Here is a 255,537-nt window from a genome sequence, read left to right as displayed (position 1 = left end):
TTTAGATTGGATATTTGGAAGTTATATGCTCAACTTCAATACGTCATCCTGACAGCCAGTGCGCACTTAAAATTCACAAGCGGGGCTCGTAAGAAAACGCAAAGACACTTGACTCAACGGTTTTAGCTCGTCATTTCAAAGTCAAGTTGCTCGAATGTTCGGACACAACGGCTTAGTGATGAAAATGATGATAAAGGCAAGCCTCGATAATAAGAAAGGTCCGGTCCGGGAGAATTGACGTACACAGCAACTACATCAAAGTGTCCGAATAATGAGGATTCTTCAAAGTTCCTCAAAGTTTTTGTCGTCCAAATGTGTGACATTGCAATGATTTTTTATTTTATTTTATCTCAGGCACCGTAATGTTAGAATATAAGCAGATGCAGTCATGGTAACTCACAGTACAGTACATTCCAGCTCTTTACGGTTGTTTTAATGGACTAAAGATAGAAATTGCTTACCTGAAGCACATGTCCAAAATATGGCAATCTGGAGAAAAACACGGTTTAGTTCTTTCCACATGTTGGAGGAAAATCCCCTCTCTCACTGAGGGTCGCAACGACTGCAGTCGGGAGAAAAGAAATGATCACTGCGAGTAGGCAAGTGGATTCTAAAATGAACGTTTCGTGCACCCGGAGCCAGAGGCAGGCCGCGCCCACACGCCGCGTACGTCACATTCGAAGCTAGTCATCTCAAAGCACTCTCAAGCGACGTGGGGAGTTGCGCGCGCGTGTGTGCATAACCAAAAGGGGAAAAAAAAAAAAAAAAACAGCCTTTGATTCCTTTAGTTTTTGTTACTTTGTAAATGTTCTGGACGTGAACAACAGCGAAAAGCATTCAACTCGTTTAACAGTAAATGCAAATAATTAAATCCAAGTATATGAAAGCAAAACTGTTTGCCTGAAAATATTCAAAAGCATGTCGTACGTCTTCCCACTCTTCTTTTTCAGACAAGTAAATAGCCCATTTTGTGCAGTAGATTGTATAGGGTGTTTCATAAAGTACGCAGTTTTTTAATTGCGTGGGATTTTTTCTTTTTTTTTTTGAAGATTGTCAGCACTGTTCCTATCATTTTCGTATCACTCCGATTAGAAGACCATTTGTCGTTTTTCCATTTTGTAGCCATGGAGCGGTTCAGTATCGAGCAACGCATTCTTATTGTGAAAACTCATGACAAAAACGGGGAGTGCTACGCAGAGACTGTCCGTAAACGTTGCGCGATCTTTGGCCGTGACAATGCCCCGACCGCAACAACAGTTCCGAGGTTGGTACAGAAATTCGAAGAATCTGGGTCAGTTGCAACCAGAAAATCGCCCGGTCGAAACCGTAATTCCCTGAGCGTCTGATCTCACTTCGCGGCGGCGACCAAGAATGGCCTCCGAGGTCATGTGACCTCACACCTTGTGACTTCTTTTTATGGGGATATGCGAAGTCACAAGTTTACGTGAACAAACCCCAAACGATTACCAAACTGAAGATGGAAATTCAACGGGTAATCGGTGACAACGACAGGGACGTCTGCAAAAGAGTTATCGTTAATTTCAACGATCGGATGACTGCCTGCAGAGAAAGTGGAGGTGGACATATGCTCGACATCATTTTTCATTATTAAATTGAAGTATATGTTGAATGAAATTAAACAAAAATTTTGAATTTTGCCTCGATTTTGGCTGATTTATTGCATTTTTAAAAACTGTGTACTTTATGAAACACCCTATATTATGTTTGTACCTAGTATTTATACAAAGTCATAATTTAGATGACGTTCACCTTGTTTTTGCTTTTTATTTTCATGTGTCTTCATTTGATTGATGAGGTTTAAACGTTTGAAACAAATAAATTCATTCAAAAATGCATTCATTCGAGTCATGAAGTTCTTGGCCGATGCCTCATCACGCACGCTCCTTTGGCTTTGTTGCGGATGAGTCGTCACAACGATACATTTGTTTAACAAGGGCACAAAGACAAATAGTTGTTCACGGGCCAAACTGATAATAACAACTAAAAAGTATCCATTTAGGGACAGAATTCCCCGCATGAGATGTCTTGGGAGGTCTCGAACGGCGTGGCTGCGCGCTAAATAAACGTCCAGAAAAATGGCAAAGGAAAGTCAGTTTAATAAATAATGTAAGTTTTGAAAACAAACATCTTCTTTCCCGTTCACTGCAGGTCACAATGGGGACACCGATTGGCATTTTTGTGGACGAACGATATTCAGCAACAAAAGGAGAAAACCAAAATCCACTGGTCGACCGATAAGGTTGACTATTTCCTTGATGACCTTGAGGTCGACATACCGGTCCAGAAAGGGGGCTTTGTTTTCAACAAGAGGGAGCAGACACACAAACGGCAACACTGCTTGTTACTTATGATTCACCTGCGTGAACTGGCCCCGCACCCCACGCAAAATTCAAGAAAAACACTTTGTTTCGTTTTTGCTTCATTTGTGCTGCTTTATGCTGTAAAAAAACTGTTTTTGCTGCAACGTTTTTTTAGCTATGAGAAATTATTTCATAGGTCATCCAGATTTCAACCAACCCCCCCACCCCCCAATCTGCTCCAAATGAACCCAAAATGGCTACCGCTCGACTGTGCTCCAAAAAACTTTGTAGGTTTTCGTAGCTATTACTTGAATTGAATTTCGATCGTGACGTTGACTGGCAAAAGGACCCAAAATGGTACCGTTCGTTTGTGCTGCTTTGTGTCGTAAAAACGTTTGTTTGAGCTGCTACGGTTTTTGTTATATCGTGGCCGTAATGACGCGCACACTCTCCAAGTTTAGAGGACTCTTTAATGCAGTGCTTCTCAAATAGTGGGGCGCGCCCCCCTTGGGGGGCGCGGTGCTATTCCTGGGGGGGCGCGTGTGACCCTGGGGAACAGGCTTTTTTTTTGGCAGTACTAGAATAAAGTGTAATTGCGCGTTTACTACAGCAGGGGGCAGTGGCGCTCTCATTGTTACTTCTGTCACGTTTGCGACAGTGCAACATTTTACGACTTACAAGACAAGTTAGGATAGTCACGGTGGGGAGGGGGGGCGCGAATAGTTTTCTTCTTGCTAGGGGGGGGCGTAACAGAAAATAATTGAGAAGCACTGCTTTAATGGAACAGCACACACAGTACAAGCACATGTTTCTCTCTTGTACAACTTCTTCTGTCTAACATCAATCCTCAGTAGGCAACTCTAGGCGAGTGCGCCCTCTACTGGGTAAAAGTAGAAGTATCACATTGGCAGCAAATAAGCACTGAAATAATACTTATACCAACCAACATTACCAAATCAATACACCACATCTCCCCCACATTTAAGCAAAAACAACATGTGTTATACACTCAATAAAACATAAACAGAAAAATTACTCAATGTAACTCAGTATGACTTTTTTTTTTTTTTAATATTCTACTTTAAGGAACAAAGTCTTTGAGGTGAACAGGGGTATGTCTCTCTCTACTAGAACGTCTCAACTCTGTCTGTGGTGGTACAACCTTTTCATCCTGGGTATTGGTAGCAGGTAGTAACTCTGACACCTTCTCTGAATTAGAACTCAGTTCTAACATCTGTGGTTTATTTATTTCCGGTAGTGGAATCTTTGCAATAGTCTCTGGAAAAAATACTAAGCTTTTCTCTTTCTCAACCTTTGTCTCGAGATTGGTTAATCTTGCTCTTACCTGATCTACATGCCTTTTCACAACTTGACCAGTACCAACACTAACGGTATAGGAAAGGGGTCCTGAAGTGTTTTGGATAACACCAGGAATCCATTTCGGTCCATAGGAATAGTTCCTGATGAGTACGTCCTCTCCTGACGTAAACCCTCTCTGCTTACTCCGTGTGTCATGATTTTCTTTCTGTTTAAGTTGCTTTTGTTGCACTTTGGTTTTCATATCCGGAACAACCAAATCCAAGGCGGACCTTAGTCTGCGTGACATCATGAGTTCGGCAGGTGATAAGCCTGTTGTTGCGTGAGGTGTGATCCGGTAGCTAAACAAGAATCTTGATAACCTTGTTTGTATTGTCCCTTCTTTCATCTTCTTCATCCCCTCTTTAAAAGTTTGAACTGCTCTCTCTGCGAGTCCATTTGAGGATGGGTGAAAAGGAGCGGATCTCACATGACTGATACCATTTTGCTTCATGAACGCTTCAAACTCAGCACTTGTGAAGCAAGTTCCATTGTCGGACACCAGCATTTTTGGTATTCCAAAATTACTAAAGCTCTGTCTGAGTTTCTCGATTGTGACTAAGGATGTGCATGTTTTTGTAGGGTAAACATCCAACCACTTTGAATGTGCATCCACAATTACGAGAAACATTTCTCCTAGAAAAGGTCTTGCATAGTCCACATGAATCCTTGACCATGGTGATTCAGGCCATTCCCACGGGTGTAGAGGAGCAGAAGCAGGTGCTTTTTGATGTGCCTGACATTCGTGACATGCTTGAACCGTTCTCTCTACATCCTGATCCATTCCAGGCCACCACATGTATGATCTTGCCAAACCTTTCATTTTAGTCATTCCTTTGTGAGTTTGATGTAACATTTTTCACATCCCATCTCTTCCTTTGGCAGGGATGACCACTCGAGCTCCCCAGAGAACGCAGCCATCTCTAACACCGAGCTCCAATTTTCTCTGGTGGAAAGCTTTCAGATTTGGATCGGTTTCTGTGGGCCACCCTTTCAGGATGTATTCATGAACTTGTGATAAAACAGTGTCTTTTGCCGTCCAGCTCTTTATCTGCTTTGCATCTATCAATGTCTCATCCAACATGTCCATCATAAGTACTTGCTCAGTACTCTCCTCTTTCCTTAACTTGACAGGAACTGGCATCCTGCTCAAGGCATCTGCATTTGCATGATGTTTGCCTGGTTTGTAGACAATGTTGTATTTGTATGCACTCAACTTCACAGCCCACCGCTGCACCCTAGGTGATCCCATTTGAGGAATTGGCTTCTTCTCATTGAACAGATAAATCAATGGCTTGTGATCCGTGTAAATGGTAAAGTTTCGACCATATATATATTTATGAAACTTTTCAATCCCAAACATGACCGCAAGTCCTTCTTTATCCAACTGTGAGTATCTTGTCTCAGCAGGTTGTAAGGTACGGGACACAAATCCGATTGGTCTCTCACTTCCATTTTCCATGATATGTGATAATACTGCCCCCACTCCGTAAGGGGAAGCATCACACGCCAAAACCAACTCACGGTCAGCTGAGTAGTGTACAAGAACATCTGAAGTGTTAAGCAAGTCCTTTGCCTTTTGGAATGCCTCTTCTTGTTCTTTGTCCCATTTCCAACGAACATCATGTCTCAACAACTCATGTAATGGTGCCAACAGGGTTGCCAGGTTTGGAAGAAACTTGTTGTAGTAGTTTAACAAACCCAAGAATGATTTCAGCTCTGAAACATTTGCTGGGGCAGGAGCATCTTGGATTGCTTTGACCTTTTGGGCAATGGGGTGTAATCCTTGTGCATCGACTTTGTAGCCCAAGTACTCCACTTCATCTTGAAGGAACGTACACTTGTTTCTCCTAAGGCGTAGTCCCGCTTCTTTCAATCTGTTTAGCACAGAGTCTAGGTTTTTTAGGTGATCAGATTGGTCCATGCCACTTACCAATATATCATCTAGATACACAGCTACTAGAGGAATCCCACATAAAAGACTCTCCATCGTTCTCTGAAATATGGCCGGGGCAGAGGCCACACCGAATGGAAGCCTGTTGTAGGTGAACAATCCCCTGTGATGACATAATATGAATGTTATATTAACTCATTTTTGAGTTGTCAATGATGCTGAATATGTGACGCTACATATAGGGTGATGATGGTTTGCAACGAAACACACAATGAATAAAGACGGCAGCTGCAACCTGTGGTGAGAAAGAAGCTAAAATAAGAACCGGGGCACTGATCATCATCATCATCATCATTTACTGTATGCAAATAATATAGTCTATCACGTACGTGGATGGGGAATTTCGTACCGTCTTGGTAGATGAGGACGTTGTTCTCCTCCTTGAAGACCACAGTGGCTCCCCTGGCAGTAGCTGCTTTCACGGATAGGATGTCTTGTGGGTAGGATGGGATGTACAGCGCCTGCCTCAGCGTTGCGTTCAGGTGTCTACCTGTGCTGTCGATCAGGTAGACTTCTGCATCACCTCGGCGCTCCGCGACGCCCTTGCACCGCGTGCCGTCCGCCAGCTCCACGCAGTGTGTCTCGGCCTGGAACCCGTCATCAAACCGCTTGAATTTCGCCAGGTCTGTGATGATGTGCGAGGTAGTCCCGCCCGCAGTCAACCATCAGGCCTCTCACGTCGACTCTTGCTGCCCCCTCGCTCACTCGGAAGAAGTGCTCGTCTCGGTCCTGGTCTTCCGTCTCCCCGTGGACCCTCGGTGCGTCGTCCCGGTTGCCGCGCTGCTGCCGCCTGCAGGTCGCGTCCCGGTGCGTGCTGCTCTTGCAATGACTGCACCACAGTTTACGTCGGCAGGCTCTGGCCATGTGGCCCTTCAGGCCGCACTTGAAGCACACCACCTCCGCGGCGCTCCTCTCGGCTCCCCGGTCAGCTGGTCTGTCAGGTCTCGCTCTCCTCTGCCGTACGTTCATCACGAACGTTGTCATCTGCTTCAGCCCGCATCTTCTCTGTGTCCTCGTAACTGCGCATTTTCGTCTTGAATTCAGAGAACTGCATCGTCTCATCGCGTTGTGTGATATGGATTGCAAATGGTTTAAAGGACTCCGGCTATGGAAGTTTATCTGTGCCATCGGATTTTGAATTTGAATTTGTAGCACTGAATTTTTTTACATCCAATTTTTAACACTGAATTTTTTTTTGCATCTAAATCAGACTTTGAATTTTAAAAGCCATCGAATTTCTAGCACTGAATTTTTTTTTCCTAAGACATTTTTTTCAATGTCTCAAAAAAATCAGTGTAAAAAAATTCAATGTCTTAAAAAAATCAGTGTAAAAAAATTCGACATCTCAAAAAATTCAATGTAAAAAAATTCAATGTCTAAAAAAATTCAGTGTAAAAAAATTCGATGTCTCCAAAAATTCAGTGTAAAAATATTCAGCGTGGACATCCGCGGTAACCAAGGGAGAAGTAATCGATCCCTGTATCAAATCATCCAACGTTCAGCGATTTTTTTTTTTTCAACGTTCAGCGAATCAAGTTACGCTCCATTTGTCATGTGACGTCGAAACAGGAACGTCGTGAAGTTCAAAGGTGAGCTCCGGTCAGAGCTCAGGATGGCCCAAAACACAAATAATAACGCTTCGATGAGTGTACTCTTTATTTACCTTTTGTGTTCGTAAAAGTCAGTATTTTATTTACCGGACACCTTAACAGAATTTGTTGAACAATGTCTACACAGGGAACTTTTAATGAAGTGGTGTTCCTTGAAAGTTTGCTAGCTATGAGCTAGCGTTATGTTAGCATGGTTACCATGGTAACATGGCGCTCGGTACTGCGCTCTTTAGTACTCTGTTCCGATGTTATGATGTGGCTGGCAAGAAATATCTGACTCAACGTTTGTTTAACAGCAAACTACTACTAGGTGATTCACTTTACCCACAACATTAAAAGAAGGCACAAATAATTGCATTACAGTATTAACTGTTACTGTTAACAGCTTGGGTTGTGATTGCTCATAAGTTAGCAGCCCCATTCTGCCGTTTGCAAAGTTACATTTTCCGTGCCAATTTACATAATTGCCAGTACTGGACGCTGTCTGACTCTCTCACTTGTTGGGACAGAGGTTGTTTTCCAAGGTTAAGGACAAAGTCCTGATGCCCACTAAAAAATACATTTACAAATGAGCATTTTTCATATGAAAATAAATCATCTCAGCTCTGAACTCACTCCGATACTCATGAGATGTTAACTTACTTGAGACAATAAAAAGAGAACATAAAAGTGTTAACAAATCCATGCTTAGTTTGAATTTTCCATAAAATGTGCTCACACAGTGATTTTGTTTTTCTCTCCTAGGAACTCCTGCTTAATCATCTTTTAGAAAGACTTCGCTCTCGATTGGAGCATATTCTGGGACGCATGCCTCTTGATCTGGACTTCTTAGAGTTCACTTGCACACAAGAACTTGTGTTATTAAATGCTGTATCCAGTCAAGTAACTGGGCAGGAACTAGATTTGCTGCGGGAAAGCGCCTCTTCCCTCTGCCCTTGGTAAAAAGACCTGGAAAAGACCTATAGAAAATAAAAATAAAAAAGTGTAAAAAATTAACTATCACATGATCTGTTAACTTTTTTTTAACTAAAATGACAGTGTTATTGAAAAAATTTGAACATCGTCTTACATGACAGATGAAAATAGAAAACCTTGGCACACTGTATTGCATACCCTCATCAGTTTCCAATAAAGTTCAAAAGGCAATCACTTAGACCAGTGCTTCTCAATTATTTTCTGTTACGCCCCCCCCCCCAGCAAGAAGAAAACTATTCGCGCCCCCCCTTCCCCACCGTGACTATCCTAACTTGTCTTTTAAGTCGTAAAATGTTGCACTGTCGCAAACGTCACAGAAGTAACAATGAGAGCGCCACTGCCCCCTGCTGTGAAGATTCGCAATTACACTTTATTCTAGTACTGCCAAAAAAAAAGCCTGTTCCCCAGGGTCACACGCGCCCCCCCAGATATAGCACCGCGCCCCACTATTTGAGAAGCACTGACTTAGACCTTCAAATAGGAGTGTGCAAAGCCGTCGGTATTTGTATTTGTTGAAGGGGGAAAGTATTTTGTGTTAAAATTCCAAATAGGCGCAAAAATCCATTGTTTTGCGTTGCACTTTTAATTTATGTAGTATTCTTTAATTATCCATTAGAATTACTATGAATATGCAATATTTGTTGATGTTTTGCCACAAATCCAGCATTGAACATGTAACAAGGAACTCTTCTTAGTGTAGCCTGCTTTGAAAGTGATTTTTAAAACACATTGGTATTGCCGATTCAACAAAAATCGTGATGCAGTTCAGTCTTTTTTCGCTAAGCCGAGCCTCTCTTTTGCTCTTTGGGGAGCAGCTGTCAATCCCCCCCCCTTCCCCCCCAAAAACAAACATCTCTCCCAATAGTCTTTACCTGGTCATTTCCATTTGAAGTGATGGGCTCTCCGTCTGCAGGATTGTATAAAGGAATATATATTAATCATCAATACATCTGCAATATATAGATTAAATAAGCCATGTGTACATGAACTAAAGTTTAGTAATACTAAACCTCGGAACTTGATTTACTACCCCACCACTGGCTGCGCCCCGTTGTCTTTCAGACGAACTGATTAAATCCAATAAGCGCCTGGCTGACAGCACAATCTCAGCCTGACTATCCTGTCAGAATCAGAATCAGAATTCGATTTATTTGCCAAGCATATGATCACATACAAGGAATTTTTCACCGGCAGATGTTGTTACTCTAGAAGTATTTGAAGTAATAGTAGTAATAATGAGAAATAAAACACATAAAAGGAGTGGAAAAGTAATGACTATTAATATATATATATATATATATATATATATATATATATATATATATATATATATATATATATATATATATATATATATATATATATATTAGGGGTGTAAATCGCGGGTTTTGTCACGATACGGTATAATATCGATATAAAGAACTACGATACGATATTTGCCGATATCTTAAAGCCTGCTGCGATTCATTCACGATATATCGCGATATAGTGCTCTACGATCGATTTTTTTTTTTTTTAATAAAAAATATAGAACAATATCCTGATTTACAACAATTCATACGCAAAATCAACAAGGTACTGCAAACTCTTTATTTAGGAAATTACAAGAGTATTGTAGTATACAAATTGCTTACTTTAACACTGAACTTTGATGTCGCGTTTTTTCTTTAAATGTGCGGCGAGATTTGTGCTCCCTGAATATTTGATCACCGCATGGCAGGATTTACAAACTGCACGTGTCTTGTCCGTGGAGCCATCTTTTCTTTGGAATCCAAAGTGCTTCCAAACGAATGACTTGAAGCCTAAAGGGGAGCAAATTTCCTCGTCTTTTTGGACACTAGCCATAGCACCAGCCCAGGAGCCGCGTACTAGTTGTCGACTCCCCTTTCACTTGCAGCAACGCCGCTCCCTGCTCCCGGAAAGAGGAAGCAAGCAACAATGAACTGGATTTCAAAATAAAGTCGCGTCTAATGTCCGAGGTCAAACACGGCAATATAAATCGATGTTTACCTTTACCTGTTTGACATCGTCAGACCACTTCTTTACAGACCGAACTACAGGCTTAACAGATTTCAGTTTTTGCTTGTAAACTGGAATGAGATGAACAAGGCAGTGGTCTGTCCCAGAGCTGCACGGGGGACAGAGCGATAGGCATGCTTCAGAACGGTGTAACAGTGGTCAAATATACTGTTAGCTCTGGTAGGGCAACTCACATGTTGTTTGTAATTAGGCAGTTCATGGTTGAGTGCAGCTCTGTTAAAGTCGCCTAAAACAATAACCAGAGAGTCCGTGTGATCCCGTTCTAAACATGTGATCTGTGTAGCCAGCTGTTGGATAGCGTCGCTCACAGACGCCTGAGGTGGGCTCCGATGAAGATGAAGGAGGAAAACTCCCGCGGTGAATAAAAGGGTTTACAGTTTAGAACAAGGAACTCCAGGTTCGGGTAGCAATGTTTATGCAGTACTGTTGACATCAGTACACCAACCAGTATGTATAGCATACTCCTGCTAAAGAGCGCAGTACCGTGGCCGCGGCGCCATCACCATGATAATGGTTACCATGGTGATGGCGCCGCGAAAGGCAACGGAGATAGGAACGGTGATAGCTAAATGTTACTAGACTTTAATAAGCATTAGAGTAGTTTGGTGACAGCCACATTATCGGATGTCCATTTGTCCTTTTTTTTCAACTGTTTTGAGTATAAATAAGCCATGCTAACATAACGCCAGCTATTAGCTAACATAACGCCAGCTATTAGCTAACATAACGCTAGCTCATAGCTAGCAAACTTTTAAGGAACGCCACTTCATTAAAAGTTCCCTGTGTAGATATTGTTCAACAAATTCTGTTAAGGTGTCCGGTAAATAAAATACTGACTTTTACGAACACAAAAGATAAATAAAGAGTACACTCACCAAAGCGTTATTATTTGTGTTCTGGGCCATCCTGAGCTCTGACCGGAGCTCACCTTTGAACTTCACGACGTAAAAAAAAAAAAAAACAACAACTTCACGACGTTCCTGTTTCGACGTCAGATAGATAGATAGATAGATAGATAGATAGATAGATAGATAGTGTTCTATTGTTTAATAGGTACATAGAAACCCTTAAGGCAGAGACGGGACAGACGCTCGTTCATGTCAAGACGGAACATACTTTATTGTCCTCTCCCCCCAGCAACATACAACCCTCACAACGGTTCCTACCCTGCCTATTACTACATCCCCCTTTCTCAATGGGAAATAAACTTTGTGTCGAAAATTAATACAACAGATTATTTCCTCAACAACTAGCAGAAAAAGGTGAAATGTTTTACAACTCAATACCATCCCAATATACGAACCCAGTGGCAACAACTTAACTACTAAACAATTGGTATTACCAAATCTGACAGCCCAGACCCTGAAGTTAAACATGTGAACTCAAGTAACATAATCTTTAAGGAACTCTGGGGTCTTCCTGACGCGAGAAGGATAGCGTCTCTCAGATTCTGGTGAACCAGAGAGTACAACAGGAGAGACCGGTCCTTTCAGAGTCTCTGTAGGGTTGCTTACCCCCATATCAGGGACAGCGATGTGTGGTTCTGGAGCCACAGGTGTGCGCGAGAGATGATACCTGTTTCTCCGGAGATTTCCCCCAGATGTTTCGACGATGTAGGATCTTGGTGTGTTCGCTGTGGACACTACAGTACCTCTCTGTTGCATGTCCTTGACCCACACATGGTCTCCAGGTTGTAAGGCAGGCAATGTGTGAGCTCTATGTCGTTTGTCAAAATTCAGTTTTTGTTTTTGTCTGTAGCTCTGCTCCTTCCTCTTCACATCTTCCAAATCCGCTCCTTTCGGATCTAGCTGAGAGGGAATGACCGGAACAGTAGTACGTATTTTACGCCCCATTAGCAGTTCAGTTGGACTACAACCATTTGCTAAAGGTGCGGCACGGTAAGCCATTAAAGCTAAGTAGGGATCACTGGACTTTTTTAGTAGACTTTTGACAGTCCTTATTGCCCGCTCCACCTCCCCATTACTCTGTGGGAAATGTGGACTGGATGTGACATGTGAAAACCCCCACATCCGTGCAAACCTTCTGAACTCTTCAGATGCAAATTGCGGACCATTATCTGAGCGCACAACCTCAGGTATACCATGTCGAGCAAAAATAGATTTACAGTGGGTAATCACAGCGTCCGAAGTTGTACACGAAAGCTTGGCTACCTCACAAAACCTTGAAAAGTAATCTACAACCGCAAGATACTGGTTTTTACCGAACTGAAACAAATCTACCCCGACTGTACACCATGGTCTTGAAGGAAACTCAGTTCCTAACATTGTCTCTCTGTTGTTAACACGCTCACGGGCACATGTGTCACACTTCTCAATGAGTTGCTTTAAATCTTTGCTAAGACCTGGCCACCACACAGATTGTTTAGCACGTTCTCGGCACTTAGTAATTCCTAAGTGGCCTTCGTGAAGTTTGTTTAGCATGTCATCTCTGAGTGTTTTTGGAATGACCAGCCTACAGCCTAATAACAACAACCCATTCTGAACAGTCAGTTCACCTGCAAAAGGGAAATATGGCATAAAAGTCTTTTCAATCGAAAACTTGTCTGGCCAACCACTTACACAGAACTGCTTAAGCTGTCGCAAAATGTCATCTTTGTCCTGATGAGACTGAATCTCTTTAAGTCTCTTCTCAGTTGCAGGGAGGCTGGCCACTACGGTGTCGGCGTAGAGGTTGATCTCTTCCTCACGTAGTCTTTCCTCCGAAGACGTCACCGGTGCTCTTGATAGAACATCAGCCGTTGCGATTTCTTTGCCCGCCACATGGGATATGGTGAATGAAAATCTCATGAGACGCATTTTCAGGCGTTGTATACGTGGAGGTAGTTCGTCCAGATTTCTCGCGCCCAGCAGAGGGACTAGAGGTTTGTGGTCAGTTTGAATGTGAAAGTCCTTTCCAATCAAAAACTCTGCAAACCTCTCACATGCCCACGTTGTGGCTAGCGCTTCCTTCTCAATTTGCGCGTAGCGCTGCTCGGTGGTGCTCAATGCGCGTGATGCATACGCCACTGGTTTCCAGTCCATACTGCTTGTTTTCTGCAACAATACAGCACCCAGTCCATAAGAAGATGAATCTGCTGAGACTAGCGTATCACCTGAAGGATCATACAATGCCAGCCCAGGAGGTGTTGTCAAGTCTATCTTTATGCTTTCAAAAGCCTGAATCTGCTGAGGTCCCCATGACCACATGTTTGTTTTTCTTAACAGATCTCTGAGTGGACGTGTCTTTTCTGCTAAGTGTGGCAAAAACTTTCCCAAGTGATTTGCCATTCCCAGAAATCTTCTCACCTCGGAAATGTTGGTTGGTTCCTTCATGGCTTTCACTGCATTTAATTTCTCTGGGTCGGGGCTAACTCCAGTTGCCTGAATGATCTGACCCAGGAACTTGATTTTAGTCTTTGAAAATTCACACTTATCATTAAGTGTCACGCCCGCGTCCCGTAGACGTGTGAGAGCTTCCCTCAGTCTTTTGTCGTGCTCTATCTGATCCACTCCCCAGATGAGGACGTCATCCATCTGACACACCACTCCCTCCAGGCCTTCTAGGATTTGCTGCATGCGTTTCTGAAAGTGTTCTGGTGCTGAAGATAGTCCAAAGCACAGTCGATTGTAGCAATAGCGACCGAAAGGAGTGATAAAGGTTGTGAGCAGTGATGAGTCTTTGGAAAGAGGAATCTGCCAGAAACCTGCATTGGCATCTAGTTTTGAAAAGACCTTGGCACCTGAAAGCTGTCCAAGCGTGTTTTCAACTGAAGGTAGCTGGTGCCTTTCTCTCAAAACAGACTTATTTAGTTGAGTGAGGTCTGAACATATTCTCACTCGTTCACGTGCGGGCTTGGGAACCACCACCATAGGTGCACACCATTCTGTAGGCTGCTCCACCTTGGAGATGACTCCTTGTTGCTCCATACGAGAAAGTTCCTCTTTAACCTTTGGTAGTAAAGGGATAGAAATGCGTCGTGGAGTTGAGACGGAGAATGGTTGTGCTTCCGGTTTAAGTACAATATGGTATTCTCCTTTCATGATTCCAAGCCCTGTGAATAGCTCCGGAAATTCCTGCTTGATTGTCTCTTTATCGTCCAAAGTAGCTGTATCAAGCCTAGCCACTAGCTGTAATGCAGTGGCTGCTTGTCTGCTCAGTAAAGCTGTACTTAGCCCTTCAACCACATAAATGTCCTCCATTATGCTTTTGTCTCTTCTTTTGAGAGTCGCCGAAAACTTGCCTTTAACCTTTAACTGCGACCTGCCTGGCCCCATCAGCACTTTTCTGGTTTGCTTTAGTTCTTTGAATTGTCCTTTTACATACATGCCAGCTGGAACTGCTGTCACACCCGCGCCTGTGTCAATTTTAAACACAGCGTTAGACTTGTCCATTTCTATTTCTGTCATCCACGGATCTGAAGATTCACAAGCCAATGAACCCAAAAATGAAATATCCTCTGAGGAAAAATCCTCTAATCTTTCTAGATTGACCTCATACATTTTCTTGGACCTGCACATTCTAGCAAAATGTCCCTTCTTTTTGCAATTATTGCATGAGGCATCTTTAGCCGGGCATTGCTGATAAGCGTGACCTTTTGTGTCTCCACATCTTGTGCATGGTTTGGCTTTGGTGGAAAATCCTGGTTTCAGCTGCATTTTGTTTTGTTTGGGTCTGGCGCCCCCTTGTGGTTTGATGCGTACACTATCAAGTTGAGTATTAACGACGTCTCCCTTGAAGTTCGTTTTCAGCATTTCTTGTTGTTTCTTGACCATTTCACTCTGTTTGGCTTTTGTAACTGCTTTTTCTAATGTAAGTTCTGGATCCAGTTGCAACAGTTCTGACAAACGCTTGTCTCGAAGTCCAACTACAAGTCTATCTCTGACCATCTCATTGTGTAGTTGTCCATATCCACAGTGTTCAGCTAAACAATGAAGCGCGGTGATAAAGCTGTCTGCCGACTCGCCTATCTCTTGCTGCCGCTGATTAAACTTAGCTCTTTCAAAAATTATATTTCTCCGAGCTACAAAGTGAGCATCCAGTCTCTGCGTGACTCTGCCGTACTCACTCATTTGTTCTGGGGTGAGGTGGAGGGAAACCAAAATGTCCTCCGCTTCTTCTCCCATACTGTAGATTAGTGCATTCACTTGGTTCTCCTCCGCTTGAGTTTCCAAACCTGATGCGATGCGAAACCTCTCAAAGCGTTTTATCCATTTGGGCCAGTCTTCTGCCTTGAACGTGAATTTTTCCGGTGGCATTACTTGATATTGCGCCATCTTTTCGAGCCTCGTTGTTTTCTTCCTCGTCTCCCTTAGCGTTAGCTCCTGCCTAGCCGTGCTAGCGGACTGAAGTTACTTTTTCCACTTGCAACGTCCTGTCTTGCTTGGGACTTACACTAGTCCAGTAGTCTCTTCGCTTCGACACTTTTGGATCCCACTTCTGACACCATGTTCTATTGTTTAATAGGTACATAGAAACCCTTAAGGCAGAGACGGGACAGACGCTCGTTCATGTCAAGACGGAACATACTTTATTGTCCTCTCCCCCCAGCAACATACAACCCTCACAACGGTTCCTACCCTGCCTATTACTACAGATAGATAGATAGATAGATAGATAGATAGATAGATAGATAGATAGATAGATAGATAGATAGATAGATAGATAGATAGATAGATAGATAGATAGATAGATAGATAGATAGATAGATAGATAGATAGATAGTTTCTTTATTAATCCCAATCTGGGAAATTCCTTTGTTGCAGCAGCAGTAACAGGCATTTCAACAACATAAATACATATAACAAAAGTAAAAACAATAAATATATCAACAAGAATATAACGACCAATGGAGCGTAACTTGATTGGCTGAACGTTGGATGATTTGATACAGGGATCGATTACTTCTCCCTTGGTTACCCCGGATGTCCACGCTGAATATTTTTACACTGAATTTTTGGAGACATCGAATTTTTTTACACTGAATTTTTTTAGACATTGAATTTTTTTACATTGAATTTTTTGAGATGTCGAATTTTTTTACACTGAATTTTTTAAGACATTGAATTTTTTTACACTGAATTTTTTGAGACATTGAAAAAAATGTCTTAGGAAAAAAAAATTCAGTGCTAGAAATTCGATGGCTTTTAAAATTCAAAGTCTGATTTAGATGCAAAAAAAAAATTCTGTTAAAAATTGGATGTAAAAAAATTCAGTGCTACAAATTCGAATTCAAAATCTGATGGCACAGATAAACTTCCATAACCGCCACCCCACCCGGTGTCCACGTAGCTGCCTGCCTCCTGTCTGTCAAATAAAGATGTCACTGTCATATCAGAAGTGCGTGTCCGCGTAAAATGTTATGTATAAAAAAAAATTCAAATGTCACAGAGCAAGGACGTGGGGTCACGTAAAGCATCAAAAAATTGATGCAACAAACTCATGCAGCTACTAAATGTTTATTTTTTTAAGGCTTTCTCTTTGTGAGTAATATATAACATTACAATTTATTTTAATCCATCCTCAATGCTGCACTTTGCGTAAACATAATACAGATTTATGATGCTTTCTTGTATCTTAAAACGTATAAGATAGTTTGCCATTTTCATTGTTTAACACCAATAATGTCAATTTAGATCGTTGGGAAGGTTTTGCTATAAGAGAGTATGACGTAATTCCCTTCTCTTCCTCATGGAGACAAGTCCCGCCTTCGCTCGACTCTAATTGGCTAACGGTTCATGATTGTCAATATGTGTTTCTTTGAAATACAAGACAAATGCATTAATTTATGTGTGTATTATGGTATTTTTTAACAGTAAATTGAAAATAAAAGTTGAAAAGAAGTATTAGCTTGTTGACTTCATCTTCTAGGTGATGGAGATGCGAGAAGGAACGTGACAGGAAGTGGTCAGGTGCACGGGACGTCGGGCTGACTGGCGGAAAATGTTGAGCTCAGGCTTCAAAATAAGAGTTAACCCTTTTAGTTGTAGACTAATTTAGGATAGAGAATCATTCTAATTCTTAAAGCCCTTTTCATTGATATGTAAAATATGTTTAAAATGAAGTTACGCCATTAAAAAGTAATTTATTCATCATTTAAGAATTTATAAAGTTGCAAATAGCTGCATGATAAGTCAAAAGTAGTAAAGAATTGAATTTCAAAGTGCTGCACTTTATAATAATCCTTAGAACTTAAAATACAATTGCTAGTGATTGTTCACATGTAAAACACGGATGTGTAGCCATAAAACAAAATTATTGGACAACCGAAGTTTGTCTATTTATTCCAAGTATTGTAAACTCTTATTGTGACAATCCCCGGATGTTGCTTTTTCGCAGAGCGTCCACCTTGACACCTACCGGGGTACTGTCGCTCCCAGATCGGAGGGAGGAGATGTAGATGTGGTGCGGGCTGCTAAGTAACCCCACCGGCCTGGAACCGAGGGCCGCCGGCTGCTACTCTGCCACCTGCCGAGACTGAGGCGGGAGGGCCTCCTTTTCTCCCCGTCCTCGTTGGACCATGACACGGGTAAGAACGAAAAGTCTCCAGCGGGCCCCGGAAATCATCCATCATTTCACCACCATCATCAGCATCATCGGCGGCGTCCGTTCCACTACCAGCTGGTTTTTACCGGAGGGAGGGGCGTGCGAGGGGCGAAACAGACGTCGGCATATTTAGCCCAAACAACCATTTCCCACCATCTTGTAATGTCACCCATGTCTTAATTAGGCCTCGTCTTGGCGACAGGATGATTGACACCTCCCAGCGTTTTTACGCCACGTCTGGGACCGTTCAACGAGCCGCCCCCCTTCACTCCCCCCTTGCTCCCTGACAACAAGAACACTCTCACAGCTGCATTTTCTTACAAAATATCGTCTCTTGGGGGCTTACGAAGGCCGCCGTACGAGACATCTTTTCGCGCGCACGCACGAGCCCCATCATGACAGCGCAAGGCCCCCCCCCCCCCCCCCCCCCATCACATCCTCCCTTCCCTCCATTTCGCGCTCTCGGCAGACTGATCGCGAGATTTCACGTTCAGTGGGGACTTTTGCTTGAGTTAAAAAAAAAAAAACACGTTAAACACGTGAGCTCTAATTAAAATTCTACTCGGTGGACTTCCTGTATGTGTTCAGTGAACCCCTGCATAGAACCTGTTAGGAATACACTCATTTGCAACATTTTTTGGAAGCCTCTCCTCTGCTTTTGACAAACTCACCTATTTGTTGTTGTGTTCAAGTCTAAGCAAGAGAAGAACTACTTTGGCGCCCTCTTGTGCACAATTCTTTTCTCCATAATTTTCAATGCAATTCTTTACAACTTAAAACAGCATAGGGAACATTGTGTATGTGTGTGTTCCTGTCCTTGCAGGTTTCTCTGTGGTCCTGCTGAAGAACCTGGACTGGGGGTACGAGGTCCTCCTCCCACCCAACCTTACCCCTTACCCTCCCGGACCGCCTCTCCCCTTCCGCCCCCCCTCCTCAAGAAAACCCTAGACCGGCCTCAAGATGATGTGCGAGGTGATGCCCACCATCTCGGAGGACGGGCGCGGCGGGGGCGGTGGTGGCTCGTCCTCGCCGGTGGGATCCGGCAGCGGCCTCGGTGGAGGTATTGGAGGTGGCATGGGCGGCTATGGCAGCCGGGACCCCCGTGGCGGTGGGGATGAAGGGGGCAGTACGGGCAACCTGGAGTCGTTGATGGTCAACATGCTGACGGAGCGAGAGAGGCTGTTGGAGAGTCTGAGGGAGACCCAGGACAGCCTAGGAACGGCCCACCTGCGACTACGAGAGCTCGGCCATGAGAAGGAGTCGCTACAAAGGCAGCTGTCCATCGCGTTGCCGCAGGTGGGAACAAACGTCAGGTCGTTTCAAGTGATGCGTGTGTGCGTGGCATATCGCGCTTGTTCTTCTTTGTTGACGCATCGCCATGGTTACCAGCCAGTCACACCAAATGCAATTACATATAATTGCACAATTAGACAACAATTCAAGTAGGCTGCTGTCAGTCAGTCAGTCAAGGGTGCTGGCCCCTTTCCTGTCACCTCCAGGCACTTCATTTTCATGCTGAACACACACACAGGTACTGGATTATTGTGCAATGAAAAGAATTTCATGCTCAACAGGTTGCTTCCTGTTGACAAATAGTTTCATATTTCATATTGTGATTTTTATCATTTTTAATCACATCACATTTTTATTTGACATTTGTTTTTAACAGAACAAAATGTCAAAATGTGAAGTCATCTCAGTTTGTGTTATTATTTAATATAAATATACAAATAAAAATAAATAAAAGGAAGGTACCTGTTTTTGCTAATTCTACTGAATCGCTAAATCTAGTGCATTAAAAAAAAAAACTAAAATAATATACTTGTAAATACTGCCCTCTTGTGGCCCATTGTAGGAATTTGCGGTGCTGACCAAAGAGCTGAACCTGTGTCGCGAGCAGCTTCTGGAACGGGAAGAGGAGATCGCAGAGCTCAAAGCCGAGCGCAACAACACACGAGTTTGTACAACTCTTATTGTATATGGTGTGCACATTAAATACGTCATTCGATAGGGTGACTTGGCTCATTTTCACATAGTTTAATTTGACTTCATTTGGTGTAACGGAGGAATTGTGTGCTTGTGCTAGTTGCTTCTGGAGCATCTGGAGTGTTTGGTATCGCGTCACGAGCGCAGCTTGAGGATGACGGTCGTGAAGCGTCAGGCGCAGTCGCCTGCGGGGGTCTCCAGCGAGGTGGAGGTGCTCAAGGCCCTCAAGTCCCTGTTCGAGCACCACAAGGCCCTGGACGAGAAGGTCCGCGAGAGGCTGCGCGTGGCCCTGGAGCGGGTGGCCACGCTGGAGGACGAGCTGCAGTCGTCCTCGCAGGAAGTCGGTCCCACCTCGTGCCTGCTGTACTCCAACCGGACTCTTGCAGGCGCTCATGACGTGTTGTTGTTGTAGGTGGTCTCTCTACGCGAGCAAATCAAACGACGACAGCAGGGACTCGATAAAGAGGTTCGTTCAGTAACACAGGAAAAAAAGCTTGAAACCCAAACTTTGAGTTGAAACCTCTCTTTGTGACGAACATGTGAACTATTTCCTGTGATGCCAGCGGCTTCCCAACGGGCCGTCGTCCATCTTGGATGACGGCGAGGTGGACCGGCAGCGCGAAAGTGAGATCGAAAGACAGCGATCCGAGTTGGGGCAGCTCAAGGAGAGGCTGGCGCTCATGTGCAGACAGGTGCCGTACTCCAACTAATACCGAATGTACAATCATACTGTAGTGATGTAATCTTTGTGTCTTTGTGGCAGGTTGGCGAGATCGAGGAGCAGCTGACGTCTGCCAGGAGAGAACTGACGCGATCGGAGGAAGCCAACCACAAACTGCAACGAGACGTTAAGGAGGTCGCATCACACTTTGGCAAATCCTTCCAGATGCACTTTGGTCGCACAACAAATACCGGACCGCTTTTTAAAATGCTGACCTTTCTGTAATGTGGCATGACATTGTTTGTCTTTTGAACCTCTCAGGCCCTGTGTCAGCGAGAAGACATGGAGGAGCGAATCACCACACTGGAGCGCAGGTACATTATCTGTATTTAAAGCGCCTCGTCGTCTATCCTCGCCGACATCCTCCTGCCGCCTGCAGGTACCTAAGTGCCCAGCGGGAGGCGACGTCTCTCCACGATATCAAAGACAAGCTGGAGAACGAGCTGGCCAGCAAAGAGTCTCTCCACCGTCAGGTAGGCAAAGACAAAGCGAGGCTGCACGCCAGTTCTACATGCTCATGCTACACGCTAATGCTGTGTAGAGCGAGGAGAAGAACCGTCAGCTTCAGGAGCGGCTGGACGACGCCAAGCAGAAGCTGCAGCAAACCTTGCAGAGGGCCGAGACACTGCCCGAGATCGAAGCGCAGCTGGCACAGAGGGTGGCCGCCCTCAACAAGGTACCAAAGCAACAACATCACAAATACAGCCATCAAATTAAATGTCAGGGATGATGTCAGAGAAACACAAGAAAGCCATATTTCTTTTTTAAAGAGCCGTTAATACGGAGCCCGGCCTGAACAGTTTATTTACGAGTGATGCCATTGGACACATCATCAAAGAAGCTCCAGCGGTTCCCGTAAACCTTTCTTGTCTCTTAGAGGGTTGCAGGAAAGAAACGAGCCACGCTGCCAAACAGCTTCAGCGCAAACAATTAACCTGATGCGTGTCCAGGCAAAATGGACGCCGCATGGCAGCGTGCTCATGTCTTCCCTTTTCTACCTCTTCCCTCCTTCTCTTGTTCCTTCTCGTCCTCCTCATCTTCCTTCACCTCCTCTCCAGGCCGAGGAGCGCCACGGCAACTTTGAGGAGCGACTACGGCAGATGGAGGCGCAACTGGAGGAGAAGAACCAAGAGCTGCAGAGGGTGAGTCACGCTTGGCTCACGGCCACCATCTTGACCGTTTTGCCACACAAAGGTGCTTTAATTTTCTAAAGCCAAAGATGGCAATCTCATGTGGAACGCAAGGCTTGTTGTGAATGATTTTGCTCCCAATGCGTGTATTACACACCTTTTTCTTTGTTTCCATTCCCGCGCCCTGAAGGCCAGGCAGCGTGAGAGGATGAACGACGAGCACAACAAACGTCTCTCGGACACAGTTGATAAGCTGCTGTCCGAGTCCAACGAGAGGCTACAGCTGCACCTCAAAGAGAGGATGGCCGCGCTGGAGGAGAAGGTCAAACTTGACGATATCGATTCCATTCTAGATACTGCTCATCGATTCGATTCCCTTACCAACTTTAATTGGGCGGGGCAACAATACCGCCTCGTCAAAATAATGACATAAACAGCCTCCGTCGAACCCCAGACAAAGTAAAACTGTGCTAGCCTTTCGCCTTTTTGCTTTCTGCATTTTCTCAGTTGTTTTTACTTCCCCTCTCCAATATTTCAATTTTTTTATGTATTTGTGTTTTTTTGACGATAACTTGCAGCGTGTTGTCCATGTTTGGCAATCAAATCTGTGCTCTCCTCTTCTTCTCGTAGAACGCTCTTTCTGAGGAGCTGTCCAACATGAAGAAGATTCAGGATGATGTTCTGGCAAACAAGGTGAGGGTTTGTCTGTCCTCAGAATTCGCCTTCAGACTTTTACGCTGACTCTATTTACTACCCGACTGTGTGTCTTCTGTCTATCAGGACAAGCTCATTGCAGAGCTGGAACGCCTTCAGCTTGAACTCGATCAACTGAGAGCCAGGCCCGGAGGCTCTTATTCCAGGTAGGAAAAAAATATCCAAATGTTTCCTACCAGTTTGTCATACTATACTACTTACCGTAATTTTCCGTAAGTCCCTCCGGAGTACAAGTCGCATCAGCCATAAAATGCCTAAAAAAGTGAAAAAGAACATATATAAGTCGCTCGGAGTATAAGTCGCATTTTGGGGGGCAATTTATTCGACAAAATCCAACACCAAGAACAGACATGAACGAGCAACAACAGGCTAAACGATAGGTATGCTAACGTGACATAAACACAAACGAAGAGCTGAGAACGGGCCTGACGTAACATTCAGAGTTAGAAAAAAAACGATTACATAAATAACACGTTTATAAAACCATCTGTGTCACTCCAGTTCATTAAATCCATCGATCGTCCTTTGTCAACAATGGGTGCGCGCCGCTGACAGCGCTTGCACTTCAAAATATTCCATAGGCCCATATAACAATATATAAATTAGACATCAAATAACTATTATATAAGCAATAATATTCTCAAACCATCTGTGCACTCTAAATCGTTAAATCCATCGATGAAATTCCTCGTCCTTTGTCAACAACGCCGCGCGTGCGCCCTAACGTCAGCCTCGTCGTTATTTCACAGATCTAGTATATAACTAGATTGTAGCGTTAACAAAGTACAAGGAAAGACGTGGGTTTGGTAAACGGCTCTTTATTTAACAAAACAAACTTCCAGGCGTGTGGCGGCGTGGACTTCCAGCCACGAGGTGAAAGAGAGCTCCGTAGAGTAGGACCGGGTGTGCGTAAAAGCCATAATAGATTTTCAAACCTTCTGTGTCACTCCAAATCCTTAAATCCTTCAAACTCTTCGTCCTCCGTGTCACTTAGAAACAAAGCCGCTAATGATGAGTACGTGGGGCCCTTCGTCATCTTCCTCATCCCATTATCAAGCTTTGTCCTTTTTGTAAATAACCGCCGCGCCACGCCGCGTCGCGCTGCTGACGTCACTTGAAATTCAAATTACAATAATCCCTTGCTACATCGCAGTTCGTTTATCGTGGCTTCACCTTTTTATTTTGAACATTTTTGAAAAAAAACATATAAATTGCTCCTTATTATAAGTCGCCCCCCCCACCCAAACTACGAAAAAACCCGCGATTTATAGTCCGAAAATTACGGTACATTCTTTTGTTGACATATGTTGTCTTTACATCGCATGACTTCATTCCTGGCTGTGGGCCAATATAACGAAACCTTTCATCCGCTCTCTTATCTTGGATCTCATCTTTCCGTCGCTCTCAGTCGATCTTTGCCTGGCAGCGCTCTGGAGCTGAGGTACTCCCACGGGGGTGGCTCCCTCCCCATGGGCTCCACCACTCACCTGGACACCTTCGGAAACACATCCTTGGTCGGCAGGCGAAGCCTCCGAGCTCGATGGAGCTCCGCCAGGGAGGACTCCACCAAGGTGGGGTGGGAAAATGGAATCTGGTTTTGATTTACACATACATTTATAAAACAACAATATGAGTGAATGCCGGTGTAATGGTACCGTATTTGTATACGCGTGCATTCTTAGTACACAGACTGGGAGACGGAGGCACTGCTGGGGTCCGGCTACGACCACGGCGTGGACGTGGTGTGCTCAGACGATGAGGACGACGGAGACCATCGCTTCGGGTCCGAGCTGCTGTCACCCAGCGGGCAGACGGATGTACAGACACTGGCCAGCATGTTGCAGGAACAGCTAGCGGCCATCAATAAGGAGATCAAGTAAGATGGAAGCCCTGTTGGATTTCAGATTCCAGGCTGCATGCTAAGCAATGCTAATGAAACCTGTTCCGCAGACTGATCCTGGAGGAGAAGGAGAACACGGAGCTGCGGGCCGAGGAAATTGAGAGCCGCGTCAGCAGCGTGGCCCTGGACAGTCCGCCTATCCCACCCTCCTCACTGGGGAGGGACAGCGCCGGGCGAGGCTTCATCCCATCCTCCATCACCTCTTCTACCCTGGCCTCGCCATCGCCGCCCAGTTCGGGGCACTCTACTCCACGCCTTCCCCACTCGCCGGCCCGCGAGAACGACAGACAGGTGAGCTGCTAGTCTAAGCGTTAAATTGCATTGATTATGCTGAGTGGGCTGCTATTGTGGTACTGTTTATCCTTTCAGAACAACAAAGACGACGAGCGCACCCTGGCCCTCCTCGACTCCACGCCGCCACCCACGCCGCGCGCCCTACGCCTGGACAGGATGACCCTCACCCACCCGGGGGCCCTGCTGGATGACCCTCGTGAGTTCCGCAGGTGAGACACGGCGATGGCCGTTTCCGCTTTTCCATTTGGGTTTAAATGTCTACTGACCTGGTCACACTGCCTTCAGCCTGTCAGCAGATGGCAGCAGCTCCAACAGCAGCCAGGACTCCCTGCACAAGGCCAGCAAGAAGAAGAGCATCAAGTCTTCCATTGGACGACTTTTTGGCAAGAAAGAAAAGGGCAGGATGGGACAGCCTGGAAGAGACGCCTCAGCCTCACTCGGTAACTTGATGTAGTTGAACGTACAGCAGTGACTCATGAGAAAATCTTACATCAACAAGCCGCTTTGAACGTCCTTTGCCTCCGCTAGCCTCAACGCCTTCTGAAGACCTGGCTGCCGGAGACCCCATGGGCATGAACAAGACCGGGACTTTGGGACCGGCGGACAAAGACCGGCGCAGCAAGAAAAAGTGAGTGAGCAAAGTGAGCAAGAGAAAGAGTGTTCTATTTCTTATACTTTACATTTCATATACATATGCCTAGGCACGAGCTTTTAGAAGAAGCGTGTCGCCAAGGTTTGCCCTTCGCATCCTGGGACGGTCCCACCGTGGTGTCATGGCTGGAGGTAACGCATTTTTATTTGAGTCCATCTTCCTAAGTCCTCTTTGTCCTCAACCTGCTGCCAACATTGATTCTTTCCAGCTGTGGGTGGGCATGCCTGCCTGGTACGTAGCAGCCTGCCGGGCCAACGTTAAGAGTGGCGCCATCATGGCCAACCTGTCGGACACGGAGATCCAGCGTGAGATCGGCATCAGCAACCCGCTGCACCGCCTCAAGCTGAGGCTCGCCATCCAGGAGATGGTGTCTCTCACCAGCCCCTCGGCCCCCGCCAGCACACGCTCGGTGAGCCTCCGTAACTGCTATGCACACATTCTTACATTCTGTGGGTAATTGGATACCTTTTCCACATTTAGGAGGTTAGTTCGAATCTGTGTGCACGTACCTTTGTGGCTTGCCAACTTCTTTTGTCCCGAAGAATTGGAGTGATCCATTTAAATGTACCCCACCTAACTACTTTCAATCTTGAGGCCACGTAATACTTGCGAAGCTCCCTCGAGTCAGGGAAGAAGCAAAGTCTTCCACTCTAGTCTAGAAGGCAACATGTGATGGCATGCAGATGGCTCGACCGTTTTGTGTTGTCATCTGACCGCGTCGCTTTTGTCTCCCCTCGGACCGCAGTCGACCAGTAACGTCTGGATGACCCATGCTGAGATGGAGTCCTTGAACGCAGCAATCAAGCCGCCGGTTAGTTCATGTCAACCTTTATTTGTTCATAGTAAATATCTACCAAGTATTGTTTACATCGATTTTTTAAATATTACTACTACAATACTATTATATTGAATTGTTTGTGTTTATTAGTTTGTATCGTTGTTTATGTAGTGTTTATACTTCTAGCATATTAGTTTAGAATATTTTTTGTTGATTGATTTTTTTTTATTATTTGTTTTGGATCCATGTTGATGAGTCTCCTTCCTCCTCCTCCTTTTCTTCTTCTTCTTCTGTGGTTGTGTCACGTAGTGTCGAGCTTCTTCTTCTCGTCCCTCTGGTTGCTGTTTCACTGTGAAGCGCTTCCAGCTAATTGCCCGATCACTAACACACTCTTCCTCCCTTTGTCCTCCTCTTCCCTCGCCTGCTCCTCTGCTTTGCTTTCACCCGTTCCTCCTCCTCGCCACCTCCTCCTCCTTCACCGCCACCTCCTCGCTCTCTCTCTATTCGCCCCCTCTCTTCTCCTTCTGGCCTTTTAGGAGCTGAAGGAGTTCAGCTGGGATCAGGTGAGGAAAAACTCACTTTCGTTCATAAATATCATACTTACCGTTCATCCATACTGGAACAGATGCAGGTTTCTTCCATTGTAAATGCTCATTGGGCAAACTTTGCCCAGGTGTGATCCTGCGAGACAATGGTTCATGGTCTTTTTGTCCCCGTTTAGATCCTTGCTTATGGCGACATGAATCACGAGTGGGTGGGCAATGACTGGCTGCCCAGTCTGGGCCTGCCGCAGTACCGCAGCTACTTTATGGAGTCGCTGGTGGACGCCCGTATGCTGGACCACCTCACCAAGAAGGAGCTGAGAGGGCAGCTCAAGATGGTGGACAGTTTCCACAGGTGAGACACAGGGGCTTCCGTTGAATCGCTCTCCCATAAAAATCGGGCGGTAGAAGTTAATTGCAGCTCCAAATGGTATCAAGATTCCGCCCTTCGACCCCCCCCCCCACACACACACACACACCTCTCAATTTTTCCCTCTTTGCCGGCAGGGTGAGTTTGCATTACGGCATCATGTGCCTCAAGCGCCTCAACTACGACCGCAAGGAGCTAGAGAGGCGGCGGGAAGACAGCGCGCACCACAACAAAGGTAAGACCATCTCCCCCAACTCCAAGCCTTACACCCATCAGTCAGCCTTTATGCAGACCTCGTTTTTTTCTTCATCCTGCGTCATTGTCTCGTTGGAGCAAATTAGCGACCCCCTTTCGCACGCGGTGTGATGGAAAGTCAGCGGAGCAAGCTGCTACATGTCTGTGGTGAAGCAGCGTGTGGCTCATTAGCCAAGCTTATTTTCGACATCCTGTTCCGAGTAAACATTTGTGATTACCAGATGGCTCCAGTTAGTAAAAGCGCTAGTCGGAAGCTCTTGTTCAGGTGTCTCTTGAGGTATGAGTAACTCCACATAAAGCCATTCATATGGAAGTTTATCTGTGCCATCGGATTTTGAATTCGAATTTGTAGCACTGAATTTTTTTACATCCAATTTTTAACACTGAATTTTTTTTTGCATCTAAATCAGACTTTGAATTTTAAAAGCCATCGAATTTCTAGCACTGAATTTTTTTTTCCTAAGACTTTTTTTTCAATGTCTCAAAAAATTCAGTGTCAAAAAATTCAATGTCTTAAAAAATTCAGTGTAAAAAAATTCGACATCTCAAAAAATTCAATGTAAAAAAATTCAATGTCTAAAAAAATTCAGTGTAAAAAAATTCGATGTCTCCAAAAATTCAGTGTAAAAATATTCAGCGCGGACATCCGGGGTAACCAAGGGAGAAGTAATCGATCCCTGTATCAAATCATCCAACGTTCAGCCAATCAAGTTAAGCTCCATTGGTCATGTGACGTCGAAACAGGAACGTCGTGAAGTTCAAAGGTAACAGTAACAGTTAATACTGTAATACTGTAATGAACTTGAACTTCACGACGTTCCTGTTTCGACGTCACATGACCAATGGAGCGTAACTTGATTGGCTGAACGTTGGATGATTTGATACAGGGATTGATTACTTCTCCCTTGGTTACCCCGGATGTCCGCGCTGAATATTTTTACACTGAATTTTTGGAGACATCGAATTTTTTTACACTGAATTTTTTTAGACATTGAATTTTTTTACATTGAATTTTTTGAGATGTCGAATTTTTTTACACTGAATTTTTTAAGACATTGAATTTTTTGACACTGAATTTTTTGAGACATTGAAAAAAATGTCTTAGGAAAAAAAAATTCAGTGCTAGAAATTCGATGGCTTTTAAAATTCAAAGTCTGATTTAGATGCAAAAAAAAATTCAGTGTTAAAAATTGGATGTAAAAAAATTCAGTGCTACAAATTCGAATTCAAAATCCGATGGCACAGATAAACTTCCATACATTCAGTTGATTTTTTTTTTCTTCTTCAGTTCAAGGTACGGGCGCTTTATGGGGGCAGCGAACTTGACTAACAAGCAGCATCGTGAACAAATCCTCCAAAAACTTTCAGTCAAACTCAACATAACAAAGACATGTTGTGTATTTAAAACAACAAACTGCTTTGTATGCTAGTTTAATGCCAACACATAACTGGAAACGCCCCAGACGGGCATAACAAGTAGCATCTTTGTTTCCCAAACATACTGAGAGGATCTTCAGAGATGACTCCCCAGTCACCTTCACAAGTTCTCTTGTGGAATCTGATAATTTCCGCGCACGTCGAGGCAGGACCTCAATTATGTCAGAGGATGTCAATGTATGCATGCGTTGCCCGCGGAGGATTGTGCATATCGTCGTCGTCGAATTCCAACCAATTTATTAACGTCGCTGGTTCAAAAATGGCTTCCAGGCATTCGGGAATAATCGCAAGTATTTCGTTTGTCGCTGCTTTTACTGCCTTTAATTACTGTCATCATTTTACAATCAAACTGATTGGCAAGTAAGACCAGGGCATTGGGGAAAAAAAGCACACACACACACGCGCAGACTACACACACACACACGCACACAAAAGATACATGTCTGGTTATTTGCTGAGTTCATTTCACTCTTACCGCTTTCATACAAAATCCAGAAACAGCATTTCATACAGAGTCCCGGCTTAGCCTTACCTTTCCTTTTTGGCAATTTCCCCCTTTTTTGCAGATGTGATGGTTTGGTCAAACGAGCGCGTAATGTGCTGGGTGCAGACGTTGGGCCTGAAGGAATACGCCGACAACCTTCGCGAGAGCGGTGTCCACGGCGCCCTGCTGGCTCTCGACGACACCTTCGACTACACCGACCTGGCGCTGCTGCTGCAGATACCCAATCAGAACACACAGGTAGATGCAGGCCTTGGTTAATAGGATTGATTTATTATAATTTGCTTACTGTATATTTGGACTATGTGTTGATTTTGTTTTTCATTTAGAATTGATATGTAGGCTATTTGTTATGGAGTCTTTGTAACATACAACACTATTGACTCATCTTGCTGCTGCCATTGCTAATGTTCTGCAGGCCCGCCAACTCTTGGAGCAAGAGTACAACTCGCTCATCTCCATGGGAACCGAGAGACGCCCCGATGAAGTCAGTCAAACACACACACAAGACCACACACACAGAACCAAAGACATGCACACCGTAGGCTCAAAGAAACAAATAAACAGACATGCATAACTCTCAAACACACAATAACCACACAGGGACACACGCACACACACACTGAGCGTGTATTTTGTTTGAAGGACGGCACCAAGACGTTCACGCGCTCGCCATCGTGGCGCAAAATGTTCCGCGAGAAGGACCTGCGGGGCGTCACCTCGGACTCGGCCGAGACCCTGCCTGCTAATTTCCGTGCCTCCGCCATCGCCACGCCCTCCGTCACCCTCAGGAAGGTCCAGAGCGACGGTGAGCGGCCGTCACCCGCCCGTCTTGCGGACCCCGCCCCCAATTTGCAGAGCTTTGAACCGCCGCCGTGTGGGATGTCACTCACCAGCACGGAATGACAGGAATCAAGCCTCGGGGGCCCTCCGGGAGCTCCCTGCAAACTGTGATTAGGAATTATTTGGATTAGCATAATTTCAACGACGACAAAGTCCACGAGCTAAAAATCTGTTTAGGCATCCAATGTGAAGTTGCTGGTTTTGCACACTGATGAAAATAATGTCATTTAATGTGCAATTCCCCTGAAAGAGCAGATTTCATGTCACTTTTTTGGGCACAATTGTCTTTTTTTAAGGACACCCTTAGACATCAGTGCTTTCTATACTAGTGTGCCATTATCTCAGCTCTGGAATTCCCGTTTCCTTTCTTAGAGGAAGCGATGATGACAAGATGGCAGTCTATAAAATACATAGGGGGACTTTTTATCCGTCATTCCATGTCTTAATGGGAATGCCTGTGGATGGATCAGTGGTGTTTAAATGTAATGTGTGTGTTGTCCACAGCCAGCTCCAGTGCCCGGGGTGAATCTGCCTCCGTGAGGACGTACTCGTGTTGAGGGGACGACTTAGGTGAGGCCCGTACACTCGTTAAAGCACAGAGAACCCGTTCGTTAGCGTGGCGAGACGAGACGAGAGATGGTTTGCACATGTGTTTGTGTTGTTGTTGTGGGTTCAAGTTTTGCCCACTACTAGTTGCAGACCTATAAAACATTCTGAAGAACCTATGCCTGAAAACACAGAAAAGCAGACATTTTACTTTCATCATTTTGGGACCACTTCTAAGGGTTCTTCAAACATAAAGTTCCCCTACTGGAACCTTTTTAAAATTCCGCCTTCAAAGCCAGTTTGACTGAGCAATGTGGAATTTGGTGGGCATGTCTATTATGAGTAGAACCATAAAAAACATCAAGAAGACATGCCTGGAAAGACACAGGAAGTCTGCGATTGCGCTTAAAAGTGAACATTTTAGGTTTTTTTTCCAGATAGCCTTCAAAGGTCTTGTTTTAGAGATTTAATTGGATGACGACCAAATTTGTATACCAAAAAAGAGGGGGCAATGAAGTGCGAATAATCCAAAAAACATCAACCCAGTACAGCCAAATCTTGACCAAACAACTCATGCTATTTGTGTCCTCAGGAGGCGTCGATCACACTGGGAACCTCTGACTCACTGAAGAATGACTCTAAGGAAGACAAAGAAGAAGGACTCCCACACAAACCACTCAACTTCAGGCCAGTTGTGCTCCGAGCATTCTGCAATAACTTGAACGGGACGGAGGTGACCCGATGATTTCCACAATCTTTTTCTCAGCACAGGAAGTCCAAATTTTCTCTCTGTGGCCGCTCTTTGTTTGAATATTTGTTACACAAAGCAACTTGCGATGCCTTTGTTGCCGGGGGTGGGGGGGGGGGGATCTCTGAGCATCCCCAATTGATGTGGGTAGTAAAACATGTCCAGCATTGAGCGGCAGACCACATCACAGCCACGCCGCTCTTCTGCGTCCTTTTGTCTCGAGCACCTTGAAAGCCGATCCGACTTCCTTTGAAGGCATCCCATAATAATAGAGTTGAAAGGCTCCGAGTGAGTGAGGGGGGCCAGTCACACAGGCATCGGGTTCGACTGTTTCCTGACAATTTCATGCAGAGAGCCCAATGGTAGAGCCGGAATTGATCAACCTGTGCCTTTAACACAAAACCTAGCGTAGTGCAATACAGTCGGCAGTTTTTGCAGGGCGTGGCCTTGTCAGACTGGGTTTTTCAGAATTTGGGTCAAAGAGGTACTCTTTAGCTGTGGGACAAATTTGAACAGACACTATGTGGACAATCGGTCAATTAATCCATAAACTGGTCTTATTGTTCTTGTAATTGAGACATTTTGGACAATTACAAATGTGCAAATTTATGGGCTATTCAATGAAAAGTGTTTGGGATTTTGGGCAAGTTGTTGAAAGCGCACTCCTTCGTTGGGATCTTTTGGTGAAAGATGAATGACAAGAGGGGCCACAGAGACAAAACAGATTAAAAGAAAATGGACGGACAAAAAGAAAGGGACAGACTCAAGCCGCTCATTTTACACACACTCAGACAAGCCATAAGAGAACTCTCTGGAAGGGGGTGAGTAAAGGGGTGAGTAGGAAGCCCAGGATACAAAACCTTTAGCCTCCGTGTTTACGATGCATGTCTTAAAACAGAAAAAACGACAAGGGGAAAAATAAACAAGACGAGGAGATATTTTGTTTTTTGCCCTCAACAGCGAAGACAGCAAGTTGTGGTTCAAAATAACAAACAAAATATTTAAAAAATAACAACAAAGTATGATACATCTACAATGGGGGGGGGGGGGGGTCAATTTGTAAAATGTGTGTAATTTTTTTCAGTTGTATTTTTTATTTTTTACGACGACTATTTATTTTTCTTGAGGTATGTATTGGATAAATGTGAGTACATGTATGTCCTTGTTCCCACTCTCTCTCATGAACACTCATTTTGGAGCTAGGCCGAACGGTCACACTTCCCATCGGAAGGCGGCCGTTCCGCTCGCTAGCGCTGCCGTTAACGTGTCTATTCTGACGACAGGTCGTGCAGTGATTGCAGATTTCCATGATTAAAAAGTGATCGTAATACAAAACTCAAGTTATCCTATATGGAAAATGAAAAAATATGATGAAAATGGTGATGTAAAAAACAACAACAAATAAAGCAATCCCTGGGGATCTGCTCATCATACAAAAGTGGCTCTCGGTTCTTGCGTTATTAAGTATGAAAAAAAATATATAGCAGCCCCCTACATTGATGACGTTGAAGTGCGACCGTTTATTGAAAATATACCCCCCCCCCCCATCTTGGACAACATTCATACAAAGCCTCGGTAGGGGGCGCTGCTTCATCCGTGGAAAAGCCAGCATACTGCCGCCCTTCTATAAACTCCATCCTTACATACAAACACACGGCAGACATATGTACAGTGCTTAACAAATGGATGCAAACAAATGGAGGTTCAAGCCGAGCTGCCTGAAATCAAGTGCATTTTATTTCTTGATCATGTGAAATCATTTATCTCTTCAACTCCTGGACAAAAAGCGATGTAACATGACTTGATTGTCATAGAAGTTTGACTTATTTTTTTCCAATATAGCTTTTAGAATTGCAACCTTGCTCCTGGCCATCTTACATCATCTCATCCTAGTAGAAAAACAATTATAGTATATGATGTGTAAAAAAAAAAAAAGTTTTCAGTTTTAAAAAAAGTTCCGTTTTACACTAATTTAGGTTTAGTCTGTTAAATTCCAACAATGACTTCAAAGAGATTGAATTCAACAGAAACATTTTTTGCTCTTGCTTATTCTGCGCAAAATGATGACAATATTTTGACCCTTTTTCTGCTAAATTTTCCAAAAGATTGCAATATCCTTCTATTCTGGAACGTGAAAAATATGCTTACATTTCTGACTGACAAATGACGGCTATTCTAATCGCGCGTTTGTTAAGCACTGTACGTACGCTTAGACTGGTGAAGGAATATATTAATATCAAAGTTATACACATGCTTACGTACTAATAACTTAGGATATGAAAGATGAATCGTAGAAAATCGTCTTTCTATACTATGTTTCGGTTGTGAGGTCTTTGAGTTGTGTGGTACGGTTATCCCCGACCCCGTCGGGCCAGCGCTTCTCGAGCCAGGACCTGATTGGCTCTGGAGAGCAGCACGCAAACGCAGGACGAATCGATGCGGATCCACCTCCACCCCATCCGGTTGTTGGCGTCCTTGGTGAGGGCGCGCACGTACGACTTTTTGGCCTTACACTCACTCACCCACTGCTTCTTATCTACGCCCAGGCAGCCGGCGCCCGCCACCCCGGTGGGCTGCGACTGCGGCGCCCCCCTGCCGGCCGGCCCTTGGCTCTTCTGTAGCTCGGCCTGGCGGCAGCGAGTCTCGTAAAAGTACTGCTTGAGCGGTCCCGTCTGGGTCTGAATGTCCTGCAAGACGGTAACCTCCTGGCCCCGCGAGTCCACGGCCGTCTTCTTGTCTGTCACCCAGACACTCTCGGCCTCACATACTGACTTCTCGCCCCGCCGGCGGTCCATCAAATGCGAGCGCTTGTCCCTCTTGAGGGGGCGGCCCACATCGGACGCGAATCCTGACGCGTTGCCCCAACCGAGGCCCCGATTGCCGTGACCTTCCGTGTAGGCGTCGTCGAGTTCCACCGCGTCGTCCCCCATGAGCCCCCCCTCCAGCATGAGCAGGAGGGGCGGGTGCTCAGGGGGCGACGGCGACGAAGAGAACAGGACCCGCGGGTGGGCGTCGAGAAACATCTCATCTCCTTCTAGGAGGCCCTCCAGGATGCCCAACCCTACCTCCCGGGTGGCGTTGACTGCGCCGCTCGCAGGCGTGGGTGCCGCACCCCTTGGTGTGGCCCCCCTCCTCGACACGTTCCTGAGCTGCTCCGCGGAAACGGTCGTCGCGGATCCTCTTGGAGTCCTTGGCCCAGCGGATGCAGGACTTTGGATGATCTGAGTTTCCACCTCAGAGACTTGCGTGGGTCCATTTGCGGAGTCCAGGAAACCGCCTTCCAGCCTGGTGTGGTCTGGTCGACTGCGGTTCTCTCCCCTATGAACGGCACTCCTTTCCGCCGATGTCTGGGTGCGGTTCCCCAGGGCGTCGGCGTTGTAGTCCGTTTGCGAAGCATTTCCCTGGGAGTTGTAGTCCACGGTGAGGCGACGCCGCTCGTCGTCCACGCTAGCGGCGGAGGTGATCCTGGACATGGGCTTGTGAGGGAAGGGCAGGGCCGAGGCGATCACCATGGCAACCAGGGGAAGCCAGTGCATCACTCCCAGGACGTATCAGCTGGGTGGGCGGGCAAGAGAGAGAGCGAGAGAGAGAGAGTTACTTGAGGAATGTGCTTGATGCCATTACGCTAAGTGGCTCAATTAAGACGTAAACCAGGCAGATTTTACGGGGGGCACGCAACTTTATGAGCTCAAGCAAGCAGAAGTCTTCCAATCTTGGCACAACCTGTGGAAAAAAGAATCCACATAATAGTCCCGCCTGGTCGTCCTCCGCTTCCTTCACATAGTCATCCTACACACGCTTGTGCACACAAACGCACACACTCACTATGACACGTACGTTCTCATATAGACACACACACACACACACTCAGAGGGGTTGACCTTGAAAGGCGAGCCAGTTTGGAATGTGCGCAGGTTCAAAACTTTCCACATGAAAGCCACCAAGGAAGCACACACGCACCTCCATTCTAAAGCTTTGAACGTCACTCATTCATAAAACCTTTTAAAAGTCAATTTGACACTCAAGATCACTTTTTAAACACAGAACATTATTGTTCCTATTTTATTTACTTGTACTAAAAAGTACGATGTATAAATTTGAGCTGAGAATCCTTGTTCAAACACTAAATAAATGTAATTATTGTAATCAAATTTAGTGTCACCATAAATTCGTAGCTCAAAACGCACCAACTGAAAAGCAGAGGTGGCATCTACAAAGCGGATGTGGTTTGAGTGCCGCTGCTATCTGGCCAAGTGTTGATCTCACCAACTCCAGCTCACTTTTACAACATTCCAAACGGGTTGCTGATACAACCTGGACACGATCATTAGTCCAGTGATGAGCAGGACAAGTCAAATAAGACACTCCCTCCCTTCTAGTACCTTTGACACGTGACATCACAAAGATAAGTCATGAGTCAAGATGACAGCGTGAGCACGCGTGTGACTCAGCGAGAAAGCACGACTAGGATGCCACCGCTGCTTGCGAGCGAGGGGAGGCCAGCTTATGGAAAAGTTTAAAAAAAAAAAAAAACGGCGGAATGACGGGAATGCCAGTGATGCAGCGTTGTTGACGAGGCTCCATTTAGGTCACATTAAGGTCAAGACGTGTATCTTGAGGAGAAGCACACAAATGTTTTGTCAGTCGGCAAACGCGTGTGACAGAACAAAAGTCGGTGTGTTGACAGGCCTTCTAAAGTCATGCGTCAACCCCGCCCTGCTGATGAAAAGCTGCATCAACTTCCCGTGTTGAGGCCAGGCGTGGGCACGCCAGGAAAGCTCCGTCTTTGCTGATGACTATCAGCGTTTTGTTTCTTCTTCATCTGACATCATTGTTAGTATGCGGTTTACGGAAATCTAGTTAGGGTAGGCTGGATGCCTCCCTGCTGGAGCGGAACGGGCAGGGACTATGTCTTTCGGCTGGGCTCTTGATTCACCGGGATGAAGTGGTTGGGGGGAGAGGGAAGTCTGGGCCTCCCTGCTGAAGCTGCTTCCCCCCGACTCCGGTAGGTAAAGTTTGCAATGATAATAAACACTTGTTGTCATAGATGTTCAAAGTAACCTGACAGTGCTCTTCTCCAAAGGATCTTTTGGAAAAATCATCCCTCTCTGGTTCGACCGGCTGCATACAAACGGCTTCAACCGCAGACGTGAGCGTTTGCCATCAGGTAAGCGGATCACCTCCCTTTTGTTTGGAATTAATTGTACAGTCCAAAAAATACGACACCAAATCGATAACATTTCGTTTTGGGCAATTTTCCATCACTAACTGTGTGCGTGTTGTCATCAGGTGCGTTCAGTGCAATGACGCCATCGTCAAAGGCAAATCCCGGCAGTTAACACGCCCCTCACACACACAGGGCAATTATACCTCTGACACAGTGTGTATTAGTGTGCGTGTGTGTCACACTAAGTGTTTTTGTGTCTCTTGCTCAACACTTGATGATCAGTACGCTCCATTTGCTCCCGTCACACGCTTGGCTGGTGCACGCCTCAACAAAGACCCTCCACCGTGTGTGTGTGTGCTAATGCTAACAAATGGAGGGGAAACAAACACGGGGCGAAGCAGCAAACACCCCCAGCCCACAAGTCAAGTAAAAAACATCATCGTTGAGTGAAGGACTCGGTTGAAACAAAAGCATCCCCACAGAAGCCCGGTCACTTTTTACTGCGGAACCACTGGCACCCAGTAAAAAGTAGCCGGCGGAAACGTCAATGCGGCCTTCAAAGGCTTGCCATTTTGCACTCTGAACGTGACAGGAAAATGTCCCCACCTCCCGACGCAGGAAGGCCCGAAGCAGGTCCACACCTGGCAACTCATCGTGTGCTATTAGCCTGTTAGCCCGCTAATCCAAAATGACGGCTGTCAATGAGCTCCATTGTCCAACAGTAATCCGCACACTTTCATCTTAAAATAAAAATAAAAATAGCAGGCACAGGGAAAACATGCAAGTAATGGAAATATCCACTGGCGTTTTCTGCCATGCGTAATAATTGAGGCCACACACAGCAGCATTTTGAATCGTGAAACAGTTTTCACTCAGTATCATGAATTACGTCGATCGGCGTTCATTTGAGGAGTTTGCGCTCTCTTGTGAAGTCGTAGAAGAGATCCGGCAGGAAGATTTAAAGTGTGGCCGGTGGCCAGGTTTTAATGCAGGTTGATGTCAAATTAGCTAAATGAAACACATTTGTACTTTATGTTGCCTGTTCGAGCGTGCGTGACATTTATGAAATATAGTGGCAAAAACCCGCTAGGAAACCTATGACACATTTTAAATTACGCCATAATACAAAGTTGTACTTCATGAACTGAAATACAAGTTGTGAAAAAAAGTAGACGAAGTAAAAAAACAAAAAACAGTCAAAGTTGAACTTTGCCAACAAGCGACGGCGCGGCTGGCAATGCACGCTAAACCACAAAAAGCCAACGAAAGAGCAAAACAGCATTCTCTCATTCACTGTCGGATGTCAGGCAGAGTTCCGCTTTCAGCTCTTCACAGCAGCTCCTTTTGCAGTAATTGGCACCAAAAAGTTTCAAGTGACTTTAGAGGCGGATTACTCCTGACAATCTGGCTCAAACTCGCACATTTCCGACTTCACTTGACCAAACCTGTGTCACCAAAGAAGAGAATCATTTGACGTCATACAAACGTTTTGTACGATTTTAGAGTCGGACTTTCCAGTGGCTATCATGACAAGACACATGGAAATCTCTCAAAAACTGAAACTTGAACTTTTTCGGCCGTACTTAGGGCAGTTCAAGCAAATTCTAAAAATGTACTCCTGACAGTTATCAACGTGAAATTGAGTGCATTGACATGTTCAATAAAATAAGACACAAGAAAAGGTTTCAAATAACCAATGCTTGAAAATGAACAGGAAGTCAGCCATTTTTATCCGAATTTGCCATTTTTAAGCCGATTTGGCCATTCACGCGAAAAGAAATCCCACCTTTGCAACGCCAGATGACAGGCGATGACGTCACAGCATCATCAGCACACTCATCAACCGTAATTAAGCAATACAATAATAAAGCCTAATAAAAAGTTCCAAACACGTGACACCTCACCAGAAAAAAAGTCATCTGCCATGTAATGTAAAAGTACTTGAATACACCTTTGCGTGGGGCAACACTCAAAAACATGCCAGGAATTTGAGTGTTGAACCCAAAATGTCACCACCTTCTCCTACAAATAAAAACAACCCAAAATTCACCCAAGCACACACCCGGAAACAGAGCGAACTAGAAATAACACAATAAAAGTGTAATGACATGTAATTTCTCGCACTTTGCCACATACAGTATTGGGGCTTTTACAGAACGTTTTGGCTTTTTTTTTTCTTTTTATTACCACAAATGCTTTTGATCTGTGCTCAAAGTTGCACAATAAACTTGCTCTTAGCATTGAAACCTTAGCAATAATTAAATAAAAGTTCCCTAAAGCAGTTACATATTAACATATTTTACCCTCTAATATACATTTTCTATGCTTGCCAAGGTAGTCGGTCGAATAAGCCTTTGATTACATGATGTCGAACGTTTATTTTCTTTGCAGAGCACGCGCATTAACTTTTAATCTCTAATAAAATAATAATAAAAAAAAGGTTAGAAGTTGAACCATCCATACCGTTGAGGTGAGATCCGGACCCCGCGTCCTTCCAGCTGACACCGCATTGATTCCCAAGTCCTGTCCTCGGTCAGGCGCTCAACTAATTTCAGGGGGAAAAAAAGTCAAAAGACATTCGCTAAACACGCGCGCACATGTCTGTGTTTAGAAAGCCCAACACATATGATGAGAATCCCCACAACAAAAATGAGTCATGAAGAAAAAAAACAATCCAATGTGGTGTAGGGAAAAAAAAGAAAAAAAAAAGTCCGCCTGTCGTCCTGGGGAGCGCACCCTGACAAAGTGTCAGAGACAAAGTGCTCAATTAGACCTGAAAATCAGGCGAAGCCAACGCGGTGTGACAGATTTCCGGCGCCTCGATGCCTCTCCAAAGAAGGCCAAAGATGAAAACATTCCTCGCTTCAAAGTATGCGCGGTGGCGAGCTCAACAAGTTCGCCAAAATGTTGGAAGAAGCTCCGCAACTCCGCCTGGCTGCAAGCGACGCGCAAAAATTCAAGTCGTGTTTCAGCAAGCTAGCGCTTGCCGAACACCCGACATCCGGCTACCGCTTTCAACTTAAAGGTACATTCACGACTAGGGCCTAAGGTTACTCCGTTAAATTGTATTTTACGTCAATCCTGATGTTTGAGTCGAACAACGTAAAAGAACACAATGTAATCCACTATAATCTGACGTCTTTTATTTTACTCTTTTCTATCGTGCACTGAGCAGCTTCGCTAACTTGACGTCACCTATCTACCGACTGCTTGGTTTGGTGCTGTTTATTAAGTAGTCGTTCTTTTCAAGACGTTACCTGTTGAAAAACACACGGGACAAAGCTCAACAGGTGAAATATAGCGTGTATACTTTTATTTTCGGCCGTATTTCCCTGAAAACGGCCTTCAAAATAAAGCACCCTACCTCAAATCAAAGCACGACTGAATAACATAACATGGAGAATTCTTAACACATACTGTATATATGTTTTTAGAACAGCTTTTATTATTATAGCATTTTTTTTTTATAACAAGATACAAGTGTACATACTGTAAATATGTTTTTAGAACTCTTTTATTATTATAAGAATTTTTCTATAACAAGGTACAACACTGTAAATGTTTTTTTAGAACTCTTATTATTCTAACATTTTTTTTTATAAAAAGGTACAAGTGTACACACAGCAATTGTGTGGGCAATCCCTGCCTTCTGGTGGCGTGTGGGCAACTTTCATGCCATAATTCGCCAAATTAGAAGTTTTATTGAGAATTTTAATTTTTTTAATTTGGAGAAAAATTATGCGATTTAGTGAAACCGTAATAAACAAACCGCGATGTAGCGAGGGATTACTTTGTTTATTTATCAATGGCAGCGGAGGTACTTTGCTCAAACGTAAGTTAAAGTTAAAGTCCCAATGATCGTCACACAGACATCTGGGTGTGGTGAAATTTGTCCTCTGCATTTAACCCAGCCCCGGGTGATTTTGATCCATCTCCTTGACATTGAGGCAGTGGAGAACTACAAATTCCTTAACAACAAACTGGACTGAACTGATCACACCCACGCTCTGTACAAAAAGGGTCAGAGTCGCCTCCGAGGAGACTGAGGTCCTTTGGTGTGTGCAGGGCTCTCCTCCTGACCTTCTATGACTCTGTGGTGGCCTCAGCCATCCTCTACACCAGCGGTCACCAACCTTTCTTAAACCGAGAGCTACCGTATTTTACGCCCTATTAGGCGCACCGGGTTATAAGGCGCACCTTCAATGAACGGCACATTTTAAAACTTTGTCCATATATAAGGCGCACCGGACTATAAGGCGCATAAAATAGAAGCTTTACTGCAACAAACTGAGGTTGACTAGGGTTGCGGTATGCACCCACTAGCCAATAACCAATCGTAAACAATCGCGTTTCTCAAACGATCTCCTATAAAATGATTGGAACTGACTAAAGTTCGATCTAACGCATTGGTACTACTTACCTATGTTTCCCTTCCATATCGATCCGTAGATTCACTCGAAACATGAACAGAGCAGCCTATTTTGACATGAAATAGCCTCGCGCGTATAGCAGCTATCGTTATAGCATTAGCCATCCGCAATTTCCTATGAGCCTCAGCTCGCAATCTCCCATGAGCCTCAGCAAAGTGTAAACAATCGCGTTTCTCAAACGATCTCCTATAAAATGATCAGAACTGACTAAAGTTCCATCTAACGCATTGGTACTACTTACCTATGTTTCCCTTCCATATCGATCCGTAGATTTACTCGAAACATGAACAGAGCAGCCTATTTTGACATGAAATAGCCTCGCGCGTATAGCAGCTATCGTTATAGCATTAGCCATCCGCAATTTCCTATGAGCCTCAGCTCGCAATCTCCCATGAGTCTCAGCAAAGTGTAAACAATCGCGTTTCTCAAACGATCTCCTATAAAATGATCAGAACTGACTAAAGTTCGATCTAACGCATTGGTACTACTTACCTATGTTTCCCTTCCATATCGATCCTTTGATTTACTCGAAACATTAACGAAGCAGCCTATTTTGAAATGAAATAGTCTCGCGGGTACAACAGGTGACGCCCCCTGACTACAGTTACCGTGATGTTGGGAAGCGATGCGACCTTGTAATTTACTAGTTGTACTAAAACGTACTAAAACATTTTGGCAGAGCACTGTGTACAACCAGTATGGATCAACAAATTCATCACTTGATCCATATATAAGGCGCACCGGACTATAAGGCGCACTGTCGACTTTTGATAAAAATTTAGGTTTTTAGGTGCGCCTTATAGGGCGGAAAATACGGTAATAGGAAGCAAGTCGCCCGCCATTTTGTTTGCAGTGAAGTTTTGACAAGCACACAATTGCGTGACTCAAAATAGTTTACCCTTTTTTTCAACTCCCCCTCAGGCCGCGGAGTAGATTTCCTCTCCGCCCACATTTTTATTAGAAAACAATTAACTTAAATAGCAGCAGCAACGTTGGCCTGTGTCCAGGTGAGTTTCTTTTTAACTTTTTTTTCTACAACTGGGTAGTAAGGCAAATTATTCCAAACAAGGTGTTAATTTTTGGATTTGCAATGCTAAGTCATAAAGTTTTCAAATAAATTGGACGTCTGAGTGACTAATCTCCTCCGACTGCAGGCCAGACAGCCGGCCGGCCGTCACAAAGCAACTTGTTGGTTTTTGAGGAATGTAGCGTCGTCGGGAAGACAAATGCGCTTCCAAGAAGGAAGATTTACATTTTGCGTGCGCGTGTGACCATGGCGTTAGATTTTGGTCGTTGTCGTAGCAATGATGCTGGCTTGACTCCATTCCGCCACAGGCGAAGCGCAAAACAAGGCATTGATCTCCTTCCAGGGCTGCTTCTTGTCATGTTGCATCATTGCATCGGAATATTTAACTTGATACCATGGAAATGATTTTGTGCCGTCTTAGTTGTGCACACAAACATTCATAAACGACTTGTCGTGTTCAAGATCTTGCAGTGATCCAAGAAGCCGAGGCATGTGTTGTCTTCCCAACGTAAGGTCAACCTTGTCTTGACTTGCCCTACTTGCGCACAGATGCGACTTGCAGGTGCCATGAAATCTTTACCTTCATAAAGCATTTGACTTTTCTGCCACAAAAATCTGTGTATATATGTGTGTGGGTGTGGGTGGGTGCGCGTGAGTTTGTGTGTGTGTGTGTGCGCGTGCGCGTGAGGGTATCATTTATCTGAGGTGAGGACCCCAAGAACCGTCTGGGCGTTGAACATTGTGTCCCCAGGAGTTACACACACACGCACACACATGAGAGAGGGACAGGGGGGGTGAGCGTGAGGTTCAGCACTTTTGACCACTGGGCCTCCCCAACCTTGAATGGCCTTGTTGAAAGGCACGGTCATAAATTGCGGGATGAGGATCAAACCTTCCCCGCCATCACAGACTCCAACGCCCCTCACGCCCATTCCCTTCTCTCGTCCGCCGATACCCCCCCTCCCGTACAGCGAGCGGTGGTTTCCATCTCGGCCAGTCTCTCGCTATTGAAAGAGATGAAAGGATAAGCAGAAGAATGAGCACAAAAGGCGGCCGGGCTCGCGTTACCGGCACGGCCCTCGGAGAGCGCCCATGAAAGGCTTTCGGGGATGGGAGAAGACACGGATACCGACAGCGAGATGTTCCGTCCTCAAAAGACGTTTGTCACGACCGGCCCGCTGATGCTAAAACAGATCGCTTGCCTCTGCCCTCAAAATCAAAACGTGCTCTTAAAGCCGCCGCACGAAATGTCACAATAATCATGAGCCTCCGATTGCCACCCCTGTTCAAAATGGCTACATGTCAGCGAGGCAGAAATTGCGTGTCTAATTGTGTTGTCACGAATTTGAATTGGTTGGGAATAATCTGACTAAAGCACATTCCAGACATGTCATTAAAATAGCTCGGAAGAGATTTGAAATTGCAGAGGAAAATGTCTCCGATTTCTCCGATTTGCAGGTTGCAACCTTGTTCTGACAGCTTCAATCTTTCATCTGTCAACACCAACCGGCAAGCGAAACGATTATTAACAACCGTCTTGAGGTTCTTCGGCTTCTTTAATTGTTTGGAAGGAATTTGGGACTTTTCGTTGACTTTGTAATACAGTGTAGCTTTTCTTGCGTTGCTCGTTCTCTAAGATGGCGGCCCAATATCAGCAGGAAGATGCCCTGGCGGTAAACATGCCATAATACTAATAATAAGATTATTATTTGTACTGTTTTGGCATTTACGTGGGGCGGGCGCTGGTTTCCTTGCAAAGAGCGCCAGTTCACAGCACTTAAGGCCCGCTTGAAGGATGCACAGTAGCGCCACTAAAATTAGAGTTTGCAGATTCCTGAGTGGGATCTTTGCCATCAACACGCGCACTCCCACTCTGGTCGGTGTCTCCCTCGCGGCATTCCTCTTGCTCCTTGCCGTTTACTGTCACTCACTCCAAATCCTCCAAAAGTCTTCCGCCGTTCTCGGCGGCCACCGCTTTGCCCGGACTCGCCCTGCGTGCTGGCAGATATTTGCTGCCCGGGGGGCTCACGTCAGCGAGAGTTTGCAGAGCGAAAGTTGTGAGCGCAGACGAACAAAGGTGCTGAGCCAAACCAAAATCCCCCCCCCCCACTCAACCCGGTGTCGTCACCTCGGGAAGTTTACCCACTTTACTGTCAACGCCCACGCCACTATTTTTAAAAACATTTTTGTTCTCGGTGCCGGGGTCAATTACTGCATTCAGGGAACAAAGTCAAAGATGTTTGCAAATTATTCATTTGCAGGAGGAACAAAATTAAAAGCAATTGAAAAAAAATAAAGCAATGTAAATAGGAAAATATAAAATTCTTTTCATTTTCATTCTTTCACCCTCAAACCTGATCCGATTCACGCCGCCACGCTCCTCCCCGCTTCTAGTACGTGAATGTTACGTAAGCTTTGACACCGGCTGGCAGGCCCGCCCAGCAATGCGCCATTCGGGACCGCGGTCCCCCGGCCTGAGCCCCTCTCGTGTCCAGATGTCACTCAAACACGCCTGTATCATGACATAATTACACTTGTCCGTTGTTACTTGTGCGATGTCCTACTTGGGTGGAAACAAGCTATTATGGCAATTATGGCAAATGACTGAGCTGTCAGGACGCCCAAAGCGTGTCAGACGCGTTCCTCCATCGTGCTGCGTCCAGCCCCCCCATAATGGAGCCTGGATATTGCGGGGTCGGAAAGAATACCCCCCTCCCCCATCATACCATCCTCGTCCAGTCTGATTTGTTGGCCGTTTTTCCACTTCTGACATCTTTTCTTCAATCAATGGACCTTGCCAATGAACCCTAACCTCACACACACGCACGCATGCACACACCGACACACACGCACACACACACGGGTAGTGATGTCAAGCCCCACATGGTTCCAATTTCAGGGGTAAATGCGGCGCTCCTTGCAATCTGACCCAATTTTCCCGAGTCGGCTGGAAATGTCCCAGCTCGACGCAGTGGCAGAGAGGTAAAGGTTCAAAGGTGAGGCCCAAGTACGCGCTCAGGTGGGTGTTGGGGGGTTCGCCAGACGTCTGGCAGCAATACGCAAACCTGCTTGCGACGCTTTGGCCGCTGGTGCAATAGCGACACGGAAGTGTCCGCTATCGAGATTAGTCTCGTGTGTTTATCATAATCAGTATGTAATACCCTTGATTCCCATATTGAACGGTTTTATAACAAGATTTCACTTACAATGCTGTATGGATATACATAGCTCAATTATTTCCATCATACCTTTGCCATATCTTGGTAAACGATAGTGTTTTGTATCAAACTTGGTTGCCTGCCAAAACATCAACGCATTTAGCCGTATCGTTGGCAGCGGTGTGCTGCTAATGTCTGTGATCTTGACAGCTTTGTAAAAGGTCAACGAGAAGAACAACACGTGCTGTATGCACACGCACGCACACAGACACACACAGAGTCTGACAAACAAACGCCACATGCGGCTACAAGTCTGTCCTGTGCGAAACTGAAATTAGCGCCTGGAATGTTCTTGCGGCCCGGCCACAGTCGGCCCAGCGGAGGCCTCTTTAGGCGCGACTTAGGCTTTGCTAATTGCCTTAATGAGAAGCAGGCGTTGCTCGGGAGCAAACTGGCGAGGGCCACCGGCCGCCATCGAAGGCCGCCACGGGCCACACGCCGGTGGGGCTTTGAGGCCATCTCGCCTTACAGGCCACCTCGCCAGCGCCGCCAGTCCGGGTGTCTCATTGCAGGACACCGTCCATCCATGACGCCTTTCACTGCGACATGTCCGTACTTAATCATCTCGTTGCAAGTTTCACACCTCCGTGCGGTGTGACACAACGCCCCCTCCCCTTGCCCGTCGCCTCGGCCTCTCGTCTCGCCAGAGGCAAAATGTTACAGGTTGTCCGCTTTACTCTCCATACAACCCACGGACGGATCGCATTTCGATCGCAGACTTTGTGTGAGGAGGGCTCGGGCAGTTAGCCGCAGATTGATTTTCAGAGCGACAATGGACTCGCTGCGGCCCACTTATTCGTGTTCCCGCCGTCTCCATCTGTCACTCCGGTGGGACTCCGGCCGGCCCCCTTTTGGGCATTCGGCATTATGTCGCTTTTTAAATGGACCTAAATGGCGCAGACACTCAGATAAATGCCTGTCCTGTGATGAAATGCACAAGAGATGTGGGCGGAGCTCAGCAACGGATAACTTTGAATGTCTTATTAATTCCGAAGAATAGAGCCAAGATGGGGAACCGTCCTTGACCATTAACTGTGCTTAACTTCTATGTCCACAAATGTCTCTGGCAGAACCCGGGCTGAAGGCCATGATCAAGGCCATCATGAAAGAAGCTGACAAAACGAAGCCGTCGCTACTTTGCAGAGTCACAATGCCCCCCAGTGGACGGGAGGCTGAGTTTGCTTGTTATGTCCTAAAATGTCTTTTGTTTTCTGCACGCACGAATCTTAAATGATTCTTTTTCTTTATCAACATCCAGGACAGGAAGTGACCTGTGGTGGCGAGGAGGTGAGTGACACTTGGGGGCGTTGCAGTGGCGCGCCATGAGGCGGGGGGGAGGGGATTGGTGCTCGCTGATGGGCTTTACAAGCTGTCGTCGCGTATAATCTGCAAATTTCCTCAGATGACGCAAAGACTTTGACTTTGCCTCACCCGTCATTGTCGCATCCGACCTCTTCATCTCCCGATGCCTCGTACTTGTCGGTTGGGAGACAGCGACGCTCAGCAGGTAAGCTAACAGGCTCCGCCTCCGCCTCACCTGCTCGCCACACCTCCTCCTGCTTTCAACTGTTTTTTTTTTTTCTTTTAATTTCATTCATGAATGAGTCAGTCTTTGAATGTAAATTGCTGGTTTTTTTTCCTGATGAAACGATTTGAAGTGGTTAGAAAGTTTACTAGTTGTGAACCTGGAAGAATGGTTGCATTTACTAACATCTTACCTGGTGGAAAAGATGGTTCCAAGTGTTTGAAGGTGGAGTTTGATTGCCTTACAAAGTACAAGGTGAAGTTTACTTGTTTACCCAGCAGATGGGAACTTGCCCGAAGAGCCGCCTTATAAATAGCCAATGTTTGCCAGGGTGACGAGCAGATGTGATTGTCGGACTGTGTTTAAGGAGTTCAAACAACAGATTAATACACCCAGATTATCATCTCCGAGAGTCAAACCCACATACACACACACATGTCAAGAAGGCGTGTCATGATACTCAGAATGCCAACATTTGCTGTGTGTTGTATTTTCATGATTTTGTGTAGCTTTCTAGTCAGGTAATGGGTTGACTGGTCGCCATAATCGCCTCACCCAGGCAACGTTTGTCATTGTCTTTGTTTGTTAGCAGGAATGTGCAGAAACTTCAAGTTAAAATTCCATAAATAAGAAAAGTAGAAAAAGTTTTCTTTTTCTATAAAAAAAATATATTTATCGATATTTTGATTTGCATGATGTTGTGATGTTTTTGGATGTTTAAAGGAACCAGGTGGCATTGACCCATGAATTTGAGTGCTTTGCTCGCTATGCTTAATGTTGTGGCCCGTCATTGTGAAAACGTGTGACACACAGTTCTGCTTTTTGTGGAGTGATGCGTTTAATGTCGACATGGACGTCCAAGCGGTGTTTAGTGTTACATCTTCCTCTGGCTAGTCTGAGGGGGGTGTTGGCGGTGGGGGATTGGATTATATATCCATCCCTTTGCAAAGCTCACACCAAACAATCAACTGTTGCAAGTAATCCCCTGGGACACACACACACAAACACACACACGTACATGCGCACACACACACATACACACACACACTACTACAACTGTAGTCCAATATGTATTTACACAATCCTCATTTGTTGTTCCATTCAGGTGTGGCGCAGTCCCCTGACATGAACTTCTAACTTCTGACATAAACTTCTGACATGAACTTCTGACATGAACTTCTGACTTTCACATCGCAGCGTTCTATTGATGATTATCGTGTGACATCATCAGCCTGTCACCTAAATGCAAATGAGAATATATTTGGAAAAAAAGATACGATAATATACAATGAAGTCAATTGTTTGTAGTTTGCATTAAGAGTTACATACAACCCATTCTGAGAAACGTTCATTTACCAGCGGGTTGACCCCCAGAAGTCGAAATCCACCACAATAGTATTTGACCTAGCAATAGGTAAACCTTTGAAGCTGAAGTTTGCTGATGGTCAACCCATTACAAGGTTAAATTGACCATTTGCGTCGCCAGTGGCGTCACTCTGACGTCATCGGCGGCTCGAGCTCGATTACAGTAATCAAAGGGCGCTGCGGAGCGGGATTATCCTGCGCTGTCATGGCCCGTTGTCGTGGAAACGTTGGCGATTAATAAGTTGTGTCCTAAGTACAACGCCCGCCACTACAGATTGGGATTGTGACCGTTGTCACGCGTGCTCGTCCCACTTGTCGCCTCTCTCGCCGTGGTCACGCACATTAAAAAAATGTTTACATAGAAGGTTGCGATTTTAGGGGATGTTTCCTACAACTCTTTGGGTCTATCTCGTTATCCAGGTGCGTTAGCTCGACCCCGACCACTCGGATTTGCTCCGATCCGCCTGACACTGTTTACATCTTAAAGGTTCTCTTCCAGTCGAAGCCGTTTAATAATGCCACATACAAGTTGGGGTTCTTACGTCTTCACTCTGTTATGATCTCGTTTCACGTTTCACTGTCCTGGAGCTCTCACCGCCAACGTCTCTTAAGGGATTTCCCGGCGGGCTACCTGGCAGCTGAGGACAACCACCTGCGCCATCTCGGCAGCGTTGTTATCCATCTGAGCATTGCAGCGCCTGTTTTTTACTAGCCGTGCTAGGCGGTGGCGTGACGCACCGAGCCCAGAGCTCTGGCGGGTCAGGCCTGGTTCTTCGGTTACGCTCATCCTCTGATCAGCATCTGTTTCCCGTGCTCCCATAAAGTGTAATGAAGTACTTTTCAGGCAAAAAAGAAAAATAGGGGGAGGCTGGAGGCTTTCAGGGTTCCTTGGAGGCCGGTGAAGCGTCACCTTAAAACTGCTCTGACATTTCCTGGAGCAGCAAATAATCTGCCATAAAATTTAGCATTTTATGTTGGGACGCACCCAAAATGTGTTTTATGTTGACGATGATGAAAATGACATTATGTCGCTATCGGGCGGAACCCACACATCCCGTCCACGTCAAATCCTGCTCATTTAAATACTCAACAATATTCAATACTTTCTTGAGTTCCTACACAGAGTTTTGTCTGGAAAGCCGACAGCCGGTGCGATCAAATCTGATTTTCCTCCCGCGCCACCTCTTTGTAACCCCGCCGCTGTCCGCCAAACAATATCGCAGCAAAGAATGACATAAGGACTGAAAAGAGGATTTGTGAGGACGACCACAGCCAGAGGACCCCCCCCCCCCCCCCGTACACACACACACACGCACTCACACTCTTGGAGGATTACAAGCTCGCCGTCCGAGCTGGCCAGGACGTTGTCCATCTCTGGACATCTCGTCGAGGGGTGTCGGAGGATGAGCGTTTGAGGCTGACAGGTAACGCTGTTTTCGTGTCTGAGGGATTATAATCCGTTTGCAAGGAGGGACAATCGGCAGTCTGACGTGTACTTGGCCGGCGGCGGCGCTCTCCAGATGTGTTTACATGAACTGGTGGGAGTCTAAAATACAGACAGAGGATGCGTTCACAATCAAAGCTTTTGTTGCGTTGGAGGCCGTGAGAATGTCGGCAGGGAAACGTCTTGTGTAACAATCCTGTGTTGAACCACGGGAATTCAAATAGAAATGCTTGCAGATGACAAATTCAATTGTTTACCATGCCGTATTGGGAGGCGTGGCATTTGGAGAGGAACACGCAATACGAGATTCCCATATTTGCTATCAATGCCAAAACATATTGGCATAAAACCAAAATAAAATGTGTTTATTTTTTTTTTTTTTTAATTATTTACATACAAGCATTGAGGCAGATACTTGCACAAGTTACTTTCTTTTTATTATTGATACTGCCTTGGGATATTTACCCAGTTTGTTGGGTTTTTGTCGTTGTTGTTTTTTTTTTTTTTTATTGTGCTTCTTTTGCCTAAAAACATAACTGAACAGGTGGCTTGCTGGGTAGGTTCTCGTTGAGTTTGACTTTTTCACTCAGTCTGTGTGTTTGCTTTTCCAAGGAGGAGACAGCCAAATGTTTTTTGTGCTGTTTTGGTGAACCCATGGAGCTCCTTTTCCGAGCATTACATTTTCAGGATTCTTTTTCAAAGTGCTATATCTGCTGTGCCATCTTATTACAGGTAAGATCATATCATAGACCTTGAAGCCAAGAAAGATAGAATCCCCGCCTGTGTTGAGTAAGCTGTTTTTGCATGTCTGCTTTTCCTTTTTTTTTTTTTTTTGGTGGTGGTGGTGGTGGGTTTTGAGGATCAAGGGGTTGCGTCACAATGGAGTGGCTTGGATGCTATGTGCTTGTGTGTACAAGAGGGTACTTGGCACGGATACCTGCGGGGTGCGGTAGGCGCACGCTGAGGTCGCCTGGTGGCAGGTGGAGGGCGAGGGCCTGAGCGAACTTGAAATCCAGAATTGCAATTTATTGATTGATTGCTCTCTCTAAATATTTAGCAGGATGGTCTTCATTTACAAGAACAATATTGACATCTTCTGTTGACCTACAATGCTGTGTCGCAGAATATGCACAAGGGCTCGGGAGTAAATTGAGATGTCGTAATGTAAAATATCCCATAATATCACAGAACACTGGAAGTGTCTGTCTACAAGGCGGCAAGCATTTTGATGCATGCCCCACCCACTGATAACAAGGTACGCTATAAACGGTCGCACTCTTCAGCTGAATTGCCTGCGTGTTGACAGGTAGGATGACCAACCAGGCCGCAGTCAACCAGTCCAACGCCAACAAGGCCAAGGCAGGAGATGAAAATCAGCAGAATGACGGCGCGGAGGTGGGCTACAAAGATGCCGGCCACTGCAGCCGCAACACTCACAGCCTCCTACTGGGCCTCACCGTCATGGGTACGCGGCAACTGCAGGGCGTCAAGCAACAAAGCTGCAATCTGCCACAGTGGCGTTGACGTGTGACGTGCATGAGATCATGGTAAAAATGATAATGAAAAATGTTGTTGCGATGCTGTGTCAGGTGTGGTGATGGGAGCCGTTCTGGGCATGTTGCTGCGCTACATGAAGGTGACGGACAGCTCGGCCCTCACCATGGTCTCCTTCCCCGGCGAGATCCTCATGAGGATGCTCAAGATGCTCATCCTGCCCCTCATCATCTCCAGCCTCATCACAGGTCAGCTCACCTTCTACTCAAAATTAGCATTTCAAAAGACAAATACGTAGTAGTCTCGAAATGTCCGCCGGTGCCTTTCAGGTCTGGCTGGACTGGATGCTCGCTCCAGTGGCAGGATGGGCAGCAGAGCCATGGTGTACTACATGAGTACCACCATCATCGCTGCCATCCTAGGAGTCATTCTGGTGATCAGCATCCACCCTGGCAACCCCAAGCTCAGGGGGGGCTCCGCCGCCTCCGCCCCTCCGAAGAACCAGGAAGTCAGCAGTCTGGATGCCTTCCTGGACCTCATCCGCAACCTCTTCCCAGAGAACTTGGTGCAGGCGTGCTTCCAGCAGGTGATTTGGCGGACTCCGTCTGTTTGCTTACATTATGCCGATGACGCTCGTAACCGATGTCAAACTTTGCGACCGAAGGTCCAGACGGTGTTGAAACAGGCGGTGGTGACGGCCACAAATCAAACGGAACCAATTGTCGTCAGCAGAAAAAAACTGGAGTACAAATGGGGCATGAACGTCCTCGGTGAGACTGCTGCTAACGCTAACGCGATGAACCTCTATAACGACGACTACTGATCTATTGCTTCAGGCTTGATCGGCTTCTTCATCACCTTCGGCGTCTGCATGGGCCGGATGGGCGAGCGTGGCAAAGTCATGTCCGACTTCTTCAACGTCCTCAATGAGATCATCATGACCATGGTGTCCATGATCATGTGGTCAGTGGCGTGTCTTGCGTTCACTCTCTCTCAGGTCGAACCATGGCTTGCATTTGGGATATTTTTGGTCTGAGAGGTCACCTCGGAAGCCAACTTTGAAATCCAATGTTAGACGCTACCGCTAGAGGCTAATGCTAAAGCTAAGTTTAAATTAATGTCGGATGATAACTGGTCTTTCTGAGCTATAAAGCAGCAAATTGCACTTAAGCAGCTTCACTAATCTCACTGCCTCATCAAAACCCCAGTAAAATATTCTTTTGGGGGGGACTCACGTAGCCAAGATTAGGTTTGTGTTTCAGCAAATAGTTTGTATTCCATTCTACAGTAAAAATGTCAAGTTTTGGGAAGATCAAAATCTCAATGAGAATCTTTTCCCACATTCTTCGTCTTGACGCCACTTTAGCAAAACATTTCTGCTTTTGCTCACTTGGGTTGGCGTCTGCGTTATTTTGACATGCCGGAGATAGCGTGCATGATGGCTGCTGACAGTGACGGAGAAGGCAAGGGAAGAACTCTCACCCTGGATGCCCTGTGGGAACCCGGCATCGGTGTGTGTGTGTGTGTGTGGGGGGGGGGGGGGGGGGTCGAGCAAAAGCGTGTCGGTGTGAAGGACGTGGACAGATGGGATCCTGGACTCTGTGGTATGCACACATGCTCGGGGAGAAGGAAAAATGTTGACTTCTCCCACGGGGGACGACGTGGAACATCTCTGCAATGTAATGACCCAACAAAGGTGGCAAAAGTACTCACACCCTGTACTTAAGTAGGATTACTGATAGACCAAGCAAAAAAAAAAAAGTACAGGCATTTCTATAAAAAAGTCCACTTCTTTGTATTCAAATACCAGGTAAAAAAAAAAAAAACATGGCGACATCCAAACAACAAAAAGAAGACGACTAATGCTGAAAGAGAGCGGCTCAACTGCAAAAAAAAAAATGTGCAGCTGCTCGGCAGAGGAAGCGTGCGCGTTCGCATCACTCGCGCTGTGTAAACACATTAGCCGGCAGCTAAACACAGAGGCCAGTGTATACAAGAAGGCGCATCGAACGAGGAAGACATCCATCAGCGTGCACGCGGCACGCTTAGCAAAAGCAAACTGATCTGGCAACTGGACGGCAATGGGAGCTCCACATGGCAAATCTGCTGGGACATTGGCCCACTTGGTCACAAAGCAAGTGAAAAGTCAAAGCTGCAAATCTTTTTGCAGGTATTCCCCGGTGGGCATCGCCTCGCTGATTGCGGGTAAGATTGCAGCCATCGGCGACCTGGAGGTGGTGGCGCGGCAGTTAGGCATGTACATGGTGACCGTCGTGGTGGGCCTGGCCATACACGGTGGCCTTATCCTGCCCGCCATCTTCTTCGCCATCACCCGCAAGAGTCCCTTCACCTTCTACTCGGGCATATTCCAGGCCTGGATCACCGCACTGGGCACGGCCAGCAGGTAACATTCTCATGAGCTAAAAAAAAAAAACTTTTTTAGTTCCAGCTATTTTTATTATCATAAATGAACTGCCTATTTAACAAAAGACAGCACCCCACATACAAATTGGTGGTAAAGACCCAGTAAGTACAATTGCTTGTTTTTCATTCACAAAATGAAATAAATAAATGCAAATTAAAGTACAGAGTACTATTAAAATGCGTTTATTTTAATGATAAAAGAATAATTAATTCCCATTTTATTGTACAATCATCAAGCTATATACAAGTAAAAAATACAATTCCTGGAGAAATTTCGTGTGAAGCTGAAAAAATCTTGGGGAATGATTTTTGCGTTAAGCAGGAAAAATTAAAAACGCGAAAGATGGTAAGTGTGAAATACGGTAAGCGTGAAAACGATAAGCGCGAAAAATGTTAAGCGAGAAAACAAGCGTAAAACGGTTAGCGCAAAAAACGGTAAGCGCGAAAAACGGTAAGTGAGAAAACGGTATGCGCGAAAAACGGTAAGTGGTAGAGCAATAAGCGCAAAAAAGATTAAGCGCGAAAAACGATAAGCGCGAAAAACTAAGCGAGAAAACGGTTGGCGCGAGAAACGGTAAGCGGGAAAATCGGTATGCAAGAAAACAGTAAGTGCGAGAAACAGTAAGCATGGAAAACGGTATGCGCGAAAAAACGGTAAGCGCGAAAAAAGCGGTAAGCGAGAAAACGATAAGCGCGGAAAACGGTAAGCACGGAAAACTAAGTGAGAAAAACGATTCGCATGAAAACGGTAAGCGCGAAAAACGGTAACTGCGAAAACGGTAAGCGCACAAAACGGTGAGCGCAAAGAACGGTAAGCAAGTAAACAGTAACCGCGAAGAACGTTAAGCGTAAAACGGTTAGTGTGAAAAACGGTAAGTGCGAAAAACGGTAAGCGAGAAAAGGGTAAGCGCAGCAAACGGTAAGTGGGAAAGCAATAAGCGCAAAAAACGCTAAGCGGGAAAACAATGAGCTCGAAAACGGATAAACGTGAGAAAACGATATGCGCGAAAAACGGTAAGCATGAAAAATTGTAAGCGCAAAAAACGGTTAGCATAAAACGGTTTGCGCGAAAAATGATAAGCGCGAAAAACGGTAAGCGAGAAAACGATAAGCGCAAAAAATGGTAAGCGCAAAAAAAAACTATAAGCGTGAACAACGGTAAGCGAGAAAAACGATAAGGGAGAAAACAAAAAGCGCAAAAAACGGTAAATGTTTAACGTGCCATTAAGAATGAATGTGGACATTTTCGCCGCAAATGTACGAATTTTGCGCAAACGGTAAATTTTTTGAACGAAAAAATATACGCAAACGTCGCGTGAATATTTGTAACGCGTGAAACTTGGAACTATATGGAAGTAGTTATCGTCTTCACGCAATAAATACATTATTTGATCAAATAACTACAATCTTGATCATTTGTAAAATTTTATATTTTACTGTTTATTTTATCAATTTATTACTCTGGCACGTCAGACATCTAATTTATGTCATGTTATATATGATATTCAGCGCCGGGACCTTGCCGGTAACGTTTCGCTGCCTGGAGGAGAACCTGAAGATCGATAAGCGTGTGACCCGATTCGTGCTGCCCATCGGCGCCACCATCAACATGGATGGCACGGCGCTCTACGAGGCCGTGGCGGCCATCTTTATCGCGCAGATGAACGACATCACGCTGGACGGCGGCCAGATCATCACAGTCAGGTTAGCCTCAAAAACACTCACTCAGCGTTATTTTAATGATCTGTCAATGATTTATTTTAATTAATCAATGATTTAAAAATAAACATAATTTCTTTATTATATAAAAGGACCTTATTTCAAATTGACAGTGTGGAAAATGTATAAAGTTTTGCTTAATGGCTTTTTAAATGATATGTAATACGTTAATAAACTGTAACGCAATTAAAATAAATAAAACGTTTAATTTAAGTAACATGAATTCAGTTGATCACTTTTATAATTCTCTTCTGGTTAAAAACATAAGAGCACATTTTTAATGAGAGGGTTTGACTATGATAATGTTATATTACAATATATAATAACAAAAAGCCACAAGAGTATACAAGGTTTTGATCATTTATGTTGTGTGGCACATCAATCAATGCTGTCACGTAAAATCTAATTTTTATTCAAAATGTTTTCTAAAACAAGGTTATGGCAGTCACGATATATCGTCACCTCCTTGGCACATTTCAAGCACTGTCGAAATGTGGCAAATTCAATTAGCCAAAGTTGCTCTAGTTGTTTTCCTTGGGATCCGGGGAGCACAGTTTGAATGCCGTGCGCTTGTGTGTGTGTGTGTGTTTCTCATTTGCATATAATCGATTCCCGGCGGAGGGTTTTGGTCGTTCCAGCAGACTTGCACTCACAGACGAGCGCTTTGTTGTCTGTGGTTCGTCGACCTCGCGTGGTGTAATAAGACCAACATTTTGCCGCATCTGTCTGCAGTTAAGTGGGTTTCTCAAAGCGGCCCGCTTTCATGTCGCTCGAGTTCAAATCCCCATCGTGGCGGTAGGTCACAAACATTCTGAGTTCTTGGGAAAGCACAATGAGCTTTGCCTTGTTCATTCCTCGTTGGGGCAGCAAACATTCGGCGAAGGACGGCGCGCTCGCGGTCGCCCCGACAAACCATTCCCAGTGTGTGTTCAAGTATTTAATCAATGTCAGCTTGACCGCCAACCTCTAAGTACTGTATTGTCTGTCATGACACATTGCTGACTATCATCTTCACACATGTGGCATGCCGTTGTCTGCAAATATGTCAGCAGACAGACAAGAAAGAAAAACAGAGCCTTCAAAATGGTGAAAATCAAGCCGCTCGCTCTGCTTTTGAATGACCAGGTAGCTTCAACTTGAAGATGCTTCCTAAACTTGGCACAAAGACAACAAAATGACCCAAAGACTAGTCACTGGTGGTGGTCTGTGTACCGGCGATGTCGTTGACATGCTTGTCCTTCCTCACGCCAGCATGACGGCCACCCTGGCCAGCGTGGGAGCGGCCAGCATTCCGAGTGCCGGATTGGTCACCATGCTGCTGATCCTGACGGCCGTGGGCCTCCCCACGCAGGACATCAGTCTGCTCATCGCCGTCGACTGGCTGCTGTGAGTCAAAAGGGATTTGGCGGCTTGCCGGCATTCGTGCGGGGGAAACTGTTTGTCCGCTCAGCAGCGGCAGGGGCACTCAAGTGGACTTGACAAGTTCTAACCCAGCCATAACTTGAGTGTAAAAATGTTGGTTTTCGTCGCAGTAAATTGGGACTAGCCTATCCCAGTTAAGACTCAAATATGACTCACTCCCTCTGCCGCTCAGCGACCGGATGCGCACCTCCATCAACGTTGTGGGCGACTCGTTTGGGGCCGGCATCGTGGACTACTTGTCCAAAGCTGAGCTTCAGGAAATAGACGCGGCCGAAATGCAAATTCTCGCGGTGGAGGAGGAACTGGATTTCATCCCGCCGCCGCCCATTCTGACCGAGATGAACCCGCTCAAGCCCCCCGAGCTGCCCCCCCGCTCGCCCCGCCCTCCCAAGCAGAACCACCACAGCCACGTCCTGTCCCAGTCCCACTCGCTCACCTACTCGCCGTCCCGTTCTATCCGCTCCCCGTCGCCGCGCTCTATCCGTTCGCCCTCCCCGCGTTCTGTGTGCTCCCACTCCCACTCCCCTCGGCCTTTCCGTGCCCACTCGCCTCGCCTTCTCTGCAGGACGGAGCCGGGCTACTGTGCCCTGCCCAGCCACGACACCCAGGTACGAGCATGTTCTGGTGCAGTGGTTTAGTTGATCTGCCTTGGAACTTGTAAATTAGGCCTAATAAGGTATTAGGTCGGTACTGGGATTGTTGGCTAGAAAAGTCGATAGATGGTCAACTAGACAGGTGGATGGGGATGTTGGTAGGTATTTTAGTTGATGAAAAGGTCGAGAGGTGGCAGTTATGGAGGCAGATTAAGTACGGCGCTAGCTAGCAAGAAAACATGATCTAAAAGTGTGATGTTAGCATCGGACAGTGAGCATTGTCCTTGGCCTGGCGTGTTTGTGGTCCTTTAGCTACCCACCTTGCCCCAGTGCTACCGCGACCGACTGTACAGAGAGAGCGAGACGGAGGAGGAGGAAGAGCGAGAACGGGAACGCGTCCTGGGCGAGCCCAGCGACGGCGAAGAGAGCGACGACACCGCCTACGACCGGCGACACGCCATCCTACCGTGTGACCTACCGTGACAACAACAGCCAACGTCCGCGTGTTTCAATTTGTGTTACAGTCAAAAGCAATTGTCATTTGATGTTCAAATTATTAAATTCATTCATCTCTCACTGTCTCAGATTCATTATTTTCTAACCCAAACGCTACCTCGTGAAAGCCATGTTTCCACCAGGCGGCGGTTTTTGGTCCCGTTTGGGGCAAGGTTGTGTCGCGTTACGCAATCTGTGGCAAAAGGTTGTCCATCTATGCTCTACCAGTTTGTGTTGCCTTAAGTTGACATAGTGACATGGCGGAGCCAGACCGTGTCCCCCGTTTTGCGTCACCTTCAACTGGTCTTGAATGCTGGGCGCGTCCTCCTTCCATTTTGTCAGCTCTTTGCCGTTTCTCTTTATGGTTTTCTTACGTTTCATGACTCATTGTTGCTGAAAAGCGTACAGGCGTTGCTGTGCTTTGTTGTTGTTTTGTGTTTTGACCTTTTCGTCTGATTTTATCTTGTGGATTCTTTTCTCAACGTGGCAGGTCTTTTGCGTGCGCATGCGTGCGCAATAAAAGCCCCTCCAAGAGTTCCTTTAAGAGCACTGTTTTCTTTTTACCTTCTGTGGGAGGATTTTGCGTCATGCAAAAGGGGGTCACATGTCACAGTTTAAGATGCACAAAAAAAATCACAAAGACATTAGTGGACACACACTGGCACACACACACACCATTGATGAGACAAAGATGTAAGTATCGACACACTTAATCCTCTCAAAGAAGATGGAGGGATGGCAGATAGGGAGCGGCAGATGGCCAGAAAGAAGTCAATCCTTCCCATTCTTCCCAATCGGCGTACGAGCGCTGGATGATTGCATTGCAGGCCTGATGTTTGCTTGTGTTTGTTTGCGTGTGTCCTCAAGTGAGGCCTAAGGGGAGGTTTGATGATGTTCTGACGCACTAATCTGGCAGGTAGCACGTCACCGTTGATGAGATGCAACAGAAAATGACACAAAGTGGGGGTTGTGTGTGTTTACAGGATGTAAAAAAGACGGTAGAGGGAGAAGCAAGGTGGAAATATTTGTACGGGTACAGATGGAAACAGATGGGAGTGTCATTAGATGGTAGACAGATGCTATGGGAATGGTACTTTTTAGGTCGGTTAGATACATGTGTGGTTGGGCATGTAGATGGATAGGTCGGATGGTTAGGGTTAAATATGACGTATATTAAACATATACGTCATGTATAACTTCATTCTCTTTTTACTCTTTTTTGTCAGAACTGTACATTGTTGATGCTGCGCAACAGTGACCTCTGCTGCCGCTCATGCTAATTACGCCGCTTCACACCATGAAAACGATTTCATTTATCTATAGAGCTGTTTTCTGTCAGTGCCTTGCAGTTGGTCTAGTTCAACGTAGGCAAACATATTTGATTTATATGACAACTAAAACATTATAAATAGTACTTGAATCTGTTCGACACAATTGTATACACCCCAGTTTTGGGGTTTTGAGAGCATCAAAGCCAATTTGAGTCCCCGCAAATGTTGGCAGCGTTTCACACTCTGTGACATTCCAGAACTAAACGCTCTCTTCTGGTTGCGATCGACTTAAAACAACACACATGTACGGAGAGATGAATTATTCGACAATTATAAACGTGTGTGGGGATATGAAATACAGGCTTAATCTAAGGAAATCCAATATTCATATTTGTGACTCTCCAGCTGCTAATTACGGTTACCAGAAGATGACACACAACTGGTATTTTACAACCACAAGAAGGAAGCGATTTTTTAAATGAGCGTCAATCAAAAGTGCGCAATTCATCGTGTGTACCTAATGAGTTTTCCTTAATGGAAGTTTTGGCCCAGAAACGCCAATCGTGACTTTCGGCGTCAAAACAAAGCAAATCAAAGAAGCATGTGGCGCCCATTAGCATGATGATCATTTCAAGAAGGATTTTTGATGTTTGTTGATGTCACTGCCTTGTAAATGAAAAGCAGCCTGCTCCATTGCATGTCGAGGTGGAATGGCAGCACATGAGCTTCAAGTAGTGATATCTCTTTTTATTTGAACCTCTGTAAAACGTAACCTTCAAAATTCTGCTATAAAAGTATTCATATGTACGCAAATACGTGGTGTGGCACATTCTGTTCAACTCACAAAGTCATCTGGCATATTTGAGCCAAAGATATTTATTGACACTGAAGATTATGCAATCGTTTGCACTTGTTTGTTTGTTCATTTAAATGGCGGCAATTAGTTTTGTGGTGCTAGCTAGACAGGGTGGCCGGCCAACAGATTTTACCTTTGAGCAGATGAGAATTTTAACAGATTCTAATGTTCATATAGCTTTAGCCAGGGCCTACATTTATTTGGGTTGAATTTTGCTGAATAGCACGTGCCACACATGCAGCTAGCCCAAGAATGTCACTTGACTGCAATGACTATTTCAAACAGCATAAATTTGTTGCAAACTTAAAAATTGTAAAATATGTCAGTCTTTATGTGGTTGTTTGCAGGTGCCCACTATCCGTGTCGCCCTTTGATTTTCCATCCTGCTGCTATTGCTGCTTCTGTGGTTCCTTCACACCTGCGTGACCAGAGGTTCTCTGAAAAGAATGTTCGCCCCGCCAACATCTCCATCAGATTTACTGTTCCTTCCGTAAAGTGGTACACTCTCCCGTGTGTCCTCAGGCGCCTCGTCCATCTCGTCGTCGTCGTCGCCCTCCCAGAGAGAGGTGGACACGTGTTGGTACTCAGTGGTGTCGTCCCGCTCCATTTCGCGGTGATAGAAATAGCTGAAGTTGGACACGATGACGGGCACAGGCAGGGAAATGGTGAGTACGCCAGCGATGGCGCACATGGAGCCCACCAGCTTACCGCCCACTGTCTCTGGGTACATGTCGCCGTAGCCCACCGTCGTCATGGACACCACGGCCCACCAGAAAGCCTCGGGGATACTGGTGAATGCCGTGTCCGGGCGGTCCACCTCGGCAAAATAGACGGCGCTAGAGAAGATGATGACGCCGATGAAGAGGAAGAAGATGAGCAGGGCCAGTTCTCGCAGGCTGGCCTTCAGCGTCTGCCCCAGGATCTGAAGACCTTTGGAGTGTCGAGACAACTTGAAGATCCTGAAGACCCTCACAAGCCGGATAACCCGGATGAGGGCTAGTGACACCGAGGGCTGTGCCCCCTTGTCCCTGGCCAGCTCCGTGCCCAGCGTGACAAAGTAGGGAATGATAGCGAAGAAGTCGATGGTGTTCATGACGTCCTTGAAGAAGTGCATCTTGCTGGGTGAGCAGCTGAAGCGCATAACCAGCTCGAAAGAGAACCAGCAGATGCAGATGGTCTCCACGATGAAGAAGGGGTCCTGGAAGGGGGTGAAGACCGCCGAGGTGGAGAGCGTCTCGTTGCCGACGGCCGTGTGAAGAACGCTGCTGAACCTCTGGAAGACAACGACCGGTTTCAGAAGTAGGGCCGAGTCCTAAGCGAGTCTCAATCTGTAAGCGTCCGAGTTTCAAGCAATTTGCAAATTATCGAAACGATCGCATAAGACAAACCAAAAGTGGATGAGTTTCCTTTGCACTGTAGGCCAATTCGACGTTGACGTGTAGCGCTCCTCCGCTTTCACTTGTTGCGGGTTCATTTTTAATTTCTGGGTCTATATTTAAAAAGTTGGACTTGAGTTTCGCACCAACACTAGCTCATTTTCTGGGAAGTGGGCGACTTGACTGGGCTTGGCTCTAACAAGATGACTCAAGTTACGCTTGCAGTTTTGTGGTTAGCGTCACAGTGCTCAACTTGTGTCCTGACTGTCTGGCCTTCGTTTTCTTTTATCCACATCCATCTTCACGTTTGACAATGGGATAATGTCAACAATATCCGGCTTGGCCTGGCCTGGCCTGGCCTGGCCTGGCCTGGCCTGGCCTGGCCTGGCCTGGCCTGGCCTTTGACACGTGCGATTTAATCAGACTTGGCTGTACCACGACATGCCGTGCGGTTGCTCGTCGTCATTTCACCGAAACCGTAGACAGAGTCCAATCCTGCCCCCTTGTGACTGTGAGCTATTTCATATGGTTTAAGTGCAAGCTGGTTGAACACTAATGGCACAGAGTTCATCTCTGTCTTGCAAACTCCAGACCTGATTCAAACCCTAACCAAAGCCCAAATCCTAGTCAAATCCTGAATTCTTAAATTTATGATCCAAAAGCCTAAACCGAACCAAATTAGGACCCTAAAACCAAGTCCTAACCATGAATGCCAATCTTATTTATCCAACTCAAATTCTTCACCCATAGCCCAAACATAATTGAAGGCTTGACCCTAATCCAAATCAAAATCCCCTTTGCCCTAGCCTGGTTTGCTTTGGTGACCATCATGTCATCGTCATGCTGTTTTCTAGTTTATTAATAAACAGAATCATATCTGGATGGCTTATCCTTCATCTATATTTGGAGCTCTATATCTCTGAGCGGTAACCCGAGAGCACCTCATCTGCTTTCCTCGACTCGATGCACTTGGCTCTACCTCGACTTCTGGAATATCGTCTCCATCTAAATGTGCTCTCCCATCCTGACTGCTATCAGGTCTTGTTTAGTCTGCTTCTTGGATACTCAAGGGAAGATCTTTCCCTCATTTTCCTTTCCTTCTCTCTCTTCTCGGAATCGAGTTCAACAATGTTACCAACAATGCCGAGTCTTTCACATGAATCGAACTTAGACAATTTTGGACAATGGGTCAAAGTCTACCACAACAAGAAGCAATGTTGGGAGATCCAAAGATGAATAAATATGTATTCAGGGATCATTTTACTTGATAAAATCGGGACATCTAACTTTTGCATTTTAGTTAACAAAGCGTGAGCTGAGCAAGTTCATCCGAGAACAGTTTGGGAGAATTGAGGAACTTGAATTGTGAATGCCACGTACCTCCCTCTGCTCTTTCTCGTTCTTGAACTCAGGCAGCGTTTCCAGGCAGAAGATGAGGATGGAGATGATGATGACCAGGACGCTAACAATGGCGATGATGCGGGCCGCGCTGGATGACTCGGGGTACTCGAAGAGCATCCAAAGGCGGCGGCGCAGATCCCCGCTGGGCAGAGCTCGCTCCTCCTCCTTGGGGAAGCCCTCATCCTCCTTAAAACGGTCCAGGATGTCTTCGCCCAGCTGGTAGAAGCGCAGCTCCTCGAGGAACACGTCCAGTGGCACGTTGGCCGGCCGCCGCAGTCTGCCGCCCGACTGGTAAAAGTACAGTATGGCCTCAAAGCACACCCGACTGCGGTCGAGGAAGAGCTCGTTTCGCACAGGGTCAAAGTAGCGCAGCCGCTTACGGGGGTCACCCAGTAGGGACTTGGGGAACTGGGCCACAGTGCGCAGCTGGGTCTCGTAACGCATGCCCGACACGTTGATGGCCAAACGCTCAGTTAGGCCCCAGCCGCTCCTGCACGCTGGACGCCGCTTGTCCCGCTTGGTTTCACCACCAGGGGACACCACCACTGCCTTTCCGCTCGCCTTCTCCTGCTGGTTGTGCTCATCTTTGACCCGCTTGTCCTCGCCCTCAGAGGAAGGGCTGTCTTTGCTTTTGTCGTCTTTTTCTGGGCTCGCCATGTCTCAACCTTGAACCATGACAAGAGTACTTTGAAAGACTCAAAATCCAACTATTTGATCCTCCAAGACAGGGGTGTCGCATGTCAGACTCATTTTTGTCACCAGGCCACTGTAAAATGACACGACATCATTTATGGCTAATTATTTTGTGGATCCAAACTGTGACTCACCCTGGAAACCCTCGTTTGAGAATTGTTTCTCTAAATTTCAGGAAATGAGTCTTACCTTGGTGATTCCTGTGGATTCAATCAGCGAGCGTCGCCCCCATGAGCGTCGCCGTCTGCTCAGGCTCCCCCGTCCGTCTTCGGGGGGTCCAGCATCCCCTCAAATATGCTGATGGTGTCCACTCTGCTCCTCTTTGTAGTCCTTTGGTGAATATGATGGCGCGAGGTTGGAGGTGCCTGGTGTTAAGCCACGATCGTTCGGCGTATGTGTGGGCCACTTGACGGGGACGCCCTAACTCGCCCGCTCACTTTCTCTCCCCCCGCGCTTGTCAGGAAATGCTGTAAGGCGGAAATTTAATCTGCCACCTTCTCCAAAGGCCAACACCGCTGCTGGCCCTTCGCCTCCTTTGCCCCTGGAGACCCCCTCACCCCCAAAATTAACCCCTAAAACATGACCTTAAACACACTGCAAATGATAACACACAAAGTGATTCAAATATGACTAATGATTCAGAATGCAAAATAATTATTTTAAATTCCTTTCATTATTGTTAAATTCTGTTAAATGAGACCCCCAAAATTACCAGCTTGTTCAACCATTAACATTGCATCATGAATGACACCCGGACGTTTTCAATTACCACACTTAACACCCACACACTGATGTGAGAGTGAGCGTGAAAAGTAACATTTATATTAAAGTTTTGTCAGCTCTTCCTGTTTGCAAATTTTGAAAACATGATGTGTATCAGTTTGTCAGCTGAAACCTGTTTCACTTCTTTCAACAAATTTGTGTTTGAGGGCAAGTGTCCCGCCCAATGTTGTTTGAGCTTGCCAATGCTAATGTTGTCGCTTTTGCATGCAAGCAGAACTGTTGCCGGTGTCCGCGCCATTATTATTTATGATGGAACAATACACGATTTCACTTGACAAACTACCTTACACATTTCAAGCTTAAACTTCACACTCGATGGGATTGATCACATTTTAAAATAAAAAATAAAATAAAAACACGGCTTCAAACTTTTTGGAGCAGTTAACAATACATAAACTTTCAACTTTACAAATTATCAATAAAATGCTTTCAGTCAGTAATATTTTTAAATAAAATGTTAAATTTTGGAGGGGGAAACGAATGGAGGTCTTTTTATGTGACACCAAGCACCCCGCCCCTCCATTAGCCAATCAGCTACCAGTTCTCAGGCAGGCTACAGCCAATCAAAAGTGACGCTCGAGTCACTCCTTCGTCACGCTTCAGCAATGGAACTTGTGTCGTTGGCCCAAAACATACACCGCGAATCTAATTTCACGCTACAAGTGTTTCGTTTCAAAGCCAAGCTTGAGAGGATAATAATCGAATTATATTATAAAGTGTTTGTTTCATGAAATGTACCCGAAAGTGTGACACTGAAGAACGGAACTTATAGGCGTTTGTTTCCACACGAGTAAATAGTCAGTGAGCACACAGCAGAGCAGCGATGGCAGTTTTCCGATCGGTGAGTCCAAAGGCGAGCAATGTCGTGATCTGTTGACCTTCTTGGGTTAATGCTTCACTCCAAGCGCACGGATAGCGAGCAAATAAAGATAACCAAGATGAAAGGCGATATTATGGCGTTCCAATTGCCTCACTGGAGCTACTGTGTCCCGCAAGAGCACCGCCGACCTATAAAACAAAAAGGGACATCGGACGGAATCCCACTTGTAAACGTGGGGATTTTTGCGTTTCTGTCCAAAAGCTCAAAAAAGAAGACTCGATTACATTAACAAAAGATCGTGCACAAATAGTCACGGTTCATTGTTTGATTCGGCGTGCCATGACGTCATTGCCCACAGTAATAGGCAACGCTAATAAAAAGTTGCATCATACACCGACAGACTGTGGTTGGGAACAAGTCTGACACGTTCATAGATTACATAAAATGCTTTATTGCGCGTATTAATATTAGATATGAATTTTATGCATGAACCGTAGATGTGATTAATTCAAATTTTTGATAAACGCAATTGTTATATTTTGATTTTGAAGCGTGAATAAAATTGACGGCCAACTTTCAAAATAGAAACAAAAAAACACTTTGGTCACTGAAAAAACTTGCACATTTGTATTTTTTCAATCGATGTGACTTGTACAATTGTGCTACAATTATTTAACTCTTTAGATTTCTTTTTATCTTGGAAAACTACAACTTTTTCTTGTAAAATTACATGTCATAGCCACAAAATTCCTCTTTGTTGTAAAAATAAAAATTCCTTTAATAATTGCTCTATTCTTATAACAGTACAAGTTTTTTTCTCCAAAGTAATGTGAATTTGTAGAGGAAATGTATTTGAGTAAAGTGTAGTCTGTGCTTGATTAAAAAATTGTTTTACAATATTTCACGAAAACAAACATGTTTTCATCAAAATTGTAATGCAGAAATTTATGATCGAGTATCAAGACTCAAAATACTCAAATGCAAGTAATTGGGCTCATACACTTATTATTTTATTTAAGTAAACAAGTCAAGTCAAGTGATCACACACTCCGATCCACTGGGAAGTGTGCCAGGTTTCTATTTATAGCAGTGTGCCACCGCGATCGGATTGGTCAAGAGCACCGCACACCCACCAATTAGATGCGCACGCAACAAGCTGCCTCACCTCTGCTGACCTGTCGCTCAGGTGGTCCACGGGAGATTGTGTCTGACTCTTCCTTTGGCCTTGACGCCGCGCCGCCTCGCCAGCTCCTTTAAGGTAAGGGGCCGCAAAGCATCATGGGAACCTTTCACGTGTCTCCCCTTTTAATCCGATGTTCTGCTTTTCCTCATGCTCTCTCCTCTCTCGTTTAATTCGTGCTAATTGATGCTCATCTTTTAAATGGCTAAAATGGTAGAAGGGCCACATTAGGGGAAAAAAAAAACAAGTGTAAAGGTGGAATCAGTGATCATAAAGTTGGATGTTTTGAGGGAAAAAACTCTTTTCAGATTTGTTTTAATTCTTGGACAAAAGTATGTAAAAGAAAGTATTGCATTTTTTTGCTACTTGGATGTGGTTGCGTTTGGAGCGTGTCCCTTCTACTTGTCTCGCTCATGCAACGTAATCGTGGCAAATCAAATGAAGCGAGCATGGCCGTGTCGCAATCAATCACTGTGCTTGTGGTCTGGGCCACGGCGGCGCCGCCGCAGGCCGCTGACCTGATCGTGGAGCGCAACCCCAAAGGCGCGGTCAAGCCCGACCCGTCCACGTTGGTGTTCGGGAAGCAGTTCTCGGACCACATGCTGACCGTCTCATGGTCGGCTGACGGCGGCTGGGATGCGCCTCGCATCAAGCCTTTCCAGAACCTTTCGCTGCATCCAGCCACCTCCGCTCTGCATTACTCCATCGAGGTCAGTTGTGTTATACTACACGTAGCTAAAGCAATTTTTTTTATACAATTAAAAAGAAGACCTCAAGAGTACGCTTGAAAAAAAGGTTACATTATTCAAACAATGTAAAAATAGATGAGATTCACCCTAAATGTAATAGAATGTGTTGCATTTATTTACGTTCTTGTGTCGTTGTGGTGGTGCTGCTTGTCAGCTGTTTGAAGGCATGAAGGCGTTTCGTGGCGTGGACAACCGCGTGCGCCTCTTCCGGCCGATGCTCAACATGGAGCGCATGCACCGCAGCGCCCAGCGCAGCTGCCTGCCCGTGAGTTCCGAGCCGGCACCAAAGCGCTCCTTTGGTCGTCGTCATCGATATTTTTTGATGGCGCTTGTTTTGTTTTGCAGACATTTGACAAAGGTGAACTGCTGGAGTGCATCAAGAAGCTGGTGGAGTTGGACCAGGAGTGGGTTCCCTACTCTCAGGACGCCAGCCTCTACATCCGGCCCACCTTCATTGGCACAGAGGTGAGGCACATCTCATCTCGCGTCAATTTTTGCATGTGTCGGGATCTGAGATCTTCACCGTCGGTCCATCTGTCAGCCGTCGCTGGGCGTGACTCGACCCAGCCAGGCGCTGCTGTTTGTGATCGTGGGCCCGGTGGGGCCGTACTTCGCCACGGGTTCCTTCAACCCCGTCTCGTTGCTGGCTGACCCGTCCTTCGTGCGCGCCTGGCAGGGAGGAGTCGGCGCCTACAAGATGGGAGGGTGAGTCGCCTCGACGGAAAAGCTCTAAACGACAGTACCAGACTCTTAAATACCCAAAGTTGACACAATTTTTGATAAGTCGACATTGAGCCATGATGGGGGTTTTTTCGTGCCACCGACGCGTCTCTCGCAGAAACTACGGCCCAACCATCGCGGTCCAGAATGAGGCAGTTGAGCGCGGCTGCCAGCAAGTTTTGTGGCTGTACGGCGACAACGAGGAGATCACCGAGGTCGGGACCATGAACCTTTTCATCTACTGGAATGATCACAATGGAGGTACAATGAGCCGACAGCAATATTGCAAAGCGTTGACACAAGCCATGTTACATAAACTCGATTCAGTTCCTTCTGGACCGATCCGTCTGGGTTTCTGTATTGTAGAGAAAGAGTTAGTGACTCCGCCCTTGGACGGCATCATCCTTCCCGGAGTCACCAGGCAGTCTCTGCTGGACCTGGCCAGAAACTGGGTCAGTTTTTCCTCATATTGCTTCCTTCAAATGTTTTGGTTGGAAAAATTGTTTGTGCATAGGGCGAGTTCAAAGTGACGGAGCGCACAATGGGCATGAAGGAGCTGCTGGACGCGGTGGACGCCGGCCGTGTTCTGGAGGTGTTTGGCGCCGGCACCGCCTGCGTGGTGTGTCCAGTCGGCAGCCTCCTCTACAAGGGCCAGGTGTGCTTGTTTGATTTTTGGTGGTGGTGGTGGTGAGCGCCCCCTTGTGTCCAAACAAATCCATGACTCTCCTTCCTACCTTCTCAGACATACCAGATCCCAACCATGCAGAACGGACCCGACCTGGCTCAGAGGTTTTACAAAGAGCTCACCGATATTCAGGTGAGTGCCACGGCACAAGCGTGACCTCACTGGTGTGCTTCCACAAACAATATGGCTGCCAAGTCTAAGTTGTTTTAATGACAATTATGAGATGAAATCCTTTGCGTCTTTTCACAGTACGGACGCAAGTGCAGCGACTGGGCGCCTTTGGTGTCTTAAATGGTTTGCACAAGGTTGTAGCATCAGCAGTTTGGACCACCCCCCCTTCTCTCTCTTTCCTCCCATCTCTCAAACCACTAATGCACTCCTGCCACTCCGTAGAGATGAGACTTAGGAGCAATATGAACAAGATGCAACACCACGGTTCCACTTTCTAAATAGACTAATACAACCATAGCACAAAGTTGCAGCTCTTCTGGACGCGAGTGCTGGGCTGCATTGCAGTGCTTTGAAACGGTTGCTGTGGACGAAAGTGGCCACTTTGCACTCCCAGTCGGCTGGGACGAGCCGCCGTGCACTAAAAGGCCCAAAATGGAGATTGGTGCGAACAGATGTTGGCCGTCTGCACTGTTTTGTGTTGTTTGTTTTTTTGGATGTTTTTAAATGATAAATTTTTGGTCCGCACAATTCAGTGTCATTAGTTTAGTCTGTCTTCCACGTACTCTCGTCAAGTGCCTGCTGACTGCCGTTTGGCAGGTCAGCGCGTCTTCCGCTCAGTAATCAGCCCTTTCACTGTTCTTTTGATGTGCTCTTTGTTTAGTCTGCGTTATTTTTACATTAAAGCGCATTCAAGTCCAGTCAGTCTGCTCTTACTTTGAAAATGGACCAACGAGCCATTATTTGCAAAACAACTTACTATAAAACAAAATGTTAAATATGTAAAATGATTGACCTTTTAATATACTTTGGAGAATTTTTAAAAACTATTCAGTACAATTACCAGTATAAAATATTTGTACTTTTTAATTTTTTTAACAATTGTGGCTCCAATATCAAACAAAATCAAATTGTGATATAATTGAAATGGCTTAAAACTAAAAGTACAAACACAAAAAATACTTCTACAACTCTTGGTCAATCACAAAAGGCTAACAAACTATTTTTTTTAACAGTTTTATTAGTGAATTGACAGAATTTTAGAACCTGAGCTTCTGGAAAAACCACTTGTTCTTGCCTGTCTTGTACCTGCAAAAAAGCAGTGGACCCAATCAAGATGACACCAAGGTGAACTTAACAGGTTAGAACTTTCCGGAAAAGGAAGCTCACCTCTCTTCAAACTTCATTTTTGCTTCTCGTCTGGCTTTGCGCTTTAGCCCAGGATCCCTGAAGACGTCCTTATTGACGACAGTTTTGTCCAGGGGGATGTCCACGGAGTATCTATACAACAAAAACATTTTAAACCTCCAAATGCAAAGTGTTTTCCCAAGCAGGCTGACCAAAGGTGCAGCCAGAGCACTAACCTGGTGGGCATGAGGTGGTTATAATTGAAGACCTTAACGAAAGCCTTGATCTTGGACCTCTTAGCCAGCTTCTTCTTGCCCATAGTGGCAGTCACCTTGCGGGGGTAGCGGTCAATGCCGGCCACCAGGGCATGGCTGTAAGGCCGGTCGGCCGTGCCGTCGTCGATATTCTGATTCACACAAGATGGAGAAACGCTTCATGTAAGAAACTTTTAAAATGGAATTACATTTTGAGCCTTGCAATAAAAGTTGTATTTGTTATGGTGTGCACCTCAGCCATATGGTGGCAGTATGAGACAAATGCTCACAAAGAAGAGCTCCACAATCTTGTAAGATGCAGTGCTGCAAGTCTTTTTACACAAGTAAAAAGAATATGCATATTTGACCTTTAAAACCAATGTACGTCAGCACGATGCTGAAACATTTCTGCAATGTTGTGGCTCAGAAAGCATCTTTCTGCTACTAATTCAAATGGTAAGTAGTCTTTATTTCAGTGGTTTTACGGGAGCTACGTTGAGCAATTTACAACGAGCTTCTTCCTTGACATGAAGTTGGTGGTCGTTTTAGAACTTGTGTGTGTCTTTACCTTAACAATGACAGCTTTGCGGCCGGCGTAGCGTCCAGCCAGGACCATGACCACCTTGCCAGGTTTCATGAACTTGCCCATTTCTGCACGGTGGACAATAAGACATCAGCGAGGCATCGCCGCATCATTATAACACGTAATCGAGTAGAAGGAAGGAACAAGGAACTGCGCGTAAAATATACGTCGCTTATGGTTAAATTGGTGCTAGCTATCGTGTGGCTAACAAGTACAAACATGAGACCCCGTGCGACGTTAACTTCGTAAAAATGAAAATAACACGTTTTCTATCTGGTCCAAGTAAAAAGGTATATATTTATTGGCAAGCAAGCAGTGTCAAGCAGCATAAACATGGTAACAGGAAGGCTGCCATGATGGAATCAACGCCGCTGAATCTAAGCGCAGTCGTAAACGCTCATTTGAACGAAAAAGCAGACGTGGATTTGCGAACATATCAATCGTGTTAGGTGCAGTAGAGAGTCTACGTAATGTCCAGCACAATAAAGTATTTTAATGCACCAAACGGGATGCGATGTTTAAAGATTGTCCCAATAAAACAGACTCACTGAAAGCGTTTCGACGGCCTCCGCTGGTAGGAAAGGAAGTGGTGGAGGTTTTTACGAACCTTGACCCGCACGTGGAAACGTCACTTCCGGAAATAAATTAGGTGCTTTTTCCGTGGCCAATTGTAAGACGCTTTGGCTGTATTTTATGCTTAAATTGTTCCGTTTATATGTTACACAATTATCTATTGTTCTATTTATATATGTTACTCTAGTATGTGACCTTAAGTCACGGTACAAGGGGTGACGTTACTGCCGTAAAGCAGTTGGTTTGTCGGAAAACAGTGTGCTGACAGTTAACAGTTGTGTTTTCCAAGTTCAAACTTTTATTCAAGCACAAACACATAAGTTTTAATAACATCAACAACCACAAGTAGACAAAAACAAAATAAGACATCCACAATACCAGAAAACAACAACAACAAACAAAAAAACACATTACAGGGCGACTCCATCTACCAGAGCAAACATCTTACAGAAACAGCATTTCAATAAATGAGGTCAGTTTTACAGCATTGTTGGTGATGATGAGTTTTAACGAATTGTCGTAGGATTTCAAATCACTCTTCCAATGAAGAATGTTTGTTTTTGTTTTAAAGAAGTGACATTTATGTATACAGTGGAGCCTCGGTTTTCGACCACAATCCAGAAGGGGGTTTGAGAAGCAAATTGGTCGAATTCCGAATCTATTTTTCCCATTACAAATAATGGAAACGTTTTTAATCCGTTCCAGGACAAAAAACCCGCCTTTTTTAAGCATTTTTTTATTTGCGCATTTTTGTCCGATCGCGCAACTGCAGCGCGCCGCCGAACGCGCAACCGAGGCGCGTTGCCGACCACGCGACTGCACTGCGCTGGTTGCATTATTGTGACAGAGCCGTCGCTGAAATTTAGAAAGTATTTTTAAAGTCCTGATGTGCTTTCCAAAATTTAAGTGGACCTCAGTGGGCAGGGACCTCAATTTGGTCCGATTGTGCAACCGCGGCGCGCCGGGTGCTCACTGTCGCATTGCTTCAAGAGCGTCTTTATGTTTTAGGATGGCTTTAGTCAGAGGTGTAGCGAAGCCGGGACGACGCCCGGGTTAGGACTCCCTGCGCCCCCGTTGAAAAAAATCGAGCTTTTTCGATTCTTCATTTTCATGCCGTTTTTTTTCTTTCGGTCTTGCGCGAATGTGCTTGCGCTATTCTATGTGCGTGATGTTATCCATTCACCGTTTGCCTCCCGGACTCGGATGTTGTTTTAGCGATCAGCGAACGGCGTGGGTGATGTTCGATTTTTTTTCCTGTGGGCGCGCGCCCCTACTAGAAAAATTCCTGGCTACGCCTCTAGCTTTAGTGCTCTCACTTACTTTCTTTGGAGGCATGATTAGGGCTTAATACAATCCTCAAAGTAACGAAAATACAATAATAACGGAGCCAGTCGGCATCCGGGTTGCGCGGTCGGGTTTTTTCAGGTCCTCCCGGCTCATTTCGCGAGGTTCAACCTCCGAATTTTGTTCGACAACCGAAGCAAAAAAATCTCGAATTTTTTATTCGAATTCCGATTTATTCGAGAACCGGAACGTTCAAAAACCGAGGTTTGACTGTATATCGTTTGGCCAACAAAATAATATCATTAATAAAATAATCAAATTTACCATTATGAAAAAAGCCATATTTAAGAGTAACAAAGAGAACCCTTTTGAACAAGCCCATTGTTGAAAGTCAAGCCAAAACCTTTGAACATACTCGCACCAATAGAATAGAATAGAATAGAAGCGATCTTTATTGTCATCGTCACGTACAACGAAATTTAAAAGTGCCAACCGATCAGTGCATCTGCTAAAATCAAAAATACAAGCTAGAAGTCTTTACAAACTAAAAACCGCACAAAAGAACGTACAAAAACAAGTGACAACTGTTGCGTGTTGTGCGGGAATGTCCGAAGTTGAGCCAGGAACACAGAAGATGTGGAGTATAGAGTTGTTTCTTTATTGGCAAGATCGTGGGTTGTTTAATGGCGGCCAATGCACGAGGCACGGCAGCAGATAAAACAACAGCTTCCTTCTCCAGGTCAGCATGTTTTATACTGCCCGGAAAGGCGGGAACTTGTCACATGACCATTTGGTCATTTCCTATCTGTGAAATCAGAATACCGTAATTTAAAAAAAAAAGGTTCGTGTGTGCTCATGTGTATAATATGGCTCAGTCTTAGTCTCTGACTGGTTGGCCACCCCTGGTCTACATATTTCAGTTTTTTATTTGTTAAAGTTTAAATTAGCCAATGAATTTTGTTTCACTTCATTTTTTGTTGATTATTGACAAAAAAATAACATTTTATATCTTTATGTTTGAAGTCTGAAATGTGGCAATATGTTGAAAGGTTCAAGGGGGCCGAATACTTTCGCAAGGCACTGTACATTTATTTGGGTTGACAGTCATAATGGCCCTCCAAAAGAAGCTATGACTACAATGCGGCGTGCAAAATAAAAATGAGTTTGACACCCCTGGTCTAAACTAACAGAAGATGTACACATTGCTGTTTCTCCCACTCCACAGCTGCTTTTACAAGTATGCTGATATGGTCCAATAAATGAATACATCTCGATGCATAAGTAACAATATAGAATATAGAATAACAATAATATAAAACATTTTCTACTTTTCTGGTCTGACTTGTTGCTGGTGTCCTTGTTAGCACTTTAAAACATACGACACGTGTGTAGGTAGCACTCTAACAGCCGCGACGGTGTTTACATTCAAGGAGAAGATAGACTTGACACAACCAATATGGTATACCTACAGTCATGTCACATTAATTCTTTTTCAATGAAATAAGAAAAGCAGCAAAGTCAGTCACTGTGCAAGTGCCTCCTCATTTGTGGATTGTCAGCCATGAGGGTCGAGATACTTTTGTACTCTGTCAGTAGCAGAATTTTGAGGCTAATCAGAAAGCTGTCACGGGGTGGGTGCTCGAGGGCCGCATTTGATTTTCAGACAGGAAAGATTGACTGGCTTAATTAGAGATAAGTTTCAAAACGAGTTAATGTATGTACAGAACCTAAGATCCCTCGTTTTAATCCCTCATTTTAATCACATAATACTTTATAATTGTTTGATTTGTGATTTGGCCTTCTCCATTGATAGCGTCGGTCGGGTATGCTCAGAAAGCATCCTTGATGTTCTTGAGCTGCCGCACGGCCAGGTCGACGGGCAGGTCAAACTTGAGGTGGCTGATGCGGCCCAGGATGCGCAGGGCGCCCTCGAAGCCAGTTTGCGCCATGTAGCTCCAGGCCAGGTAGTGCGGGTGCACCAGCGTGCCCGCCTTGCACAGCAGGTTGAGCCACGACACCAGCCGCTGCTCGTTGAGCGCCATGCACACCAGTGCCTTGAACTCCGTGTCGGGGCCTCGCTTGTAGCGCCCGTGCTCCTTCAGAACCGTGTGGATGGCCCACAGCAGGGACTGTTTGGGGGTAACGGTCACCGGACCGTCCCCTACCGGCAGGCTGAAGGACTGCGAGAGCTGGCGGGCAGGCGACTCTGCGAAGGCCTTGCCGTTTTTGGCGTGGTAGTATTTGACAAAGAGCTCCCAGGGGTGTATGGTTTGGGGGCCGGCAGTCCGGTGGGGCAGAAAGCAGGAGATGGGCGCCAGGACCAGGCTGACGGTCTGCGACGGCGACACCAGACCGTGAGCCAGCAAGTCTTTGAGAACCAAGGCCAAGTCCTTGCGTACGCACGTGGTCAGCTCGTCGCGTGGTCCCAGAGCGGAGTTCCCGGTGTAGTTGACCACGTGGTCCGTGCCGGGCTGGTGGCGCGAGCCCAGCACACGGACCTTGTCCACAGCTGCCTCCAGACGGCGGAGCAGAGGACCGTAGTCACGCTGCGCAGAGTCCTGCGGCCACACGCCCGACGGAGCCTGGCCGGCGGAGCAGCCGAACTGGCTAACGGCGAAGATCTGCAGCACTGCCAGAGCCTTCTGGATCAGCTGCAGGCCCGTCTCACGCATCTTCCGTGCCTGCTCCGGGTCCGCTGGTGAAGACAAGCGGCCAATATCAATCCGTTAATGGAAAATAACAGAACCAGAAAAGCCTGCAGTACCAGTCAGACTCACCAGTCCTCTTCCCCCTGGGGGTTCTGGCCTTGGCAGCTAGAGGCTGCTGACCGCATGTGTCGTCGTCGCCGCCCAGTAGAGGGTTGCCCACCTCATCTGGGAGGAGAGCAACGTGTTTAGTCCCTCAAACCTCCACAATGTCGCACGGAATGCGAGGCTGCTGCTAACCCTGAATGAAGTTGATGAACATCTCCAGGTCTCTAATCTGCGTCTTGAGCTGCTCCACCAGCTGCTCCTTCACCCGCGCTGGGTTGACGATCTGCGCGATGGCGGTGTCCACTCTCCGCCGCAGTTCCTCGGGCGACAGGTTGCCGATGTCCTCATTCAGGTTGACGTCCAATTTCTTGATCAGCTCGTCGATGATGACCTAACCATCGTGGCGGCGGGTTACAAACAATTAGGAGAGTAATAGTGTACATTTTGATTGGTGAACGCAGGTTCCATGATCGCAAAATTGCCTCGTCTGAGGTTACCATTTCGATACTAAAATACTTCAGCTCCAATTCACTGGTTATTTTATCTCAAACAAAATATTTTAGGTTGCATTACCTGACATGTTTCGGCTTGTACTTCGGCCTCCATCAGAGTGTCGGAAGCGCAAGTGGCCATCGGGTTCTTACCTTCTGCCGCTCCATGACAACCGACTGAGGCAGCGAGTCGTAGCTGCCCTCCTGGTAGGCAAAGCGCTCCAGGTCATCCAGCTGCGTCTTGAGCTGGACGATGAGATCTTTTTGCTTCTCTCGCTGAGCTTCCAGACGCTCTCGCTTCTCCCGTTCGCTCTGGAACGCAAACCACAGGCATTTAAACACAAATAGTGCCGCAGCGCATGTAGACAGACAATGACAGTCACAGGCAGATCAGTCAAGTGTGAAACTCTTCTTTATGTGGGTCCATTTATTGGTAGTATACTCCCCCCTGGTAGTCAGTCAAGTTAAGGTTCCTATGGGAACAGCTCGATGCAGTGCAGTTACTTCTGGCACCATGCTTAATAAATTAATACCTCAGAGTCAAAAGTGAGCATTACTATCTTTGTAAAGGGAGATTTAAAAAAAAAAAGCAACAACCTCAAAAATATTTTGAGTGTATTTGAACATAAAAAAAATATACAAAAATGAATGACGGGAAATTTCAAATGAAAATGGAGACAAACGTGTAGTACAACTCACCAGGTCCTCCTGCTGGTGAAGCATGTGTGAAGGTAGCAAAGACATGAAGAACAGGAAGTAAACACTGGCTGAGTACACAACAGCCTTCATCAAATAAGAAAGCCATCTGCATATTTTCTTTTACTGACATTCAGACTGCCTGATGGTGCTCTCAGGCAAGGAAAGACTGAAAACCACAAGATGAGATATAGTGATAGAAGAAGAGAAAAAGAAGGCATGCGACGCAGAAAGCCGCTTAGGTCTGAGGTTATTTATTGCCATGTGACGTCATGCTGACACGGACATGGACGCCCTTCGCTCAAAAGTCTCATTTATTCATTTATCCGTGTTTTGATTGCATTGCCAGCATTGGTTTATCTTAGGAGACAAAATAGAACATGCTTTGTATGTATAAATTAATTAATTAATTAGTACACGACTTAAAGGCGTGTCTAAAGCCGAAGAAAGTAAACACAAGAAGCTAAAGTCTCGCATGACAACAAATGAAATGTTGCGTTTTTCCCCGCTCACCGTGTTGTGGAGGTGCTGGGGGTCCCGGGGCCCGCAGCCGAGCACATGTGGGCATCCCCGGAAGGCGAACTCCTCCAACTCGGTGAGCATCTTTTCCTTCTCGTCGCTCTGCGCGTGGACTATCTGCTTGAGTCGGAACTGCACCTGGGCAAAGTGCGACGTGAGCGCGAGCAGCGACGAATTGAGTAACTCCTGCTCCTCCTCCAGCTTCCTCAGCCGCCCTGCCATTTCGTCGTCGACGTCGCCTCCGCCGACCGAGGTTGTCCGCCGAGGCTGACCGCCACTCGCGCGCTCCTCTTCGGGGTTGGCCACCGCGCCCACCGGCGCCCAGCGCTCGCCGGAGCCGGCCAGCGCGGCCTCGCTATCCGAGGCTGAAAGCTCCTCCGTAGACATAGTGAACGGAGGCGCCCTCTAATAATAATTCTCTCTCGGTTCAGAACGTGATAATGAACTAAATCGCGCAAAAATAGAGCCGTTCACCGTTATAGAGACAGGTGTATCGCCATTTTGATGCAGACTGACTCATACGTCAGTGTGAGACGCGTCGGCCAATCACAGGTTCTCCGAAAGTAACAAATAACCTACGTCACAGCAGAAGCCTTTTACCCAACCCGGAAATCTAGTGTATGTTGCGTAGTGATGTGCATTCCAGTTCTTTTAGGTGAACTGAATCTTTAAAATCAGTTCACTCAAAAGATTCGTTCAAACGAATCGTTCGATGAATCCCCTCTAACGCCTGGCTTGTCGTTGACCACTCGGATTATTGCATTTCCGACCTCAAAAGAGGACAGTGTCATCAACAAAGATGCTTGATTCCGATTAATTGTTTGTTCGTAACACATTTAAAGCCAATTCAAACAGTAGGCCAGTTTGAGCTTCAAATCACGTTAAATCTTTAATGTATTGTTGAGACTACAATTAGAACATCTACCACAATATATCAGTGAACAGGATTTTCACATTGGTATGTTTTATGTAGTACAAAAGGAAACAAAAGGGCAGCGTTTCACACCTCATCAAACTGTTTCTTTTTGTTGGTGTTAGAGGGCAACATGAGCCAGGGAAGGTCGCCGTTCAAGATGCACTGGCCTCCTGCCGTGCACCTGTAGCCGGCCCGACAGCAGTGCTTCATGTCACTGCAACACACCGCCTGCATGTGAGGAAAAAGAGAAATAATTTCCAAATTTGCTCTCATGAAAGCTTCAACCAGGGCTGGTTATCATATTTTAATATTATTTGTACTTATAATCAACCATTGGTTGATTTACAGGTAGAAATATTCATTTTACTCCTTTTTTTATATTATTATATTCACATTAATTATTATATATTATTTATATTCACCAATTATTTAATGTACTAATATTTAAGCTGTAGTTTTTTAATGCAATGTATTTTAAAATAAAATACATTGAATCATATGTAGACTAAAATGTATTATATTTTAACCCCACCCACGGTTCTGGAAAGCTAAGGACCGTACATTAGCAAAAGGGCAGCATCCCCATTCCGTGGGCGAAATCTTGCAGCAGGTCTGCCCGTCGTCGCACAGGCTCCCATCGTCGCACTGTACAAATCCCAGCTTTACGGCGGTGACGAGGGTCCGGAGCGGGACCATCGAAGGGATGCTTGCCGGAAGTTGAGGGTACCACGGGAGCGCCACGTTCCCTTTGACGCATTTGCTGCGCATCTCGTCGCACGTGTAGTCAGTGGGACAGCAGTGGTGGCCGTCGGGACAACACACGGCCTGTCATAGAGGTAGTGAAACTGAAGTTGAACGTAACTCTCGCTTCTGTTTTCACAAGCAGCAATGCTTAGTTACTCATTGCTTTGTTATTGCTGATAGCTAGTGGGTCACTTAGTTGGTTTATATATTTGTTGTTTGAGGGGGTACCTAAATAGTGGTGGAAGAGAGAAACAATGTTGTGATTGGTTGCCAGAATAAACTTTTAAACAAACTGAACATTTGGTTAAAACGTGACTCGAGTCAAGCGCAAGTAAGAGATGTGTACTGTCAATTATTCACCTGAGGGAGAGGGCAGCATCCCCATGCTCCAGTTTGGGTCTTGCAGCAGGTGGAGCTCTCAGCGCAAGTGTGTGTGGCGTCGCATTTCACTTCCATTTCCTGCTGCCTGGGCGTGGCGGGCTCTTTCTCCAACCAGGGCACCGAGCGCCATTCCAGATCGCACGTCTGAGCGGCTATGTTGCACCTGTGACCTTTAGGGCAGCAGTGGAGGTAATCACTGCAGCAAACCGCCTGGGAAGAGAATCCACAAAGCAGAGAAAATAAAGTCAACATGCAACAGTTGAAAAAAATTCAATTTGCAGACACGATGTTACCTCTGGTAGAGGACAGCAGGACCATAGACCTTGTGTGTTTTTACAACAAGTGGTGCCATCTCTGCAGTGGACTTTGTCGTCACAAGGGACGATATTGGCTGCAAAAAGAGCACAAAGGACTGAATTGAAAAACACGTTCACCAAAAAAAAACTATGACCCGTAAGACCAGAATGACAACAAGCAATGTGTGGTAACTTGCCTCAACACACCCGCCTCAATGGGACGCATCTTTTTGTTTTGACATTAAGTCTGGATGTGGTTCACTGCGTTAGAACACGCACCGAATCAACATAAACATTTCATATTCACCACAGAGGATCTTCAGAGGTTTCAGAGCTTTTTGCGGGTCAAAGCACAAAAAATGCCTCGACTTTCAATTAAACTCCCTAATCTGCACGCGACGACAAAACTTGGCAGACCGTGCGCGATGCTATCACTTCAACGTCTCATCACCACACTTCCCCTCTCAGCTTTTAATCACGCGCGAGCATTGTCAACGGTTGCTCCACGCTGACACAATTGCTCTTCTGAATGCGGAAGTCCCCTCGGGGTGTGTGTGAAGGGCTTACTGACCTTGCCGGTTCTCCCAGTTGGCTCTCCTCCTGGCAGGAAACTTGTCCCACATCGGCGTGTCCTCGCCGTTCTCAGGGGAGACGCAGACGGAGCGTTGCACGTCACACAAGCTCCCCGCCGGGCAACAGTGCACTTTGTCTTCACAGCACACGGCCTGTTTGGACAGCATGAACGCACACTCAGGACACGGACAACCCCCCCCCTTCACCTTTTTGTACCTTTGACAGGGGGCAGCATCCCCAAGTGCCTTGCGGGGTCTCGCAACAAGTGCTGCCGTTGGGGCACTCGGAAACCTTGTCGCTGCACAGCACCACCGACTCTGTGCAAGAAACAACATCAAGATGAAGTAAACTTTCAGCAAAAGTGTGTTAAAAGTCAAGAGGAGGAATAAAAACGAACCCGGTTTGAAGCACCACAGGCTGTCGGCACTGCAGCGGTGACCCTCCCGACAACAACGCTTCCCATCAGCGCAGGCCAGTTCCTGTAGGAAGAATTCGGTTCACTCAGATCCTTGATCAAAATGGGACTATACTGCATTTAGATTTGAGTAATTCCACGCTTTTACAATTTAACTGTATTGAATGTATCATAATTCATCATCCTACTGTATACGATCAGGACTGAGCGGTTTCATGCTAAATTGAACTTTTCTTTGACACATGTGAGAAATGTGTCAAACGTAACATTTCAACAACTGAAACTTTCAACCACTACCATAAGTGTATTTCACTTTATCTTTGCAGCAGAAGCCTTGCTAACATTTCCAACCTTCAACTTTTTGTCTCCATTTCTCTTAATGTCCTCACTCCAACATGAAGAAACTTTGCATGTTATTTAACATAAGTGACACTCAACCTTTGAGCACATTTGGTTCCTTTTGACTGCGGTGCTCTTCGGGCGGGCTTTGCTTTGCGTGGTAACTGGTAACGTGTGCTATCACCTGGACAGAGGGGCTGCACTGAAAGCTGCCGGTGGGTCGGTGACCCTCTTGACACGTCCCACCAAGCGGACCCTCAAGCAGAAGCAGCATGACCCAGCACAACACAGCCAGGCTCGGCATCTGAAATCGTGTTGCATAATCAAAGTAATAACTTATTTCAATAAAATCATATTCACTCCAGGCAAGTGCTCAGGCCTGGGGTTTAAAAAAAAGTGAATGAATGCAGCTCTCACCTTGACGTTGAACTATAAATGGCTTGCGAGTGAAGCGGCGTAGTGTAGAGTGGTTCTGACTGTACAAAGTGCTAGTTAAACACGCCCATTAACTGTAATAGCGCATGCCCATGTGGTTTCCTTTTTTCTTTAGTTGCGAAATAGATACTTCAACTGTATCAGGCTGCTTTGTTCTTTAAAATACAGATTTTTGAGTGGGAGGCATGCTTGCGTGTGGTTACAAGTATTGTGCATTTAAAAAACTATTTATGGAAACATAATTCATAAAAAATACAAATATAATTGTGTTTAAACTGTTTAAAATTTTGTAAAACAAAATGTACACATGCACTACATGTCTTTGTTATTCAGTATTTTTAAACAATTTGGTAGCGTGACATTGTTATATTTGACTAACTCTTCCAATAGGTCAGTCAGTGAAATTCCAGTAGCTTCAAATGTTCTGGTTTCGACGGTCCAACATGTGTTTTCCTGGTCTCGACTATGAGCTTCACCTTGATTTGTTTACATGCTGCAACTTGCAGTGCGTCCTTGCTCCTTTCGGAGGCGACAGAGCGACGTGGAGAATGCGGCCATTTTAGCGCTGACGTGTATATTACATGGACCGACCCGCTTCCTCCTCACGCAAAACGACTACTCGCGCACAACACTTTGTATATCTGCGAAGCTGACATTCACTGCATCGATGAACGCCCCTCGCCAAATACACGTTTGAATGTCTTAACACTATGGACGAAGACAGTTAACGATAGTCGTGCAGGACTGCTGAAAACATCTTCAGGAGCATGGGGGAAGGTGTTTGGCGAAGTGTCATAAACCTACATTTACAGTAAAGGTGAGTAGAAACAACGTGGATGCTAACTGGCTAGCTGGCTAGCTTACGACGCATGAGAGTTGCTGAGTGACATGCTAGCTCGAAATGCTGTTCATTCAGAATATTCTGTTGCCTGTGTTTATCGTAAGACTATGTAATACCACCTACCTACTTGTAATAACATTTTTAAAAGAAACGTGATAATGAGCAAGCCACGATGACAGCCCAGTGGATAGTACACAATGTTCGCTTTGCAATCTCATCAAAACGCCTATGTTGCTCTCTTTGGACTTCCATCTAAGTAATCTCCCATGCCACACTTTTCCCTTTAAAATTAAATGTGATCTAAATGAAGTCAGTATTGTCATGGAGTTTAATATGAGACGCGGTGCATTGTGTCATGGGTGAAAGTGACCCTGCATTCGACTTCTACCAATGGGAGCCTTTTGCGTTTTTCAATAACATTAACGTTTTGCAACAAAAGGTATTTATTTACTTCGTACTTTGTTCCCCCTAAAGTAGATGCCTGCTCAACCAGTAATTCATGTGTGAAGAAATGCTAGACAATATGGTATTGAAATAAATACTACTTTTTTGGTCTGCTATCCCATTTGCTTGTCTGGTTAACAAAGAATAATGGAATCGTTGAAAACGGTGTTTACTTTTTGCATTAAGTTGCATCAGCATTTAAAGACATGATATGGTTAAGTGACAAAAAAATAATAATCTTGACATATCTTTTTGGGAACATGGCCTCCTGTTTTTCGCTACCTCTAATACTATTTTTTCACGTTAGTTTTATCTGTGAGTCAACGCAACCAAAGAAAAATCAATCTTGGCTTGGCAGGACATACTTTGGGTCGTAAATTTGTTACAAAAATAGATGTTTGCTATTGCAAAGAAAAAAAATAGATTAGCAGCTAAATGAATGAATTTAGGATAATTGAGCACATTTGATTAATAACCCCCGACTCGCCTGCTCTAATGTGACGCCAGTTGAAGTGGTGTGTACTTTGCAAGCCTGCCTGTGGCTGCATAACGATATTTGACTTATGCAACGCATTGATAAGCTATCGCCAGAGGCCCAATTAGCAACTCCGCCTAGCAAAACGCTTTTGTGTGTGCCTGACTCACATTTTCTTGCATTAACGTGAAACATAACTACCATGTCTTTAGCCTAATAAGCCAGTATTTGATGGGACGTTATTAACGTAACGATAAAATAAAAAATAAAAAAACACAACAACCAACACAAGCCACTGCACGGCTTCACTCACACAACTAGCAGGTGTGGAGGCACGCGGTCACGCCGGCGCCTGGCGGAGAGGGTCAGTAAACGCCTTTGTGGCGTTCACTGTTCTGTGTTTAGGGCAACAGGTGGGCACGATGGCGGAACGGGCCACCGGTGGCACGTCGGCCGCCATTTCTCCAGTGCAGCAGATGCTGGCCTCTGGCACTGGAGCCCTCCTCACGTCCGTTTTGGGTGAGAGATTTGAGAGAGAGAGAGAGAGAGAGAGAGAAACTTGGAGATTTGTACCTTGACTTACGAGTGCCCCCAAACTTCGGTTTATATCTTTTTGTAGTTACTTTTAGGCTTTGACCACAACAACAGTGATATAAGAGTTTTTCACCAAGTAATAGAGCATGGGTGCCCCCCCAAAATCTAATGAATCGATCAAGCCGAATCTCACATTGTAAATTGCGTCACGAGCTTGGTATTGGAATGACCAAAACTCGTAAGTCAAGGTAACATTGGCCGAATTTGGGTGACGGATGACCATTGGAGGGTCCTTGCTCATTCTTTCAAAACCGTTTGCAGTCACGCCTCTGGATGTGGTGAAGATCAGGCTGCAGGCCCAGCAGAGCCCCCTCCATCAAGGTAGCCACTTCCCGACTTCTTCTGTGGTGTTGACGTGGTCACGCTCACATAACATACGCTGTCGGCCAGGTGGATGACGTTTGAGCAATTTTTAACATCCAGACGCTCCTTTTGCTTCTGCTTTCTTTCCTAAGCTTTAACTCGCGATGCTGCTTCCTGGGCTGCTGTCACCCACCCCTCCAAGTGTGAGTACTGGACCCTAACCCGCTGCACGCACACACCTCTCTACATTTGTGCTCTTCTCAGTGCGGCCTTGCTCCCATCATAACACGTGCGTGCGTGTGTGTGCGTTTAAACAACCCTAACCCTCATCCCCTAACGCTGAGCTTCAGGCTATTTTGTTTCTAGACGTCCTTCCAAGGTCAAAGGTCATGACGCTCTGTTTTTCTCTCTCTTTTGGCCCAGGGAGATGCTTCCTCTATTGCAACGGCTTGATGGACCACATCTACGTGTGTCAGAACAGAAGCAACTGCACCAACTGGTACAAGCCGCAAACGCATTTCAGCGGAACCCTGGTGAGTTCATGGCAGATAGGAAAACGGTGACAAATGGCCGGTGAGCCCCGGCGGCGCAAAAAAGCTGCGGCCTTTCCCAAAAGCGGTGTATAAGAACCGAGAGCAAAACGTTTGTGAGTAACTCATCCTGTTCTTTGCGGGGCAGGATGCTTTTGTGAAAATCTCCCGACATGAAGGACTCAAATCGTTGTGGAGCGGCCTCCCACCCACACTGTCAGTAATTTGCCTCGCAGTCTTGCAAAAACAACACAAACGTGTCTAAAAGGCGTATGATTGCAGCGTCATGGCCGTGCCCGCCACCGTCATCTACTTCACCTGCTACGATCAGCTGCGGGACTTCCTGCGTGTTCGCATGGGTTTCCACGGCGAACACATTCCACTCCTGGCTGGGGGTCTTGCCCGATGTGAGCCTGCAAAACACACATGGAAAAAAATTAGATGCAGCGTGACTAAGTGTGTTGTGTTTGAAGCATAAGCAGCCATTTTGTCTTTAGTTTAGTTAGTGGGGGTTATGTATTGGACGTAGCCGCGACCGGAAAAAGTCTGTGATATAAATTAAATTTTTTTAGTTACAAGTTAATAGTTGAGTCTCTTGTTTCTCAAAGTCTCCTGCTCGGCTAGCGCCCTCTTGTGGCCTGGCAAAGAATCACTGCTTCAGTACAGTTGTGCAGTGGTACCTTGAGATGAAGCGACCTGACTTTTCTTAAAACGTCCACGTAGCTTTGCTCCTGATTATCTCTAGCTAACAAACAGTCCAAAAAGCCATAGACGGGCTAATGAATAGCATCTATGCTGGATCAACACAAGTAGGGCGTGGGGGCACCTCTCCATCAAAGGCCTAAATCTCTCCGTGTGTGTTACAGTGGGTGCCGTGACAGTCATCAGTCCTCTGGAGTTGATCCGCACCAAGATGCAGTCCCGCCGCCTGACGTACAGCGAGCTCTGCGTTTGCATGCGCAGCTCTGTAGCGCAGGGCGGCCTCATGTCGCTGTGGCGCGGCTGGGGGCCCACTGTTCTCAGGGACGTCCCCTTCTCTGGTGTGAACCACTACTATGTTTGTTCCGACTCAGCGGTGGTTTGATATCATCGTAATGTCGTTTTGACATGTTTGTGTGTCTGCTGTGTCCAATTTCTCCTCTTTGTGGATGCGCAGCAATTTACTGGTTCAACTACGAGCTAATGAAAGCGCGTCTGTGTCAACGATCGCAAATCGCTCAGGCCAACTTCACCATCAGCTTCACCGCCGGCGCCGCCTCGGGAACGGTTTGTATCAAACTCACACAAAGTCACCTTCTGTTAGGAAGAGAAAGTTGTGTTCAACTTGGGCCCAGTTAGACAAGAAAGGCTGCTGCTACAACACTGCTGTCAATGACATCCAACTGCTGTGTCTCTTGTCCCAAACGTCAGATCGCCGCCATCTTGACGCTGCCCTTTGATGTAGTGAAGACTCGCAGACAGATCCAACTAGGAGAGATGGACACACTCGCAGGTGCGTAGACCGCCGCTGGGAATTTACAAGAAACGACAAAGTCGTCATTGGTGTCGTCTCATTACTCTCGCTGGTCCTCGTAGCCCTGTCCAATAAAACGGTGTCGACGTGGCGCATCATGAGGGACATCTGGAGCGAGGTGGGCTATCGGGGGCTCTTTGCAGGTACACATCGTCGTCTCGCTCACACATAATATAATGTGTAAAAGAAATAAAAATATGGACGCTTTGTTTTCAGGTTTCTTGCCCAGAGTGATCAAAGTGGCGCCAGCCTGCGCTGTCATGATCAGCAGCTACGAGTTTGGGAAGGCCTTTTTTCAGAATGTCAACCGGGATCAACAGCCCCTGCCGTCATAAAGGGACGGAGCGACTCTGAGATTGTTTTTTACCTTTGTAATTTCCTCACCAGGTTTAGGATCCAACTTTAGCCGGCACCAATTCAAGTTTTTAGCATGTCCTAATCGAGTTCAATGTCGGGGTGAGTTCCAAACCACATTCCGCTAATTAGGATCCATTTTTGCATTTCCGGACGAGGGTTAGGCTGATGTACCGAATCGACAATATCCACAATTCATTTTAATAACGGTCAAGAAGCTGCTGTCACAATGCCTCATGGGAAATCCATGACGAGAGGACTGCATGAGCACAGACGCATGATCAAGCTGCTGAAGATGCATGGACGCTCATTCATTCAGTCAGTCAGTGATTAATCATTCATTCTTTCAGTCAGTCAGTGAGGGCTTCACAGAAACACTTTGGACTTGGATTTTGAATTTCGGCATTGACCCAGAACAGCACTTATATATGAATGCCCTCATACGTAAACGGCTCCACTTCAACTCAGTAAGCTGTCAACTACTTTTCCTTCCTCACAAAGCCATAGGACAAGATGGGATCCAACCAAATAAGAAAATGGGAATTTGCTGTACATTCTGACGCAAGCATGACACATCCTCACAGCTTGAACGACAACTTTCAAATAATGAAGTCCCAATGATTGCTGTTAAATCAATTGGAATTTACATAGAAGATATGAAGAATTTCCTACAGCACTGTCATAAAATATAATTGTTGCCTTAAGTTGAAATGTTCCTGTTTTTTCAGTTAAATAAATGGTATTTTGAGTTTCATTTCATTTCTGAGAAATTACGCACATTGTTGTTAGGCTTTTTTCACGGGATAGGCTATAGCGACTAGACGTGTCCGCTGTATACACTGCCGAAGGCGGGACTTCTGACGCCAACGACGCGTCACACTGCCGAAGGCGGGACTGGTGACGCCGACGGCGCGTCGTCTTCTCGCGATAGTTGCGCCACCTTATAAGCGACCGTAAGCGCTTGGCTGGGCCTCTTTCAATCGGATTGGACTCAGAATGGTGAGTAAACCTCTCTGACTGTCTTCACCAAGGCTGGGCAATCCGTTCGCTATCTTTGCCATCCGAGCCTTTAGTTTCTTTCCAGAGCTTAGAACAAATCGTATTCCATTTGAACTGTTATGCTACGAGGAATTTCCTGGCCCTTCGAGAATTATAATTTAGAAAAGATAAAACTCGTGCGAAACGCAAATCATCGTGGCCTAAAATGGCCGCCTTCACTTCATGCTGTATGTTTATAACAAGCACGTTTGTTGATGAATATAGCTGCAAAATACTTAAATATTTTGCTGTTGTCATTTTGTCAATTGAATGTAATTACATCCTCAAATGCTTACATCGTGGTCCGCCGGTAGCCGCTCTTGCTTACTGTATAAATAACGTGACTGCATCCTCTCTACTATCTCGTAGTCCCATCGCAAGTTTTCGGCTCCGCGCCATGGGTCCTTGGGCTTCTTACCTCGTAAGAGGAGTCGCCGTCACCGGGGTAAGGCCAAGAGCTTCCCCAAGGACGACCCGAGTAAACCCGTACACTTGACTGCCTTCCTGGGCTATAAGGCTGGCATGACTCACATCGTCCGCGAGGTGGACAGACCAGGATCAAGTGAGTTCTCTATCATTTTACATAGAATTTTCTTTTGTCTATGATGAAACCAACGACGGGCGGACAGAATGGGCTCAAAGTCCCTTGCTGATTGTCGAGTACTGAGCACATTGTTCAGATGAACTGATTAAATAGTTATATTTTGTGGTGTTTAACTTGTGTCAATTTCTTTGCAGAGGTGAACAAGAAAGAAGTGGTTGAAGCGGTCACCATTGTGGAGACTCCTCCCATGATTGTAGTGGGCGTGGTGGGCTATGTGAGCACCCCCCGCGGCCTGCGCTCCTTCAAGACCGTCTTTGCCGAGCACATGAGTGACGAGTGCAAGAGGCGCTTTTACAAAAACTGGTGAGATGTGGCAGTGTGACGTCAGAGCAGTGCTTCTCTAATCTTTCTATTGGTTGCTAAGCAGTACAAAACACTTAAGTCCTTTTTTTGCCAGAATTTTGTTTGGAATGGCATATTTTAGTGTGAAATTAAGATGATGTTCATGCAAGTAGTTGTCGTCCAGCCGACAAAACGGCCTTTTCCCCAAATTGTAACTTATAATTATCATTTCAACTCGTTTGGTCCTGCTTTAATACTTGAGAAGAACTGCCTGTGAAATATCAAAGCAGACGTTAGTAGCCCAGTGGAGACCATTTTGTTTTCTGTTTTCACTGAGTGATTCTAACAGTTACGGTGCCCCCTTGTGGCAGCTCCGCTCAGGTGCCCTGCGCCCTGATGAGCTCCGGGCTCCTCTGGCCGGTGGAAACTTCTGCTTAGAAGCCGCGCCATGAGCCGAAATCTCCTAATTGGCTGGTTCCGCCTAACGCCTTGATCAGGGCGACCAGTCCGGCGCTGTGTTCTTCCTCTGACCCGCTGCGGTTATGAAGGGCCAGTCGCCAACCTTGTTGTGCCCGCTGGCAGGTACAAGTCCAAGAAGAAGGCCTTCACAAAGTACAGCAAGAAGTGGCAAGATGAGGAAGGCAAGAAGCAGCTGGAGAAGGACTTTGCCTCCATGAAGAAGTACTGCCAGATCATTCGCATTATCGCTCACACGCAGGTTAGTTTGGAAATGGGCTGAATGACGGCTCGCCTGTTTTTATTTGTTTTTAGAGACGCTGCCTTGCTTGCCAACAAGCTTGTGATTATATCAAAAAAGGCCACTTGAGTGAGAAACATGGTTACCTGCCACGTTTAAACAAGTGTTGGCAAGTAAGCCAGCGTCTGCAGTCTGTGACGAGACCATAGAACTCCTGCGTCAGGCATGGCGCCTGATGATTCCAGTGAGGATATTTTCTACTGCCTTCCTTCTGAGACTCTGCCTCTCACAGGCAGCTGCTGCTTGCGCTCTCAAGTGGCCGCCCTCGCTGATCAGCCTCCTTTTTTATTTGTGGCCAGATGCGTCTGCTGCCCCTGAAGCAGAAGAAGTCTCACCTGATGGAGGTGCAGCTTAACGGCGGCTCCATTGCAGACAAGGTGGACTGGGCCCGCGAGAAGCTGGAGCAGGCTGTCCCCATCGCCAATGTCTTTACCCAGGACGAGATGATCGATGTCATCGGTGTCACCAAGGGACACGGATACAAAGGTGTGTAATCTATCCCTCCAGGTGCTGCAGAGATACTTTTATGATCTATTTGCAGGCTGTCTTTTACAACTTTCAATGTTCTCCATTTTATATTGCGTATTTTTTTAATCAATTAAATCACATCTGTTGGTGCGGGACAAGCCAAGCAAGCAAGGGTTACAAACATTTTCGCAAACCCGCCATCTTTATTATTCGGAGAGGCTTTTGTAGTCCAAACAACTCAAGGATGCCAAAGTAGAGAGATCATAATGTTCCGTCCACACAACTCATTGCATCATCCGCAAACAGAAGCGTCTAGCAAAATTTCATTTTTCAAGCAGTGTTCCCACTTTTGTGGGCAAAGTCCTGCTTGTTCAAAGATGAGTGTTTCATAAATCTTTTTTTAATTATTATTATTCTAGAGAAAGATTGTCCGAAAGATTTCATAGAATATAAAAGAAAAAAGTGGATTTTCCAAGATATGTCTCCTGTAAGGCTGCGAAATGGCCCCCTGGCTTGTTGCAAGATGTTCATTCAACTACCGTTACCTCTGTCTGCATCCAGGTGTGACCAGCCGCTGGCACACCAAGAAGCTGCCCCGCAAGACCCATCGTGGTTTGCGCAAGGTGGCCTGCATTGGTGCCTGGCATCCTGCTCGCGTGGCCTTCTCTGTGGCTCGTGCCGGTCAGAAGGGCTACCACCATCGTACCGAGATCAACAAGAAGGTACGTCAGCCTCAAGCTGCACCATTACGATGTCGATCTGCGCTGACTGTTTTGTTGTTGTCAAGATCTACAAGATCGGTCAGGGCTACCACCAGAAGGACGGCAAGCTGGTGAAGAACAACGCCGCCACTGACTATGACCTGTCCAACAAGAGCATCAACCCTCTGGTAAGCACTGACACACCTTGCAATTCACGTACATGTCCACAGAAATGTCTTGTGATCATAATCTTGCTCTCCTTCCAACAGGGTGGTTTTGTCCACTACGGAGAAGTCACCAATGACTTTATTATGATCAAAGGATGCGTGGTTGGAACCAAGAAGAGAGTCCTCACCCTCCGCAAGGTCAGAAGGCCATCACTTGCTCTTAACACATGAAGTTGATGCGCATGTAGAAGTTTATTCTGGAATTTCACTCCGATGAATTTAACCTTTGGGGGATTAGTGAAGATGGAAACATCTACAAACATTAAGGTGGTTTTATTTGGTTTTGTAGTCTCTGCTGGTCCAGACAAGCCGTCGCGCTTTGGAGAAGATCGACCTGAAGTTCATTGACACCACCTCCAAGTTCGGTCACGGCCGCTTCCAGACGGTGGAGGAGAAGAAGGCCTTCATGGTCAGTTGTAGTTTCATATTTTTCTTCACTCGTGTGTTTGTTGCCCTTGCACTGTTCGTTACCTGGTTCAGCTGTCAGTTTGAGCTCGGGCTCCATTACAGTGCTACATTAACCTCCACTTAGGCAGGGGAGTTGTGGCCCTCTATGCTCACTCCCTGTTCACTTTCTGGAAACATACCCACTGAAATTGTAGACATAATCTTCACTCCAAACTTGACCTCCTTGATGTCAACCAAGCATGTTTGTCTCATCTGCAGGGACCCCTCAAGAAGGATCGCCTCATCAAGGAGGAGACAGCCTAAAGTCTGCCAGCTCTCTCTTTCAAGTCTGCAGAATTTAATAATAAAACCAGATGAAAAACTAACTTGTGGACTTGATTGAAAGGGTGATTAGGAAAGTGTCCCGCTTGAAAGAGTCAACTTCGAGTGATTAAATGGTCATTTAAAACTAGACAATTAATTTAGGTTCCATGAACAAATATAAATAGGTGAAAGATTTAAATTGAAAATGAAATGTCGAAAAAATGCATTCTCAAAACATTTGGTCACTAAGACCATTTAAAACAGAGCATAGTGTCTAAAGATGCAAATGTCATTGTGGTGCACTGCATTGTGGTGCTGCTCGTTGCCACTGCAGATATTTGCAGGCCTGAACTGTGGCATCTGTATTCCAAGCCTGTGCGTGGACACTGCAACCTCCTGTGAGATACTACAAGCCCCGCCCTCGCGTACACCATAACCATCCCAACTAACACACTTTTTTACACTTCCCACCAGCAGCTTCATAGCACAATTAGATCTATTGCTGAATTGGATGTAATGTTGGGAAAATGTCAACGTTTTTATTCACTTATTGATGAAGGGGCTTAGTCAAGTCTCACCTGATTAGAAGAGTCTCGCCCCAATTTTTGAATGCTAGAAAAAGGGCTTTGTGTGTGCTGCACGTGTAAAGTGTGCTCCACTGACCTTTTTGTCGTTCAACTCCAGCTGACCCAATGATGACAGGAACCTGGGGTGAGAGAACAGACAGCAACTGCTCGATGGTCAGCTTAAACATTCCGCGTGCACACGCACATTTAAATGTTCGAGCATGCACAATGATGACATGCAAAAACACAAATGCGGCATAACCCCGACCCGCCTGCATTTTATGTGAACATGGTCCATGTGGGGGTGACGTCGCCCTCCACTTTTTATTTCATTGATTTTCATGTATCATTTGTGCCCTCTCTGCATCCATTTCAACCTGGTGATCCTGAACGGGGGATCCTTCCATCTGTGGTCCCTTAAGGTTTCTCATTTTCCACCGGTAGGGGTTTTTAAGTTTTTCCTTGCCCCTTTGGGAGCTTAAGATCAGGGGATGCTTTGAGAATAATTGTCAATTTCTGTCTATGTGAAGCCCTTTGAGACTGCTTGTGATTTAGGGCTATACAAATAAACTTGACTTGACTAGTTCTCACGGGTCCTCAACCACATGTCCAACAAAGTCACAGAAAGGTCGTTGGGCAGTTTCACACTAAGCACAAATGTTTTGATGTCTTTGTGTGCTTCGTTGTACACATCCCTACCCTACACAAGGAAAAGATTGTCCTTGCGAGTCGCCCAACTCAAAAAGGTACCAACCCACCTGTCAGCATCCTGCTGTTTGTGTTATACTCACTGCGCCGCTTGCTCTGAAGCTTTTAGCACAACCGGGTGGAAACTAAAAGGCGTTTCTTGTTCTTTCTCCTTTTGCCAGCGGCATGCAGGCCTACTCCACAGCGTTGTTGTAAAGATGAGTGGTAGTACTACATGTTGTTGTCTTGTACACAGAGCACCGTCAAAAACTGCTCATTCATGAATCCTGTATGACTGTTTTATGATGTTATGCAAGCCAACCCATTGGCAGGGCCCCACGTGGCACCTCACACTGTCACAGAATGACTTGTTTCATTTGCTTGAAAATTCTGCCATCGCGCCCCCGAGACAAGGCCTGCAATGTGTTAGCATGTAGCATGTTAACATGAAGGAAACAAAGCCAATAAGCATTCATCATGAGGCACACACACTGTTGATTGATTACCCCCCCCCCCCCCGGGATTGGTGTTTATTCCAAGTTGAAGGATCGTTCGCTTTTGGCACCATTTTAAAGAGTTTCCAGTTGAAGCTTACAAATCAAAACGATAAAACATGGCAAAGCCTGTGAGTTTTTTTTTTGAAGAAAGGACATTACGTGTGTATGTGTGCATATATTTATATAGTCATCAAACTAATGTTTAAAAAAAAAGAAGCTTTTTTTTGTTTGGTTTGGCTCACAAAAGCATAAAAGAAAAAAAATACAAAAAAGACACAAAATCAGAAATAGCTTTTTCCCTTTTGGGATGATTAAAACTCAACTTTGCTGCAATTTTAATAGCATGCACTTTGTTTCGGACTCTCTGGTACGCGTTCACATTTTCAAGTTTTTTTTCTATTAAAAAAATCACAATAGTTTATTATTCTAAGCTTCTAAAAGAGTCACCAACAGCACTTAACTCATAGTTGTCTTTTTTGCTTCAGTAAAGTAGTCGGTATCTCTTGATTATTCTTATGAATCTTTATAAAAGTAATGTATATATATATATATTTATATTAATAGTAGCTTTACTAGAAGTTACAGGCCAGGCTGTAACAATTCACAGTTTGAATGCAAAACAATGAGTCCAAAAATAAAGGAGGCGTTTGTCTGGGTGGCTCTGACCTCTTCCGAGCTTCTGGAAGCTTCCGGAGTAGTCATGCAGAAAACATTACGTGTCCTATAAGAGGGGCGGGGCGGCGCCCCCTCATACGGGGGTGGTGCGCCGGTTGGCAGCCGTGTTCCCGTGCGCTGAGTCTTTGGCGTCCTTCTGGATGCAGTTGTGCACCTGCAGGAAGTTGTGGTCCCGCTCCGAGTTGTAAGCGGCGTTAGCGGACGGTGCCCCTCCAGACTTGAGGGTGTCGCGCGGCAGCGTGTACATGGAGATCTCGGTGGAGGGCAGTGCTCCGAAGGCCTTGAGGCCCAACGGGGAGGCATCGCGCGAATGCGCCGGGTCCGTGGAGCGCGATGAGGAACGTGAGCGGCGCCGGTAGCGGTAGCGGTAGCTCGGGACCCGGGACACTGCCGAGCCCTGGAGGTAGTCGGTGCCGCGTGTCCCGATCCGGAGGTGCCGGTGGCGGTCGATGAACATGTGCACGGCCAAGACGCCCACCATCTCCGCCATGATGAAGGACAACGCCCCAAAGTAGAAGGACCAGCCGTATGAGTACGAATTCTTTTTGGAGTCGCTCTTGGAGGGGTCGCCCGCGTTGGCTGATATGTACACGATGATTCCGATGATGTTGCTCAGGCCTGCGCAAAGCAGAGAACAGAATTCACCAGACAGACTCGGCATGTGGCTTGGAGGTTTTTCTCACAAACTGATCTTTTCTAGCTGTGAAGTTCAAATTGTTTGTAAAATGTTTGGTCACAATTTAAGATCAAATCTGCCGAGCGATGGCTTTAAAAATGTCTGTACCACCGTGCATAGGGCTGAGGCAAGATATTTCAAGATGTATCGTTATTGCTCCTGTAAGCAGTAGTAGCTAGCAAGATGACCAGTTTATGTATTTCATGTTCCTGCAGCCTCCGGCCAGTTGGTGGCGCCAATGCACCAATAAACCCAAAAGAAGAAGTAGCTATTAACTCAAGCAAATAGCTTGCGGTGCTTCAACTGCTTTTCCCAGCTGGCAACAGAAGCTGGAATATGATGAGGTTGAGCTTTAGAGTGCGATTGAGTGTATTTTGGGCTTAAAGTTTGAGAACGGACCTGCAGACACAAAGAGGATCCCCGCGCTGAGGATGATGTTGTGTCTGGACTTGTAGAACTCACTGGCAGCTATGCACAGACCTCCCATAAAGAGCAGGATGACGCTGAGGATGGGGAAGATGCTAGACGCTCTCACTGCGCCTGCAAACAAACACAAGACACAAACAACTTGACTTCCTGAGACTAGGAACCACTCGTGTCTAAATTCAGTTCCAGCTAGTATCGCAGACCCTTTTGAAGATTATTCTGAGACTTTGCGCTCATGTTGATACTTATAATGGATTGGGTTGTTCAATAAAACGGATTTCTTAGAGTTCCTAGACACAGAAGGTCCAGGAAGAACTTCCTGGAACTTTTGGTGTATATATACTCAAGGAGGAGGGAGAAGTAAAAAAAACAAAAGCAGATTAGTATCCATTTCGGCGTGTGTGTACACCCCAATCAACTCCCCGTCAGGGCTGTGAAATACTCCATCAACACACGGACGTATACTTTGTGTGTGAGGACATTATGTAATGGCACTCCTGGGTACGCAGCAGCGTCGATGGTGGGCGGGCGGGCTGGCGGCCGGAGGCCGCGGGGCTCTGGCATGTATTGTATGCCCGGCGGCCCGCGGTGCAGGAGCCACCGCGTCCTTCAAACGTCATCCGACATCATCATTAGCGCAGCGGCTAATCGCTAACGCGAGTAAAATGGTGACGTTGGGGTCAAAAGAGTCGCTGAGCTAACTTGGCAGCCAGAAACCAGAATTAAATATCAAGGGGCCTGTTTTGGGAGCCAGGCGCACGTGTGCTCGGTGTCACTTTGCCTTCATTTGATTCATGATTGCATCCCAGAGCCAAAAAGAGTTGGACACAGTACAGTGCTGCAAATTTATGTTTGACCCTTGCTTCTTTTTTAACACACATGGTGGAATAAGCCAAACGTAAAATGACAGATAATTCCAAGTGATCTTAAAACAGCACAAAGTGGAATGAAGTCATTCAAAAAATTCTAAACCTTACCCAGAAAAAAAGACCTACAGCTAAAGATTGCTGAGAGTGCTATCAGTTGTCTCACTTTTGCACTGTGTAAAGAAAACATTTCTGAGAAAATATTGTAAATATTTGAAGATATTTCAAAATATCAGTCAGCAGCTGAAATTCAAGGAAAGAGTCGAGCTACTGAAGAAAAATGCCCTTGCTTGATTGGCAGGTGGCTATTTAATTTCTTTCTCCGGCTGAGACAACGAAGCCCACCAGACGGGAGGATTTCCCGTGCCCGCCGCAAAACAAACAGGGCATCCCGTTCCCATTTGCCTCTTCAGATGAGGTGCGTCGTTTACTCGGTGACCCACATTTGGTAAGACGATGATAGGGGAGATTCAGAGTTAGTTACTGACTAACACATGCGTGCACATAGTAAGCCCCCCCCCCCCCCCCGCTTACCGCCAGCCGCATATTGATCCATGCAACTAATGACAAACATAGCAACCCGCGGGCTCATATTGTGTGACACTGGCATGGTGCGACACCTGTGTTGCTTATTGTTGACAGAAAAGGATACATTACGGTTTCAAACTAGGGTTTCAAACAAGGGTTAGCGTTTCAAATTAGTTAGCGCTTCAAACCCGGGTCAAACACTAGGGTTAGTGTTTCAAATTAGGGTTAGCGCTTCAAAGTGGGGTAAAAAACTAGGGTTAGTCGTTCAAATTAGGATTAGCGTTTCAAAATGGGGTAAAAAACAAAGATTAGTGTTTCAAATAGGGTTAACGTCTGAAATTAGGGTCAAAAACTAAGGTAAGTGTATCAAATTAGGGTTAGCGCTTCAAACTGGGGTCAAAAACTAGGGTTCGCGTTCCAAATCGGGGTCAAGGGGTTTAAAAACTAGGGTTAGCGTTCCAAATTGGGGTCAACAGGTTCAAAAACTCGGGTTAGCGTTCCAAATCGGGGTCAAGGGGTTCAAAAACTAGGGTTAGAGTTCCAAATCGGGGTCAAAGAGTTAAAAAACTAGGGTTAGAGTTCCAAATCGGGGTCAAAGGGTTCAAAAATTAGAGTTAGTGTTTCAAATTAGGGTTAGCGCTTCAAAGTGGGGTCAAAAACTAGGGTTAGCGTCTCAAATTAGGGTTAGCGCTTCAAACCGGGGTAAAAATCTAGGGTTTTGGCGGTTAGAGTTTAGAACTCGGTTTAAGGTTTCAAAGTAGGGTTGGTGCTGGCAGTTGATCAGAGACTATCCGCCAGTATTGATGAGTTGTTGCATTGCCATCACCCTGCGGCCCGAAAGCAGACTGGATGCTGGCCTCAGCTGGCCTGATAATATTGACAGGTCTGGGCCTGACACGCAGGAACTGCTCGAGTTGCCTGCGTGAAATCTATGATATGCTGATGCCACCTTGTCTCCTAGGCAACAGATGGCCCACAGTCACTGGGTAATAAATTAAAACACATTTTCTCTTCCTGTTTGACCTTAAAGTTGACATGCCTAAAACGTATATGCCTTATAAAACGCATCTGAAGTTAAGTGGGAAATCACACGCTCTCTTGTTTTTAACAATGCTCTATGTTCTAATGGGTATTACTTTTACCAACCTAGTTAACATTACAATTTTTCACACAATTTCTGCAGAAAGTTGACATTTTCTAGTTTTTCAAATAAAAGACGAACACTTTTGCGAACTTTATTTTCTTAGCATGAGCAAGTATTGCGCAAGACAGCAGCATTTCTCTTCCTATGATGGGCGTCTTCGCGTTTGTGAGGGGACTTCTTACATAACGGGGCGTTTCTTTTTGCCTCCTCTTTGTCTTTCTCGTCTTCCTCTTCATCGTCGTCGTCGTTCTCGCCCGGCGGAGTAGTGCATGATGGGATCTCACACACGCCATCATCTAAAAAGCCACTGGCGCTTCGGTGCGCCTCAGCTGCCTTACATAAGCCCGGCTGGAGCGGCAAAGGGCCACGCGACAAGCACGCACGCAAAGACACACACACGCGCACATGCGCCGACACACAACCGGGCTCTTTGTAAACGTGTGCATGAGTGTCAGACTCCTTTTATGAAATGTCGTATCCTGAGACATGTGACATGACAGATACTAATGTGTTTTTAAATGACATGATGTATGATGTGACACTATGTTTAGTGTGTGACATTGGTAGCAGGATGTATGTATAGTATGATTTGTTTTTCATGACATGATGGGCATCATGTGAGTGGAATTTTCTCCATTTTGATTCCATTTTCAAAAGCGAGACAGAGGAAAGCTGAAAACGTGTCTCTTTGTGTGTGGGAGGGGGGGGGGAAGATCAGCGTTTGGTTGGTGCCTATTTTGACTCCTCGCCACGAAATGTGGCGACATCGGCGGTGCGACCCCCTCCATTTTTGGCCATGTGTGATGTCACTTCCGGGCGGGCCTTCACCTGGAGTGACATGCCGAGCGTTGCGTAATGGCAGAGGAGGAAAAAGCGGAGGAGGATAATGAAGAGGAGGCTACCTTGCTGGTCATTGTGTAAATGATTATCATATGATTTTCTTCACATCATTGATGCGTAGAACTAAAAAGTCATTTTTTTGACACGATGTCATGACCTCCTTTTTAATTTGACACGATTACATGAGTTTTAATGTGGCATGATGTTTAAGCTCGGCTGCACTGATGTTTAGCATAGCATGACTTGAATGACAAGATGTATATGACTGCATTTTTAATGACGTTATGGATGGATGGACTCTGTGTGTGTTGTGCGATGACACTCGCCGGCGTCCTGACATGAAAGTGATGGCGGCCTGACCCACATAAAGAAGGAGGCTGAAATATTTATGGACGCCAGTGTCCTAATTGGCCAGCCACTGGGAGCTCTCTCGTCCAATCAGGGTGCGGTCGGAGGGGTTAAGGTCCGCTGTCATCGGCGCCGCTGCCGCCGTTGTTCGTAGCATCATTAGCGGCGTTGTTAGCCTACTCTGGCGTATCCAGATGGGCAGCCAGCGCTCAGAGCGCAAAGTCAAAGCGTCTAATTGGCGGCTCTTCAGCTAGCGGACTTGCACGCACGGCTCCCAACCACAATTTGCAAGGACTGTCATTTTTTTAATGTTTTCAGACAACAAACAAACAAAATTGAGACCCCTTCAAAGTGTGTTGCTAAACTGTCAGGTCCCTATTTTCACGCCAAGCGCAAGTCTAGCACAGTGGTGCAAGCAAAGCACATTGATGCAACTGCCACTTGAAGATGACGGCCTTTGACCTCTGATCATGCGTGAAACAAACCCCAGTGACGCGGCTTTGGAAAGATGGGGAACGAGAAAAAAGCGGGGGACCAAGCACGGCAAAAGGCAGGCTACCAATCCTACACCTTTCAAAACAGACCCCATCGCCATGGTAACAAACACCCGAGCTGCACGGGGACGGTAACCACGGTGACAAGCTCCTGAGTTGCGCAAAGCCGCCCGCCGCGAAGCCGTTAAGAAGTCTGCGCGAAAGGGGCCGCTGTCTTGTTTGCACACGGCGCAGTAATCAATGGACACAGTGTTGACTGACTGGAGTGTAACACACACGCCAGCGAGCGAGCAAGCGGCGGCCAAGCGCCATCCTGGCATCCAACGCCGGTCGCAAATACAGCCAACAAGCCCCGGACTTTCCGGTAAAAGTCAAGCTAAGTGTGATGCGCGCGTCCGCATGCATACTCACGCAGGAAGTACTCGGACGGGTCGGCCTCGTAATCCGTGTCCTCGGGGAAGTGATCGATCTGTTTGCACATGCCCTTGAAGTTTCCTGGGAAGGCAAAAATGGGAAAGACGTCAACAACAGCAAGTGCTGATGAGCTTTTTCTTGATACCACTCTTTCTTATTGTTTTTTTTCCTCAGACAATGACTTTCTTCTGGCTTCTGATTGGCTGAAACGGCTTTATTGTGAACGGCACTTTTCGCACAACACACTTGTAGGCAGGAGGTGGCGACGTGTAAACAGTGGCGAGCTGGAGTGCCGCCAAACGGACGCTGATCTCGTTTGGCCGACACCTCCGCTAGTGGCATCCGATCCCGACTTTGTTCTGTACAAATCCCGATGAGGTCAATGAAGGCAACACGCTACACGGTTTGTTCTCAGTTTCTGCCGACGAAATCTTGGAATTCACTTCACAGGCTTGTTACGAAAATAATTCAAATAAAAGCAAAGAAATATTGATTTTCGCAGTTTGTGCATGTACATCTTGGCCAAAGGGTGAACTCGTCCTCTGATTAAAAGGGCAGATTTTGATTGCCATGGCAACAGGATTGTGTGGGGAGGGGGACCCCCATGGTGATGAGCACATGGACATTAGAGGGGGAAATCCATGGCTGTGATCGCCACCTGGCAACCATCTCCTCCATGGTTGGAGACAGGATTTTTTGAAGCCAACTTCACACACTATAAAAACCATTGTAGTGCAGCCCACAATTTAAAAAGGTTTCCATCCACAGGTAGTGTTGTGACCGAGAGAAGAGCGAGAGGAGAGGCCTGGATTCTTTTTGAAGGGCAGAGCTGGACAAGCCTGCAGCTTTGAAGCACATCCTCCAAAACACTGCACTCTCACTTGCATGTTCAAGTGGACGCAATCTGAGCCATTTGCGACGCTTTGAGCACCAAAAAACACAATTTGGACTTTGTTTTGGGCTCCATTCGCTTTCATGGGGGGGAATCCGTGGCTGTGATTGCGATTTCTTTGTTTACTAAAACAAATGGAAGAAATCCTCCATCCATCCAAAGTCACAAGCATGTTCTATGAGACGACTGAGTGGTCACACCACCTCACCTTATCCTCAGACATTCACTTCCACTCAAGTGTGGGATAAATTCAAAGCCACCCCCCCTAAAACGTTGCGTGAATGAACTATGTGCTAACCCTATGCCCTCATGTCTACTCTTGTCCATGTAGCCATAAAACTCTCCACCTGCAGCACAGAAGGGGAGGGGGAGCAGTGGTGGTGAAGCATGTGGAGTTTGGCCAAAAGTATTGAAACACAGCACTGACACAAGCTGTGTCCCAATATTTTTGCCCATAGAACAAAAGTTCTCTTTCTTTCTGCCACCAACCAGTTACCTCCAAACACGACGGGTAACCTCTGGGACCTGGCTAAGCGTTATGCAAGCGAACCACGGGAGACGTGACCAATCTGTATTCGACCATCGCATCGTCAGAAGGAGCACATCGAAAAAGTCAAGTGAGAGTTGCAGGAGGCGGCGAAAAGCCGCCTTCCTGTTTATCTCACAGCTTCCGAGCAGGTGGGATGAAAAACAAGTCCTGCGAGTCCTGCCGCTGTCATCAAACATCAGCCAGACAAAAAGCCAGATGAGACACCAACAGATGCATGATGGGAAAGGTAAATGGAGGGGGAGGGGGGTCACTGAGTGGGAGGAGAGGAAATGTCGGAGAGATTCAGGGCCACTTCACTTTAGTGATTCCGGTGGGTGGAATTCTCACAAACTTTCCAGGCGGACGCTGAATGCGTCACTGGCCAGATAAACCTCCCCCACCCACCCACCCACCACCACAACTACCCTGTGCTCCCTACGGCAGCTGTTGCCATGTGGACATCACTTCGGTTGCCATGGTAACAGCTTGCGAGTAGGTGGGGATCACATGGTGCATCTGTACCCAGGGGTCTGATAACTAGTCACAACACACACACACACACATATTCACATGAACACACGCACGTTCTAATGGCGTTCACGTGTGTCCCATGTCGCCCCTCTCCCGCCCCTTTTTATCGGGCAATGAAGCTCCCCTAATGGGCGTATTCATCTTGATAATCACAGCGTATTCATTGGTCTAATCACCACATTTATCTTGATAACGTCCCGTCCAGGAAGCGAGGAAAGAACCCCCCCCCCCCCCCCGGCGTACCGCTATCAGTCTCTGCGCGTAACGAGGCCACACTTCAGCAGGCGGCCAGTGAAAACACGCCATTGCCATGGGTTTGCAATCGAAGAAGCAAACAACTGTTAGCATGTTTGTTAGCCACCGAAAGAGTTCACGGGCAGAAGTACGGGGATGCAATTCTGCCCAAAAGAATTGGAAAGTGATGAAAATTGGACTCTCGCTTTATGTTCCGTCCTCTTGGTGGATCATAGGTCAATCGTTTAATAATTGACATGATGGGGTGACTTGTTCTTCATACACTAATTTTTCCGCAGAGACGGGGACTCGAGTCACTGTGACTTGGACTCGAGTCGACTCGAGTCACTGTGACTTGGACTCGAGTCGACTCGAGTCGCTGTTTTGATGACTTGTGACTTGACTTGACAAAAAATGAAAAAACTTGAGACTCGACTTGGAAGTTAAAGACTCGGGACTTCACTTGACTTGAGACAAGATGACTTGAATGACTTCAGTGTTATTTAGTTTATGTTTTCAGTTTGAATATAAAATTGATAATACATTTGAAAAATGGCAAAAGACGGACAGCGAGATGTGCAACAAAACTATTCTTTCAGATTTTTTTCCGATTATATTTTCATATTTGCAACTCAAATGTGTCAGACACTGTCGGCAGACGTTCATTTGTTTAGATTGAGCCGTCAATAAATCATTGTATGAGGTAATCTCTTTTTTGTTTGATTCCATGGTGTATTTGACTGAATATCAGTAATTACAGTGGAAGTCCAAATTATTGTCATATTTTCTAAACAGGTTAGACACATTGGACAATGATGGTTACTTAAAGTTACTGATATCTTGTCTTTTCACTACTAAAATCAGATTCTGCGGGTAAAATTGCAATAATAAGGTGACTTGACTTGGACTTGACCAATTTAAGGACTTGACTTGGACTTGACTTGACCTATGAAGGACTTGACTTGACTTGCCCAAGAAAAAAAGGACTTGGGACTTACTTGAGACTTGAAGGTTAAGACTTGACTTACACATGTGTGACTTGGTCCCATCTCTGATTCTTGGTGACTCTTTATTGGTGAGTGGACACGTCAATGAGATCAGTACTTCCGAAGCTGAATTGTTGCCAGGGCACCTTGGCTCCCGCATTCTGTCAAAAGTGTCCGAAAAAAAAGGGGGGCTGATGCTTTGCCGTCAGCGTAAAAGGCGGCTTAGCGTGGCTTTCAAGCTGACGCAGCGTGACTGCAACACACTGAAGGTGTCTTTGCCTCGCGCCGCTTGTGAATTAAACATTAGGGAGCTAACGACAAAGCGAGGCCCGGCAGCCGCTGGGTTAACCGTCCTTTCAAAGGGACAACCGGCAGACCACCTGTGCCCCCCCCAATCAGCAGCAGAAGTCACTTTGAGCCAGAAATCAAGAAGTAATGTCAATGTAAATGAAGATGAGTTAAAGAGGCAGAAAGGACAAAATGGTGGCCTTTCACACATGGCAGACACGCTCTGATCACATGACAAACAGTTTCAGCCTGCCGTTATGCTTTCAAAAAAGTGTAGTAATTCCACTAACGAAGATTTTCATTGAGTGAGATGTGAGCGCCATTTTTGCCTGCGCTCACACTTTTCCTTATCTTTGAAAAAGGCCTCAAAGTAAAGTTTGAAAAGATTCTGCCGCCGTGCCCTACGCGCTTGTTCCTGAAAAGTGCCGAGCTCAGCACAGGCACAGGCGTGGCTGATAAGCTCATTGGCCGAGATAACAAAAGTCTTTGCACAAAGACAAATGCGGCCCCCGCAAAAGGCAAACCGCCGATGGTTTAGCGTTAAAACTCCCAGCATGCACTCCTCATCCTCCCATTGGCTGATGCCCAACCCCACGTTGTCCGGAGAACGAACACAGGAGCCACTTTGCAGCCTTGCTCAGAGGGTATCTAGTCTTTTTTTTCCTGCCTCCCATTTAAAAAAGAGCAGATAAGAGCCGTGCTGTCAAAGTCACCTTCCTCCATCTTTGCCAATTACCGCACCTTCGCTGAAGTGCAAAAAAACTGCAGCCAAAGCCCAAAGACGGCAGTGCAAAAAGTTGACGCTGCGGCTTCACCGCTGTGGATTACGAGTTGTGACATTGACTTGTACGCCGCGAGGCTCTTTTTACGCTTTCATGTGATGATCAGTCAAACCCTGGCAAAGAAGTTAGCATTAGCGATTAGCACTCAACGCTGCACTGTGTTTGGATCCACGCTTCAATTGCTTTCGTGAACAAAAAGTCACATAAGAAACGTGTCACCGGCACATTCAGACACTCGCTACACAGCTGCAAGTGAGTGTGCACACAAGCTAACCTTTAGCCAATTAACGGCCTGTCGCTAACGACCGACAGCTAACGCTACACTCGCCAGCCTCTTAAAGCCACACACGCATTCAAAGTGCTGGCCCGCCACACACAAACACACATTTTAACAAACTCTACAAGCTCCTCATCCTTCCACGGAAGAACTAATTTGTGGTTATTGATCTCCGGTGAGCAGGAGAAGGAGGAGAACTGGCGTGAGCGAGGGTCAAAAAGGTGTGCGAGTGTGTGTGTGTTAGGGAGACACATCCAGTATTCAGTGTGGCGCTTCGCTGCGGTTCTTTTTTTTTTTTTTTTTCTTCTTGCTAATCTTTAATGTAGGAAGAAAACGCCGATGGTTGCAGTGTGGCTGCGTCAAAGCGCAGTCCCCCTACCACCACCACTTCTACCCCCCCACTGTGGCAATTGTCAATTCAGTGAGTGTCCACATGTCATCTCCTCTTTGCTTATAAACAAAGACAAGAACGACTAGGCATGGCACAATACTCGGGTTTGGTACAATACGCCGTTATGGAGCACAGCTTTTCAAGTGCATTGAGTGTGTGATGGTGTGCATGCCTGTTGTGTGTTCCACCGCTCACCAAAAATGTCAACTCACTAAAAGTAGGCCATCAAGGCCACAATAAGAATAAAAGACAAGAACACACACGTTCTAATAGACTAGCCAAAATGTCCACACAAAAAGAAAAGAACATAAACACACACACAAACGTCTATAAAGTTAATGAGCAGAGTGGTGTGTGTGTGTGCGTGTAAGTGTGTGAGCGACCTTGCGGCATGTGACAGTTGAGTGAAGGCATGAGCTGCGGCTCCTTCAAAACGTGTCGTCCCGCTCAACTAATGACCGATGATCAATTATGGTGAGCCATAATGCCAGAAAAGGAGACTTGCTGATGATGTCATCGCCACGAAATTATGAAGCAAACGCTCAAATGTGGAGAAGAGCGACACATTACAGTTACATTCTAGAAAGCATTGGGACACCCACAGAAAGCTATAAGTGAAGAGGAAGGCAAATGTATTGGGGCAGAGTTTGGAATAAAAGCCAGTGCAATTAAAATAATAAAGGTATTAAGATACCTACAGACAGTGAAAAAGTATCAGGAAATTTTCAGGCAGCGAAAGTGAGAAAAACAAGTTTTATAATTAAAAGAATTGGGACATCTTCAACAAGTATTGGAACACCAAAGAAGATGGAAAGGGCTGTCCTGATACTTTTGTCCGGGTACGTTGCTGCTTGTGTCATCCTCGTGGTGATGATGACGGTGATGATGTAACCCTATGACACATGAGAGGCGCACACGCTGACTCCACACCAGCGCCGGGCGGGAGAAAATGTCACAGCAACAATACAGTCACATCTAGTTACATGTACACACCCGGTCATTTCCAGGTGAAAAATGCTCCCTGTTGCTGCCTCACACTGCTGTTTCTGCTGCGATCATGAGCGCCTCGTCGTCCTGGAAAGCGATCTGAGCCAGCCACGCTGCTATTCATTAAAAATTCATCCTCTACCCTAGCACCACTACGCTGGCATGGCGTGCCCACACACTCACGCACACTCACACACACATTCACACAGAAAGGGCGTGAACAGTCAACCTGGACTGGAAATGACATCATCCACCAAATTCCCGGACTGGCCCACATTCCATCTCACGGTGAGCGCCAGTCTTTCCCAGAACTGCACAACTTCCCGTACACATCCCGCTTATGAAACGCTCGCACTGTGACAGCGGAAAGAATGACGCAAATCAGCGAGCTTAGTGCTAACCCACAATGCAAAACGGCATCGAGGCGCTAAGGAGAGTAGCATCCATGTTGAACCTTAAAACAGCAGAGGGAACAGCCAAACATTTGCTAATGTACCGTTTTTTTCCGTGTATAATGCGCGAAACGTAACTAATTTATTGTCCTAAAATCTGGGGTGCGCATTATACATGGGTACAATTTTTTTTTTTTTTTTTTTTAAGAAAATCATGGTACAACAAAACCAACAACAGGACTGACCGACAAAGACGTGGAACAAAAAGACAGGGTGACATTACCAAAGACAGGAACAGAAACCAAACAGACATCATGATCGCGGTGGTGCCTTTAAGGGCAGTCGGAGAAATCAACGCCAACAAAAGAAATTACATCCAGCCTAGTTAAGACCATACCAAAGACTATAAAAATGGGACCTATTGCCTCCCTGCGTGTGTGACGATCATTGGGACTTAAAAAAAAAAAAAAAAAGAAAATCATAAAAATTGGGTGCGTATTATACATGGGTACAGGCTTTTTTCCAGCATCAACATGCCATTTTTAGGGTGCGTATTATACATGGGGGCGCATTATACACGGAAAAAAACGGTATTCTTTATCTTCAGCAGAGAACGACTAACGTTATGGCAGCTCACTGAGCAGAAGTGACCGTACATGTGAATGTACAAACTGTCTAAGCGATTGTCACTGATTCAGTTACTGGTGTGCCTATTTTTCCATTTTGTGTGTGTTTTTTTTTTTAATGCTCTCATGTAATTATCGTGCCATGAAGACTTCTCTTGCTAGCAAATGTTGACGTGCTCAGAAAAGACGGCGAGTTCAAGTGCACTGGAGGGCCTCTACTCCGCGGTGATGCCACTCTGTGATTACATACAACCAAGTGGTCGCCACAATGGACACATAATTACCGGCAGGCTCGTCTCCGATAGTGGCGCGGCGGCGTTGCACTTCAGCCGAGGAAACCCGGCAATCACATGCAAACGCCAGAGATGCTTTGCACTGAGGGAAAGGAAAGTCATAATCGGGGGGCTGTTAACAAATGGAGGCCAGAGTGAGGTCGACTTATTCACTAACTCTGAGGACGAAGGTGATAAAGTTAAAGTCCCAATGATCGTCACACACACATCTGGGTGTGGTGAAATTTGTCCTCTGCATTTAACCCATCCCCTTGTGATTTTGATCCATCCCCTTGGGGAGAGGGGAGCAGTGAGCAGCAGCGGCGTCACGCTCGGGAATCATTTGGTAATCTAACCCCCCAATTCCAACCCTTAATGCTGAGTGCCAAGCAGGGAGGCAATGGGTCCCATTTTTATAGTCTTTGGTATGACCCGGTCAGGGTTTGAACCCACAACCTTCCAGTCTCAGGGCGGACGCTCTACCACGCAGGAGGTTTTTTTTTGCACTGTGCTGTTATTTGACCGTCAAGTAGTTTAAGCATACACATGATTTAGCTCACGATACCGTCTCAACCATACTAATATCACCATACGCCTATGTTAGTTGCTACACTGGAGACTATACACTATGCTAATCACTAGTTGCTAAGCTACTTGCCAGTTACTTTACTAATTGGAACACTAAGTCGTTAGTGTAGTTGCTCCACTGGTGGAAGCGTTTATGCTAGTCACTATGTTAGTCACTAGTTGTTACTGTAGTTGCCACACAAGTTCTTCACTATGCAAATGGAATCCCGAGTGGCTATGCTGGACACTATGCTAGTCACTGCAGTAGTTGGCACAGTGGCTAGTCCCTGTTGGTTTGTGGCCAGTGGCGTTTGGCTGCGCGCTCACACAAGGCAGCAGCATTGTGTCCCCATTGATTTGTTCTGTCCACACAACAACACAACTGGTGGGAATCAAACACGCAGCCTCGGGTCACAGGATTACCACTCACACTTCTCACAAAAAGTCTGTCAAGAACAGAATTGATTTTGACTTGAGTCCAACACAAGCAGGTTTGTTTGACCCCAGAACTTTTAACAATCGGCCCTTTGGCCCAAAAGACAAAGGTCCTCTGCATCCAAATTCCTGTCGTTTAGATCGTTTTTCCCACCCCCAAAGTTTTCTACAAATGTTAGCGGTCCTTAGCAAGGCTGTTGTGAACGAGAGTGGGCCGATTCCACTTGGATCGTTTTCAAGTGGATCCGGTTTAGGAAACTGGAGATGATAAAAGTACCATTACTGCAGCCGTATCGAACTTTTAGCCACTCTCCTGCAAAACGAATAGACTTGGGGCTTTGATAAATGACCCCAAAAGTCAATTTCCCACCTAAAGTTCAGGAGGTTCTTTCAGGGACTTACCTTCCAGGCAGCAGGTCCTCCAGAGCCCCGAGTGCGTCATGACCTCCTCGTTCTTCTTGCTGGTTTCGTTGTCGTTGCCGCTTTTGCTCCTGCAGACCCCTCGCGAGTAGAGCCAGTAGTCGGTGCCCACCGCAATGGTCATGAGGCTGAAGGCCGCGAAGGCGCCCACCGTGGTCAGCAGCATCTGCACTCCGCGGTCGAACAGGCCCATGTTTCCGCATTCCATGAAAGGGGGACCCCCTTTCCGCTTGATGTACAAGAAGTAAATATTTGACGGCGTGCGGGACTTCAGCCAGGCGGAAAACGAGGAGGACAGGGACGAGGGACGAGGACGAAGAGGAGGAGGAAGAGGACGACGATGAGGCGCCAGGAGCCTTATGGTTGCGTTTGGATGAGGACCAGCCAGCAGAGAAAAAAAACGACGAACAGGATGGGGAAAAGATGGAAATCCTCTCTCTCTCTCTCTCGCTCTCTCTCTCTCTCTCTCTCGTCTTTATCGGCCTTTTCCAAAATAAGAATAAAAAAAGAAGCAGCGCAGACTGAGCTTGTGCAGCCAACCTGTTTGTCCGCTTACACGCACGTCAAAGCCGGCCAATAAATCACCGTTGAAATGCTGCACCTATCAAGCCCTCGCGACGTATAAAGCAGGCCAATCGAAGCAAAAATGCATTCATTGCATAAGGAAAAAAACGCTTGATTCGTTTCCTCTTTTCCTCTCAGGCCCGAATTCAACGTAAAAAATGCTTTCATTGCATAGGGCAAAAATAATCAGGAAGAAAAGAACAAATCTAATTTCAATCAAACGATTGGCCTTTTTTCTAAAATTCTGGTCCTCCGTTTCCATATGGAGCCCTAGAGCCGGGTCGAGGCTTCTTTCCGCCGGGAGTGGGGGTCTGCGCTCACCACGAGGGGATCCGGGGGCAGCGGGGGGGCGTCCGTCCAGCCAAGCCGACCATCACTCGACATGCGGCGGGCGGAGGTGGGCGACGAGTCGGCGATATGAGCGCGGCTTCTCCTTGACCTGCTCCGGCCGAATGATGATCCGGTCGGCCACCCAGGACGAGCCGCTAGGCGTCAAAAGCCTCCTGCTGCGTGCTGGGGAAGTGCATGCATGCCTCCTTTCCTCTCTTCCTTCTTCTCTTCCTCCTCCTCCTCTTCTTCTTCTTCTTCTTCTCCTTGCTTGGAAGATGTCACGATGTTGAACACATGGAGCTCGTCGATGTGCAGCCTGAGCTCCTCCGCTGCTTTAAAGAGGCCCACGGTCGTGCGTGCGTGCGTGCGCGCGCGCTGCAGCAGCAATGGTGGCTCCGCGAAGATGTTACGCCAACATTTTTAATTGGCTTTGCATGAGTGGGGGGGGGGGGGGGGGTTCGCTCGGTCTCGTGCGCTCTCTCTCCACTTCGCTCCTCCCACAGTCGAGATTGTGCATAATAATCTAAGTGTGCTACTTTCGATTTAGCTTCAGGTTCGAAGAGTTTTCAACTATCCAATGGGAAGCGAGCTGGAAAAAAAAAGAGCAAACAAATTTGGTCATGTTGGATGTGATTATGTCACAGAAAAAAATGTTAACTACTGGAGAAGGGAAGAAAATGATTCAGTTTGGTGCTGAAGGGACAGCGACGTCTACAGTTACGCTCTGGCGTCATCTGGTGGACAAAACACTCATAACAAGAGTGCTACTTTTCAGTTTGTGGAGGCGTCAGCGGGGATTTGTTTGTGCATTTGCTGCTGATGACGAGAGACGTGATCGTCATGGACGCGGTGCTGGCGCGCCCGCGGGCCACGAGTGTGCTGCTGACTATTAGTTTGTTCAGACGCAGCAGCAACGGCGGAAGCCAGTGCGTTTGCCTGTTACGTGAACACGCTTGCATGAAAAAAGCGAGTGGTGTTGTGCTGTCGTGTTTTGAAAAGTGCTTCCACTGTTCAAAAACTGCTTGTAACGACAAAGAGACGCGTGAAGTAAAGACACACTTTTGATTGGTAGCGGAGGTTTTCGTTGTTTCCATGGAAACGAGCCATCCAGTTGATCTCTATTCTGTGTCTTCAGGTAAAAAGAGGACAACTGAGTAACAATGAATATGAGTCAGCATCTTTTACATTCATGGGGAGGAGGGGCGCTGCATGAGAAGATACCAGAACTTGGATTTGGATAGAAAACCGTTGCAAGCGGTTGTAAGTGGGCGCGGCCTCACCTGCCAGTCAGGCTCATCAAACAAAAGATACAGGTTTGCTCAACTTGTGTGAGCAGAAGATCCAGAGTGACTCCTCTAAAACATTCACACACTCTGGATCCACTTCATGGCGGAAACATGCACGAGTGCAGGTATGGTTATTTATGAACTCGTTAGAATGCTTTTTTTTCCCTCAAGACATTCTCAACGTCACTATGTACCCGACACAAATCTGAAACATTTCTTTGCTATTGAGTTTGCTAGCGCATGCGCAGTGATACTGACCGGCAGAAGAACATCCGGTTGTTCCCAAAGATGATATTTTTTTGGGAATAATTTTACGTTTACGGACTTAAGTAGGAGTCAAAATTTGGGTGCGTATTATACATGGATACAGGCTTTTTCCCAGCATCAACATACCATTTTTAGGGTGCGTATTATACATGGGGGCGCATTATACATGGGAAAAAACGGTATTCAAATTTTCCACTTTAAAGATTGTGATATTTGTCCAGGGATGCCCTGAAGCGGATCTTGATCTGCTACGCCTCTGCCACCCAGCTTGACATGTCTACCGTGAGCCGCTTCCGCAAAGGTATGTGCGAGTGGAGGACGCAACGCGAGAAGGAGATCCACACCATAAGAGACATCGGCAACAGAGCGGAGCTGAAGTTGGGCAAGAATCTCCTGGTGTACGTGAAGAGCAAGATGGCTGCGGAGAACAGGCGAACCGCGCTGGAAGCGGCGCTCGCCGGTGTGCTGAAGGACGTCTTGTTTGGCTTGGAGGAACTGGATGTCTTTGTGGAGGCGCTGGAGAGGCTGGCCACTACCTCACTGCTTGTTTTCCGTGGCGGGGTGGTGAAACTTGCACAAGGGGTTGGCTGCTGTGATGTGGCATTTGCCGTGGCCGCGGCACGCCGGGCCTGCCCCCTTGCTGCCGAGTTGAAGAGAGATGCTAAAGTATTCTTCTTGCCCAGACTGGACAACACAGCAGTGCTGGCCTATCTTCTCGACAAATATGTGGAGACCGCGCAACAAATATGCCTTCTCCTGGACAAAAGGTAAACCACTGGAACGGATAACAAAACTGCCTTAGCCATTACCGTTTTTTCCCATGTATAATGCGGCCCCATGTATAATACGCACCCTAAAAATGGCATGTTGATGCTGGAAAAAAGCCTGTACCCATGTATAATACGCACCCAAATTTTGACTCCTACTTAAGTCCGTAAACGTAAAATTATTCCCAAAAAAATATCATCTTTGGGAACAACCGGATGTTCTTCTGCCGGTCAGTATCACTGCGCATGCGCTAGCAAACTCAATAGCGAAGAAATGTTTCGGATTTGTGTAGGGTACATTGTGACAGCAGACGAGCAGGTGATCGAGCAAGCGTCTGATACGAGAGCATTGTGTTCTCATGGAGCGTGTTTGAAGTGAATAGCAGAGAAGAAAGCGCATCTGTAATGCCGGCCTCCGTATGATATCCGGTTAAAAAAAAAATATATATATATATATATTTTTTTTTGGGGTACCCATGTATAATGCGCACCCCAGATTTTAGGACAATAAATTAGTTACATTTTGCGCATTATACATGGAAAAAAACGGTAATCATTCTGGTTCCATGCTCTTCCTCTAGCAAGTTCTCCCTTAACTTGGTCTCCAAAGCTGGCACAGAGCTCCGTGTAGATCTCCCTGAGGAATTATCTTCAGACGACACGTACAGGATGTTTCGTCACATTCAAAAGTGTAGCCACATCAGGTGAGGTCAGATTCAAACCCAGAATTCTTTGACTGTGAGGCAGATCTAGACCACCCTGAACTTTTTCCACATCGCTGTCTTCTCCAGGAATGACGCAGACTTCCGGTTGGTGTTCCGGCTACAGGAGCACGCGTGTCACCGCTTCCTTGCCGAGTTCAGCCAGCGTCGGGCCAGAATGCTGGAGCTTTTGGACCAGTTGGACCAGAACATAGAAGGGCTGGTCAGGGAGAACAAAGGGGTGAAGCTCTCCAATGTGGCGAGCAGCACATTGGGCCTGGTGAGTGGTGCGCTGTCAATTGCCGGCCTGGCACTCGTTCCCATCACAGCTGGCACCTCGCTGGTTCTTAGTATGACCGGACTGGGTCTCGGTCTTGCCAGTTGGGCTAACTGCGCAGTCACCTCCGTCGTGGACTACAAACTGAAACAGAAGTGCATGAAGAAAGTCAGCGAAGTGATAGAGAACTTCGTTGAGGACGCTGAGTGTCTGGACGACATCACCAGCGAGACTCGGCTACTCGACGCAGCAGTCAGTGAAGTACTTTGCGAGGAGACTACGAGGAGAAGCGTGGGCTTGGTCGCAGATGTCAGCTCTACTGTGAAGACACCTCCACGCAACCAGGAGGTGGCCACAAGGGTGGGGAAGGTGGTCATCATTGGTGGGAAAGCGCTACGGAATGTCCACCGGGCCGTGGCCGACGCTCGCAACGTGGGCAGCGCAGCCCTCAGAGGATCCGTGGCGGTGTCCTACGCGGCCAGAGCTGGACTCATTCCGCTTAACGGAATCTTTATTGGGATCGATATTGTTATAATTTGCGTGAGCGGCGTCGCTTTGGCCAAAGGATGCGAGACCCGAATGTCGCACTTTCTCCGAGCCAGGAGTGCTCTCTGGCGGGCGGAGATGGAATCCTGGCAAAGGATGTGTGACTCACTGGTGCGGGGACTGGAAACATTTGAGGAGAACCAGGCTGTTCTAGAGGCAGCGTTTTACCTTGACAACAAACGGGGCCACAAGCAACGTTGCAGCATTCAGTAGCACCCAGAAAGTCCTGGCGAGCCACCACAGATGAAAGTCTTGATGACATTAGTTCAACTGAAATTGTTCAAAACTTGTCAATGCCAAGCATACACACCTGGACGATGTGCTGTAAATATAAATAAAAAAAACAATTATCCTGAGACATTTCACTCTGTAAAGTGACACTATCATGTTTTCATTCGTTGAACTGCAAGAATAAATTTTCAAAATGATAAATTCATTTGTTCAATTGCTGCAGTATGTAATATTTCTAAAAGTTGTAACTTGCTACTGGGTGCTTTGTGATGCATGTCGACCCGCAAGGAGAATCTCCTGTTTCTTTGTTTGAATGTTTAAACATGAAGAAATAATGTTGACTCTTTTACACTTAGGCGATATTGAAATCGCACAGTTGATTTTCTCGTTATGGTGGTACACCTGCAAACTCCCGGATGACATTTATTGAGGAGGGGGGAAAAAACAACAACAATTTGAGCCAATTGGATTTTATTGATTGTGAAGTTAAATGCATGTGTGTGTGTGTGTGTGTGTGTGTGTGTGTGTGTGTGTGTGTGTGTGCAAATGAGTGTGTGTGTTTGGCGGGTTGTTTTGGTCACCGGGCACCGGGTTTCAGTTCTCTTCGTCTGGAATTATAAGAATTTTTTTTACCGTTAGTCTCCACAGAAGTGGGTCAGCTGGTTAACTTGAGCGTCTTCACCGTCTCACCTTCTTCCTCCTCATCTTCTTCCTCCTCCTCTTCATCCTCCTCTTCGTCGGAGCTGAATGTTCCGTCAGGCAGGCTGTAGACGCGGATGACTTGCTGCGGGGGCAACCGGCGAGCCAATCAGAAGGCAGTGACCTCGTCTGAGGGAGGGTCGGGGAGCTGCTTACCTTGTTGGGGTCCTTGAGAATCAGGTACTTGCCCTCGTCCAGCTTGCGACAGATGTCGATGACGCAGCGTAGGATGCCCCAGGCGTTCTCCATGCTCAGGTTGATCTGGCTGGCAAACTCGTTGGGCTTGAACTGCTGGGTGCCCAGAACCACGTGACGGGCAGAATCCTTCACGTGGTAGCGGGACACGTAGCTGCACCCGGACATTATGACAAATTGTATTCAGAATAGTTGCAACATGTTAGAAACGGGGGAAAAAATTGTCAATGATTTTGAGCTTTTTGAAACACGTTGCCATTTTTGTGAAGCAAACTGACCCCAGCTTGAGGTACTCGGAGCCGGCCAGCATAGCGCAGCAGGTCCAGCGAGCCAACTTGTAGCTGTTGTTCTTGAGCTCGGTGGCCAAGACAGCACCTCGCTGAGAGTCCAGTTTCTGGCGCCAGTCAACGCCGTTGCAATGCTGCCAGGGAAAGACGCAACCGTCACGATCAGATCGTCCAAAAGTTAACTATGTGATCTTACCCTCGAGTCCCACTCGTTGAGGGTCTTGATGTTTATGAAGGACACTTCCCCATTGGCGCCTGTCATCACTCCATCGTGCTCGCAGCGGACAATCAGGTCAATGTCTTCGCCCAGCTTCCAGTGGCGGTACCTGTAAGCAACAGATGCCACCTCGCTCTTGTCCATGTCCTCCTCCACAAAGGGGTTGTTGGCAGGAAACTTGTAGCGCTCTCCGCCCTGAAGTTCATACAAACCCTCGTTCAAAATCTCGTCTTGGCAGACATCACTCACTCGCTTGCTCTCTCTCTCTCTCTCTCTCACCATGCGCAAGCACTGCTGGCTGAAGTTGTGGTTGATGTAGGTGGCCTCCATGGCCAGGTTCCGTGGGGAGTTGAAGGAGTTGCCCTCGTCCTGCGGCGGCTCGTTGGCCGTCTCGCTCACAGTCAGCAGATCTTGACGGGCGCCGCACACGTGTCAAGTTGCCGCACACGCAAAAGAAAGGAGAGGCGGCGATGCGACCGCTCACCAAAGTCGGAGTTGTCGCGCTTGTCGAAGAACAGCTTGTTACCCACTCGTTGCACGATGATGTCCCAGGAGTTGACTGAACGCGTGCAGCACATCAGGGTGGCCAAGATGGCGTCCGTGGCAAACACATTGCCTTGGGTCTTGGCCAGCTTAATAGAGATAGAGCAATAACAAGGCTTTTATTGTGCTCATATTATTATTATTATTTTTTTAAATTCATTCGGGAATATCAAACCTCAAGACCGTACCTTGCGGATGACGGGGTCGTCGGTGGTGGTGACGGTGTGGAAGATCCTCTTGATGCTCTTCAGCGACTTCTCGTTGCGAGTGGTGACGCGGTCGAAGGCTTTGTCGTAGTACTCCAAGGCGCCGCAGCACTCGCTGTGCAGGATGCCGGCGGCGTTAAGCGGGGAGATGCAAGACACGGCTTCCAAGGTGGCCTTACATGTCCACGGGGTCGGCCACCTCCATGTAGCGCATCTTCATGAGTCTCGGGAAGTCCATCTCCTCCTTCACCTCCCAGTCGCTGCGCACCTCCACCGAAGAATCTCTGGGCTTCAGCTGAGCCTTGGCACAAAAAATAAATTAACAATGGCTGCTCTTTTGTGGAGCAAGTAAATGGAGCCTATCCAAAAGCTTCAGAGACTAACAGAAGGGACAATGTTTTTAACCAAGCATGTGACATCCTCAAGCATTAAAATAAGTCTGAAGTCTAACTCAAATGTGGCTGTACCTGAGACCTCTGGTCCCACTTTTGACGAACGCCAAATTGCTTCTGGAACTTCTTCTGCAGCCGCATTCGATCCCTGCAAAGACAAAAAGTGGAGGGAATGAATACACACGGCTGACTGGCTAGATTTTTTTCCTATGACTAATCATCATCGGACCTCTCCTTTTGCTTGGCGCTCTTGGGCAGTAACTGCATGTTGAACGGTGTCAGGTTCCTTCGGTCCTTGTCCCTGCGCAAGTTCCTCTGTCGGAGCAAAATGCAAAAAGTCAACCGGATGACACGGTCGAGGTTTTCTCACTGCGAGTGCTGAGTGGTTACCTGAGCAAACCTCATGCGGTTCCTCTGATAGGCCGTCTTTGGCATCTTGGCCGTGTCCACCAGCTGAAAGCTGGTCTCGTCCTCCTCGTGGAAGTAGGCGTACTGACTGCCTCCTCCAAACTGAGACGAGTACTTGTCTGTGCGTAGAAACACATGGAGATCCAAATGTCGGTTATTCCATCGATCACTCGAGTAACGTTCTCACATTTTGGAGGCTTCAAAGTCCAACTCACTGGTGTATCTTTTATCCTGATAAGTTGCCCCGGTCCAGTCGGCGACCTGACAACCGCAAGACAACGACAACATAGTGAGTTGAGGTAGCCCAAATGAGTGACAAACCATCCCGAAAGATTGGCCCAGACCTTCCCTAGGCGGTCTCCTTTACTGAAGGGCTGGTAAGGCATGTCCTTGAACTTCTCTGGCACGGCACAGGGACCCCATCCCGACGGGTTGTCCTGGATCACGGGTGCGTTGAACTTGGCCATGACCTGCCCATGGGATTTTATGGGAGTTCAAGTATGACACTTTGGTAAGTTGGCAGCATTTAGGCCAGTTTAGCCATGTTCCACAGGGTCTCAGGCTTTAATCAGCACAATTGTCTTCAGCAGGGCACTCCAAAAAGGGAGGCACTGCTCAGATTGCGCAGTGGGCTAGTCATCACGGACCCTTCGACACATTTCACTATTTACAGCAAGTAGGGACTCCTAGGTAAATTGTTAACAGAACTATAGGCATTTTTACACCAGAATTCCCTATTGATTGGATTGATTGTCAGTTATCGACCCAATGAAGACAATGAAAGGTTATCTGAAAAAAAACAAGTAGAAGTGTCTGACGTCTGCACAAACTTGTCTTATTGCTAACCAAGGGATGATAATATAACACCTCCATGGGAAAACTACGAAGAACAAAAATATAAACTTTGTAATTGACGTATATTAGTCAAAGGTTATATTACAAGACAAATGTTCAAATTTGATCAGAGAAAAGCTCAATCCGCCACCGTGGGCTACTGCTGCTAACGCTACAAGGCCAGTCATCACGCTAGCTGCTTCGGCTAAGCTAACCAGCTAGCAAAGTAGTTACTCGCACCAACCTTACTTTGGTTCTTATACAACACAGCGCGCAAGAAAGTCATTTGCGCTTATCTTTGCGCTGGTCGTCATGTTCTTACCGTATCCGACGTGACAGTTTATAAATGGCTTATATGGGACCGGTGTTCTTCGGAGTAAAAGTCTCCGGAAAGGGAGCCGGCGTGAGAGGAAGTGGCTAACTGCCGTGAAGCTGAATAGTGCAGATGTCGTAAAGCGTCGCAAACCACACAATTATTTTGATTACATAAACGCCAACTGTCGCACTGTATTTTCTTCAAGATGATTTGGCCGTACAAGACTGATGTTGAAAAAGTTCAAAATACTAGTTGCAAAGTTTATAAAGATATGTAATTATATTCATACTTTTCTTCCGTCGTACAAGACTGTTGAAATATTGAAAAAATTCAAAATAGTAGTTGCAAGATAAAAATCTTTAATTATATACTTCTTCTTTCAGCTGCTCCCTTAAGGGGTCGCCACAGCAGATCAATTGTTTCCATCTCACTGTCCTCTGTATCTTCCACTGTGAAAACAGTATCTATTTTGTTTACAGTTGCATGAAGATATTCAAACAAGAAATACTGAGTCTACATTTCAACTTGAACATTCAATTGTTTATTTGTGAAAAAGTCTCTTCAAACCCTCACAGCGTTGAAACTGTACAATCAATAATTTAAAAAAGGAAAATGTTTCAGTTTGTCACAAACACACGCACGCACACGCACGCACACACACACACACATTTGTATCTCAGATTCAGCAGCTTTCAGCCCCAAAATAGTGTTTAAATCCATTTTACAACACTGTGTCTTGACACAAAGCCAATCAGAGGGCATCCCCTGAAGCGGTTCCATCGTGCATCCTTCTCTCAAGTCATTTAGAATCTCAGGAAAAGAGGTCGTGCATACACACAAAGACTTAAAAAAACAAAAATCCTTTTGTCAGCAACAACAATGCTTCTTTCTTTTCCTGCATATAAACAGAGAGAAACACTCTTCGAGAATTCTTGGCAACGTCGCTGAGCCCAATTTGAAAAACTCAAGTGGCACAAAAACATTTGTTCCATTTGCTGCTAGTCTATCTTACACTTCATCCAGAGGCGGGAACTCAGGGCATATAAAACAACAGAAACGACGCAAAAAAAAAAAGTGGTTGTTTTATGTCACAGGTAGAGGATAAAGTCGTACATGAATTATCTGAAGATATGTTTTTTTTCCTCTCATTTTGTGCATGTTGTGCCACCGGTAGAAAAGCAGTAGCAAGGGCTGGCAGGAAGGAAGGAAACACATTCCCAACATCAGGAGTGCCACTCCAAACACAAAAATCCACCACACACTTGTGCCTGGAACATTTTCAGTGCGGGATTACAACCTCAGGCTGCTTCACCAAAGCCGACTGATGTTACATTCCTCCATCCAAATATTCATTTTGTTGTACTAAAATTTGCATTTTCCATCAATGTTTCCTACCAAAAGGAGAACAAATGAATTTAGCAAATGACATGCAATAGACACACTTGGTCTGCTTTAGTGGGGCCCAAACAACCCCAGATCTGGGCCTGGGATCTTGAATTTGATACGAAGCCTAAATGGACAAGAGCCACGCTGAGAAAAACAAAACAAAATACAAGTGATAAAACACTGACATGATCTGCTAATGCTGGAAGAGGAGGTGGCGTTGCTGTTGGATAAAATGGTGGCAAGACAATGAGTGAATCAAGGAAGGAGGAAGATGAAAGCGTAGCGAGAAGCTGCAGCAAGAGCACCAACGACAACGGCGACGAAGACGCCCTCCTGAGATGCAAGCAAGGAGGATCTATTATTCAGCAGCAATGAATCACGGGATGGCGCCAGACCGACATCAAAAGACTCGGGCTGCGTTTGGAATCATGGGCTCGTTTGACTTCTCGCTAATCACTACGCAGCAAAAGGGTCACGCTTGCCAGTTTCCTCACCTGAATTATTCCCAGTGCTCCCGTCTTAAAATAGAACGCCACAAGCAACCAAAATGGTTGATCGGGCCTCACAAACTCTTGCTGAAAATAGTCCCGGTTCTGAACTTGTGCTTAGTGGGACTACAACCGTTCCATATGAGCAGAGAGAGTCAATTGAATTATGGGTGACACTGTCATATAATAATTTAAAATACACGTTATGACACACGGCGACAGGCTTCTGAGTGAATCGCCTCCACGGTGAGATTTAAAAAGAAAAAAACTGCCATGATAAAAAATTAATGGGGGCTGAACGGCGCCTTTGCGCAACGTACCTCAAATCCATCACGCTAGGACGACTCCCTGTCTCTAAAATAAACCTTTCCCACCCCCAACATGAGATAATTTTAGCCAGATTTGGAGGGAGGGAGGCAAGTGTAGTGGTCTAAAAAGGGGCGAAGTGCAAGTCGCAGCAGTCGCAGTAGGCAAGTCAAGTTAACAAAATAAAGGGGAAATCAACAAGAATCCATCACTTGTGTTACGTTCGAAACAACCGTGAGGGACCCGAAAAAGTCACAAGCTGCACAAGAGTAAGAAAATGGAAGCTTCGTGCAGCCAGTTGTTCCCATTTCAGACGCGCTAACAAGTCTGCTCGTTACAGGTCGGGACAGGGAACAAGTCAGGAGTCGTTTGCTCCAATCGCATTACATGCGAAGGCCGCTACGACGAGGCGCTCCAAGTGTCTGAGGCGACGACGCAAGTGTGTACAGGTTTGCGACAGAGGAGGGTGTGTGTGTGAAGGTGACTACATGCGAGTAAATGACTGTGTGTAAAGACAGTCTAAATGTGAGAGGAGAATGTGACGCGTGAGTGCGAGCGAGGAGTGTGTGTGTGTGACATGTACAGTATATGAAGATTGTTTTCAGGAGGAGTGTACGCAAAAGAGTGTGTCACCAGTCCCACGCGTGCGTGAAAGTGCTTCTGTGGAAGCGGGCGTGTGACACGCATGAGGCCAAAGAGCTTTTCTGCATGTGCTTGTGTGTGAGGCCATTTCCCAAAGTGGAACGACTTATAGCTTATTTCCAAAGCAGATAAGAAGACGTATGAAGAAAGGAGAAAAACCAAAACATAACAGAGACACTCGATGAGCGTGCGTCTGTCTGTACAAGCGGAAAACTCCTTTTGTCTCTCACGTGACTGGCGGCGGGCCGGAGCAGCGGGACTCTCGGACACGTCGGACTCGTTCTCCCGTCAAAGCTTGGTGCCAAAGGCTCGGCGGCCCGGCCCAGCCCGGCACTCGGCCACCGTCGCTGCCGTCAGGTTGGGGAAGGGAAAGCGGCAGTTAGGAGATCTTGCAGTTGCTGCGCGTGCAGTTCTGCGGGGGACTTTGCGGGGGCCGGATGGACTTGGAGCGCTTGAGGCTGTTGCCCTTGGAGCCGCCGGCCGGGTTGGCCAGTGAGTAGGAGCGTCCGTGCATCATGACGGCGTTCATGCCGTTGGCCATGGAGAAGGACTTGAGGTGCGACTTGATGGCCACGGGCAGCGGCAGCTTGTCAATGAGGTGGACCGGTGTGCACGACACGATGGCCCGGCAGCACAGGTCCTGCAGGCTGAAGACTGCGGGAGACATGGAATGGATTAAACTCATGCCTCGAGCCACCACTTGGCTTAGCATGGCAAGTATATTATTATTGTTGCAAGTATGGCACGATGCAAGTCCAGCGGCAAAGAAATTGGGGACCCACCTCGGTTGGGTTTCCAGAACTTCTCCATGCCGTGGCGCATGAGCACAATGCGCGACAGCTCAGTGAAGGACTCGATGACATTGAAGTTGCACAGCGGGCTGACCTCAAAGAATGTCATGCCGTTCTTCTCGGCATAGGCTCGCGCCTGCTCAGTGGGCACCTGCCGCTTGAAGGCCAGGTGCAGCCGGTTGCCCACCAGGATGCGCGGAACGCCCGGTGCATGCTGAAGAAACACAAAGAAAACCATGCAGGGACATTACGGAAAATAGTATCAAGCAATTGGGATACATAAATTGCCCCACTATATTTAATGGAATTCGGTTGACTAAACGAAAGATGAACAGAGTCCGTGTGGTGCGTAGTTAAAGCAGATGGCAGCGAAATCAATAACTCAGGAACCTCGTCAATCTCTCGGATCCACCTGTCGATGCCGTCGAAGGACCAGCGGTTGGTGATGTCATACACCAGTAGGATGCCCTGCACAAGAAGGAGAAATCAAACGCCATCCAGGAGAACGCCGCCAGAGGCGCGACGTCTCACCTGAGCGCCGCGCGAGTACGAGCGGAAAATGGTGCAGAATCGTCCTTGTCCTGACGTGTCCCTGAAGACCAGAAGGGGCACAAGAATTCAGGACAAGTGGAAGGCACCAAAGTACGATACTCCAAAGGTTGGAACTGCTCCATCGGCATCCAACATACCTTTGAAATACGTTTTATCTTAGTGAGGTTGCTTGGTCGTACTCACCAAAGCTCCAGCTTCACCCTCCTGCCATCCAGAAGAATAGTGGTGGTCTTGTAGTCGATGCCTGCAAGAAGAAACAGACGAAGAATGCAATTGTCACTTCTCCCACAATGCAGCACTGCAGCGAAGGTGAACATGGACTTACCGCAGTCATCAGTCAGTGCAGAATTGTAACTTTTCAAGTTTGTTTAACGACCGAAAAAGAAAACCAGTCCGACTACACCTGCTGCTTCGTGTCCGGACATGCTCCCCTGTCGGATCTTCTCAACCGGTCCCTGCGGTTTTTCTTGCGGGAAAAGACCTGAGGCCAAACACCTGAATCACAGGCTGACGACCGTATTCCCGCTTTCTATTTTACTATCAGCGGAAGCCGACCGCTAATGTCAACAAAATGTGAGCTCGGTCCAACAATTTGATTGATGCCACTTAAGAGTAGGAACGTTAGACACACTAGTAATTTGGACTCCACGAAATGGAGGACAAGCGGCGTCAATTAGCGGCCGCTTGCTAACATCATCACCATCAACATCCTGAGATCTTGCGAGCTTGAGTGCTGAGCTAATTCCATTGCGCAGTTGCGGAGAGCGCATCCCGGGATGATCAACGGTTCTTGTGATGTGTACGCTCGATGCTTCTATTCTGGGAGAAGAGAGACGACTCCTTCAAAGAGACGGCGACCATGTGGAAGAAGACACCCGCGGCGTGTATGAAACAAGCCTCGTGGGTAGATGACGCATTGGTTACGAGAAAAAGGTCTCAACCTCACGGCTCCTAACAAATGCTGCCTGTAGTTGAGCAAACAAATGCTTCCGGCCGCCATGCGAGGAGGGAAATACTAGCAACTCTTTCATCACACGGATGAAGTAACTGTGACACTGGTCCATCTGACCACACTAAGAACACCAACACGCACGCACAACACAACCCCACTTGTGGGCTTCTTGCCTGAAAACCAACAACAACAAAAAAGCCGAAGGACATTTTGGCCCAATCACAAGCTTCTGCTTCTTCTGTCCTGATTTCCTGCCGATTAAATATTTACCGCGGTTGCACAATGCTCTTTCTTGCTTTTAGACAGATGGCGTCAGACTAACTGTTGCTTTTTCCTCACATTTGGACTTCAGCTCTGAAATTGTATGGATCAAAAGCACAAGTGGTACCTATCAGTGAACCATTTCAGCTCTACATCCAGAAAAAACGACTCACCGCTGCTGTAGGCGTAGGGCGACTCGGCCGAGCCGTCTTGCAGGCTGTCCAGGATCTCGCCCTTGCCCACGTCGCTGTCGCCCACCAGCAGGAACTTGAGCAGGTAGTCGTAGCTTTTCACCGGGCTGCCCTGGCTGCCCATGACCTCCTCTCACATGAGCCCTGGTGAGCAAATCCATGATGAGACCATCGTAACAAACATGTTCACGGTGGCCGGAACGTGCTGACTTCACACCTATGTGTCATCTGTAAATAAATGCGCCACTGGGCTGACAACAATTCACCAATGGGATGTGGGCTTGAGGCAAACAATAAATATAATTGTCTAACACTATCGAATGGCAAAAGACACTATCTGCGATCCAGTGCGGACAGATGAAGGTGAATTTAGGAGGCTAATATCACATTCACTGTCTGAACTATATATACACACCATAAAGTGCTTTTGTTGTTTGTTTTTAGAAAGCTATTTTGTCTTATCCCTTGGAGAAATTTAATTTTCTGTTTTTTTCAGCCTGATTGGTAACCTTTTGTAATAGTTTAATGAATGTGGGTTTTGTGACATTCATTTTACATCTTCATTGAAGAGATAATGTCATAAATTGTTGTGTGGTTCTTGAGAATGTATCTTACACGGCACAAGTACATTTGATTTATTTTATTCGAATTAACAAGTTCACTTTTATGAACCTTGAATTGAACTCGTATTATGCTGATTGGAGTGTTTCACCCTTAAAAACGGTGAGTAGGAAGCTATTTACGAATTATTAACAAGAACAACAAGCTACACCTCCGCCGCAAAAGCTAACACGCTAACATCCTTCCCACATCTGACTGCCGCTAACGTCATCGAGTATGCGCCACAAAATATATTTTTTGAAATTCTATTCCAGGACACCCACACCGGTTACATTCACGCCGACTTACGCGAGTGAGTCAACTGTTTCAAATAAACATACACACCGGTGTTAGCAGAGAGCTCGGTGATGCTAACCTGATGGGCTCCACTTCCAGCGACGTCTGCTTGATTTCAGGCCGCCTCGTCGTCTTCTGGTCCGGCTACGAAGATTACTGGAATGCCCCGCCGTCACATCCAGGGAACGGCGTTATGCGCGAGGGCAAGAGAGAACAGCGCCGCGGCGGGGATTTTTATTCTTCCACTCCGAATGTGTGTTCGTCCTTCGCGTCAATCCGTGGCGTCCATGTTTCTCCATTCTTCCGAGCCATGGGTAAAGACAAGCCAAAGGACGGTGAGGGATCTGCGGATAGCTGACAGATTGCAGTTGGGCAACTCGCTCCAGCTTCGAGCGCCCACCTCCCCATTAGCATGATTGGTTGCTTTCCTCATAGAGGTGGACACCATTGGTTGGAGGATGCTGCCATTCAAACACCTTTGTCAACAACACGCAAAATAGTGTAAAAACAGCCAAATTTATCAAAATTTCACACACTAAATACAAACTCAGGGTCATGTCGCTTATTTTAAAAATTACATATATATATGTATTGTTTACATTCCGATAGCTGCAAGACTTCACTCGCCTTCCAGTAAGTCCCGCCTTTATATTCGCATGATTGGTTGTTACGTTCCTACAACCTGAAGGAGAGACCAACATTGGTCAAAGAAAGTTGTCAATCAAATTTAACAATAACACGCAGAGGTAAGAGGAAACCAGCAAATTGTTTCACTAATGTTTAAACAGAGACAGACTCAGTAACTATGACAAGAATTATAAAATATATTTTGTATTTGTGATAATGTAGAAATATATAACTGTTTTCAATTCCTCAGTACTATCAGGTTATATGTAAAGCTCTTTGTTACAGCGGCACATTTTGTGAAATGCATAATATGAATAAAGTTCAAGCTCTAAATTTTCCTTAAAAAGCATCAATTGTTTTGTGAGAAATACAGGCATAGAAATACACTAATGATTGATGAAATGGGAATATCACTCTTGTCAGTTTATGGCCAGACTGAAGACATTTGAAGGGAATAACGTTTGGAAACTGTCAGATTCTTGGGAAGAGTGTTTAATGGCAAAGGCTCAACATGAGAGCATTATGGAAAAGTCAATAAAAATGAGTACAAATCAGTCACAAATAAGACAACTTATTCCATTCCAGTACACTAAAAATAACATTAGAGGCACAATATGAATAACACTTAGAAATTATAATTATAGTAGAATTACAAAGAAATTGCATAAAATCACAGCTTGTCTACTTCACATCATTTGGTCTAAATTAAGACTTCAATTGACACACAAAAATTAGAGCTTGACCTGGTGTGAGCATTTTTTGTGGTGGCTAAAATGACTATCTAATTCATATTTTTTACACAAAAGTACATCCGCAAAATGTGTTATTTTTTTAGTATAATTGCTATTTTTTATTATATTTTATACACAATAGCACTTCTGCAGCTCAATACACAGTAAGTACCGTATTTTCCGGACTATAAGGCGCACCTAAAAACCTCAAGTTTTCTCAAAAGCTTATAGTCCGGTGCGCCTTATATATGGACTAAATAGAGAATGATGGATGGATGGAACTTTACCTTCTCAAGTTTACTGATCTATCTGACTGTTTTGTACTTATTAAAGTAAGCTTTACATGTTTATTTTGTGTGTTGTGTGCTATTAACATTATTGATATATTGTTTTCACTATTTCAAGTTATTATATTGTGATTGCATTAATGGTGCGCCTTATAGTCCGGTGCGCCTTATATATGGACAAAGTTTTAAAATGGGCCATTTGTTGAAGGTGCGCCTTATAGTCCAGTGCGCCTTATAGTCCGGAAAATACGGTAAGTAGTAAGTACCTGGATGACAATTTCAGCATTAAAAATATCAATAGTTAAATAAATAACATAAGAAAAGGGTTTGAGAAATGGTACACCTGTAACTTCATCACAGGATGGTAGACATTTTTAACATAAAATATTTGAGTGTTGGGAAGTCAGTGTGGGGTGTATATGCCCTCATATCTCATTTGAAGTGAAATATCACAAAACTGGCGCCTTTCCAAGTCAGAACTAGTCGCTGTAGTGATCAGAGCAGCTACCACTTTAGTTTCCATTTCCTCTCTCTTGCCTGCGTCCATCTGTTTCCATTTCATGACTTATTCATTTTGTGCTGCTCAGTCAGTCAGTCAGTTAGTCAGTCTTGGCAGCGTGGCTCTTGGTGCTGGTGTGCCTCCATGGGTAGATGAGCTCCCCGACAAAGAGCTTCTTGGCCAGGGCGCCCCATGAGTCCTTGGGGTAACAGCTGTAAGTGGGCGTGCGGTACGTGTCAACCACAGCGCTGCTCTTCAGCGGGTTAATCTGTCAACAAAAAGCAACAAAATCAAAATTCACCGGAAATAATCGTGTGGAGGTTAAAAAAGATGCTATATTTTATGCTCTAAAAAAAAGAAAATAATAAAAACTGACCTCCATGAGCAGGTGAAGAGCAGTTCCGGGCTCCTCACTTAGCACCCTGAACCTCACACCCTCTGAACGGTAGGTGGGACCCATCACACACGAGAAATAACAACAACAGAATTATTACGTTGTTCTTGTGTTCATTACGTGAACAATGTGGGGCGACGGTATACCTGCGAGTCTGTACGGACGACACACGCGAAGGCCGATGGCAAAGAGCGGGAAGGAGTTGATGAAATCCACACTCAGGTGGATGACGCCCTGGAACAGGATGATCACCAGACGCAACTGGACAACACATGCACACTCATAATGCACAAGCCTGCCAAATATCATTTACCGTTTTTTTCCATGTATAATGCGCAGAATTTAGCTAATTTATTGTCCTAAAATCTGGGGTGTGCATTATACATGGGTACAAAAAAAGAATAAAAAATTCTCACTTTTTTTTTTTTTTTTTTAAATCCGGATATCATACGGAGGCCGCCATTACAGATGTGCTTTCTTCTCTGCTGTTCACTTCAAACACACTCCATACGGACACAATGCTCTCGTATCAGGCGCTTGCTAGATCACCTGCTCGTTTGCTGTCACAATGTACCCTACACAAATCCGAAACATTTCTTCGCTATTCAGTATGCTAGCGCATGCGCAGTGATACTGACCGGCAGAACATCCGGGTGTTCCCAAAGATGATCTTTTTTCTGAAATAATTTTACGCTCACGGACTTAAGTAGGAGTCAAAATCTGGGTGCGTATTATACATGGGTACAGGCTTTTTTCCAGCATCAACATGCCATTTTTAGGGTGCGTATTATACATGGGGGCGCATTATACACGGAAAAAAACGGTATTTATTTTCTTACCAGTGCAAAGACCAAGTAGTAGAGGGCTGTGGTGGGCAGCAGGAAGAGTAGGATGGTAAACAGCAGCGTACCAAGGAATAGCTACAACGACACAAATAACGTTCATACTGTATTGTCCCTGTGAATTATTAGTAGGTAGTGTGTCCGAAGTAATATGCGTGCGCCGCTACCTGATCCAGGTCGTAGGAGCAGGAGTCGACCCTTTGCCTCAGAACGTTCCACTTCTTGCCCCTGAAGAGCCGCCATAGCGAAGATAGGCCGTAGATCTTCAGGCAATACAGCCTGTCACATTCAGACAACATGTTACAACATTGAGACTTGAAGCTAATAAATATGCAATTATATTTCATCATGCAGCACTGCCCCGGGCTATCTTTAGCGCAGATGCATTATTCACTGCAGCCTCTTTTCGGCCTCACAATCCATTATTAGCAGCCGGACTCAAACTTAAAGGAGAAGGCAAGCACTTGAATGAGAACCAGAACTATGACTGGAACTTTGAAGAGCAACAGAAGGTAGAAGTGAGAAAAGCCCGCCCCCTGCAGGTGAATTATTGACCTGGCTCCGTAGACGTAGAAGCAGTAGATGTGGAAGGTGAGCAGCGCCACCATGTCGGACAGCAGAGAGAAGGCAAAGGTCAAACCCAGGCACGCCGACAGGCCGCCGTACCACAGGATGGACTCCATGAACGGAGACAACAGTTGCACGTAATCTGAAAGACATCAGACAACAGTTTTGTTACAACAAAGACAAAAAGCATGTATATGGTGTGTGTGTGTGCGTGTGTTGTCCGCTCACTGATCCACAGATGAATGTGATAGAGGAAGAAGCGGCCCAGCACCTGGTCCAGGGCCCGGTTCATCTTAAGCCCAGCCGGGGCGCCCATTAGCCACTGCAGCAGATCCTGTAGCTCCTTAGCAACATGCTAACCAGAGAGAAAAATATGCTTTTAGGTACCTGTGATAAAAAAGCAAAACTGGAAGTACAACTAAAATTAGCATCCAAACTCCAAGTAAAAGTCCAAGTGGAAAAAGTATTAGTGCAGTCACTCGTGCAAGATCTGGAACCATGACTGCCTATTGGCGTTGAGTGCATGTTCAAAAAACAAGCTTGGAGTGTGTCTTACGTCTGCAGCGGGAACGAGCATGTTGGATATCATGCTAATATGGTCATCTCTGTAGAGCCAGGAGGCCAGCAACAGACCCAGACCCACATCCATCAGGATGGACACAAACATGTTGGCCTTTCTGCACGCACGCAGAGAAGTAGGACAAATTCAAAGTAAAACTGGCTGGAATTAATTGGACAGGAAAACAAAGGGGAGCAGTGGTGAAACCTGATGAACTGCGTGTGATTCTCGGCCGATTTTGGTGAGCTGAGAGTCTTGAGGTGTTGGGTCCTGTAGCTGAGCTGTACACAGGACGAAAACTTGGACCACAGAAAGGGTAGCGGGAAAACATCAAAGACCCTGCAGAGGACCACAACGACACACAACACATGTCACGCTAAGGCAAGTTAGTATAGCAAAGCTTAGCATGTCTCTTCTTCTGACCGCATGCTGCAGATCCAAGTCCACACGGCCAGTATTCGGCTGAGGAGCATGCAGAGCGGCACAGAGGCCTGTTTCAGGAGCTCCACAATGATGCTTCCCTCTCGACCGTCAGACTGCCAATGGGTGGACTTCAGCGGACCATCGTCATACTTGTCCAAGAAAAATAGGGGGCCGCTGCTAGATACCGTGTGGAATACCTCAACATAGAACACAACAAACATTACTTATGGAAGTACTAGAAGTAAAGTACAAGAAATAAAATTGGAACTGGGAGAGCAACAAGAACAGCAACTACAACTGGGACTGCAACTAGGATTAGAACAATAGCTCAAAGTGGAACTAGAACATGAATTGGAATGAATTTAGCGTAACCTGGGGTCAAATTGTGTCTGTACCTGTCTCAACTCGGACGGCAAAGCAGCTTTGGATTCGGGGACACCATTCTGGACGGGGTGAAGCTGTGACAACATCACCTTCCTCTGCTCGTAGTGGACAAAGATCACCTTCTCCTCCTCTTCTTCGCTCTCCTCTTCCACTTCCTCCTCAGTCTTCTTCACCTCTTTTGGTGGTGGAGTGGGTCCGAGGAGGTGGCAGGTGAAGCCTTTCTGGCCCATGCGGCGGCTGATTTGGAGCCAGCGTTGCTGGGGGAACATGGTGCTCAGGTCCTTCAGGAAGCTATCCATCCCCTCCTCGCCTTCCTGAGGTAAGCTCCACGAGCCCAACACAGACAGTTCCACGTGGCTCTCGGCTGCCATCTGACACACAGAAAAACACGACAGGGACTAATACCAAAACTGTGATTAAAACTAGAACTACTACACGTGGTAGACCTAGACTTAAAGTAAAATCAGAACTAAGTATTAGAATTGGAACCAACAATTCCACTAGGATTGGGACTAAAATCATATTAGTTGTTGATGGTGCATTGTGTGTTTTTCCGGTAGGCTACTTTTAGCCTACCTGCTGTATGTAGCGTTTGACATGGCTGGGAATGAACGGGTAGTGGATGACGGCCAGCACCACGGCAGAGTCGTGCTCCGGAATCCAGCGGCCCACCAGCAGACCGCTGGCTGCGCGGTTGCAGCATTGAGGGAAGAACACCTTCAGAACCATCACTGATTCACCTTCTTTCGTCTACACCTCCTGTTTTACCTGCAAAAGCAGCCAAGAAATTAAATGATATCATCATTGCCCACTTGGTGGTACCACAATCACCATCATAAACGATACAGAACCTATTTAACAGACCAAATGAAAATGGCAGTGTTTTTGGAATAATACTGGGGCGTGTGTATGTAATAACATCATCGACTGTCCTCGTTATTGTCCTTCGTGAAGGGCACAGGACCCGAGGCACACGTTTCATTGATTTCCTGCCCACTAAACAGTACTAAAGCTCAAAAACACTAATATGTGACAAAAAAAAAAAAAAGAACGGGGCGTACCGTACAGATTTACTTTCCATAACTGTAGCAGTTCAACGGTACGGGATTTAAAGTCAAGTTCATTATCATTGTGAGATTTGGCACCCTAGATCAAAATGTGACAGTTAAACGGGAATTCGGTGTCACTATAAAATGGTTTAAATGTGTAGTGCAGTTACAATCACGTCAGTAAATATATTTGTCTTCCTTTTTTTTTTTTTTACCTTATTGTCAAGCGTAAAAGTTTCGCCTTCCGTCCGAGGAACACAATTTGTTAGGCGGCCATTTTGTTTGTTGACAGTCCGACACGTTAAAAGTTCCGACAAGGGAAAAAAACTCCGGAGTTGGTGTTCTTTTTTTTTTTCTATCGGATTTTTTTCCCATACAGCACTCAAAAGAGAATGTAAATAGTCCCCGCATTAAAATTAAACCATTCAAATGTTTTTTTTGTTTTAATATTTACCTTTTAAAAAAAAAAAATAATAATAATATTAATCCGTTGCTATGTAGTCTTTCTGGAACAATTAAATATCACAACGCTTCCGTGGCTTTAGTAGAAACTGATAGTAATATATTCATACTCACAGTGAACGAGTGCAAGTGAGTGCTGCCGCTTCTGCTGTCAGCAAATAAGGAGTCACCCAACCGTTAAGTGACTTATCTCCCTTCGCAGTGACACAGCGACAAAAAGGCGGGATAACATTATCGCAACAGTTTTGTTTTAAAATTATGCGCTTTAATTTATTTGTAATGTATCAAACTATATGGCAAATAGTTTGTGTGTTGTGTTTGATTCAATCATGACAGGCCCGTTTCCCCAATCCCCCGATGGTTCTGACTTGTGGCTATAAAACACTAAAAACGCCAGAGTAAAGTTGTAAATCAAGAACGCATAAACTCTCGCGTGGAACTCTCGCGATACATTTTCCGATTGAAACGGAAGTAAACAAGGGACACGTGAATGATGGAGCGGGCTGAGTTGAATAAAGACGTTCCCTCAAGAAAACAAAACAGAGCTGACATTGTCAAACAATTCCAGTCGCGTTTTTTCGCCACCAGTCGGCTCGTATTATTCCCCTGGACGGTGAGTGAAAACTTTTATAATGTACATGATCGTGTTGTTTGCCAGCGTAGTCATGAGAAAGCCACGTGTCACTGTTTAATCAAATAATATCTAAATGATAGTTCATTCATTTTACAGTTTTTAGAAAATGAATTGGAACGCAGCAAATCATCTGACCTCATCTTAGAGATTCTCGAACAGGTAAACGGTGTACACACCTATTTGACAAATACTTAGGTATGAAAAGTCACAAAATTGAGTTTGTGTCAGACATGTCTTCACGCACTGTGCCGGAAGTTCCCGCCGTCCCCACGATACAGGAAATGCTTTCTCTCCGAGCTCATAAGACAGGTGATTATTTCCTTCCCCTCGTCCCGCCTGTTACGGTAACGTGGATGCTATCGTCATGGTGATTCTCATCTTCAGGTGGAGACAGCAGGATGCGAACCTCTAGATGAGCTCTACGATGCTCTGGCAGAGATAGTGGCGGCCCAAGAGGTGGCCGAGGGATACCGGACCTACATATTGGTACCAAAGTGACCCCATCAAGGATACAGAAGCTTTTTAATGGTACGTAACTTACATCACACATTCAGTTGGGTCCATGTTTTCTTTAGCCGTGCGGGGATCCTGTCAGCTTGTTGGAGAATGTGGCTTTAATCTCAGAGGGGACGACGGGTCTGGTTACATGGGAGGCGGCCCTTTACATGGCCGAGTGGGCCTTGGATCACCCGCAGATCTTTGCTGGAAGGTACCACAATCTACAAGAAGATCACCTCTAAACTTGATGAACAAGAAATTCTCCGCTGCAGGAATGTTCTGGAGCTGGGCAGCGGTGTGGGTCTGACCGGCGTGGCCGTGTGTCGCTCGTGTCGTCCTTCCTCGTACGTCTTCACCGACTGTCACCAAAGTGTCCTCCAGAGACTCAGAGAAAACTTGAGCATCAACGGACTCAAGACAACTAGCACCAGCACGACCCGAGTCGGCGTACAAGAGCTGGACTGGACGAAGGTGACGGAGGAATGCTTGAATGACATCGGCGCAGACGTGGTCATAGCGGCAGGTCTGACCTTCAGCAATACTGCAAAATGTTCCATGATGCTACAGAAAATGTCCTTTGCCGAGTGTGTCGTTTCCTTTATGCGTGTTGCAGATGTGGTGTACGATCCTGACGTGGTTGTGGTTCTGGTCCAGCTTCTGTCCAAGATTTTAAAGCACGGTGGTGGTCAGGTTCCCACTGAGGTTCTCATCTGCTCCACTGTGAGGAACCCACAGACTTACGCCGGCTTCAAGCGCAATCTAAGTAAGATGACGCAGTCTCTCACACTGATTGGCCAAATATGTCCTGGAGGCGGAGTCTTAATGACATTTGATTGACAGGTGTTGCTGGGATCGGCCACCGGGTGATGAGCGGCGCTGTGAATCACATCTTTGAGTACAACAGAGAGTCTGAAATAGAGCTTGTTCAATTGTTTGCGTGTCAATAAAGTTTTTTATTATTTACAAAAGTGGAATGTTCAGTTACAATTTAACATAGCCGCAGTTCGGTTCGAGTCCCTGTACAGTCACCTTGAAGAAGATGACAATGATGACAAGAGCGGAAGGACGTTTTGGTCCCAGTTGTCGTCCCAGCGCTGCCCCCTGCTGGCACGGAGGTTCCTCCTGAAAGTGCCCAGTTTGCTGTCAGAGCTGGGGAAGTCTGACAGGAGACTCTGGAAATGCAAAGATAAGGATACTTGTAGATGATTTTATTTATTGTCTTTAATTGTGCAAGTCATCACTTGATTAAGATGTCACCTTGAGCTGCTGGGCCAACTGCGGGCTGTTGATGAAGATCAAACCATTCAACTCGTGCTTTACCAGCTCCTCTAGGCTGTGTGGGAACCAAGAGATGTTTGTTAAAGAAAATAATTTATTATGAATAAACCAAATGAAACTAGAAGCCTCCCTTTTTTTTTTCCTAATCACATTACTTTTTGGTTGCACTGTACTTTATGGTGGCAAACTCACCACTGGAAGTGGATGGCACACACGGGCAGGCAGCATCCAAACATGTCTACCACCTTCATGGGCAGGTCCAGACCGCTGGAAGATTTGTGCAGACATACGCCAAGGTCAGCACAACCTAAAACCAAACAAACCATTAAAAAAAAAAAAAAACACAGCTTAGAGGTGAGCTTTTATTCAGTAGAGTGGTAGAAAGCACACCAGCGGCTGCAGGCCATATCGATGCCACCAAACCCCCTACGTTAAAAAGTGCTACGTGTATTTCAATCTCACCTAACAAGACAGGATAGTCTTCCGCCTCCAGCCAGGGCGTGCAGATCTTCACATGCTCTAAATGTAGTCCGTCAATCATCTTCACATAGCGCTCCTTCTGAGGACCTTTTCCTTCACGCGCAAATAAAAACGGACAAGTCGATCACGGCTCACCATCAAACGTCAAGGCCGATCGTACCCGTGATGACGCAGATGAGCGGCGGCAGAGTCTCCCCCGCTAATATGAACTCTTCGTATTCTGTCAGGAACAAGGAGGAGAAACTTAAACAATTGACTTGATCGTAGTGAAGAAGAGTTGTTGCAGTACCTTGAAGAGCCTGCAGGAGGACGGAGAAGTCTTCATCCTCTGCGGAGGAATAACAAAGTCAAAGTCAAAGTCAGCTTTATTGTCAATCTCTCCACATGTCACAACACACAAAGAGACCGAAATTACGTTTTTCTCTATCCCACGGTGACGAGACACATAACACGATAGACATACATGTACGCGACACAATATAAAAACAAGAAGGCAAAAATTCAAACAATCAATAGTAATCTAATGAATGGACGAGTGTCCCAAATCACCCATAAAAGCATTATTTTTATTTCTCTACTTGTGTAAAATGCAGTAGCCCGATTTGCTTTAAGATCAGTGAATATGTGTTCGGCACCTGTCCAGCTGGTACTGCTGATGAGCAACACGGGGCGATCTGGCCTCAAAGTTATCGTGTCATTGTCAAGGTCTCGCACAGAGAAGACGGTCTTCTCTTTCTTCTCCCGAACATCATCATCATCACTGACGGAAAGAAAACACAAAACAAATATTAGTTTGCGGTGAAGTAGCATGCGGCTAATAGACAATAGATGTTCCAAAATAACGTGACAATGTTTGTTTGAACGGTAGCGCGTGCCTACTGTGCCGAAAAGCGGGATATGCGCGCGAAAGCCTCACAAAAAGTTGGTGCCGCTTCTCCAGTGGCGTTTCTCTGAAGATGTCTGCGGGTCTGTCGTAGAGAGTGGTTGCCCTGCAAAGACACATCATAGTATATATTTAACGGTTAGCATGCGGCTAAGATTCATGAGTGCCAATTCCTACTTGATGCCCCAGTTCCTGTGCAGGTCTTTCTTCATGGCTTTGGTCACACACAAGTGCTGGGACGCCAGAGGACCAAACACGTGCTCGTACCTGCAGGAAAACAACATCAAGTTTGAGCTACGTTTTTGATTTATCTGACTATTTTACAGAAAACTGACACACACCACTTTGCGAGGCGCACAAGGGGGTGTGCGTGGCCGTGGCTGAGCGCCATGATGGTGTAGCCGTAGTTGTGCCAGTCGACCAGCAAACGGCCTCCTCGGAGGACGCACGCTAGCCACGCCGAGGCCATGCCCGGCAAACCGGGAGGGTTCTGGGAAAAGAAAATGTAAATCAGCACTTGAGATCACCTCAAGTCGGGATCGGCTGTCGGGGAGTCAGGTGACTCACCTGCATGAGTATGTGAGCTTGCGGTTTCAGCATCAGTAGAACCACTAGAACTTGTGCAAACTGAATGGCCACTTTGGTCACATAGGTCAAAACCTTTGGGCCACCTGAAATATTTTGAATATTAAAAAAACACGGCCCCTTTAAACACCATTTACCAATTGCCTCTGGAACTCAAATTAGGAGGAGGGCGGGGAGGGGATAAAGTTTCTCTCATTCTTCTGATTAACGTGAAATAAAGTTCGAGTGTTCTAGGAGGCTTTTGTGATATTTTTGTCAGCCCATCTTACACCACAGTTCATGGTTCGAGAACATGACCTGTTTGGCTGTTTTTTGTCTGTATATGCCTTGATAAGAATTATGCCTTACCTTTGATGCCTTTGACTTCTGCAATGGGGACGATTTGAATCCTGTCGTCCCTCAACACGTCTCGGTGAGGTAGGCTGTCTAAACGTAAAGCAATCATGAACATAAATTAGATGCACATAAAAGGTGTATAAATGCCCGTATTTTACCTAAATATCCCACAAGAGCGACTTGAAATCCATGTTTACTGAGCGACAGCGAGTGATACTGCATGCGGGGACTACGACCGATGTCCCCAAGCACCAGCACGCACACCCGCTGCTCGCTGTCACCGTCCCGCCGCCTCAACAGGCAGCAAAGCATAATCGTGAGGCCCACGACCGTCACCGACACTAGCGGCCAAAAGATGCCCGAACCGATGAAGCAGAACACCGCCATCAGAAGTGAAAAAAGCGTAAAACTAATTAGAATGGGGCGAGGAATGCTGGAAGACGGCGGCGCCATATTTGTTTGGGATTTGAGATGACGTGGAGCGTGTAGGAGGCGGGGCTACTGATTTAAAGGCACCGCAGAGGTTTGAGCGACATCGCGTCGGAATAAAATGTAATTTTTTTGCAATGTATTTGCTCGGTTTGTCTCAATTATATAAAGTTTATTATCAACCTAATTTTAGCATAAAGTAGCATGTATGTAGATATAGCTCTACATAACTTATTTGGGTTCGCAAACCAATGTGAATCAAAACAAGAGCACGCACGTCAGGCATCATGACGTCACTGATCCGCCACGCTCTCTGCAGGCTTATAAAGGCGTTCAAATGTCCAGGGATCGAGCTCTCAGCATGCGGACGCCCAGGCTGCGGCTGGCCGCTTTGGCGGCGCTTTTGGCGGCCGTGTGCTGCTGTTGCTGCCGCTCGCGGGCTGAGGTGATCGACGACGTGCTCGGGAGCCTCTCCAACGGCGCCGCCTTCCTAGAGCGCCAGCACCAGCACATCAATCTGGACGGCGTGGTGGGCTTCCTCATGCTGCAGGGTGGGCGGCCCGTCTTCCTGCTTTGTGGCGCAGTGTCCGTCCGCCTGCAGACAGGCAGACTGATAAAAAGAGAAATTGAATTACATTCATTTGGAATTCATGAACTGAGTAGCAGTTTTCTGCCAGTGTGTCCCAAATTTGATTCCCGTAAAATTACAACTTTTGTTTTCTTGTCGTAAAATTGCTTTTTCCTCCACTACCACTGCCATCTCTCGCATAAATACAACATAAAAATGTTGAAAGGTTTTTCCAGCATACTATCACAACTTCTTGAATTGTAAATTGCAACTTTTTCTTGGTGTATGTTTTTCTTGCGTTTTCGTTAGCGGAGCTGAAGGAGGCTGTCCGGACGTGGCCTCACTCGGATCCGGTCAGCTGGGCTCAGAGGACGGCGGCCGTGGGTCTGGTCCAGCGTCTGGACCGCAGCTTTGACAACGCCGTCGCCGCTCTGCGCCAAAACGACCCCAAGTACTACCAAGGTAGCCGCGCTAAAATTTGAATTCAATGTGAATGACACGTGTATTGTAAAATGAGTTTCAAACCTATGGAGGTAGGTTGGGGTCAAACGTTTTGTACTTGAAAAAATAAAATAAATGTGTTGAGCTTGGAAAAAAACATTCAAAATAAAAATACATGCATGGAAAGTTTTTTCGAGTTGAAAATAGTTTTGCTTCGCTTTGGTACGTTTTTTGAATAAACTATTTATTTTGTTGTTCCATGTCGTGTTTTTCCCCTTTTCACGGCTCTAGTGGTATGCCAAAGAATCATTGAATTAAACATTGAAGGTATGAGATGTTTTTAGGAACGAAGGGTAGCGCAGGTTCCCTCCACTGCTGTCCTGTCATAATACATAAATTGCACCTGCACGCTTTGCCGTCCGCAGAGTTCGAGCCTCTTCTGTCGTGGAAGTTCTGGCAGGTTCCTCAGGAACGCAGTAACACCGACGCCAGCCTGGTGTACGCCGCCACCACCGCTAGCGAGTGCTACGACGAGCAGCTCAGCGACAAGTGCCTCACGCTACTCCTTGGAACCTGGTGGGTGCTGGTTCTCTAGTCAACTCGAGTATTTCTGGGGGGGAGAAAGTACAAATTCAATTAGTTCAGTTAGAGGGCAGACAAGATGAAAGTATCTGCTCTAACATTACAAAATTGACAAATTTATTCTTGGAAAATTACTTTTTTCTTCCTGGTAGGAAACAGAAGGGGACGCCGTGCATCGTGACCAAGCCGTGTCGCGACACCATGACCCAGTTTGGTTGTCCGCACTACTCGCTGTCCCACCAGCTGCTCTACTTCATGATCGGGAAGATGGTGAGGAGCGCGGCGACAAGCTCGCCGTCACCAAGGGGCTAACATGCTCTGTGTGTTAGAAAGGGTGCTCCAACCTGCTGAAGGGCGATACGCGGGCGTCCCGCGCCAACATGACGGAACGCAGCTACCAGAAGATCTTCTGCTCCAACATGATGAAAACCAACCAGGACATTGTCGCCGAGGGCTTCAGCCAGCAGACGGCGGACATCTTCATCGAGAACAGTCAGTGAACAATTGTGTCATGTAAGCTGTTTTGGGTCAACATCTGCGACTTCTGACCCCTAACCTCTTACGTTTGTGCCTCACAGTCCTCATTTGCGGCTTGGCCGGCTTCTCCGACTTCTACAAACCCGATTGGCTGCAGCACATCCTCCAGCTGCAGGATGTCGAGCTCGGCTGCTTCGGACGTGACCGTAAGTCTGTGACCGATGGCGTCGCTCATCAAGCAGCAACTGCAGAAGGGGCAGTGAGTGTATACGTACGGACGTGCACCTGAGCTGTCCTCTGCTGTTGCACTCAGCCAGCGTGATCTCCCAGATGATCGGAGACGAGCTGCTGGAGCAACTGCAGCCTCATCACCGTGTCAAGAGGAGGGAGAAGATCCTTCCCGGTGGGTTCGCACCTCATGATCGATGATCCTTCGTCACTGGCAAACACACTGACGGGGGATGTTAGTCTCAGGTCCCAATGGGAGGTGTGGTGTGTGTGTGTGTGGTGGTGGTGGGGGGGGGGGAGGGGTCCTGGCCAAATCAAACAAAACTGTTTTTGACTGTCAACAGTTTTATTATAAAAAACAAACACCACCACAATGGATGTGACAGTTTGACAACTGATCCAGAGTGACAGTTTGCCATTTCCAAGTGTTACTGTAAAAGAAAAAAAAAGAAAACACACACATAGCAAGAGACAATGTCCTGTTGACATGAAACTTCTATCTTTGCTGTTTCAAGATGGCTGCTCCAGTCACATGACGGCGGTGGCGGTGGGTGCCCTGGGAGGATATTTAAACTTCTATCTAACAGAGCAGGACATAACCAAGAGGCCCCTTTGCTGATTGTCCAACTTCCCGCCTGGCTGCTTTTTGGTGTTTTGAAAATGTTGGACATCAAATCCAAAAGGAGAACAGCAGATTTCCTTGGGTACGTCACATGGGTCAAAGCAATAACAAATGACATTAGGAGTGTTTTTATAGCATACTTGTCTATCTACTTTCCAAAAAAGTAAAGATTGGAGCTGTTTCAGTTTGAATGTCATGAAATATAGCATGAAATCTGTCTGTATTATTTCCTTGTGAATTATTATGAAGTCTTCTCCAATATATTGAAGTATTTAAGACTTTTTTTTGTCTGCATGAAGTATTAAATGTACGTAGAAGAAATCAACTCTATCCCAAATAAAAGCAAGTGGGGCACTTCAAGAGTGTGTTGTTGTCTTTTCTTGCATCACGGTCACTCATTCCAGCTTGTGACTTTGTAAAAGAGGGCCTTGAGGAGTCTGGCCTCATACGTCACAGTGTTCTTGCCCATTTGGACCCCAGATTCCTCCAGTGGCTGTTCGATGATGGCGGGCACCTCCCTTCCATACTCTGAAACAAACATTGTGTAAAGTAATTATGAAAATGATGCTTTGGCGTCAGTTTGGAGCATCTTGGTGGGAATATCACTTGGTTCTTGATTTAAAAAAAAAAACAAATTCTTGACTAGAACTAAAAGTGGACTATGCTGTGATTGTGCGTCACCTTCACAGTTCTCCAAGAACTGAATGCACTCCTGGACCACCACCCCCTTCAGCGTGATGATGTGCTTAGACATGTTCTCCAGCAGGGACAGGAAACAGCGTTTGGCGTAGAACCACGTGTCCGTCCCCAACTACGCGACACGCACACACGTGGTACAAAGTTGCAAGTACAAAATGTGCGTCTCATGAGCAATCACCTTCTTGTTGTAAGGTTCCAAGCTCTTGATGACACGAGAGATGCCAAAATCGTAGTTGCCTTTAGCGCAGTACAATGTGCTAAAGAAACACAAACATGTCTATAAACAACAAATTGTAATCTTGTAATCTTCCTTGCGAAGCGTCCAAGTCACCCGATGACTAGGTTGACGATGCATAGGTGGAAGACTTTCTTGTCGGGGTCGTCGTAGGAGATCTGCTCTTCCTCCTTTTCAATTTTCCTCATCAGCTCCTCAGCCTGGAAATCATTTGGAGTCTGCATGAGGCGTCACGCCGTTGACACAATTCCACTATGCCGACTTGCGTTACCTCTTCATTCTGGCTGGTCATAATGTAGGACACGCACAAGTTGGCCAGGACCACAGCGCTCACGTTCAAGATCTGCAGCAACGCAGGTTTGATCTTCATTTCAAAGCTTTTTGAACATGTTCAATCATAACAAATTTCAGCAATTTGTTTTTGTCATTTTGGGCGTTGCCCACTAAGTAACACTGCAAACAAAAACACACCAAAAACGAAAAGTTTCACGCATGGGGAAAAAAAACAAAGTCACCGCAAAGTTCTATTTTTACCGGTGCTTTGACAGTGCACGGGCAATCCCGCACACTACACTGTTCCACCTGCGCACAAAGGTCAACGGTCAGCCGACCCGGTCGGGCTTTCCCAAGGGCAAGCAAGCTTGGCGTCACTCACGTTGTTGTAGTGCTTCTTGACGATGGGCTCGTAGAAGCTGATGGCCTCCTTGTACTTGTTCTGCATGAAGAGCATGTGCGCCACGTTCAGCTTCCACGTGTCGTCCTCGTTGCACACCTCCATAGACTTGTGGAAGATCTTCTCCACCATGGCAAAGTTCTCACGGTTCCAGTAGATTTTGGCCTGGGCCATCAGGACCACGATGTACCTGCGCACAGGAAGAACACGAGGAAGGGCACCTTTAGCGCAAGAGCGCCTCGATGTTATGGATGAGAATTTCTGAGTGTATTCTCACTTCTCCTGCATGGTGTCGTACTCCTGGAGGGCTTTCTTCTGCCCATCGTCGTCTCGGACCGTCTTGGCCTCCTGCAGCTGCAAACACGATCGAGCAGAGTTTGTAATTGTTATGAATAAATTGCAGATGTTTTTACCCTGACAACAGTGATGAAGACAAAACGGAGGCAGGGAAGGTGTTTGAATTGGATGGGATGGCATGAGAAAAAAAGAATTGGTGGAAAACCTGCTTGGCCAGTTTGCGCAGCTTCTCCGTCATTTTGCCGATCATGTCGTCAAACTTTCTGAAGGCCTAAAAGCGCACCGACACAGATACACCACCTTTTGATGATGTCACAATGTTAAGAAAGACAAAATGTGTCTGACTGTCGTCATACCTCCTCCGGCGCCGTCTGGCAGGTCAGCAAGGCATCGAGAAACTCGTACTCGTACTGAGAAGGAGCAAAAAAAGCACTGAGGGACAATCAAAGCAAAAAAGACAAAACAAGTCAAGTGCAACTCACCGGCGTGAGCAACTTGTAGGTGAGGTGTGCGTTTTCTGCCAGGACGTCGGCAGCCAGATCGAAATACTGCAGAGGAAGCGGGACAAAATCGTTGGCGGCAGGAATGGTGTGGCGCGCCGCGTGACGGACGGTACCTCGTGCTTGCAGTAGAGCAGTAGCAGGTTGCCGAATGTGACGGGTGGGAAGGAAGGCTGCTGCAGCAGGAAGGCCAACTTCTCGAAGCCTTGTGAGGGCTTGCTGTCCATGTTGAGCAGAGCCTGGTTGTGCAGAGTCACCGTGTCCAGCTCCTGCAGCGCGCCCACATTTGCGTTTGTGGTTTCCACCATCGTTACACACACCGGCTTACCTCCTCGGTTCTCGGTGGCATGTCCGTCAAAGCCTCCTGAGCTCCTTTCACTGCAAACAAATATTTCAAATATCACTTCTTCCATTGCAAGATGGAAGTGAATGGCTGTTGTGGATGCAAGATGGCATCCGTCCGCGCTTCGTTGCATCTTACGGTTCTTCAGCTGGAACTCAATGGCAGCCTTGAGGTTGAAGGCCTCCACCAGGGCGGTCTGATGCAGCACCAGCGTGTTGCCCACACTGCGCACCTCGATGCCTTCCGTGGTCAGGCCCACGCTCAGCTCTGCCGCAGGGGGGGAGACAGTGAAGGAATGGGGTCGAAATACAAAAAGTCCTGCCTAGGTACAAAAACAAATATGCTCAAACCTCATTGAATAAAGCACATAAGCAGACAAATATATTCACATATTAAATCAATAAAAGAAACATTCTAAGCATATAATTATACCTACACAACAAATCAATAAAGAAGACATAACTAGACATTTTTGCTATATGGTAAGGAGAAAGGTTTTTATAACTTCATGATCTGATATGTATTTCTGTGCACTTTGAAATAACAAATGTTTCTTGATATATTGCCTGAATACCATAATGACCTGTAAGGAACTATTTAATGCATGCCTGATGTTATTCTAAATCACGGACACTACCCAAGGTGTCTAAGAATCTTCTGTATTTGATTATATCTTATGTTTTGATTAATGCTCGATGTGACGTTGTATTTTGCCTAATGCTAGACGCCACCCTTGGATTACTATTGAATGTTCTGGACAGAAGGAACATTTTTTGACTAACAATGAAAAGATATGGTTGGAAGCATGATTAAACTAAGAATGTGACTAGGTAAGCAAGTACATAGAGTGTCAAAAGAGCAAAAAAAACAAATGCATGGTAAATGGTGAGTAAGAAGTTTGCATAGTCAGGGAACATTAACGAATTGATGATGTCAGACCCCAAAATTTCACATAATTCCGTACAAAATGACAAAAGTGGAAGGATGATGAATGGACGAGGTGCGACAGTGTATGTGCAAGAATGGAGGAAAATGTTTACACTTGGAGATAAAACCAGCAGAGGTGCCAGAGGGAGAACGCCAGGCGGAAAACAGCCAAGAAACCCGGCTAAAGGTGATCGCCAACGCCGAAAGACGGGATGGAAAAATACAGCCCCCACACACATCGCCCATAATCAGCACCCAACCCCATGGAACCAGCTCTCACCGAACCAGCACCCACTCTCATGGAATCAAACGCTCCTGCGAACTTGCCCCACCCCCATAGACTCACCACCCATCAAACTCGGCCCACACCGGCATGTGCAATTGAATATAAACTGACCAAAGAACCTTGAACGTTGCCATATTCTGCTCTTGAGCATGGTCGCTCGAAAGGCCCACCGGTGTATTGCATTTTTCCTGAAAACAGTGCTTTCTTAACAAGAATTGTGATTGAACTCAACCAACCTGTGTAAGTCTAATTTTGTTTCGGTGTCTTAGACTTTTCCTAAAACTAATGAAAGAAAACGAGCACGCAGTGAGTGAATTGGATAACAGGTGATTGGCTATGGCTTTTGCCGTGAGCCGCGCATAGCGCGCTTCCCAAATTGTGGACCAAATCCAACAACAGTTAGAATAGCGTTTTGGTTGATAAAAAAAAGGAAAGATTTGACGGTGCCGTTGGAATCAGATCTCCATACCCGGATGTTCCCGGATGCCTCGCTCGATGATGTCGCCGATATATTTGAGGGCCTGCACATAGTTGCTGAGCTTGTAGTAGCACAGAGCGATGTTGTACGACAGCGCTGGCACACACAGCGACAAAGGTCAATTAGAATCTGTGTCTTTTTGTTAGATTTGCTTGGCGATGTGTTTGTGCGCTTACCAGGAACATATCCCAGCACCTGCATGGCCGACGTGAACTTCTTGCAGGCGTCCTCGTATTTGGCATCCTGGTAGAGCAGGCAGCCCATGTTGTACACGTAATCGGCGTCCTCCGGGGGAAGTTGTTCCACCAGAGACTGCACACACCGCAGTTGGCAATGACATCTATCAGTCAGAAATACGATCAGACAGCAGGAATAACAATCACAGAGCTTCAGCTTACCTTAGCAGCTGAGTAATTCTCCTCAAAATATTTGATGGAGGCTTGCAGTTTGATCATCTGTTGAGGAGGAAGACCATTTGAAATGTCAGCTGTGTTGTTTTGTTTTTTTCCGATTTGATGTGTTTATTCGACACCACGTTTCGAGGATTGTCGTGGAAGTGAGCGAACCTTGGTGTGGCTGCTGGGCGTGTCCAGGGCGAAGGAGGCCTTGGTGGCCTCGGCGTAGGCGCCCGCCTTGTACAGGCTCTGGGCGTAGTACACCCGGTACTCCTCCACCTCGGGGTGCAGCTGCGTGAGCTGCTCGTAGCACTCGGCCGCACTGCTAAAGTCCTGGACGTGGTAGTAGCAGAAGCCCAGCAGGGACAGTGCTGCCCGAGACTGAGGATAAAAAATAAACACAGAAACGATTCATCGATACACATCGATTAATCGATATAATGCTCTACGATTTGTTGGCATCGATGCTAAACGTAAACATCAATCTATATAGCCCGTTTTTGACCTCGGACATTAGACGCGACTTTATCTTGAAATCCAGTTCATTGTTGCTTGCTTCCTCTTTCCGGGAGCAGTGCGCGGCGTGTTGTTTTTGTGAGCAGAGCAGGCACGTGAAAGGGGAGCCGACAACTACGCGGCTCCTGGGCTGGTGCTATGGCTAGTGTCCAAGAAGACGAGGAAATTCGCTCCCCTTTGGGCTTCAACTCATTCGTTTGGAAGCACTTTGTAGTTCCCTAAATAAAGAGTTTTCAGTACCTTGTTGATTTTGCGTATGAATTGTTATAAATCAGAATATTGTTCTATATCGATCGTAGAGCACTATATCGTGATGTATCGTGAACGAATCACAGCAGGCTTTAAGATATCGGCAAATATCGTATCGTGATTTACACCCCTAAACCTGACATGCATGTTTGTTTGTTTTTTTTAATCAGTATTTGAAGCTGTGGGAAACAGGATGATGAGATATCCACTTACTCTCGTGTGCTTCTGAAGTTGGCTGTTAAGGATGTGAATGGCCTCAACATACTGGCTGTCTTTAATCTGCAAGACAAATCAACATTGTCACTCTTGTCAAATTAAACTGGCCTTTTCTTCATGTATTCATGAGCAAGGTTAGTAGTGTATTGTTGATACAAATAAAGAAAAAGTCACATAATTAATTACAATTCTCAGTAGTTTTAACTAATCCCTTATGTCAAGCTAAAGCTAAACACAGACTCGACTAGTCCGTCACAAAAGCTTCGCATTCTTACCAGTTTATAGATTGTAGCAGTGTACTCCCCGTCTTTTATTGTCATCATAATGCCAAACGTGTAATTTCCACAGCTCTAAATTGGAAAATAATCGGCTAAATTCAGGAAAAACAAGCAACGCTAACTACCAAGTTAGCTAGCAGCCGTGCTCACGCAGAGCAAGCGGAGTTGTGTTGCCTGGCAACCACCCATACCGGAAGTCAGCGTTTTGACGGACTTGTACGACTGCCAATCAATTTGCTGAATGCCGAAACTGCTGTTTTAATCATCTGTTCTTCAATATTTCCAGAGATCTCTTCAAATAGGTTGTCCATCCATCCATCCATCCATCCATCCATCCATCCATCCATCCATCCATCCATCCATCCATCCATCCATCCATCCATCCATTTTCTGAACCGCTTAGTCCCCACGGGGGTCGTGGGAGTGCTGGAGCCTATCCCAGCCGTCATCGGGCAGTAGGCGGGGGTCACCCTGAACCGGTTGCCAGCCAATCGCAGGGCACACAGAGACAAACAACCATACGCACACGCACTCACACTTAGGGACAATTTGGAGTGCTCAATCGGCCTACCAAGCATGTTTTAAGGATGTGGGAGGAAACCGGAGTGCCCGGAGAAAACCCACGCGGGCCCGGGGAGAACATGCAAACTCCACACGGGGAAGGCCGGAGGTGGAATCGAACCCGCATCCTCCTAACTGTGAGGCGGACGTGCTACCCAGTGCGCGACCGATTATTATTATTATTATTATTATTATTATTATTATTATTATTATTATTATTATTATTATTATTATTATTTTAGAGTCTAAAATAATAATGGGTGTCCAAACTACGGTTGGCCCGCGGTCCAGCTTTTATTGGCCCGCAGCAAATTCTGAAAACATAATTGAATATAACCCGCACAAGACAAGAAGCTTGACCTCAACTCTGTTGCACTTCTCAGTTTCAACACTAGATAGAGCCCGCCACACAAATGAAATCAATCGAAGCGTTCGACGTCCCATTAGCACCAAGGAAGAGAAGCGGAAAAAAATATTGGCACACGTTCACGTTACTAAATCTGGCCCTCCTTGCAAAAAGTTTGGACACCCCTGTTTTAGACCAACAAGTTTAGCACCCTTCAAAGTCTGCTTAACACCCGTTAACACAACTACATCCAAGATGAACAAACATAAAAAAGCAAGCCAGGGGTGCTGGAGCCTCCAGACTAAGCCAACCCACAGTGTGGGCCTCAAAAATAGTGGCCAGAACGTGACCGCAGTATGCGTGTGTGCTTGTGTGTGTTTTTGACATTAAGTCTGCAGAAGGGTGTGTTCTTGCTTTCTTTTGCTGAGCACTGCCTGGTGTCATTGTCAGACGTGTCAAGAAGACGACGACAAACCGACGGTCCTCAGGTTAGGTGAGACGCTTGTGCAGCAGGTAAGTGCGCGCGCACACATAAATGAGTTAGTAGTGATTTGATTAATGAGGCTTTATTTAGCAGCAGACATTTAACTCGATCTTTGTATGGAAACATTGTGTGCTTGCATGCTGGCACTTGCGCAACTAAAAAATAGCTTTTGCTTTTAATATATTGTCAACTCAAACAGTTAGCATCTTTTAATGCTCGTTCTAAAACTCAAGATTACTGAAATGTCTAAAAAAAATGGTGTCATTAGTACTAATGTCTTAAACAGAAGTGTGGCTCTTACGCAGATTCCAGGCCAACTGGACCTGACCGACAGCAGTTGGGATTTGGATGTTAAAAGGTGACAATCAATCAATCAATCAATCAATCAATCAATCAATCAATCAATCAATCAATCAATCAATCAATCAATCAATCAATCACTAGATCAATTAATCGTCTCTTCTCAAGCGTGTGACGTCGCTGCATCCAGCAGAGGGCGTCCTTACAGAGTGTTTGTGCAGGTTGCGGTGTAGACGATGGCCCAAAAAGCGAGCTTGGCGGTTCTGGTGTTGCTGGTCGTCGCCGCGGCAACCGTAACGGCGCAGAGGCGACGCACGCAGACGGCCAACGCGCAAACGCAGACGACCAACGCGGATGAGTGGAACTACAGGGATGGCTGTGAGCACACAGATTTGCCTCTCTTCTGTTTACTTCACATCAGAGGGATGATGGGGGCAAAGGTAGAGGTGACGACAAACATTGACGAGAACACCAAATGTGTGCAAATGCAGAAGGGAATCTGAGCAGCGACATTTCAGAACCAAATAAACAGTCTCGGTTGGACGTCTCTGTACTGATGCTAATGTGTAGTTTCCAGTTGTGACCATTTCTCATTGGTCCGGTCCCAGCCGACAGGGTCAGCATGAGGGGCGTGGCCAACCTGACTGAGATCCTGGACAACTGGCGTTTCGACATTGTCAACCAGATGAAGGGACTCCTGCAAAACGACCACCAGTCCCTGCTGCCCGACTACGCCAGGTACCACCGCAACCCGACCCAACGGTATCAATGTCCAAGAGCCCATCCAATAAAGCGAAACACTGCCTACCAGCCAAAAAGTCCACGCAGGAATGCATGCAACTTGAAAATTGAAAATACGAGGTTATGAAATAAACAAAAGGAAGGCATTTCCTGCTTCCTGCCGCAGTTTGGTTTGGAAGGCAGTCCAGTAGTTAAAATTACATGTTGCTGTTTCCTCCTTTCATGCTTTTATTCAGCCAAATTGCTACTCTTCTTTCCCTCACATAAAGCTCAACATTCATTTGGGTTGTCTTTCAAAACAAAATGTTCCATTGCGGTCAATCCTGTTTGGAAGGATAGTTAGCAGCTAGCGTGAGAATTTATTCAGCCAAATTGCTACTCCAGCTTCATTTCTTCTTTCCCTCACATAAAGCTCAACATTCATTTGGGTTGTCTTTCAAAACAAAGTGTTCCATTGAGGTCAATCCTGTTTGGAAGCAGCTAGCGCGAGAAGCTAACATGACAACATTGTCACTCCTTTGAGTCAAGCAGAACGAGCACCAAAGTTGTTTGCTCGCAAAATGCCAGTTTGACGTGTCTCACCTCCGTCCAGGATCCAACCTCTGTCGGAGGCTCTGGGTGATCTCTACAAGGAGTTCAATGCCCTCAAAGCTCACCTGGGCGAGCTAACGGAAAAGTTCACCGCCATGGAGACCTTTATGGATGAGGTGAAGGCCAGCAGGGGAAGCCGCCAGGCTCAGACCCAGACCCAGACCCAGGCCTCTTCAGCCCCCGTGCCCAGGCAGACAGGCAGGCGGGTGATGAAGAAGAAGACCACCCCCGCGGCCACCACCTCCTAAGGATGACTGTGACCATGTATTTATGCTTTATCTGCTTTTTTGCATTTTTTCCCAAAGTGTTAAAAAGTTCATTTGTTCCTGCTACAAATATCTGCTAAGACGCTAAAGCTATCGAGTTACCAGGTGGCTTTGTTGCTCTCTGGAAACATTTGGGTCGGCACACTTTGAGGGACTTGGTTTTGCCGCTGGAGTTCAGCCCAACACGTTGAACGGCATCCAAGTCAGATGGTTTGGATGGGCTTGCTTCCCCTTTGGGTTTTGTTCCCTGCCACATCACGCACGCACAAACACACGCACACATGCAGTTAACCAATAAATTTTTGCAGCACAGACACGGCAACGTTGCTTCATTACAAACACGATCGATTTGAGATGATTGACGCAGACGTCAACGTTTAGTCGGACCGGGTCTACAAGTCCTGTGCGGACCCTCGCTGCTCATCTCCTGCACGGAGTGAGATTGAGAGCAAATGCAGCTTACAAACTGTGCGTTCTGAGTGTCAATAGGATTACTCATGTCCCCCCCTCCCATGACTCTGATGTCACACCAAGTGGGTCACAGCTCAAAACCAAAAATAGCTTGGATGAAAATATTTGGACCTTGAAAGAATTCAAAAAGTAGAGATAAACGAAACTTGGTGCACTGATCTGGACTTTGTCTCATGTCCTCAAACTTGAAGACGATTAGGACTTGAGACCAAGTTCCAAACAAGACCAATATTTATACTTTGGAAATCTGGACTTGTGTGTGAGTTGGGCTGAGCCAGTCTGAGAATCGTTCACATGAACAGAGGAGCATGTCAGGTGTGCGAGTCAAGGCAAATGGCCTCCCGTGATTCATGGGCCTGCAGCGGCGGCGCCGACCGCTCACATCTCACACATTTCAGTGTCAACGGGGTCGCGGGATCAATAATGAATTTCATGCCTTCACGCCCCACCCCTGCTCACCAAATATCCTCGCCGTCTTTCTTCTTGATGTAGGAATAGACGCCGCTTCTGTCAGCCGTGGCCTGGTTTTCCTTAGAAATGGACGCAGGTGCTAAAAAAAAAAAAAAATCCATTACGCAGCCATACGTCCTTTTTGCCACATTGGAGATCAAATGTGACCCGTCAGGGGTCTTGGACCCGCGTCACGCTTTCAGCTAAGCGCCACTTTAATGAAACACCTCGGCCGAAGGAATGGTGACATACTCACACATTATCTAGGAGCTAAGCACCAGAGGTGGGTTTCAATTTGGAGTGAGGGTTCGTTTCAAAGTTTGGTTTCAAGACAGGGTCAGGTGATTCAAACCTGAGTTTACGTTTCAAAAGCTGATGACATTTTGTTGCGTTTCCTAGCGGAACTTTCCGGATCTCTGAGGACCTTTTTATCCTTGACATCTTGAGCTCCATCAGTTTGTCCTTCCTGTTGACAGACGGCTCGCGAGCCCTCGTCGCCATTGCCGAGGCGTCTGCGAACGCGTCTGTTAAATGTCAGCGGGACAGGGAACACCGCCGGCGCCACACTAATGAGCCACCTTATTGTTTGTCTCGACTTCACGTTGACGTCCCGTCATCTTGTCCTTCGGCCATTTTAGCGCCGCCGCACGATTTTGCTGTTTTACCCGCCGATCCATGAAGGGAGCGGCAGCGTGCGGTCGGAAGGTGACCTCAGCATGCTGTCATTGACGATATATATTTTTGCCACGTCGAGGTGGTTGCATCATTTCTCCCGGTTTCATTTTCTGCCTCTGGAACGAGTCAGCACGCTTGCATCAGACGCGTGGCCAGCCAACACTCTGGAAAAAAAAAAGGTTGACACACGAGGGGACGGCCTTCAGCCCGTATATCACAGTCAGCAAGAATCTAAAATAAAAATATGCTTGCTGTCCCGAAAGACGATGAGAGCTCGGGTTGTTGGGGGACGGAAGCCTGACATCTTTGGGGAACTGTCCGTTTAGCCGTTTGAATGCAGCACACGTGGGATGATTTGGACGATTCGAATCAGTCTTAGAATCACAACCCGATTCACACAGCGTTTCAAATTGGATTCAGATCAGGGCCGGTTCTAGAAATGCACATAAGAGGGGGCAGTCAGAAATGTGAAGGGGGCATAATTTTTCTTTACACATTTTTAACACTGTTAGTGTTTTCTTCACGGCAGTTGTTAGCTGTGTGTCCAGATCTCAACCTAGAAAGTGGCCTCTACACTAAGACCTGTCTAGCTTGGGTGTCCCACCTGAAGATTAAAGCTTCTGCTGGTATAGCTCTTAGGGTCACTGAGGCACGCAAACCCCCTGACCACAATAAGGTGGCAATCTCTCAGGGGGGGGGGGGGGGGGGGGGGTAACATATAATATGAATGTTATATTAAGTATTATTTGAGTTGTTGTTAATCATTAGTTATATCACGGGTCATTACAACGAGTTTGGTGGAGTTTTTACTGCTTCTTCCAACTCCTACTTCGTTGACACTCTCTGGCTGCGTCTTGCCTCATTTGCACACTCACAGTTATTGGATGTTTACGGAGGGACGGGGATTCCTGACAGCAGGCTGTGTGAGGACACACACTGCACCGACATGAGAGAAGAAGGCTGATTAACGTATGTTTCTATCAGCGGATTTTTCACTTCTAAAAGTTTGATTCGAGGGGGCAGGACATCTGTTTGAGGGGGCGTTGCCCCCTCTTGCCCCTGTGTAGAGCCGGCCCCGATTCAGATACAGATAAAGTTGTGACAGTGCGAACAGGAAGCAGCTAAACGGAAGTTAGAACGGAGAGTCAGTCAAGTCTCGTCCGTGGGGAGCTCATCAATGTCGTCTTTTGGATTCTGTCAACACTTCATCAAGCAACTCGTGTGTCTGTGTGTTTGTTTAGGTGTGTGTGTGTGTGTGTCATTGATCGAGAGCGCATCGCTGTCCTAATTTGATGAATTCTGCCCCCGCTGGCCTTGGGCGGACTAATTTGAAACAAGGTGAGTGGAGGAAGAGAAGAGGAAGAGGAGGACATGCTTGACCTTCTCAAGGACGCCAAAAGCGTGGCAACATTCCCGCCTTCTTTTCTACACATACAAAAATCCCGTCCTCAAGAGATGACCAAAATGCCGGGAAAACGCAAACATTCATTTAGTTTGCATAAGACACCCTTTTGAAAGGAAACATGGTGAAAACATGGACGTTTTGGGCAAAAATATTGGGACACGTATACTGTGTGCAAAAACTAAATATGTTTGCGTGTGCGTGTGCTCGTGTGTGGGTCCACTCAGTGGTTCAATGTGAAGCTATTGACCAAATGTCACTGAAATAAAGTACACACCAATACAATCCACTAACAAACTAAATTACTTTATTAACCTAATTATCCACCATTGGCTGCTCATTAGGCGCTTTAATTAATATTTCAACATACTCGGAATGGCACAATGTATCACTTTAAGATGCGCTTTGAGCATTTTGGGAGGGATGGCATACAGGAGACTTCTTGCATCTGACTTATTTTTTTGTGCTCTTGGGAGATGTGTCTACCAAATGTAATTTTGCAGAATGTTTTGTTATTTGACATGCCAGTAGTTAATATCATTTAGCATCTGTTTAGAATTATATGTCTGTATGTCAAGCGGTGGTCCGCGGCCCTCTAGTGGTCTGTGGTTGTATTGCAGGTGGAGGGCGAAATTGGAAACAAAAATAATTGCAACATTTTTTTAAAATAAAATTGATGTATTATTTAGACTTGATTTATTTTCCAGCTAATTTTGCGAATCATTACCCATCTAAATTATGTCAAATGTAACTGAGATTCCCAAAATAAACATACAAAAGCAAATAAATAGCCATCCTCCTTTGGTCCAAAACAAGATAATATTCTGCCAAAGCAGTAGTCCCCGAGTTGCTTCGTGGTTATAATGATGGTCTATTGGACAAAACCATTTGAAACTGAACTCACATGCACGCGCACGCAGGCAAGAGGCCTTGGATGGGCCATGGGGGGAGCAGTAAAATTTCAGCTAATGGATTTTCATTTGGGAGGGGGTGTCAAGGCCTCATCACCTGTGACTTCCACTCCCACCAGCCCACCTCCACGAGCTGATGATCGAGCAACAGCTTTTGCAGAGAGACAGGGTGAGAGAGGGAGGGAGGGGGGTGGGGGGGGGGGGGGGAGAGAGAGAGACGCCAGTGCGCGTGACTGAGGCGCGCTAAAAAGTCCGCTCACAAGCAGCGGAGACGTGCATGGATGAAACAAGTCCTGTCTTCACTCCTCAGTCTTCACCTGCGCGGAGCGGACACTGGGGGCCTAAAGAAGACAGGTGGCGTCAATAAGCGAAGGAACGCGCGGTTCCCTGCCCCGTGCGCCATGCCGCCTGCACTCCCCGCCGCCTGACGCGCCCTCAGCCGACGCGGCCGCGACCATGAAGACGACGCGCAAGTGTCGCGCTCTTCTGTCGGTGGGCCTGAACCTGGTGGCGCTGCTGTTCTCCACCACGGCCTTCATCACCACGTACTGGTGCGAGGGCACACAGCGGGTACCCAAGCCCAACTGCAGCGCGCAGCGGCGCCACAATTGCATCGACTACGGTGTCAACGAGACGGACCAGAGCAAGGTGCATTACAGCTGGGAGACCGGCGACGACCGCTTCCTCTTCAGACGCTTCCACACCGGAATCTGGTACTCGTGCGAGGAGAACATCCACGAGGCAGGTAGGTAGGTGCGGGGCAGCGCGTGAGAGTCGCGAAAGTTTGCGCGTGCGCGTTCTCAGCAATTACAAACTTTAGCGTGTGACGTCAGCTCACTTAAACTTATCACGACTCTGATGCGTTCAATGAGCCTGGGAGGTGCGGCTAAAAAAAGTTATATCTCGTATTCACCACACTCCTTTCGACAGGAAGATCATTGTTAAGTGACTCAACGGCGCCTCTGCTGCAATAACTGTGCTGCATTTCGCCTGGCCACCCTTTTCATTGAAATTCAACTGTTGTGCTTTTGTCAGTCGTAACGGAGCATCTGCGCGAGCCCTCGGCTATAACTCGCCTCAGAAGTGCTGACTTAAGAAACATTTCCGCTTACATCCAATCAACTTTCCTTTTTTTCTTTATTTGAAAGCATTAAAATTGACATTTTGTCATCCGCTATAAAAAGCATGTGGTTGTTTTTTTTTTAATGTCCATTTGGGGCGCCTGCAGCTCACATTCAGTAAAGTGCAAACGATCAAAGTTGAGAGTCACTCACTAGGTTGGATGATTGGATGTCCACCAACGTGTCCACTTCATGCCTTGCCACCTCCTCCGTGCGCTGCCATGGTCTCACCAATGATTCACTGCACGATTAAGAAGAAAAATGTCACAGGCTGAAAAAAACATTTAACCTGAAACTCTTTTACCAATGATAAACGTTGTCGTTTTGCTAAATCACATGCATCAGCACATACTTTGAATCAGGCCAAGACGGCCCCGGGGAGCTTCGCCAACGAGCCCCACGAGTTCAGTTAGGATGTGAGCATCGATCGGCCGACTAATATTTCTTTCTAACGACGCTCTTCTCCAATTAGTCGCACGGCGTTCAACACATATCACGTTTGCTCTTTGACACACTGATGATGCCAATGATTAGTTTAGTTATTCAATTTGGGGGGGGGGGGGGGGGGGGGGTAAATAAACTGACCTCCTATAGGTGAAAGGTCAAATGCTTGATTTTCACACTGATGGCTGAATAGCATTCCGGCAATTAGCCAAGTCGCTGAGCACGACAATGGCGTTTTAATATTTCTCTTTTAGGCCCGTTAGCGGCGCGAGCGCATCAACTTGCGGATGAAGCTTGATTACATTTTAGATTCACATTACTAATCAGCCGCCTTTCATTTGTATAGCGGCGACAACATCCAGCTCACCTGTTTTTTTTTTTTTTTTCTGTCTCATGTTAACCTTGAGGTGATGAAAAGCTGGGAAAACACAAACACGTCGGGGTACTTCTATCATACATGCTTCGATTCTCCCAGCAGCCGCTCTCACCTCGTCCTTCTTTGCCTTGATCCGCCTTGGCGATGTGTCTTTTTTGTGCATCGCAGGTGAGAAGTGCCGCAGCTTCATTGACCTGGCCCCCGCCTCGGAAAGAGGTGAGTAATGACGCCCATTACGCCGCCTCGCCTGCTCCGGGAAATCACAAAGCAGAAAATGGATGGAGAGTCGGAGGCCATACGGAGGGACATCGTACAGACACAGATGTGCTCTTTACGCTGTCTGTTTTACAGCGCAGCATCCCCACGCATGTGACCGCTTCAACTTTGACCTCAGCTAGCACGGTCACTTTTTTGACGTGTGTCACATTCGACTTGGAGGAAATCAATGGAGTCGTTGCGCTTTGAGCAGCTGTCGTGCCGTAATCCTCCCGGTGGTGGCGAGAGATCAATGAAGATTGGTCACAAGTCCCGAATGCTGTCATGGGAGGGGGAGGAGGGGGGTTGGCTTGGGGGTTAACAGCATCTGCTACCTGCTGCGCATGTTCTTCTGTCTGAATCTAAATGGATTCATATTTGTCTTTCTCACACTTGCACACAAAGTTTGAGCGTCAACGGCAAAAGGGAGCAGGCGGGATTGCGAGTTGGCCTGATCTTGATGGGAGCAGATAATCTTGTGAAATTGCGTCTTGAGTGTCTTGATGGCACAGTTTGAGACTTGTCGTGCATGGAGGAGGGAGGGGGAGGGAAAAAAAGACCAAGAGTGTGACAGGGAGATTTCCTCTCAACTCAAAAGTTTTGAGATGTATCCTTTTTTTGCATGAGTTTCTTTTCCCGCACTCCTTTTGCCGTGCGCGCGACGAGTTGTGCGTGTGTCGATTCAGGCGTGCTGTGGCTGTCGGTGGTGTCAGAGGTTCTGTACATCCTGCTGCTGGTGGTGGGCTTCAGCCTCATGTGCTTGGAGCTTTTCCACTCCAGCAACGTCATCGACGGACTCAAGCTCAACGCCTTTGCCGCCGTCTTCACCGTGCTGTCCGGTGAGCTCCAAAAGTTTCACGTTCACTCCATGACATGATGACGCTTGCTAACCAAGTAAGCAAGAGGTTATCAGAGGTTATCCTAGGCGTTGGTGCGGCAGGGATTGGAGCTGTCTTAAAGCTCTTACACAACAGCGCGTGCACGTGCGCGTGTTTGTACAACCTTACACGAGACGCTGGCGTCGCCAAGACACCATGTTGCATTCCAAGTCCTTCCTCTTCTTTGCATCACCATGTCTTCCCTTGAGTCTGAGTTTCACGTTGCACCGAGGAATCATCTCTTGCTCGGTCGGTCGCCATGGCTGAACAAATCGGTATCCGAATATCTCGCAAAGCATAACAGAGACGCCATCAATAAATGTAATTAGCGAGCCACTAATGGGTCTCTTACGCTGAGGTGACGTCACAGAATGCCACCGGCGCCCGCGCATCATAATGTGACGCACGTTTCCTAGAAAGCCGAGCGGCTGCGTCGTCAAGGTCGGAGAGGAATGATACTCTCTTTATGGGCTGCTGTAAATCTCACACACTTGTTATTTACCACACACACACAGATGCACAAACACACACAGACACACACACGTGGCACGTGGTGGCGTTTGTTGGAGTGTTAAGATGTTGACTGATGATTGGGTCCACACGTGCAATTGATCCGGCGGCCCCGACGGGCGGCTCGCATGGATCAATGGGCGCCATATGATGACTAATTAGCATAGTTATAGCCGCGCTGATTGACGACAGCTGAGCCGAGCTGCTCGGTGATGCCGGATATTTTTCTTCACGCTCGGTGTGCCTCGTTATCGGCGTGTGCCTTTGCTACCTGACATTTACTTGACTAATTCTGCTGCTATAAAAACGTGAGAAATTTGTTTAGCAGTACCGTTGACCAAAGATGATGCTTCAGAGTTTTCCAAGTGTAAGTCTTCACCTGTGTGTGTGTGTCAGGTCTTCTTGGAATGGTGGCCCACATGATGTACACACAAGTGTTCCAGATCACTGTCAGTCTAGGTCCTGAAGACTGGAGGCCTCACAGTTGGGATTATGGATGGTCTTTCTGGTGAGTTAAAGTAATGATGAAGGTGAACACACAACCCAGGCGGGACTCGAACCCACAATCGCCAGCTCCGGAGGCTGATGCCTTGTCCATTAGGCCACTGGGTCTACTGGGTGCAAGTGGAAATCATTCCAGAAAACAAACTTATAGAGCACCTGAGTAGCTTGTGAGTGGAAGCTTCTAGAACAAGTATGGGCAAACTACGGCCCGCGGGCCACATCCGGCCCACGGGACCGTTTAATCCGGCCCGCCAACCCTGAATAAATTGTATTAAACATTTTTTTGGGTCATTTTGCCTGCAATGACTGCGTTTCCCCAGTAGATAAGGAAGCACTCGCCTGCGCATTTACTACCGGAAGCCGTGTCAGAAAGCTCGGTGCACACTCAGTGCGTGTACGTACTCAGTTGTACGGACATGGCACACTCGCCCTCTATTTGTATCAGTGCCGAATTTCGAGCGTGGGCTGTGACGACAGCATGATGAGCTTTCAGATACAGTTTTACGCTAAAGCCACCCACAAACCTTCCCCTGGAATCCTTCTATTAGAATGAGTCGCCCAAGGAAAAGCAAGGTGGACACTGAGTGCCGAGTGTTTAAAAAAGAGTGACCAATTTGGGTCAACGTACGCGACGTGACGTTCAGCCACATGAACGTCAACATCAACCCGTCACAGATCGTGGTAAACGGACCAACACCTCGGATCTCTCCTAAGAATTGCCACAACAAATTTTACTCTATGACGCACTAGCAAAAAAGGGAGACCAACAACACTGTTCCCACCGAAAATGAAGGGGAGGCATTTTGGATATGATTTGTACACATAGCAGGGATTGAAACTAGCGATCATTCTCATTTCCAACAATGCAGGATGCTCAAGGACATTGATGCACCACCTGTTTGCGACTAATCTTAACCTTAAGGCTTACTTTAAGGAAGTGTTTCCTGTTTCCTTACCTGTTACCAGATGTTTGTGAGTTAAAACTCTGCCATGATTTTCAGATACCCCTCACCGTGTTGCCGTTTTGATTACTTTATTTGGATGTATGCTTTCACCGATTCTTCAAGATGATATATTTGGTCAGAATGTTTGCCGTTTGATGTGATCTCATAAGATAAACATCTTTCATTAGTCTGACCTGCAGGCACTGAAGTGATGGAGACTGTTATTCATAATAACAGTGTCGTATTTTATGAGAATCACTGATAGCAGTTTTTTAGTGATTTTTGTTTTTAATGCTGTTAATAAATGTATTTGTTTTCAAAAAACGTTTTTGGAATATCCATGCTTTACTACCTATTAAAGGCCAAAACCTTTTATGCAATGACCTTTACAGGTCGTTTATATTACTTCACACAAACACTACATCCATCTGCTCCTGGTTCGGCCCTCCGGTCCAAATTTAGAACCCAGTTCGGCCCGCAAGTCAAAAAGTTTGCCCACCCCTGTTCTAGAACTTACTAGCTAACTTTGTGTTCTTCCATTAGCATGGCGTGGGGCTCCTTCACATGCTGCATGGCTGCCTCGGTCACCACGCTCAACTCCTACACCAAGACAGTCATCGAATTCCGCCACAAGCGCAAACTCTTCGAGCAGGGTCTCCGCGAGGAGCAGAACTTCCTGGATCAGGAGGCCTTCCACTACTTCCGAGAGCGCTCCCTGCAGTCCATCTCGGGCACCCTGGACGTCTACCCGGGCCCCGGGGGCATCCCCGGGGGTATCTCCGGTCCCCCACCGGATCAGACGGCGGGTCGGACCAAGATGAGGACCGCCTCCATTGATTTGGGCGAGAACACGGACTCGCTGGGGGAGGAGCAGTGCTGAAGGAGAGGCAGAACCTGGACCCGGTTCTGATACTACAATATGAATGTGTAGCTGCCTTGAGTAAAAAAAGATTTGACTAGACAAACGGCAATAGCAATGACTTGACAGACTTGAATTGTACATTGTTGATACAAAATATGACATAGCATAATATACGTGTATATACTGCAACCATCAATACACTGTTTGAGATCCTGAAGATTATGGACTTTGTTTCATTTTTTTCCCTGAGCGCATTTTAACACGTTGTGTAGATAAAAGCAAACCAAAATCAACAATCTCTCGTCAATTAACATTCGCTTAGATGAGTTTTGAGGTTTCTACGTTTATTCTTCTGGGCACTTCTTTTTTTGTTGTAGTTTTTTTAAGCCGCAGAAAAACGTAGCTTGACACCTGACCACAAAACCCGCGCGTGGTGCAGAGGAAACGTTTACGGCTTCTGTCGTAAAAAACGAGCGGAAAGTGCCACTAAAAGCATAATTCAATTTCCCCTCAGACTTGTAAAAATCAAGCGAAAACAACAACGAGACAAATGAATGCAAATGAGCAGCACCAAGCACAAAAAGTGAACACTGTGTGTGCGTGCGTGTGTGAACTTGAGTGTGTTACGTAAAGCTGGCAGATTGTAAACAGCCTGGATTAAATTGCCTCTGACATTTCGGGAGGATTTAATAATCCCAAGATAACTGTGAAATCCTCCATGTGACTTTTCCTCCCCCTTCTTAGTTTATCATCAATACCTCAAAAGAATTTTGAATTTATCGAACATAACTTACATGTATCTTTGATATGGTAAATTTTGTGACAAGCAGATGAAATTTAGGCCATTTTTGAAACCTGAATTTGGCACCCCAGTCCTGCTTAAAACTGTAAATTGACACCTGAAACTTGATTTCTGCTTTAAAATGCAAACCAGATCTTCCAACCGTTATTTGTTCAGCGAATCGCTAACGCTGTCTTGAAAGCCATATTTGAAACTCTGCGCATGTCAGTCGTCTGCAATACATAACTCGTCTGCCAAAGTGAACTCTTTATTGCTCTTTAAATGAAAATCCATAAGAATTCTGTCACTCACTTTGGTGTGTGTGTGTGTGTGCGTGTGTGTGCGTGTGTGCGTGTGTGTGTGTGTGGAGGTCTCGAGTCATTCAGCTCACTTCTCATCTCCAAAGCAAACTTTGAGTAGATTCAACTTTTTGGTCTTTTTTTTTTTGTTCTGCTTTACGCTGCGGGGCTCTCAGCGCCATCCCAGCGCTCTCGTTGCCATGATGCAAGCGGAGGCAAGCGCTTTACGACTCTGATAAAAAGTGCAACAAACGGAAGAGTGAACAGAACCCGAGCCCCCGACAGCAGTTTCACCGGTCCGCGTGAAATTGGGTCGACAAGTCTTTTATTCTGGTCTCTAGCGCCCCCTGAAAAGTTGAGAAAAAGAAAGATTCCCAACAGCTCCACACTAAATTGGGTGGATGGGAAATGACACGCAAAAAAGTGTCAAAAACGTACGACTCAAAATGAAAGGAAGTCAGCCATTTTGGAATAGTTCTTTAAATAGGAAGGAAGACGGCCATTTTGGTTTGAAGTGGACATTTCTGGGCTAATTTTCCCAAAAGGGTTAAAACAACAACAAAATGGCGACAACTTGGCGAGACTTGGACATTTCGCTAGAGCAAAGGTCACGTCTAAATCGTCTGTGTGCGCCACGACACTTGTTCTTGGAAAGCCGCTTTTTACAAGGCGGTCATCACCAGTGTGCTGTAAAACTGCTCAGTGTGTTGCTTTTACTGCAGCTGCTTATTTTTGCCGTCTTGTGTCACCTTAATTTGTGGCGACAGTCTTTACTAGCGCTCAATGATTTCTTTTTTTCCGTTATGACATTCAAGACCAATTCATTCATACGAGTGGAGGAAGTAGGAACCCAACCTTGCCTTCTAACTCTAAATTGAAACAATAATTTGTATTTCAAATTCTAGAGATGCACTCGAATCCTAATTACAAAATATTAAACTGAGCTTTGGGAAAATTCAGAGCAAGATTCTTCCATCACATTAAAACTGTCCGAATATTCATAATGCTCTATAATTTAGGGAGTTTGGGATTATTACTGCCATGTTGCATCATTATAAAATATTCCCTTCATTCAATTGTATTAATTACCCTCATATGAGCATGACTTCATCAATTAATGATCAATACTTGCAGATAATATAAACTCAGCACTTAATTAAAATAAATAGAAGAGGTTCATGACGAGATTATCAGAAGGATTTCTTCTTAGCATACATTTTCCCCAGAGGGCAGGCAGAAGAAGTTATAAACTTTATGAACTGTGGATATTGTATTCAATGGCGTTGGTGGCGCTATTTGAAATGAAAATGCTGCCCTCGTGTGGTCAACTTGCAACATTACACAATCTTTGGCGGCTCCATTCATACTCGCAATCAAATCTACATTTAAAAACTTACACCAGGCTTGAAACACTAACTTGAAAAAAACATCTCACCTCTGTCCCGACATTGTCGTCTTCCCGCCTTTGCTGGAAGGTTGCTGAGTCAACTTCAAGACGCACATTTGGAGACGGTGCCTTTAACACAACAAAAACATGGGAAAACGAGTTATCACTGAGGCTAACATAATACATCATGCACAGATGAAACTTATTTTAAAATTACCTTAGCATGAAATCTATATCAGTTAGCTTCATTTTGGTAAACCCAGCAGCATTTTTTCTTACTTCTCTCAAACAGTTTTTAAAGGTTCAACATTCTGAAATGGAAACTAAAGAAACCACAGCATTCTGTATAAGCCAACTGGCCGTTTATACGTAACGTCACAAAAGCGTGTTGGAGGAATTCGGGGCTTATTTGGACTTTTTTTCCCGCCCACTTGAGTGTCTCCTCATCTGTAGAATTAGCCAGCCCTTGGAAAACGGCTCAAATGCTTTGCTTCAAAACTTTCCTCAGGCCAACTTTGGGTGGCGGATAAGACACGGCTTGAAAACGTTAAATCACTCGGGAAGCCCGATGAGCTCGAATCAACAGTCAAGTCACTCGTGTCTTATCCTATTATGGCAACAAGTGAAAAGTCGTGCAGCCAGGCTCATGCCAGCAACACATGCACTCCTCGAAAATGGACTACAAGTGGAATCTACTAATGACTATGAATACAATATTGAAGTTTTAAAACTACTTTGAACAAGCAAGAAATCACATTTACACAAAATTGTGATGCATTCAAATACCGACGTCATGGGTTTATTAAGAAAATGTTTATTAATGCCATAAATCAAGTACAAATGTTCCTTCTCAAATTCAGTCTTTGCAGACAGCCAGAAAGGTTAGCGTGGGTCTTTTTGTGTGTGTGTGTGTTAAACATTTCATTCAGACTTCAACTCAACTCATTGGTTGTTGTATGGTGGGTCAACGACTTGCAGGTATTATTGACTATAGGGATAAGTGGTGCATTCAGGGCGTCTAGGTATGTATTCTGGTGCACACAGGGCCTCGAGTTCTTCTAATTAAATTGTGTTGGTGGTGCGTTCAGTATCTCATTGCTGTGTTTTTCTTGTAGACTGCGTTCAAGGTTCGCGGTTCAATCCAGTTGCCTAACCATCTCCTCTTCCATGTTCAAGTCGTTCGTCGTGTCTTTGGGCGCCTTTTCGCGGGGCGCTTTGGGTTTAAAGGCCGCAGAGAGCAGCTCCTTCTGGATCCTCTGCTCTCTCTGGCGCCGGAGTAGAGCAAGCGTCTCCTTCCTCTGGGCCGCCATGGCCATGTAGCGCTGCCGCTCATCCTCCCGTTGCTGCGCGGCGTCCTGGTTGGGCGGATCTGCGCGGCGTGGCTCCGGGTGACCGGTTCGCTCCGGCCGAGACAGGGGCAACCTTTGCGGGATGCCCGCCGCCACCAGGCGAGACTCGAGCGGCGTCGGCATGCACAGGGAGCTCCAGAGCTTCCGGGCGTGGGTCACGTCCTCCGGGGAGGATCCCCTAAACTCGAGCAGGATTTCGTTGGAAACGTCGTGGTCGGGCTCCGGATTAGCAGACATGACAATGGCAACTTTATCGCTGTCCGGGGTGCTGTTTGAGTTGGTCGTCGTAACAACGACAAAGAACCCGGATGAAGACGACCCCGTCTGTTTTTTGTTTTTTTTACGTCGTAAAGTAACTTTCTGTTCTCGAGTTAATGTGCCAAATAGCATGTACAGGCGACGTTGCTTGCTTTTTGTATTTTAAAAGAAAAACCTCCATCAGCAACAATGTTGATTACAATGGTTGTCATAGGAACGACAAATTCGTGAAAAACGTTTGGCTTCACGGTTCAGGCAAAATTCTGAAAACACTAATCAAAGAACAGGAGAATCATACCAAAAATGTTCATATTAATTTTGAATTTACTTGACATCCAAATAGCCTATTTTGGCCCACCTATTTCCTAATATTGGTAAATAAAAAATTCTTCAGTTTTTATGATCAAATGATTATATTATTATCACCATCATTATTATTAATCATTATATTATAAGTCTATTAAACAACAACATAACCCCTCACCTACAAACGACCTAGCCCAGCGGTCTGTTGTAAGCCCTCTTGAGCACCAAAGTTTGCCTCCTTCCGGTCTTTCCCTGATTGGTGAATGGAATTTTGTGGGCTTTTGCCTTCCTGCCAAATTTGGACTAAGTCACAGTGTCACGGTCAAATTTGGGGGGCAGGAGGAGGAGCGCCAAGTTCCGCACCATCTTGCCCATCAGCATCATCCTCCACCTCAGTAGCATCCAGCTGCTGTGGGCTCTTAATTGTCTCATTCCGAGTTGAGCTTTCATCCTGCGCCGAGAAGCCGACCTGACTTGACTATATAGTGAGTGTCGTTTTTTTGTTCTTTGTTCTCTTTCTTCATCTTTCTTAACACCTTTCTTCCCATCCAATTGACTTTTGAGTAGCTTAAAATTACCAGAGGCCAGTTAAAATGCAATTGTAGTTCCTTTAAGTCACATGTGGATGATTTCCTGGGACCTTATCCATTTTAATTCCTCATTGTGAAAATGTATTGTTATTTTTATGAAAATATATACTGTTTTTTCCATGAGGCATGCCGGCATCAGGCACGACTGCTCACCATGTGGTGCCCTTAAGTGTGGTGTCAGCCTTTTGGTGTAAACACCAAGCTTGACTGGACACGGAGGCCGGCGCACCTTATAAGGTAGCGCAGCGGCCGCAAGTTGCCCATCGACCCTCGGCAGGCCAGCGGGAGCCAAAGAGGGCCATCCAAACATGGGCATCCCGGCATGGCACATCTGTGTTATCCTCGCTGTAATTTTGCTGTTTTTGGGGCGACTTTGCAGCAGGAGGTCAAAGCCTAGAGTGCCTCATTGTTGTCCCCGCGCAGGAAGGTAGTGAGTAGCGCCATGCAGACAGATTTTAAAATGGGACTAATATTTTTCTTTCCTGTCAAAAATATAAATAAAATTTCTCTTAATGAAAGCATATTTTTCTCGAAAAGATGGGGCTTTTTTCTGCAAAGGTTTTTACAAGTACATTTTTTAGAAAAAGTTAACCATTTTGGCTTCTTATCTGATTTTTTCATTTTTCCCCCCGATTACTCATTTTCTTTAAACGAGTATAACTTTAGTCTGGTAGGATTACTACTTTTTGTCTTTTTTTTTTTTTTTTTTTACATCTGATCTTGAAAATTTTACTATTTCTCTGGAAAATGTTGACATTTTCTCTGGAAGAATAGTACTTTTTCTCTATTAATATTACTAATGTTACTCTTAGGGAAAAATACTGGCAAAAATTACAACTTTTTTCTCTCCCAAAAATATTTTTTTCATTGTGTTCCCCAGGTCCAAGGGCAAGCGCACTTCATCCCAAGCGACAGAATCCATTCCAGCCTCCGACGGCCATTTTGACGCGCGTGTTGTGGACATGGCGGACCCGGCAGCGGCGGACGACAGCAAGTTCCTGTTCCTGCAGAGCGATTTCCGCAACAGCGGTGTGGCGCAGGCCGACTGGGCGGCCAAGAAGATGGTGTGGGTGCCGTCCGAGAAGGAAGGCTTTGAGGCCGCCAGCATCAAGGAGGAGAAGGGCGATGAGGTTGGACCAAAGCCTTTTTAACTAAAAAAAATCTATCAATATTCCTGCAATATTGCTACATATTCTTATCAGGAAAAACTGTGACCTAATTTTGGTAAGGTACGATAAGTGGTGCGATAAGAATATTTTTGTCTTCTTTTTTCATTAATAAGCATTTGAGTACCTTAATAGTGGTGCTTCTTTGAGCGTGGTAGCCATCTGATTATCCTGCATTGTGTTGGGGCGGCTCGCTTGCAGGTGCTGGTGGAGTTGTCCAACGGGCGCAAGGCGACGGTGAACAAGGAGGACATCCAAAGGATGAACCCGCCCAAGTTCAACAAGGTGGAGGACATGGCTGCCCTCACCTTCCTCAACGAGGCCTCCGTCCTGCAGAACCTGCGAGAGAGATATTTCTCCAGCCTTATCTACGTACGTCACACGCAAACTATTTTGTGCTATTGGATGTGTGCGGAGAGCCGAGGTCTCCTCACTTCACTTGCAAGGACAGCTTTGATTGAGAATTTTTGGGAGTGTTGACATGTCTTTGGCGGCTGTGCATGGCAGACGTACTCGGGCCTCTTCTGCGTGGTGGTCAACCCGTATAAGATGTTGCCCATTTACTCGGAGAAGATCATCAACATGTACAAGGGCAAAAAGCGTCACGAGGTGCCACCACACATCTACTCCATCACCGACAATGCCTACAGGAACATGATGCAAGGTCAGACACCTTTCCTTTCCTTCATGGCCTTACATGGAGCAACGCCCGCCAGCACGGCGTTGTTCTTCTTCCATATTTTTAGACCGCTAATCTCTGCTGGCTTATCTTTGGTCTGTTCTGCTTGATTCCCCTCCACAGAACGTGAGGATCAGTCCATCCTCTGCACGTGAGTCTCTCACACACACACGCGCAACAACCATAGAGGGAAAATACCCAAATCACTGTCAGCGCCCACGCAAACAAACGCACTTTGAAAGGATTGTCTTTTTGGTGACACCTAGTGGAGAGTCCGGAGCAGGCAAGACGGAAAACACCAAGAAGGTGATCCAGTACCTGGCCATTGTGGCCTCCTCACACAAAGTCAAAAAGGAAGCAAATCCTGTGAGTTCAATTTATAATAGGGTATTAAGAAAAGAGCCCTGGGGTGCTCACCTTCATTTATAACGTCTGACATGATTGTGTTACTTTCCATAGCCGGCACAACAGCAAACGCAACAACAAGCACAAGGATCGCTGGCTTACGTGAGTATCAAACCACTTTTACGATACCGCCAAGTTCCTGTTTTCACTGAGACGCTTACGCAGTTCTTGCCTGGGCCTGCAGGGGGAGCTGGAGAAGCAGCTGCTGCAGGCGAACCCCGTCCTGGAGGCCTTCGGCAACGCCAAGACCATCAAGAACGACAACTCGTCACGATTTGTAAATTGTCAATCAGTTCGTAAGTTGACACTCGTCACAGTTATGACGGGGAGTTCCCTCAGTAATTAAAGGTGTCCTGTGACCCGCTTGTGTCCGCAGGGAAAGTTCATCAAGCTCAACTTTGACGTGACCGGCTTTCTGGTCGGCGCAAACATTGACACGTGTATCCTTATTGTTCACAAACATTTTTCCCCCCTATTACAACAAAGCAGGGCCTTCCCGACTTTAATAGCAAAGTTCTTCTTGACTTGATAAGACCTTCTGGAAAAGTCTCGTTGTATCCGTCAGGGCAACACAGAGCGAGCCTTCCACATCTTCTACTACATGGTGTCCGGAGCCAAAGACAAATTGAGAGGTGAGCAATCAAGTGTATTTTCAGTCTGCAGAAGTTTGCCAATCGCTCAGTTCAACTTCAGAAATCAAGCTAGATCTGACTAGCACTTGTGTTTCAGAGGAGCTTCTTCTTGAGGGCTTCAGCAGTTATCGTTTCTTGGTGGCGGGACACGTGGAGGTTCCCGGCATCGAGGACGATGAGCTATTTGTCGAGACTTTGGAGGCCATGGAGATCATGGGCTTCACAGAGGAAGAGAGAATAGGTACACCCCAGTATCTGACGGCAGTCTGTAGACTTTATTCTGTTGGGGGATCTAGTTCAGTCCAGCTATGCAGTTCCAAAGGTTTCACTGAGCAAGACACAGATTTCAATTGTTGCCTTAACCCTTGAAGCCAAGTCAACTTCCAGACTTGGGTCTGTATTTACGAGTGTATCTTTGCTGCCTACTTCTGCAGGGATGTTGAAAGTGGTCTCCACGGTTCTCCAGCTGGGCAACATCAAGTTTGAGAAGGAGCGAAACACGGAGCAGGCCACGATGCCGGACAACACAGGTACTTGAAACATACCACAGGCTCTCATTTAGATTCTCATCCAAACTCTTTCCATGCTGGAACCAGCTGCCCAGAAGGTGTGCCACTTGCAAGGCATCAACGTGACTGACTTCACAAGGGCCTTCCTGACACCCAGAATCAAAGTGGGGCGTGAAGTGGTTCAGAAGGCTCAGACCAAGCAGCAGGTGGAAAGTCCGGCAAGAACAGACACCACGATAGACTACGTTGTCACCTGAACTCAAAGAAACAAACTGTCACCGTCTTCTCCGTCCCACCAGGCCGACTTTTCGGTGGAGGCGCTGGCCAAAGCCATGTACGAGCGTCTTTTTCGCTGGATCCTGGCCAGAGTCAACAAGACCCTGGACAAGAGCAAGAGGCAGTCTTCGTCCTTCCTGGGGATCTTGGACATTGCCGGATTTGAGATTTTCGAGGTGATAGTCACAGTAATTTCCCACCATAAACTGCTACGTGTCCTCAGATAATCTTGTCTATGTCTTGAGACTTGGTGAAGCAGCATGTGGTTCAGTACCGAAGACTCTTTTTGGAAGTTCTGTTACAAATAACTGTGAATAATGATGTTCTTGGTAATGTTCTTTGGTGCATCCCAGGACAACTCCTATGAGCAGCTGTGCATCAATTACACCAACGAGCGTCTGCAGCAGCTCTTCAACCACACCATGTTCGTTTTGGAGCAGGAGGAGTACAAGCGGGAGGGCATCGATTGGAACTTCATCGATTTCGGCTTGGACCTGCAGCCCTGCATCGAGCTCATCGAGAGAGGGGTTAGGACTAGCCTTCGTTTGTTTTTGTTTTTTTGTAGAAATGCAAGGTTCTGTCCTTGAAAGCACACATTGATGTTACAGAACAACCCACCGGGCATCTTGGCCCTGCTGGATGAAGAGTGCTGGTTCCCTAAAGCCACGGACGTCTCCTTTGTGGATAAGCTGATGAACACGCACGCCAACCATGTGAAATTCGCCAAACCCAAACAGCACAAAGACAAGCTGATGTTCACCGTTGTGCACTACGCTGGGAAGGTGAGGATCAGCTACTCTGACAGAAGGTGACAATAGGCTAACTAGACAGGGTTCCCTCGCAAGTTCATGGGTGCATCTCTGGGTGTGTCATTGTAGGTTGTCTCAGTGCCACATTGAGTATGTGATGTTGTTTGCTTACCAGGTGGACTACAATGCAGCCAGCTGGCTGACCAAGAACATGGACCCCCTGAACGACAACGTGACCACCCTTCTCAGCAACTCCTCCAGCAACTTCATCCAGGACCTGTGGAAGGACGGTCGGTCTTCTGCAGTTCTTCCCCCATTTTGGATCTCACAACTGACACCATCTCCCGTGTCACTTTGCCCTCAGCGGATCGAGTGGTGGGCCTGGAGACCATAACCAAGATGGCGGAGACCAAGTCCAAAAAGGGAATGTTTCGTACGGTGGGCCAGCTGTATAAGGAGTCCCTGGGGAAGCTGATGACTACGCTCCACAACACACAACCGAATTTCGTCCGCTGCATCATCCCCAACCACGAGAAGAGGGTATGCCAGTGCACCTTTTCAACAGTGCGCCCGAACGCCAAATACTGATTGTGTGCCACAGGCAGGAAAGATGGATGCCAACCTGGTTCTGGAGCAGCTGAGGTGCAACGGTGTGCTGGAGGGGATCAGAATCTGCAGGCAGGGATTCCCAAACCGCATTATATTCCAGGAGTTCAGGCAAAGGTACGTCGCCATCTTTTTGTTGTTCATGTTATCTTCTACTTCTTGTTGCTTATTGTTGAAGTGCGAGTTTTTCCTGTGGATCCATCCGTGCAGGTACGAGATCCTGGCGGCCAACGCCATCCCGAAGGGCTTCATGGATGGCAAGCAGGCATGCAGCTTGATGGTAAGATGACTAGTGAAAGGTCCACCAAGTGTCTTGTGTGGGCCTGCCATTTAGATGCAGATTGTCGTTTTCCAGATCAAGCATTTGGACCTGGACCCTAACCTGTATCGCATCGGCCAGAGTAAGATGTTCTTCAGGACGGGGGTGTTGGCTCAGCTGGAGGAAGAGCGAGACCTCAAGCTCACCGTGATCATCATCTCCTTCCAGGCACAAGCCCGAGGCTTCCTGGCCCGCAAGTATGACACACACACAAAGACTTGTGCTTCTCAACAGCTGGTTTGTGCTTGTACCAAATCAGGCATTTCTGTTTATATTTTCGTCTTGCAGGGCATTCAGCAAACGTCAGCAACAGCTTACTGCCATGAAGGTGATCCAGAGGAACTGTGCTTGCTACCTCAAACTCAAGAATTGGCAGTGGTGGAGGCTCTTCACCAAGGTTTGAGGCTCACGGATGCATTTCACTCCCCCCAAAAAATTAAGATGCTAAGACTTGACTTATGCTGAGCTTGAGGGTTAATATTTAGCTCTTGGTGCTCTCCTCCAGGTGAAGCCCCTGCTGCAGGTCACCCGCCAAGAGGAAGAAATGGGCCAGAAGGATGAGGAACTCAAGACGGCGAAAGAAGTGGCAGCCAAAAAGGAGGCGGAACTCAAGGAGATCACCCAGAAACATACGCAGGTTTGAAACTTTGTAAATCTTTTTCCAAGTCCTCATGTAAAGCGCAAGTCCGTTTTTGGTGTTCAGCTGATGGAAGAACGAGCTCAGTTGGAGGGTAAACTCCACGCCGAGACCGAGCTGTACGCTGAGGCCGAGGAGATGCGGGTGCGCCTGGAGACCAAGAAGCAGGAGCTGGAGGAGGTCCTCCACGAGATGGAGTCCAGGCTGGAAGAAGAGGAGGAGCGCTCCACCTCCCTGCAGCAGGAGAAGAAGGACATGGAACAGCAGCTGCAGGTTGGTTGTTCTATGCTGGACAAAATTCTTATCACAATATGTTTTGCTACTTATTTTTGAAACTTTGTACTTTTTTTTCCAGGCGATGGAAGCCCATTTGGTAGAGGAAGAAGACGCTCGTCAGAAGGTGCAGCTGGAGAAAGTTGCCGTAGAAGGAAAGGTGAAGAAACTGGAAGAGGATATTCTGCTCATGGAGGACCAGAATAACAAACTGCAAAAGGTATGAGGTCTCTTGTTTACCCTGGTTAGGTGCGTTTTTTTTAAACAGAATCTGTCTAGGAGCGAAAGCTTCTGGAGGAGAGGATGGCGGACTTAAACTCCAACCTGGCCGAGGAGGAAGAGAAGTCAAAGAACTTGACCAAGCTGAAGGCCAAGCATGAGTCGATGATCTCCGACTTGGAAGGTCAGTCACCAGAACAGAAGATTATTCTCCGACTATTATTCTGTGTTCGAATGTGTCCTTCCTCTACGCCGTCCAGTACGTTATAAAAAGGAGGAGAAGGGTCGCCTGGACATGGAGAAGGCCAGAAGGAAGTTGGAAGCTGAACTGGCCGAGCTCCATGAGCAGCTGGCCGACCTCCAGGCGCAACTGGCTGAGCTCCGAGCGCAACTGGCCGCCAAGGAAGATGAACTACAGGCAACTCAGGCGCGGTAAGACGGTTCTTCTCAAACTGAGGTCCGTTAACCAGAAAACAGGACTTCAAAAAAATACCTACTGGTTGGACTCCTAAATAAGTCCAGTTGAGACAAATGTTCTGCTCTTGCACAGTTTGGACGAGGAGACCAACCAGCGTGGCCTGGCTGTCAAGAAAGTTCGGGAACTGGAGACCCTACTGTCCGAGCTCCAGGAGGACCTGGAGGCCGAGAGGGGGGCCCGAGCCAAGGTGGAGGTGGCCAGACGGGACCTCGGAGAGGAGCTCAACGCACTGCGCTCGGAACTGGAGGACAGCCTGGACACCACTGCAGCACAGCAGGAGCTACGGTTAGTCTCTGGTCCATGGTGTAGAAGATAATCCAGGTTATACCGCAGCTCAGTTATGTAGCTCCCGTTTGTGTTTACCAGGGCAAAGCGCGAGCAGGAAGTGGCTATGCTGAAGAAGGCCATGGAAGAGGAGGGCCGCAGTCACGAGGCACAAATCCAGGACCTGAGGCAGAAGCACAGCCAGGTGGTGGAGGAACTCTCCGAGCAGCTGGAACAAGCCAAGAGGGTAAACACCTGCCACCATAGCTGTATCTCGCAAACCAGTCAAGGTGTTTGTGCAAATGGTATGAAATGGCCTCCCTTCAGGTTCGAGCAGGTCTGGAGAAATCCAAGCAGGCCCTGGAGAAGGAGTCTGCGGATCTGAGTGCCGATTTACGCGCTTTGGCTGCCGCCAAGCAGGACGTAGAGCACAAGAAGAAGAAAGTGGATGCTCAGCTGAACGACGTCAACGCTCGCTTCAACGAGAGCGAGAGGCAGAGGAACGAACTTGGGGAGAAAGTTTCCAAGATGACCGTACGTCAAAATAGACGGCCATGCAGTCTTCATGGGCGTTTGGGGACAAACCACAATGGTTTGGACATCTTCTTGCGTTGTGTTCTTCAAGGTGGAGGTGGAAAACATGAGCAGTCTTCTCAATGAAGCGGAGGGAAAGAGCATCAAGCTGAGTAAAGATATTTCCGGGCTGTCCTCGCAGCTCCAGGACACTCAGGTGAATGATACCCATGTCAGAAGTAGCGCAGTGCAGCATGATTGAAAATACATCAAAAGGAATCAAAGTACATTTAGCTAGATTGGAACCGACCTGTGTTTGCTGGTGATGACCTTCCAGGAGCTACTGGCCGAGGAGACGCGTCAGAAGCTGAACGTGGCAGGACGTCTGCGGCAGATGGAAGACGACCACATCAATTTGACGGAAATGCTGGAGGAGGAAAGCGAGGCCAAGCGGGTCTTGGAGAGGCAGGTGTCCAGCCTCAACATGCAGGTCAGGAACCTCAGGCAGAAAAGTCTCACCAAAGACGGAAATAGTGCAAAGAGACTAACGAGACCGCATGACTCGACTCTGCTGTCCACCATCAGCTGTCTGACTGCAAAAAGAAGCTGGACGAGTCCCTGGGCACAGTGGAGCTGCTGGAGGAAGGTAAGAAGCGTCTACTGCGAGACATGGAGGCGGCCAACAATGATTACGAAGAGAAGGCCTCGGCCTACGACAAGCTGGACAAGAGCCGCAGCAGAGTGCAGCAGGAGCTGGAGGACGTCCTCATGGACCTGGACAGCCAGAGGCAGCTTGTCTCCAACCTGGAGAAGAAGCAGAAGAAGTTTGACCAGGTGAACTTGTGGTGATATGTATTTCTTCGGTTCATCTAAATTTGCTTACATTCGAGCACTTGACAGAAACATTTCAGTACCTTTACCCTACTTGGAACAATAACTCTCATACTCAAAAACTCGCACTGGCTCTCCTCTTTGACAATGTTCTTTAGATGCTGGCCGAGGAGCGAGCAGTGTCCTCTAAGTTTGCAGAGGAGCGAGATCGAGCCGAGGCAGAGGCCAGGGAGAAGGAGACCAAAGTATTGGCTCTGTCCAGAGCCCTGGAGGAGAGCCGGGATGCTCTGGAGGATGCGGAAAAGACCAACAAAAGCCTCCGAGCCGAGATGGAGGACCTCATCAGCTCCAAGGATGATGTGGGACGAAGCGTAAGTGACCACAAGGCCACATCTTCTCGAGCGACATTTTCGGGGAGATAGACGGGGATCGTGTTTGTTTTCAGGTGCACGACTTGGAGAAGGCCAAGCGTGGCCTTGAGGCCGTGGTGGAGGAGATGAAAGCCCACATGGAAGAGCTGGAAGACGAGCTGCAGGTGGCCGAGGACGCCAAGCTTCGTCTGGAGGTCAACGGTCAAGCCCTCAAAACCCAGCACGAGAGGGACCTGCAGGCCCGCGAGGAGGCCGGAGAGGAAAAGAGGAAGCAGCTCCTCAAGCAGGTGGAGCCAAGATATAGTTGTGGAAAGAACAGATCAAGTTCAGAACGAAGAACTTTGGAATATAATTTTTTGGGAGTGTGGTGGGAGATGACTAAAATGGGGATTTGGATTTTTATGGATTCCCCCTCTCTCCGCTCTTTGGCCAGGTACGCGAGCTGGAGTCAGAACTGGAGGAGGAAAAGAAGCAGCGTGCTCAGGTGTCGGCCGGCAAGAAGAAGCTGGAAGGCGAACTGAAGGACACTGAGGACCAGCTGGAGACCACCAACCGGGCGCGCGACGAGGCGATCAAGCAGCTGCGCAAGATCCAGGCTAGTTGGCCCAACATTCCCATCAGGTTCTCCACCATCGTTTCTACCTCTGACTGCATCGATATCCTCCGCACCCTCAGGGCCAGGTGAAAGATCTCCAACGGGAGCTAGAGGACTCTCGCGCCGCCCAGAAGGAAGTCCTTACCTCAGCCAGGGAGGCCGAGCGCAAGACCAAAGTCATGGAGGCTGACGTGGTGCAGCTCCATGAGGTACGGCGGGTGTTAGGGCGGCCAATTCCACAATACAGTCCCATTACGACGTGATACGATTCATTCTAATTTCGATACAATTCAATGATTTCTTTCAATAACGATTCAATTCTAGTTGTAATACATTTCAATCGGACTGCTTTAGATGCTGGCGGCGGCCGAGCGAGCTCGAAAGCAGGCGGAGGCCGAGCGAGACGAGCTGGCTGAGGAGCTCGCCACCAATTCCTCCGGAAAGTGAGCGCACGTTCCTGTCATTCCGCTTTTATTACTTCATGACCAGCACTTTTTCATTTCTGTCGCCCGTATCAGCTATGCAAATTATACGTTCTTGGACACAATGTCCATTTCAGGACCATGTTGTCTGATGAGAAACGCCGCCTAGACGCTAAGATCAGCCATCTGGAGGAAGAATTGGAGGAGGAGCAGACCAACATGATCAACCTCAACGAGCGTTTGAGAAAGAGCCAGCAGCAGGTAACGGCTGCGTGCTTCCGTCCAGGTCAAATTCATCCTTTTTTTTTTTTTTTTTGGAACAATTTTACTTTCCGAGTCATACCTTGTGCATGTAGGTGGAGCAGCTGAGCACCGAGCTGACAACGGAGCGAGCGTCTTCGCAGGCCAAGGAAGCGGCTAGGCAGCAGCTGGACAAGCAGAACCGGGAGCTCAAGGCCAAAGTTCAGGAGATGGAAGGCCAGGGCCGATCCAAGCTCAAATCGTCCGTCACCACCCTGGAGAACAAAGTCAGGGAGCTGGAAGAGAAGATGGAGGTGGAAAGCAGGTGACAATTCATTCTAATAACATTCTGATAGTGATTTGTTAGCAGTGATAGAAATGATAAATACTGTAGGGAGCGTCAAGCCGCTGTCAAGAACTTACGTCAGAAGGAGAAGAAGCTGAAGGACTTAAGCACCCAGATGGAGGACGAGAGGAAGCAGGCGCAGCAGTTCAAAGATCAGGTGACACCGCACATGCCCCCAACGCGACACACACGGTTGACGTGACGAGGTCATCGTTTGCAGGCCGAGAAAGGCAACGTGCGCGTCAAGCAGCTGAAGCTTCAGCTGGAGGAGGCGGAGGAGGAAGCACAGCGCATGGCCGCCGCCCGCAGGAAGCTGCAGAGGGAGCTGGATGAGGCGGCCGAGGCCAATGATGCCCTCAACAGGGAGGTCGCCGGGCTCAAAAGCAAACTCAGGTGACACACGGAGAAAAACATGCATGCTAGGATATATTGTATACTGCATAAGAAAGATTAAAGTTTGTGGGAAATATTGAAATTTTCCTTATCTTCGTTTCCTGATTTGTCCGCTGCAGGCGTGGCGGCGAGGCCAGTTTCAGCAGCTCCAGCCCCCGCGCTAGCGGCAGCAGCGGCCTGAGCGGAAACTCCATGAGGAGCTTGGGGGCGCTGACGGGAGGAAATGTCGGCCGCAGGAGGAGCAGCATCCTGGAAAACTCGGCGGAGATCCCAGAGGAAGATGAGGAGGAAGAAAAAGCCCGCTCGCCATCTCCCGCCGCAGGAAGCTCCCCGCCTGAGGATTCCCACGAGGAGCTTGGTCAATGCGACCCCGACGTGTAATCGCCACGAGTGGGAGCGCCACCTGTTGCTTTGCCACGCACTTCACCTGTCACACTCAAAAGAGCAGCAGATCGTTCAACATGTTCCACAACTAGACTCTATACATTACTTTGCCACAAAAAAATCTTAATTTTTGCACACAAATATTCTATTCAAAAATCTGTTTAGACAAATTAAATTGGGCCATGAAAAATTTAAGGTTTGTACCAAATGCAATATTTTTAAAAAATAGTTAGCACTAGTATATTTAGCCACAAAAGTGCAATGTTTATCCAAGAGTTATATTTTGACATCAAAGTATTATACTTTGTCACGAGCGCACTCAAGTTTTGCCATGTCAACACCAGCTTTGCGTTTGAATTATTTTTCTTGACACATCACGTGTTGTTGCAAGCACATTTGGAATCAAACACTGAAGGCCATTAAAGTGCCTTTGCCTCCTCCGTGTGTATCCTCTCGTCTCACTTTGTTTTCTGAAAAGATTTAATAAAATAAGGCCAAATCAGAAAGCAAAGTAGAAAAACAAAAGAATTCTTTATTGAAAATATAAATAGCCAGTGCTTTCTGGACAAGCATAGCTACAGATCTCAGAGAGCATCAACAATTCCTTCAACAGTTCAGTCAGGTTTCCGTAAAAAAACAGAGCTATTCAATAGTATAACAGAAGGCAGTTGTAAGAGCAGTACCACAAACGGCCACGTGGTGTTGGAGGCAATAGGACTTGGGGGAAAAAAGTGCTTCTTTGTGCTTTGTTGTTTAACTAGTTTGAATGTTGAAAACTATGAAGGTGTATTCGGACCACACGGAAAAGGAAACAACAATAAAAACCCAAATTGTCATTTTCCGAAGTGTAGTAATTGATCAAGAGCAACTTTCAGAACGTTCTTGCGATGCTTTTTGTCTGAAAGGAATATGACAAATCCTGAAGAAAGAAATACTTGTAATATTGCACCTTTTGTCTTTAACAAAAAAAAAAAAAGTATCGTTTCTTTGTAATCAGGATACTACAATCTAGAAAAACCTGTACATTTTCTGGATATGAAATTGCCCAAAAAAATAACTATGCCTTTATTTTTATATTCTGCCTGTTTTAATTCAATTTAATCCCAGAAAAGGTACTTTTTCAAGAGTGCGATTTTCTTGAAAATATTATGTTATTTATTGGTTGAAAAACATTTTCTATTTTAGTTTTTAATCGATAAAAATATGTAATTCTCCCCCCCAAAAAAAGACTGGGGCTGGGGGAAAAAAAACCAACTTAATCTTAAGGTAGTTCCAAATAACGAAGCAATTGTTTCTCGAAAAACAATACCATCAGAACAGTGTCACACCCCCCAAAAAAAAAAGTGAGCGAGTGAATGAAGTGTGAGTGCCGCCGGACGTTTTGTTGTGTCTCACACACGGCAGAAAAGATGCGAGCGATTGTTCTGAAGTCTCTCTGGCATCTCACAACAGCAGTTTGGCTCCCGCTCCGAAGTCCAACCTTTTGACCAGCCTGCCCAAACGTAAACCAAAACTTACAAGCGGGTCAAAAGTGTCACGCCAATGGAAATGGCCAACTTACTCAGCTTTGTGGTAGAGTCCGCTGGATGGCGGCGTCTCGGGAATCTTGTTGACGGATAGCCTGTGCCTGGCCGGTTGCTCGTGGACGTACGACGCCAGCTTGGACTCCAGATTCTAGCCAGACACCACAACAAGATTCTAATACATACATACATTCTAATAAATACAGATTGAAGTTGTAAGATGTAAGAAGTGGCCCTTTGAGTTCTCTCGTTGAAGGAGGCAGCCTTTCCATGGCCGTTCGCGAGCCAAGATTCGAACCCAGAACTTTTTTAATGCGATGCAGCCGCGCTTGCTGAAGTGCCGGTGGGATGCAATTGTCAAAATGCAAAAGCTCTTACCCCAACTTTCCTGAGCAGCTCGCTGACGATGTTGAGGGCCGAAATTCTTGCGGATGTTGTCAGCAAACTCGCTGACACGCCAACGTCACCTGCAAACAAACAACACACACAAGTCATCTTTAAGTTAGCAGCACATCACTATTATTTTTAAATAAGCTTTTGATCCATTTTAAACGTTTAACTCGAAATCACTTGGAATCAATGTAGAACTGGTTTGTCGTGACCATTCGCAACATGCGTGTTCGGACTGACCCGTGTTGACGGACGGCATTTGAGCTTTGGCGGCGGGCGCTCTGACGGCTGTGCTGGCGGACGTTTTATCTGGAGGCGTGAGGGGCGGTGTGGGGAGTGGGGTCGGGGCCATGGCGGGGGCCAAATATGTTGACAATGACGATGATAAAGACGTAGGCTCCGTGGGAACATTGGTTGTGTGCTGCTTCTGCCGCACTGCCAGCTCCTGCCGCAGGTCTGCAACATTTTTTTTAAATTTCTTTACACACACACACAAAATTGCTATTTTATGCAAAAGGTAAACAAACTATGTCATTGGCATTTGATTCATGTTTCAATCATGAGGCTTTCATGATTGTCTGAGGTGGCAATGACAGCATTGATGCCTCCTCCAAATGCCTTCTGTCAGTGTAGGAATGGATGAGGAACAAGTCAGGCCGTTCAGCGGGCGCGTGCAGTGACCTCTGGCCTCGTCCTTGAGCCTCTGCACAGACTCCAGAAGGTTCTCTTTGTCGTCGAGCTCGCTCTCCAGGAAGGCGTTCCTCTCGATGGCCTGGTTCATGCGCAGCTCAAAATCTTCCAGCGACATGATGGTGGCCCTGAACCACAAAGACAAAAACCAAGAGTGCCTTCTTGACAAATCCGCCCCAGAGTCAGGGTGCCACTTTGAAGCCCCCCCGGCTCACCTCTTGGCTCGCTCCAGGTCGTCGTTAGCCTGTTCTAGCTCCCTGATGTACTTGTGCAAGTGGTCTCGGATGGAGGTGGCCTCGGCCAACTCGCCCTCCAACGTCGACATCTGGCGATACGCCTCCGAGTGCTGTGTGCCGTACTTCTCCTGGAGAGACGATGAGTAAGGACAGACATTTTCTTAGACTCCACAAAACGACAAACCAAGTTGACATTAAAGTCACCAATACTTTGTCCCTGCCATTCTGCGTCGGTACCTTTGACGCGGTCCGGCGATGCGATGGATTAGGCGACAACAACAGCACACAAAAAAAAAAAGTTGTGGACATAGTTGCATGAGACCGGCACGCCTACCAAAAGCATCTGACTTGAAGCGAGCGGCGGACAAGCGTTCGTTAATCCTTTGTCCTCGGGCTGTTTGGATCACGCTGATGTAAGCACACAAGGACACCAAGATGAAAAGCACGCCGTTATTTGGGATATAACGAGTCATATGGGGGAACGTACACGGCCGACGGCGTCATCAGCTGATTGCTTCCTGCTAATTCTCAATCACCCTCTGTGAGAATGTGTGTGCAATTCTGTGAGCGTGTGTGTGTGTGTGTGTGTGTGCGGGCGTGAAGGCCAACAGATATCAGATGATCAATAGGAATGAACCACACTTGCTCTGTACAAAAAAATTGAGATTTCAATAATTTTTCCTGAGGCCCTAAAAATATTCACCCTCAGCTGTCTTGAAACACAAAATTAAATTCTTGTAAAACCATTTCAGCCCAAAGCATATACTAAATGTTACATTTAAAAATAGTAACACGCAAACACCAAAGTTATGCAACAATCCGAGATAACTTTTTTCCGGCTGCTTTGAATGGGATGGCCAAAAAATTAAAAGAGAAACAATGTGGGTAAATAATTACATGAAAGTAGTAAGCTCCCTTGATTGCAGACGTCAGCTTTTGGCTGAATTCAATTTGTTCATCCATAAACAACTGTACTCGAGTAAGAGTATTGTTGCTTGAGAATAATTTGGCTCAGGTAAAAAGTTGTCTCCCTGAATAATTATCAGTGTGCCTAATGTTTCAGCCAGCGAGCGCTTTTCCCTCGGTTATATATCAGAAGAACAAAAGAGTCATTGACGCTCGCTTTGTGCTCTTTGCACAAAGTCGACAAATCACAGAACGTTCCGCTTGGGTCTCGTGGCGCTATCGCCTGGAGGGTGCAGCTAACTTTAAAATCTCGTCATGCGTGGGAAGGAACACGCTCTGTTGTAGTACCACGTTGTGCCACAACATGCCGGGGCAGCGCTGAGCTTGCTTCAGTGTAATTAAGCAATACGAGGCAGTCAAAGTTTCACAGTAAATTTCAAATAAACAGCTTGAAGCAAGCATCCTGTGCATCTTAGAGAACTGTGAACGCGAGTCAACCTTTGTAATTGGGCTCTCTATATCCAAATTTTTCATCGCTTGAATGTTACCCAAGGGACAATTTAGCTTTGGTTTTTCAAAAGCACCGAACGTCCTGGTTACCTTATAGTTCTCCAGGTCCATTCGCAAGCGGTTGTTGGCAGCCAGCAGCTCGCGATTGCGCTTCTCGTAAGCTTTGAGCTCCGCTTCCAGTTCGGCCTCGTAGTCGTGACTCATTTGCTGGAACTCCTGAAGCTCCTCACGAGCCTCCTCCGCACTGAAACACACAAAACAGGAGCTTGTACTTGACTCATTCACCTGAGCCAGATGTCTTAGGAATAGTTTCAGCCGGGTGTCGGACGTTTGTTTCTATCTACTGACTGGAAAAGATGTTGCTTATTTTCCCTGAATTCCACAAAATCTCACTCAATCCTGAAGCAACAAGCATTAAATGTTGACGTGAGCACAAGATTTAATTTGTTTTTATCCAGTGTGACCAGCAAAAACAAATAAATGCCCTCTATCGGGCGTGATCATCTAAAAAATGCGTGCAATGCTTGACTAGACCATGTGAGAAATGTGCTTCCATAAACCTGAGAGTAAAACCAACTGATATTTGCGATTGGAGATTACACCGCGAGAAATTTCCTTGCCGCAGTGTCAACATCTTTGTAGCTTTTGACATGAAAAACAAACTTCTGCTGGTGCTTGGCAGCCTGCTCCTTCCAGTAGTGCACTTCCTCCTTCAAGGAGCCAAAGACGGCCGAGTCGGGATCCTCCTTCTCCATCCCCAGCCTCACACGGCCTAACTCGGATCGTCCTGGTGCAGTCAAGCTGTCTGGACCTGAAAGGAAGTCCAATTTGAGAGTTTCAGTTTCTTCTTTTGATAACTAAATCTACTTGTGTGAAATTAACATTTTGTTAGACGGGTTTGTTACACTTTCAGCTTCAGACTTCTTGGTTTTACAGTTCTCTATAGTCTGCAACAAAGTCCTTATGGGGAAAGGGCAGTTTTAGACCTTTGAATGAGAATTAATGGTGTTTCGACTATACAAAGCACATAACTTGCTCTTAAGGGCTTTCTCTCACATTCAGCAAAATAAACTATCAATCCTAGTTGGTCGCATGTAAGCAAGCAACAAAGTCCGTTTGGAAAATTGCCATTTAGTCTCATTTACATCTATTAATGGAAAGAGCTTGTGATTCATGTGTAAAACACAAATAAATGACTCTTTGGGGCTCTCCCTCACATTCGGCAATATACTTATTGAAGTAACATACTTTGATTTTAAGGTTGAAGCTAATTTATCACATTGGTTTGCTGTGCAATCGCGATAACAACAACGTCATATGACGAGAAGAGACCAAGTTAGGTGTATCATATGGTTTGGATGTATCCAATGTTCGCATTTAAAATTATTGTTAAAAATGTACTTTTTATACAAAGTTTTAACAAATTAAACCACGTTAAAACTTTCCAGACAACAAACACATATATGCCCAACAATTTCAATCCCTAGTGACAAATAATATTGAAATGACTTACTTGTTGGGGGGCTAGACAGCTCAAATTTGGAATCCAGAGAACAAGAGAGTCGATAGAATCTCCCTTCTCAGGCTTTTAAATGCAAATAAGCTAGCTGGCCGTGCTAAAGGAAATTAACCGTTTAAATCCCAGCTGGTCACGACAACACACCGCAGCTCGGCCGTCAGGGAGAAAACGTCCTTGAAAGGCGACGAAAAACTCCAAACTACACACTCGCCGTTGTCTGACTTTCTTGAAAAAAAACTACTCTTACCAGCCTGGTGTTACTCTGAGAACTTTAAAACACACTTTGTCTTGAGCTCTGACTCCCAAAGTTACTGCCACCGTAGAGCGAGAACGCCGAACAATAAACGCGGCCATTCATATTCACCGGAACCGTCCACCAATCATAAGTTACGTGTCCGGTCTCGTCTTCGCTTTCTATTAGCCGTTACAACTGCCTGTCAAGTTAAAAGGGCGTAACTTTTGTCTAGTTATCCAATTGGATGAGCTATACCGGAAGCGTCATATCTGCATAATCTTCCCAGTCTAGACGTTTTGATGGATTAGTGGGAGTCCGCGATGCCTTCAGGTTTTATCGGAAATCCAAATACTATCAAATCTTTGAACAATATGATTCATTTGGAAGCGGTAAATGTAAAATAGCCTCTCTCGATATTCTGTATCTATCTAGAAGTTAACAAATACATATAAAAAAAAATTGAAAGGTTTGCCCTGCTTTCATTTGGTGCATTAAAAGTGTGAAAGAAAACATTTAAAATTGCTGTTAAATCAGATTTGGTGACTTAGAAGAGCCTGGTTGGTTCCTGGCCTCTGACTGAACGATTCTGCTCCCAGTTAACGCCAGTGTCAGAGATCAACAAGGGTCAACGTTCTTTTGAGAGGGATTAAGGCGACCGATCTGATCCTAGTTAATCCACATGCATGCACTATCGCTTTACAAAAAACTGGTTCACACTCTGACTCTGTCCTTCACGCATTGCTAACTCATTTTATTCAAACTCCTTTCCATGTTGATTTCAATTCCTGGGTGGCATCCTGCAACTGTTTCAATAATCAATTGATCTGTCAGTTTTGTTGATTGATAAATCGGACATGTTTCAAATCCTATCACTTTGTTTAAAAAACAGACATGACTTCTAATTGAGAGTGCACAATTCAATTTTGATATAGTCACTGGTTTGGTCTGTAACATGTCAGAAATGATATGTTCATCAGTTTTCGGTGGTAAAATCAACATTTTGATTCACTTATTAAAAATACTGCAACAGACATATAGTATTAATTAATAGTCTTGCTGTTTTTACAGTACATAATGAGGTACCTCGGCTGATGGCAACAGTCCCAGTTGCCTCCATTGAACCTTTGTGGATTTCAAGTGTAGTTTGTTGTCAAAACACATTCTGCATATCTGTCTTGTCTAGACGGCTAAATTTAGATGACTGGTCCATTTGTCATTGAGGTAGGAAACAGTCAAAACAAACGCTGTGCGTTGACACGACAAGGCACAAAATGGTGTCAAGTAGAATGACCAAGCCTTCGAGTTGAGTTTTAGGAGCTGCACTGTCCACCACACTCATGTGGGACCCCTGTGAAACCTGTTACTGCCCAATGAAACTAAACTCAAGTACATATTGATTAAAAATTGTCAGCCTGACAATTTACTGACTTGCTCATCTTTTGTTTCTGGGGCTATATCACTACCTGCTGCCTTAAAAAAGACATGCAAATGTATGGCCCCAATGTGCAAGGTCACGTCCTTGGTGCTCCGGGTTGATGACGTCTTAAATTGTTGGTATTCAACAGGGGCACGTGGCTAGTTGTCCGTTTTGGTCTGTCGGTCTCGCTTCCTGGCCAGGCGGGCCTGTCGCATCTCCTCCAGGGTCTTCCGGGGGTCCATGACGAAGGCCAGCGCCACGCCGGCCGTCCCGTCGCCGTCCTGGCGGGAGAAGCAGAGGAAGGTGGCCCATAGGAAGGCGCAGCAACCCATGAAGGCCGTGCGCATGTGCAGAGGCAGCAGCGCAAAGTTCAGCAACTGACGTCACACACAAACACATACACCTTTCAATTAGCTTAGCATTTAGCGGCGCACAATTATTGTTAAATAGCAACGTTTGTCATTTCACACAAAGTGCCTGCTTGACTTGAGTTCTGCTCACACGAGCAGCTGTCGGTCATGCACTGTACATGTGACCTTTGCTAAGGCCATTTCGAAATGAACATTCCCATCAATACAAATAGAAAACAGGAAGTGAGTTGTAGAACACATGGAATATGAATAATCAATCATAATGTTTACCTGCATGAAAGGCCAGTACATGAGTCCAGTCTGGAGGAGGAAACACAACAAGGCAAATATTTCTTCATTATCAAGGACATTCATGGAGTCTCAACATCTACGGTACGTAAATTAGGTTCTGAACTGATTTGCATCTGCAAGCAAATGTTGTCAAGCCACTACATTTCCGCAGATACCACACGGAAGCGTACTTAATCTGGGCTAATCCCACTGGCGACAAGTGAAGAAGGTGACTTCCCCCCCCATCACCAACCTTCCACGTGTTGAAGAACTTCTCCCGCCAGTCTTCAAAGATGTCATCCTTGCCCTCTAGGATGCTCACCCCTCAAGGACATAAGAGCAACAAGACGTTTTAGTGCGTCTACACGTGTTGGACATTTCAACAAAATTTCATGTAGTGAGTCAAACAAGCTAGCTTTTGGGGCTGTTTGGTGGCAATCGGATAAAATATCTAGGAGTGAGGTCGTCCAGTTGGAAAGAGCCCTGGAAATGCCCCCCCACCCCCCATTTAAACTATTTGGATGGGTCAACCCATGATAGGCATGTCGACCAATTTTCATGTTGCAAAATGTAAGTAGCTTCAGGAGGTGAAATCACAGCAACCAAAACTACAATCACGACCCCCCCCCCCCACACACACACACCCGTGTAGAAGACGCTCGTGGCCAACGGCGAGGCGAAGCTCTGGTCCAGGAGCAGCTTTCGGAAGAGCATCCCGGCTGACTTTCCAGGGAAACGTCGCTCCAGCGCCCTCAACCAGAAGTAGTTGAAGTTGCCGTGGAAGGTGACCGCCACCACGGCTACGTTGCGCGTGTGCGTCCAGTCCAGGCGCTCCTTTTGCGCCAGCAGCTGGTGCACCAAGTCACCTCCAGCGAACAGGCCGCCGTACAGCGTCACATTGGCCAGCCAGGGGAAGCGCTTGATGGCCTCGCGCAGCAGCAACCTCCGCATGCCCAGGCTGGAAGTTTCTTTCCTGGCTAAAGATCGCTGCGCTCAGGATGGTCGCATGGTCCGGCCCCAGTGGCCATTACGTCACAGGTAGAAGTTTCGTATACACTCTGGAAATCACGAGGAGTGACGCCATCCGTCATCTGACAGTAACAACTGCTATAAGGAGGCTTGTGGAAGATTGCCCCGGAGTCTGCGCACAACGAGCCTCCTACTCGGTCAGGTGGCCAATCCTGCGTTAATCTGAGTTGTGTGTTGTGTGTGCGTGCGTGCGTGTGCGTGCGTGCGTGTGTGTGCGGGCGCCCGTGTGTTATTTGAGCGGAGCAGCTGCGTTCTTTCTTCCGGACACGCTCACATACTTGGTACCTAAAGCAAGGTCGGCGTCCTTGCATGACCACGATTGACACTGTATGTGTTGCAGCTCCTACGTTTACCATATACATCGGTCCATCTATTTTGAATGCATGTTTAGTTTTCCATACTCTCCGATTACAAATCGCTCGTTGCCATCATTGCTTTCGTGAAGACTCCCTGCCCGTCTGCCTGAGGCCCGCACCTGTGGACCGCTTGGACCAGTGGCAAGTTGCCACCCCGCCTAGACTCCACTCCACTCCCCGTCGTATTGGGCATTCAAATAAACAATTCAGAACGGTAACATTTTCCTCATTTCTGCACCATTTGGGTCCTCTTCTTACATTTCGCCTATCTAAAACTACTATTTGAACGTGCGCCCAATGAAACATTCAAGTGTAATAGCCATTGACAACCGTTAGATGGCAATATACGGCCATACTGTTATTATTAAATTAGATCGTTTTAAGAAAAATATTGACATTCACATTCTGTCAGTGCTTGAGTAAAATAAGGAAATAATAGTAACGTTCCAAACTCGGAGGAAGAAACAATGGATTTCTCAAAGACGCAAACGTGACGTTAATCGTGATGTTAGCTACCAAGCTCGCATTAGAGGTTTACGCGTAGATTTACGCATTCATCATCACTTTTTAATGAGTCCAAACAACTTTTTTTTTAGTTCACTCAATGTAGGTCATAGTGAAAGGTTGTGAAAATCGCAATCGCATTGGCTGACTCACGCGCACGCAACCGATACACAAAGTCGGACGATTAGGAACCGCGCACACGCTAAGGTGCCATTGGTTGGGTTGCCTGTCAATCAACATGAACCGGTGCGCGATTGGCCCACCGTGGTTAAAGGCCCAGACAAGTGTCGTTTCTGGACTTGAGCGTTCAAGTTGAAGTCAAAACTGAACCGACCGAACAGTCGGCGACGACATGGAGGCCAGAAAATATTAAGAGAGAAGAAAAGGGAAGAAAACGGTAAACGGGAAACGCGTTTGACGATATTTGTGCTCCTGTCGCTTCATTGTAAAGGCTCGCGAGGTTTGTCGCTGTCTTAGTAACATGTCATTGTCGATTTGGCCACAATCTAACATAGCTGCATCTTTTCAGCCGTCGAGTTGGCGTTTGTCAATGAAAAGCTCTTCAAAAATTTAATTCACGTGCCGGAGTCATTGACAGCTTCGTAACCGCAACTAGAGCTGAACGTCTCACAAGTCTGCATTGTTCCTAGTTGGCGATACAGCTGCAACTTTTTGGCTAGCTTCCCTCTCACTTTCTGTTCGATTCTCTCTAAATATGCGACTTTCATTGTTAGCGACAGTTCTTTTCGGCGTAGCACCGAAGCCGATTTCAGCAGAACCTCCGGTGGATTTGGAAAAGCATAATTACTTCATTCTATGACATCTTGTAGTGTTTTGACTTTAGGGTAAATAGTTAAAAATACGTGGTGAGAGAGCAGCTCTTACGTTAACTTTTAATCAATAGTACCGCTGTTAGCAGAACCTGTGATTATATTTAGAAAATCATTCTCACTTTTCTGAATTGAGTATGAGCAGTCGGGCAAATGTGAACTGTGCAACAAACATTGGCTCGTTGACATCAAGATCTGCTAGCTATAAATAAGCTATTAAGTATGAGTGTATTATGAGAGGATGGTGTAATTAGATGACAACAAGCACAAGAAATACGGAAGATGTTACAACAAGTGGCGACATGTCTTTTGGGCGACGATCGTTATGTGGTTTTGCTGCTCGAGTGCTTTCCATAACTTTGCTCTTTGTCAGAGCGGCCTTCAACATTGGAACATAAAAATACCCCATCACTAAGTATAATGTCTATTTCAATGCACCCCACATTCTATTTTGTGGGGTTTGCTGTCGCTGAATCTGTCTTATTACTTGCACATTCACTGCAGTTGATTATTGAGGCGTGGACCAGTAGGACTTGTTCACATGCATACTGACCTAAATACTCCCTCCTCAAAAGAGAAGCACTTTATGCTAAAAAAATTCAAGCCGAGATGCAGTACCACACCCGTGCAGCAAGATCAGACTTTTATTCATCCTACAGCTGTGTGTTTTCTTCCCCCAAACAAGAATTACACCCATGAGAATGAATGGCTTCAGGCTTTTGATTTGGTGGGTGAAAAAAAGAAAAAAAAGTCATAATAAGAGGCTGGACAGTTGGCGGAACATGAGGCGTGAGAGAGAGAGTACAGGACTATTGTTTGGCCCGTGCATGCTTGCATAATTAAAATGGGCGACAATGTGTAAACAACACACATGCACAATTGTTTGCTGCCATTGTTGATTCATTTGTTTTTTGCACTGCAAGTGACAAGAGACACTTGCAGTTCCGCGTAAAGCGCTCTGGGGCTTTTTAAGAGACTTCCTCTTTCGACGAGGCCGAGGAAACGCAGTCGACCGCAACCAGAAGACGCGAGAGTCGCAACCATACACCAGGAGATAAATGAGAATGACAGGCCAACAGGTTTTGAGTCCTGTTTAAACCTTCTGAACTCTCGAGTTAACTGCTGTCAATGGTAACATGTAAAAAAAAAAAAAAAAAACCATGCAAATTGACGGCCATTGTCATTGTTTCTATCTGTCAACTGGAATCTGACAGACGAAAATTCTTCAAGTCGTTTTTTTCAATGGTCTGGTGCGTGACTCGGCAAAGCTTTTTTGAGACACAGTCGCACAATGCTAACTTCCTGCCTGTGTGCATGTTTGTCAGCAAGGGAGCGAGTGAGCGGGCGACGAGGATGTCGGCGGAGGTAGACGTTCTGCTGCAGGAGGCCAAAGAGAGCATCGAGGCGGCGCAGAATTTTCGCGCCGAGTTGCAGCTGAGACTCGGTGGGCTCAACCAAGCGCGGAAACAGGTCAGTAGCAGCACCGTGACCCCATCGTAATCGTCATCACCTAGCATACAAGGCAAGACACACAATTCTCAGAAGACCCTTTGAGAAATTTGGAAGATGACCCTATTTAGAACTACCCCCTGCCCCCTTTGGAAGCATTAACTTGAGCTCAAATCTTACTTACAACTCTGACGTTGATTCGAAACCTTACTTTAGAACCCAACAGTTCTTGAAATGGAACTAAAGCTGCGATCCAAACCCAGACTTGAAACCATAACCTCGACTTCACACCCTACTTCTTGAAGCTTGTTTTGAAATGTTTTGAGGCTCCCAGGGGAATGTCCCGTCCTCCCCACTCCTAGTCACTGCTATCTCTTCCTTTCAAGCAGCGACAGCGCTCGGTAAACAATGCATCCACTTCCTGTTAGTGTGCATGTCTCTTGGGCCCACAAACATTCTCGCTGTCGACAAATATTTTTTAACTCAGTGGAATTTTAAAGGTTATACAGTTATTTAAAAGAAAAATCCATTAGATAAGCAAAACGTCAATAGATAAATCTATTAAATGAACAAATGAAAATGCACTCAAAGAAATAGTACAGCAATATTTAGATAATTAAATAAATAAAATGGCAAATTTGTTGCTGTGTAGAGAAAGAAGCAGGATCTCTGCCAGAACATAATGCTCATTACGGGTGGAAATTTTGTTGCTTCTGTCCTAAAAAGAAATTGGCATCAGAAGTGGTCGGAGAACAGAACCCTGTGGGACTCCCAAGTGAGCAGAGAATGAAAACAAGCTGATTCTTCCATCCTGGTCCTTGTCTTCCTCTGCCAGGTGCGGGGCAGCTCGAGCCAGGCCCGCGAGGCCCTCCGCCGGCACTTTGCCGAATTGCAGACGGCGGCAACCCGGCTGCTGTCGGAGCGACTGAGTACACTCCTCGCCGAGGTGGACGCCATCGAGGCGGACAGCGTCAAGCCTCTAGATGACTGCCAGAGCCTGGTAGAGTATGGCGTGGGCCAGGCCGATGAGCTCCTCAGAGAGGGTACTTTAAAAACAAAAAAAGTTTGTCTGATGCCCGTTTTGCCATGTTAAATGACAGTGTTGTGTCTGCAGGGGAAGCGGCTCTGCGCTGCGGGCTCGGCGAGAAAGAAGACAAACTGGGAAGCTTCACCAAGAAGGCCATGCACATCCAGTTGGACAGGTACGCTGGCCCTAACTTGTTGAAAGGCACTTGTTGTTGAAAGGCACTTAAGTGAGGATTTTTCCAACAGCCTTCCAGAGGTTCCAGCTCTGGTGGATGTCCCGTGCGTGTCGGCCCAGTTTGACGACTCACTGCTGGGTCTGCTGCGGGAGCGTGTCTGCCGTCACGGCTCGGTGGCCTCGCACCCGCCCGTCCTCCTCGAGGAGCTGCAGGAGAGACCCGGAAGCATCCTGGTGCGCTGGTGTAAGGTGAGCCTCCTGCGCTCTTCCAGTAGTTTGAATCATTCTAATGTCATTGTGGTGAGCTCATCTTTGATAACAGCTGGGTGGTCTTCACGCATTCTAATTGAAAAGTTTTGGTCACGTGGCGGTTTCAGGTGGACGAGGACTTTGCCGCCGCTGACTACCGACTGCAGTACCGGCGCTCGGGCAACGGGGGGAGCCAGTATGAGGATGCCTACGTGGGGCGTGAGACTGACTTCCTGGCGCTGGGCCTGGACCCCAACACCCACTATACGTTCAGGGTGTGCGCTCGCGGCGAGGGCCGCACCGAGTGGAGCCCCTGGAGTGTCGCCCAGACCGGATACACCACCATGGAGCCGCACGGTACGCGGACAGGACCGTCTCTTGGTGGAGCGCGGTTTCGCTGTGCAGTCTTTGTTCCTGCTTTTTGATGTGTGTGTTGTTGTGTGCATCATGCATGCAGAGTGGCGTCCAGGTACGGAGGGTTACATCGTGAGCAGCAGACGTAACATCGCCTTGAGGAACGACGCTGTTCCGTCCAGCTGCCCTGTGCTCTACTCCAACGCACCCACTTACTTCTGTGGCCTCACCCTCACATTCAAGTAAAGCATGCGCGCACACACACACACGCACGCACGCATACACATTTCTAAGAGATTTTATCATCTGAAGGATTTCGGCAATGGGTCAGCCAGACCGCCGGGACAGTTTGGGCGTGTGCGTGGACGGAGAAAGCGGCCACCGCTCGCTTCAGAGAGATCAGGCCGTCTGCATCTCCACCAATGGTAATAAATTCAACGCTTTGAATTCGTAACCATCGCTATCATAGCATCGTCTAAAAGGAGCTTGAATGACACGTAGCTGAACATAGCGTTCAGATGATTGGAAAGACATTTTGAATGATACTACCTCCTTTGTTTTCGCTTGTCAGGAGCCGTGTTCGTGAATGGTAAGGAGATGACCAATCAACTTCCGACGATCACTCTTGGCTCGGCGGTGACATTCGACATGGAGGTGGTGGCCGTGGTCCCGCTCAACAACAACCTCGTTAGCGACGACATCGGCGGCCTGAAGCTGCGCGTCACCATCGGCACGGGAAGCCGTGAGGTGGTTTTCGATTGGCTACTGGACACGGCCGTGGATGGGCTCTTCTTTGGGTGCGCATTTGCGCATGCCGGATGGAAGGTGCTCGTCTTTTAAAGGACAATACTGGACTCGCGCGTCAAAGTTCCAGGAGTCTATAGTCTGTGTGACTTCTGGAATGGAGAGTTTCGAATCAGGTAAGGTTCTTGGACATCTCAGTACTGCCGCCCCTAGCAGGGTCTTGTTTTGGACCCCAAACTTTCCCTGGACTTAATAGCTCCTGCAGTCAAACCACACTTTTTTTTTTTTTTGTTCACCTGAAGTTCTTGGCGCTTTGGTGCTTGGTATAAATTAGTCCCAATGTTCCTGGATGTCTCAAAAGCGCTAACTCAAAGGGCAGGGTCCAATAAATTGCCCTGGAACTCAATTCAGACTGTTTCCAGGGTAGTAGAAATAAATGACCTCATCAACCTCCAGAAGCCATTTTGTAGGACTAGCGTGCATTAATTAATTTTGTTTACAATCACTCAAAACGGTGTCTTCTTCGTGACTTTTTTTTTTTTTGTATGAATGACAATCCTCCTTTCGCGGTTCCCAGATTTGAGTGAATCATGAAAGACTGAGAACATGACAGAATTTTGTTTTATGTTTTCAAGATCTGACACTGAACCTTTCTAGTTTTAGTCGCAAGTGTGTAGTCATCTAGTAGGACATCACAGTGTGTAAGGTGCCAATCAATGGAGGAGAAACTTTGTGTCGGTACTTACACTTCAGGGTAGCAAAAAAAGGGATTGCAAATTCTGTAGAAATGTCACATAACCAAGGAGGCCGTCCTGCCATCTTTATAAAAAAAAAAAGAAAAAAAAAAATCATTCCTGCATTTCACTTTCAGTAGCGGGCTGGTGAATAAAAGAGGAGGCCTGCTTCAGGTACAAAGTTCTCAAAGAAGCTTGCCTTGTGTGATCGGAACTGTTTCAAAAATAGATTATTAATATTCTAGTTGGAGATGTTACCATAAAGAGCGTTTAATATTTGCTGTTTTACACGAGCTGATAATCACACGTTTTTGTTTTGCTTTGTCCATCATGGTGTCCATCCTGTGGAGCCAGTTTTTTTTTTTTTTTTTTTTAATGCTAAAGATTTGAGTCTTTAAATAAACCCTTCACAAAGACAAGACAAATGTAAAAATGTGCTCTCTTTATAGAAAACCAAAAGTTGATTGCAGGCCACTGCCACATTTTGTTTTGTTACCGCTTGGGTGCTTCCCATGCTAAGCTAACACATGCATGGTGTCAAAGGAGCCCGTTTTTGGTTGTTTAATTAGAACGTGGACAACCACGTTTTTTTTGCTCCGTGGGGGAAAAAAAAAAAAAAAGAAGCAAATTGTAACCCGTGTTCTATTTAATAGTACATATAGGGTATTTCCCCCTGCTGGGTTCTGGAAGAATGCAACATTAAGGCACGTCCGCTCTGTGCTGGATTCACTTTTGATTTTGGAATTTCATTTTTCTGCTGATCATTCAAACCACTAAAGATTGTTTATGTTTGGCAAAAGGCAACATCGGCTCAGAGGTAACAAAGCAAACTCTTGATCATTAGTTGTCAATCAAACATGAAATAATGATGGCCTAATCTTTTCTAGATTCAGACTCTATCTTTGAGTGCTAAAAGTTGTCTTAAAACACAAAAAATCTAGTTTGAGGTTTCTGGTAACCCCACACTTGTTGGTCAGTTTACATTTACACCCAACATCAGGAACATGGGAAGGTTCCATGTTTTGGGGTAGCAAAAAAGGAAAAACATGATATTTTCTGTGTGATTCCCAATTTTTCAGTCACCAACTAAAAGTCCCCAAAAATTAATTAAGATTTAAAACCCGAACGTTCATTTTGGGGTTTCTGCTAACATGGACAAAGTCCTCAATATTTCAGATAAACTGGAAAACAAGGCTGTTTTGGTGTCTCTAATCCATAATTAAAAATTCAGCTTCGGATTTCTACTAAGTCGAGACAGTCCTCAAATCCTAGGATCCTAGACACGCCGTTCCGGTGTGTCTGTCATCCAGAATTCCAAAGTCTTGATGGCCAAACTCACCAAGGCGGCTCCAAACACAAAGTTCTATTGAGGTTCCGTCATTGGTCAGTTTCAAACTGCGGTCTGACTATCCTGCCACCTGTTCGCGTCTTCACACTCTGATGGCTCCTGGTCTGTCTCCATCTGAGACTCCAGGGCCGTCTCCCATTCATCTTCCTCGTCTGCCTCGTCTTGCTCCTTATGTTTGTCCCCACAGGCGGTGGTCTGGAGTCGGTCCATGGCCTGGTCGATGGTTCTGGTGGTGACCAGGTTGAAGTCATGCATGCTGACCAGGTGCAGCAGGAAATTGCGACGCAGGTTTTGCTGGACGAGGTGAGCGCAGTGCAGCTCGGTGAAGAGGAGGCACGCCTCGTTCATCTGGTGGTCGGCGATGAAGCTGCGGACAAAATAAAAGACGTGAAAAGACTGCGGCTGGCATAGCTGCTTGGTGACAAATTGGTGACCAACCCGTGTTTCATGACGTGGAGGTTCCACAGCTTCATGATCTCCTTCTCGCCCTCGTTCACATCCGTGAAGTCTTCGATTTGCTGTGGCACAATTAATCAATTTGGTCGGCACAATTGACCGAAAGCAATTCATACATGCCCAAATTGATGTCAATGTGACAGTAAAAAAAATAAAATAAAATTAATCATTCATTTTCCAGTTGCTTGTGTAGTGACCTTGACCGTCTTCTCCTTGAGCCAGTCGGGATCCCGCTCATCCTCGCTGTCCACGTCCATCTCCTGTGGCGCTCTGGGCACGCAGCTATCGCTCCTAAAGTAGAGTCTGTTGTGGCCGCTCACGTGGGAGCCCAGACGCCGGCGCTCGCCATCCTCGCACTCCAAGAACTCTGACAGACTCGGCTTGCTGCGCTTGGGCCTGAACGTCAACGAACGCATTCACAAGTTGCAAGATGGCGCCAAAACGCTACTTTAGTCCAAATGAAGCTCCTGACTGACTTCAAGGGTTTTGTCAGATCATTCAAGTGGAGTACCTGCAGACCAGGACGTGCGTGACGGCCGCCCTTTTGACGGGTCCGTTGCGGCTGAAGGCGAAACCCGGCTGGCCGTGGACGTCCTGTGGGTTCCCCGCGTAGGAACCGTCGTAGCTCTCGTTGATGGACACCTCGATCTTGGCTCCCTTGGGGTGAGGCTGCGTGACAGCAAAATTGACGGGCGGTTAGCCCCGTGACCTTTATTAATTGCCGGCGCTGCGCGGCGTACACCTACCACGTAGTTGAAGACAAAGCGCGAGTGGGACAGTTTGAGGTGTTTGAGCAAACTGTAGAGCTTCCTGCAGTTGAGGGTGCACCAGGGACAGTGGAGGTCATCTCTGGCCTCCGTCTGCTGCCGACTGTTGTTGTTGTACTGGAACTACGCACAAATGGTTGAAGGTGATTTGCTTTACCAGGCAGGATGTTTTATCCCTCATTTACCTGGTAGAAGATGCGTAATTTGGGGCGAGCTTCTGCTGGGACATGTTCTCTGGTCCTGGTGTGGACTTTGTCCGAGGTGACCGTTTCTTTCACGGCTGCGTGCAAACGCGTGCGCTCTGTCAGCAATCCAGAACCTTCCGCAACTTGCTCATTTTGTTAACGTCTCACCGTGTGTGGCGTGCGGCGCGTTCCTCAGCGCGTGTGCCGCTTTGCTCTCCTGGTTGGCATCCGAGTTGCGCGTGGCCAGAGGTTTGGCCACGGGAGCCGTGGAACCGTCGCGGATCTCGTTAGTCCAACGCAGAGTGAAGTGAAGAGTCGGGCCGTCACAGAACGCTTCCAGTGGAGGCATGTGCTACACACCCGCAGATTTTAATGACAATCACACACAACACACACACACACACGCGGCTCCTCACCTTTGTGTCTAGTATGGTCTCCCATGTTGCTGTCATGTTGTTAAGAGGACACTGCTGTGTGAATTCTTGCATTGAAACTTCATAGTCGCCGTCCAGCAGCTGCAGGCGTCTGACACACACAGACACACACACACACACACACACACACACAAATGAAATTTCCATTTTTATCCACAATATACACAAACGTGCTCAACGTTACTTCACCTGTTTTTATCAAAGACCATCATCTGCGCCACCAGCATGCTCTCGGCGTCATTTCTGAGGGGGGAGCTCCGCCTCGTCTTGTCCATTGCTTCCTCTGATAAATCTGCGTGACGACAATAATTGGTCAAATCTTTCTTTTCTCGTATCTCTGACTTGATTATATTTGTGAAAAAAAAAGTTTCAAATGGTGATTGAGATGTTTGTGATATTTTGTATTTGGAGGCGCAGCACTACTTGGAGCAGATATTTTGACGCTGACCTGAGTGGCGCCGCGCCTCCCCGTTTGTGAGTCCGTTGAGGAGCGGCCCGCGATCATAGCCGGGCTGCGACACTTTGAAAAGCAGCGAGTAGGACTTGATCATGTGCGAGTTGCTGGCTTCAAACTCGCCGCTCGGGACCAGCAGGGACGGAAAGTTTCCGGAATGTCCCGGCGCGCTGGCAGAAGTCAAGTCCGGGTTGAGAGGAACCTGCTTCTTCCCAGCCGGGACCTGCTTGACCGGACAGCTCACATCCTGGGCGGGAAGGACCATGCTCTTGTCGATCAAACTCGACCCATTTAAGGTTCGTGAAACGCCGTTTGTTTTAGTGGCTGACAAAATTGATCAATCGGTAAAACACAATTACAAATTTTAGTCAGCATCATCCTGCCTCACCTTCCTCTTCTTGTGACAGACTTTGACCAGAAGGACTTCCAGAGACACAGAGGTCTGCTCGTTCTCGCAATCCTGAGACTGTTGCCCTGACGGCAACGAACAGGGAGAAGTCAACCGACGAGCTGGCGGGAATGAGAAGAAAAACAAGACTAAGGCAAACTTACCGGATTTGTGGAAGAAGCCAGTGAAGGTGAGCTGCAGGTTGGACGCTAAGCTGGTGAGAAAAGGGCATTGAGTTGAGTTTATTTCTACTAAAAGAAACAACTAATTATTCAGCATTGCAACCACATAAAGTCCCGTTGTGCCTTGGCGGAGGTCTCGGCTTACCCGCGTGTCTCCTGGTCTCCTTGCATCTTTTCCACTCTGAAGAGCAGGTTGTCCACCTTGGAGCTTTTCCTGGCCAAACAAACGACATGCTTTAATTAACATCCACACTTGGCCAAAAGGCCGTCAGTGTGTCTTATAATGTGCTGCTGCATCCCAAGGCTCACATACTTGAGGTATTATTTTCAAACACCTTGAACTGGTTGATTTGCGTGCAAGGCAAAAGCGGCCTGTGGAGTTAAGTGAAAACATCTGTGAAGTCCCAATGCGGTTTTAGGACATGAGAATTTGAACCACTTGTACAGCACAAAGCGTAAAAAAAAAAAAACTTGTCGCCGTTTGCATCGATATGCATGCGACAGGAAATGAGACTGGACCGCTGCCGTCTGAGCAACATGATACGATTATCAAAATGATCAACTGGCCACACTAAATCTCTGGGGTGAAATAATCAGCCAAAGTGAACATGTTACCTCTTGGCATTCTTTCTGGAGTTTCTGTGTGACATGTAAGTGAGAGTCCTGTGCAGGAAGTTGGGCTAAATTTAGGAAAGCAAAAGAGAGATTGTTACAGTCACGTCAACAAGCTTGAAGCTGAGAAAACAAATGTGTCAAGAAAACTCACAGCGATCAAGTTCCTGGTGCGGAGGAACCTGTAGATTTGGGTTGGTTCTGCAACCCCCAAAATAAAAAGTATTAGAAAAAAACCATTCGTCCATAATCATCAACAGTTTCTTGTAGTTTAGTACTTCTGAAGGAATAAAACTGTTCATCCATGTCAACCGTGCAGAAATACTATGCAGTACTTCACACTTCTTTTGGACTTTGGGTGCATGTTTCTAACCATGAAACAGATTAATTATATTGTAATATCAATACGAACAACCCAGCTTGATGAAATGTCCCAAAAGAGCGACCTAGTTCAAACCAAAGCTTAGTGAGTGAACATTGTATCATTAACTCCTCCGTTTATGTAATTTGCACTTCAACAATAGCAAAACAAACGGGTTGAACAAATGCAAATATGTTTCATTTCGGCGGCGGAAACTCACTCTCGAAGGCCTGCAGGAACAACTCGTGGTCGGCTTGGACGAGCTGCATGTTGGGCTTCTTGGCGTCGGAGGACGAAGACGAGCACGGCGGGTAGAGCCCGTTCGCCCTCGCCCCGCCGCCAGAAGTCATCGGGTGGCCTCCAGCCGAGGGGCCGTGCCTGTGTGGAGCCATCCGCCGGAACCAGGAAAGCTTTTTCGGCTTTTTCGTGCCAGGAGAGAGCAAAACTTGCCTCAGGTTTCTTTGTCAAAAAAGAAAGAGCGGCGTCTCATAAAAAAGCGCCAGAGGAGACGCGGGCAATTCAACGGAGATGGGGAAAGGGGCTTTTGATTTATTTGATTATTATTCACATATCCAAGCGAGGCTCCAGTAGGGCCCTTCGGCGTGGTGGAGTTAGAAAAGCCGGTCGAGAGGTTCTAAATGAGGGTGACGACAGCAACCAGACGCCGCCGCCGCTCGGCAGCTAATTTCCTTAGCCGGGCTAGCCGACTAGCACGGAGCGGCTCTCCGCCCTTGTCATCGCAAAATACGAAAACGACCATTAAATAAAACAACACAAACAAGCGTGTTTAATGCATTCTAAATTCGGTATAATTCCACAACTTCCAACAAATTACTTTAAATCGCCATTGAGTGCTTTTTGCCAACTTAATGCATCGCGAGTATAGAACAAAACACGTTATGCTGCTTGTATTTTCAAAATGGTTATGATTTCTATCACCACGCTATCTTGTGTGTTTATTTACTTCCAAAAAATTCACGAAAACGACTCAAATTTGCAGCTATGTAGCCAACTCTTTTTGGTTTTATTTTGACAGTCGGTAAATTCCTAGCCCTTATCCGGGTGAAATGACACAACCTTTATCAAAGTTGGGCGTTTATTTACTTCCAAAAAATTCACCAAAACGACTAAAATTTGCCGCCATGTAGCCAACTCATTTTGGTTTTATTTTGGCAGCCGGTAAATTCCTAGTCCTTATCAAAGTTGGCAAGGACGCGCTCACTTTTTATACACATTGAAAGATCCCGCCTTCCGAGTGCTCAAGCCAATCACCGCGCTTGTGTGTGTAACGCTGTCGTTTGATTGGTGGAGGCGTTTGCCTTTTGAATAATGTCATTTAAACAAATTAAATCAGTGATTGCTGGTTACATACAAGTTTGGTTTAAATATTACAAAAAGAAAACCTAATTCATAATTAATTCGTTTTTATTTTTCAAACGTATTCCCTTTCAAAGTGGCCATCCATATTAGTGGTTTGTCAGAACATAACTTAAGCACTACAGAGAGAGAAAACAAAAGGAAGAAAACACTAGACATTAATTTGCATCTTCACTCACTTGTTATGTGTGTCAAATGTGTGTCAAGCTGCATTTCTAAACCATAACAAACTTTTCAAAATAACCAGACATTACTTTTATATCTTGCCTCGAATGTGGCCAGATAGACGCTAAGCGGTTAAAGCAGCCAGAAAAACAATCAGTGCACTTTCTGTCTCAGTATTAGTTTGTACGGCTTGAGAATAGCTCATCGGAGCTTTTACTCGTCTCATTTGAGCCTTGGACGGCAAGTAGTTAGTCACACAAGTGAAAATTAGCAAAACTCAACACACAAAATAACAACTTTGGTCCGTTTCATTGCCTTTTGATGGCGGCGAGTGTGGGCACACCATCTTCTACAATTTCTTCCTCCACAGAATGTACGTCATGAGCAGGATGAGACTCGCTGACAGGGCCACGATGACAAACTGGTGTATGGAGAGCACGTTTTCCAGCGTGTGGATCCTCTCCTCCATGGCGCTGGTGTGGAAGTAGTCATAGATCCCTGCCGTGATGCTCCACAGCGCCCACACCGCGTCCAACACCAGCGGCATTGTGGAAAGGCACGGCGGTTACACGGGTCGTCTGTGGGAGACATGTCGTCAAATAGAGTTGAATAAGAAAACAAAAAAAATGCTAAATATTGTACTTCACTAAAAAAAAAAACAATAATACAGGAATAAGACAAATAATGTACTATGTCGAGAATTAAAACTTTCTGCCACGTTTTAATTCAATTCAATGAATATTGAACCACTCCTTCTGGTATGTGCACCTTACAGACATACACAAATATGAAGCCACACAGTCCTCAGGAAGTGCAAGTTATATTAGTCTTTCTTTGCAGAGGATAAAGAATATGCCTGAGAGTACAGTTATCTGTCTGTCTTACTTTGTGTTTAACCATGCGTTGCTTGGACCTCTGTTAAGGATCAAGTGCAGCAATATAAAAGAGGGAGGCCCTGCTAGGTTGCATTATTTGCATGCCAAGGCTTGTTATAATCAATCATCGCCTCGCCTTCCAACATGTCAAAAAGCTAACTTGTTAGCTTATTACAAGGTGCCACGGCTCAAAAGGAACGGCAACAAATATTACTCACCGCATCCGCCGACCTGATTTTCCCGAGAGTGTAACGCAGCCTGCCCACCATCGACCGGATGAGCAAGGAGCGTTCAAGACATCACAACTCGTCCAGGGAAGAGAACACTTGTCGGGGTGGACATCGGCTCACTTCCCGGTCCCAAGCCGCGACCTCTGCGTCACGCTACTTCCGGTGTGTCACATGACCTCATTCCTTCCCTCCAATGGCGACAAGCTAGCGAGTGATCAAACTGACGTGGTTGCTACGATCGAAGCTTTTAGGGCCTTTTACTCAAAGGCATTTAAAAAGCTTCAATTATCATCCGGTGAGACTTTACGGATGCCATTTTCCCCAATTTATAGTCTTTCATGTCTCTTGTTTGAGTCCTACTTTGAATCGTTGATGGCGTAATATTCGGGGAAGATGAATCCAATACCAGAAATGTTCGCCCCGTGTTCGCACTTAAGTTACAAAGTGTCATTTCAGAGTCTTCGCTTGAAATTAGGAAATATTATTTATAAAACATGATCTCCACGCCAAATTCCCACTACCAGGCGCGGTGGCCAAGTGGTAAGGCGTCGGTCTCGTAAACCGAAGATCGCGGGTTCGAACCCCGTCCGTGCCTAGGTGTCTGTGGATTGTCAATGCTTTTTGACGAGAAAATGTATCAGCTAATTTAGATTTAAATATATAGGGATATTGCTAGTAAATTTCACCATTCATCTTTTGAAAATATCTGTACCGTTTTTACTCGTCTCATTTGAAAACCAGGTATTGATCCACAGGTTGTGCCGCCAATACTGAATAAAATGAGGTGTTGACAGTAGGGGTGTAACGATTCATCGATACACATCGATTAATCGATATAAACCTCTACGATTTATTGGCATCGATGCTAAACGTAAACATCGATTTATATCGCCGTGTTTGACCTGGGACATTAGACGCGACTTTATTTTGAAATCCAGTTCATTGTTGCTTGCTTCCTCTTTCCGGGAGCAATGCGGGGGCGTGTTGTGTTGTGAGCAGAGCAGGCACGTGAAAGGGGAGTCGACAACTCGTACGCTGCTCTTGGGCTGGTGCTATGGCTAGTGTCCAAAAAGACGAGGAAATTGGCTCCCCTTTAGGCTTCAAGTCTTTCTTTGGAAGCACTTTGGATTCTAAAGAAAAGATGACTCAATGGCTTGCAGTTTGTAAATCCTGCCATGCGGTGATCAAATATTCGGGGAGCACAAATCACATTTCACGATATTTTGCCATGTGTGTTTGCTGTCGAGGTTGGGCGTGTCCATTTCTGCAAAAATAAAAACAAAAGCAAAAGTCCGCCCACAGTACAGCCGCGGTGCGTTCGGACCGCTCATCTCGCTCGTTCACTAACTTCTCGACTTAATTCCCCGCCAAAAATTAGAAATAATGACCACTAAAACGGACACCGTGCAGGAGGTGCTGGAAGACCTGTCCAAGGAGGACTTCAAAAAGTTCTGTAATGCTCTGGTGCATCACCGCGGTGGCAGAAAGGTGGCGAAAAACAAAGTGCAGGATACGGACTGCAGCGACGTAACCAACGTGATCGTGTCCACTTTCAGCGAGGACGCAACTCCAGCCGTGGTCATCGAATTGCTCGAGGGGATCGGTTGCAGCAAGGAGGCCGGAAATCTCGGTAACTGATCGGCGTGTGAGTCAGTGTGCGTGTGTGAGGACAAATATTGGCACGCACACATGGAGTTTGACTATTTTCTTGTCTTCTCTTTTTTTCTTTTTCTTATAAATATTTTGAAATGTTTGGTATTATTAGTTTGGTAGCAGTAGTACAATTTGTTGTATTTTTTCTTATTTCTTTATTTTGTGTAATTGTGTGGTGGGATAGATAGATAGATAGATAGATAGATAGATAGATAGATAGATAGATAGATAGATAGATAGATAGATAGATAGATAGATAGATAGATAGATAGATAGATAGATAGATAGATAGATAGATAATCACATGTATTTATTAATCTATTTAATGATATTTAGAACTACTGGGAGAAATGTTTTTTTTTTTAATATACTGTAGTAGAAGTGTAACGAGTTCAAATCTGACATATTTTCAGGTGACCGGATTGCCAAATATTTCCCATAGTCATCTGCTAACAAAGGTAGGTCTTTTTTCTATTTCATTTCATTCGTTTTGTTTGCTTTTGTTCCTAAAAACTTCAACTTCATTTGAATTTAACTTGAATTGTTCTTGTTTCTAACAGCAACGAGCAGCAAAAAGACACGATGACGGGAACAAACAGGCAGGAGAACATAGTGACGTATGGGCAGCAGAAAAGGACGGGAACCAGACGTGGGAAGATCTAGACGGAGTGAAAACGATAAACAAGATTTTTTACTGATCAAAAAATTACAACATATAACAGGAAAACAGGCAGGACCAAACAGGACGGGCAAAAAGGACTATTCGACAGGGACATGCGGACATATATACAATACTGGTAACAAGGGGCAGCGGAGCGGAGATGTGATATAATTCATGCAAAAAATTCTCAGGAAATATTGCAATAAATTGATTTTAAAAACTTTGATTAAACTTTTAATCTTGTGTCTTCTGGCTGTTGTCTCGATCAATAAAACATGAGGGTGGAATGTATGGTTCTCCCCACTCCACTTTGTGTTGCCTGTATTCTTTTTATTTCCTTTCATACGTGTCATAAATTTATGATATAAAAGTGTTTTGGATCCAAATGTCTACATTAGCCTAACCATAGACCACCTAATCACGCAGCTAATAACATTGTTATTTATTGCATCTAATTTATAACTTATTTAATATATATATACAACGGATTTTTAACGCAACTTCAATTGGAATTGTCATCAACGCGTCGTTTTGTATTGGGCTGCTGTGTGACCTCCAGGCCACTGGATGTCGCCCATTTGCTTTTCTCAACAAGCGCCAGTGAAAACGCAAGCAGACGAAGAAAAAAGCAACAACAAACGTAACTGGCAGTGGGTGAGCCAATTTCCAACTTGTATTCGTCGTTAAGTTCAATTTTTATAGTTTGTAATATAGGAGTAAATTGGCACGTTTGTGTGGTATCTGGTGGAAGAGGTTTGACGGTTTGGCTTGCTTCTTTAGCTTCGTTAGCTTGTAGCTAGGAGAAGTGGAATATCCGGGTATTTTTTATGACGTTGCCGATTTAAATTGCTAAATGAGCAAAGAATTAAGATTGTTACATTGTAAAACAGATACGATAGCCTCAAAGAGTACGAAATCTACTTTCTGATGACACCAAACTCACTTTTTTAGATTAAAATAGTATTAAGGATTAGTAATAGTTTTTGCGCAGAAAGAAAAACCATCCCTTGTTCTCTGCTTTGGCCACACTCTGATTGTTGTGTTTTCCCTTTAAAGGCGTGCGGTGAGAAATGAGTTCTCATCTGCTGGTGTCCTGCAACTCTTCCCGTCATGGATCTCTCCTACTGCTTCACTTTGGCCAGTCCTGCTGGCTCCGAACCTTCAGCAGCGGAGCCCGCATCGGCAGCACCCTTCGAGAGAGCTACCGGCTGCTGGAGCTGCCCGCAGACGAATCTGTCAGCCCCGAGCGAGCCAAAGAGTCCTACTTGCGCCTGGCCAAGCTCTACCACCCGGACTCCGGCATGCCCACCGCTGATGCAGCCCTCTTTACTCGGGTGGAGGAGGCCTACCGCTCTGTGCTGGCTCACCACAGTGAGGCCCGGTGTCGAGAGGCGGTGCAGGATGAGGATGAGGACCCGTCCACCGGTGTGGCCCCTCAGCACAGACACTACCTCAGCTATGAGGGCGTGGGCTCAGGCACCCCCAGCCAACGCGAGCGCCAGTACCGCCATTTCCGTGCCGACAGGGCCGCGGAGCAAGTTACGGATTACCGGCAGAGGGAGCACGAGAGAGCGGCGGCGGCCGAAGGGGCGCTGGTGGAGCGGGACGTGCGGCAGCGCAGTAGGAGTATCAAAATCACTCAAGCGGTGGAGCGGCTGGTGGAGGATCTAATCCAGGAGTCCATGGCCCGGGGGGACTTCCGCAATTTAAGTGGCGCCGGAAAGCCGCTCAACAAGTTCCAACACAACCCCTACGCCGACCCCATGACGCACAACCTCAATCGCATCCTCTTAGACAACGGCTACCAGCCACCTTGGGTGCTCACGCAGCGGGACATCCGCGAGGCCGCCGATCGCATCCGTGGTCGCTTGCTGGACGGACGGGTCGGGCTGGGCGAAGCCCTCGGCCCGACAGAGCGCCTCCGCTGGGAGGAGCTGTGCGCTCACGCCGAGGAAGAGTTGGCCAAAGTCAACAAGAAGGTGGACAGCTACAATCTGATTGTTCCCATGCTCCACATGCAAATGGTACATTTCAGCCTGGCGCGCGAGGTGCGGCGAGCAGAGGAGGCGGCCGGACGGCGCCGAGTTGAACAACGACAGAGGAGGAAGGAGGAGAGGAAGCGGCTCAATGCCGCTTATATCACTGCCAAGTCTGCAGGCGCCGAGCGAGGACTGCTGTCGTGGATGCAGAGTTGGCTCAAATGAATTGCACCAAACTTGACTTCATCTTCTTTTTCTGTTTTTAAGCCTTGAGTTTATTGAGCTTGACTGTTTTTGCATAATTCTTCTTCTTTTTTTTTTTTTTATTTGTGAGCGCGCTTCACTGCTGATTTTCCACCTCTGTCGCCGGGTTACAGATGACCACCGACGATGACACCCGAGCCGCGGCGGCCGTAGACGGCGTTCGCTTCCGGCTCCGGTCTTGGGCTATGTACTGCTGGTACGGGTCCTGGGAGCCCTCCAGTTTCCTGGAGCGGATGAAACGAAACATGACCGCAAAGGAGAAGAAGCTGAACATGCCAAACACCAGCAGGATGTAGAAGACTCCTTGGAATGTGGCGGACGTGTTGGTGTGGCTCTGCGGAGATTGCCCAGTGGTTCTGTTGAGGCATTGATGCAACCAGGACAGCAGCAGGGAACTCAAATCAGTGGCGTTGATGTCGGACATGGTCGCCTCCCGCTGCAAGGTGAGCAGTGAGTACAAGTTTTTGTATCCTGGGGAAAATGTTTGTATGTATTGTGACTATGAGAGTCTTTCCTAGTCGAACTCATCGATTCTAAAAGGAGATAGCAGCAGCCCTAATATATACGGATAGTAATAACGAACATCACAACAATATTACAATGGCTAGATTTGAAAAAAACGTTAAATAAAAAATGGACTTTTTTTTCAAATGAGAAACATTTTTAATAGCCACACAGCCAGTTCAACAATATACAATATATATAAAGTTCAATATATTTATATATTTTACAAATCAAATTGGTTAATTACAAAATATATATATACAAATTTAAGCAATTCTATTTTGGTAAGAAGACTTTTATTTTAAATGTTCATCTCCTAAACTAACATCCTTGTAATGTAAACCAAAGTCAATGAGATAACAAAGTTGTAATAAAGCACTCATCAGCTTACCTGTGTGATGACTTTGCTTGCCCTCCCACTATGGCCCAGACGCAACGTTCCTCCAATGCCTCGCTGTCAACACGTTTAATGAAAACATTTGTTAGAATTCAACTCTAGAAAAGAATATGTGAGGACAGCGCCATGCAAATGATTCCCTCCTATGAGTAAGACCTGTGTGAAATGACAGCTCCGTGGCAGTACAATGCTTTCACTGTGCCACTGTGACCTCCACGTGTCCTTGAACGCACCGTTTGCACTCCACATCTACTACACTATGGATGTACTTGTATGAGGAATGAGATGCATACAATAAAAATCAGTGGTTATTAGGGGTGTAACGATTCATCGATACACATCGATTCATCGATATAATGCTCTACGATTTATTGGCATCGATGCTAAACGTAAACATCGATTTATATCGCCGTGTTTGACCTCGGACATTAGACGCGACTTTATTTTGAAATCCAGTTCATTGTTGCTTGCTTCCTCTTTCCGGGCGTGTTGTGTTGTGAGCAGAGCAGGCACGTGAAAGGGGAGTCGACAACTAGTACGCGGCTCCTGGGCTGGTGCTATGGCTAGTGTCCAAAAAGACGAGGAAATTGGCTCCCCTTTAGGCTTCAAGTCTTTCTTTGGAAGCACTTTGGATTCCAAAGAAAAGATGACTCAACGGACAATTAAAATGATTGTAAATAAATAGTTCAGTAATGCACTTTAAAGTTTTGGTATTAGAAAAAAAGAAAGAATATTCATTTTTCTTTACTTACTTATATGAGAAAAAATATAGGAATTTGATAAAGTTCAGTGTTAAAATAAGCACTTTGTATACTACAATACTCTTGTAATTTCCTAAATAAAGAGTTTGCAGTACCTTGTTGATTTTGCGTATGAATTGTGATAAATCAGGATATTGTTCCATATTTTTTATTTGAAAAAATATATAAAATAAAAATATCGATCGTGGAGCACTATATCGTGATGTATCGTGAATGAATCACAGCAGGCTTTAAGATACCGGCAAATATAGTATCGTGATTCTTTGTATCGATATGATATCGTATCGTGACAAAACCCGCGATTTACACCCCTAATTGACAGTCACCATGGCCCTCCGAAGGAAAATATGACTACGATGCGGCCCGCGACAAAAATGAGTTTGACACCCAAACTAGCTTGCATTCAAGGTTCTTACGTTTTTCAAATAAAGTTATTAAAGCGGAATGTTTCATTTAATTGATAGGGAATGGAAAAGCAACAACTCATACTGTTGCAGCGGCTTTGATAAGCACAACTAAACGTCAGGGTACATCCGAAGTCCGGCTGGCGGGCCAAATCCGCCCCCCCTGGTCAAATTTCATACGGCCCGCATCTTCGGTCTTATAACGTATTATTTATGGCCAGCCTGCACTGTTAAAGAAGAAAAAAAAAAAGAAACTTGAAATATAATTCCTCCTTTTACCAAAAGGTGGCAGCACCACTTTAATAATGTCAGTCTGCATCTGTGCCGCGCGGCCCGCTCCGCTCATTTCTGCCATGCCGACTGCAAAGAAAACGAGGAAAGTTGACATCGAGGGCCGTCGCTTTCAAGAGAGATAGGAATTACAATACTTCTTCACTAAAGATCAAGGCAATTGTGTTTGTTTAATTTGTAAAGAGACGGTTGCCTTGTTTAAGGATTTTAACCTAAAGCTCAGTGGCCTAGTGGTAGTGTCCGCCCTGAGACTGGAAGGTTGTGGGTTCAAATCCCGGCCGGGTCATACCAAAGACTATAAAAACGGGACCCATTGCCTCCCTGCTTGGCACTCAGCATTAAGGATTGCAATCGAGTACTTAGATTACCAAATGATTCCTGAGCGCGGCACCGTTGCTGCTCACTGCTCCCCTCTCCTCCAGGGGATGGATTAAAATCACACGGGGATGGGTTAAATGCAGAGGACGAATTTCACCACACTCAGATGTGTGTGTGACGATCATTGGGACTTTAACTTTAACGAGACACTACCAGACTAAACATGCTTGTTCAATGTTATCTGACTTCAGATATGAATAAAAGACAGAATTTGTGTTTTTAGAATTGCTGACATCTGCCTGAATGGCTTATATTTGGTTATTTTGTCATTTGAAAAATAAAGACAATTGTGACAAGGAAAATTGTTTTATAACAGTGTGTATTTGCGTGAACTTTTTAGAGTTAAAAATGTCCGAAAAGACTATTGGACCCCGGGCCCCTTCACTTTATCAAATCTGGCCCTCCTTACAAAAAGTTTGGACACCCCTGAATCTTACAGGACTGTCCTATCGTTGTCGTGGTTGAATAAATAAAATTGTAATCTTTGCATATAGTTCAGATTTTATGAAAATGACATTTGGCTGTCAATCCGAATGAGAGTTGGTTGAACTCGAGTGGCACTAGGACCCAGAGCGGAAGGAAGTGCGCGGAAGCTTGCGTCACCAAGATGGCCGACCAAAACAAGGACGATGTCCAGCCAAACGTTTATAGAGAAATATTAAGGTGAACTTTCGTTTTCCGTGGCACTTTTGAATGAATTGAGTCGTAATTGTATATAGCAGGGATTAGAATCTTTCGCGGATTTCCGTGTTTTTTTTTTCCGCCGGGAGCATCATTTTCGTGAATCGTGTAGATCCGTTGAGAAAATTGGTTTTACATTGGGGGGCGCTGACAGCAGTATTGCGACAACAGCCGCCTTATTTTCGGCAGCATTTTGGCGCTACCTTCGTCACATCATTTGCCTACTCATTTGCCTAATTAGCAAAGGTTTTAGCCAGCATGGCGAAAGTTTGAGAGAAAAAAGACGAGGATCGTGCCAGGGAAATAGACAAGTCGAACGGGATCAGGAACTGCTTCAGATGGGCATGGCTCGAGAGCAGCGTCATCTTACAACTCGGAACACAAAGACGCTCTTAAAGCAATGCGACAGTAAGCGCCCGGCGCGCTGCGGTTGCGCGATCGGACTAAATTAAGTACCCTGCACACTGAGGTCCACTTAAATTTTGGAAATTTCGCGTTAGGACTTTAGAAATATTTTCTCAATTTCAGCAACGGCTCTGTCACAATAATGCGATCAGCGCGGTGCAGTTGCGTGATCGGCGACGCGCTACGTTTGCGCGTTCGGCGATGCGCTGCAGTTGCGCGATCGGACAAAATTAAGCTCCCTGCGCATTAGGTCCACTTGAATTTTGGAAAATACATCAGGGGTTTAAAAATATTTTCTAAAGTTCAGCGACGGCTCTGTCACAATAATGCATCCAGCGCGGTGCAGTTGCGCGGTCGGCGACGCGCTACGTTGCGCGTTCGGCGGTGCGCTGCAGAATTAGAATTGATTCCACAGAAACGTTCCTGCAGTTGTAACACGTGGCTCTCTGTCGCCCTCCCTCGTGTTTTGATGAAAATCAATAACAGGTGGTTTATTTTCATATTAATAAGGCTGGGTGATTAATTCTAGTTTTGTAGCAGTTGAGGCCTGATGAGCGGAAACATTGTGTTTTTTCAAGAAAGGACTAGAACCTTTCTCCCAAGATTTGCCCATCCAAGTCTATTTTTAGATTTGTATCAAGACAGCTGTACTTACAAATACTACATGTCTCTTCTTTTATATGATTCCGTTCTCTCTTCAGCCCATCTGAGCTGTTTTCAGCACGAACCCGGAGTCACAAGATCCCGGTCCGTGGTCAAAAAGACTTCTACCCAGATGACTCTGAGGAGCAGCGTGCTCGTCTGGAACAAAGTCTGAGTGAACACTGGAGCCTGGTGTCGGAGGAGCGGGTGGAGAGGCTGTGAGCGGACACGTGATCATGATGCCTTCATCATGTCTGATTTGTTTTTGATGTTTTTCTTTTTTTTCTTTGAAGAGGTAACCTGGTGAAGGCCGTTTGGGTTCCCAGTGAGCAAATCGTGGAGCTTCTGTCTCCAGCAGTGAGTGTCTGAGCTTCATTTTCTCCACCCCTTCTCATAAAAGGGGTTCTCATCTTATCTTTGACTTTTGTTCCTCAGGGCAAGTTCTGGCAGACGATGGGATTCTCAGCCAGCGGCAAGCAGTACCTCCTCCCCGAAGAGGCACTCTACCTGATGGAGTGTGTAAGTGGCAGCTGAAGCCCCGTGCACCCCTTTTGGGTCGTGGTTTACTTTCCTGTTCTGTGCCAGGGCAACGTGCAGGTGTTCTACCAGGACCTCCCACTCTCCATCCAAGATGGCTTTGAATGTTTTTTGTCTTCCAGGACTGTGACCCTGCAGCAGTATCAGGTATGTACATTGTTTTATTATCTGAAGTTTGACATTCTTAGCATTTTCCTCCAGATTTCATGAAATTCAAGTCATGAAATCTTGGGATTTTGTGAAAATGATCTAATTAAGCAGTCTAACTCATTGAAGCCTGACTCAAGAACTGGCGTTCAAAATCCCTCAAGGAAAATAATGTTTTTTTAAAAGTACTATAATTAACATTCCCTCCCAAAATGAATCTTTTGAACTTCTCCTTTTTCCTCACGACAGGTGTTTGGGCATCTGAAGAGGCTGGGCTATGTGGTGCACAGGTTCAATGCCAGGTAACGGGGACGCGGCAGCTGGGTGGGTAGGTGGTAAAAGCCGTGACATCAGCTTATTCTTCTGTCGGTCATAGCTCGGAACCGTCGTCTTACGCCAGGCAACTCAACTTGCCGCGGACGCTGAAAAGGAAGCGCAGCGACAGTCCTGTCGCAACTTGCAGGTGGGACTCGTGTAACAAAAACATTGTGTTGAGTTGAGATTTATTTATTACAAGTGCCTGTTTTGGCAGCAAACTATTTGGTGTGAATTAAAATAAAAAGAAACTTCATCTGCCTATTAGGGTCTGAATTATATTTTGTGTTTTTATATCCAGCCACAGCGAAGCTCACAACGTACCCAATGTGAAGCGAAAGGAAGAAGATTCAACTCTTCCTGAATCTCAGCCGCCATCCTCACCAGGCACCTCGGGGGTCCAAAGCCACTCGTCAGATTTAAGCAGAGGCCGACCCTGGTGGATAACAACGGAACCTCGTGCCGGCCACAAGGCCGATGAACATACCCATCACCGCTCTTCCCGCTGGGATGGCTCCATCGTGTTCCCAAACGTGGCCGGACACGCCGGTTGCTTGGCCTCTCCAGACCCGTGTCTGCTGCCTGGTGGTCTGACAGTGGGTGAGTGTGACGTCATACCGTGGACCCGGAGGCTCAACCAGCGGGAGGTCAAGATGTCTGCCAAGGACGGAGAGAGAGAGAGAAGAGATTGCAGGAGAAACTGGGATGTCAACAAAGACAAAGCGGTGTGCAAGGGGGATTGAAAAGCAGGTTTGAAACCAAACTCGGAAATTCTTTTCATAGTTTGAATTGAACGTTGATGTGAAGGTGCGGCAGTGCCGAAACTGGGCTGATTACCACCAGCTTCTGGCTCGCCGGCAAGAGAGACGCAGCGAACGGCCGGATCACTTGTGGAAGAGAGAAGTCACTCCGTTACACGACCACACCCAACCCATCCCCATGGGTAGACGACCACTCTGTGTTCTACTCTTCCGCTGCCTGTTTAGGCAGTAGGCTCGTTGAATTTAACATCACTTTTTTTACTCCAGGTGAACTGCTCGAGAAAATCAGTGTGGTCAAGTCTTCACATTTGCTCGAGGGAGCGTCCAGGTATCAGCAGTCCTTTCACTAAATGCCCTGTGCAAAAACAACCTCCGTCCAATGGTTCATTGGATGAGACACGAACAGTCCATCTGCTTCGCACGCTTTCAGTTTGAAGGCCTCGGAAGAGTGGAGGATTTGTTTCAATGTTTACCAACCCGACACGGTGGCTTCCTTCAAGAAGAGCAACCCGGGGAAACCTTTTGCCCGCATGTGCGTGTGCAGGTGAGTTGACTTTGATTGAGTTTGACATGAATGCATCCTTTGTGTCCTCTTTGTCCACGTGAATGGACTCGGTCAACACACGTCAATAGCTGCTTTCACCATCATGTCGGACTTTGACGCTCCTTCAGCTGTCCCAGTACCTTTGTCCCTGTTTTGTCCCATCTTATACTGGTATTTGAGCCGTTCTGGTACTTGGTTTCAGCTTCAGCGGGCCCGTCCCGGACTTGGCGGTCGTCAAGCAGCTGAGCTTCCAGAGTGGTGACGTCCAGGTGGTCTTTGCCGTGGTGGACGCCGGGGACATCTCTTTTTACACCTTCAAAGACTTCCAGCTGCCGACAGATGTGTACCAATAACCGCCCCGCCACATTCAATTGACATTTTTCAAGGGAAGAAAAACTAAAACGGCCGTTTGAAACCCAATTTCAGGCATGGCTTCTGGTTTTCATGTCGACCAAATGTCAAACTGGCGTTGGGGACGGAATGTTGTGGGGCCATGATTCCCACTTTTCAAGTTCAGGGATTCTTTTTATGGAGCAATTTAGTAATTTTTTTTTTTTTTTAAATTTTAGTTTAGTAATATTGTCAATAAGTGTCAGATCATATGTGCTCATATTTTTATTTACAATAAATCATCTAATAAGCGAACACAATAAAGAATAAAACCATGTTAATTTTACAGTATATAAGTTTTTAATTTGACTGAGCGCGGACGTGCCTGAATTGTCCTCATTGTGATGTCACATTTTACTTGTGTAAACGTTTTCCACATCTGTTGAGTCAATTGGTCACATTGGGTATAATAGGCTGAAGGAGCGCCGCGATGCGTTCAGCGGACCATTATTGTGCTGTTGACACAAGCCTCCCACCGCGCGCACTTTATCAAGCCGCCGTTTTAGCGGCTGAGGCAAACGAGCATGTCGGCCTGGAGAGCTGTCGTCCTTTTGAGCCTGGCCGGTGAGTCCATGCTGTTCGATCTCATTCAAAGTTATTTCGATGAGTCGGCAACTTGTCTTTGTAGCCTCGTGCAACCGGGCGAACGAGTGTTCCTACTCGGATCTGCTGGGGCACTTAAACCTGAGCTCCTCCAACGAATACCTGGCCAACGTCAGGCCCGTCAAGGACTGGAGGCAGGTCACTTCCGTGAAGATAAACATGCTGCTGTACGGCATCTTTCAGGTGGTAAGTCACAAAAGATGTGTATTTGATATCTTCTGGCTTTTGAGTGTTTTATGCTGAGAGTTTAGAATTTCTTTGTCGTTTTGTGTGTTTTTCTTTTCTGGCGCACTGTTTAGCACGGCGTCTTATAATTTGGGGTGTGCGGGTTCGACTCCACTTTCGGCCCTCCCTGTAGAGTTTGTATGTTCTCCCTGTGCCTGCGTGGGTTCCCTGGATTCCTCCCACATACCAAAAACATGCATGGTAGGCCGATTGAGCACTCCAAATTGCCCCTAGGTGTGAGTGCGAGTGCGGATGGTTGTTTACCTCTGTGTGCCCTGCGATTGGCTGGCAACAGGTTGACGTCAACTTTTGACGTCATACACATTTTTGCATCAGCCTGCAAAAAATTTAGAACAAAAAATGAAAATAGTTTATGTCTTCTTTTTAATTTTCTTTGTCAATGCGCAGGATGAGAAGCTTCAAACCTTCATGAGCCACGTGTGGATTCAAAAGGTGAGAAGCCGCTCAGTCGACGCGTATCAAATGATCAATTTCTATGTGGTGCTCGTTTTATCTTTTCTGTTTGGCAGGTCTGGGAGAACGATTTCCTCAAGTGGAAGCCGTCCGATTTCTGCAACATCACCGACTTCACTTTTCCCAGCTCCAAACTGTGGACACCTAACATAAACATCCAAGAGGAGTGAGTTGACTTAGCTCATCTTTCCATCGTTGTTGCTGACGTAAGAGCAGGTGGCACTCTCGAGTCCGCCGCACTGTGCCTTTTGTGTCTCACACATACATGTTCAGTGTAACACAAGACATGACTATTATATAATCATTGTGAGCGATTTGAATAGCGGCTTCCGTGCGTTTGCAGAACGTCACGTGTAATCAAACCGCACAATAAGAACAAGACTCATTGTTTGCGTTGCCCTTTGTGCGTGCGTTTGCACGACTAATGGACGCACGCAGCGGCAATATCTGACGGAAAAGTCACAGAAGTCTGGAGTTTTGGTTTGGCGCAGCCATTTTAGGGTCACAGCGTCTTTCATAAAATTCAGTTTCACTGAACATGAGATGTGGTTGGCATGGCTATCTTTGAGGTCAAGTCCTAGGAAGTCATGCCTGGAAAGACACACAAAGTTTGTCTTTATTTTTCTCTGACCAATCGCAGTGCCTCGGACAGCGGGAGCATCCAGGAGAGTGCACATGTAAGGGTGTTCTCCAACGGAATGATTCACAAGAGCACCCGTCAGCGGCTGACATCCACGTGCAAGCTGGACCTTTGGAATTTCCCCTTCGACCGGCAGAGCTGCAACATCACCTTCTTCTCCATGATCAGTGACGGTAAGAGTGGACGCCGGTCTAAGAGTCTGAAAGGAAACTTCTTCAACGCCTGTCGTCTCAAACCCAAATCAGATCATGCCGTACGAGTCGGGGCCTTTGGCGGCGATGAATTTCTCACAAACATCTCGGAGCAGTCTATGGTGACTCGTGGGGAGTGGAGCCTGATGCACTTGGAAATCGCTAACACGACCGAGAGATGGGGGAATTGGAGTTTGCTGGTTTACCAGGTGAGGTTTGCGTCCAAGTCCAATTCTGCTGCATTCCAACAATTCACAGTTGAGCTCCTCAGATTATGTTTCTCATCATAATTGGCCATTGCGCACAGGTGAAAATCGTGCGGAAGCCAATGCTGTATGTCATCAACTTCATCATTCCGCTCTTCTACCTGCTGGTGTTGGACGTGGCGTCCTTCTTCATCAGCGAAGCCCGGGGCGAGAAGTTGAGCTTCAAGATCACTGTCCTGCTGTCCATCTCCGTCTTGCTGCTCATCCTCAAGGACCTGCTGCCCTCCACTGAGGACACCCTGCCCATCATAGGTGAGCGAGCGGGCGGTCGCATCCGTCCTGTCGCGCTCTCGCTGACGACGCCTCTGATGCCTTTCAGCAAACTTCTGCGTGGGTGTGTTCGCCCTGGTGGGCCTCAGCGTGCTGGAGGCCATGGTGGTCAGTTTCATCATCGACCTGGATGATAAGTTCCCCAAGAAGTCGACAAGGGTGTCCAACAGGGAAGTTCCCTCTGAGAAACGGGAGAAGAAAGGTGGGTGGCAGACACGTGACGCTTGCGCAAATTGTGCAAGCCCATTTGGAACCCACCTCTGTCCTTGCAGATCCTGTGAAAGTGGAAGGTTTGCCCATCCAGACCAGACCTCCGTCACAGCGCGAGCAGCTGAGGCTGGTCTTGCAGGAGGTTCTCGTGGCTCAGCGGGAAGTGGCGAGTGCAGCCAACGCGCCTCGGCCCAAACGCTTCCGACGGGTTGCGGAAATCATCGACCTCATCTTCTTTATTTTTTATTTTGTCACTGTTGGGATTTTCCTGGCGGTGATGTTTCACATTTGGATTCCACCAGACTTTTACAGTTAAATTCAAGCTCACACAATCAAAACACATGAAAATTCATGATTTGTTTGGAAATGTAGCCAGAGATCATATTTATCAATTTTCTGTGATTACAAGACGCTGATTAAGTTGGCATGATAACAAGATGATTCAACAATTAAACTTGTATTCAAGTGTGTGGTAGATTGGATCGAGCACTCAGTACTCGACTGTGTTGGTCTGTCGTGTGGTGAGGTCTGTGTGTCGTCGTGACGGAGCACCCAGTAAAGATCGGCTCGTACTGCATCCTTGCCTCCGTGTGTTATTGTTAGAGCAATCAATAAGCAACCCACTATAAGTGACAACACTACAGAAGCTTATCAGAGCATAAAGCTACAACAAAGTGTTCATTCAATTAATTTGACATTGTTTGTAAACGTTATTCCATTCATCACTTCATATTGCACTTCTCCTCAACTCATAAACAATGGTCCGGTTACATCGTGAAATATTTTCATGTCATTTCTTCACACACTTAGGTCGCCAACACATCGTGCAAAGTCCACGTGTCAGATGATCTCTTGGAAACCCTTCAAAGTAAAATCCACGTTGTCGAAAACAGCATGATGTTCTCTTATTTTGGAAATTCAAAGCAGAAACACTTGAGAACCCCCTTGAACGCCTCAGTGGCGACTTCTGAGCTACCCTAATGGGGAAAGTGTCACGTTGTGCGACTTCTCGCTTATGGTGGACCAAATGAACAGCTTATGTTGCAATTTGGGAGAAGGGTTCTGCTTTCGCGTGAACCTCGCGGGCTGGTCGGTGTGGATTTAATCCGGCTGACGCCTCGGATGCTAGCCCTGTTAGCGGCTACCTACAGCTAGCAAAACATACAGCAAGACAGGTGAGCTAATGTTTACATTTTACAGAAAGGGAAGCCCCATTGACAGATGTAAGGATTACTACAACGCAGGGTGTACCCAACGTGGGTATACTGTTTGTTCTGTTTTTTTCTCCACAGGTACAGTAAGTGCATTCTAAAAATTAAAAAAATACACATGTCCTAAATCACTAATTGTCCATTGTCCCGTTGCTGTTGACGCTGACATCGCTACGGGATTCCTGGCTGACATCTCAGCTGATATCAGTTCTGTAGACAGCTGATGTAAGAATTCCCTGATATTAGTGCCAGCATTTGTTGCTGTTGTAATACAGGATTGATTCTGTCTTCATTTTGCCATCTGTCTGGCACAGAGAACCTTTTTGCAGAGTTGACAGCAGCACAACAGATTTAGGGTGCTTTGATTGGTATCTGACCAACTGAATGGAGCCAGACCTGTAAAATACTGATTCACAAGTGGCCATCTTTGAAGAGCTTGGAATCTCTCTCCTGTTCCATCCTATTGATGTCTGCTTTTCCATAAGCTTCATGCTAGGTCTTTGCTTGTGAAAAAGTTGTCAGTGATGACGTCGGACTTCAACGCAGTCCTCTCAATTGTGTTTATCAAAACCTCCCCCCCCCCCCCCCATCAGGTGAGGATAGATTCTGACAACCATGGCAGGTGGAATCACAGAGACGGGGGAACCCTACTCTGCGTTTGTGAGTATGCCTCCTCGAAGCATTCGTTTCGTCTCCTCTTAGAGTTCTATAAAAGCGTTTCATGACCTCGAAGCACGTGCTTTGTTGGAGACGGGATTGCTCAATGAGGAAGCAAAAGTGCTGAAACGCATCCTCTTGCTGGGCCTACACTTTTAATGATTAAAGCTCTCTGACAGCTGATCGGCTCCTTTCTAAGTGGGCTAGAACATGAGCGTGAATAAATAATGTATAGCCAAGACAAGCATTAAGAGAAGTAACAAAATGGCCGTCTGTTGCAGGTGGGTCTGGTGTATATGTTCAACCTGATTGTGGGAACAGGGGCCCTCACCATGCCCAGAGCTTTCGCCACGGCCGGCTGGGTAGTCAGTTTGACGCTCATCTCCTTCCTGGCGTTCATGAGGTGAGTGTCGCGCTTCAGAACGTAACGCCACATTTTCAAATTTGTTGTTATTTGTTTGTCTGCACCTAATAACATGACCTACCCGCTCATCAGTTACATGACCACCACCTTCGTGATCGAGGCGATGGCGGCGGCCAACGCTCATCTGCGATGGAAGAGGAGAGAGCAGGACGAGGTTATCTTATCATATACTAATTTCTAGATTATGAATTGATTTTTTAACAACAACTGCGTTGCCTCACCAGCAGATTAATGACGACTCCGCCTCAGACTTCTCAGACGATGACAGCACAGCGAGGGGGCGGGGCGAACCGGAGACCAAGCCCATCTTGTCAGTTCGTAAGTGGTCACATCATTGAAACCCCCCAAAAAAATGCATTCATTTCAAGTGATGATAGGAATAAATATATAATATAAATGACATTTCCTCAATAATTCACATCACTGCGCCTTCCCCAGAACGTTCCGGCAGTACCGTAGACCACTTTGACATTGCCGAGCGCGTAGAGATGGGCCAGATGGCGTCCATGTTCTTCAACAAAGGTAAACACTCTCGCCGCCAGGCGTCCGTCTGTCCCGTCGTTCACCTTTTTCGCCATAATGATCATGCCGATGGAATTCCATAAATGAATCTTGCCTTCCCAATTACAAAGAAGAACACAATGTCATTAGGAAAAGATTGCACGCCTCAGGTGGTAATTACCTCTGCAGGCCCTCATGCAACCTCATCGTCACTGGCCATATGTGGGACTCAGTCTGCGGCCAGCAGGGGGAGCTCTCAGCACACATGCTAGGCAATTGGCGAATATATTGGAAAAGGGAGAATATTTTTCTATTATATAGAAATAAACACGCTCAGAGTTTTGATACATGAAATTGTCAAAATAATCTTTCATTTTTGTGTTTTAATTGTATTTTTCATTTACCGTTTTTTTTCCATGTATAATGCGGAGAATTTAACTAATTTATTGTCCTAAAATCTGGGGTGCGAATTATACATGGGTACAAATTATTTTTATTTATTTATTTATTTTTATATCCGGATATCATACGGCCGCCATTACGAACACAATGCTCTTGTATCAGACGCTTGCTCGATCACCTGCTCGTTTGCTGTCACAATGTACCCTACACAAATCCAAAACATTTCTTTGCTATTGAGTTTGCTAGCGCATGCGCAGTGATACTGACCGGCAGAATAACATCCGGTTGTTCCCAAAGACGATCTTTTTATTGAAATAATTTTACGTTTACGGACTTAAGTAGGAGTCAAAATTTGGGTGCGTATTATACATGGGTACAGACTTTTTTCCAGAATCGACATGCCATTTTCTTCTTTTATGAAATTAAATGATGAAAATGGCATGTAAAATCCCTAAAAATATAATTATTCATACTCGTGTTTTATTTTCTTATTTATAATTGATTTTGAATTTTTAAAGTAAAAAAAATTAAAATTTGTAAAATGTGGTTAATGAAGCATTTTCTTGTTATCTTTCCTGCTTAATTTAGTTGAGTACTTTTATGTAATGATTGATGATGTAATTTTTTTTACTAGACGCATTAAATCAATTGACGAATGGTTTGATGAGAAAGGAATTTTAAAAAATTAATCCACCAATTTTAGGGAAAAACAACAAAATACACATCACAAATTGTTGGCAGTTATTTGGGTAAGGTGAGTATGAAGATAAACCACATGCTGCTTCACTAATCTGAATACGTTATTAATAGCCTAAATGTCATCTTTCAAATAAATTTTAGTGTGCAACCGTCGAGCCGCGAGTCACGTGTCAAGTGCCGATTTAATCCAGAAGGACTCGGACAAAAGACGAAATTGCAAAGGATTACGGGAGTGAGTGTGCGCGTGTGTGCGTAGGGACAGATGCTAGCCTGTGATAACAAGTGTGTAGTTCCTCTTTTTTGGCAAGAGCGTCCGCAGAAAAGAGCCGAGCGCTCGTGTCATTTTGCGATTGCCAATGAAATTTGACAAAATTTCACAACAACCACAAAGTCTCCTGGTGATTTTTGTGAAGAACAATTAACATGATTGGCAGAGAGAGAAACTATCTTAAAAGAACAAATTACCGTTTTTTTCCATGTATAATGCGCAAAATTTAACTAATTTATTGTCCTAAAATCTGGGGTGCGCATTAAACATGGGTACAAATTATTATATATTTTTTTAAATCTCCCTCGAAATAAAACTTGAAATCACCTTTCTTCTTGTTTGTTGTCAATCGCGCATCGCATTCAGCCATCCTGCCCAACACACTTAGTCAGTAAAATTCATAATTGACGACACATCGTTTGATGCGATGGTGCAATCCTTGATGGTGTGTTATTGTCAAATATTGTTTGTTTTTTAATCTCCATCGCAAACCGGATATCATACGGAGGCCGCCATTACAAATGCGCAGAACGGATGCGCAAGACACGGCAGCTATATAAAGAGCGAGAGTTCAGTTCTCTACCTAAATGCGTATTACAGGTAATATTTTATTTCACAACACTTTGCCTTGTTCCTTTCTTCTCTGCTGTTCACTTCAAACACGCTCCATACGAACACAATGCTCTGGTATCAGACACTTGCTCGATCACCTGCTCGTTTGCTGTCACAATGTACCCTACACAAATCCGAAACGTTTCTTCGCTATCGAGTTTGCTAGCGCATGCGCAGTGATACTGACCGGCAGAGGAACATCCGGTTGTTCCCAAAGACGATCTTTTTATTGAAATAATTTTACGTTTACGGACTTAAGTAGGAGTCAAAATTTGGGTGCGTATTATACATGGGTACAGACCTTTTTCCAGCATCGACATGCCATTTTTAGGGTGCGTATTATACATGGGGGCGCATTATACATGGAAAAAAATGTATTAAAATGTGAGTCGCATTGGGGCCAAATGGTGCAGTGACCTCGTGGATCCAATACATGGAATACTTGTAAAATGAAGCCACTTGTTTATATCTGCTCATTACCGCCACCAGCAGGACTGGAATAGAACAGCAACAAAGGTGTACTGCAAGTGTAGAAAAGAAATCTAACACAAAAGTATTGAACCTCATTTTAGAAGTAAAAAATGATGGCGTCCGGACATTGTGTTGTTATTGTGACAATTCTCTCCTCTGCATCAGTTTCCGTGTTGACAAGGTCAACTGCCGGCATATTTCCTTGCTGCAGTGTCCTACTTGTGGATATTTAAGAACAAAGTGTGTATGTGTGTGGCCGGGCTCCATTTAGATTTAATTTGTAAATCTTCCTTCATCAAACTTTCCCTGGGATCTTCTCCCCTCCCAGCAGACTCATCAGACTATAAACTTGAAGGCGAAGGTTAATGAGGGCAAACTGTACAACGAATGGTTTGAGACCAAGCACAAGGGCTGAACCATTTTAGGAAAAGATTGAACAAACTGAGACCTTGAAAGTGATCATATTTAGAGAGCATGTTTCAAAAGTCCTACTTGTGACATTGTTGCATTGTCTACCTGATTTTGTACCTCCCCACGTGTTGAGAACTTAATTAAAAAACAGCCTGTGCCGTTGTTAGGCCGTCATGGCGGCTGTCAGTCAAGCTGGCGTTCCGCTGACAGACAACGGCGACCACTCGCGGCGCCTGCTAATTGGAAAATGTTACTGACATTGAACAGGGTGGGGGGTTCTGCATTTAATGCACAGTGAGAAAGGGGCTCAAGCAAGGATTTATGACCTTTGCATTTCACACAGAACCCAGCAAAGCACGGCATCCCACAAAATGCTAATTTGCTTCTGGATTGCAGACGACTTTCATTCTAAAGCTTTTCTTGCAAATCATCAATCCCCCAGAAAAAAAAAGTACGATTACATCTTTGACGGCAGTGTGCGAGGGGCTATTGAATGGATTTCCAGCCCGTTAACTTGATGGATGTTTGTTTATGTGCTCGTTTCATTTTTTACTGTTTAATTCCTCAACTCGGTCTTTTAATGGAAGAGCCCATTCAAGGTTTGATGCCATAAAGCTGACATTTTTTATTCCTCCTCACTGGACCCGCCTTGACTTTCCTCGGCGCTAATCAATTATCTGACCGTTGATCCCCCGCCCCTCCCTCTTTGCCTCAACCACAAAAGGGTGACGGATGAGGGGGGGGGGGTCACTCGGATGATCATCGCTGCGTGATGATAACGAGGAAGTAACGTGAGGGCAGATGGCGAGGAATCAAAGTTTGCCCTTGTGTGGCTGAGTTAATTTCATATTTGCACCCATGCGTCGGAGCGACGAGCGTGCATATTAATGAGGCAAACGTGCACGTTGGCCTTATTTGTCCACCAACGTTTGCCGACGAGCTGTTTGCTCCCATGATAAAGATGAGCGCGCCACTGCTTGATTAAGAATGTCCACAAACGCTTCGCATTGTACACAACGACTCTTGATGGGATTTATTCACGTGTCGTTTCCAATATGCGGCCTACGGCGAGTCTCGCACATTTGACTTTTGCTTCTTGTGTTGTCTTGCAGTGGGCGTCAACATGTTCTACATTTGCATCATCGTGTACCTGTACGGCGACCTGGCCATCTACGCCGCTGCCGTGCCCATTTCGCTCATGGAGGTGGCCTGGTGAGTGGACGTTTGTTGACTTTTACCGCTGGATAAAATTAAATATACTTTGTAGCCGGAGGCCCCCCCTCACCCCCCGATCCATATTGGAAGACTCGCTCGTACATATTTTGGCAGGGCTGGGCGGCTGGTGCGCCGTCTTCTAGTTGTTGCTGGTATTTGTGAAGACAATAACAGCGAGCTGACTCCGCCTGACCTCCCTCGGCTGCCGGCGCTCCCGGGAATCTCGCTGGCTTCCAGACCCATTTTTATTGCCACTGTGCTTTATTATAACAGCCTCAGTGCACAATGTGTTGTTTGAGAGGCGTGATGGGAGCCCGTCATGCTCCTGCTTTCTCCTTCAAAAGAAGAACCCTGCCCCACCCCAAAAAGAAACCAGACACTTCATTAGGTAGCCTCGCCAAAGTGAATAAACTCCAAACAATCCTGCCGCTCAATTGTGATTGACAGGTGTCAGAAAAGTGTTGTTGACAGGACAATGCGAGTTTCCAAAACCTTTCAACCGTGCTAACATTTTGAATATAGTCACAAATATTTGCCGCTGAAATGCGAATGTGTTCATTCCGTCAGCGGGAACCATTCGTGCAGCGCAGGAGCTGTGAAGTACAACGACACGGACGCGTGCTGGGGCTCGGTGACCAGGAAAGACGCCTACAGAGTCTTCCTGGTAAGTCCTTGCTTCTCCTTCTCCTTTCCCCGGCACTCCTCCTTCCACATTTCTCCAAACATTCCATTCTGGGCGCCACCATGCGATATATTTCAGGATCAGCACGACACGTAAAAGTGTCCGTAATTCCTGCTAATCTGTGCTGGCCTGAATGAGTCTGTGTCTGATTTATAGCATATTAGATGAGAAATATGGCGGCGGCGTTGAAGGGGACACAAAACGGCGGGAATAAATCATAAGTGAAACGACGGGCGTTGGCGGAATGTAAATGAGCCTTCTGCCGCTGCCATTAATGTTTAACAATCAGAGCGTGAACGCGGGCCGACGATGAATGCGGCGAACATAAAAGCATCGTGCTTTATTAAGGAGCCGAGTAAAACCGGACCACTGCACCGGTGTCGGGGCCATAAATCTTCAGCTTTTTAAAGGATGCTTCTTGTTGTCGCTCATCATTTCGCTGCTTTGTTAAATTCCCCCTCTCTGCCAGGTGGGATAGTGTTCGACAAGTGTTACTGTTGTTACGCTATGTTCTCGGCCGGCCGTGATGATTTGTCCTCTCGCCGTTGATTAAAAAGTCACTTTCCAAAAGGTTGACTTGAGAAATTGGCTGTCATTTTTCATCCAGATTATTCATTTTCAAACCACTTAATAGACACTCGAATGTCTTTGGTCTTTTTTTGGATGCTGCTGCCCTCTGGCTGAACTTGGTACGTTCCGTTGCCAATGTCTCGCAGTCTCATTCGGCACGGTTGTATTTTTCTCGGACCTCATTTGCGTCTGATTCAGATGTGCGCAGCAGATCGACACGATCGACGACTAATTAGCGTGCGCGCTGGCAGCTAGCCGTCGCTACTTGATGTGACACAACAGAAAGCGCCCCGGTCGGGCAGAAGCTGCTAAGCGGATCAATTGGCTGTGATTTTCTGCACTGATTGATTCCACAGAGGCAGCGTGGCGCCTATGTGGCGGCAATATGCCGGGAGGGAGGCACTTGCGTAACTACGCCCGCCGCCGTTGATCTCGGCCGGCCTCTTTAGCGCCGCTATGATTGAAAAGATTAAGAAGCGGGTGGCGGTGGTGCCTTTCAAGGGGGGCGGGGATGTTGCCCGTCCTAAGACTCCAATTAAAACCGTGCCATGTCCTTGATTGTCCCCCTGCCTTTGGCGCATTTAGCTCGCCAAGTGGCGAGCGGCGTGCTCCACCTCGTGCCGTTTTAACGCCTGATTTATGGCCCCTTTGCAGGGGAGAGAAAAAAAAATCAATGCGCTATATGCACTTTATGCTTACGCCGCATTGTTGGCAGCCTTATCTCCATGTAGATATTTCCATTACGTTGTGTGGCCGCTGTCCCGCGTGTTGGGCTAAAGTTAATTTAAAGCTACCCCCCTCCCCCTGTACATTGCTGATTGATGAACACACTGCTAAATGTTTTCTTCCAAGGAGCCTCATTGACCTTCCTTCCCTGCGGGGGCCGCCATTTTGGATCTTAGCCACACACTTGCTGCCTTTGTCCTGTTGCTATAGTGTGTGCGCACGCGTGTTACAGTCGTGTTCCACTCTAGCATATTGAAATTATAATTTATGTGTACACCCTTGTAATTGAACACATTGCGATGAAAGTTTATGGCTTACACACCTCCAATATTCCATTTTAGTATCCTAATACCATTGTACATTTTATGCATGTACACCTCTAAAACAGCTCGTGTTTAATGACAAACCCCTCCATGATCCCATACTTGGGTCTGTTTAATGTTCCGTACACTTTTAATCCAGCACGATTCCATCCTGTGCACTTGACCTTGACAAGCCGCGCAACATCTGCGGCAGGTATAAGCAACAGAAAGCGATGATTGAACGCAAGACGTCGTTTGACGTGGAGGTGCTAGGAGACATCCGGGGTGCAGATGGCTTGATGGAGAGGATCGCAGTAGGTGCCAAATTTGGACGGGGAGGGCGGGGGATTGCTGAAGGGGAACTCAAGGTCAATCACAGATGAGTGACAGAAAAAAAAGAAGACATTGTTGGGCTCCATCCGCTCCTGCAAAACCGCCTTCTCTTAGGAAATGCTCTCATTTCCCGGTCTAGCTTGTTTTTTTAAGGACCTCAGCGTTGGCACAATGTTGAAATTCCGATCGGTGCTCTTCATTAATGAAGCGGCAGAATTATTCATCGTTCTCGTCTGGCGGCGCCGCGCTGACCTCGTTGCCGCGACCCGAGCTCATCTCTGACCAGATTTCCATCATGCCACTTAAACAGGCTGCGAAGCGCCACCCTTGATGATTTGATGGATTTTTTTTTTCTTCTTCTAAAAAATCAGTCAGTGCGAGATGTGGTCGCGGACGTGCGCGTCCAATTTTCTTCTGTCAAAAGCACAAACAGGATGGAGAACAGACAGAAGGGAAATGCGTGAGCCGCGTCAACGTCAGCCCGACTTTGGCCGAGCAACTTGTGGCAAATTTATTGCGACGGCTGACAGGGCGAGAAAGATCTATGACATTAGTTTTTTTTTCACCCCCATTGGAATTCATGGACATTGTCCATCTCCAAGCGTCAGCAGTGTTTTCACTAACGTACGTATAAGTACATAAAAAAAAGAGTTAGCAGCTAATACTAACACGCCCTCGCCGCCTTCCTTGAACCTCCTCTTATGCTAACTTGACTTTGTGCTTTTTCTTTGCTTTGCCGTCTCGCCCAGGGCGGGCAGGCGGCCTTCCGATGAGGAGCTAATAGATTGAATCCCGGAGCTTGTATCCATCAGCGCCTTAGTCACCTTTGCAATTTCTCATCCCTGACTCAGCGCTTATTGCTTCTCGGCCCAGTGCACCTTTACGGGCCGACTGGGTGGAAGCCGAGCTTGATAAGCGGCGAAACAAATTGACACGTTCCGATGAGCCGAGGTGAATTTCTGCAACATGGAGCTGATGGGCCAAAACGCACCAAAGCATCATGGCGGTCATTTAGTGTAATGATGTTGATTTTTTACTTTTTTTTCTCACCCCGTTTTAGGTGGTTAGTTAATCAGCCACTGTGAATCTTGCCCATCATCATGGTGATTCTCAATGATGCTTGCTCGGTCCGGTAATCGAGTTCCTCCTTTTGACTCGTGTCCCTTTCCAGATCATTTGGAAAAACAGAAGTTAGAAATGCAAAATGACGCTTTTCTTAAGTAGCCATTGCTGGTTTTATTGCTTTTTTGCCGAGGTGCAGTCAGTCGTGCAGCAAAACTGCCTTACAAGATCATCTGGCATTTATTAGCCTTTGAATAAAAATGACAATCTGATGTTTTTTTTCAGAGCGTTTTCACCCTTCTATTGGGACCATTCACGTTCTTCAACGCGCAGAAGACGAAATACCTTCAGATCCTCACTTCGCTCATGCGCTGGATTGGTAAGGCTCCATATCTTTCTACAATATCACACGAAAGACAAAATAATGTCGGTTTTCTTCTTGGTTGACAAAGTTGAGATGTTACGAACGGACAGACGATATTTTGATCCCGTCCCATTCACTCTCAAGACTTTAGAATGTCCAAAATCTGCCTCATGAAGCCAGCTTTGTGAAATGAAGTAGACATTTCTGTCATGAGTAGACCCACAAAAAAAATCTGAAAGTCGTACCCAAAATGACACATAACGTTTGACCTTTTGGTTCGAAGTGGCCATTTTAGGGTCAAAGCATTTCCTCAGGTGGCGAACCAAAAATTCAGCCCCCTAAGACACTTTGACTTAGCAACATGAAATTTGGTAGCCATGCGTACCATTAATAGACCCACCAAAGACTCTCAAAGAGCCTGAAAAACACAAACACCAACTTTAAGTTTGTCCGTTAGATGTGTCCAGCCACGTTTGTTCCAATGATGTTGTGAAATCCTCCCATGGTACTTTTTTGACCATACTCCGGGGATTTCATCCTTGGTGTGTGTGGCGTCGAGGGGCATCCGTCAAAGTTGCGGTGCCACTTGGCGTCCCAACTTCCCATCTCCTCACTCTGACAAGCTTGACGGGCCGTCCCACCCTTGATTGGACTGTCACTCACCGCCACCTCGAAGTAAAATATAGTGTCCGCACTTAAAGACGCGTTGGGGCACTGATGAAAGTGAGGGCTCCACCTCTCACGTCCTTTCTTCATCATTCTTTCCTTTGAGACTTTCGTTCCTTCTTTTCATGCTTGCTTCCTTGGTTTTCGTAACATTCTTGTTTTCGTTTGTCCCGCCAGCCTGTCCGTCACGTTTTTTGTCGGTGTCGTGGTTGCGACGTAGCGTGCGACACGGTGTTGACTTCATCCTCTGTCACCTTTCGTGATGTCAGGGTTAGCGGGCAGCTAGCGTGCTGCTCCGCCTCCCGGCCTCGCCCCAAGGCCTCGTCACGCCGCTCGCCGCACGGCTATCCTCAGTCAACTCTCCGATAGCACGAGCGCGCTCGTGTGGAGATTTTCAATCGGCAACTTCTGACTTGTTGGTGTCACCTTGACAAACTTCCCATCATTTCTTCTTTTTGAACAACTAGCTTGCTCATTGCGACACTCAAAAATTTGCTAATCAGCTGGCTCATTAACTAAAATTGACTCACTAACAAGCTAACTGACAAACTTGCTTGTTTATCAACATTTTCTTACTCTCATTAAGCACGCTAAGTCACTAATTGGCTCAATAATTAACACACTCATTAGCTCACTCACTAACTAGTGTCAGCCACTAACTAGGCGCCAACCCCCTAACCCTCCCCCCTCCGCCCAAATTGCGTAGCTCCAATTGAGATTGACGATCTTTCAGCGTCACCTGATTATTCAAGCACGTCAATGCCATGTCCTGTGAAGCGAACCTCCTCCAATGATGTCTCCTTGGAGCGTCCGGTGCGTGTGTATGTGTGTGTGTTTGTCTGTGAGACGGTCCTCAGAGGGCTGTTAAGTTGAAGCATCAAGGTCATTGGCAGGCCTGCAAAGCAAAGATAAATCACACTGGCTGCTGCTAACATAGCTAGCACGCTCAATTGTCCACACGTGGGCGTGTGGCGTGTGCGGCGTGTGCGGCGTGTGCGGCGTGTGCGTGCGACGACTTTATCCTGACGGATATCCGACTGCTGTTGTCAGAATGAGAGCGCTTGATGGACGAGGGAGTCATGTGGACATCGCAGGTGGTTGGAGACATTCTTCCTCATGTCTCATCATTAAGAATGTAGCAAGCTTGAAATGATAACCTTTGGATTGAAACGTCACGTGCTGTGGGCGAGTGGTTGGCCATTACTCATTTATGAAGTAACCTAATGACTGACTTGCTAACCAGGTATTATTATATTATTTCACATTTAAAATAAGACCCCCTTAACGTAACCTAAGGCCAACTACCAACCGGTTGACCTGCCCAATGTAACGTGCTTCCTTGTCTTGTCCCTTCCAGCGTTCACCATGATGATCATCCTGGCGCTCCTGCGCATCGGCAAGGGCGAAGGCGAGGGCCGCCCCTCCGCCGCCTCCCTGGCGGGCGTGCCCAATCTCTTTGGCGTCTGCGTGTACTCCTTCATGTGCCAGCACTCGCTGCCCTCGGTGGTGACGCCCATCTCCGAGAAGAAGCGGGTGGGCATGCTGGCGCTGGCCAACTACGTGCTGATCCTGGGCTTCTACGCGCTGCTCTCCTTCACCGCCATCTTCTGCTTCGACAGCGCGCTCCTCCATGACATGTACACGCTCAACTTCACGGACAACTGCCACGTCCTGGACGTGGCGGCGCTGCGCTACTTCCTGGGCCTTTTCCCCGTCTTCACCATCAGTACCAACTTCCCCATCATCGCCGTCACCTTGCGCAACAACTGGAAGACGCTCTTCCACCGTGAGGGCGGCACCTACCCGTGGGTGGTGGACCGGGTGGTTTTTCCCCTCATCACGCTGGTGCCGCCCATCCTGGTGGCCTTTTGCACGCACAATCTGGAGTCGCTGGTGGGCATCACGGGTGCCTACGCCGGCACGGGCATCCAGTACGTGGTGCCCGCCCTGCTGGTCTATCACGCCCGCCGCCATGTGGAACCCATCACGGCCCGGCGTGCCGTCAACACGCACCGCTCGCCCTTCCGCCACGCTGCCTGGGTGTGGTTCGTGCTGCTGTGGGCTGTCTTCTGCCTCATGTTCGTCACCGCCAACATCATTCTGACCGACGCCAAGAAGTGACGTGCTCGCTCTGTGCCTTTTTGGTTTTCACAGACGTCTACCTGATTTTTCAAGAAGGGCAAAAGGTTTTGTGTTGTTTGACAGACTAAACCTGAAGCGTGGTGTTTTTTTTCCAAGGAGTGATGTCAACCAACCATTTTGGAGTTCCACATGCATCACAGATGAATCTTGTTTGTAGCGCCTCCTGATTGGCCGAATTGTTTCAACTTATCACCCCAATGTCTCAATGACGGACTGTTTGTACATTTGGTTTCCTTTCCTTTCCTTTTTTTGTGTGTGTGTGTGTGCGTGCGTGTGAGTGAGTGAGTGAGTGAGTGAGTGAGCGAGTGAGTGAGTGACGAAAGAAAACTATCAGGCAGAGGTCTCTGTGTAGTTAATAGGATATGCTGACGTTTCCAAATAAGGCCAGGCGGGAGAAAGTGAGCGCCTGGGAAATGGTTGCTGTGGCAACAGTGGTGCCTTTTGATTGGATGTTTGTGCTCGTTGTTTTCATTGACACCAAAGTGGACCAAAGTGTTTGTGTCATGACATCTACTTTTGTCTTGAGAGTTTGATGCTTTTAATATAATTTGAATGAATCACAAAGAGATTAAAATTGATATTTGTTATTAATCCAATGCCTTTGTTTTATTTATTTATTTATTTATTTATTTATTTATTTATTTATTTATTTATTTATTTATTTATTTATTTATTTCTAAAAAAAAGAAAAGCCTTACATGCTCATTTTTTTCTTACAAAGAAAGCCTTACTATACATGGTCATCCTTTACAAAATAAAAAGCCTTGATTTGGAGCGCTAACCCTACTTTTTTACCCCGGTTTGAAGCACTGACCCTAATTTCGAACACTAACCCTAGTTTCTGACACCATTAACCCCGATTTGGAACGCTAACCGTAGTTTTTGAACCAGTTGACCCTGATTTGGAATGCTAACCCTAGTTTTGGACTCCAGTTCCATGCACTAACCTGAAATTGAAGCATTAGCCTTAGTTTTTGAACCCGTTGACCCCGATTTGGAACGCTAACCTGAGTTTTTGAACCCGTTGACCTCGATTTGGAACGTTAACCCTAGTTTTTGAACCCATTGACCGTGATATGGAACACTAACCCTAGTGTTTGAACCCGTTGAGCCCGATGTGGAACGCTAATCCTAATTTTTTACCCCAGTATCACGCGCTAACCCTAATTTGAAACACTAACGTGAGTGTTTGACCCCAGTTTGAAGCGCTAACCCTAATTTAAAACACTAACCCTAGTTTTTGAACCCTTTGACTAAGTACCGTGTTTTTCCATGTATAATGTGCAAAATTTAACTAATTTATTGTCCTATAATCTGGGGTGCGCATTATACATGGGTACAATTTTCTAAAATCTTTATTTATTTATTTATTTTTGAAGAAAATCATGGTACAACAATTTTTGAAGAAAATCTTGTCACGGATGGAGTGTGGAAAGGAGCAGGGCGACCAAGTGCAGGTTGGACCAGGGTTCATTGGAGGAACTCAAAACACAGACTTGGTAAACTAACATAACTCTCTAACATAACAGGACTGACCGACAAAGACGTGGAACAAAAAGACAGGGTGACATTACCAAAGACAGGAACAGAAACCTGTGTTATTGTCAAATATTGTTTGTTTTTTAATCTCCATCGCGGACTGGACGTCATACGGAGGCAGTATCACTGCGCATGCGCACTATGGATCCAATGCGAATAGTCCTCCTCTTCTTGACTGACAATGAATGTGATAGTTTAATACAATCAGCAAATAACAAAATGCGTATTACAGGTAATATCTTATTTCACAACACTTTGCCTTGTTCCTTTCGTCTCTGCTGTTCACTTCAAACACGCTCCATACGAACGCAATGCTCTCGTATCAGACGCTTGCTCGATCACCTGCTCGTTTGCTGTCACAATGTACCCTACACAAATCCGAAACATTTCTTCGCTATCGTGTTTGCTACCGCATGCGCAGTGATACTGACCGGCAGAATAACATCCCAAAGATGATCTTTTTTCTGAAATAATTTTACATTTACGGATTTAAGTAAGAGTCAAAATTTGGGTGCGTATTATACACGGGTACAGGCTTTTTTCCAGCATCAACATGCCATTTTTAGGGTGCGTATTATGCACGGGGGCGCATTATGCATGGAAAAACACGGTAGTGATTTTTGGCATGAGCAACATGGGCGGCTGCCCAGGGCGGTATTTTTTTTTATGTCACATTTTATGGAAACAGGTGACCGAACTTGGAGGTGGTGTTGATGAACTTCAGGCCGATCTTTCCCAAAGCGCGACGGCTTGTCTGTGGACCAGCAGAGACTACAAGAACAATTATAACCACCGCGCGCACGCACACACACACACACACACGCACACACACACGCAGACGCACACACACATGCCGTGAAATCCTTGAAGAGTTCACGTTTGGAGCCTCCGCCAAGGTCAGCGTGATCCGGCGTTAGTGACTCACATGCCAACTGTGGATGTTCATGGCAAAAAAAAAGGCTCTTTCCAACAGTGTCGCATGAACACTTTCTTATTGTCCGTGATGTCCTGATAACCTTTTTCATTTTCCACTACAGCCGCAGGACTTTCACCGGCGCATGCAGGATGCTTTAAAATGAAATCTTAATACACTGGGGAATCTGATGCAAACATGCTGACGGCGATGATGAAACACAGAGTAAAAATTGTCCACGTTGGGAGTGTGTGTGCGTGTGTGCAGACGAGCATGCTGGACTAATCAATGTGCGCAAAAGTCAATTCTCGTTTCCGTTGCAAAGCCAGCAAGTAAATTAGCCGGTGGACGCGGACGCTTGAGATTCTTCTTATCTGTTCAGCAGGATACAATTGTGTGCTTGGAACGAAAAGAAGAAACATGGGTCATTTCCTTTCATTATGTCCAGACAGCTGTGAATAAAGTTACACTCGTCGACATGAACATTTGGAAAAAAGTTACCATCTCCCGTTGTGCTTTGCGTCATTGTCGTACTCACGATCATCGTCATGAACACGATCATTGTTCATTAGCAACAACATCGTTGACATCGAAGCCATCAGCGTCATGATTGACATCGTCATTAACGTTATCATCGTCGACATTGTCATGATTACGACTGACTTTCTAGCCACCTGTTATTCTCAGTTATCATCAATGGCGTGTGTGTGTGCGGCCTCCCTAATTTGGCAAAGGCAGACGCTCAGCAGGGTGCACCTCGAGCACACGTTGCAACAGCTGGCCTACCTGTGTGTGTGCGTGTGTGTGTCCAGGCAGTGAAGTAAGTCACCGAAGTGATGGATGTTCACGTAGCAGTCCCGTACCATGAATGTGTTTTAGATGACTGATTGAACTTGTGTTCCATTCCTATTTCTAAACAACACATAGCTAGAACTTGTGAAATGCGTATTTTTGCCGACGGGCCAGCAGTGGACGCATCCTGACAGATGGCCGCTGCCATGGCAATCGCTCAACTAAAGACGTGATGAAGAGTAATGGGGGAAGAAGAACAAGTTCATCATCAAAGAGTCAAACGGGAGCAAAAAGCGAGGCCATTAGACGTCTTCAACGCTGGACGAGCACTCGCAACATCCATCAGCGCAAAACAGCAACGAGATTACATGATCTGCTTTGGAACGTTATAGGCCCGCTTTTTAAATTCACTTAATAATGGCTCACTTAATAAACTCCTCAGTTTGTCCCTTAAGGAGGAATGGAAATGACGATAATAAAACAAAACAGACAGCTTTAAATCTAAATGGCAGACCTCTTGTGTCTTTTGTCACTTTTTTTGTGGGTCTTCTCTAGATGAACATGCCCACCAAATTTTATTTTGCAAAGTTAGTCACTTTAGGGGATGAATGTTCAAAATCATGGTTTCAAAGTAGGGTTAACCCTAACCGGAGTTCAAAACCCTAATTTGAATCCCCATTTTTTTTGTGGGTCCACTTGCGATAGACACACCCACCAAATTATATGTTTCCAAGTCAAATTGTCTTGTGGAGTTGAGTTCTCAAATCTGCGATTAATTTGGCCTCGAACTAATGACGCAAAAATGAAGCAATTTACCAAAAGACGTGAGCACTTGAGTCTGCCTTCATGTTGGCCGGTCCGGCGTCACATCAGCTGGAGAGCAGCAATTTGTGAGCTTAATGACTCCTCTGGTGGCGTGGAGGTGATGAGAGGAGCTCACGCTGCCCTTGTGGACGCTCGCAAAGAAAAGGGAGATCAGGACATGATGATGGAACAAGACACATGAAGGTCAACAAGGAGCCATGCTGGAGCTTCACCATTCTAAACAGCAAAGACCCAAACAATCCACTAATGATCTCATGATAGGTAACCACAGATCAAAAAGAGCGTCCTTCACAATTTGCTCACCATCCTCTGTGGTTTTGTTGTCAATTCTGCAGGCCAGCAAGAGTTCAAGGATCCATCAAAGCACCGGCGGGCCAGCACATCGCCGCTGCCCAGCTAATGAGGGTCACACTCGGTGTGTGTGTGTGTGTGTGCGGAAATGTGGACGTGAGCCAACATGGAGCCAAGCGGGCATTTTGATGAAACACTTGACTAACACCTTGTCTGCGGGAAGCGTGTCTGCCGAGAACACAAAGTTAAGGGCAAACTATTTTATCCACTTTTATAGCGTTTAGCCTCCAGGTGTCATTATAGACATGTCTACCAAATTACGTGCTGTTAACGCTCTTTGAGTGCTCAATTTTGCAAAATGTCAAAGAATCATGAAAAAGAGGGAAAATTGCCCCAAAACGGCTGCTGTGAAGAAAACTACTTTTTGTGCAGTTTTGGGCATGGCTCCCTGAGACTTTTTTTGTGGGTCAGCTCCTGGTAGATGTGTTCCGAGTGTGTGAAAAGAGCTCAAACAAAATGGCCGCTTGAGTGGATGTCTGTTGACCTTGTTGTTTATTAAAGGGAAGTGTAACATTGGAAATACACATTACACGTTTTCATATACGTTTCCCTTGTGGGCGGAAGATTGGTCGCTATAATAGTGATGGCAAAAAAAAAACATTTCAATTTGGAAACATTTTAGAAAAGTAAAACAAATGTGAAGTTATATACTGTATATATCTATACACATATAGCTACAGTGGCGCCTTGACTTAAGAGTGAAATTTAATGTGCTCAGTTTTCAATTCAATTATGACGACTGAAATCCTGATGAATCTGTTCCAGGTCCCCAAAAAGCTGAATTTTGTTGTTGAGTGAAAACAGCACTGTCTTGTATAAAACCATAAAAAGCAGAACGGAGACTCCACTCAGACACTGCTTGTTACCTGAAAAACTCGTAAGTCAAGGTACCAGTGTAGGAGCATTTCAAAATGACAGAGGTTAACTTGTTAAATGCTTTCAAAGACTGGTTTGTCCCAGTCTGCAGTCAGTGTCTTGTGATTTTATTGCACGGAGAACCGAGAGGCGAGCTCTCAAAATACACTGGTGGTGCTCACGTTCATTTTATTTTTGTTTTGCTTTGTCACACCTCTGACTCCAGGCTGGAGACCCTCCCCCAGGGTTTTGGCACAAACGGACTGTTGACCCGGCGTGCCACCAACACCTGCCGACGTGCCCTGCCAGCCGAGAGGGGCTCGTCCCGCTCGGCCCCGAACACACTGTTCTGGTAGGCCATCGGCCGGGCGGGGCCGTGGTCCGGGCAGTGGGTAGCGCACGGCAACAGGTGGCACAGGTCTTTGGGGCTGTTGTAGAACTGGCTCGGCGGCGTGACGTACACCGGCAGGTCCGAGTAAGAGTTCAGGTAGGTGGAGTAGTGTCTGTGCACCAATGTGGACGAGGAGCGGCGCAGGGCGGCGGGGTTCTGCAGGATGGCCTCCCGGTACGACGGTAGCCGAGTGGGGTCGGCGTACTTGAGTTTCTGCTTGTAAGGGTATGAGCCCATGTGGGCTGGGTCCAAGTAGGCGGGCTCGGCGGCCAGCGGGTAGCAGGACAGATTGTGTCCCAGGCTGCCGTACAACTTGTGGGGCTTGGCGCCGGCCGGCACCACCACCCGCGGGAATAGGTCGGGCACGTCGGCAGGGCGGGGCGAGGCGGAGGTGGACGGCTTAGTATCGTCCACTTGCCGGATGCGCTCGTTGCCCCAGGTAGCTTTAAGGAAAGAGGCTCTGCGGTTGAGTTTGTCTTTGCCCAGCAGGGGGACGTCGTCCATCTCGGCTTCCAGGTACGACTTCATGCAGGAGTTGCAGCTGGCGGCTGTACTCGGGTAGTGTCCTGGGGTGGTGCAAGGGGTGTGGCTTTTCATCAGCTGGTTGGCTCTGAGCTCGGCCAGGCAGGATCGCGGCTCGTCGTAGTCGGCCCTCGACCTCAAGTCGGGGGACTCGAGCATGTAGCTGCGTCTCCTGCGGCCCCCGCAGTCAGGTGGGTAGCTCAGCTTCCTCCTCAGGGGGGCTCGATGCTCCACATACATGCCGGGAACCTGCATTTCCCGGTAGGTGACGAAAGGTGATGCTGGGTGACGCACCGGGTTCTCCACATAGAGCCGGCCTGCGTGATGGGGCTGGGCGCTGGGCGACACGTCGGGCATGGCGAGGTGGGGGCTGCTGAGGCTGGAGATGGGCAGCGTCCTCTCCAGGAGGTTGTTGCGGGCGGGGAGCGTGTAGCGCAGTGGTGTGGGTCGCGTGATCACCCGCGCTTTGTCCAGGAGGGGCTGGGCGGCGCCATCCCCGTAGTGGATGGGGAAGGTTGGGGTCCGGCTCCTCACCGGGTAGGGCATGTGGTTGTCGGCGATGCTGGTCACGTAGGGCAGGCGGCAGTGCGCCACGTCGGCAGCCACGCGGGGCGGGAGGCCGGCCCGGGCGTTGTCTGCCGCTGCCCCTCGCCGGCTCCAGCTCTCTAGGGTCTTGGTGGCGCTGTCCAGGGAGTTCTCCACCCGGGCTGACGACACCATGTCCTTCGCCGTCTTTAGCATCTTTAGCATGTTAGCCTGCGAGTAGTTGCTGGTGACATCGGGGCTCTGGATGCTGCCGTTGCGATCCGTCTGCTCCACACCGTTGAAGCAGCTGTAAATGCCCTGCACGCACACATACACAAAAGTTTTATGACAGTCAGAACTATCCTGTCCAGTCCGATCCTTTTGACATAATTGACCCGGGATGCCGATAGTTCCACTATGAGACGTTTGAAGTAACCAGCTTGAGTAGGACATTGTAAGTTCTTTGATTTTCCCCGATTGTGATGTAAAAAATGGTCCGAGTGAGCCATCAAAACCATTGAAATACTTGCGTGCAAGTGAGACAGATGATAAGAAAAAGTGCTGATGCTCGCACTTCCTCACACGAGCTACTCGCCGCTTGGCCAACGCACACACGGCTGTTAATCGGGCAATTTAAATGCAGGTGCTGGCGGATCACAAGCGCCCGCAATATTTCAGTCGGACTTATTTTATTGCTTTCATCTGGCTTTACTCCACTTTGTTTTGTTTTTTTAGAGGCTTGTTTGGCCCGCTATCAACTGCACTGCGACGCTTTACTGAGCTTAGCCAAGACTTGATGACATATTTCATTCTGGAGACCAAAATGACTTTTTGAATTCCTCCAGTAAAAAGTGGGGGTGTCACAAACATACCCTGCTGATTGCCAGGAGGAAGTCGAGGCGCTGGGACTTTGGTAGCGAGTGGCGCAGCTTCCAGTAGAGCAGATGCTCCCAGGCGAAGACCAGCAGACTGAGGCCCATGGCCACCAGCAGCATGTAGAAGACACCCGCCATATTGTCGATGTCCAGCTTGCTGCTCATCACCTCCTTCTTCTCGTTACGGCAGATGCCCGTCAGCCACACCGTCTGCAGCTTCTGGGTGTCGCCTGCCACGCAAGATCACACACATCTGGATCGGGCCGAAGGAGTCATGGGCGGAGCTTACCATCGGCCAAGAACTGCAACAGGGCCAGGTCGATGGGCCTCTTCCAGCGGGAGTCCTTCTGCAGAGCAATGCCGTAGCCCGTGGTGGCGAAGACTTTGCCGCTGCCGATGGTTACCAGTTTGCAGCCCTCGTCTTTTCCCGCCATGTAGTTGAGCACAGCGGCGTCGTAGATGAAGGCATCCAGTTTCCTGGAGGCGGCCATCGCAAAGAGCACGTAGGTTGGCGGCGGCGCTCCAGTCGGGAAGTTCCTCGAGGCCGACACCTACCCGGTCTTGAGGCTGTTGAGGGCATCCTCCACCCCCTTCTGGTTGTACTTGACCATGTGCGAGTGCATCTCAGGGTAGTTGCTGCGGATGTTCCGCTCCGTGCTGCCGTTGGGCACTGTGCCGAAGCGAAACGGAGGGTACTGCTCCTGAGGCTTCTGGAACTACAAGAGGCCACGCCCCGTTCAGCAAACTCCGCCCACCCCGCTTGGAAGTCCACCTTAGAGCAACGCTCTTTACCTTCTTGTCGCTGAGCCCGGACACAGTGTCGATGTACTGCTCCTGGATCATGAAGGCGGCCAGGTTGGCCGTGTAGGACGCCAGGAAGATGACGGCGAAGAAAGCCCACACCAGCACCATGATCTTGCTGGTGGTGCCTTTGGGGTTCTCGATGGGCACTGAGTTGTTGAAGACGATTCCCCAAAGAAGCCACACCGACTTGCCGATGGTGAAGGTGGGACCGCCGGGATCTGCGCATGGGTGACAAACGCTTCGGTCAATGGTTGGCTTGCCGGCTCCCTCTAGTGCTAAGTAAAGGAATCACTCCACTGAACACTTAGGTCTACTATGCTCCTGTATTTTAATGTCATGTTGGTGATACTTAACTATTTCTGTAGGCAGTACTTAAATTCAGAATCAATATAAAACCGTTATCTATTGATTTTGTAAATGATTAAGTGAGGAGGGGGGCGGCTGGCTGACCTTTGGCCGTCACCAGGCTGCGGTTGTAGCCCACCGGACTGCAGTATTCAAAGACGAAGACGGTAATGGCGACCACGGTGAGGCACATGACGAACATCATCACCCACACGGCCGGACTGTACGGCTCTGCGAGTGCAACCAAAATATAAACAAAAAACTCAAAATATACTCTATCAAATCCAATTCCTTTGTCTGACCTAAGAAGGCAGATGGCGAGACGGTGCCATTACTCCTGGCCACCATGACACTGATGCCCGTCTCCACAAACGGCACAGAGAAGTCGATAATCTCCGAGCGTTCTTCGTTGATGGTCAGCGAGCCGATGGCCATGTCTGCACGCTTGTAGAATACCTGTTAGGGGGACAAGAAGTAGTGCTTTGCCGTCATCTTGTGGCACATTGGGTCCCGAAATCTATCTTGAAGTAAATTGAAAATTTTCATTTAGACAAAAGTAGTGCTTTGCCACCACGTTGTCCCATGGTTGTGCTAAAGAGCAATGTTGAAATAAACTTAGGAGTTTGATAAAAGGAGTTCTTTGACACTGACATAACTTACTTTAATAGAATATTTGAACATTTCGACTTTTCTTTGCAACAATTACCTCTCCGATCATGCCGTTCCAGATGCCGCGCACCAGCTTGCCGTGCTTGCCGTTGGTGACGAGGTAGAGGTCGTAGGAGAACTTGATGTTGCGCGACAGCTTCTTGAGGATGTCGATGCAGAAGCCTTTGCAGCACAGTTTGGTGTACGGCTCTGTGTGGCCCACGATGCTGCGGCGAGAACCCAGACGTCGAACGTGATCAACGAGGCTCGTTACCAGCATGGGAAATCTTTTACTTGGCCGTCGATTGATTGCAGCACGTGCGAGCGCGCCCGACTATTGACCTCGCCTTCTGTCTTTTATCACCTTCGAGTCGGCACCATTAGCTGACAAATAAACGAGTTGATATTCGACAACTGCGCACCGACCCACACCCAGGCCCGAAACCTGAACCCTGCTATTTTTTTTTGCGGATTGTTTGTATGAGCACCACGTCCGCGGAAGCCACACTTCAAAGATGAGCGCTTGGCCAGCGGCCCAAAAACTGCAGGCGCCCTCCTGTATTCCGCCGGAAAGTCATTTCAGCCTTTCCTCCTTTTCAAACATGCGGATCGCTCCGCTGACTCACATCCGTCGCCGACTTGTCTGTCACCACGTTGGCGGCCGGCTTCCGTACCCGTCAAGCGACGGATAACAACAAAGGGTCCATCTCGGGATCTGTTCGACGGGCCTCGCGCCTCCACGTGAGCGATATGACGCAAACGGCGGGAGACGAGGCTCTCCATCTTGCGCGCTGACGCGTGTGATAAGAAATCAATTAAGCGGGCCACGTTAGCGCGCCGGAATGCTGGCGGAGATTCCAAGCGGCGGTCTCATCGGGTCGCTAATTAGCTGGCTTGTCGATCGGATTCCCGACTGGGGATTCGCTCATCCGTTTGAGGATGTTTATCAGCAACTCCCCAAATTGTTCATCATGAAGAAATATTTTCCCCCATGGTTCCGCTTTTGAGCGGCGCGATCCGGTTACAGGAAAGAACTAAAGCTCCTTTTTGTTAGTTTGATTCTTTTACTCTGGTGACGATTGTTTTGGCGTCCGCTTACGTTTCGGTCTTGTTGGACTGTCGTCTGCACGGCACGGTGTTGCTGACGCAGGTTCCGGTCAGGGGGTCCACAGCCTCCACGATGACAAAGGGACGCTCCTCCAGCGTGGCCACCGTGAGGTGCCTGTAGTCAGACACGGGCTCCAGGTAGGAGCCGTAGCGGGGCCACACCGGGTACCTCATCTGGAGGATGTTCATCTCGTACGTTCCCACCTGGAATTTGAGATCAATAAATCAGCTTCACTTTTAAAGTAGCGACATCATGTGAGCAATGAGCGCGAGGAGAAAGTGCTGAGCATGTGCCAGGCCGAACATTCTTTTATCACAATCTGCCATCTTAATGCAGCCGTCCCCAATTTTTTGCCGCCGCCGTTATCGCTCATCCTGGACCTGGCAGCCGTTTGCGGACACTTGAGAGGAAATTGATTTGATTTCTTCCTTTCGCAAAGAGGGGACGAACTGAGCCGGCAACTTTCGGCCGGCAACTCTCGCTCGATGAAGAGAAATCGTGAGGAAGCGATGGGAAAAGGGCGAGCAAACACGTCATCCTCTGCGGATGTTTGCCATCAGTCACGCCGATCTGCTTCGCTATTTACCTCGGTGTCTCTCAATCGAGTCCGGTGGAATTTCAAACGGCTGCAAAATACACAGAGATGAGAAGCGAGGCGTTCCTGCGTTTTTTCCGTAGGCACGGATCACGCTTGCTGAGGCTTCCTCGAAAGTGAGCTGCCAAAATGCGGCAGAATTTAGATGCGACTAAAAGCTGCTCGTAAAACGCCGGCTAATTGGTGCGGCAATTAACACTGTAAATCAAGCGCTAAGGAGGGAGCCCGGTTCTAATGTCATGTGACCTTGTCCCACTGCCTCTCCCGGTCCAGAGAGATGATGTTCATTGCCGGGTTGACCAGGTAGCCGTTGCCGTTGAAGGAGAAGTCGTTCTGCTCCCAGCTCACGTTCAGCATGTGTCTGACAAAAACAAAAAAGTAATTTTAGCCGCTTCTTGTAATTTAAATTTGAAGATTAAATATTAAAATAAACAAGCAGGTTTGGGTTCTGAAAGAGGTTTCGGGTTCTTTTTTGATTGCTCGTTTTCACCACTTGCCGTTAAATCGTACTTGCGGCGTCGCTCACGTACTCCGGCGGAGGTGATGAAAGTGCGCCTCAATCGGCTAATCTGCCTTAATCCAATTGGCAGGTTAACTGATTCATTCTCCCGACAGCAAGGCGGCCAGAAGAGTAAGAAGGCTTGTTCGTGTTTGATGTGCAAGAAGGGTTAGAACTTTGTGCTGTCCGATCCACCTTCAAATTGTGCCCGCTGGGTTATTTTGAGAGCCATCATCGTGGAATCAAAGTCCAGGATAATGTTCTATCGTGTCCGTTTTTTTTTTTTTTTCACGGACAGTTTGGCCCCACACAAGTTGTCTCGCCTCCGCTGATGACACCAGACGAGTGTTCCATAAGCAACCCGACCGCTGCCAGTGTCCCCAAATAACCTTGTTTGAATACTAAAATCAGATTTTCTGACTTTGCCTCCTGGGAAAGCATTTTTTCCATCTTCCCAAAATTCTTGATCAGTCTAACGATCTGCTCTCAACAGACACTTGCCGCACCTGTATGTCAGCAGCGACTCGCCCTAACACTCCATCGCGCGGTTGTCTTGGAGGCGCGACGAGATGGATGGCGGCGGGCGAAGACGCAGTTTAGCCGACTGAAAGTGGCCATAAATCTGTCATGGCGCACCAAATAGTCCCGGATAAATAAATGAACGTGGCGTCTCCAGATGTCAAATGCGTTTTCAGGAAGTCTTGACTCCCAAACTCCCCTAAATCTCGAGCAAATAAAAGATAGACCACCAAAAATATTTTAAGTTCATCCGCCAAAATGTATTAGCAATGGAGCCGGTTATTTTCCCCCGGTGGAGTCAATCAATTCACTCAGCCCCTCCTTGATCCTTTCCCTGCTTGAAATCTCATTGGGTGTCACGCTGGCAGAGACTCCATCCAAAACACGCATATGAATGAGGCCTTCCCCGAGAAGAGGTGGCCCTCCCTCTCTGATCCCTGAATGATTTGGTACATAAATAAACACCTCGCCGCACTTTCATTGCAAATTTATGACTTGGTGTTGGCGCCCATTCGCGGAGATTCGCTTGGGTACCGCAATTTGATGCGGACAAGTGTCTCGGTTTCCCAAAAGGCCTTCGCCGATTCGATCGAGGCTCTCGTCGGTGAGTAAAGTGCGACAGTGACAAGAAGCTAAATGTTTTTGTGCTAATGCCTTGATTGTATCGCTTCAGGTCTCCGGCGCTTACCTGAAGACCGTGTCGTTGGTGGCGGAGGTCTTGACGGGATTGTGGCAGTCATTGTGGGCCTCGGGCAAAAAACCCCTCTGCTTGCGGTAGCTCTGCACGCCCTTGACCACGATAGCCACGCCGTCGCGCACCCGCTTCCTCAGGCTCAGCCTCCAGCGGTCGCTGATGATGCTGATGAGTCCCACCGGGAAGCTGTCGGGCGGCGGCACGTCAGGGTTGCCCACCGCCAGGCTAGGGAGAATCCAGATGTAGCCCGGCCCCACCAGCCCGGCCTCGGCCGCCATGCTGAAGAGGTAGCGGGCCTCCTCGTGGGAACAGTAAAGCAGCAGCACCTGGGCATCGATTTGCTCCAGCAGCCGCCGCGCCCGCACGTCGTTGGAGGAGTCAGCCGACATGTCGAAGGTCAGCACGTCCTGCAGCTCCCATGTGAAGTAGCTGCTGTCGATGTAGGCCTTGACGTAGTCCACGTAGGCCTCGTAGCCCGGGTACAGGCTGGTGACCACCACAAAGCTGTCCCAGTTGTACTCCTCCATCACCTTGAACACGGCGTTGATCTGCTGCTCGACAGACGAGCCCAGCTGCAGGAAGTTGGAACTCTCGCCCTGTGGGGAGGAAATCACACCAGGGTCACCAAGATGGCAGAGATGCAAAGATGGTGACGCCCCACCACTGGAATATTCATTCGGTGGTTAATGCAGACCCTGTTCATCAAATAAACACTCAGTTTGTGTTGCGTAACATCGAGCCAGCGGGAAGTTCTCCGTCATCTTCTAAGTGACTCTCGGCCGGCCGTTCAGACGTGCCCAAGTGCTTCTGGGAACTCCAGACTCATTCATCACCTCAAGCACGTGTCTCACTTGGCCGGGCAGCCTCTGCATATTTGCAAATGCAGACGGGAAAACGCTGCCATCTGTGCGGAAGGCAGGGAGGTCTTCGTTTTCTTTTTATCATCTGTGACCTTGGTGGGGGACTCCCCACTGAAAAGTAACATGACTGAAACGAAACCTCTTTGACAGAATTTCAGATCCGACACGGAGATTAGCTGCTGGTGGAAACACTTTCAAAGTTGGTACCAGAAGTTGTGTAATTATCAAGATTTAACCTTCAGGCAGAAGTCAGAACCTTGTTGGGGGGATCAAGCAAGCCGAGCCCCTGCGACGCTACGTCTCGAGTGAACTCATCCAATCTTGTTCAGTCACAAGTTACACTTTACACAAAACTTTTTGTTTAAAAACAGTGCAAATGGAAGACGACCTTTGAGCCAAGCAAGTTCTGAGTTATATATTAGCTGATTTAAGCGGGCCGTTCCCCGTCGCTGCTAATTTCTACGAACAAATCCACCAGCGCCTCGTTAAGACGGCGGCACACACCGATGACCGGCCTAAACGAAGCTGACAGGCCTGATGAATTTTCTACCAAGTCCAGAGTTAGACTGCGAATATGGCGCTGACTCAAGGAGAAATTGTCTCAGCGTTTACTAAAATATGCTTTTTTATTTTTATACGTATATTGATTTTTTTAGGTTGTTGTTTTTTAATTTATTTTATTAATTATTTTTTTTTACCATTTGGATATCATGAAACTTAATTTTTATGTTGTTTTTTTAATTTATTTTATAAATTTTTTTTTTTGCTGTTCGGATATCATGAAACTGCCTTTGTGACCTGATCTGGTTTGAACAATTTTTTATTTTTTTTGGTCCATTGTCTCAAGGCTGAGATGAGCGTTTGATTGAACCGAGCAGCTATTGCGCAATGATGCAATTTGATTCTGAATCATGGGCAGATCGCAAAAGCCCAATTGTGCCTCTTTAGTGTCGGACTTTCCCGGTAGGGTTCTCAAAGCTGTGGGATGATCTTGACCTTCTCTTCCCTGGGGGAATTAAAGCACTCTTGTGAGCGGGGGGTCCTCACAATTGGAGTGGGGTCAAGTACCCCGAGACTGGCGGCAGGTCTGTGATCTTGTTCCGCCTGACTCCTCGGCGTCCTTGAAAGGCCGCCCGATGATGTATGAGCATCTTATGAGTCCCGACGTCACGACTAAATCCACCTACTTGCTCCACTCTGCTGGGCTGTGGGAAAAAACGCTCAGTTCTCTCTCGCTCCCTTTCAAGCGCCACCGGAGAGAAATACAATCATTGATGCCGAGTGTGCTAGCGAGTGTGCTAGCTTAGCTTGCAACTCTGACTGCTGTCAGTGTTTAAAATTGTTCCTACGCTGAAATATTTTATTTGAAGAATGTCAGGGGACACTTTCCCAAAGTCACTTTATCGTTCTACTCAATTGCGCCTTTATGTTTAAAAAGTGAAAGCAAACTGGAAAATAGGAACATTATCTTGGCTCTTCATTCATCTTTGCTTAATTAAAAGCGCCGTATTTATATATTCCCAGCGTGCCAGTCGAGTAAATGAATTTCAGTTATCGGTGAAACGCTTGAGTGAGACGACAGCGCCGTGCGGGGTGTCACTATATTCGCCTGGCGGGTCAGAACGTGACTCTTTGTCAGAGTTGAAAGAGTGGAGTGCTAGCATGCTTTTCAGCGGGGGATTCCCGGATTCTGACGTCTACCGGTTGATTTTAAGTAGTTCCGAGTTCTGCGAGACCTTTTATCAAAACCATCAAGATTATGAACATAATTCCATAGTCCGATAGCAGAGTAATAGTCGGCAGTCCTAGACGATTAAAACCGTTGAATGGAGAGCTTAGCATCTCGGCGCTCAGATTACATTTACAGTGGCAAAAAAAAAAAAGTTCATTAAAATTCTTTTCATCCTCTGGATCGATTTTAGCCGGTGATCGGTGGGAGACTTCTTGGGCGCCCACCTCCCGAGGTTTCACGCCAAGGCTCTCTTTGGAACCATCGGCTAGCATGCGAAGGAGCTCGGCGGGCCACGAGATTAGCAGCTGTCGGACCTGATGAGGGTTCGACAAGAGCGGCGAAGCGGTGTTTATCTGTAAACAGCTGTTGACGGGAGAGGGCCAAACGGCGCTCTTTGCAAACAGCGCTATGTGCAAACGGCACTCTGACAAGTCTTAACAGGAGCCATATGGAGTCGCTACCTGCACTGAAACACTCCAATTTGGCTGAAGGTGACTCGGGTCTATTAATAGTCTCGGGATTGCGTCCAAAACAAGCCAAAGGAAAGTGAAGCTTGGTATCAGTTGGTTTGGAGAAGATTCAAAGCAGAGCAACGAATCAACATGGCTGAAGCCGCCTGTTTTTCTGTCATGTGACTTCCGCCTGCCGCGACATATGGACCCACTCCGGCGTCCTGCTTGGCCTACGTCACCTGGATCCCGCCCGGCAACTAGAAGCGGACGCACGATTGCCTGCTCGTTTGGCAACCTGGAATTAGCAACTGTAGGCCAAATAAACATAGCGACAGCAAAAATGATCAAAATTGAACGTTTCCTCCCTTGACCCTTGAAAGCGCAGGGCAAAGTAAAATCACAATATGGGTGAAGCCACTTTAAACGCAACACCACATGATGTATCCGCCCGGCCGTCCGCAGTTAGCGTCATTCTGCGGCTAATGAGCGCCAAGCGCTCCTATTTCATCTTAACGGCCAGCGCGCCCGGGTCTTAATACGCCGGTTTACGTGCTAATGTATTCCGAGCGGGTCGCACCATGAAGAAAGACGTTAAGAACGGAGGTGAAGGATGGGAAGCATTAGCGGCTCAGAGGCATGGCACCCCAGAGGCCGGCGCCAGGACAAGGTCAAGCTAATGTCAAACGATTCACTCGTCCGTTCTGCACAAGAGAGCGGCCTGCAGTGATAATATATTTTTTTTTCAAGAAAGTGGAAACGCGGCTTTCCTGTACGCAAAATGGGGTCCTGCAGGGGTGAAGCAAATGGGAGCAAATCCAATCGGGAGCGTTTGATTCAAGCGAAACGAGCTGAAGTCGACAGCCACGTTTTGCTCTAAATTATTCATGACATCATGTGCTGCCGGTATCGTAAATACAACAAACTGCGACGACGCAACAAATTGCCACTCCGGAGCCACGGGCAGCTCGTTAGATTGAGGGAACACAAAACATTTCACGGACAAAGAAATGGAAGGAGAGGAAATGTTGGTGACACCGAAGCCATTTTGAAAGGATTACATGTGGACTCCGGCGCTTAGCCGCCTTACTTTTCCACTTAGATTTCAATCATTGGCGTCCAAACAGGTTTGTGGCGCCGCGTAGAAACCAATTGTTTAGTGTTCTTCAAGTCTGAAGGCACTTCCAAAGCTAACTTTATTCTCAGAGGATTACACTTGGTTGATGATGGCTAAATTTAAAACACCTTGTGTGTAACTCGAGCGAATCCACCAAAGATTTTGACCCTGTAAAGTTGTCCGGAGGCACGCAAAGTCATGTAAAGATGACAGATTGGAACGCTCTGATGTCCATTTTGGATCTGCTAATTAGCACTCAGAGGACCGGACGTGAGGTAATTAGCTATTATTTCATCCTGTCTTAAGGCTGCTAATTCACCTTGACCGTGTCTTTGGGTGCACTCACATCAAGAGAATTTGAGTTTTGGTTCCTTTGCGATAAGAGGGTTGACTTGAGAGCCGTTTGAAAAAATTTGCCTCGGCAAATTGCCGGCGTAAATGCGACTCGACGGCAAGATTGATCGGCGGTCAGGTCTTTCCTGACAAAAACAAAGGTCAGAAAAACCTCAGCAGGTTCAGAGCAAATAAACAGAGCTGCAATCCACTCATGTGTGTCATGACGGGTCATTGAAGTTCTGTTTGACTTTTAGAAAGGTCCGGTTGTGGAGATTGGCTTCGTGTCGAGCCCTGAACCAAGCGAGGGCTCGTTGTGACCTGGACTTTCTGCTTGCCCTCACATAGACCTTCTACTTTCTGCTGTTATTTTAGCTTGAGGTTATCAATACGCCGCGGCGTTATTTGGGTTCAATTTGGACTGTGGACTGAACCGAATAGAATGAGCCGTCTCGCCCTTATTTTGTTATTTTGAGCCAAACATTCCCTGAGGTGGACTCTCGACCTCCTGTTGACATTTTTGGTCATGTGATGGAAGGATGATATTGGGTTGTTAAAGAGAGTTCAAGTCTGAGTTGTACTTCTTGAGTTCTGACATGGACACAACACGGCGGCTCTGACCTTGTACGGCAAGACGACGGCGGAGCCTCCGCTGATCCCCACGATGGGCACGCCGGTCTGAACGGAGATGAAGTCCAGGATCTGGGCCACGGCCTCGGAGCCCACGTTGTCCTCAAAGACCACGCCGTGGACGCGGTTAGCGGCCAGCGTGTCGCAGATGCGGGTGAGCAGCGCTCGGGGGTTGGTGTTGTTCACCAGCACAGTGATGGGGTTGACCTCCAGAGGCAGGTCCATGAAGTTCTCACGACTCAGCCGCCCCTTGATCTCTGACTGGTAAGCCGAGCCACTGAAGACCACCGCCACGTTCACGGCGGGCGTCGGGAACCCAAAGGGCCGGGCGGAGCAGCGGGGGGCGGCGCTAGCGAGCAACAGCAGCAGCAGCGGCAGCGACGGCGGAGGCCACCACAAGGAGGCGCTCAAGCGAACGCCCATCTCAGTCACCTACTGCCTGCAGGAAGGAGTCGACAGACACATTTTTTACATTATTGGTTCTCAACACTGCGGGATTGTTTTTCCTTTGGTCCCGCCCACTCCAAAGTCAGTTAAAGCATAAAGTGGACCCTTCTGTGTTATGTTGCGCAAATACGCAGTAATCCACACCGCAGCTCGTTGTCTTATTTTAGAGGCCCGCTGCCGCTCGTTGTGGCCATTAACGGCGGCTCAGCGCCGTATTTTTAGAGCGTGGGGCGGCGTGCGGCGGCGTGGGGCAGATGACCGGGGCTCTTAGGGTGGCATCTGCCGCCTCGCTGCTGTTGTGCTGTGCGCTCGCTCCAACACAACAGATGGTGGCCAGTGTTTAATGCAACAAATGGAGAACAAGAGGATTTGTGCCCCCCCCCATGCCAGCCCACTCTCTCTCGTGACATTACGCTTGAGGCTGTTGCTTAATTTTTCAAACTTAATCTGCCAACGGTCTGCTTGTCATGAACTGAAATCGTTACCACAAGTCCTCAAACTTTTTGGCTTCCAACGGAAACTTTCTTCCAAATGATCAAAACGCTAATTAAATCTAATGTGTTACCCTAAATACCCCATGAAATTGAAAAGTCATTATAGTATAATAAATTCATTATTTTGGAAGAACAAAGTTGAAATTTTTCCGGAAATTCGTAATTTTATGTAAATAAAATGTTTATAAATTTGTATTATTATTATTTGTATTGTATGTATTACATGTTTTTATCAAAATCAAGTTCGTATAGTGGTTCAGAAAATGAAGTGATATTCCTGGCAGACCCCCGGTGCGCCCCGGGAGCTCGAGAAACCCAAATGTCTACAATCGCTGGCACCAATCATTTGTTTTGATTCCCCGTCGGTGGCTCCTCATCGAAATGACTCTACTGAAAGGGCCAACCAAATTGGCCTTCACACTAATCTCAGCTCTTTGTGCGACCTTGCTAATGGACTGGATTTTCCAGCGCTAGCTACGTAATTTACTGCTTTAAAAACTCGGATTGCAGCGTCGTCGGGGACGTCGGCAGAACGCCCGCAATGTCAACGTGGCGTCGGGCGGCGTCAGGCGGCCCTGAGAGAGCGCGACACGCCGGTTCCCCCATTAGAGATGCGACCCGGCATGTAATGGCGTCTCGGTGGGGGGACCATATTGTAATCCCTCGGTAATCCCCGTCAAGCGTCACAGCCCCGCGGCTTGATTGTAGCGCAGGAGATTTGGCTAGCGCTGCACGGAAGGTAATTGAGTGCAAGAGGGCATGGCAGAGAAGGTCCCCAACTAAACTCCAACAACACCAAAGAGAGTATATTGTAAATAATTTTTGGAGTCATGAGCAAAAAAACTGGAGTTCACCGTTGTGACAATCTGGGCCTCATGTCTCACCGCTCGAAAAAAATAAAAAATTGCCCCGTCAAAGTCAATTGTAATTATTGGCCGGCGATGCGCGCTTGGCGACGATGAGCTCTTGTCAACGAGTTATTGATGACTCATTCCCTGTTTGGTTTAATTCCGCATCCGTGTTCGACCTTGCCGCGTCCGCCTCAGCCGTTTGGCTGTCTTGATTGAGCGCGTGCAAGGTCGGCAGCCTTTTAAGCATTTGGACCACGTCGCACGCTCGCCCGTCAAAGGCATTAACCCGCAAACGATTGCCATGCTGTCGCAGCTGAAACGTGGATCATGTCATTGCGCAGAACCTTCGACTTTCCCGCTCTGTCAATCAGAACTTCAGAATCCATCCATCCATTTTCTGAACCGCTTACTCTGGAGTGCTGGAGTCTATCCCAGCCGTCATCGGGCAGTAGGCGGGGGACACCCTGAACCGGTTGCCAGCCAATTGCAGGGCACACAGAGACAAACAACCTTTCGCACTCGCACTCACACCTAGGGACAATTTGGAGTCTTCAATCAGCCTACCAAGCATGTTTTTGGGATGTGGGAGGAAACCGGAGTGCCAGGAGAAAACCCACGCGGGTCCGAGGGGAACATGCAAACTCCACACAGGGAGGGCTGGAGGTGGAATCGAACCTGCACCCTCCTAACTGTGAGGCCGACGTGCTACCCAGTGCGCCACCGAGCCGCCAGAACTTCAGAAGCTAAACAAAATTTTAAAAAATGATTTAATAATGGATCTAAAATGATGTAAAATGCGGCGTATATAAAATTAAGGTATTGCTTGTCTGTATCGGTTTGGAGCAGCAGCAAATAATTGGAAAAAAAAAAGTTTCTCGCGTATCACAGGTTTTTACCACGGGCTTGTTGTGTTTCAGCTGTTTCAAGGCCGCGTGCTTTTAAGCATGTTGACCACGTATGTGCTCTTTGTTTGTGCCCCCCCCCCCCCCTCCAAAGGTATTACGGTACCGTCGCAGGCAAAACACGAGCTAATATCATTGTGTTCACTCGCTCCCCCGCGGTGACGGCTAATCAGGTTAGCAGATGATTTACGGAGGATCACGTGTAAGGCGTCGCATGGACACCGTTCCATGCATGTTGGACGTCTTTTAGGAGCGTGCCGGCGTGTGACGTGACCGCAAAGACAATGATGGCAATACTTTGCTAAACGACATGCTCCTGCTATATCGAGTTTTACGCTCGAGCTTTTAAATGCAGAAATGTTTGATTGTGTTTACGCGCATCCCTGCAAAATCATTTGATAGTAAATTCCAAGCTGTGGCTGAGAACCACTGCCCTAAGAAAAAAATAAAAAACACGTTCATGAAGCCTGACGGGGGGGGGGTCAAAAGTCAGCCGGGACATCCCTTTTGGAAAGTCGAGATGCATGACCGGCGCCGGTGCCGCCATTTTGTCCGGCACGAATCCGGGACTGAAATAGATGGAAGTGGTCGCTTGGTTGTGCTTTCATCTCGCCGCCCCGCCGCACAAATTTCACGCTTTGACAGCGAGCGACACTTCATGAAAGTCAGCGTTGGCAAATGGACAAAATGAAAAGAAAAAAAAAAAAAGATGGAGGGTGTGCTGTTAGACTGAGGAAACATCTTTGCCATTTATTTGTGATGAGTGAAAACCAACAAGCGTGTGTCTCTTTAGTCACGATAAAAATAGGAAGGACAAAAGGTTGTTTCCTTGAAGAGATGAAATCGTTTCCTGACACGAATGCTAATATTTCCTTTTTTTTTTTTCTTTTTTTTTAGAATGATCTAATCCTTCTTGGTTGTAATTATATTTGGCTTATTTGATGTTGATCCAATCTGTCCTGCAGGCAAAGTTAAATTGAGCGACAAGGAGACAAACAAGATTTTTAAAATAATCTCAAGTATATTTGGATGTGGCACCACAGCTCACCTTTTTTTTTTTAGTCAAGTCCGAATCAAGGTCAAATTGCGACTCAAGTCTTCCTTGATTTTGGGGTCGAATTTGATAGCAATCAGAGAAAATTGAAAGGACAACACTCGTTTTATTTCAACTTTGTGTCTGTCCGTGCTTCTTGAGCCGTTTTTTGTACAAATACCGCCAACACGCATTATGTTGCTGACCGATTGGACGTTTCCCCATGCGGAAATGTGACACAGCTTCGCCACGTATCAGATGGAGCGGTCTCCCGCATCATTGCCTGTGGATAAAAAATGAGTCGGGAAAATGTAATCAGAGGACATATTTCCTCACAATGCTTGGAAGGAGCGACGATATTGTCTCGTCCATTCAAAGCACGTCGATAAAGACCGAAGCGAAAATGACTGCCGAGGCCTTTGACTGTTACGTACATTTATAGAGCTGGACTGATAGCTGGACGTGGAAATGGAAGATTTTGGATAAGCAAAATATGGACAATCGTTCCCGCTGGAAATGTGAATTGGACAATTGAGGAGAAAATCACAAGGTGGCCTTGGGAAGCCATTACGGGGCTAATTTTAGCGCTTGAAGGTTTTGGCCGAAACCAAACATTGCTGGGCGTGAAAGTGTCACAAATAAACGATCTGAATGTTCCAGATGATTATTTTCAGCAGTTGGGACAAAACTGGGTGAACGTGTCGATGTTGCTGCAGGAAACGCAACAGGAAGTCAGACATTTTGGTTTTTTGTTATGCTAATTCCAACACGTACGAGGGAATTCAAAGAAACGAGCCCCAGTCGGAAGCAATTTTTCTCGACAGACAGGAAGCTTTCTCGACATGGCCTCCGATTGGCCGAGAACACGAGAGCCGTTCAGCGCTTTGCTTCGCTTGCTCCATTCGGCGCACGCGAGCGCTGCTACTTGGTATTCTGTCGTTTGTTTCCCCGCAAAGCTCAGCCATCTATTATGGTGACCCTCTCCTTTCAACTTGTCTATTTCTTTATCTGATGTCGGCGACAAAACACCAGCGCCATCGGTCGATGAGTCACGGCGGCGCTGTCAAGTCCCGATCCAGATCGTTAATGTGAAGCTGCGACGGGAAAAAGGCTTTCTGGCGTGTCATCGCCGCTGCGCCTCGTCTTTAATGGCGTCTTTTATATTCCGGGCATCGGGCCCGCGCCGCAGTCATTTTAACAATGTACACCTGTCGCCCCTTCTGCTACCTGATTGATCGCGGATCGGCGGCTGGCCGAGTCCTTCGTCATCGATATCTTGTTGCTCTTTAACGCAAACAGCCTAAAACCTAAAGTACCTTTGCAACGCCGTTTGCTCCTATTCCGCTTTGAGGATGACGACGACACTGTTCAACCTCCGGATTGTTTAGATTTACAATCGGAATGAAGGAAAATTAATCGTGTTTGAAAGTTCTATATTTCAGTCGGTTTGTTTTATAGCAGGTCGTGAAAAAAAGTGGCAATTTAGCGTCACTCACTGGTCTTGTAAACGTAATTCAAATCGAGGAGCAATCAGACGCCATTGCTACGAGGATTTGATCTTTGAAGGGGGAACTGGAAATGGCCCAAAAACCATCATGGCAGACTTCCTGGGTCTTTTAACAGACATTTTCTTGACATGTTTAACAAATTTTATGGCAGTAGGGTATAAATTGCACCATTTTCCCCCCCCATATGTGACATCACAGCGCCGTTTGATAAGAGTCAACTCACTTTATAATCCGAAGAACGCAAGAGTCCCTCTGGGTTCATCGCCGGCATATCTCGCAGCCATCTTATCGTTTGTGTTCTTAATTCATTAGAAGACCTCCTAACACCGGCGAGAGGCCGCTTTGCGCTTTTAATCAAAGCCATTAAGACGTCGGCTGGGGGCGCCTCGGCCACGACGCACAAAGCGCAACGTGCCTCTTCATTAAGTGGACAAGATGCGATTTAGTGTTATTGGATCCAAGCCGGTCGGCCCGGGCTGAAATCAAGCAAAATTTGATCTTTACGAGTGCCAATAAAGGCCGGTGATGTGCGCGCGTGCGGCGCTTTGCTCCCGTAAATATTCATTTTGATTCCTTTGGAGGCTGCTCGGGCCGTGTAGGGCTTTCGCGAGTCTCCGAGAAAAACGAGCCAAAGACAAAGAAAGACGAGCCGCCTCTTTTGTGGCCGATTGAACAGATTGCGCGCCGACGTGTTTGTTGGCTGCGGATTATTGCGCTCAGCGTAATCCATTTCCCCGCTAACACGTTGCTTTGATGTTTACCTGAAGCTTAGGGGCCCGAACCTGGCGCTCGCCCATGGCGATATGAATACTCCCACTTTGACCTGCCGCCGGCAGCCATGTTGTGTTTACGTAGCGGAGATAAGTGTAAGGCCAGTGTTAATCTGATAGGGTGGCTGACCGTCCAGAAGCGGAGAGCCGGCCCACCCTGCCGTCTCTCCGCCCCCCCGTCGCCGGTGCAGCTGTCACCGCCGACTGGACGGCTGCTTGCACACATGCAAGTGACCCCAGACACGCACACGCGCGCACACACGGCCAGTAATCCACATATGAGCAGACCACTTTTGTCCTAATCTGTGTCAGAACGAGCAAGTAGTTCTGTATTTTGAATTATTTATTTCTTTATTTTCAAACGGCAGCCGGTGAAATGGAGTCTCATGCGTTTCTCCCGTCTGAGGGATTTCCTCTCAGAATTCCAAAGCCGATTTTCACCTGACTTGGTAGAGTCAAATTTATTTTGGGACAAATCGAGTTGACGCCAGAGCTCTTCTCAACTATAATGAGACTTCTTCTTGTGACTGTCACGTCTACCAAGTTTCACGTTGACATCAAACCGGGTCTGAATTTGTTGACTCTGTTGGCCGCCATTACAAAGCTGGCAGGGAGCGAGCCGTGACGCTCGGCGACCAGAACAATGATGGAGATGCCTGTTAACCTTCCCTACCCCCCTACCCTCCCTCCTCAGCCTGCGGCGTGTCGGCTTTGGTTCTCAGCGGGGACACTGCGTTGGAGGAGGTGCGAGCGATGCCGCGCTCTGAATTTCAATGGGCCGGGAACTCGAGCGTGCCCGTGAGCGCGGCCATAAACTCCGGCAAGGCCAGAAACCTCGACCTGACACTTGACAACATGTCCCCCCCGTCGGTGGTATCACACCGCCCCACCTCCAAACCTGCTACACGATCAGCATTGAAGGTGTGTTTACACACATTGGCATATTTTGCCGGACGGGCGCCATGCTTGAAGAGGCGTAATGATGAGCCATTCGTCAGCTGCCGGAGTGCCCCGCCTCTGTTTACACGCCCTCTTTATACTCAGGTGAAACAAGTCGTATTTTATCCCTGTTTCATAAGCGCCTCCTCATTTGAATTAGTGCTTCGGCAGCATCCTTCTCGGCTTTCACTTTCATTTTCACCACAGAGGATTCTGTGTGGATTTCACAGGTCATCCATGTCGGGATTGAACGGAGGACACCAAATTGTTTTATGAACGGAAAAGAAATATTCTCCTCCTCACGTTTCTCAAAACTTTAGGGGCACTGCCCCGCCCACGACGCCCTCCCTGCAAGGCCTTTCAAAACGTGTCTGTGTTAAATTAAAATGTTACACTTGGAAACGTGACATTAAATTCTGCAACGACACCCGAAATCCTCAAATTAGCAAAAACCCACGAACAAGTTTGCAGAGAGACAATTTTTAGCGTCAGTGCCTTCTTCTTTAGTCATTGGCGAGTGTTCGAAACCCACGCTACTGGCACCTACAGGATTTAAGCAGTACTGCAACAACTCAAACCGGGTCAACAGTCAACACTCATCAGCTTCAACTTCATTAATATTTGAAGTTCCTTCCAAATTTAGATCTGTCATATTGTGCCACCTTAACCAAGCTTTCAGTGTTCGGATCAATTAGTCTGGTGACCAACGGCGGCGCTTTGCTATCGATTGCTGCTCCTGCTGCTGCTGAGAGCTTGTCAGGAGCCACAAGTGGCGGAGCAGAGCCTTCAAGCTTCACGGGATGCTCTCACATGATGACAAAGTGCCTCTTGGCACTCAATGAACTGCTCCGACTGTTTACGGTGACTCATCGATCTACTTCTGACCACCGGCGCCGCCGGCCACCCGCTAAGTTACAGCAACAGTTTGCGCACAGACTCTGCAGGATGTCCGATTCCCTGCAGAGGACCCGAATTCCTCCACAACTTAAATTTCCACGTGACTTTCTGAAGTGCATCTCTTCAAGAGAAGGTTCTTACCTGTGTCGGCGATCCTCATCCAGCCCGGAACTGTCAGCGCTCATTCCTCTCCTTGACCCTCCGCTTAATTCGCCTTTCTGTCTCTCTCTGTCTCTCTGTCTCTCTGTCTCTCTGTCTCTGTCTCTCTCTCTCTGTCTCTCTGTCTCTCTCTCTCTGTCTCTGTCTCTGTCTCTCTCTCTCTCTCTCTCTCTCCTTTGCCCTTTCTGGTGTCTTCGTTTTCCTCTTCCTGCACTTGTTTGAGTCTATTTGAGTAGCAGCAACAGAGGAGCCCGCTGTGATGGTGGCGGCATGGTTTCCAGCATTTTGGCAGAAGGTCACATTATCTCTGGCTGCTGAGGAGGAGAGAAAGGGGAGGTGGGGGCCGGGGGGGTGATGCGGCGTGATGGAGCGATATCACAGCCTGCAAATTAACACATGGTGGCTCTTCACACTCACTTTTGACTAAATAGTCCACTTGGGAAGGTGAGACATGTGGCTCAAGGAAGGGATTGCAGGTAAAAGGTCCCCGGGTACTCTGAGGGCGCAAAGGTTTTTATTTGAAAGCTGTTCGGCCGCCTCCAGGGGAAAAACAATTCCAGTCTTGGCTCGGATGCTTGGAAGGGAAACAGACCTGCAAAGAGCTGCCAGGAACTTAGCAAAACAAATCCTCCTCTGAGCGGTACTCCATCTTGGTGTAGGGACACCTGTCCTTCTCAGCCTGATGCTTCAGGGTGACCCCCGCTCCCCGTCATCCAGCCTCCCCTCCTCGCCCTCCCCCGTCGCTCCAGCTCCATCAAAGCGAGCCGGACAGATGGCGACGGTGCGAGGGACAGATGTGAGCAAGACCGCCGTCTGACTTGGGAAGATTCCTTTCAACTGTTTTTTGGTGGGGGTGGGGGGGGTCTTGATGCCTTACTTCCTGTCCCGTCTTTGGTTTCTTTCTCGGCCCCCCGTCCCACCTGTTCCCCGCTGTCCAGCATCAGCAGGGCTCTCGAAATCCTGACAGCAACACGGCGGCGGCGTGTCACAGGAAGGGCTTGTGAGCTCTAATGATTACGGCGTACGGATTTATTCTTCGCCCTCCCTCCTCTACGCTCGCCTCCCTCCTCTCCGTGTATTCTCCCCTCCCTCCCGGACGCTCTGCAACTCCACGGACACTTTTCTTTCTCCCCTCCCGTCGCCGTCGAATGCGTCATGACTATCGCTCTGAGGCGTTCTGCTACAGGTCCGACTGTAGCTCCGATCAACAGGTTTGCCCTTGACTCCGCTCTCTCTGGGAATCATCCTCTCGGGGTGGGTGACCCATCAAGGACTAATTCTGCCAGGTCGATTCCAACTGGTCTGGTTAAAAATTTTCCCGCTCAAGACGGGTGTCGTCCCTGGCGGGCCAGTATTAATGACTGCGAACAAAAGTCTGGTTAGAGATCACGTGAATCAAGACATGAGTCAACAAACCCCTTACACAATGGCATTTGTTTGCCCCACCCCCCTCCCAACGTTTAATTACAGCTAACAATAAGTAGCGGGTCTTAAAGCTTCAAACCCTGGTCTCGCCATTCCTTTACATGTGTACTTTGTCTGGCTTTAGCTCGAATTTGGAGGTCTACTTTAATACCCAGAAATCAAATTAAAAAATTGACAACTTTGATGGTGAAAGGCTTATAAGACAAGTGTCAAACTCAAGGGCCGGGGGCCAGATGCGGCCCAGCACATCATTTTATGTGGCCCGCGAAGACAAATTGTGCATCAAATTCATGTCATTACTAGAACTGCAAATTGTCTTAACTTTTAATATATATATATTATTTTCATATTTGACCAGTTTTTACTTGTCTGATTTGAAAACGAGTGATTTGTCAGTTTGTTTTGTAGATTTTACTGTATATAATATGAGGTGTTCATACATTTATTTGGGTTGACAGTCATAATGGCCCTCCAAAAGAAGCTATGACTACAATGCGGCCCGCGAAAAAAAATCTGTTTGCTTATAAGCCTTATAAGGACCAGAAGGCCGAAGGGTTAAAAAAAAAGAAAGCGAACACCCAAAGAGACGCCTCCGGATTGAAATACGGACATTAGGGACTGGTTTGCAAACTCGTCTTCCCGCTCTCAGCCAAGATGCCAAGTTGGGCTTCTCCATTTAAAACGGGAAAACAAACGGTGACTAAGTGATTCTCACGTCGTTTCCACAAGGACTCGTTCAGTCTCCAAATGTCGTTAAGCCGCTTGTCTTCATAAGTGCAGGCAGCTGGCAGCGCTCCAACACTTGGCCATCTTGGACAAAAATGATGACTAAAGGGAAATTTTATCAAGCTTCAAACAGTAGAGGACAACTTGTTCTCTCCTGGATTGTTCTGGTTAACGCTGAGGATGTTGCATCTTTTGAAACGTGAGTGGGAGAAAACTTGAAAAAGTTTGCTCTCACTCTCGTTGCCTTGGCTGCATTCCGCGCTCCGTGCAATTTCTCCCCTCGCCTGCACGGGATAAACAGAAAGTGCCAAGAGCTGACTGAAAAATGTGATGCTAATCCCCCTGACATTTGCAACCTGGTAATTGTCATTGCGCCATTCTCTCGCGCTCACCTGCCACATCAATCCTCATTACTCAAACTCACCTTGAGCGACCTTGCGGCACTTGTAGCTTTGACTCAGCAATTTATGTCAAGCGCAAGTGTGGTGAAAGGTCGCGCAGGTATTTTCAGACATTCTGCCGGAACCGTTTTCTTGCCCCCAGACTCCCCCCCCACCCCACCCCGACCGACCAGCCCATCGGGTCTGTCGCTTCAGCTAGGTCATGGCTTGAGCACTTCCTACAGTTTGTCAGGAGAACTGCACTTGGTGCTCTCTAAAGTGAGCAGAGGCGACTCAAGTGTTCATACTCAGTACTTAGGGTTGAGTAGTTTTTTTTTTTTGTTTTTTTTTAAACAAACAAAAGCAATTCAGGAGGCGCACAAGTGCGTAGCAGTGGTCGGGCATTGAACCTAACCTGTGAGTCTTGGATCTGCACAGGTGGGCGAGTGGGGGAGGAAGTAACACATGTGAGTGAGTAGCAATAGCAGAAGGGAAGGCAAAAGGCGGGCATATGCTCTCCCCTCTGTGGCCTGGCCTTCCTGTCGCCTCGTAGGACAATACGGCAGGGGCGGGAGGGGAAAAAAAAAACAGCCTAAGAATGAAACCTTCTGCTCTATGATGGTTTTTACAAACACCATCTCTGCTTTTTATCAGGGTTTGCCCGGGAGCTATTTTCAAAGACAGTCGATCTTGTGACTGGGGGAGAGAGGAAAAAAGATGAGGTCAAAGGGCATAATTGGCTGCCATACTTCCCGTGAGGATGGCTGAATTTATCCTGATAATCTCTCAGCATTGAGTGGTTAGGATTGTAAATTAAGAGTTAGTTTTAGATGTAAAATTATAGGTTGGATTAAGGCACGATTAGGTTAGGTTATGGGGAATTTAATGTTATATATGTTTCGACGGAATACATTCACAGAGATGGACGTTCTTCATGAGCATGTAGACGGCGCCCTCTACAGGCCACAAGCACCTTTCACTGGGAGCTCTGGATTGAAGAAGACAAGCGCAAATAGAAACGAGGTGTCACCAAATACGCACTCTCGTCTCGTCGCACTCATTTCTTTTGGCTCCATTCGCACCGCGGCAGCCTGGCCGGCTGGGGGGGGAAGGGGGGGGGGGATAAAACATGGATTTGCTCGGAATAAACAACACTTGGTAAACTGCCTTAAACTCAACATGTGGGATTGTCCACAGCACAGCTTCACAGGCCAGCATGCAATTGCAAACTCGCCCTCTAAATCTCTCTTGTTGTGCAAACAAAAGGCAACAGAAGCTCGACAAAAGATCACTTTGTTGCGTCATCTGGCTCGAAAAGCTCAACATTTGTCTGTCGAGTGCACGTCAGTCAAATTTGGTAGCGAGCAAACTTACACAATCTCGAGTATGCTTTCGGAGGAACCTCTCGCAAACGACGCCTTCAAATGAAACAGCCAACTTCCTGTATAGGGTGGACAAGGTGAAATTTTGATCCTGCCCACAATTTCAGAGGAATATTTCCTGGCACGGGCCTCTCCATCCACCCCCCCGCGGCGTCTCCAGAGGCTCCGGACAACAGACGGGTCGCAGTGAAGCCACATTTCAAATCCGGTGTGCAGATGGACACCAGTGGCGGTGCTGCTAAATCCTGCGCCACTTGGCAACATGGCGCCAGCAAGCCGAGGGCAGCCATGCATCATCATCATTACATTTAGGGCTGCATGGCTTAGATTAGGCGGTTTAAATTTGGGGTTTAAGAGAGGGTTAAGGGACAGTTATTGTTTATGTTTGGTAAGGTTTTAGTGTTCATGGGTGAGTGTGTCGGGGTGAAAGTCAGGCTTTTGAATGACTCTTCAATTAAGCTAAACTACTTTCTCCCTCTCCACGGATCGTGGGTTTCCCCACCTGCCCGATGCCGCAGGAGGCCCCATGTGTGCGCCCCCCCCGCCCTTGCACTACCCTCGGAGTGACGGCCATAAACGGGAGCTCACCTCATTGCACAAATGGCGGCGTCACCATTCTGCCCGCTCAGCACTTAAGCTTCTATTCTTAGCTCCTCTCGGGGCTCTTTATCATTATTTTACCTGATGGCTAGGTGACGGCGGGGAGGTGAGCTCGGGGCTAGCTGGCTGTGAACTTTGGTCACGTCACTCCGACATGTGACGCGCTTTGCACTTTGGGAGGTCCTGCTGGCATACAATTGGAGAAAAGAGTTTGGTAAAGATTCGAAACCACGAGGTAAAAAAGCTGAACTCGATGTTCGGCTCACCTTCTGTTTGGGCAACGCACCAATTTGTCTTTTGTTGGTATTTGTCACCCTCTGTTGCTCGGTTTGGGTATTGCAGCCTCTCCT

The 255,537-nt window shown here is 46.7% G+C and overlaps 33 protein-coding genes, 2 long non-coding RNA genes and 5 other non-coding genes across 61 annotated transcripts; 20 read left to right on the top strand and 20 right to left on the bottom strand.

Moving 5' to 3' along the window:
- Nucleotides 1-17,606: 17,606 nt before the first annotated feature.
- Nucleotides 17,607-32,750, top strand: ppfia3 (PTPRF interacting protein alpha 3). Its single transcript, XM_061302746.1, has 31 exons — nt 17,607-17,781; nt 18,622-19,094; nt 19,654-19,755; nt 19,885-20,124; nt 20,197-20,250; nt 20,348-20,476; nt 20,548-20,640; nt 20,767-20,819; nt 20,885-20,978; nt 21,047-21,181; nt 21,564-21,647; nt 21,826-21,957; nt 22,266-22,328; nt 22,416-22,495; nt 23,758-23,920; nt 24,032-24,225; nt 24,300-24,540; nt 24,619-24,752; nt 24,829-24,983; nt 25,072-25,171; nt 25,245-25,326; nt 25,404-25,604; nt 25,941-26,006; nt 26,510-26,536; nt 26,695-26,870; nt 27,023-27,120; nt 29,144-29,319; nt 29,498-29,566; nt 29,725-29,887; nt 30,427-30,492; nt 31,061-32,750. The coding sequence occupies exons 2-30, from the start codon at nt 18,759-18,761 to the stop codon at nt 30,477-30,479; spliced, it is 3,693 nt and encodes a 1,230-aa protein (XP_061158730.1). The 5' UTR covers nt 17,607-17,781; nt 18,622-18,758; the 3' UTR covers nt 30,480-30,492; nt 31,061-32,750.
- On the bottom strand, nt 32,717-39,355 carry LOC133170090 (venom nerve growth factor 1). Its single transcript, XM_061302751.1, has 2 exons — nt 38,847-39,355; nt 32,717-34,771 (listed from the first exon to the last, which is right to left on the bottom strand). Exon 2 carries the CDS (start codon nt 34,750-34,752, stop codon nt 33,568-33,570), a length of 1,185 nt encoding a protein of 394 aa, XP_061158735.1. The 5' UTR covers nt 34,753-34,771; nt 38,847-39,355; the 3' UTR covers nt 32,717-33,567.
- On the top strand, nt 35,877-57,584 carry slc1a9 (solute carrier family 1 member 9). Its single transcript, XM_061302747.1, has 15 exons — nt 35,877-36,221; nt 36,300-36,383; nt 46,317-46,345; nt 46,461-46,565; nt 50,125-50,181; nt 50,699-50,857; nt 50,982-51,134; nt 51,216-51,472; nt 51,551-51,656; nt 51,723-51,849; nt 53,057-53,290; nt 54,820-55,014; nt 56,281-56,415; nt 56,624-57,059; nt 57,357-57,584. Exons 6-15 carry the CDS (start codon nt 50,704-50,706, stop codon nt 57,525-57,527), a joined length of 1,968 nt encoding a protein of 655 aa, XP_061158731.1. The 5' UTR covers nt 35,877-36,221; nt 36,300-36,383; nt 46,317-46,345; nt 46,461-46,565; nt 50,125-50,181; nt 50,699-50,703; the 3' UTR covers nt 57,528-57,584.
- A 2,086-nt stretch (nt 57,585-59,670) lies between these two features.
- kcna7 (potassium voltage-gated channel, shaker-related subfamily, member 7) lies at nt 59,671-63,608 on the bottom strand. Of its 2 annotated transcripts, none has more exons than XM_061302749.1 (3): nt 63,326-63,608; nt 62,423-63,209; nt 59,671-60,939 (listed from the first exon to the last, which is right to left on the bottom strand). In XM_061302749.1, exons 2-3 carry the CDS (start codon nt 63,098-63,100, stop codon nt 60,079-60,081), a joined length of 1,539 nt encoding a protein of 512 aa, XP_061158733.1. In that variant the 5' UTR covers nt 63,101-63,209; nt 63,326-63,608; the 3' UTR covers nt 59,671-60,078. The 2 variants fall into 2 exon arrangements, with proteins under 2 accessions (XP_061158733.1, XP_061158734.1); XM_061302750.1 differs by having other exon boundaries at nt 62,423-63,108.
- Nucleotides 63,609-64,523: 915 nt separating this feature from the next.
- On the top strand, nt 64,524-68,942 carry bcat2 (branched chain amino-acid transaminase 2, mitochondrial). 3 transcript variants are annotated; one of them, XM_061302754.1, is made up of 11 exons: nt 64,524-64,760; nt 65,926-65,997; nt 66,429-66,629; nt 66,823-66,933; nt 67,014-67,133; nt 67,210-67,373; nt 67,507-67,649; nt 67,755-67,840; nt 67,903-68,043; nt 68,131-68,205; nt 68,323-68,942. In XM_061302754.1, exons 1-11 carry the CDS (start codon nt 64,743-64,745, stop codon nt 68,362-68,364), a joined length of 1,173 nt encoding a protein of 390 aa, XP_061158738.1. In that variant the 5' UTR covers nt 64,524-64,742; the 3' UTR covers nt 68,365-68,942. The 3 variants fall into 3 exon arrangements, with proteins under 3 accessions (XP_061158738.1, XP_061158737.1, XP_061158736.1); XM_061302753.1 differs by having other exon boundaries at nt 66,137-66,629; XM_061302752.1 differs by having other exon boundaries at nt 65,926-66,629.
- A 300-nt stretch (nt 68,943-69,242) lies between these two features.
- Nucleotides 69,243-70,833, bottom strand: rpl27 (ribosomal protein L27). Its single transcript, XM_061302757.1, has 5 exons — nt 70,755-70,833; nt 70,192-70,274; nt 69,606-69,775; nt 69,412-69,522; nt 69,243-69,330 (listed from the first exon to the last, which is right to left on the bottom strand). The coding sequence occupies exons 2-5, from the start codon at nt 70,270-70,272 to the stop codon at nt 69,282-69,284; spliced, it is 411 nt and encodes a 136-aa protein (XP_061158741.1). The 5' UTR covers nt 70,273-70,274; nt 70,755-70,833; the 3' UTR covers nt 69,243-69,281.
- A 1,664-nt stretch (nt 70,834-72,497) lies between these two features.
- rundc1 (RUN domain containing 1) lies at nt 72,498-77,147 on the bottom strand. The gene is made up of 5 exons (XM_061302296.1): nt 76,517-77,147; nt 75,461-75,619; nt 75,009-75,207; nt 74,841-74,936; nt 72,498-74,758 (listed from the first exon to the last, which is right to left on the bottom strand). Exons 1-5 carry the CDS (start codon nt 76,907-76,909, stop codon nt 73,893-73,895), a joined length of 1,713 nt encoding a protein of 570 aa, XP_061158280.1. The 5' UTR covers nt 76,910-77,147; the 3' UTR covers nt 72,498-73,892.
- Nucleotides 77,148-77,385: 238 nt separating this feature from the next.
- grna (granulin a) lies at nt 77,386-80,764 on the bottom strand. The gene is made up of 9 exons (XM_061302299.1): nt 80,604-80,764; nt 80,371-80,490; nt 79,830-79,911; nt 79,649-79,749; nt 79,431-79,584; nt 78,857-78,954; nt 78,543-78,773; nt 78,000-78,263; nt 77,386-77,666 (listed from the first exon to the last, which is right to left on the bottom strand). Exons 2-9 carry the CDS (start codon nt 80,488-80,490, stop codon nt 77,523-77,525), a joined length of 1,194 nt encoding a protein of 397 aa, XP_061158283.1. The 5' UTR covers nt 80,604-80,764; the 3' UTR covers nt 77,386-77,522.
- Nucleotides 80,765-81,213: 449 nt separating this feature from the next.
- Nucleotides 81,214-86,429, top strand: slc25a39 (solute carrier family 25 member 39). 2 transcript variants are annotated; one of them, XM_061302300.1, is made up of 12 exons: nt 81,214-81,438; nt 82,787-82,900; nt 83,237-83,296; nt 83,431-83,481; nt 83,702-83,811; nt 83,957-84,024; nt 84,091-84,215; nt 84,675-84,848; nt 84,965-85,074; nt 85,219-85,300; nt 85,384-85,464; nt 85,538-86,429. In XM_061302300.1, exons 2-12 carry the CDS (start codon nt 82,804-82,806, stop codon nt 85,654-85,656), a joined length of 1,077 nt encoding a protein of 358 aa, XP_061158284.1. In that variant the 5' UTR covers nt 81,214-81,438; nt 82,787-82,803; the 3' UTR covers nt 85,657-86,429. The 2 variants fall into 2 exon arrangements, with proteins under 2 accessions (XP_061158284.1, XP_061158285.1); XM_061302301.1 differs by lacking the exon at nt 83,431-83,481.
- Nucleotides 86,430-86,545: 116 nt separating this feature from the next.
- rpl3 (ribosomal protein L3) lies at nt 86,546-90,525 on the top strand. Its single transcript, XM_061302297.1, has 10 exons — nt 86,546-86,674; nt 87,083-87,275; nt 87,452-87,620; nt 88,182-88,317; nt 88,656-88,842; nt 89,386-89,546; nt 89,612-89,713; nt 89,795-89,890; nt 90,042-90,161; nt 90,419-90,525. Exons 1-10 carry the CDS (start codon nt 86,672-86,674, stop codon nt 90,461-90,463), a joined length of 1,212 nt encoding a protein of 403 aa, XP_061158281.1. The 5' UTR covers nt 86,546-86,671; the 3' UTR covers nt 90,464-90,525.
- On the top strand, nt 88,483-88,578 carry LOC133171046 (small nucleolar RNA U83B). The gene has a single exon (XR_009718673.1). It is a non-coding gene; the product is annotated as a small nucleolar RNA U83B (small nucleolar RNA).
- On the top strand, nt 90,208-90,339 carry LOC133171045 (small nucleolar RNA SNORA54). Its single transcript, XR_009718672.1, has one exon. It is a non-coding gene; the product is annotated as a small nucleolar RNA SNORA54 (small nucleolar RNA).
- A 1,849-nt stretch (nt 90,526-92,374) lies between the features above and the next one.
- cacng2a (calcium channel, voltage-dependent, gamma subunit 2a) lies at nt 92,375-108,466 on the bottom strand. Its single transcript, XM_061302755.1, has 4 exons — nt 107,216-108,466; nt 98,622-98,705; nt 93,964-94,104; nt 92,375-93,506 (listed from the first exon to the last, which is right to left on the bottom strand). Exons 1-4 carry the CDS (start codon nt 107,439-107,441, stop codon nt 92,962-92,964), a joined length of 996 nt encoding a protein of 331 aa, XP_061158739.1. The 5' UTR covers nt 107,442-108,466; the 3' UTR covers nt 92,375-92,961.
- On the top strand, nt 98,435-99,117 carry LOC133170094 (uncharacterized). The gene is made up of 2 exons (XR_009718509.1): nt 98,435-98,574; nt 98,799-99,117. It is a non-coding gene; the product is annotated as an uncharacterized LOC133170094 (long non-coding RNA).
- A 915-nt stretch (nt 108,467-109,381) lies between the features above and the next one.
- On the top strand, nt 109,382-112,393 carry apol (apolipoprotein L). 2 transcript variants are annotated; one of them, XM_061304238.1, is made up of 5 exons: nt 109,382-109,538; nt 109,902-110,078; nt 110,364-110,447; nt 111,029-111,151; nt 111,239-112,393. In XM_061304238.1, exons 1-5 carry the CDS (start codon nt 109,525-109,527, stop codon nt 112,182-112,184), a joined length of 1,344 nt encoding a protein of 447 aa, XP_061160222.1. In that variant the 5' UTR covers nt 109,382-109,524; the 3' UTR covers nt 112,185-112,393. The 2 variants fall into 2 exon arrangements, with proteins under 2 accessions (XP_061160222.1, XP_061160221.1); XM_061304237.1 differs by having other exon boundaries at nt 109,902-110,447.
- A 263-nt stretch (nt 112,394-112,656) lies between these two features.
- On the bottom strand, nt 112,657-116,447 carry eif3d (eukaryotic translation initiation factor 3, subunit D). Of its 2 annotated transcripts, none has more exons than XM_061303963.1 (15): nt 116,306-116,447; nt 115,494-115,619; nt 115,365-115,410; nt 115,132-115,268; nt 114,971-115,056; nt 114,817-114,889; nt 114,529-114,650; nt 114,332-114,464; nt 114,085-114,232; nt 113,880-114,010; nt 113,580-113,795; nt 113,375-113,517; nt 113,058-113,250; nt 112,893-112,986; nt 112,657-112,810 (listed from the first exon to the last, which is right to left on the bottom strand). In XM_061303963.1, the coding sequence occupies exons 2-15, from the start codon at nt 115,614-115,616 to the stop codon at nt 112,797-112,799; spliced, it is 1,659 nt and encodes a 552-aa protein (XP_061159947.1). In that variant the 5' UTR covers nt 115,617-115,619; nt 116,306-116,447; the 3' UTR covers nt 112,657-112,796. The 2 variants fall into 2 exon arrangements, with proteins under 2 accessions (XP_061159947.1, XP_061159948.1); XM_061303964.1 differs by having other exon boundaries at nt 114,529-114,644.
- On the bottom strand, nt 115,702-115,798 carry LOC133171043 (small Cajal body-specific RNA 18). Its single transcript, XR_009718670.1, has one exon. It is a non-coding gene; the product is annotated as a small Cajal body-specific RNA 18 (non-coding RNA).
- Nucleotides 116,448-116,817: 370 nt separating the features above from the next.
- rab40c (RAB40c, member RAS oncogene family) lies at nt 116,818-123,155 on the bottom strand. Its single transcript, XM_061302339.1, has 7 exons — nt 122,845-123,155; nt 121,851-122,012; nt 120,648-120,708; nt 120,444-120,504; nt 120,303-120,380; nt 119,904-120,126; nt 116,818-119,775 (listed from the first exon to the last, which is right to left on the bottom strand). Exons 2-7 carry the CDS (start codon nt 121,990-121,992, stop codon nt 119,501-119,503), a joined length of 840 nt encoding a protein of 279 aa, XP_061158323.1. The 5' UTR covers nt 121,993-122,012; nt 122,845-123,155; the 3' UTR covers nt 116,818-119,500.
- A 713-nt stretch (nt 123,156-123,868) lies between these two features.
- pigq (phosphatidylinositol glycan anchor biosynthesis, class Q) lies at nt 123,869-129,927 on the bottom strand. Of its 2 annotated transcripts, none has more exons than XM_061302333.1 (13): nt 129,704-129,927; nt 128,655-128,846; nt 128,090-128,449; nt 127,695-127,891; nt 127,479-127,610; nt 127,269-127,389; nt 126,941-127,067; nt 126,701-126,854; nt 126,313-126,424; nt 126,143-126,223; nt 125,450-125,564; nt 125,286-125,347; nt 123,869-125,177 (listed from the first exon to the last, which is right to left on the bottom strand). In XM_061302333.1, exons 2-13 carry the CDS (start codon nt 128,805-128,807, stop codon nt 125,010-125,012), a joined length of 1,782 nt encoding a protein of 593 aa, XP_061158317.1. In that variant the 5' UTR covers nt 128,808-128,846; nt 129,704-129,927; the 3' UTR covers nt 123,869-125,009. The 2 variants fall into 2 exon arrangements, with proteins under 2 accessions (XP_061158317.1, XP_061158318.1); XM_061302334.1 differs by lacking the exon at nt 129,704-129,927 and adding an exon at nt 129,343-129,439.
- Nucleotides 129,928-130,036: 109 nt separating this feature from the next.
- Nucleotides 130,037-131,689, top strand: eef2kmt (eukaryotic elongation factor 2 lysine methyltransferase). The gene is made up of 8 exons (XM_061302338.1): nt 130,037-130,202; nt 130,320-130,382; nt 130,452-130,532; nt 130,608-130,709; nt 130,799-130,932; nt 130,994-131,244; nt 131,335-131,484; nt 131,562-131,689. Exons 1-8 carry the CDS (start codon nt 130,080-130,082, stop codon nt 131,666-131,668), a joined length of 1,011 nt encoding a protein of 336 aa, XP_061158322.1. The 5' UTR covers nt 130,037-130,079; the 3' UTR covers nt 131,669-131,689.
- On the bottom strand, nt 131,651-134,976 carry alg1 (ALG1 chitobiosyldiphosphodolichol beta-mannosyltransferase). Its single transcript, XM_061302335.1, has 13 exons — nt 134,442-134,976; nt 134,296-134,373; nt 133,930-134,033; nt 133,704-133,852; nt 133,540-133,629; nt 133,355-133,468; nt 133,115-133,239; nt 132,769-132,807; nt 132,640-132,699; nt 132,462-132,572; nt 132,192-132,306; nt 131,979-132,054; nt 131,651-131,893 (listed from the first exon to the last, which is right to left on the bottom strand). Exons 1-13 carry the CDS (start codon nt 134,734-134,736, stop codon nt 131,747-131,749), a joined length of 1,503 nt encoding a protein of 500 aa, XP_061158319.1. The 5' UTR covers nt 134,737-134,976; the 3' UTR covers nt 131,651-131,746.
- Nucleotides 134,977-135,024: 48 nt separating this feature from the next.
- On the top strand, nt 135,025-137,990 carry lg17h16orf89 (linkage group 17 C16orf89 homolog). 2 transcript variants are annotated; one of them, XR_009718470.1, is made up of 8 exons: nt 135,025-135,263; nt 135,590-135,742; nt 136,147-136,297; nt 136,456-136,573; nt 136,633-136,795; nt 136,882-136,986; nt 137,098-137,183; nt 137,524-137,542. XR_009718470.1 is itself a non-coding variant. In XM_061302337.1 (8 exons), the coding sequence occupies exons 1-8, from the start codon at nt 135,050-135,052 to the stop codon at nt 137,625-137,627; spliced, it is 1,098 nt and encodes a 365-aa protein (XP_061158321.1). In that variant the 5' UTR covers nt 135,026-135,049; the 3' UTR covers nt 137,628-137,990. The 2 variants fall into 2 exon arrangements, 1 of the variants encoding a protein (XP_061158321.1); XM_061302337.1 differs by having other exon boundaries at nt 135,026-135,263; nt 137,094-137,183; nt 137,524-137,990.
- Nucleotides 137,336-143,921, bottom strand: ift70 (intraflagellar transport 70). Of its 4 annotated transcripts, XM_061302329.1 has the most exons (21): nt 143,720-143,921; nt 143,442-143,507; nt 142,635-142,844; nt 142,467-142,523; nt 142,245-142,380; nt 142,060-142,164; nt 141,702-141,778; nt 140,516-140,699; nt 140,363-140,412; nt 140,151-140,303; nt 140,017-140,082; nt 139,891-139,944; nt 139,740-139,805; nt 139,515-139,591; nt 139,220-139,427; nt 139,099-139,146; nt 138,836-138,907; nt 138,661-138,764; nt 138,508-138,586; nt 138,312-138,441; nt 137,336-138,158 (listed from the first exon to the last, which is right to left on the bottom strand). In XM_061302329.1, the coding sequence occupies exons 1-21, from the start codon at nt 143,765-143,767 to the stop codon at nt 138,022-138,024; spliced, it is 2,127 nt and encodes a 708-aa protein (XP_061158313.1). In that variant the 5' UTR covers nt 143,768-143,921; the 3' UTR covers nt 137,336-138,021. The 4 variants fall into 4 exon arrangements, with proteins under 4 accessions (XP_061158313.1, XP_061158314.1, XP_061158315.1 ...); XM_061302330.1 differs by lacking the exon at nt 139,099-139,146 and having other exon boundaries at nt 143,720-143,918; XM_061302331.1 differs by lacking the exon at nt 141,702-141,778 and having other exon boundaries at nt 140,516-140,644; nt 143,720-143,918.
- Nucleotides 143,922-144,984: 1,063 nt separating this feature from the next.
- Nucleotides 144,985-147,323, top strand: si:ch211-76l23.4 (uncharacterized). Of its 5 annotated transcripts, none has more exons than XM_061303392.1 (5): nt 145,016-145,142; nt 145,419-145,471; nt 145,607-145,791; nt 146,022-146,151; nt 146,747-147,323. In XM_061303392.1, the coding sequence occupies exons 3-5, from the start codon at nt 145,650-145,652 to the stop codon at nt 146,991-146,993; spliced, it is 519 nt and encodes a 172-aa protein (XP_061159376.1). In that variant the 5' UTR covers nt 145,016-145,142; nt 145,419-145,471; nt 145,607-145,649; the 3' UTR covers nt 146,994-147,323. The 5 variants fall into 5 exon arrangements, with proteins under 5 accessions (XP_061159372.1, XP_061159376.1, XP_061159375.1 ...); XM_061303391.1 differs by having other exon boundaries at nt 145,604-145,791; XM_061303390.1 differs by having other exon boundaries at nt 145,582-145,791.
- Nucleotides 147,324-151,157: 3,834 nt separating this feature from the next.
- gsg1l (gsg1-like) lies at nt 151,158-156,985 on the top strand. The gene is made up of 5 exons (XM_061303706.1): nt 151,158-151,665; nt 153,030-153,077; nt 153,803-153,955; nt 154,901-155,012; nt 156,496-156,985. The coding sequence occupies exons 1-5, from the start codon at nt 151,377-151,379 to the stop codon at nt 156,830-156,832; spliced, it is 939 nt and encodes a 312-aa protein (XP_061159690.1). The 5' UTR covers nt 151,158-151,376; the 3' UTR covers nt 156,833-156,985.
- trnar-ccg (transfer RNA arginine (anticodon CCG)) lies at nt 155,044-155,116 on the bottom strand. The gene has a single exon. It is a non-coding gene; the product is annotated as a tRNA-Arg (tRNA).
- Nucleotides 156,986-160,417: 3,432 nt separating the features above from the next.
- Nucleotides 160,418-160,867, bottom strand: hoatz (HOATZ cilia and flagella associated protein). Its single transcript, XM_061303891.1, has one exon. The coding sequence runs from the start codon at nt 160,865-160,867 to the stop codon at nt 160,418-160,420; it is 450 nt and encodes a 149-aa protein (XP_061159875.1).
- Nucleotides 160,868-162,467: 1,600 nt separating this feature from the next.
- Nucleotides 162,468-172,550, bottom strand: LOC133170826 (uncharacterized). Its single transcript, XR_009718626.1, has 5 exons — nt 172,392-172,550; nt 172,072-172,264; nt 169,820-170,313; nt 163,078-163,289; nt 162,468-162,935 (listed from the first exon to the last, which is right to left on the bottom strand). It is a non-coding gene; the product is annotated as an uncharacterized LOC133170826 (long non-coding RNA).
- On the top strand, nt 162,666-173,808 carry LOC133170825 (myosin-11-like). 2 transcript variants are annotated; one of them, XM_061303985.1, is made up of 42 exons: nt 162,666-162,914; nt 163,152-163,322; nt 163,458-163,614; nt 163,753-163,780; nt 163,896-163,995; nt 164,089-164,136; nt 164,219-164,311; nt 164,411-164,474; nt 164,568-164,666; nt 164,764-164,907; nt 165,101-165,196; nt 165,263-165,381; nt 165,475-165,627; nt 165,805-165,978; nt 166,060-166,233; nt 166,376-166,490; nt 166,565-166,740; nt 166,802-166,923; nt 167,017-167,086; nt 167,162-167,322; nt 167,414-167,522; nt 167,631-167,762; nt 167,829-168,035; nt 168,118-168,255; nt 168,315-168,438; nt 168,515-168,686; nt 168,805-169,017; nt 169,099-169,243; nt 169,324-169,530; nt 169,622-169,726; nt 169,847-169,999; nt 170,095-170,343; nt 170,499-170,711; nt 170,786-170,998; nt 171,145-171,306; nt 171,387-171,515; nt 171,661-171,749; nt 171,866-171,989; nt 172,085-172,293; nt 172,363-172,471; nt 172,535-172,707; nt 172,827-173,808. In XM_061303985.1, the coding sequence occupies exons 1-42, from the start codon at nt 162,747-162,749 to the stop codon at nt 173,086-173,088; spliced, it is 6,069 nt and encodes a 2,022-aa protein (XP_061159969.1). In that variant the 5' UTR covers nt 162,666-162,746; the 3' UTR covers nt 173,089-173,808. The 2 variants fall into 2 exon arrangements, with proteins under 2 accessions (XP_061159969.1, XP_061159968.1); XM_061303984.1 differs by lacking the exon at nt 164,089-164,136 and having other exon boundaries at nt 163,896-164,016.
- Nucleotides 173,604-179,251, bottom strand: LOC133170822 (nuclear distribution protein nudE homolog 1-B-like). Its single transcript, XM_061303980.1, has 9 exons — nt 178,860-179,251; nt 178,010-178,157; nt 177,437-177,590; nt 175,910-176,058; nt 175,686-175,822; nt 175,245-175,460; nt 174,993-175,081; nt 174,653-174,765; nt 173,604-174,583 (listed from the first exon to the last, which is right to left on the bottom strand). Exons 2-9 carry the CDS (start codon nt 178,099-178,101, stop codon nt 174,535-174,537), a joined length of 999 nt encoding a protein of 332 aa, XP_061159964.1. The 5' UTR covers nt 178,102-178,157; nt 178,860-179,251; the 3' UTR covers nt 173,604-174,534.
- A 585-nt stretch (nt 179,252-179,836) lies between these two features.
- LOC133170823 (mpv17-like protein) lies at nt 179,837-183,224 on the bottom strand. Of its 2 annotated transcripts, none has more exons than XM_061303981.1 (4): nt 181,803-183,224; nt 181,412-181,482; nt 181,159-181,188; nt 179,837-180,894 (listed from the first exon to the last, which is right to left on the bottom strand). In XM_061303981.1, the coding sequence occupies exons 1-4, from the start codon at nt 182,107-182,109 to the stop codon at nt 180,676-180,678; spliced, it is 627 nt and encodes a 208-aa protein (XP_061159965.1). In that variant the 5' UTR covers nt 182,110-183,224; the 3' UTR covers nt 179,837-180,675. The 2 variants fall into 2 exon arrangements, with proteins under 2 accessions (XP_061159965.1, XP_061159966.1); XM_061303982.1 differs by having other exon boundaries at nt 179,837-180,798.
- A 68-nt stretch (nt 183,225-183,292) lies between these two features.
- Nucleotides 183,293-190,592, top strand: crlf3 (cytokine receptor-like factor 3). 3 transcript variants are annotated; one of them, XM_061303975.1, is made up of 9 exons: nt 183,293-183,444; nt 185,203-185,347; nt 186,162-186,369; nt 186,441-186,528; nt 186,599-186,776; nt 186,905-187,133; nt 187,234-187,372; nt 187,443-187,555; nt 187,702-190,592. In XM_061303975.1, exons 2-9 carry the CDS (start codon nt 185,231-185,233, stop codon nt 187,968-187,970), a joined length of 1,341 nt encoding a protein of 446 aa, XP_061159959.1. In that variant the 5' UTR covers nt 183,293-183,444; nt 185,203-185,230; the 3' UTR covers nt 187,971-190,592. The 3 variants fall into 3 exon arrangements, with proteins under 3 accessions (XP_061159959.1, XP_061159960.1, XP_061159958.1); XM_061303976.1 differs by having other exon boundaries at nt 183,295-183,444; nt 185,207-185,347; XM_061303974.1 differs by lacking the exon at nt 183,293-183,444 and adding an exon at nt 183,453-185,127.
- Nucleotides 189,034-194,512, bottom strand: LOC133170819 (polycomb protein suz12-B-like). Its single transcript, XM_061303973.1, has 16 exons — nt 194,016-194,512; nt 193,589-193,635; nt 193,438-193,502; nt 192,968-193,036; nt 192,805-192,854; nt 192,641-192,726; nt 192,247-192,499; nt 191,988-192,090; nt 191,781-191,889; nt 191,533-191,716; nt 191,365-191,459; nt 191,159-191,302; nt 190,924-191,081; nt 190,610-190,808; nt 190,395-190,474; nt 189,034-190,323 (listed from the first exon to the last, which is right to left on the bottom strand). The coding sequence occupies exons 1-16, from the start codon at nt 194,185-194,187 to the stop codon at nt 189,999-190,001; spliced, it is 2,139 nt and encodes a 712-aa protein (XP_061159957.1). The 5' UTR covers nt 194,188-194,512; the 3' UTR covers nt 189,034-189,998.
- A 2,453-nt stretch (nt 194,513-196,965) lies between these two features.
- Nucleotides 196,966-197,037, top strand: trnat-cgu (transfer RNA threonine (anticodon CGU)). The gene has a single exon. It is a non-coding gene; the product is annotated as a tRNA-Thr (tRNA).
- A 1,618-nt stretch (nt 197,038-198,655) lies between these two features.
- Nucleotides 198,656-201,059, top strand: LOC133170821 (dnaJ homolog subfamily C member 28-like). 2 transcript variants are annotated; one of them, XM_061303977.1, is made up of 2 exons: nt 198,656-199,410; nt 199,813-201,059. In XM_061303977.1, the coding sequence occupies exon 2, from the start codon at nt 199,827-199,829 to the stop codon at nt 200,958-200,960; it is 1,134 nt and encodes a 377-aa protein (XP_061159961.1). In that variant the 5' UTR covers nt 198,656-199,410; nt 199,813-199,826; the 3' UTR covers nt 200,961-201,059. The 2 variants fall into 2 exon arrangements, with proteins under 2 accessions (XP_061159961.1, XP_061159962.1); XM_061303978.1 differs by lacking the exon at nt 198,656-199,410 and adding an exon at nt 199,411-199,509.
- A 16-nt stretch (nt 201,060-201,075) lies between these two features.
- On the bottom strand, nt 201,076-202,824 carry LOC133170824 (potassium voltage-gated channel subfamily E member 1-like). The gene has a single exon (XM_061303983.1). It carries the CDS (start codon nt 201,421-201,423, stop codon nt 201,076-201,078), a length of 348 nt encoding a protein of 115 aa, XP_061159967.1. The 5' UTR covers nt 201,424-202,824.
- Nucleotides 202,825-204,245: 1,421 nt separating this feature from the next.
- On the top strand, nt 204,246-208,442 carry tsen54 (TSEN54 tRNA splicing endonuclease subunit). The gene is made up of 12 exons (XM_061303412.1): nt 204,246-204,397; nt 205,522-205,680; nt 205,756-205,819; nt 205,898-205,981; nt 206,048-206,146; nt 206,396-206,448; nt 206,523-206,609; nt 206,763-207,186; nt 207,269-207,404; nt 207,490-207,550; nt 207,653-207,766; nt 207,969-208,442. The coding sequence occupies exons 1-12, from the start codon at nt 204,342-204,344 to the stop codon at nt 208,117-208,119; spliced, it is 1,488 nt and encodes a 495-aa protein (XP_061159396.1). The 5' UTR covers nt 204,246-204,341; the 3' UTR covers nt 208,120-208,442.
- A 103-nt stretch (nt 208,443-208,545) lies between these two features.
- On the top strand, nt 208,546-211,612 carry LOC133170459 (5-hydroxytryptamine receptor 3A-like). Its single transcript, XM_061303415.1, has 9 exons — nt 208,546-208,720; nt 208,785-208,945; nt 209,393-209,437; nt 209,515-209,624; nt 210,099-210,271; nt 210,344-210,498; nt 210,597-210,807; nt 210,875-211,027; nt 211,098-211,612. The coding sequence occupies exons 1-9, from the start codon at nt 208,681-208,683 to the stop codon at nt 211,349-211,351; spliced, it is 1,302 nt and encodes a 433-aa protein (XP_061159399.1). The 5' UTR covers nt 208,546-208,680; the 3' UTR covers nt 211,352-211,612.
- A 332-nt stretch (nt 211,613-211,944) lies between these two features.
- Nucleotides 211,945-225,344, top strand: tmem104 (transmembrane protein 104). 2 transcript variants are annotated; one of them, XM_061303414.1, is made up of 10 exons: nt 211,945-212,210; nt 212,840-212,906; nt 213,185-213,306; nt 213,400-213,481; nt 213,555-213,645; nt 213,766-213,849; nt 217,804-217,903; nt 218,474-218,570; nt 221,867-221,960; nt 223,969-225,344. In XM_061303414.1, the coding sequence occupies exons 2-10, from the start codon at nt 212,862-212,864 to the stop codon at nt 224,730-224,732; spliced, it is 1,479 nt and encodes a 492-aa protein (XP_061159398.1). In that variant the 5' UTR covers nt 211,945-212,210; nt 212,840-212,861; the 3' UTR covers nt 224,733-225,344. The 2 variants fall into 2 exon arrangements, with proteins under 2 accessions (XP_061159398.1, XP_061159397.1); XM_061303413.1 differs by having other exon boundaries at nt 213,552-213,645.
- A 4,379-nt stretch (nt 225,345-229,723) lies between these two features.
- Nucleotides 229,724-243,097, bottom strand: grin2ca (glutamate receptor, ionotropic, N-methyl D-aspartate 2Ca). The gene is made up of 12 exons (XM_061303605.1): nt 242,666-243,097; nt 237,548-238,149; nt 236,088-236,202; nt 235,238-235,449; nt 234,197-234,365; nt 233,793-233,946; nt 233,596-233,721; nt 233,134-233,363; nt 232,897-233,057; nt 232,631-232,818; nt 232,339-232,571; nt 229,724-231,784 (listed from the first exon to the last, which is right to left on the bottom strand). Exons 1-12 carry the CDS (start codon nt 243,095-243,097, stop codon nt 230,237-230,239), a joined length of 4,170 nt encoding a protein of 1,389 aa, XP_061159589.1. The 3' UTR covers nt 229,724-230,236.
- Between the last annotated feature and the right edge of the window lie 12,440 nt (nt 243,098-255,537).

This window comes from Syngnathus typhle, linkage group LG17, assembly GCF_033458585.1.
Source record: "Syngnathus typhle isolate RoL2023-S1 ecotype Sweden linkage group LG17, RoL_Styp_1.0, whole genome shotgun sequence".
Taxonomy (NCBI): domain Eukaryota; kingdom Metazoa; phylum Chordata; class Actinopteri; order Syngnathiformes; family Syngnathidae; genus Syngnathus; species Syngnathus typhle.
Note: the sequence above shows the minus strand (reverse complement) of the source record. Positions and strands in the feature narration are given on the sequence as shown.

Coding starts and splice junctions, on each gene's coding strand:
- ppfia3 (XM_061302746.1), top strand. CDS start 18,759: ATGATGTGCGAGGTGATGCCCACCATCTCGGAGGACGGGCGCGGCGGG. Junction 20,641..20,766: donor TGCAACGAGACGTTAAGGAG/GTCGCATCACAC, acceptor TGAACCTCTCAG/GCCCTGTGTCAGCGAGAAGA. Junction 26,007..26,509: donor ACGCAGCAATCAAGCCGCCG/GTTAGTTCATGT, acceptor CTGGCCTTTTAG/GAGCTGAAGGAGTTCAGCTG.
- LOC133170090 (XM_061302751.1), bottom strand. CDS start 34,752: ATGCACTGGCTTCCCCTGGTTGCCATGGTGATCGCCTCGGCCCTGCCC.
- slc1a9 (XM_061302747.1), top strand. CDS start 50,704: ATGACCAACCAGGCCGCAGTCAACCAGTCCAACGCCAACAAGGCCAAG. Junction 50,858..50,981: donor ACTGGGCCTCACCGTCATGG/GTACGCGGCAAC, acceptor ATGCTGTGTCAG/GTGTGGTGATGGGAGCCGTT. Junction 57,060..57,356: donor TGCCCAGCCACGACACCCAG/GTACGAGCATGT, acceptor GTGGTCCTTTAG/CTACCCACCTTGCCCCAGTG.
- kcna7 (XM_061302749.1), bottom strand. CDS start 63,100: ATGGCGAGCCCAGAAAAAGACGACAAAAGCAAAGACAGCCCTTCCTCT. Junction 60,940..62,422: donor ACGAGAAAGAGCAGAGGGAG/GTACGTGGCATT, acceptor GTTGTCTTCCAG/AGGTTCAGCAGCGTTCTTCA.
- bcat2 (XM_061302753.1), top strand. CDS start 66,333: ATGCAACGTAATCGTGGCAAATCAAATGAAGCGAGCATGGCCGTGTCG. Junction 66,934..67,013: donor CCCAGCGCAGCTGCCTGCCC/GTGAGTTCCGAG, acceptor TTTGTTTTGCAG/ACATTTGACAAAGGTGAACT. Junction 67,841..67,902: donor TGGACCTGGCCAGAAACTGG/GTCAGTTTTTCC, acceptor GTTTGTGCATAG/GGCGAGTTCAAAGTGACGGA.
- rpl27 (XM_061302757.1), bottom strand. CDS start 70,272: ATGGGCAAGTTCATGAAACCTGGCAAGGTGGTCATGGTCCTGGCTGGA. Junction 69,523..69,605: donor AACCACCTCATGCCCACCAG/GTTAGTGCTCTG, acceptor TTTGTTGTATAG/ATACTCCGTGGACATCCCCC. Junction 69,331..69,411: donor AAAATGAAGTTTGAAGAGAG/GTGAGCTTCCTT, acceptor GCTTTTTTGCAG/GTACAAGACAGGCAAGAACA.
- rundc1 (XM_061302296.1), bottom strand. CDS start 76,909: ATGTCTACGGAGGAGCTTTCAGCCTCGGATAGCGAGGCCGCGCTGGCC. Junction 75,208..75,460: donor TTGTCATGGAGCGGCAGAAG/GTAAGAACCCGA, acceptor CACGATGGTTAG/GTCATCATCGACGAGCTGAT. Junction 74,937..75,008: donor GTTCATCAACTTCATTCAGG/GTTAGCAGCAGC, acceptor CTCTCCTCCCAG/ATGAGGTGGGCAACCCTCTA.
- grna (XM_061302299.1), bottom strand. CDS start 80,490: ATGCCGAGCCTGGCTGTGTTGTGCTGGGTCATGCTGCTTCTGCTTGAG. Junction 78,264..78,542: donor GATGCTGCCCTCTCCCTCAG/GTGAATAATTGA, acceptor CCTCTATGACAG/GCCGTGTGTTGTCCCGACGG. Junction 77,667..77,999: donor GATGCTGCCCTTTTGCTAAT/GTACGGTCCTTA, acceptor CCTCACATGCAG/GCGGTGTGTTGCAGTGACAT.
- slc25a39 (XM_061302300.1), top strand. CDS start 82,804: ATGGCGGAACGGGCCACCGGTGGCACGTCGGCCGCCATTTCTCCAGTG. Junction 83,812..83,956: donor CGCATTTCAGCGGAACCCTG/GTGAGTTCATGG, acceptor TTTGCGGGGCAG/GATGCTTTTGTGAAAATCTC. Junction 85,301..85,383: donor AGAGATGGACACACTCGCAG/GTGCGTAGACCG, acceptor TGGTCCTCGTAG/CCCTGTCCAATAAAACGGTG.
- rpl3 (XM_061302297.1), top strand. Junction 88,843..89,385: donor CAAGGGACACGGATACAAAG/GTGTGTAATCTA, acceptor GTCTGCATCCAG/GTGTGACCAGCCGCTGGCAC. Junction 89,714..89,794: donor ACAAGAGCATCAACCCTCTG/GTAAGCACTGAC, acceptor TCCTTCCAACAG/GGTGGTTTTGTCCACTACGG.
- cacng2a (XM_061302755.1), bottom strand. CDS start 107,441: ATGGAATGCGGAAACATGGGCCTGTTCGACCGCGGAGTGCAGATGCTG. Junction 98,706..107,215: donor GAGGACCTGCTGCCTGGAAG/GTAAGTCCCTGA, acceptor TTGCCTTCCCAG/GAAACTTCAAGGGCATGTGC. Junction 94,105..98,621: donor CCCGTCCGAGTACTTCCTGC/GTGAGTATGCAT, acceptor GTTTGTTTGCAG/GCGCAGTGAGAGCGTCTAGC.
- apol (XM_061304237.1), top strand. Junction 110,448..111,028: donor TGCCTTCTCCTGGACAAAAG/GTAAACCACTGG, acceptor CTCTTCCTCTAG/CAAGTTCTCCCTTAACTTGG. Junction 111,152..111,238: donor CAAAAGTGTAGCCACATCAG/GTGAGGTCAGAT, acceptor TGTCTTCTCCAG/GAATGACGCAGACTTCCGGT.
- eif3d (XM_061303963.1), bottom strand. CDS start 115,616: ATGGCCAAGTTCAACGCACCCGTGATCCAGGACAACCCGTCGGGATGG. Junction 115,411..115,493: donor AAGGAGACCGCCTAGGGAAG/GTCTGGGCCAAT, acceptor TGCGGTTGTCAG/GTCGCCGACTGGACCGGGGC. Junction 113,796..113,879: donor GCCAGCAGTGCTTGCGCATG/GTGAGAGAGAGA, acceptor TATGAACTTCAG/GGCGGAGAGCGCTACAAGTT.
- rab40c (XM_061302339.1), bottom strand. CDS start 121,992: ATGGGCAGCCAGGGCAGCCCGGTGAAAAGCTACGACTACCTGCTCAAG. Junction 120,709..121,850: donor GCCCTACGCCTACAGCAGCG/GTGAGTCGTTTT, acceptor TTCTTCTTGCAG/GCATCGACTACAAGACCACC. Junction 120,381..120,443: donor CGTACTCGCGCGGCGCTCAG/GTGAGACGTCGC, acceptor CTTCTTGTGCAG/GGCATCCTACTGGTGTATGA.
- pigq (XM_061302333.1), bottom strand. CDS start 128,807: ATGGTTCTGAAGGTGTTCTTCCCTCAATGCTGCAACCGCGCAGCCAGC. Junction 128,450..128,654: donor TCAAACGCTACATACAGCAG/GTAGGCTAAAAG, acceptor TCTGTGTGTCAG/ATGGCAGCCGAGAGCCACGT. Junction 127,892..128,089: donor TGCCGTCCGAGTTGAGACAG/GTACAGACACAA, acceptor TTCTATGTTGAG/GTATTCCACACGGTATCTAG.
- eef2kmt (XM_061302338.1), top strand. CDS start 130,080: ATGATGGAGCGGGCTGAGTTGAATAAAGACGTTCCCTCAAGAAAACAA. Junction 130,203..130,319: donor TCGTATTATTCCCCTGGACG/GTGAGTGAAAAC, acceptor TTCATTTTACAG/TTTTTAGAAAATGAATTGGA. Junction 131,485..131,561: donor CGGCTTCAAGCGCAATCTAA/GTAAGATGACGC, acceptor TTTGATTGACAG/GTGTTGCTGGGATCGGCCAC.
- alg1 (XM_061302335.1), bottom strand. CDS start 134,736: ATGGCGCCGCCGTCTTCCAGCATTCCTCGCCCCATTCTAATTAGTTTT. Junction 133,630..133,703: donor CTTGTGCGCCTCGCAAAGTG/GTGTGTGTCAGT, acceptor GTTTTCCTGCAG/GTACGAGCACGTGTTTGGTC. Junction 132,808..133,114: donor CAGCAGTACCAGCTGGACAG/GTGCCGAACACA, acceptor ATTCCTCCGCAG/AGGATGAAGACTTCTCCGTC.
- lg17h16orf89 (XM_061302337.1), top strand. CDS start 135,050: ATGTCCAGGGATCGAGCTCTCAGCATGCGGACGCCCAGGCTGCGGCTG. Junction 135,264..135,589: donor GGGCTTCCTCATGCTGCAGG/GTGGGCGGCCCG, acceptor CGTTTTCGTTAG/CGGAGCTGAAGGAGGCTGTC. Junction 136,298..136,455: donor ACGCTACTCCTTGGAACCTG/GTGGGTGCTGGT, acceptor TCTTCCTGGTAG/GAAACAGAAGGGGACGCCGT.
- ift70 (XM_061302329.1), bottom strand. CDS start 143,767: ATGATGACAATAAAAGACGGGGAGTACACTGCTACAATCTATAAACTG. Junction 140,413..140,515: donor TGAGTTCCAGCTGAAGAACC/GTAAGATGCAAC, acceptor ATTTGTTTGCAG/TGAAAGGAGCTCAGGAGGCT. Junction 140,083..140,150: donor TGCTCTACTGCAAGCACGAG/GTACCGTCCGTC, acceptor CTTCCTCTGCAG/TATTTCGATCTGGCTGCCGA.
- si:ch211-76l23.4 (XM_061303388.1), top strand. CDS start 145,650: ATGGCCCAAAAAGCGAGCTTGGCGGTTCTGGTGTTGCTGGTCGTCGCC. Junction 145,792..146,021: donor GTGGAACTACAGGGATGGCT/GTGAGCACACAG, acceptor GTCCGGTCCCAG/CCGACAGGGTCAGCATGAGG. Junction 146,152..146,746: donor CTGCTGCCCGACTACGCCAG/GTACCACCGCAA, acceptor ACCTCCGTCCAG/GATCCAACCTCTGTCGGAGG.
- gsg1l (XM_061303706.1), top strand. CDS start 151,377: ATGAAGACGACGCGCAAGTGTCGCGCTCTTCTGTCGGTGGGCCTGAAC. Junction 153,078..153,802: donor GGCCCCCGCCTCGGAAAGAG/GTGAGTAATGAC, acceptor GTGTCGATTCAG/GCGTGCTGTGGCTGTCGGTG. Junction 155,013..156,495: donor GATTATGGATGGTCTTTCTG/GTGAGTTAAAGT, acceptor TTCTTCCATTAG/CATGGCGTGGGGCTCCTTCA.
- hoatz (XM_061303891.1), bottom strand. CDS start 160,867: ATGTCTGCTAATCCGGAGCCCGACCACGACGTTTCCAACGAAATCCTG.
- LOC133170825 (XM_061303985.1), top strand. CDS start 162,747: ATGGCGGACCCGGCAGCGGCGGACGACAGCAAGTTCCTGTTCCTGCAG. Junction 165,197..165,262: donor CACGATGCCGGACAACACAG/GTACTTGAAACA, acceptor TGCTGGAACCAG/CTGCCCAGAAGGTGTGCCAC. Junction 166,491..166,564: donor CCAGGACCTGTGGAAGGACG/GTCGGTCTTCTG, acceptor CTTTGCCCTCAG/CGGATCGAGTGGTGGGCCTG.
- LOC133170822 (XM_061303980.1), bottom strand. CDS start 178,101: ATGGAGAAGGAGGATCCCGACTCGGCCGTCTTTGGCTCCTTGAAGGAG. Junction 175,082..175,244: donor AATGCCGTCCGTCAACACGG/GTCAGTCCGAAC, acceptor GTTTGTTTGCAG/GTGACGTTGGCGTGTCAGCG. Junction 174,766..174,992: donor AGCTGCTCAGGAAAGTTGGG/GTAAGAGCTTTT, acceptor GTGTCTGGCTAG/AATCTGGAGTCCAAGCTGGC.
- LOC133170823 (XM_061303981.1), bottom strand. CDS start 182,109: ATGCGGAGGTTGCTGCTGCGCGAGGCCATCAAGCGCTTCCCCTGGCTG. Junction 181,189..181,411: donor AGTTCTTCAACACGTGGAAG/GTTGGTGATGGG, acceptor TTCCTCCTCCAG/ACTGGACTCATGTACTGGCC. Junction 180,895..181,158: donor TGTACTGGCCTTTCATGCAG/GTAAACATTATG, acceptor GTGTGACGTCAG/TTGCTGAACTTTGCGCTGCT.
- crlf3 (XM_061303974.1), top strand. CDS start 185,006: ATGGTAACATGTAAAAAAAAAAAAAAAAAACCATGCAAATTGACGGCC. Junction 185,348..186,161: donor TCAACCAAGCGCGGAAACAG/GTCAGTAGCAGC, acceptor TTCCTCTGCCAG/GTGCGGGGCAGCTCGAGCCA. Junction 187,134..187,233: donor CACCACCATGGAGCCGCACG/GTACGCGGACAG, acceptor TCATGCATGCAG/AGTGGCGTCCAGGTACGGAG.
- LOC133170819 (XM_061303973.1), bottom strand. CDS start 194,187: ATGGCTCCACACAGGCACGGCCCCTCGGCTGGAGGCCACCCGATGACT. Junction 192,855..192,967: donor GGAGACCAGGAGACACGCGG/GTAAGCCGAGAC, acceptor TTTTCTCACCAG/CTTAGCGTCCAACCTGCAGC. Junction 192,727..192,804: donor TGGCTTCTTCCACAAATCCG/GTAAGTTTGCCT, acceptor CGTTGCCGTCAG/GGCAACAGTCTCAGGATTGC.
- LOC133170821 (XM_061303977.1), top strand. CDS start 199,827: ATGAGTTCTCATCTGCTGGTGTCCTGCAACTCTTCCCGTCATGGATCT.
- LOC133170824 (XM_061303983.1), bottom strand. CDS start 201,423: ATGTCCGACATCAACGCCACTGATTTGAGTTCCCTGCTGCTGTCCTGG.
- tsen54 (XM_061303412.1), top strand. CDS start 204,342: ATGGCCGACCAAAACAAGGACGATGTCCAGCCAAACGTTTATAGAGAA. Junction 206,147..206,395: donor TGACCCTGCAGCAGTATCAG/GTATGTACATTG, acceptor TCCTCACGACAG/GTGTTTGGGCATCTGAAGAG. Junction 206,449..206,522: donor GTGCACAGGTTCAATGCCAG/GTAACGGGGACG, acceptor TGTCGGTCATAG/CTCGGAACCGTCGTCTTACG.
- LOC133170459 (XM_061303415.1), top strand. CDS start 208,681: ATGTCGGCCTGGAGAGCTGTCGTCCTTTTGAGCCTGGCCG. Junction 209,625..210,098: donor AACATAAACATCCAAGAGGA/GTGAGTTGACTT, acceptor GACCAATCGCAG/TGCCTCGGACAGCGGGAGCA. Junction 210,808..210,874: donor GGACACCCTGCCCATCATAG/GTGAGCGAGCGG, acceptor GATGCCTTTCAG/CAAACTTCTGCGTGGGTGTG.
- tmem104 (XM_061303413.1), top strand. CDS start 212,862: ATGGCAGGTGGAATCACAGAGACGGGGGAACCCTACTCTGCGTTT. Junction 218,571..221,866: donor ACGCCTACAGAGTCTTCCTG/GTAAGTCCTTGC, acceptor GTTTTTTTTCAG/AGCGTTTTCACCCTTCTATT. Junction 221,961..223,968: donor TTCGCTCATGCGCTGGATTG/GTAAGGCTCCAT, acceptor TGTCCCTTCCAG/CGTTCACCATGATGATCATC.
- grin2ca (XM_061303605.1), bottom strand. CDS start 243,097: ATGGGCGTTCGCTTGAGCGCCTCCTTGTGGTGGCCTCCGCCGTCGCTG. Junction 233,722..233,792: donor CTCGCCATCTGCCTTCTTAG/GTCAGACAAAGG, acceptor TTGCACTCGCAG/AGCCGTACAGTCCGGCCGTG. Junction 231,785..232,338: donor TCCTCCTGGCAATCAGCAGG/GTATGTTTGTGA, acceptor GTGTGCGTGCAG/GGCATTTACAGCTGCTTCAA.